This window comes from Adiantum capillus-veneris, chromosome 4 (genome assembly GCF_014529385.1).
Source record: "Adiantum capillus-veneris isolate H3 chromosome 4, ASM1452938v2, whole genome shotgun sequence".
NCBI classification, from domain to species: Eukaryota; Viridiplantae; Streptophyta; class Polypodiopsida; order Polypodiales; family Pteridaceae; genus Adiantum; species Adiantum capillus-veneris.
In genome coordinates, this window is record NC_140934.1 from 176,310,319 (window position 1) to 176,598,676 (window position 288,358).

The 288,358-nt window shown below is 44.4% G+C and overlaps 2 protein-coding genes and 1 non-coding gene across 3 annotated transcripts; 1 reads left to right on the forward strand and 2 right to left on the reverse strand.

The window, feature by feature from the left end:
* The first annotated feature begins 27,022 nt into the window (after window positions 1–27,022).
* On the forward strand, window positions 27,023–174,576 carry LOC147460402 (DUF3754 family protein, putative (DUF3754)). The gene is made up of 14 exons (XM_086511482.1): window positions 27,023–27,659; window positions 28,085–28,513; window positions 28,592–28,777; window positions 39,667–39,802; window positions 39,926–40,257; window positions 80,424–80,553; window positions 80,980–81,105; window positions 132,096–132,140; window positions 154,566–154,645; window positions 154,767–154,863; window positions 154,977–155,066; window positions 172,583–172,636; window positions 173,827–173,892; window positions 173,993–174,576. Exons 1-14 carry the CDS (start codon window positions 27,133–27,135, stop codon window positions 174,212–174,214), a joined length of 2,520 nt encoding a protein of 839 aa, XP_086367608.1. The 5' UTR covers window positions 27,023–27,132; the 3' UTR covers window positions 174,215–174,576.
* Window positions 174,577–200,844: 26,268 nt separating this feature from the next.
* Window positions 200,845–202,470, reverse strand: LOC147460403 (stem-specific protein TSJT1-like). Its single transcript, XM_086511483.1, has 5 exons — window positions 202,343–202,470; window positions 201,986–202,242; window positions 201,547–201,787; window positions 201,340–201,460; window positions 200,845–201,255 (listed from the first exon to the last, which is right to left on the reverse strand). The coding sequence occupies exons 2-5, from the start codon at window positions 202,192–202,194 to the stop codon at window positions 201,068–201,070; spliced, it is 759 nt and encodes a 252-aa protein (XP_086367609.1). The 5' UTR covers window positions 202,195–202,242; window positions 202,343–202,470; the 3' UTR covers window positions 200,845–201,067.
* Window positions 202,471–229,688: 27,218 nt separating this feature from the next.
* On the reverse strand, window positions 229,689–229,769 carry TRNAL-AAG (transfer RNA leucine (anticodon AAG)). The gene has a single exon. It is a non-coding gene; the product is annotated as a tRNA-Leu (tRNA).
* Between the last annotated feature and the right edge of the window lie 58,589 nt (window positions 229,770–288,358).

Here is a 288,358-nt window from a genome sequence, read left to right on the forward strand (position 1 = left end):
TAAATGCTTACGCACTGACAATGGTGGAGAGTATGTTTCAAAGGCCTTTCAGGACTTTTGTGAGTCAAAAGGTATAAAATGTGAACTTACTGCTCCTTACAATCCTCCTCAAAATGGTGTTGCTGAGAGGATGAATAGGACCATACAAGAGAAGGTCAGAAGTAAGTTGTCTAATGCACAGCTGCCAAATGGGTTTTGGGCTGAAGCTGTATCAACAGCTGTTCATCTTGTAAATAGATCTCCTAGCAAGGTTTTGCAGAAGGATTCAGTGCCAGAGATGGTATGGTCAGGCAAAATGCCCTCATACAAGCATCTCAGAGTCTTTGGCTGTGAGGCATATACTCACGTTCCAAAGGAATTTAGGAACAAACTTGAGCCAAAGAGTAGAAAGTGCATCTTTCTAGGCTATGGTAATCCTGGTGAGATGGGGTACAGACTTTGGGATCCCGAATCCAGAAAGGTTGTCCGCAGCAATGATGTTCACTTTAATGAATCCAAATATCATTCTAAACCAGAGAGGGTTGAGGAGATTAGAAGAGTTGTCTTCCAAGAAGATGGACCTGCACGTGCAAGACAAAATGTCAGGGCTCAAGAGGAGCAAGGACAGGATAGAGTGGAACCACAGGTTGTGGCTGAGCCTGAGCCACCTACTGTGCGTAGATCTGGACGTGTCACGCGACCTCCTGATAGGTTTGTTCCATCTATGAACTATGTCATGTTGACTGATTGCAATGAGCCTTCATGTTACAAGGAAGCAGTGCAAATGAAGGACTCCGGGAATTGGCAATTGGCCATGCAGTCAGAGATGACAGCTCTGCATAAAAACCAGACATGGAAGCTAGTTAAATTACCACGGGGCAAAAAGGCTCTACCCTGTAAATGGGTTTACAGGTATAAGATCACCGCTCATGATAGTCAGCCAAAGTACAAAGCAAGGCTTGTTGCCAAGGGCTTTAAACAAGAACAAGGCATTGACTTTGATGAAGTCTTCTCTCCGGTGGTCAAGATGACGACATTGAGATGCTTTCTTGCATTGGTTGCCATATTAGATTTGGTGTTGCACCAAATGGATGTCAAGACAGCGTTCTTGCATGGTGATTTAGATGTGGAAATTTACATGCAGCAGCCAGAAGGGTTTGTTGAGAAAGGCAAGGAAGATTGGGTATGCCAGCTGTTAAAGAGTCTTTATGGCTTAAAACAATCACCGAGGGCATGGTACCATAAATTCCACAAGTTTATGCTTTCTCAAGGCTACAAACGTAGTGAGTTCGATCACTGTCTATATACAAAGAAGGCTAAGGATGGTAGTTGGTTGATCCTTATTTTGTATGTGGATGACATGTTGATTGCTGGCAAGCACTTGGAAGAAATTTCAGCTTTGAAGTCAAAGATGGCAAAATCGTTTGACATGAAAGACATGGGTGAGGCCAGTCATATACTTGGTATGCGCATTGAGAGAGACAGATCAAAGAAGTTGATTTGGTTATCTCAAACAGAGTATATTGACAAGTTTTTGCAACGTTTCAATATGGAGAAGGGAAAGGCATTGAGTGTTCCATTGCCACCATATGTGAAACTTAGCAAACAAGATTGTCCTATGTCTGAGGAAGAACATGCTGAAATGGATAAGATTCCATATGCGTCTGCAGTGGGTAGTTTGATGTATGCAATGATTGCTACTCGCCCAGACATTGCATTTGCATTGGGAGTAGTAATTCGATACATGTCAAACCCAGGCAAGAAACATTGGGAGGCAGTGAAAGGAATATTGAGATACCTGAAAGCTACAAAGAGTATGCGTATATGCGTATGGGAGTCAAGAGCTAAGTGTAAAGGGTTTTACACACTCAGATTATGCAGGTGACTTAGACAACCGAAGGTCTACGTCAGGGTATGTCTTTACATTGGCTGGTGGAGCAGTATCATGGCGTTCTAGATTACAAGATTGTGTTACTCAGTCTACTACAGAGGCTGAATATGTTGCAGCATCAGAGGCATGCAAAGAATCAATTTGGCTTAATCGACTAGTAACAGATTTGGGAATCAAAGAAGAGATGCCTGTGTTATATTGTGATAGTCAAAGTGCTATACAATTGGCTCGCAATCCAGTTTATCACTCAAAGACAAAGCATGTGGATGTGAAGTATCATTTCATCAGGGAAATGCTCGAGGATAAGCAACTTCAGCTTGTCAAAGTTCACACCACAGAAAATCCTGTTGATCTACTTACAAAAGGACTTCCCTCAGAGAGCTTTGCACATTTTCGCAAGTAGTTAGGTGTAGGGTAGTACACCACTTCTCTACATCTGTTGTATATTAGCTTGTATAGTAGCTTCTCTCACACTTAAAGTACCACATTGGACTTTAAGTGGGAGGTTGTTGGGGTATAAAGCCCAATGTGGTCGCCCAGGTAAGTGGGCGGGCCGCCAGGTATGTACACATATTCTTTTGTAAAAACCTAATAAGAACTCACTATGCTCTACACATTACAGTAGAGCGAGTTCACCATATCGTCGTGCTCTTCTTCTCACACTCTCTCTCGCGTCGCACTTCCGCTCGTACTCCTTCAAATGTTACAAGAAGCCCACAAGGCTACCTTGAACCTGCATAGTGACCCACTCAGCTTACCTGGCATAATAATACATCTGCCAATAATGGCCTTTTTGCCATGAGTCTGCAATAGTCGTACATACACCTCCATAAATGCCTCTCTGCCCAAAAGTAGCTGACCATAATATCTTATAGCAGCCACGCAAGATATGTCCACAATGTCAAATAAGGTTCTCACAAAGGTGATGCTTGTAGAGCATACATATATCTATCATGCCACTCACAAGGCATCTCCAAAGCTTATATCTTAGTCGACCCCTTTGTCATAAAAACTAGGGTCCACTAGACTCCTACACATTCCATGAGACAATCCTCATGGGGTTAGTGAGAAAAAAATGACGTTGGCGTAGCAACCAACCTCACAATTTTCCAGGGCAAATTTGATGGGGAGTAATTTTCGGTGTGCCTGCAATGTTTGTCCAACCCATGCTCAAGATGAGCGTGAAGTCCATAGAGCTACATCATGTACATATACATAGCATGGTGGCCTCTGTGTGTTGGCAAAAAAGTATACCACAATGTGTTTGCAACTTGGTGCATCTGAGGTAGTGTCACAGAGAACTTAGTTAGTGGCGATAGGGTATGTATCAAGTCTATCACTCCCAAGTCCCCCGTGCAGTGAGAAAACTCAAGAGGCTGAACATGGAGCTAACTCAGCATTGTATGCATAGTCCACTCTACTTAATCCCTACCACACAATGTAAAAGAGAAACCAATCGATGTGTCCAAGGCCTCTGCATCTCTAGCTTCCGAAAAAAGGACATGTACTCAAAAGCAAGCTACCTTGAGGCTAGGAGATGGGCTACCAAGAAAGCATGTAAATTTGTAATTTAAGAAGTCCCACCATCAACACATGTCAATTGGTAATCGCATGAGGGACTGACTCAAAAGGAGAATCCTACACCAAAAGTGGTGTCCTCAAGTAGGGTTGTCCCTCTAGAGCCACTCGGCTCGTGGAAAAAGCACATCTTTGAGTTGTTGAGAAGTGTGCTATTCCTTGAGATGGTGGTGGGGTATGAGATGAGCAGGAGATGAGGATTAGGGGCTAGTAGGGGAGATGGGATGGGTGGGAGGGTAGGGTGGAGGAGGGGGAGGGTGATGGGGAGGGGGATGTGGAGGTGGATGTGGAGGTGGAGGTGGAGGCGGAGTGGTGGTGTTAGGATATTGGGCACCCTCTATTGTATGGGGTTAGCATTATCATTGGAGCAAGTGGCATGTAATGATTAATTACTATGTTGTCTTTATTTTTTGTTTGGCCAATACAACTAACGATCACCCTTCTAGTCAGCCACACCTTGTCCAAGCCACATTTTTTGATGTAACACATTTTATTTTTTCAAGAAGCCCTGAAAATGAGCGTATGTAATTTTGAATTGAAATTGTAAATCTCTGAGCTATAATATTTTATCATGTACTCAAAGACAAGTTAGGTATAAAGCTCAAAAACTTTAGCTCAAACAAATCTTGACATCTTATCTTGTCAAAATAGAAGAGCTCTAGGTACGACTTTCAAGCGGCTACTCAATTACAACTTTGTAATCCATTTTTCTGTTGATCTCGTAATCCAAATTCAGTTTCAAGAATTGCATTGTGTTTCTTGTCTCTTGCTCTTTCAATTAAGTATAAGCATTGAAAGTTTTGTTGTGGTTTGTGACTACAATTTGTGAGTCTTTTCTGAATATTTGAGTGCTTAAATCACTATTTTTTGACATTTTGACCATAGGAGATTGTTATTAAACCTTAGAGAAACCAATTATGGTTGTTCTATTGTAGTTTTTGTGACATGGTACATGATGGATAGTGATTTTGGTACCTTGTCATATGATCATCAGAATTTGTAGACATGTCTTCTTAGACCTAATACAGCTTCCCTTAAAGTTTTGTGATTTAGTCGTCAAAATAGAGTGATGGCCTAGAGCAATGAGATAGGACATAGGCAGATGTTTTGATCTTAGGGAGTGGTGGTTAGCTTGTTGAGTTGATGTGTACGCTTGCTAGGTTCACTTCTTAAGGACTGACAACCTCAAAGAGTCAACGTGCCCCATCTGCATCTCTTCCCTTAGTATTTACATTGTTATGTTAGTGCTATATAACATTGTTATGAAATGTTAGCACATTGAATTTACACCTTACCAATAAAGAAGTTAGACATGGGTTTAGTGCTTGAGGAGTCTACTAGAGTTAAGGGACCGGCTAGATCTATTTCGAAGAGGCAAAGAGAGTTGTGAGTGAGATACCAAAAGCATTTTATTCTTCAAATTTCTCGATGCTAAGTACAACTTTAATTTGTACCATTTTGTTCATTTTTGTTCCTAGTTTCTTTCTAGCACATAGGAGTAGAGTAAGTAGAAACTCGTTGGACCCCTTCGTCTCCTAGCCAATAGGAATCAGGCAAGCCATTGGGCTGTTGAATGCTCATTGGACACCTTGGGAGACTGTCCAATAGTCTTCTAGAGAGATTAATTCTTATTGGTTCTTTTATTAAGTGTTTTTAAATGAATTAAACTAGATTTACTCTATCCTAATTCTCATTGGTCCACCTCCATGGCCATCCAATAGGATTTGAGTGCACCTTGTGGGCATCTGGGCTAGGGAGCTGACATGTGTCCCTCATTCCCTTTGTGTAAAGGAAGCTTGTGAGTCTGTGTGTGTGTGTGTGTGTGTGTGTGTGTGTGTGTGTGTGTGTTTGTGTGTGTGTGTGTGTGTTTCTCTCTCATCCCCTACTTACATGGCTCGCCTCCTCCTATATAGGACTCATGAAGCCCCTTTTGTACACACACAAAGCATCCAATTTTCCTAAGCTTGACCATTGGACTCAACCTTTGAATTTTGGAACCTTAGCATTTTGGAAGTCTTAATGGGCTGAACCTTAGGGTCTCTAAAGCCTATTGTTGCACATTGCTCTTTTGCAGATGCCCCCCCTTTGGATCCCTATTTTCCCTCCTTTGGATCCCTATTGTGGCCGGTCTGCCAGCTTAACCAATATTCTAGCTTTTTCTTCCCTGGCACTTCCCCATATTAAATGATCAATTTAACATGAGAAAATAATTTAGGAGAATTAGATATTAGTTATTATGACATTACCTCTCTCTTGAAATCATAGTCGTCCTCGACTATGGAGTAAAGAAGATAAAGCCTATTCATTAGTCCTTTTTCTAGCGAGTAGAGGATCCCTATCTTACCCTACGACATCGTTCCAGAATGGATGACTTGTCCATTTGGCGCTTGAGAGCTTAAGCTGCCGCAAGAATGTCTGCACATTAGTCCTATCAATCTTCCATAGTAGAGTGACCCGTAGGATTCTTGCCCGTCGTGTGCCTTAATCCAGCCTTAGGAAATTTAAGTAAGACCCAATCATTTTCTTTAAAGGCTTGGTCTCTTCTGTGCTTATCAGCAGCAGCCTTTTGCATTTGTTGCGAGATAGAGATAGCATCCTTAATCTTTTGGAAAGATTCTTGTAGGTTTCGGCTATACTCATCTGCAACAAAGATCCTCCCGTGTACTTTGAGTAGCAGGGGACTTTTTTATCTTCCCTCAGTTACCTCGAAAGGTGCTTTTCCCATGGAAGTATGTACAGTGTTATTGGAGGCATACTCCACTAAGGGTAAGTACTTCTCCCATTGGGACCTTTGATCTACTTCCGTTACATAGGCTTTTAGTAGATCAAGAATTATTTTGCTAGCTATTTCACTTTGGCCATCCGTTTGCGGGTGATAGGCCGAAGAGAAATTTAGCCTTGTCCCTAAATTCTCAAAGAGACCCTTCCAAAAATTACTAGTCATTCTAGGATCTCTATCCGACACTAAGGACATTGGCAAGCCATGGTACTTAAATATTTGTGAAATGAAGAGGCTTGCCATTTGATGGGCTTTGATATTCTTTTTGACAGGTATAAAATGAGCTTGTTTACTGAACCTGTCTACTATCGTCCATATTCCAGTATTTCCATGGATAGACTTAGGCAATCCAAAGATAAAATCCATGGATATGCTCTCCCATGGTGAATTAGGGATTGGCAATGGTTGAAGCAATCCAGGTTGCTTTCCTCTATCAAACCTCGTCTTTTGGCATACCACACATTTAGAGATCTACTCTTGTATGTTTGCTTTCATGGTAGGCCAATAGAAATATGTTTCAATCCCTTTTAGGGTAAACTGAATCCCTCTATGCCCCGCATAAGGAGGAGCATGAGATTCATACATTACTTTCTCATGTAGTGAGTTAGTAACACATAGCCTATTGCCATAGAGAAGATAACCATCTTGTAAAGTAAATGGTTCCTCTTTCTTCCCTAGTGCAAGGGCTGAAATCACATCTCTAAAATCGGGATCAATAGCACACTCATCTATCATAGAAGATAGATCATTGTGAGTTGCTATCAAAACCACATTCACTCTCGGTCGTCTTGAGAGTGCATCGGCTACATGATTATGCTTGCCAGAAATGTGAGCAATATGAAAATGAAATTGCGAAAGGAAATTTTCCCACCTCATTTGTTTTTCCAAGAGCTTGGTCTGCGTCATGAAGTACTTAAGACTTTGGTGATCCGTCCACAGAATGAAAGGAGTCCCCATTAAATAGTGCTTCCATGAGTCTAAGGCATGTAGAACTGTGAGGATTTCCTTTTCATATATTCCTAGAGCTTGCTCAACAGGTCAAGACTTTGACTTTCATAGGCTATGGCATGCCCTTCTTGGAGTAAAACAGCTCCAAGGCAATCACCACAAGCGTTAGATTGGACCTCAAATGGCTTTGAGAGATCGGGCAGTGTAAGTATGGTGTATAACCGCAAATATGGTGCGTGGCCTTTGGGAGTTGACATACTCCGCCATTTCTTCAGTTAAGCCACACAAAATTGTTGTTTTTGCTCTCCAAAATCCATCTTTTGAAGACAGTGGCTTTGAGATGTAGGTCCCAAAACTTGTCTACATATTTGTGAATGGATTCGTAGGGAGAGAGCTTCACCATTCAGTGAGTACTTTGTCTTTGGTATTGGTGGCCAAAAACTGCTTCATGATGGAAGCTCATTAATCTTTCCATATTTGTGGAGCTTCATCGTTGGCCCATAGGCTAGACCACCATTACCTAGTGGACTTTTGAAAGTGCATAGGTACATGGTGTAGCTTAGAGGACTCCGTGAAGCCCTCATCTCCAAACGCCACATCGAATTGTTGGATAAAGGCCAAGACTTTGTCCGTAGCACCAAAGGTGCCATCGTAGGTAAGGAAAGAGATTCTCTTTCCTCCCTCTTTGAACTTCTTGAGCTTGGACAACCTCTTCCACGCGGCATAGGATTTCCTTTGGCCTCTTCTTTTTTATGGTTCAAAAGTTGCACCATCACTTTCTTTAGAAGATGAAGAATTTGAGGAAGATGGAGAAGAGGGTAACCTCTCTATCACCTTTTTCTTGCCTTGGTTCTCTTTGTCCGCACCATCACTTTCTTCATGAGAGGAAGAGGATGAAGAAGATGGAGAAGATGGTGACCTGTTTCTTGCCTTTTTCTTCTCTTGATTTTTTTCATCCCTCTTTGAATTATGGTGTGGAGAAGTGTGCGATGGTCTTCTCCATTTTGGAGGTGATGGAGAGCGTTTAGCCCGCCGCCTTCGTGGAGCTATCTCCATCGAGGTGGCAAGAGACTCACTTCTTTCTTGTTCCTTCGGTGGGAGCTCTTAAATTCTCCTTTGGGAAGGAGATGCATCATCAAGAAGCAAATTTTTGAGCCCTTCATATGGATCCTCTTCTTCTTCCCGAACTGGAGAAAGGCCTCTTTTGGGAGTCTCACAAGGAGGCTTCCTAGGTACTCTCTCGTCATGGTGGGGAGTTTTGAGAATCCCATGAGCACGAAGTTGCCGTTGCACTTCACTTTGGAGGGATGGATTGCCCATGGCTTGTTGAAGCCTAGAAACAAGGTAGTTAACAAGCATAGGGGCATCATTAGTAGCCTGCTCATTAGCAAAATCAAAGCTATCAACATTAATTTCACTCTCTTTACTATTGTCAGCCATTCTAACAACTTCTAGGTGTAAACTTTTTCTAGGTGTACTTTGGCACTTCAAGCCCTAGTTGCTACTCCTCTTTACCCCTTTAGAAAAGCACTCATGCTATTGTACTCGTGGCTCAAATACCATTGATTGCAAGGACTAGAAGAGAGGGTCTTTCAACACCAAAATAGCACTGGCTCCTATCAAGCTTCTAATAGCTCAATAGTGGTTAAGCCATAGGCAAGCCCCGTAGGACTCCACCATTAAGACCATAGCTCTCAACGGTGATGCCCCGTTATCTACACGAAGACAGTGCACTGCAAGGCTGAAAAATCCCTATTCTACTTACTCAATTGCAATTAATAATACCAACCATTTATAGCTAGCTTGAGGACCTCCCTTCTTGAGCAAGAAAAGAGAGACCTTGTGCTCTGATACCAATGTAACATTTTATGGCTTAGTAACTTGTGTGTAGCGGAAAATAACATGAACATAGTGAGCATTTCATTAGAATAGATTCCTAATGAGCATAGCAAGAGTGCTTGGGTGGAGAGAGCAACAAAAAGCGTAACACCTAGTTAGATAGGCATGAGCAATACTTCAAAAGAGAGAGAAATTAAGCTATTGACAACAGTTGAGGACCGGATTTACATGGAGCCGGTCCCCCCTCCAAAAGGCTTTGTATTATAGGTTTCTCCCATCAAGAGAGACATTTTACGACACAATTCTTTGTGTTCCTTCATTAACTAGCTAGTGCAATGAAGGTGGAAGCTTCAAGCACTTAGAAAAACACTTACAAAACACAACATCAATTCCCTCACGGTCTCAGACCCAAGACCTCACACACCTTCAAAGATGGTGAGAGCTAGCGAGGTATGAAAGTAGATTGAGAGGAAGAAGGAGTAGTCTTACGAGAAAGATGTACATCTCCTCACATAATCACTCATATCAACATAGCATAGCTTAGTAATTAGCATGGTAGAGGAGATGTGCATGCATTGCAGCTTGGCTCTTGGTTGGATTTGCATCACAAAGCCAAGAGTTGTTGGTGTAGGCCTCCTTCTCACAAGCTTGGAGTAGGTGATAAGCTTTCCATTAAAGCTTGAGAAGGAGAGAGAGAGAGTCTTCTTGCTTCACACATGAGCTTGTGTGAGTGTGTGTGGAATAATGCCTTGAGAAATTCAGCCCCCTCTCTCTCTTGGTCGACCCCTCATGCTATTTCCTCTTGCTGGCTTCCCATTGGACCCCTCCAGGCTTAGACAACAGGATTTGAGAAGCATAAGTGATAGTCTTGTGACATGTGTCCCCCTTTCCCCTTTTGTGAGAGCTTTAGGTAATTAATTAATGCAACTAAACTCTCATTAGATCCCTTTATCTCCTGGCCAATAGGAATCAGGCAAGCCATTGGGTTGGTGAATGTTCATGGACCCCTTGGGAGACTGTCCAATAGTCTTCTAGAGAGCTTAATTCTTATTGGTTCTTTATTATGTGTTTTTAAATGAATTAAACTAGATTTACTCTAGCCTAATTCTCATTGGTTCACCTCCATGGCCATCCAATAGGATTTGAGTGCACCTTGTGGGCATCTGGGCTAGGGAGCTGACATGTGTCCCTCATTCCCTTTGTGTAAAGGAAGCTTGTGAGCCTATGTGTGTGTGTTTCTCTCTCATCCCCTACTTACAGGGCTTGCCCCCTCCTATGTCATGAAGACTTTTTGTACACACACAAAGCATCCAATTTTCTTAAGCTTGACCATTGGCTCAACCTTTGAATTTTGGAACCTTAGCATTTTGGAAGTCTTAATGGGCCTAACCTTAGGGTCTTTAAAGCCCATTGTTGCACATTGATCTTTTGCACATGGCCCACACTTTGGATCCCTATTTTTCCTCCTTTGGATCCCTACTGTGGCCGGTCTGCTAGCTTAACCAATATTCTAGCTTTTTCTTCCCTGGCACTTCCCCATATTATATGATCAGTTAAACATGAGAAAATCATTTAGGAGAATTAGATATTAGTTATTATGACAAAAAATTTCTTATATCAAGTGCATTCACCAAAATGGATTTTAATTACTCCTTATACCCCTCTTGTGTTGGTCATCATTGGCTCCTTGATTGAGCAGTTTTCATACATATCTAACCAAGGGGTTTGACATTCTCAATATTAACCAAGGGGTTTGGATTGCAAAGGCAACACCCAAGGTTACCAGTGCAATACTGCTTGATTTTGACTAATCTTTCAATTAGTGTTGTTAGGCCTTCTCAAGTGGGAGATTCGGTCATGTGCATTTGACTACGAGTAAGTGAACACCATGTTCAACGTGCAGGTACGTATTTGAGTTGGTTTTATTGTCGAATATGTTTTGATTGAAGTTCTTCAAGTAGGATGTATATACTTATATGCTTTCATCCATTTTGCTCTTCAGAGACATGACACGATCACGTATAAGCAAAGTATTTTGTGTCATAGCGTCCAAAATACATTTTTACATTATGCAATTATGCACCTATATGTAGGGTTTGGTTTGGCACATGTTGTCACATGAGATACAACATGTTCTAGGAACTCAAGGAGTTCAATTTAGCTAGGATGGAGTAAGGATAACAAGGGTCCCTCTCACTTATGTCGCAGAGTGTTTACAGTTTTCTCCATACGTAAGTACATCTTGTACTTGTAGGATGTTCTTTTTTGGACATCCTTTTCTGTGACATATTCCACACATGGAGAATATGAGTCTCTGGAACTAACACTGACACCCGTCATTTGAATTATGTGTCACGACTAAATCCACAAGTGTTGATAAAATCCGTTTACTAGACCATTTTGAGCACATTGTATCAGGAACAATTTTAGAGGCCCAAAATTGTCGGATACTTAGTAAGACTTGTTAAGGTTACAAGTACAGCTTTAACGGATAGTTGTTTATACACGTAGCAGAGTTATGTTTTGCTACTGAACTAGTACATTTGGTACCTAGATGTGATGTATTTTCACATTTATTATGCTTCAAATATGTAAACATGATTTTTTGTGGCAATTATTTACTTCTTTCCCCATGCGCCATGAGCATAACATTAGCCATAAGCATTGGCAAGTACGGTTATGGATATGCAAGTTCGGATCTATGTTTGTTGAATGCATGCACACTAGGTGTTATGGGTCCTAGTGTTCAGCAAAGGCCGATTTGGAGAGGCATACACATTCATGACATTAGTAGCTTCTAAAGCATTTTGCACTCTATGTGTATTACCTCTATGAGATTAATTGTAGATCTATCAATCACCAATAAAGGTCATGGCTTGGTTTGGGTGCTTGTAGATCAGCTCAACACTAAAGTTAGCCAAGATGGTTTTTCTTAAAATTATTGATTAATCAGCAATAATGCAAGAAATTGTGATCCTTGTTTACCAGTCATTTGGAGGATTGTCTGTAAATGGTGGGGAAACACACCTCAGTAATGTCAGTTATCCACAGAGGATAAGAAATTTACAAGTGTTAATCTTGTGATGAAGGATATGCTAAGCGTGTTGGAGAGGGGGAATGGGGGAACACACCCAGCACAAAAAGGACTGCCTCTCTATAGCCAAGGGCATACACAACACCCCAATCCACTAGAATTCACCTTTGAAACTCACAACACATGTTGGGAGGCCACCGCACGCTGATACATCGACGCATAAACATGCACACACTTAGCTACCCAATATTTCAATGCTTGTTTTGGCAGCCACCACAACGGCACCCCCCCTCCCGAACTGGAGTTCTCTCCACCTCCCAGCTGGCGGCCAACTGCCATGCGAGTTCTTAATACTTTTCTCTCTCCCTCTCGTCAATTAACGTCTTCAAGCGATTGGCTGCGCCCACCACCCAATTGCCATGCAGTACTCAGCACCATTGCAACTGGTGTCGCATGACCACTCGTAGTCTCATTCACTCTCTCCTTTGCGATTGGTGGCCACATGCTCTCACAACTCAGAGCCACACACACACACACACACACACACACACACACACACCCAATGCTTTTAGCTTGTACATAGTACTTCTAGTGCACCCAGCTGTCCCGGCCGCTTCCCTCTACCTCACTCTTGACCTGGATCAGTGGCCATGGTTTTCTTCTTGGCGGCATATGTCTTCGAACACATGGAGGGCACGCAAGAGGTGTGCGTCGACCTGGTTGTGTGAGCTCATCACTCTCTCGCTCTCTCCATCTCTATGATGGAGCGGACCATTCCCTCTCTATTTACTATAGTAGTTATCTATCTCTCCCTCACTTGCCAACGACTCCTCATACCCATCACCATGCACTAGAGACCTGCCCTCTTCATTACTCCCAGGACCCTTTATTTGATGGGATATACGACTTTTAGTGGTGGCGGACATTCTTGAGGGCGGACATTAGCAAAGCTCTTCGGTGCGCGATGCAATACTTTCTCGGATACTGCATGACGCAGCATTCCCGGGGCATTAACGACAGGGATGTTGCTTTCAACTGGGTCAATTTTAGTCTTTCTCTTTACCTCATTTTATTTTGTATCTAGACATTGTATTCAATTCACACCAATTCTATCAATTTGACAACAAGTGATATAACATTTCATTGTGCTCTCACTTTTTCCCCTCCCAGTACCGTTGCTTACAGCGGCGAACATTGATGACGTTCTTCAGCGAGCAGTGCAATACTTTCTCCGACAATGTCGGGCATTGACGGTGATGATGATGGTTTACTCAGATAATTTTAGACCTTTAGTCTTTTGTTTTACTTAATTCTATTCTTTACCGAAGCATTGGTTTAGATCCGCATCGATTGTATTAGTTTGGTCTCATGGACTTTTAGAGACGGTTGATTTTAATTTTCATTTCATTTCATTTTCTCTCTCTTTCCCCCCTTAACCAAATTGCGGACTCTACCTTGGTATTTGAGACTCCTCATGAGCAGATGTGGCAATAACTAGCGCATCATATCAACAACAAAACGGGAGTCAGGGTCGTATGAGAAGCCGTATGCATAGGTTTATGGTAGGTTAAATCCTCATGGACATTCACTTATTTGTATGCAGTGCACATTGGTTACTTATGTTCAATTTAATGTATGAAAAGAAATTGTATTTATGTTCAACTTATTTATTGTGAAGAAGTTGTACTTCAAAATGTAGTTACTTTCCCCATGTTGGTTTTGTCCTAGCATCTTTGCGTATTTTCTCATCTCTTGAAAAATGTTCAGTCCCTTAAATAAATTAAAAGAAACGAAATGAAACATACAATCTTGTCAGCATTGTATTTGCAATTGGTTAAAGTTTTATTTTTATGTGGTTCATAGCTCCACATTTCTTTACCCTTCAATATTTTTTGGAAAAGAATGTGACCTGTCCACTTTTATTTTGGTTTAATGCATGTGTACCATCAAGACTACGCACACTTGAAGCGAACCAGTCAGCTAAGTCCTATCCTCACTCTCGTTTCTTTTTCAACACCAAGGCATCTATATTGATTACATGCTTGATCAACACTGTTCATAACTATCACACTTTTTTTTATATAAAGAAAGGCTCTTTTATTTACGTGCATTATCTTCTGAGTTACTAAATCAACACTTTCTAACGTTGTGGCTATCCATATATTAAAGGGAATCTCCATTGAGATCATCTCACATTGAGCTATGCAGCTGCTCACATGACCCAAGATACATTGAGTTAATAAACAACAATTTGTAAGTACTGTGTTACTCAACCTTACTCCAATGTGGTATCAAACAGGTATTCAAATTTTTAATTTTCTCTTTTTATGTCTTCTCTAGTCCATCGGTCACAAGCACACAAATTTGCCAATTTAGGCAGTGTGTCAATGCTCATCCCGGTGTAGATTTCTTGATTGAGACAACACCAATTCTACGTGCAGATCTGCCGATTTAGGCAACACACTGACAAATTATAGTCTCACTATTTTGAACAAATTAAATGCAGATCCGTCGATTTAGGCAGCATTAGTGAAGATTCGCCGATTTAGGTAGCACGTCAGGTGTAGATTTGCCGATTTAGGCAATACCGATCACAAAATCATGCTACAGTGACTGGCCACCACTGTATCTAGTATGATTTTGTTACCCAGGTATACAAAATAAATGATATTTGGATTTGGATTTGAAATGGATACATGTTGGCAGATGTTTGAAATTGGATTTGGAATGGGTATATGATGCTTTTCTGTCGCGATAATATTTATGAAAGTGAACTTGAGATTGATGATCGAGCATATATTATTGGATGATGAGCCCTGTGACCAATGATATCCTCATTCATCAGGATATGACATATACTGCTTATTCTAGTGGTATGCGACACTAGAATAGGTAGTATGTGGATGACGGCAGGCATATGCAATGTTGTTAAGTTTCACTATTTTTATTATATGATAATTTCTTTGACACAAATTTCTAATCACTGTTTTTGACAAGTACGTTTGCAGATTTCTTATCTTTGCAATTGAGGACAATTGCTTTCCAATGGAGAGGTATATTATGGAATTGATATTTATCCATTTATTGCAGCTGACAGGTGGCAAAAGCATCAACAGATAATGGGTTATGCAGAAGGATATTATATTTTATGTATATTTGATTATTCAAGTGCTCTTTATGAGATTTGACCATTTATGTTCGGCCAGCCAGTTTGGACTCATTTTTTAGCATTCAATAAATAAATACGTGCAAGAGAGAAATGCTCACTCTTGCACGGGGGGAAATTGCACCCAGTGTTCGTGTCTTCTTCTCTCCTCTCTTCCCTCCTCTCTCGCCGTGCCGGTGTAGCACTCCACTCTAGGAGGTGCGCTTGCACATTCTCGCTTACTCTCTCTCGCTCTCTATCTCTCTATGTTTGCGTACAACTTCTATTTCGTGCTTGTGGATCTGCGAGGTATGCATATTTATCGTTTATGGTTTTTAGTGCACGATTCTAGATATTTTGTAGGGTTTTCGGCGCTCCCGTATGTAGCAGAAACAACACATGGAGGATCCATTGGATTTACCGAGGGAGTCTCCATTTGCGATAAGGTTGGTTGTTTAGCCTTCCATGTATCCAAGAATCTCATGAGACCCATTGAAGGCATGTGGATCCTCTTGTTCTATCTCTCTAGCTCAGTAACCATATGGATGACCTCACAAACTCTTTGTTGTTGATCCTCTACACTAGTGGCACCTGTTGTGGATTGTAGGACATCTAACCAACCCACGTGATAGGTGTGACCTGTGTATAGGTTGGTTAAAGTCTCCGTTTGTAGTTCATACTCCCAATTTTCATTTAGGAACGCTCCATCTAGGATTGAGGTGCTAGGGGTGTCCTTTGAACTAGATGCAATGTGTCTTGACCCTTAGTGGTCGCTAATTTAGGAGCACTCAATTGATCGCCTGGCATGGATGTTGACATAGGGGCTTTCGCTTTTAACTCTCTCCTTTTCTCTGCCCTACGTAAGCTCTCGATTTCCTTTTTCCTAGCCGCAATGATATACCGCTCAACCTCTTGCACTTTGGCAAGGCTTCTATCATATTATCTCGGAGGGGAATAGCTCTGAAGAGTCAGGGGGTGCAGTGAATGGAGTATTCACGTGCACATTCTCCAAGAGCATGGGTTTTACGTTGGTAATGAATGGCGAATTTACTTCCCCACCCCCTTCATTTACATTGTTAGCTCCATGTTCGGAGCGAGTGGCTCTACTAAAGTCTTCCTTCAAGCAGCTAAGCACGCTCGTCCCGGACCGTGGGCCCATGGCATGCATGTCTTGGCTTGAGCTATCGGGATTAGGCACTCCATGACGTTGTAGTCAAGAGGAAGAGTCACTAGACGCAATATGTGGGTCCTAAGTGGTACTGCCTTGGGTTTTCGTTGAGGGCCTAGAGCCTATGGTAAAGGAATAATGAGTGCCCGCATAAATGGAGACACTCTCAATGTTCTCGTCCTCTAGCACACGACTAGAGCGTAGGTGCATGTGACCTCAACATTCTAGAGGTGTTGGTGAGTGCCCGTGAAGGCCGCTCACCTAGTTTTTTAGGTGTTTACAACCTTTTTTTTTTTGTATTTTTGGTCCCATTTTTAAACCGTGCCACGGAATATGGCGTGCGATAGCTCAAAACAAGCATCTTGGATTGGGAGACATGCCATGCTTTACAGCCCCCGATTTGGTTACGTACCGCCCCCAAAATCCTAAAAATAGTCTTTTCCTAGTCGGAGAGAAGGCTAAAATTAATAAGTCCAAAGGGTGAGTGTGAAGGGGATGGTGGAGGACTTGAGGAACTTGTCCCACATTCTTGGTCCTGGTCCTAGTCCTAGTCTCGGTCCTGGTCCTAGTCCTAGTTCTCAACCTGGTCCTAGTCCTAGTCCTAGACCTGGCCTTAGACCTGGTCCTCAAGCTAGCTCTGTGTGGCTCTGTCTAACTTCCTTACAACTAATACAGCTAATTAACACTAATTACCTCCACTCACACACTGTCTAACACAATAAGCTACACAATGTCTACACTTCCTAACACAACAACACTGCTCACTCACAGAGTACTCAATCTACGGACATGGACATGGACCTGGTCTTGGTCTTGGTCCTAGTCCTAGTCCTGGTCCTAACATAGCAACACTGCTCACTCATAGAGTACTCAATCTACTCATCGTCTATTGCACATTATCGATTTACACTAAGTAACAGATCGGCTAACACCTGCCATTACAGATCTAACAAAAACAAGTACACTGCAACACTTAATAGAGCTTACAAAATCCTGCTAAAACTGCCCATTGCAGCCACTTAATAGTTCTCACACGACTCAGTAAAAAACCACAAAACAGATGTGAAGGCTTCCTGAGGTAGCACTGAGTGCTCCTCAAGCTTAGTGCAAGGCAGTCCCCGACAGCGACGCCAAAAATGTACGCTTTGTCGTACATGTAGAAGCTGGGAATTTGCCTGTGCACTGTGTGCAAGCCTCGAAAGGCTGCAAACACACAACTAGAAGATCCTAGCAAGCTCAAAGGGGCAAGGGTGTCACTCACCGCTCAATGCTTCCGTCGTGAAGGATCATGTGCTGTGAAGAAGAAGGAGCCGCCGTCGATGTCGCGCTCAACCACGTCACCGCCGTTGATGCCGCCGTAATGCTCGATCACACTCTCTCTCTCTCTCTCTCTCTCTCTCTCTCTCTCTCTCTCTCTCTCTCTCTCTCTCTCTCTCTCAAGCATACACACACACACACACACACACACACACACACACGTGTGAGCACACAAAGGAGAAGGAGACAGAGATGGAGCAAGAGCACTTCTTAGCTTACACCTCCCAAAATGAGGATTTTTAGGTCAAATGGACCTTTTATAAGAGTTTGGCCCATTCACACACGTGTGCCCATAGTGGCCGATCATTGCAAAAATACTATAAAAATAAGATAAGTGGTGCGCCTCTTATCGACGATCACCTACACACCTATTGGACCGACAAGCCCGGTCCATGACTCCAAATAAATAATATGCATCCGTCGAGGGTGATAGGGTGTCCGTGAGGATTAACATCGGGCAGTTTTTGGATAAATATTGGCTTGATTTTGCTAAATTTTGGGATTTACCACAATTTTTTAGGATCTTTTTAGGATTTTCTTTATAAAAATCTAATAAAAAAATGGAGAATTTGAAGCCAAACGATAGAATACCTTAATAGAAGGACCCGTAGAAAAAGTTTGGAAGTAAATGGAAGACGTCAAATTTTGGCCTAAATACGACGGTGGCCTGAAAGGTAAACATGTTGTATCTAGGACAGACAAAGTCCAAACGTGGAAATTGAAGATCTATAAAAAATATAAAGTATGCACAGAGAATGATGGGATCGAAAAGAAAAACGGGTTTTCAGAAGCACTAAGCACGTATACTAACTTAGGGGGATTTTCTATTCATTTCCACATAGCGACTCTGTGGGAGAGAGCGAGCGAGCGAGCCAGAATGCACGTCTTTTGGAGAGCCCATATGCACAGATCAGGCATTTCCATGACAAGCGGAGCTAGCGGTGAGCTCTATGATGCTTATAGAACATGTGCATGCATGCCAAAAACTAACCCACTCACCAAAAACACAAAAACAAGGTATATGTACCTCACATAGAAAACTGAGCACTGCATAAGGTAGAAAAGTCCAAATGATAGGTGTAAGGCATCAAAAGAACCCCACAAGCATGAGGAATGCAAAGATATGACCGAGGTTAGCAGAGCAAGTGCCAGAGATACCTACCGCGGTAACTTCCACCTAGCATCAAATCATGAACAGAGCATAGCAGCAGGTAGTCCACCACTAGAGGGTCCTAATGTCCATGTTCACCTCAAATGGATACTTAAAACTCAGAAGGGATAGCCAAAGTGCCCAGGAACCCAGATTTTACCCTTACACAGAGAACAAGTCACCGAACTACAAGTGCATGGCCCCAATAGGATTCCCTTGGCATAAGAAACCCATCCATGTGAATCTTGTGCAAAATGGCCTCAATTGACACGAAACGCGGTAGCTGCCACAGAGCTTAGACCAGACAAATTTTGATACCAGCAGCTTCCCCAAGTGAAGAGGAGTTCATAGACACCTCATTTGCTCAAATTGGACCAGCAGAGAATTTCCACACAGAGATTTACAGATTTCAAAGCCCAACCACCAAGAAAATTATAAAACTTGTACAAAAGCCTCGAATTTTTGGACCATAAGCTCCACCTACCCATAAGTAACCAATTACAAGAAATAGTGAAAAAAGTTGGACAGAGTTCAACTTATCATAGAATGTGAATTTTTAGTGCCTTTTTAAAAAAAATAGGTAGATTGGTTAGTCCATGGGACAAAGTTTACAGCCCAACCCTCCAAAAGCACATAAATGACCATATGAAGCTATAGGGAAGGTTTGAACCCAACTGCAAAACCATAACTAGGGCTTGCTTAACAAACACGACTTCCGGCAAGAGGAAAAACTAAGTGATGACCAAACCAGTGATCCAAATTGACCATGCAGGGTGGTAGTAGACTCTACACACCAAGGGGAATCAGATGGTACCTCTCATGCTAAAAATGGGCACAATTGACAAGTGTCGTGGTTGTTGTCACAGGACCTAAAAAGTGCACTTGAGCCAAGAAAATTGAAAGCTATAGCATGTTGCCAGTCGAGAGAACCCATTTGAAGAGTAGAATACAAAAATGAAGTTAGAAAGGTGGGTCATAGTAAAAAACTCCAACTTGACTCCGGAAAGACCAAGTCAAAAAGAGTTCAGCTACTTTTTGGGCTTAATTTGAGGTTTAGGTGTCCAAATTGATCATACATAGCATGGAAGGGATTGGGGAGGGATAAATATACAAATTGTGAAAAAATCTCAGATTGGCACTAATGACGCCGATCGCGGTTGCTATCACATCAAAACTCAGAGACTGGAGTAGACCGTAATGAAGTACATCTCAAGAGGATTCTAATGACACCTCCTATGCCAAAATTGGACACTTTGAGCTCAAGATATTGACCAAATTAGCTTTGAGGGAACTAACAGCACAAATGACTGACATTCGATGATTTTTTTGCCATAGGATCAAACACTCCCAGAAAAATGAGACACAGAAGCATCTATAAGCTTGAAGAAAAGGAGAGCTATCTAGTTGACATGCACCATATGACAGGGTCCAGAGTCTGTTTTGTCGATGAGACCATCCAAGTGCAGCATGGCCTCAGAGTTTTCAATTGTGTGTGGAAAGACGAACAAGGTAAAATATGGGAGGCACCGTAGATGCCAAAGGATTTCAACACTATTGCTTATACACCGCAAAATGCCGTCAGAGCCATCTGAAGGCTAGAAGTCGAGGATTTCCTATCAGAGCCAATACTTTGAGCTGATTAAAGACGTGCTCATGAGCTAATCACAACTCTACAAAAGATAGACGAAGAAAAGATGACAACAACACTCACAAAAGCAGATGGGACAATGGAAATCACCCCAGATGCGATAATAGAAATCGTGAAGCTACTAAGGGGAGAGCTGATAAAACCACAAGGCTATGCTGATGAGGACTTTAGTACCATGAAGTTGCCTGAAGTTGCCTACATTTAGCAGCATCGAGGAAAGAAGGACATAACACTTAATGAGGGTTCTGCATTAGAACCTACATTTTGATAGACAATCCAGATACACGAGTCTTGACAAAAAATTGGCATCAACTCTACACAAGATAGTACCGCAACTCCGGCATATACTTGTTGATCTAGCCAAATGGGGTTTCAATCGACTAGTAACAGCAATAGAGAAAAAGCAATGGGGCGAGCAGTATGGCATCCCACACCAAGGGGGAGCCGAATTTTTGACAAAAAATGCGGCATGTCGAGTCGGAGAACGGGATTCACTGGAGGATGCCCCAAATTCAAACGAATGGGCTGAAAGAGTACGACAACCCACGACAAAGAAGGTGGCAGCACCTTCTAAATATGCAAGGACCACTAGGACAAAGAAAAGGGATGAGGGGGCCACACACACATACAATCCCCGTTATATAAGTGCAGGGCAAGAGGAGGTGAGGCCTAGGTTGGGAATGTGGTGGGGGAGGGGCTGTAGGGGAGGGGCCGCACTGAGGGGAAGGGGGTGCTAAGGGAAGGGGTGGGTTGAGGATGTTAAAGTTATAGCATCTCAAGTGAATAGTCCAATGTGATCCCAATATTTATTTTGGTTTTAGGTATTTATTTTACTTATTTGTCAAAATGTGGTTAGGGCAAGTTGCTAAGGTGAGTATATAAGCACCACCTTGCCCCCATTGTATTATCATCAATTCATTTGACAAGGTTGGTTGCTCTCTCTCTCTCTCTCTCTCTCTCTCTCTCTCTCTCTCTCTCTCCGTGTGTGTTCTCCCCGTTGCTCTACCCTTTCACATTGTCGACTTTGACATGGTATCAGAGGTGCATGGACTTTGATTGTGGGCGAAGCCGCACATGGAGAAGAGGAATGGCTTGCTATAAGGATCCCCCTGTTGCTTTGTGTTTTAAAAAGCTTGGAGATCACTTGCGTTTTAGCGATTCGTCCATGGGAGCATTTTTGTTGGCATTTTGAAATGTTGATTGCAACGCTAGACGAAGGGCCTCATTACAGGCAATGTCTTGAGATAGCAATTGGAGGAGCTCAGTTGGCCCAAGGCATCCCTCTGTGCAGCGTTTTGAAATGCTAAAGGAAAGGGGACTCCATGATGACAACTCCCTTGTGCATGCATTTGACAACGTTTTAAAACACAGTGTGAAGAGGGTAGTTTTAAGGTAGTTGTGTCTTGCGTTTTGAAACACCATGTCGTGGAGGCAGTTTGGAATGCTTGATGTTGGCACCATGTCTGGTTGCATTTTGAAATGCCATTTGCTACAGATAGTGGTAGTTATGAGAGGCGACATCAGTGGAGGATCTCTAGTTGCCAATATTGCGGCACCAAAGTTGACAGGGATCGCTTTTTCACCTGCAAAGAAACTTCAAGTTTTCGCCTGCATTATCTTCTTCCCTCAACTGGATTCACTCAGAGAAAAAGCTCACAAGTGAGATTGAGTTGCGTAATTTTCCACTCCACCATGGAATTGATGCAAAAGAGTTATATTACATATGAGGGCCAGCAGACTAGCAGTTTTGAACCATTCTTGCGAGCACTGAAGAGCCGACACACGGTAGCAAGCCCATCACTTTGACGCACGGTGAGGAGGAGTTTGGGCGTTATTACATTATTGAGGTTTAGTTTCATTGGAATTGGGGCCGCCATTCTATACGCCTCCTTACCTTAGGGCCTCCTTGCGAAGCTTGCTTTAAGTGCAGAGTTTTGGAATGCAAAATTTCAAAGAGGGCATGTTCAGGTTTGGCATCAAAGGTGGCAAAAGTGAACCAACACCAACACATGATTTTGGAAAGTGCATCAACCGGCACCGAGTCAACGGCCTATGCATGGGCGAAGTTCTCCAGGAAGTCGTCGATTTGTTTGGCTGAGGATTGTGAAGCCAAAAGCAAATGTAAAAGTTTAATAGAGGACAAAGGTAAAGGCAAGCTTGACAAGGACGGGAGTACTAGTACTCAGTTAGTTGCCTCGATATCCACGAGGTTTGAGACCCGTTGTTATAAATGCGTCAAGATGCTTTGTTTGCCTCGAGAATGCAAAGCCACAGGCAAAAGCAGGAACTCACAAAAGGAGAAAGGAAAAGGCAAGCTGAACAGAGATAACGATAATAAGGAATTGATAGAGGAGATTGGCATGGCATACGTGGCGGCAACCACTGTGGCTACGATGCCAAATTTCTAGTTAGGTGGTGGTTGCAGCAACTAGCTTCAGCCAGGGAGAGGCTTGTGAGTGGCAGAGGGGGGCTAATAATGCTCCCTACAAATGATTTGGATCCATGTGTTGGACTTCAAGTTATTGTTCTTTGAACCTGTGGGTCGGAGTAGCTGAGGCGGTGGGGGGAGGGGTTATGCGAGGGAGAGTAATGAGAGAGGGGGGGAGTTGCATACGCGAGGAAGGTAGCAAGTGGGACTTCAACGAGCAATAAGAATGACGAACTTAATTTTTGTCAATCCCTGTGGATGCCCTCAAACTCTCTCTCTCTCTCTCTCTTTGCCCTCCGTCCCCCATATTCATACTGGCTCTGCCGGCTGTTGCGAGGAGACAGTCTACGAGACAGCAGGGCGAAGAGTTTTTCCATTGGCTTATCGTAACATGCTGCCGACTTGGGCTCTTGGATTATCTTGGCTTGCCTTGCAAAGAACGACGCTAGGGTTCCCACCCTCCTACAGAGGGCGCCATTATGCCCAAGCTACCAAAAGAACCGCAACAAGCCTCACTACTCAAAGGTGGCATGTCTACCTTTGGCACACCAGCATCTCGCCCACGGAGCTTCCTCGCTGTGACCGCTGCCCCTCGAAAGGATCCCTCCGCCCGCCAAGAAACAAGAATCTCCGCTCTCGAAGCTCAGATCCAAGTCCTCATAGAGGAGAATGTAGCCCTCAAGCAACGACTACACAAACTCAAGAACTCGCAAGAAGCGGAGAGTCAAACCCTGCTCGCAAAGGCACAAGAGGTTGAAGCCTCCCTCCCCGAGGTCACAATTGTTCAAAAGAAAGTCCATGAGCTAACACATGGAATCAAAGAAGATCGACACCGAAATACATACGGCCTTTCAAGAATGCCAACTGCAAGAATCTCTCAGCTTAAAAATGAGAATTGGGGGACTTCCGTCGCCTTGGTACACTGATGAGGACACACTAGAAGACACAATCACCAAGCTCAACGACATCCTCCAACCAATCATGTCATAAAATCTAATATCTAACTAACCCAAATGATTTTCTCATATTAAATTGATCACTTAATGTGGGAGAATAAACGAGAACAAGTGTTAAGATATAGGTATGTGCTTATAGATCTATCTCAACACGGGGCCAATGGTAAAGGGGCCCAAAAGGGAGATGGTCTATCAAAGAGCAAGGCTAATCAATGGAGCATAAGACCTTAGGGTTAGCTTCATTGAAGACCTCCAATAAATGTGTGTAAAAGTCCTTTGACCTTAAGTAAGCTAGGGCTGAGCTTGAGGTGGGAACCCGGCCCAAGCTCGAGGTGCTTGTCATGCTTGAGGTGTTTTTCATGCTTGAGGTGCTTGATTAAGATGCTTGAGGTGCTTGACTGGCTCCATGCTTGAGGTGCTTGACTTGCTGCATGATTAAAGTACTTGAGGTGCCTTGAGAAGCTTGCCTGAGATGCTTGTGGGAACACCCCCTAGTTCAAGTGCTTTGTCATGCTTGGTGAGTAAGGTGCTTGATCACCTAAAAGTCAAAAGCATTCCTACAAGAGGGGGGGGCGAGCCCTTTTCCTAGGGGCTAGAGAGAGAACACCCACTCACACACACAAGGGAAGCCCAACTTGAAGAGGCAGCAAGGACACATGTCAGGCCCCTACCCATGTTACCTTCATGTGTTGCTTGAAGCCTATTGGCTAGGCTTCAAAGGGGTCCAATGATAAATTACATGAATTATCTAATTGTTTTAGCATTTATCAAGTCCTCTCTCTCAAAGGGGAAAGGGGGACACTTGTCCCAAGGCTACCCATGTTGCTTGTAATGGCTCTTGCTTGTGATTGGCTAGGCCTGGAGGGGTCCAATGAGCTTCAGGCATGAGCTACAAGGGGGGGTCGACCCAAGTAAGCTAGGGGGGTGCCTAGGGGGTATACTCACCCACACACACTCACAAGCACTCTCATTGTGTGATATGCAAAGTGCAAGAGCTCCCTCTCCAAGCAAGTAGAGGTTGAGAGCCTACACCAACACTCTTGGCTATGGAGTGCAAATCCAACCAAGAGCCATGCTTCAATGCTTAAGCTTGCCATATCCTTCTTCTTCATTACTATGCTATTATGTATGCTAGCAACAAGAGTATGATAAGTGAGGAACTAATTCTTTCTCCTACGAAATGTTTCTTCTTCCTCTTCCCTACCCTCATTCCCTGCTAGCTCTCTCCACCTTCGAAGGTGTTTGAGGTCTTGGGACTGAGGCTTGGGATAGTTAAAGCTTTCTTCAAGTTTATGTTATGTTTGTGGTGCATGAAGGCTTCCATCTTCATGGCATCACCTAGGTCACAAGGAACACAAAGACTGTATTGTAACAAGTCTCTCTTTATGGGAGAAATCATAATACAAATGCCTATTGGAGGGGGGACCGGCTCCACATAAATCCGGTCCTCAATTGTTGTCATGTTCTCTAAACTCTCTCTCTTGCAAAAGTATTGTCTATGCCAAGTTAACTAATTGCTATGATTATGTTGCTATCTTCAATTATGTCTACCCGCTATGCTCACAAAATCATTTCTTGAAAGTACTCTCATTAAATTCCGCTATTCTCAAATTGAATAGGCAAATTCCATTACAATCACCATTGAGCCCAACACCGTCTCTTGGACTCAACGACACAAATAGACGTATGCCACTTGAACACTGCATCATCACCATCAAGGCAAAGGAGAAGCGGATGAAGCTATTACACAGATCCCGCCTCCTCAAGGGAACTAAGCTTTGGATAGCAGAGGAATTGACTACCAACCAGCTGAAAGTCAAAGCAAGCGAGCTCAAGAAGATACACGAAGCCCTCAAGCAAGGCAATGGGCGGTCTATCGGGGTGGTAAAGCGGTCATCCAAGAGTTTCGGACTCGTAAAATGACACCTCCATCCCTTGACCCCTCTTAGTTTTTTCTCTTTCCCTTAGCTTTGAACTATTTTCTTTTACCCTATCGATGGTCCCTCATACCTTAATTGATTTGTATCCCACGCTTTCACTCAAAGGAATCGTTGTACTGTTTTTTGTTTTGGTCCCATAGGTCATATCTGACCTTAGTGGACGATAAATCTCTCTCTCTCTCTCTCTCTCTCTCTCTCTCTCTCTCTCTCTCTCTCGCTCGTGAAACCCTCACTCTTTCTCTCTCGTCTGCATCCCTCACCATATCAATGAGCTGTGTGTGTGTGTGTGTGCACGCGCGTGCAAGCAGACTCTTAAGTTCGCTCTCCCTCATAGGCTGTGAGGGAGCAGACTCTTGTGTGCACCAAAGCGCACGTGCACACACACACACACACTCTATGTGTGGGTGGGTGGGTGCTTAAGGTGCATGCCCTCTCCCCTTCGTTTTTAGAGGCCCCTTCCCTCTCCCCTCTGTTTTAGAGGCCCGTGCTCTCTCTTTCGTTCGTGAAACCCTCACTCTTTCTCTCTCGTCTGCATCCCTCACCATATCAATGGGCTGTGTGTGTGTGTGTGCACGCGTGTGCAAGCAGACTCTTAAGTTCGCTCTCCCTCACAGGCTGCGAGGGAGCAGACTCTTGTGTGCACCAAAGCGCACGTGCGCGCGCGCACACACACAATGTGTGGGTGGGCGGGTGCTTAAGGTGCATGCCCTCTCCCCTTTGTTCTAGAGGCCCGTGCTCTCTCTCTCTGTTTTTTTTTTCTTCCTGTCGCACTGCCATAAGGTAGCTTGTCCATTAGCCAATAGGGTTTAACCCCCCTCTCTCTCTCTCTCTCTCCCCCCCCCCCTTTGATGTTGGGTCTCTAACGTGATTTGGGCATCTTAACCCTGCTTAAGCTAGCTAGGCATCGTTGCTGTTTTGTTCACTAACCTTATAGTCTACCCGCTAAAATTTTCAAAAAACTCTACGCATGCGATTAGAGCAGTGTAGAGCAATGTAGACAGTGATAAGGTCACTCATTAGCCATCAATAACGGATGCTGGGAGGGCTCCCCCATAAGCCGTCTATTGAAGGTGCTTTAGGTGGAGGGGCCCTCAAACAATCGCAGTTGTGCCCCAATTTGTTTGCAACAGATTTGGCCGACGCTGAGGAGCTTTCCTCAACCTAGATACCCTTTAAAGGGTGGGAAGAAATCTAATCTTCTCAAATTTCGAGCTTAATTTTTTGGTGCTTGGCCTCTGGGCGGACGTGTGGCAGGTTGAAGCACACGTGGCACGTGGTGAAGGCTTCGGGCCTAGCCCAGCACTGCGTGCGCTCCATGCGCTCGCGAGGAAAATGTCGGGCTCCTGCAAACTCGCTTTCTCCCGCGCTTCCACTATTGAGCGCACTGTTCCAACCTCGCTCCCCAATCCCTCGCGCGCCAGATTTCATGTCTGCAAATCCTCGTCCTCTTCTTCCCAGCCTGATGTCCAGCTTCGCATCGAACACCGAAATGTCAACAACAGCAGCCGGCAGGGCGGCTTTGGCAAGGACGAGCTCAGAGGCAGCTTTGGCAATGACGAGCCCGCTACTTCTCCTGCCCCCACCGAAATTCCTAGTCAGAAACCTGTAGATAAGCTGCATTATCGGCAACTAGGCCATGCAGACCGTCTTCTCAACGGAGAACTGCATTTTAGTAGATCGCTAGATCGGGAGGAAGAGTATACTGAACTTCCCATTGATGATGAGCCTTTGGAGCCCATTACCAAGATCAGCGTTCCAAGACAAAAGTATATACCCGTTTCCAAGGTGTCTCTGGTTAAAGCCCTGGCAGATTCCTTCAATGATGAGAAAAAGGCGTCAGAGTTTCTCATGATTTGCTCGTAAGAATCTGCTCATTGCTTTCCGAGTCATTGTTGTTCTCCCCTCTCATTCAAACGCATTGTGTTTGATAAATGTATGAACGAACCTGCAAATTGTGGCATATTTTCCAGTTGCTCTGAGAATACTTAATTAGGCCAAAAGCTTTCACAAGTCCTGGTCTGTGCACACCTTGCTTAGTGAGTCTGAGTGCTCCTTTCACCAAAGGCTTTCAAGTGCTTAGCATGCTGCATCAACCAGCAAGCAGGTGGAATTTCATTTGTACATGCTTGTTAGCGAGACAAATAGTAGCTGCCTTGACGGTTGTGTATTGAAGTTTATGTGTTGGTATCAGACATGCTTGGGTCATGCTTATTGCCCTCGCAGTAATCTTTTTTAGAAGTGTCTTCTATTCAATTCACATGGGAAATTCCTGAACTTTTTGCAGACTTCTCGACTTCATCCTTCATGCAGAGCATAAGACAACACTGGAGCAAATGCGGCTAGATTACAAAATCACGCGGTCAGCTTTGAAAAAAGAGGCGCAACATACCAAGGGCAAGCCTAAAGGAGGGCGCAAGGCTAAGAAGAAAAAAGGATTGCTAGGACGTTTGTTGGAGTTTCTGAATAAACGGAGGGGTGAAAGCAAAGTTGCTAAGTCAGTTTCTGCTAGTATGAAAAAACAGCTAACAAATACCACATTGGATCAATTATATAAAGATATATCAGATTATGGGCTCGAGTATCCGTCACTGAAAGAGAACAAGCTGGATCAAGGAACTATATCTTCTTCATCAACTGGGAACGGGACACTTTCCAGCAACCCTGGCACAACCACAAGCATGGCTACAGTTCCTGCGGCTGAAACCACAATCAGGTTTGTGTAAAATCGCTCTGTGCTGCACTGTAATTCCATGACAGGGTTTAACTCAAGGCCCCTTTTGCACCATTGCAGAAATAGTATTGCAGCAGCGGCACGTTTCCAGCGTACCTTTCTGAAACTGCTCAAGAATGCACATTTTCAAGGTCTTTCAGCTCGTGATTTGCAGCTAACGTCTGCATTAAACAGTGATTATTTATTGACCCTTCCAATTGAAGTGGACTGGAAACATACATCTTCGAAAGTTGCTATTATATTCAGGCATGCAGCTCAATTTCTTGATTAGAAGTTCTTGACGTTTCTAGTTCTCATCTCACCTATTTAGCAGTCTTGGTTTCACCCTTCAATCGTTTGGAAAAATATTTTGAGAACACGGAAAGGTGACATAACAGGATTTGAGTATATTTGTGCCTAGTTCTATACCCACTATTGGGAAATGATGATGTTAGTGGCGATGTTGTTCTACTTAGGCAATACTAATCATGATGGTGCTGATGGTTATATTACCTGTGGTTGACTACCATGAGTCTATACCTTGCACTCTCCTGTAGAGGTGAATCTCGGATTATCCTGGATACATCTAGCTATATGCCAATAAGCGCCCTTTGTTGAGGGCTCCTTAAAATGTGCATGATGGCATTCTCTCTAGGTGCTGCACGTACATTAGCAGTTGCGTCAGGTTCTGCAGGTGTGTCAGCAGCTGCAGGTGCTGCAGGTCACAAAGGTGACACGGTGCAGGTATAGCTGGGCGTGCAGGTTCAGTAGAGTTGACAAGTGCAGCGGGGCGTGCAGGTATAGTAGGGTTCACAGGTACAGCACGGTTGGCAGCAGGCCTTGCGCAGGTTCGTACAATAGCAAGTGTTGCGTTTTCAATAGTTCCAGCACCTGAACCTGCAGTGATTTGACTCACACAGATGATGGACCAACCCGATAATATTGGAGATCCAGATGCATATCAAACCCCGCCCAAGCAATGGTTACATTTATCAGGCAGAAAGGTTAGATGATGCTATTGCTACTAGTTTGTTGAGGAAATCAGATATGGAGAAACACATAAATGCAAAAGATACATTGATTGAAGAACTTAAGGGAGAACTGGCAGCTTGTAAGAGTAAAAGTATTCTTGGAAAGGAAGGAGACATCCAACCCTCAATGATTAAGGAGCTCAAGAAGATCAAAGAACATATGAAAACTCTCCGGGAAGAGGAAGAGCAGAAGTCGAGGACAACCTCTTCATGGGCAGATGCCCTCACCAAAATGCAAGAGAAGGTTGCTGAAGCTGAAGAGTGGATCGAGGTTGCAAAGAAGGGAACAGCCAAGATGGCTGAAGCTACACACGACAACCACCATTATCAATATGACCATTGAGGAAGAGCAGAAGAGGAAGATTAGAGCCCTTGACGTGCGTGTTACATACCTTTAGGACATTGGAAATGTGGAAGAAGTGAAAGAACTCTTGAAACGCATGGGCATTTTTGAAGCCACACATAGAGGTGCATGGAGAGTGGGGAAGAAAGGAAACGTTGGGGAAGGAAGTCCTAAGGAAAGAGCACTCATTTTATATTTCCCTACTGTGGAAACTAGGAGAGAGTTCTTGAAAAAGAAAGCAATTGTTAGAAATTTTTTGGGCGATGAACTCACTTTAGTGCAAATTGCACACATGCAAGAGCTTATGTTAAAAATCAAGGCTGTGAAGGAGAAAAAAAATTTGCTTTCTATAGAGGTGGGAGAGTGGTGATCTTGGAAAGACGCTCTATGTGACGGTGCAAGACCTATGAGATCAGCCTTAAAATGGCAGTATTTTATTTTTTACTCTTGTGATACATCAAACTCCCGGTGTCACACTTCCTAGAGTGATGGGATACCATTGGGAGACCACTTGTAGACAGGAGGTGAGATCAAAGCATAGAGGACGTGGGTCAGGAGGTGAAGAGTTGCACCCTCTCATTTGTATTGTTTAGAGAGATGAGTATGCTAGATATATGTGGGTTAGGGTGAGAGTAGAGACAAGGAGGCCACTTTATATTGCAATATGTGGCGTACTAATCAGCCATGTTCGAACTTTTGACGACGAATCACCGAAATAGCGAAAATCTGTGGCTTGCCAGACGATGCATCTGCCACCAAGTTCTTCTTGCCCTTCACATGGACAATTTGAAAGTGAAACTGCGACAAAATATTTACCAACCTCATTTGTTTCTCCAAAAGTTGTTTCTGGGACAAGAAGTATTGTAAACTCTGGTGATTGGTGAACACTGTAAAATCGGCTTCGATTAGAAAATGGCGCCACTGAGTAAGGGCATGGATGATTGCCAAAAGCTCTTTCTCGTAGATCTGTGCAACCCGCTCTGGTCGTGAGAACATTCTGCTCTCATAAGCTACAACATGGCCCTCTTGCATCAAGACCGCTCCCAGATTGCGACCACACACATCACAATAAACCTCAAATCGATTTTGCAAATCTGGTAGTACCAACACTGAACTAGTTGTCAACTTCTCGTTAAGAGTCTGAATTGCTCCCATCTCAGATGGCTCCCAAGAAAAAGAAACCCTTTTTGTGTCAGAATGTGCAATGGAGAAGCAATCTCCGCAAACTTTCGAATGAACCGTTGGTAATACGAGCACAGACCCAAAAAGCTCCGAACTTGTACACTCTTCCAATCCGGCCAATCTCGAATGGTTTCAACTTCGGTTGGATCCATTTTTACACCCTCTGCAGAGACAATGTGTCCCGAAAAGTGTATTTTTGACAAGGACAACTCACTCTTTTTCCCATTAACCACTAGTCGATGTTGCCACAGTGCCTGGAAAACCTATAACGGATGGTGTCTGTGCTCTGTCTCACTCTTGGTGAATACGATGATGTCGTCAAAAAAGGTGCCTACAATTGACCTGTACTCTTTAAAATCTTGTCCATTGTTCTATTGAATGTTGCAGGAGCATTTGTGTGACCGAAAAATACTCGTACAAATCCAAAGGACGTCTTGAATGCAGTCTTGTACACATCTCCAAGAGCAATCTTGATCTGACGATAACCACTTTTCAGGTCGATTTTGATATGATGATAGCCACTTTTCAGGTCGATTTTGCTAAAACAAGTAGAACCTTGCAGTATATCATCGATACTGGGTATTGGAAACCTGTTCTTGATGGTGATTTTTTAAAGAGCTCTGTGATTAATTTGGAGATGGCCGAAGTCGATACAAGTGGGATAGATTTGATTTGCAGATTTCAGCCCTTAGCATTTTCAGATTTCAGCTTGTCTCATCGTTGTCCTCATCATCGTCGACATTGTCGGCAAGTCCATAGCATTGTAGAGATTTGTGCAATCAATAGTAGACCGCTCTCGCCATAGAGAGTGGGCCCTTCGGAGGAGGGATTGACAACATTCTAGTGTCGTATTCTTCTCTCTCTATCTCTCAGTCTCAGCACCTTCATTCACAATGTTTATCCACCTTGTTTGTGATCATTTGCACTCTCTCACTAAAGGAACAGAAGGCTCTCCCTTATGTAAGTAAAAGGAACCCTTGAGCATAGTTCGGAGCACTCATCTTGAGCAAAGTTCAACATTCACTTCCGCTGCACCTTACATTGGTATCAGAGCTTTGGCAGTGTCTGTATTACTCAAGGAAAGAACCACAAGAATTTTTTTGCTTGTTGCGGTCGCACGTAACCCACGTTCACTTGGGCGTGTTGATTCCTAATCATGTTTTTGAAGAGTGACAGGAAACCCAAGAAAGAAGGGCTTGTCTAGCCTCTCCTTGTTTGTCTTTCCAGTCATTGAGAGCGGACCGTGCACTTAGCTGCCGGCCAATCAACGTGAGGTGGGAAAAAGCAACCTTGGTGTGAGCGCAAGGCTGCCAAGAGGTGTGCCCGCAGGGAAGAGTAGAGCTCGGGTAAGAGAAGATCCTTCTCTAACACAGATTGCAAGCTATAGAAGAACCTCAAGACCCTCAAGAGCCTCAAGACTCAAGAACCTCAAGAACCTCAAGACTAAAGACCCCCAAGAACCCAAGAACCCAAGAACCACAAGAACCAAAGTTCCTCGTGAACTTAAGAACCCAAGACTTCAGTGTATGGTCATCACCCGAAGCAGAGTGGATACTTCGCATGGAAGTGGCAAAGAAGAATTTACCCCACCAGGAGTTTTTTTGACCCTTCCCCTTCCCCATCTATGCCAAGGATTGCACCAACTCCTATGGAGGCTTTGGTCCAGACGATGATGGACAGGATGAAGTTACAACAAGAAGCGTGGCGCGCAGAGAGAAAGGCAGAATTGGATCGTGAACACGAAGAAAGAATGGCAGCCTTAGAGCGTGAGCGCGAGTAAGCGCGCTTTGCGGAAGCGTAGAGAGCCCAACACATGCAAGAGTTGTTCCGACTCTTTTCTAGTGTGCAGGTGCAGATTGACAAGAATCAGGTGAAGGAGACTCTCTCAGTCTTTTCTTCTTCAAAGCACGTCACACATGATTTGCATGATCAAGATGTGATTATTCACGAGCATGATGATTTGCATGATCAAGATGTGATTATTCACGAGCATGATGAGTTGCATGATAATGATGTGATTATTCACGAGCATGATGATTTGCAAGATAAAGATGTGATTGTTCACAAGGATGATGGTTTAGTTGATGCTTTTTCTAGGGAAGCTAACCTCATTGCAGATTCGATCAATCACGACAAACCGATCTTGGCTCTCGAGTCGAGGTCCAAAGAACCCCCACAAGAAAATTCGATCAATCACGAAGAACCAATCTTGGCTCTCGAGTCAAGGTCCAAAGAACCCCCATAGGAAGTATTATGTGTACGAATGATTAGTCAGCACGCATTGTTCGAATGTTTCATTCGTGATGCTTTCTTGTATTTTAGTCACTATCCTTATGTGATGCCTTTCCACGGCATGCCATATTGTACGATGAACACGTTTCACTCATGAATGAGCACGGATATATGCGGATTACTCATGAAAAGATGAAATGTTTGTATTCAAGGAATTCACATTCCATGCCTCTTCCTTGGCATGACACAGTATCAGAAAGAGCACAAGAAGGATTGAGCATCAAGTATCGGCATTTTCATTGTGGTTTGCCACAATTGATAGATTTAGATCAGAAAGTCAAGATTCGATCTCATTGTTTGCGTGTGTTTGATGACTGGTGTGGCACTCCGTCTCTATGTTCATCTACATTGCATGCACAGGCTTTACAGAAGAGTATAATTTTTCCAGTCACTTTACGTGTAATGGGTATGTTCATGTTTTTGTGTTGGAAGTGGTTACAGGAATTTTCATCCTCAGAGATTCTTGAAGAGGTAGATGCATGACTATAGACAAAGTTGAAGCATTGAAGGAGCCACAAATGACTGTCGCTTTCGGCGCGGTCCAAAGAAGGCGTTGCAAACCTTTATGAAGTTCAAGTATCGCACGACCCACACATCAGAGTGGGCCGGCGAAGAATCCTTTCTAGGATTCCAGACGCTGTTGGCGATCTCCCTCGACGCCATGTAGTTCGGTACCAGTACTTCACTTTAAAAAGGAGGGGATGTCACTTGCACATCTAACCCTATGTGTACGTGACAAGCTACTGCATGACAAGGGTTCAGTTTAGTTCAGTTAGCCTAGCTTAGGAAGTGATCTGGCACTTTTGCGAGTCTGTTTGCAGATTGTGCATGTCCAGACACTTAGAGTAGATGCATATCCTCTAGTTGCACACAACATGATCTTTAGATTATAGTCGGAACCCATCAGGAGCATTTTTACAGTGCATAGACCTATTTTCCCTATTTTTGCCAATTTTCACTTATTATTATTAAGTGACTTTTGTTGGGAAACTGGGTAGGGCAAAATGAGTAAGGAACTATATAAGAAAAGCTAGCGTTAGCACTTTCAGGCAGAAGAGGCAGCAGGAACGTGTGTCCAACAGTGCACCTTCTCAACAAGCCCCCCCCCCCCGGGCAGTCAACCTAGCGTTTTCAGCCATCAACAAGAATCAGCCAGCGTTTTTCATCCATTGCAGATCAGCCCCAGCGTTTTGCATTTGCAGACCAACCTGGCAATAGCAGACTCAACAGATCCCCTAGCATTTTTGCAGCAGGTCAGAAATCAGCCCTAGCGTTTTTGGATCAGCAGAACAACATAGCGTTTTGCAGATTCTCCGCGACGGAACCAGCATAGGCATCAGCGTTTTAGTTTTCAGCAATCAAACTCCACAGTAGAACCCCCGAACCTTGCAGATCTCACCTTTCTGAAGAGCAGATCCTCGCCACACGGTTAGATCAGCAAAGTTTGCAGATTCAGCTCGCAATTCACAGATTTCAGCATCTGCATTTTCAGCGTGTCATCGTCGCATCGTCGTCATCGCCGTCATCGCGGACATAGAGTCAGAATTCAGCAGGTACAAGATTTGCAGATTTCAGCCCTTAGCGTTTTCAAATTTCAGCCCGTCTCATCGTCGTCCTCATTGTCATCGACATCGTTGGCAAGTCCATAGCATTGTAGAGATTTGTGCAATCAATAGTAGACCGCTCTCGCCATGGAGTGGGCCCTTCGGAGGAGGGTTTGACACTATTCTTGTGTCGTATTCTTCTCTCTCTATCTCTCAGTCTCAGCACCTTCATTCACAGTGTTTATCCACTTTGTTTGTGATCATTTGCACTCTCTCACTAAAGGAATGGAAGGCTCTCCCTTTCGTTAAGTAAAAGGAATCCTTGAGCACATTTCGGAGCACTTATCTTGAGCAAAGTACAACATTCGCTTCCGCTGCACCTTACATTTTGTTGCGGGAAGGTGAGATCTGCGAGGTTTGGGACTTCTACTGCGGTGTCTATGTGCTGAAAACTGAATACGTTGAGGCTAATTGTTGTCTTGTTGCGAAGAATCTGCAAAACGCTAGGCTGTCATGCTGATGCAAAAGCGCTAGGGTTGAAAGTTGTGCAGATGCAAAAACGCTAGGCTATTGTTGGTCCTCCTGCCGCCGGGTTGGTCTGCAATGCAAAAAACATAAGGGCTTGTTGATGAAAACACTGGCTAATCTTGGCAAAAACGCTAGGCTGGTCTTTTGGGGGGGGGGGGGGGGAATCTTGCTGAGAAGGTGCCTGTTGAACAAGGTGTTCTTGCTGCCTCTTCTGCCAGATTATGCTAGCACTAGGTTTCCTTATATATTGGCTTAGTCAAATTGCCCTACCCAGTTCTTAACAAAAGTCACTTAAAAATAATAAGTGAAAAATGGCTAAAATAGGGAAAATAGGTTCTGTGCACTGGAAAATGCTCCTTATGGATTCTGATTGTAATGCTGATGATCATGCTATGTGCAACCAGAGGATATGCATCTACTCTTAAGTGTTTGAGCATGCACGGTCTGCGAACAGACTTACAAAAGTGCCAGAACACTTCCTAAGCTAGGCTAATTGAACCCTTGTCATGAAGTAGCTTGTCCACATGCACATAGGGTTAGATGTGCATGTGACACTAGAGCTGCATATGCTCATGTCAATCTGGCTCTAGCCATTGATCCCATAGTGAAGCATGGGGAGGCAACAGGGTAGTGATCCCCTAGATATACATATGAAGTGACCACCTCTACCTAGCCTCCTACCATTGTGAAGTTAGCATGGCTCTTGCCCTCTCTTGATGTATGAAATATCATGACCCTTGTCATTGTGAGGTTGCTTTTAGTATTAGTATCGGGTGCGATAGGGTTCATAAGCAAAAGTCCATCATGTACCCGACTATCATAGATGTCTGCCAAATCATGCGTGAAGTAGATGGTGGCGTATGGAGACTGCCATATATGTGTGGTTTGCTCCAATAGGACACGGGGGGGCTGTCAAGGTTGTGATCAAGCCTAGGGCCTCCAGTGAACCCATGAGATAGTCTTACCACTGTGCCTCCTGTTGTGAATGCTCTCCAAGTGGAAAGCATGCCAATCCTCTTGATCCTGGCCATTGTGTCATTCCGTTATATATAACGAGACGGTGACATGCTCCCAACTTTGAGAAGTGGTCTCTCCATGTTGCCCTCTGTCCGGCCTTGAATCTTCGGATGTGTGTGTAGCCCCCACATCTTCTGCCTCCATTGTGTAGCATCTCCATATCCTCGTGATCATGTACCTCTCATTGTCTGCGTTGTGTATGGGTATTGAAGTCTCCCATTAGGAAGACCTCACAGGGTTGAATAGTACATGATCTCCTCACATAGGCACATATATAGTGATGGCCCCATTTCCTCCTCCAGTCCCCTCATGTGTGATAGCATATGAGGATCCCAATGGTGAGAAGCAGCATAGGACGATGCATATGGTCTAGGAAAGCTGCAAGCGGATCCACATGTATCTGGTCTCTAGATCCTGAGCTACGACTCTTAAGCTGTCCTTGTAGTTCTCGTCAAAGTAGCATTGCCGCTCGTTTGATAGGGTGAATATTATAGTGTGCTTCGTATGATGCTAATGTGATTTTATTGATGCGGTTTCATGACATGTGCACGTAAATGCTCATTGTGTGGGATAGTGGTAAAAAAAGTTTGCCAGATTGCACATGGGGGAGCTAAGCTGCGCGTCAGTGTGCACCAAGGGCTGGTGCATGGGACGTACTGTTTTGAGCTCCACAAAGTGAAGCTATAAGGGGTATGAGCCTCCCGAAGACCGGCCACGGGAGGGGACCCCCCACCTAGACACTGTAGCCTCACTCCACGCACTCGCGCACCGTGGGGACTCCACGCAAGGTTCCCCGGGGCACGCTATGACCCGTCGGCGGTGCGGCGGAGCCTGAGGCTACGTGGGGCTAGGGACCCGGAACGCGAAGACCCGCGAAGACCCGCGAAACGCAAACGGCCGTCGACCCCTGGAACGCAACAACGCCCGAGCCGGTCCCGTCCGAGCCGGGCCCCCGAGAAGGCAACTTGACCCGAGCCGGTCCCGTCCGAGCCGGGCCCTCCTGAGCCGGTGCCGTCCGCGCCAGGACCCCTTGAAGCAACACCTCGTCCCTCGGCCGCGCGCGGGTATAAATCCCCGCCGGGCCCCTTGAAGACAGAAGTCCCAACCGCCGCGCGCGGGTATAAATCCCCGCCGGGCCCCCTCCCCGACGCGCCCAGAAACTGGGGCGTCACACTTGGTATCAGAGCTCCAGAACGAGCTCCTGGAAACGAGCCGAAGATCGACGTGCCCGACGCGCACGATCCTCACGACGACTCCAACCGCAATGGCCCGGGTCGTCAAAATCTTGGTGAAGAGAGCTCCAGAAAGCAACCACACGCCCTCCGCCCCGTGACGCGTTCCCTGAACACCGGGCCGTCACCCGTGACCCGCATCGGCCCCGGTCCGAGCCGGGCACCTCCATGAGAAAAAGGAACGATGCGAGCCAGACAGGGCTCTCCGTGACGCGTCCAAACACCGGGCCGTCACCCGTGACCTGCGCCGGCCCCGATCCGAGCCGGGCACCTCCATGACACAAAAAGCAAAGATGCGAGCCAGACAGGGCTCTCCACATGAAGAAAAGGCAGATGCGAGCCAGACAGGGCTCTTTATGATAAAAAACAGAGAAACTCCAAAAACGCGACGAACCAAGCCAACGGTGTTCGTCGCGCCCCGGCCACGTTTTGTGGCCCATGCTGAACTGAAGATCCAAACGACGTCCAAACAGGGACCAACTCGCAAGTGCTGCATTGCGACGGAACGCTATTTCAGACTCGGCTTTCAAGAAGCCTCCGCGCGGACCAACGCAGCAGGTGGCTCCGCGCACACTGGGTTACCTATTCGGGGAACGCTCAAGTACGGGGAATTCTACTTGGGTGTTCAAAGCATACTTTTTCAGCCTTCTGCCAAAACCCCAAAAATACACACTCACTTTATTCTCAAAAGTACAAAAACAAAGCATGCCTACTTACTTGCATTTTTGGGAACAGTTTTGATCACTTGCACTTATATGCACCCCTTTGTCCCCACGGCCTCATGCATAGCCGAGCACTCTTTTCCCACGTTCGACGCGGTCGTCGAACTCTCTTCAAACGGGGGTGTATATAAGGGGTATGAGCCTCCCGAAGACCGGCCACGGGAGGGGACCCCCCACCTAGACACTGTAGCCTCACTCCATGCACTCGCGCACCGTGGGGACTCCACGCAAGGTTCCCCGGGGCACGCTATGACCCGTCGGCGGTGCGGCGGAGCCTGAGGCTACGTGGGGCTAGGGACCCGGAACGCAAGACCCGCGAAGACCCGCGAAACGCAAACGGCCGTCGACCCCTGGAACGCAACAACGCCCGAGCCGGTCCCGTCCGAGCCGGGCCCCCGAGAAGGCAACTTGACCCGAGACGGTCCCGTCCGAGCCGGGCCCTCCTGAGCCGGTGCCGTCCGCGCCAGGACCCCTTGAAGCAACACCTCGTCCCTCGGCCGCGCGCGGGTATAAATCCCCGCCGGGCCCCTTGAAGACAGAAGTCCCAACCGCCGCGCGCGGGTATAAATCCCCGTCGGGCCCCCTCCCCGACGCGCCCAGAAACTGGGGCGTCACAGAAGCCATGAGTATTTTGGAGGAGCGTATTGCCTATCTATTTGTTGTCATGTTATGGTTGGGGAGGCACTTTTGTATTTGTTGCATAGTGTGCACCCTGTTACATGAGAGAGAACTACAAAAATCGATACTTAGCGGAAAATGTCTTGGGGTTAGCCGGATTGCTTTTTGATAGCTCAAAGGGTATGGCTCGTACCAAATGTTCTTTCAATCTGCGGTGGTGCATATGATCTATCAATGACATTTAATTGTTTTAAGAATTCCTATTTAATACTTCATTTAGTCTTAGGCTTCATTATGGCTGAGTCTACCCTGAGTATGCAGATCTTTGTATTGATGTATGCTCATGTGTGTGTGTGAGAGAGAGAGAGCATATAAATTGGTATGCAGTTTTACATCCACGACGTTAGTGGGGATGTCATAGTATTGAGAAAGAGTATGCATGATGGAGCTGATGGTTATATTGTCTTATGGGTGACTACCATGAGTCTATACCTTGCACTTTCCTATTTAGGTGAATCTGGGCTTATCCCTAGATTCTTAAAAATAAATTTCAGCTCAAACATTCTTGCTGGTATTTTTAAATTTCAAAAGGAACGGTATTTTTAACGTATACTTTGCTCTTGAATGCTTTCTGTTGTGGAAAACAGGCGTGGATATGCAGCTGAACGGCAAGAAGGTTTATTATTTGGAGCGAAGTTGGATTACATACAATCTTTAGTGTTGCGGAAAATTTTCAATTGGTTTGCTAAGCCTCTTTTCCGTGGTGGTTCATGGATCAATCAGGTTCATCTCTGACTTTAGTGGTGATTTAGGAATGTGCCTTGTACTCATCTGTTTCTTTGTAGAAATTACAGGAAACTGAAACCTGATCAATGTGCTGACAAGACTTTTGTTAACATGTTGCAGCAATTAAAGAGGTCTAGAGAGAGCGATGGAGTAAGAACGTGGACAGAGGAGTTCACTGAATGGCTCAAGGAGCCTCTTAAGCCAGAAATCGATGACGATTTCTCTGGCATAATTGCAGACTCTCTTACAGATGCAGAAAAGGAAGATTTTCTCCCCATTTGGATTGCTGCACAGCAGGCAGTTCCACGATACGAGGCGTTTCTTTCATCGGTCGGAGCTCGTGGACTGTTACTTCGTAAGATTCTTGTGTGGATGCGGATCCTGCCTCCACAGTCTCCAAAGTTGTCTCTGAATTCGGGCATTGGCTCAACATCCTTTGCGTCTTCTCCAAGGTTTGCAAGGACACTCAGTTGAATCTGTTTGAATTTTAGTGCTGATGGGCTGACTAGCAGAAATATTTCTCAGATTTGGAATCAGTCAATCAGGAATGGATGCATGTCTTAGCCATCATAGACACTTGTGCTCTTGAGCTCGAAACGCAATTTTGACGAGGAGGGCTGTGACCATCCTGATAGGTTCTTTCATAGAAGACCCAGCAAAAATAGAAATATAGGAAATACTGAGAGAGCAAAAAATCAAGGATACCTAAACATGAAAGACGGAAAGTATCTCACAGTGAGCACACAATCTAAGCAACTTGGAGGAGGAGTGTAACATTGACAACGAAATAGCTCAAGTGAAAAACCTTTTCACAGTCCAATGAGGGGATCCGAGGGAGAGACAAAAGTAAAGTCTGTGGAGCCAGGCTGTTTTATCATTGCTCACTGAAAGTTAGTGTGTCTTAGCATGGTTATGTTAGAGAGTAGCGTCTCTTTGGAGTCGTCCACATGGTCCCGGTATCTCTCTGGGACAACTGATGAGGAGTGTGGCCTGTTTTGTGGCTGTTCCTGGCCGAATTAGGTAGAGATTTTCTATCAACTTGGTAGGGGCTGATCATATAGAGTGAGGGCTGTTTTGTGGCTGTGCCTGGCCTATGTGAGGTAATTTTCTCATTTGCGGCCTGTTTCCGCTGTTTGTTTTGCCCACCTTGTACTGCTGGCAATGTCATATAGTGCCGCTTAGTGGCCCTAGGTGTGGGGCATTTTTTCCCAGAGCCCTATGTCACTGGTTTCCATCCTACGGGTCAGCTTATATTTTTTTCCCAGTTTTGTTTGTTATTTTTGGGTCCTAGGTTGGGCAACTTGTCTGAGTCTCTATATGGGGAGGGGAGCTGCCCACCCCTTGTATCATCTACTGTTCGTCTACAGTGTAGAGCCAACGTTTTTGGGTACACTGTGTACGAGTCTCATTGTCAGGTGCAGCAGAATTGAAATGGTGAAGATCCAGTTTTACACTTCCACACTCCTTTCACTTCTTTCCTTGCGTTAGTGATCGCTTTTAGCTTGAATGATGGTTCTTTTTACTTGTCCCTGAAGAGAGGGAATGGGAGTGTGCGGTAGAGATGTGTAGAGGGAGAGAGAAAGAGAGAAGAGGAGAATGACATCCGATGGGGTCCCAACCAACCCTCTCAAGGGCCCCCCATACCGTCGCCGATGTGGTATTTGCTTTAGATTGCGTAAATGGAATGTACACACAATGCAATACCTCAAGTGCAAACTCTACTGAGTCGAATGATGACTGTTGCCGCGGTAACTCCTCAAGATTAGGCACCTCCAGGGTTGATTTGATGCACCTTTGGATCCTTCTCGATGTGGGATTGTGGATGGCCACCAAGGGGCTGATTTGCATTGCCCATGCGAGAGGATGAAGGGCTGAAGACGTAGATCTTGATGAGGCCGATGATGGACAGCAATGGAGCACTTGATGCCGGTGAGGGAATACCCGAGGGGAGGCTCGATGGGCTGCCGAAGTACCGGATCGTCAACGGGAAGCATGCGAAGGCAGTTCCAATCCGTTCCAACGCGGGGAGATGGGCTGAAAACTGAAAATGCTGGTCTGATCTGCTGTCAATTGCAAGCGCTAGGGCTGAAAACAGGGATCGCTGGCTGATCTGTTGATTGGGGGAAATGCCAGGCTGAAATCTGCAAAACGCTATGGACCGGCTTTGCAAACGTTGGCTGGATTTGCTCCCTTTCTCTAGCGCTTGGCAATTGTGTTGGAAACGCTAGCTCTCTTGCTGCCTTTATAGGGCTGAAATTGTACTTATGAATTTATTTATGCTTAGGTAGGGCAATCCATCCACCACACCCAACAAATAAATCATAAAGATGATTTACTAATAAGTTAGGCTGGGGGGAGGGGGGGGGAGGCTTAGTTTGGGTGCAACTGTCGCACATCTGCCTACCCGGGAATCCGATCGATGCGGGGAATGGCTCGTTGGATTCTGCTAACCTAGAACTACATGCAAATGCCCACCGTAGTGTAACAACTTGTGTCAAACTGTGTGTACAACCATTTATGCAAGAGGGTTCCAAAATTGGAAAACCTAATCTAATGCTTGTTTGGACATGCAGATCTTGTGGATTGGCTCACAAAATTGTTGGTATCGATCCTCCTAGGGTACTAGACACTCCTATCTAGGAGGAAGAGAAAAATTGGCTCTAGAAGTCAATGAAGCATGTCCATGTGGCACACAGAGTCATGTGCACGTGACACTCATGTGCTAACATTTTTCTCTCTCCTAGCGTTTTGCCAGACGTGCCCCAATGTCTTGCGTGGGAACTGCTAGCAGAAGAAGATGAATTGAGATCGTCCTCTAAGCGAACATGCTTCTTTGTTCTGCTTGCCTCTTGGAAGGTAGCTTTCCGATCCAAATAGCCGGCATAATCTTTTGACTTGTTGCTCTTTTAAGAGTGCTTTTTAGCTTTCATCAACTTGTTGACTTTCTTCTCAAGAGCTTCATTAAACTCTTCTTGTGAATAAAGCTTCAATTTCTCTAGATGTGGCTCGGCCTTGGTCTTCACCGCTGACTTGGTCGGAGTGGGGATGACCTTTTGCCTGGTGACCCTTTTGATACTTATAGTTTGGATCCTTGGAGTATTTGACAAGGCGCGTATCACAAGTGTCCACTTGCAGTTGTCGCTTGTATTCAGACGTGTCAAGATCCTGTGCTGAATGTCTTCCATGGTCCTCTCCCGGTTCATGTTGGAATCTTGGTTGCTTCTCTTTGTCTCTTCACTCAGGTTTTCGAGCTCTCATCATCCTCCTGCAAAACTGTAGTAGGCTGGATGTGTTCCTCTCAGTCGGATTTATTGTTGGAACCCATGTGTGATGTAGAAAGTCGGATCGGATCAGATCCTCAATTGTAGTAGATCGGATGTGTTTCTTTCTGTCGGGCTCATTGCTGGAACCCATGTGTGCCGAAGAAAGTCGGATCGAATCAAATCCGCCAAAGGAGAAGAATCGTTTGACCATTGTAACATGCTTGAACACCCAAGCGAGAGATCAATAGCAACATACGAATAGAATTTGCAACAAACTGAATTGGGAGGGAGAAATGAAATGTTATATTAAATGTCTTCAAAAGGCCAAAATGACCTATGAGACCAAACTGATACAATTCTTGTGGAATTAATCCAATGTCTGACTGAAGTAAAGTGAAAGACTAATACTAAAAGACTAAAAAGTCAGACTGAGAATCATCATCATCATCATCATCCATGCTCGAGGATGCCCGACATCGGGCATTGTCCGAGAAAGTATTGCATTGATCGCTGATTTGAAGAGCTTCATCAATGTTCGCCTCTGTAAATAGTCGTACTGGGCGTCTCCCATGTCGTACTAGAATAGTCTTCATTCTCTGGTGGAGCCTCCATCGATGTCGTGGTCGCCAGAGAGAGAGAGAGAGAGAGAGAGAGAGAGAGAGAGAGAGAGTGAAATGAAATGAAATGTTATATTAACGTCTTCAAAAGCCAGAATGACCTATGAGACCAAACTGATACAAAAGTGGTGAATCTGTTACAATGTCTGGGTACCTTAGTACTAAAGTACTAAGCGTGAAAAGTGTGAAAATAAATGTGAATGTGAAAAAGTAAATACAAAGTATTAAATAAACTTCTTAGGAGCATTCTAGGTGTCTGGCTAGAATGCTTCTAATCCTTTGGTGTAGTCTCCTCCGGTGAAGTGTGCTTCTGCGTCTCGGTCGTGGTCGTCTCGATTTCCTAAGCTCAATCGCCCTGTCAATGAGGGTGCCTTTGGTATGAATGTGGGTACTCCTTTGTGCTGGCTGCTGGCCTCTTGCTTCTCCTTCCACTCCTGCTTCTCTCGATCCGAAGAAATCTGTGATCTGCCTCTGAGGCTGTAGTGCTCTTTGTCTTCTCATTAGATTCTCATTAGATTATCCCTGTGCCGATATAGTTCTAGTAGGTACAAGCCTAAGCATCTTTGATCTTGGTATTGCATGACTCTATCTAGAGGTCCAAAGCCTTCTTTAAATAGGCAATGGAAACGCCCACGTATCTCATAGTATACAGTGCAATGGCATATGTAGTGTAATTCTGTCTCCGGCTCCATTCCGCATAACTTGCAAATTCTGCTCTCAGGTGGGATTCCCCTAAATCTGCCAAATTCAATTTCCAGCTGGTGTGAGGATGTACGAATCTGACCAATAGCACATCTCAAACCATGAGATAGGTGGGTATCCATGTAGCTCGGGCGAATCACAAATCCATCTTCAGATAGCTGTAGGAAGTTTTCTTTGTAGTCGGTCATCTTCGTGCCCAATTCTTGTGTAGGGTCTACCCATGTCCTCTTAGTATCCAACTGTATAAGATCCTGACGAATGATTTTATTAATCTCCATTCGTGTATTTGCCAGTGATGGAGCCTCAAGAGAGTATTGGAAGGGGGGTAATCTTTCCATATTGAACCCGTGTCTCTGAAACCACGAGGACAGTTGCGCATACCAGCATGATGTATCCCCTTTCATTGCTAATTGTCGAGAGGATTCGAGGGCCAGTCTAGTATATCGGCAATTATTTGTATCCCACAAACCATGTATAAAGGACACTGATCTGGTAAGAGCTTCAATTTCTATCGGAGGGGCAGCTAGCTCCGCTCGGGTAATCGCGTGTGGTACGGAGGCCTTGGCTCTAATCATTCGGGAAATCATAGATACCAAAGGTCTCTCCATTGACTTCCAATTATCCTGATCCACAGATGGTCCCCAAATCTGGACCCCATAAAGCATAGCCGAAGCCACCACAGTATCAAAGAGCCAAATTTTTGTTCGTGGTTCTTGAAATTGCACTTGTGAACACATCCTCTCCAACCCTCCCAAGGCCGCAGAGGCTCTGGACAATCTAGCATCCGCTGCTTTCTTAAGAGTAAACTTCGGTCCTGCAAATACCACACCAAGGTATGTGTATGCATCTGTGTACTCTACTGTATCCTGGCCATATGCAAATGTAGGTGCCGATCTCCTAACCCACTGCGGTGTGGTGTTAAACACCATAATTTTGGTTGTACCCAAGTTTATCGACAGTCCATTGTCCTCCGCGAATTTATGTAATGCATCTAGCTGCCTCTGCATTCCATCTGGTGATTCTGCTATCAATACAATATCATCTGCATACAACAATAAAGGGATCCATGACCCTGCAAGTCGAGCATCTCTGTCACCCTCTCTATCAATGTAATCTGATACCTTATCTATGTACATACCAAATAAAGTAGGGGACAGTGGGCATCCCTGCTTTACTCCAACGATGGAATGAACAATGTCGGAATCCCCTTCTGGAGTACGTATAGAACCAGTTACTGACCCGTATAAGGCCATGATCCCCCAAATAATCTCTTTGGGGACCCCTAACTCTTGCATCCTTCGCATCAATCTGGCCCTTGGTACTGTATCAAAAGCTTTCCGAAAATCCACAAAGCAACAATACATCCTTCTCCCGCTTGCTCTTCCTTCCTCAATAATGGCTCTGAGCGTAAGAATATGATCTAAAGTCGAATAACCCCTCCTGAATCCAGCTTGTCCTGTTGCCCTCATTCTCTGGGGCCGCGCCGAAAGCAACACAGTGATCTATGGCGGCTTCAATGCTCCAACTTCGGCTATGGTCGTGGGTCCACCATCTTCAAGAATCTCCGAAGAGGAAAATTCTTGAAACCATGTCCAACACAAAACCATAAACATACCCATTCCAGGTAGAGTGAATGGAAAATACTATTCTTCCTGAATGACTGTGCATGCAATGCAGATGAACGAAGTGATGGAGTGCCAAACCGTTCACCAAACACATGTAAAAAGTGAGATCGAATCTTGACCTTTCGACTTAAACTTATCAACTGTGGCAAATCACAACGGAAATGCCGATGCTTGATGGACAATCTTTCTCGTGCTCTTTTTGAGATTGTGTCATGCCAAGGAAGAAACATGGAAAAGCGATTGACAAAACGGACAATCAGAAAACAATGTGAATTCCTTGAATCCAAAATTTTTTTCTTTTTCAAGAGCGATCCGCATACATCCGTGATTATCTGTGAGTGAATCATGTGCATCGTACAATACGGCATGTCTGTGAAAAGGGAACACATAAAGACGGTGACGAAAATACAAGAAACTGTCACGAATGAGAAACGTGAACAATGCGTGCTGACTAATCATGCGAACACACAATACTTCTTGAGTGATTTTTTTGGACCTGGACTCGAGAGCCAAGATCAGTCATTCGTGATTGATCGGATCTGCAATGAGGTTAGCTTCACTAGAAAAATCTGATCGGACCTACAATAAGGTTAGCTTCACTAGAAAAATCATCATGCAACCATCATCGTTGCGAACTATCACATCTCTATCATGCAAAAAATGTGTGTCGTGCTTTGGAAAAGAAAGGTGAGAGAGTCTCCTTTTCCTGTTTCTTTCCAAGCTCCGCTTGCACATTAGAAGTGAGAGGTAAAGAATGAAGACCCTCCACCACGAATGATTATGGAAGAGTCACTTTTGGCATTGAGAGTGAGCGTATTGTGTGCCCAATCAATGAGAGGGTTATGTTCACGAAACCATCAAATGCCTAAAATCATATCACATATTGATAGAGGGAGACACGACAAATTTTCTATGAAAGGACGCTTTCTGAACAGTGAATAACACATCAAGGCACTCTCGTGTATTGAGAGAGTCCATACCGGGAGCGAAGCCCGACACCATGAGAGGAGTTGTCTGGCTATCCTCGAAGCGGGCTCTTTCTACAAGAGAGGCATCAATCACATCATGCATACTGTCTGAATCAAACAAGATCACCATGCGTTGACCATTCACATGACCATAACACTTCATGAGAGACTCATCAGCTAGATGATCATTAGAAACTTGGGACACACTAGTGTTCTCATTTATGGCATTAACAGAGGATGTGGGTTCTGTGGGTTTGTTGGATTCGTTCTTAGGACATGTCTTCTTTATATGACCCTTGACGTGACATTGATAATATCGACCTTCCTTAGAATAAATGATTTGTTCTTTTGGCGCTATGTATCCCAAAAATTCTTGTGCAACTTTTTTATCTGGGGTGAGCTTAGGTTTAGCAGGTGTGTTAGCTTTACCTTTAGATTCATTTTGAGAGTTCTTTTCCGAACGATTAGAGAAAGACTAGCTAGAAGAGTTACCGTTCTTACCGTTCTGTGGGTTCTGAGAAGTTTGAGAGATACTGTGAGAAGACTTGTTCTCTTTAGGCTTTCCTTTGTTGTGCTTCATCTCTTGCTCGAGAGCAATCGCTATCGACTTGTTGAGATCTACGGGGTCGAGGACTTCGACATCGAACGTGATATACTCGTCCAACCCGAAAATAAAAGCCTCTTTATGCTTCGCATCCGATTTGCGTAATTGGGTGCCAAGCTACAAAACACGGTTAGAAAAGGACATGAATGGGGTACCATTTTGCTTGAGATTGCGCCAATCTTCCTTTAACCGTGCCAGGTACTGAGGTGGCATGTACCGTGCCTTGAGCTTGTCTTGGAAGTCTTGTCTTGGAAGTCGGCCCGATTGAAAGAAAGGGACATGACTTCCTCGGCTTCCTCTAGGTGTGCATCCAAGTGAGCCTCTTGCCACGCTTGATACCAATTAATAGTATCACCGGCAAGATACATGGCTGTCGTCAAAACTTTGCTATTTCCTATTTTCTTAGTTGTCGCTTTCTTTCTTCGGTTGCCAAGCGTGCTTACTCACGCTCACGCTCACGCTCACGCTCACGCTCACGCTCACGCTCACGCTCCAAGGCTGCCTTTCTTTCTTTTCGGTCGCGATCCAAGGCGGCGCGTTGCTTCTCTTTTTGTAGCATCATGTCCATCATCGACTTGACCAAAGCCTCCATAGGATTTGGTACAACCTGTGGCGTAGATGGGGAAGGAGAAGGGTTAGAAAAAAATCCTCCTGGTGGGGAAAATTCTTCGTCACAACCTCCACTCTCATCACCTTCACGCAAAGTATCCATTCCGCTTTGAGTGATGACCATACACTGAGATCTTGGGTACTTAAGTTCTCAAGAAACTTATGTTCTTGAGGTTCTTGGGTTCTTGAGGTTCTTGAGTTCTGTAGCTTGCAATCGGTGTTTGAGAAGGCTTTTCTCTTACTCGAGCTCGACTCTTCCTTGCGGGCGCACCCCTTGGCCTCCTTGTGCTCACACCAAAGTTGCTTTTTCCGACCTCACCTTGATTGGCCGGCTGCTAAGTGCACGGTCCGCTCACAATGAGTGAAAAGAGAACAAGGGGAGGTTGGACAAGCCCTTCTTTCTTGGGTTACCTGTCACTCTTCAAAAACACGATTAGGAATCGACACGCCCAAGTGGACTTGGGTTACGTGCGACTGCAACAAGCAAAAAATTTCTTGTGGTCAGGTGCAACGGAAGAGAATAAGGATTTTGCTCGCATCTAGTACCCCGCACACAAACACAAGAGACACTTTACTTCACCTGAAAGAACTGAATTGAACTGAAAGAAAGAGTGTTAGGTGTAGCGGAATGAATGTTGTTCTTTCTCAAGATGAGTGCTCCATAATGTACTCAAGGTTCCTTTTTGTTCTTATGGAAGGGAGAACCTTCCATTCTTAATGAGAGAGTGCAATGATCACAAACAAAGTGAATGGACACTGTGCGTGCAAGCGTATGAGACTGAGAGATAGAGAGAGAAGAGAATACGACACCAGAGACGTAAAACCCCACTCTCATCGGCGAGAGTGGTCTACTATTGATTGCACAAACTGGTACAAACTGAATGCATGTGACGGATGCAAGTCTAGGCTAGATCGATGACGACGACGGGGATGGCGAGACCAATCTAAGGGCTGAAAACTGAGGCTTTCTATTTGCTGTCCAAAAATGCTAATGGCTGAATTCTGTTGCTGATTCGCTGCTGTCCCAAAAACGCTGATGGCTGAAATGTTCTGGCACCAAAAACGCTGATATGGGCTGGTCCTTGCGGGCTGAAATCTGCTGGTCTTTAGGGCTGGAAACTATTGGTCTTTAGGGCTGAAATCTGCTGGTCTTTAGGGCTGGAAACTGTTGGTCTTTAGGGCTGAAATCTGCTGGTCTTTATCTGCTGAAAATCGCCATGGCTGGGGCTGCAAATCCGGAAACGCTAGGGCTTCTGGCGATGCAACTGGATCAAAAGCGCTAGGCTGAGGTCTTTTTGGCGAGGGGTGGCTGCTGCTGAAAAACGCTACTGATGAGAGGCTAGGGCGGAGCTTGCTGAAGAAAACGCTACTGATGAGAGGCTGTGGCGATGACTGCTTGCTGAAAACGCCAAGGCTGATGTTGATGAAAAACGCTAGCATGGGGAGTCTTTCTGCTTGGAGGGAAAACGCCACCTAGGGAGGTTCTTGCTGAGAAGTTGCCTGTTGAGCACTGGTCCTCCTGCTCCCTCTTCTGCCAATTAGTGCTAGTCTAGGTTTGCTTATATACAAACTTACTCAATTTGCCCTACCTACTTTCCAACAAAAGTCACTTAAAAATAATAAGTGAAAAATGTCAAAAATAGGGAAAATAGGCTAAATGCACTGGAAAATTCCCCTGAAGGAATCTGATGGGAATGCTTATGATCATGCTGTGTGCAACCAGAGTATATATATCTACACTAAGTGATTGGTCATGCACGGTCTGCGAACAGACTCACAAAAGTGCCAGATCACTTCTAAATCTAGACTGACTGGACTGATTGAATCCTTGTCGTGGTGTAGCTTGTCCACGGACACGTAGGGTTGGATGTGTCACGTGACATCCCCTCCTTTTCAAAGTGAGGTACTGGTACCGAACTGTATGGCGTCGAGGGAGGTCGCCAATAGCATCCGGAATCCTGGAAGGGACTCTTCGCCGACCCACTCTGATGTGTGGGTTGTGCAGTACTTGAACTTCATAAAGGTCTGCAACGCTTGCTTCTACGGGCCGGGCTGAAAGCGACACAAAGTCTTCTGAGGCTCCTTCGATGCTTAAACTTCATCTAGAGTCATGCTTCTTTCTTCTTCAAGAATCTCCATGGCTGAAAATTCCTGAAACCATTTGCAACACAAAACCATGAACATACCTATTCCATGTAAAGTGATTGGAAACAATCCTGTCGTCCTAATAGACTGTGCATGCAATGTAGATGAACCAATAGATGGAGTGCCAAACCGTTCACCACACACACGCAAACAATGAGATCGAATCTCTCTCTTATGATCTAGAGCAATCAACTGTGGCAATTCACAACGGAAATGCCCATGCTTGGTGCTCATACTTTCATGTGTTCGGTCTACGAATGTGTCATGCCAAGGAAGAGACATGGAATGTGACTTCCTTACATACATACTTTTCAACTTTTCATGAACAATCCGCATATGTTCGTGCTCATTCATGAGTGAAACATGCTTAACGTACAATATGTCATGCTTAGTAAAAGGGATCACATAAAAACGCTGACTAAAATACAGGAAACGATCACGAATGAAACACTCGAACAATGCGTGCGTATGAATCATGCGAACAATAATACTTCCTGCGAGGGTTCTTTGGACCGAGACTAGAGAGCCAAGATCGGTTGTTCCTGAAGGGGTGCTTTGGACCTAGGCTCGAGAGCCAAGATCGGGTCTTCGTGACTGATCGTCTCTGCAATGAGGTTAGCTTCACTAGAGAAAGTATCAACTAATACGCCATCCTTCTTGTATACAATCACATCTTCTTCATGCAACTCATCATGCTTGTGAGAAATCACATCTTGATCATGCAAATCATCATGCTTGGCATTGTCATCCAAATCATCATGCTCATCATTATCATTCAAATCATCATCATCATGAAAATCCTGTGTCATGCTTTGGAGAAGAAGAGACTGAGAGAGTCTCCTCCTAAATCCGTTCAATCTACGCCTGCACATTAGCAATGAGAGAGGGAGAATGAACAACTTGCTCTCCACGAATGACAATGGGAGAGTCACTTTTGGCATTGAAAGTGAACGTATTTTCCGTATTTTCCGCCCAATCAATGAGAGGGGTATGCTCAGGAAACCATCGAATGCCCAAAATCATATCACATCCTGAGAGAGGAGAGACAAAAAATTTTCTACGGAAAGCAGCTTGTTGAACTGTAAACAACACACCAAGACACTCGTTCGTGATGAGAGAGTCCATACGGGGAGCGCCAGAGACCTCGAGAGGAATTTCTGACTAACCTCTACACCGGCTCTCTCAAAGAGAGGGATTGATCACATCATGCATACTTAGGACATGTTCTTTTTATGTGACCCTTAATGTGACAATGAAAACAACGACCTTCCTTAGAATAAGTGCTTTGCTCTTCCGACGTGATGTATCCTCCTAAAATTCCTTGTGCTACCTTTTCATCTGGAGTGAGCTTAGGTTTAGCAATTGTGTTAGCCTTACCCTTAGGTTCATTGGAAGAATTCTTTTCTGAGAGACTATTGGAAGATTGGTTAGAAGAGTTAACGTTCTTATCATTCTTACCGTTCTTACCATTCTAAGGGTTTTGAGAAGTCTGAGAGGTGCTTGTGGAAGTCTTGTTCTCCTTAGGCTTTCCCTTGTCGTGCTTCATCTCCTGTGCGAGAGCAATTGCTACCGCCTTGTTGAGATCGATTGGGTCGAAGACTTCTAGTCGTCTAACCCAAAAAGGAATGCCTTTTTGCGTTCATCGTCCGACTTGCGTAATTGGGTACCTAGCTGCAAAACACGATTAGAAAAAGACATGACTGGCATACCATTTTGCTTGAGAGCGCGCCAATCGTCCTTCAATTGTGCGAGGTACTGAGGAGGCATAAACCGCCTTGAGCTTATCTTGGAAATCAGCCCAATTGAAGGACAGGGGCGTGAATTTGACGGCTTTCTCTAGGTGCGCGGCTAACTATGCCTCTTGCCATGCGTGGTACCAATTGATGGCATCACCAGCAAGGTATATAGCTGTCATCAAAACCTTGCTATTCCCTGTCTTCTCAGTTGTCGCAAAATAAGCATTAAATTGATGCAACCAAGAATGAATAACCGTAGCATCCATCTTACCATCATACTTATTGAAAGTCAACTTCTCTGTGATCGGGTTGTTGGAGTCCGCATCTCGGCTTGCGCCACTTCAAGAACTACCAACATCTTTGGCTGATTCAAACTTTGAGGCAAGTACTTGTCGAACCAATTCTTGAGTGCGGAGGTCCCTCTCGATCTGCCTCCAAGGCCGCTCGTCTTGCTTCAACTTCCTCCTGTCTTTGTGCTTTTCTTTCTTTTCGTTCATCGCGCTCGCGTTCCAAGGCAATGCGAGTCGCTTCTTGTTGTATGGCAATTCTTTCGTTGCGTTCTTTACGCTCGCGTTCCAAGGCAATGCGAGTCGCTTCTTGTTGTATTGCATTTCTTTCGTTTCGTTCTTCGTGTGCGCCATTCGCTTCTTGTTGTGCCAGAGCAACGCGAGTCGCTTCGCGATTCGCTTCTTGTTGTTGGGCCATCATGTCCAACATCGACTTGACCATCGCCTCCATGGAAGTTGGTACAACTCGTGGCGTAGATGGAGAAGGGGGAGGGTCGGAAAAATCTCTTGGTGGGGAAAACTCTTCGTCGCCTCTCTCATGCTCATCACTTGTATGCGAAGTATCCATTCTGCTTCGGGTGATGACCATGCACTATGATGTTTGGTTCTTAAGTTCACGAGGTACTTGGGTTCTTGAGGGTCTTGGGTTCTTGGGTTTTGCCCTTTTCTGCGGGCGCGCCCTTGGCGGCCTTGCGCTCACACCAAGGTTGCTTTTTCCCACCTCACATCGATTGGCCGGCTGCTAAGTGCACCGTCTGCTCTCAATGAGTGAAAAGAGGCACAAGGGGAGGCTGGACAAGCCCTTCTTTCCTGGGATTCCTGTCACTCTTCCAAAACACGATTAGGAATCGACACGCCCAAGCGAACTTGGGTTCGTGCGACCTCAACAAGCAAAACAAATTCTGTGGTTCTTGTTGTTCTTTCCTTGAGTGATACAGAACACTGCCAAAGCTCTGATACCAATGTTAGGTGCAGCGGAATGAATGTTGTTCTTTCTCAAGATGAGTGCTTCATAATGTACTCAAGGTTCCTTTTTGTTCTTATTGAAGGGAGAACCTTCCGTTCTTAATGAGAGAGTGCAATGATCACAAACAAAGTGAATGGACACTGTGTGTGCAAGCGTATGAGACTGAGAGATAGAGAGAGAAGAAAATACGACACTAGAGACGTTGTAAAACCCTCCTCCGAAGGCCCCACTCTCGTCGGCGAGAGTGGTCTACTATTGATTGCACAAACTCGTACAAACTGAATGCATGTGACTGATGCAAGTCTAGGCTAGATCGATGACGACGAAGGGGACGACGAGACCGATCTAAGGGCTGAAAACTGAGGCTTTCTATCTGCTGTCCAAAAACACTAATGGTTGAATTCTGTCGCTGATTCTCTACTGTCCCAAAAACGCTGATGGCTGAAATGTTCTGGCACCAAAAACGCTGATATGGGCTGGTCCTTGCGGGCTGAAATCTGCTGGTCTTTAGGGCTGGAAACTGCTGGTCTTTAGGGCTGAAATCTGCTGGTCTTCATCTGCTGAAAATTGCCATGGCTGGGGCTGCAAATCTGGAAACGCTAGGGCTTCTAAGTTCTGGCAATGCAATTGGATAAAAAACGCTAGGCTGAGGTCTTCTTGGCGAGAGGTGGCTGCTGCTGAAAAACGCTACTGATGAGAGGCTAGGGCGATGGAGCTTGCTGAAGAAAACGCTACTGATGAGAAACGCTACTGATGAGAGGCTATGGCGATGACTGCTTGCTGAACACGCCAAGGTTGATGTTGATGAAAAACGCTAGCATGGGAAGTCTTTTTGCTTGGAGGGAAAACACCACCACAGGAGATTCTTGCTGAGAAGTCGCCTGTTGAGCACTGGTGCTCCTGCTGCCTCTTTTGCCAATTAGTGCTAGTCTAGGTTTGCTTATATATAAACTTACTCAATTTGCTCTACCTACTTTCCAACAAAAGTCACTTAAAAATAATAAGTGAAAAATGTCAAAAATAGGGAAAATAGGCTAAATGCACTGGAGAATTCCCCTGAAGGATTCTGATTGGAATGCTTATGATCATGCTGTGTGCAACCAGAGTATATGTGTCACGTGGCACATCCAACCCTATGTGTCCGTGGACAAGCTACACCACAGCAGGGTTTAGTCAGTTCCGTCAAGTTAGATTAGCAATGATCTGGCACTTTTGTGAGTCTATTCGTAGACTGTGCATGCCCAGTCACTTAGCATAGATGCATATCCTCCGGTTGCACACAGCATGATCATCGGAATTCCCATCAGAATCCATTAGCATGAGTTAAGGGAATTTTCCAGTGCATTTAGCCTATTTTCCTATTTATTGGGATTTTCACTTATTATTATTTTTAAGTGACTTTCCAACAAAAGTAGGTAGGGCAATTTTGCTAAGTTAATATGTAAGCAACCCAAAGCTAGATGAGCAAGGAGCACATAGGCCCTCAGGTAGTAGGTACCCTTCTCTCTCAACAAGAACCATCAAGCACCCTCATGAACCTAGCGTTTTCTTCATCATCGACTTCCCCCAAGTCAGCGTTTGCAGTTCTCCCCTCATCGCTAACACCCCCAGCCTCTAGCATTGCAGAATCGCCACTAAGGCTGCAGGAGAATCAGCGTTTTCTAGCTTCCTATCGCCACAGGTGACCAGCGTTTGCAGCCATCAGATCCAGCAGCAAAAACGCAAAATCAGCAGCAGCAAAAACGCAAATTCAGCCTCAGGAAAACGCAGCAGACTCAGCCCAACCCGGTTGCAGATTGTTCCCCCATCTTCAACCAAGGAAACGCAGCCAAAACAGTCCATTTTCAGCCTTGAAACAGTCCAAGAAATTCAGCATCTAGAAGATCTCAGATTTCAGCCCAAGTCGCCGTCGTCATCACCGTTGTCGTCATCGGCATAGTCCAACTTGCATCTGTCCATTGCATCTGCATTGTACGCATTTGTGCAATCAAGTAGACCACTCTCGCCGACGAGAGTGGGGCCTTCGGAGGAGGGTTTTACAAACCTCTCGGTGTCGTATCTTTTCTCTCTCCTTCTCTCAGACTCATTCATTTGCACGCACAACCCACAACACTCTACAAGTCGGAAAGCTCTTTCTTTCCCTAAAGAACTAAAAGGAACCTTGAGCAATAAAGATCACTAATCTTGAGAAAATACAACATTTATTCCGCTGCACACTACATTGGTATCAGAGCTTTGGAAGTGTTCTGCATTACTCAAGGAAAGAACCACAAGAATTTTTTTTGCTTGTTGCGATCGCACTAACCCAGGTTTACTTGGGCGTGGCGACTCCTAATCGTGTTTTGTTGAAGAGTGACAAGAATCCCAAGAAAGAAGGGCTTGTCCAGCCTCCCCTTGTGTCTCTTTTCACTCATGGAGAGCGGACCGTGCACTTAGCGGCCGGCCAATCGACGTGAGGTGGGAAAAAGCAACCTTGGTGTGAGCGCAAGGCCGCCAAGGGGTGCGCCCGCAGAAAAGGGTAGAACTCGGGTGAAGAGAAGATCCTTCTTCAACGCGGTTTGCAAGCGAAGAAAACCTCAAGAACCCTAGATTCTCACGAATCAAGGACCTCAAGAATCTCAAGACCCTCAAGAACCCAAGTTCCTCGCGAACTTCAGAACCCAAGATTATAGTGCATGGTCGTCACCCGAAGCGGAATGGATACTTCGCATATAGGTGATGAGCATGAGAGAGGCGGCGAAGATTTTTCCCCACCAGGAGACTTTTTCGACCCTCTCCCTTCGCCATCTACGCCACGAGTTGTCCTCACTCCTATGGAGATGATTGTCAAGTCGATGTTTGGACATGATGGCACAACAACAAGAAACGAATCGAGTTGCATTGGCACAACTCGCAAGCAAAGCAGAAGCACAAGAAGCCAAGGACCGCGAGCGCGATGAAAATCGCATTGCTCAGGAGCGTGAGCGCATTGCTCTTGCAGCAAAACAAGAGGAAAATCGGCTTGCTTTCGAACGCGAGCGCGATGAACGAGAAGCTCAACGGGAGATTCATCATCAAGAGTTTATTTCCCACATCCTAGCCTCGAAGACCGAACCACCCAAAGATCGTGGAAGTTCGTCAAGTGGCTCAAGCCACGACGCGGATTCCAACCATCCAGTTACAGAAAAGTTGACTTTCAGTAAGTATGATAGTAAGATGGATGCTACGGTGATTCATTCTTGGTTGCATCAATTTAATGCTTATTTTGCGACAACTAAGAAGACAAACAATAGCAAAGATTTGACGGCAGCTATGTACCTTGCCGGTGATGCCATTAATTGGTACCACGCATGGCAAGAGGCACAGCTAGCCGCGCATCTAGAGGCAGCCGACGATTTCACGCCCCTCTTTTAGTTGGGCTGATTTCCAAGACAAGCTCAAGGCGCGGTTTATGCCACCTTAGTACCTTGCACGATTGAAGGACGATTGGCGAGCTCTCAAGCAAAATGGTATGCCGGTTATATCTTTTTCTAATCGTGTTTTGCAGCTAGGTACCCAACTTCGCATGTCGGATGAGGAACGCAAAGAGGCTTTTCTCTTTGGATTGGACGAGTATATCAAGTACGATGTCGAGGTATTCGATTCAATCGATCTCAACAAGGCGGTAGCGATTGCTCTTGCACAGGAGATGAAGCACAACAAGGGAAAGCCTAAGGAGAACAAGACTTCCACAAGTACCTCGCAGACTCCTCAGAACGGTAAGAATGATAACTCTTCTAACCAATCTACCAACAGTCTCTCATCAAAGAATTCTTCCAATGAATCTAAGGGTAAGGCTAACACAACTGCTAAACCTAAGCTTACACCAGATGAAAAGGTAGCACAAGGAATTGTAGGAGGATACATCACTTCGGAAGAACAAAGCACGTATTCTAAGGAAGGTCGTTGTTTTCATTGTCACATTAAGGGTCACATAAAACGAACATGTCCTAAGCTTGAATCGAATGAATCTAAAGAACCCACAACACCCACTACATCTGTCAATGCAATGAATGATAACACGATTGTGCCCAAAGTTTCTCAGGACCCTCCCATTGATGATTCTCTCATTAAATGTTATGGTCGTACATCGGGGCACTGTTTTGTCATATTGTTTGATCCAGGTAGTATGCATGATGTGATCAATTCCTCTCTTGTTGAGAGAGCCCGCCTCGAAGTTAGTCCGAGATCTCGTATCGAGGTCTCTGGCTTTCGTCCTGGTATGGACGCTTTCATCACCGAGGAATGCCTTGATGTGTTATTTGCAATTAAACAGACTACCTTCACTAGAAGATTTGTTGTTTCTCCTCTCTCAGGATGTGATATGATTTTGGGCATTCGATGGTTTCGTGATAATGACGCTCTCATGGATTTTCTGACTAAAACTATAACTCTCAATGCCAAAAGTGATTCTCCTATTGTCATTCATAGAGAGGACATTGCTCATTCTCCATCTCTCATTGCTACTATGCAGGACAAGATAGAAAGGATTCGGGATAAGGAGATTCTCTCAGTCTCTTTTTCTCCATAGCATGACACACAGGATTTGCATGATTATGAGAAGCATGATGATTTGAAGGATAATGATTTGCATGATGATTTGGATGGAAAAGACAAGCATGATAAATTGCATGAAGATGATGTGATTGTTCACAAGGATGATGTGTTAGTGGATGCTTTTCCTAGTGAAGCTAACCTCGTTGTAGATTCGATCAATCACCAAGAATCGATCTTGGCTTTTGAGTTGAGGTCCACAGATCCCCCACAAGAAGATTCGATAGATCCCGAAGAAGCGATCTTGGCTCTCGAGCCTTGGTCCAAAGAACCCTCACAAGAAGTATTATGTGTTCGCATGATTGATACGCACGCATTGTTCGAGTGTTTCATTCGTGAAGGTTTCCTCGTGAAGGTTTCCTGTATTTTAGTCAGCATCGTTATGTGATCCCTTTCCCTAGGCATGACATATTGTATGTTGAGCACGTTTCTCTCATGGATGAGCACGAATGTATGCGGATTGTTCATGAAAAGCTGAAAATTTTGTATGTCAGGAAGTCACATTCCATGTTTCTTCCGTGGCATGACAGAGTTTCCGAAAGAGCACATGATAGTGTGAGCACCAAGCATGGGCATTTCCATTGGGATTTGCCACAGTTGATTGATTTCGATCAAACAGAAAAGATTCGAACGCATTGTTTGCATGTGTTTGATGAACGGGTTGTCACTCCGTCTCTATGTTCATCTACATTGCATACACAGTCTTTAGAGAAGAAAATATTTTTTTCCTTCACTTTACATGGAATGGGTATGTTCATGGTTGTGTTGGAGATGGTTTCAGGAATTTTCAGCCATGGAGATTCTTGAAGACGACAGAAGCAGGACTCTAGACGAAGTTAAAGCATCGAAGGAGCCACAGAAGACTTTGAGTCGCTTTCGGCACGGCCCAAAGAAGCAAGCGTTGCAGACCTTTATGAAGTTCAAGTATCCCACGACCCACACATCAGAGTGGGCCGGCGAAGAGTCCCTTTCAGGATTCCGGATGCTGTTGGCGATCTCCCTCGACGCCATACAGTTCGGTACTAGTACCTCACTTTGAAAAGGAGGGGATGTCACGTGACACATCCAACCCTATGTGTCCGTGGACAAGCTACACCACAGCAGGGTTTAGTCAGTTCCGTCAAGTTAGATTAGCAATGATCTGGCACTTTTGTGAGTCTATTCGTAGACCGTGCATGCCCAATCACTTAGCATAGATGCATATCCTCCGGTTGCACACAGCATGATCATCGGAATTCCCATCAGAATCCATTAGCATCAGTTAAGGGAATTTTCCAGTGCATTTAGCCTATTTTCCTATTTATTGGGATTTTCACTTATTATTTTTTTAAAGTGACTTTCCAACAAAAGTAGGTAGGGCAATTTTGCTAAGTTAGTATATAAGCAATCCAAAGCTAGCACTCTTTGGCAGATGAGCAAGGAGCACATAGGCCCTCAGGTAGTAGGTACCCTTCTCTCTCAACAAGAACCATCAAGCACCCTCATGAACCTAGCGTTTTCTTCATCATCGACTTCCCCCAAGTCAGCGTTTGCAGTTCTCCCCTCATCGCTAACACCCCCAGCCTCTAGCATTGCAGAATCGCCACTAAGGCTGCAGGAGAATCAGCGTTTTCTAGCTTCCTATCGCCACAGGTGACCAGCGTTTGCAGCCATCAGATCCAGCAGCAAAAACGCAAAATCAGCAGCAGCAAAAACGCAAATTCAGCCTCAGGAAAACGCAGCAGACTCAGCCCAACCCGGTTGCAGATTGTTCCCCCATCTTCAACCAAGGAAACGCAGCCAAAACAGTCCATTTTCAGCCTTGAAACAGTCCAAGAAATTCAGCATCTAGAAGATCTCAGATTTCAGCCCAAGTCGCCGTCGTCATCACCGTTGTCGTCATCGGCATAGTCCAACTTGCATCTGTCCATTGCATCTGCATTGTACGCATTTGTGCAATCAAGTAGACCACTCTCGCCGACGAGAGTGGTGCCTTCGGAGGAGGGTTTTACAAACCTCTCGGTGTCGTATCTTTTCTCTCTCCTTCTCTCAGACTCATTCATTTGCACGCACAACCCACAACACTCTACAAGTCGGAAAGCTCTCTCTTTCCCTAAAGAACTAAAAGGAACCTTGAGGAATAAAGATCACTAATCTTGAGAAAATACAACATTCATTCCGCTGTACACTACAATATGCATCTACACTAAGTGACTAGTCATGCACGGTCTGCGAACAGACTCACGAAAGTGCCAGATCACTTCTAAATCTAGACTGACTGGACTGACTGAACCCTTGTCGTGCTGTAGCTTGTCCATGGACAGGTAGGGTTGGATGTGTCACGTGACATCCTCTCCTTTTCAAAGTGAGGTACTGGTACCGAACTGTATGGCGTCGAGGGAGGTCGCCAATAGCAACCAGAATCCTGGAAGGGACTCTTCGCCGGTCCACTCTGATGTGTGGGTCGTGCGGTACTTGAACTTCATAAAGGTCTGCAATGCTTGTTTCTCTTGGCCGCGCGGAAAGCGACAGAGTATTCTGAGGCTCCTTCGATGCTTCAACTTCATCTAGAGTCATGCTTCTTTCTTCTTTAAGAATCTCCATGGCTGAAAATTCCTGAAACCATTTCCAACACAAAACCATGAACATACCTATTCCATGTAAAGTGATTGGAAAAAATCCTATCGTCCTAATAGACTGTGCATGCAATGTAGATGAACCAGTAGACGGAGTGCCAAACCGTTCACCACACACACGCAAACAATGAGATCGAATCTTTCTCTTATGATCTAGAGCAATCAATTGTGGCAATTCTCTTATGATCTAGAGCAATCAACTGCTGTCCCAAAAATGCTGATGGCTTGCACCAGAAACGCTGATATGGGCTGGTCCTTGCGGGCTGAAATGTGCTGGTCTTTAGGGCTAGAAACTGCTGGTCTTTAGGGCTGAAATCTGCTGGTCTTCATCTGCTGAAAATTGCCATGACCGGGGCTGCAAATATGGAAACGCTAGGGCTTCTAAGTTCTGGCGATGCAACTGGATTAAAAACGTTAGGCTGAGGTCTTCTTGGCGAGAGGTGGCTGCTGCTGAAAAACGCTACTGATGAGAGGCTAGGGCGATGGAGCTTGCTGAAGAAAACGCTACTGATGAGAGGCTATGGCGATGACTGCTTGGTGAAAACGCCAAGGCTGATGTTGATGAAAAACGCTAGCATGGGGAGTCTTTCTGCTTGGAGGTAAAACGCCACCAAGGGAGGTTCTTGCTGAGAAGTTGCCTGTTGAGCACTTGTGCTCTTGCTGCTTCTTCTGCCAATTAGTGCTAGTTTAGGTTTGCTTATATACAAACTTACTCAATTTGCCCTACCTACTTTCCAACAAAAGTCACTTAAAAATAATAAGTGAAAAATGTCAAAAATAGGGAAAATAGGCTAATTGCACTGGAAAATTCCCTTGAAGGATTCTAATGGGAATGCTTATGATCATGCTGTGTGCAACCAGAGGATATGCATCTACACTAAGTGACTGGTCACGCACGGTGTGCGAACAGACTCACAAAAGTGCCAGATCACTTCTAAATCTAGACTGATTGGATTGACTGAACCCTTGTCGTGCTGTAGCTTGTCCACGGACACATAGGGTTGGATGTGTCACGTGACAAAGAGAGAGACGGGAGAGAAAAGACACGATATAGGGATGTCGGGTCCCAACCCTCAAGGGCCCCCTTGCTCTGTTGCCAGAGCAAGTACTTTCTTTATTCTTGCACAATGCTGATACATTGATTGAATGCTGAGATGCTGATGCGAACGGGTGTTGATGCTGTGGTAATTGATGACGACTATGTTGACATGACGATGGGGATTGTGGGACGATGACGATGATGTCGTCGTGAAGTCCCGGATCTGCTACGATGGCAATGAAGGTGTCGTCGTCAAGATAGGGATTTGCGATGACGATGGCGACGACAAGGCTGAAAACTGAAAACGCTAGATGCTCTGCTACAATATGCGAGTGTTGGCGGTGCTACGACCGATCTGCAATTGCGGGGTCGTGCAAGGGCTGTAATGCAAAAACGCTGGCTGATCTGGGCTGAATTTGCAAAACGTTGGCTAAGGTTTGCTGAATCTAAAAACGCTAGGCTGATTTGGAAATCCGATGAGGATATGCAACGGGAATAGAAGGTTCTTGCAAGGCTAAGGGCTGAAACTGAAAACGCTGGTTGTCCTCGCTGAAAACGCTGGTCTTCTTGATCTTGAGAAAACACCAGGGCTCCCGAGGTGCTACCTGACAACTGAGTGTTTGCCTCTTTGTGTCCCTGCTTCTTCTGCTTCTACCGAGTGCCCAATGGGTTTCTTTTATAGTTTCTTAGCAACTTGCTCTACCTACTTTTCCAACAAAAGTTACTTATTAATAAAAAAGTGAAAAATGTGTTACTTTGGGAAAAAGGGTTCTATGCTCTGGAAAATGCTCATGCTGAAATGATTGTACTGTGCAAGAGAGGTATGCAAGTGCGACCGGCCTGGACACCACATCCTGCTAGAGGCTCACAAAGGTGCCAGGCTCAGTCCTAAGCTAAGACTTAGGCTAGACTATGGCAGAAGCATGTCCATGTAGCACAAGTGAAGTGCGCACGTGACATCCCCCCTTGTTAAAAGTGAGGCACAACTGTCGAACTTCTATCTGTACTTTTGATGCTGGCTTATGAATGCTTCTACCGAGTGCCCAATGGGTTTCTTTTATAGTTTCTTAGCAACTTACTCTACCTACTTTTCCAACAAAAGTTACTTATTAATAAAAAAGTGAAAAATGTGTACTTTGGGAAAAAGGGTTCTATGCTCTGGAAAATGTTCATGCTGAAATGATTGTACTGTGCAAGAGAGGTATGCAAGTGCAAACGGCCTGGACACCACGTCTTGCTAAAGGCTCACAAAGGTGCCAGGCTCAGTCCTCAGCTAAGACTTAGGCTAGACTATGGCAGAAGCATGTCCATGTAGCACAAGTGAAGTGCGCACGTGACATCCCCCCCTGTTAGAAGTGAGGCACAACTATCGAACTTCTACCTGTACTTCTGATGCTGGCTTATGAATGCTTCTGATGGTGTGGATGCATCACCAATGAAAATTCCTCCAAACGGGTGGATACTACGGATGTAGGTGTTGCTATGATGTAAACACCGACCATACGAGTTACTAGGTAGCCTTACTACTACCGTAGAATACCAGCCTTGGTGTTGACTCTGCCTGCAAGCAAGCACTACCACCTGAATAGTCCTATCGTGAAAACATTGCGGGTGAAGCTGAAAGATAAGGATCCTTGGAGAAAAATCCAAGGGTTTCTTGTCGACGGAAGTGGATGCACGCTACATGCGAATGCAAATGCAGAAGAGGTTAGGGATCCTGTCTCCAACTCCTTCCATATCCGCATACAAGGCTTGAGCTGAGCTTTGCAGCGGTGGTTGCTCCTCTATATATATAATGCATCTCCGTCTCTCGCTCTGTATGGCATAGGCGGCATATCCTACTGACTGCTGTTATCCCTCTGAATCTACCAGTCTGAATCTCAAGCTGGTGTGAAGATGTCCGTATCTGACCAATGACACACGGTATCCCATGAGATAGACGTGTATCCATACAGCTGGTTCTAATCACAAACCCATTCCTTGTGTGTTGGAGAAGATGCTCTCTATAGAAGCTTCGTGCCCAACTCCTGTGTTGGCTCTATCCATGTCCTCTTGGTGTCCAACTGGGTCAAGTCTTGGCAAATGAGTCTAGTAATCTCCACCCGTGTAAAAGACAACGATGGTGCATCAAGGGAGTACTGGAAGGGAGGTAAGCTGTCCATGCTGAAGCCATGTATCTGGAACCATGATGACATCTGTGCTTACTAGCATGATGGAGGAATGAATGGCCAATCTGGCATATCTGTCTCTAGTAGTATCCCATAAGCTGTGCATAAAGGAGATTGATCTGGTAAGCCCCTCTATCCCATTGGGGGGGGGGGGGGGGGGGGGGGGGCTGCTAACTCTGCTCTAATGATCTCATGTGGCACAGAAGCCTTGGCTCTAATCAGTGGAGAGATCATAGATACCAAGGGCCTCTCCATATCTCTCCACCCGTCCTAACCCATAGAGGGTCCCCAAACCTGAACCCCATAGAGCATAGTTGAAGCTACCAAGGTATCAAAGAGCTAGATCTTTGTTCGGGGTTCTTGGAACTGAACCTACGAACACGTCCTCTCCAATCCTCCCAAGGCCGCATACGCTCTGGTTAGCCTAGTCTCTGCTGCTCTCTTCAAAGAAAACCTTGGCTCAGTGAAGACTTTCCCAAGATAAGTGAATGCATCTGTGTACTCCACAGCCTCCTTGCTGTAAGTGAATGTAGGTGCTGATCCCCCAATCCATTGCAGTGTGGTGTTAAACACCATAACCTTGGTTTTACCATGGTTTATAGTTAATCCACTATCCTCGGCAAAGCTATGTAATGCATCCAAATGGCATTGCATACCCTCCGGTGAGTAAGAGATCAACACACTATCGTCAACATCTAACAACAATGGAATCTATGTCTTTGCCAGCTGGGCACCTGTGTCACCCTCCATGTCAATGTAATCGGAAACCTCATCTTAATACATACCAAATAGAGTGGGAGACAATGGACAGCCTTGTTTTTAATTCAATAGTGGAGTGCACAAAATGAGATATCCCCTCTGGAGTACGTACATGTCCCACCACTGATCTATATAGAGCCATGATCCCCCGAATCAATTCATTGGGCACTCCCATCTTCCGTAGTCTGGACATCAATCTGGCTCTGGACACCATGTCGAATGCTTTGCGTCAATCCACAAAACTACAATAAATCAGTCTCCCATGTGCCCTACCCTCCTCTATGATGGCTTTGAGTGTCAGAATATGGTCAAGAGTGGAGAAGCCTCTCCTGAAACTGGCCTTTCCCGTTGCTTGTACGCCCTCACTCTCTAACCATCTGCTCAATTGCTGCTCAAGGATAGATGCATACAACCGTGCCAAAGTCATAACTATAGGGAATGGCCATTTTTAGGTCTCTGTTTCTGTTGCCATTTCAACTTTCCACTGGCCTTTCCCATTGCTTGTACGCCCTCACTCTCTAACCATCTGCTCAATTGCTGCTCAAGGATAGATGCGTACAACCGTGCCAAAGTCATAGCTACAGGGAATGGCCATTTGTAGGTCTTTGTTTCCGTTCCCATTTCAACTTCCCGTTCTGAATCCCCATTCCGTGTTCCAGACGCGAGTAATGTAACAGGAAGGTCATTTCATACTTGTTGCCGTTTGCAGTTCTCCGATCCGATTTTCCGTTTGGGTAATTATGGGGCCCAATGTCTGTCCAATCATAATAGTACGTGCTACGTCCCCAGACATCAGGATGGGTGCCTGTAGTATGTCCGGGCAGTGTGAATGTGGCCCTTTGGTTACGAAGTCCTATAAATAGGACTTGAGTCCCATTTGTGACAGATCTTGTGTGATCACCACACTTGGACACTAGGCCCTTGGCAACTCTACCTACACATCCGTATTGGTGTGGGCTTGGTGGTATGGGACACCAACCCTTGTGGTAGAGTGTCACGAGACGGGCACCACATACCAATAGAAAAGAATAGTCTGAACAGACTTTTAGCACTTCAATAATAACTGAATTGAAAGAGAGAGAGAGCACATGCAACACAAACTTTTTTTAACGTTGTGTGCGTGTGTGTGGTGGCCCCGCTTTAATTTTTAATTCCTTTAGGTCACTTAAGCCCCATCGGACGGGGTCCCATAAGTTGGTGGGAACTCTTCTTTAAATAATAGGCCACTCGGAGAGACTTTGTAGGTCGGTAAACTTCTTCAATTGCTTTTGCTTCTTTACTTAGGTTCAGGCTTCTCGGCCGAGATCTGTAGGTTGGCTCCGTTCTTCAGTTGCTTGACACGTCAGCAGTTTGTGACATCTCCCCTTCTTGAAAGAAAGTAATTGTCCGCGATTACAACATATTTGCAAAACAACTCAAGTTAGCTCAAAAATTTCCGAGGGTCATTTCGAGGGACCATCAATTTTCGCGTTCCAAATCGGAGCTCTTGATTTCTTGGGTCGTTGGCTTCCCAGAAGAATCTCATTCAATAAGGAGTCTCATTCCAGATTGGAGTTGTTGATATCCTGGGTCGTTGGTTTCCCAGAAGTATCTCATCCACTAAGGAATATTAAGTGGTTGGCACATCACAATGCAACACAAATGCTTATATATGCATGTCACAAGACATAGAAACATTAAGCCGCCTGTGAACACTCCTCTTGCATAACCTAACAAGGTCCGGGCCGGGAGATATTCAACGACTCCCTTATCACTTCTCCCATATAATCTAAAAAGGTCCGGGCCGGGAGATATAGAGGCCTTTTTCAACCAAACGCCCCCCAGACCGTAGCATGCGTGGTTTGGAGGTTCAATCATACAACCAAATGCTCCCCAGGTAGCCCGTTTGTGTCGTTTGGAGGTTTTCCAACATACAACGAAACGCTCCCTAGACATCCTGTCTGCGTCGTTCCAAGGTTCAAACAATACCAAAACAATATTTCTCACTACTCCACCCAGGAGTAAAATCACCAATCAATGAAACCACTATTAAAACTAAAGTCATATAGTTCAAATCGGCACCAAGATATTTTTAAAACAGATACCATCCATTTCAAACAAATTTCAAACAATTTTTCCTCAAACAGAGTTCAAAAGTATCTAACTACAAAACAACTAGAGAATTCATTCAGGTTTTTGTTTAGACAACCGAACTTTGAGAACGACTGGCTTGTCCTTTTGCATGAGGGTAATAGTTCGGTTCCGAATGTGGAGAGTTGTCGTGCCAAGGCATGCACAATAGAACGTCGCAATTGCCCAACTTCATCATATAAAAAATGGGCTTTTCCATGATAATCTTGGATAGTCACTAGAAGAGCACCTATGAGCGGTACCACTTTCTGAGTTTGCCCCATGGCTAGCTCGGCTTCAATTTCTCCACCCTCTGCATCATAATCAAAGTGCAACTGCTTCAAGAATTATGGGTGGATGAAGTTCTTTGCAGCTCCTAGGTCAAAGAAAATTAGGGCTTTGAAGCCGTTAACTTTGCCATATGCTGGGCACAATTCATTTGTACTTTCAAGGCGTATGCCATAGATATCAGGTACTAGTCCAATTGCGGGTCTAGCTCCCTTGGCCAGAGGTGGCTCTGTGGTTCTGTCGACCGTTGGTGCGGGCGTCGGCTTCGTTGGTCTATCAGTGCAATGGGGACAGCTAGAATTGTTAGGTGCAACGGAATTAATGTTGCGCTTTGCTCAAGATGAGTGCTCCAAACTGTGCTCAAGGTTCCTTTTGTTCTTATGGAAGGTAGAGCCTTCCGTTCTTAATGAGAGAATGCTATGATCACAAACAAAGTGAATGGACATTGTGCGTGTAAGTGTATGAGACTGAGCGATAGAGAGAGAAAAGAGATACGACACCAGAGACGTTGTAAAACCCTCCTCCGAAGGCCCCACTCTCGTCGGCGAGAGTGGTCTACTATTGATTGCACAAAGTGGTACAATGACAATGCATGGAACTGATGCAACTTGGGACTATGTCGGTGACGACGACGACGACTTAAGGGCTGAAATCTGCGACCTTCTAAATGCTGCCCATAAAAACGCTATGGCTGAAAATCTGGGATTGATTCGGGCTGTTGAAAACGCTGGCTTTGGCTGCGTTTTGAGAGGCTGAAAATGACAATCTTCTGCAATGTCTAGGGCTGAATCTGCTGCTGTTCCTGAATGCTGAAAATGCTGGTACAATGGCTTCACCGAAGGCTGAAAATGAAAACGTTGGCAGATCTTGGTAGCGTTAGTAAAAACGCTGGGCATCTGGGACTGTTGGCGATGGTTGCAAGGCTGAAAACGCCAGCTTGGGGGGAGGTGTGGGTGATGACCAAAAACGCTAGGCTTAGGGGATGGAAAACGCCAAGATTGGGGGTGCTGCAGGGTTCTTGCTGAGAGAGAGAGGGAGTACCTGTTGCCTGGGGGCTTGTTGTGCTCCTTGCTCATCTGCCCAAGAGTGCTAGCCTAGGGTTGCTTATATATTAACTTACCCAAATTGCCCTATCTACTTTTGTTGGGAAGTCAATTAAATTAATAAGTGAAAAATGTGAAAAATAGTGAAAATAGGCTAAATGCACTGGAAAAATCCCCTAACTGATTCTAATGGATTCTGATGGGAATACTGATGATCATGCTGTGTGCAACCAGAGGATATGCATCTATGCTAAGTGACTGGGCATGCACGGTCTACGAATAGACTCACAAAAGTGCCAGATCACTTCTAATCTAGACTGACTGGGCTGACTTCAAAGTGAGGTACTGGTACTGAACTGTATGGGTCGAGGGAGATCGCCAATATCATCCGGAATCCTGTAAGGGACTCTTCTCCGGTCCACTCTGATGTGTGGGTCGTGCGGTACTTGAACTTCATAAAGGTCTACAATGCTTGCTTCTTTGGGCCGCGCCGAAATCGACAAAGTCTTCTGTGGCTCCTTCAATGCTTTAACTTCGTCAAGAGTCATGCTTCCTTCTTCTTCAAGAATCTCCATGGCTGAAAATTCCTGAAACCATTTCCAACACAAAACCATGAACATACCTATTCCATGTAAAGTGAAGGGAAAAAATCTTGTCTTCGCTAAAGACTGTGTATGCAATGTAGCTGAACATAGAAACGGAGTGACAAGCCGTTCATCAAACACATGCAAACAATGAGATCGAATCTTTCTCTTATGATCTAGAGCAATCAACTGTGGCAAAACACAATGGAAATGCCCACGCTTGGTGCTCATACTTTCATTTGCTCGTTCGGAAACTGTGTCATGCCAAGGAAGAGACATGGAATGTGACTTCCTTACATACATACTTTCCAGCTTTTCATGAGAAATCCGCATACATTCGTGCTCATCCATGAGAGAAACGTGCTCAACATACAATATGTCATGTCTAGGAAAAAGGATCACATAACGATGCTGACTAAAATACAGGAAACGATCACGAATGAAACACTCGAACAATGCGTGCGTACTAATCATGCGAACACATAATACTTCGTGTGAGGGTTCTTTGGACCTAGGCTCGAGAGCCAAGATCGATCTTTCGTGATTGATCGAATCTGCAACGTGGTTAGCTTCGCTATAAAAAGCATCAACTAACACGTCATCCTCCTGAACAATCACATCTTCTTCATGCAACTCATCATGCTTGTGAGAAATCACATCTTGATCATGCAAATCATCATGCTTGTCTTTATCATCCAAATCATCATGCTGATTATTGTCAATCAAATCATCATGCTGCTCACAATCATGCAAATCCTGTGTGTCATGCTTTGGAGAAAAAGAGACTGAGAGAGTCTCCTTCGCATGAATCTGTTCATTCTTGTCCTGCATATTAGCAATGAGAGATGGAGAATGAACAATGTCCTCTCCATGAATGACAATGGGAGAATCACTTTTGGCATTGAGAGTGAAAGTGTTAGCCTCCCAATCAATGAGAGGGCTAGCGTCACCAAACCATCGAATGCCCAAAATCATATCACATCGTGAGAGAGGAGAGACAACAAATCTTCTAGTGAAAGCAGCTTTTTGAATTGCAAACAACACATCAAGGCACTCCTCCGTGATGAGAGCGTCCATACCGCGAAGAAAGCCAGAGACCTCGATAGGAGATCTCGGACTAACTTCGAGGCGAAATCTCTCAACAAGAGAGGGACTAATCACATCATGCATACTACCTGGTCAAACAATATGACAAAACGATGCCACGATGTACGACCATAACATTTAATGAGAGAATCATCAATGGGAGGGTCATGAGAAACATGGGGCACACTCGTGTTATCATTAATTGCATTGACAGAGGAAGTGGGTTGTGTGGATTCTTTAGATTCATTCGATTCAAGCTTAGGACATGTTATTTTTATGTGACCCTTAATGTGACAATGAAAACGACCTTCCTTAGAATAAGTGCTTTGCTCTTCCGACGTGATGTATCCTCCTACAATTCCTTGTGCTACCTTTTCATATGGAGTAAGCTTAGGTTTAGCAATTGTGTTAGCCTTACCCTTAGATTCATTGGAAGAACTCTTTTCTAAGAGACTATTGGAAGATTGGTTAGAAGAGTTACCATTCTTACCGTTCTTACCGTTCTGAGGGTTCTGAGAAGTCTGCGAGGTACTTGTGGAAGTCTTGTTCTCCTTAGGCTTTCCCTTGTTGTGTTTCATCTCCTATGCGAGAGCAATCGCTACCGCCTTGTTGAGATCGATTGGATCGAGCACCTCGACATCGTACTTGATATACTCGTCCAATCCATAAAGGAATGCCTCTTTGCGTTCATCATCCGACTTGCGTAATTGGGTACCTAGCTGCAAAACACAATTAGAGAAAGACATAACCGGCATACCATTTTGCTTGAGAGCGCGCCAATCGTCCTTCAATTGTGCAAGGTACTGAGGTGGCATAAACCCGCTTTCAGCTTGTCTTGGAAATTAGCCCAATTGAAGGAAAGGGGCGTGAATTCGTCGGCTTCCTCAAGGTGCGCGGCTAACTATGCCTCTTGCAATGCGTGCTACCAATTAATGGCATCACCGGCAAGGTACATAGCTGCCGTCAAAACCTTGCTATTTCTTGTCTTCTTAGTTGTCGCAAAACAAGCATTAAATTGACGCAAGCAAGAATGAATAACCGTAGCATCCATCTTAACGTCATACTTACTGAAAGTGAACTTCTCTGTGACCGGGTGGTTGGAATCCGTATCGTAGCTTGCGCCACTTGATGAACTCCCACGATCCTTGGGTGGTTCGGATTTCGAGGCAAGTATCGGTCGAACCAATTCTTGAGTTCGTAGTTCTCTTTGAGCCTCTCGCTCGATCTCCAAGGACGCGCTTCGTGCTGCCGCTTCCTCCTTTCTTAGTTCTTTTCTTTCTTTTCGTGCGTCACGTTCGCGTTCTAAAGCAATTCGATTTTCTTCTTGTTGTGCGGCAATTCTTGAGTTTCTTTCGTCGTGCTCGCGGTCCTTAGCTTCTTGTTGTTCTGCTTTGCTTGCGAGTTGTGCCAATGCAACTCGATTCGTTTCTTGTTGTTGTGCCATCATTTCCAACATCGACTTGACCATCGCCTCCATAGACGTGGATCCAACTTGTGGCGTAGATGGCGAAGGGGGAGGGTTGGAAAAATCTCCTGATGGGGAGAATCCTTCGTCGCCTCTCTCATGCTCATCACCTCTATGCGAAGTATCCATTCCGCTTCGGGTGACGACCATGCACTATGATCTTTGGTTCTTAAGTTCACGAGGAACTTGGGTTCTTGAGGTTCTTAAGGTTTTATTTTGCTTGCAAATCGCGTTTGAGAAGGATCTTCTCTTCACCCGAGTTCTACTCTTTTCTGCGGGCGCACCCCTTGGCGGCTTTGCGCTCACACCAAGGTTGCTTTTTCCCACCTCACGTCAATTGGCCGGCCGCTAAGTGCACGGTCCGCTCTCAATGAGTGAAAAGAGACACAAGGGGAGGCTGGACAAGCCCTTCTTTCTTGGGATTCCTGTCACTCTTAAAAAAAAACGATTAGGAATCGACACGCCCTAGCGAACTTGGGTTCGTGCGACCGTAACAAGCAAAAAAAACTCTTGTGATTCTTGTGGTTCTTTCCTTGAGTTACACAGAACACTGCCAAAGCTCTGATACCAATGTTAGGTGCAATGGAATTAATGTTGCGCTTTGCTCAAGATGAGTGCTCTGAACTGTGCTCAAGGTTCCTTTTGTTCTTATGGAAGGTAGAGCCTTCCGTTCTTAATGAGAGAATGCTATGATCACAAACAAAGTGAATGGACACTGTGCGTGCAAGTGTATGAGACTGAGAGATAGAGAGAGAAAAGAGATACGACACTAGAGACGTTGTAAAATTCTCCTCCAAAGGCCCCACTCTTGTCGGCGAGAGTGAATGGACACTGTCTGCAAGTGTATGAGACTGAGAGATAGAGAGAGAAAAGAGATACGACACTAGAGACGTTGTAAAATTCTCCTCCGAAGGCCCCACTCTTGTCGGCGAGAGTGGTCTACTATTGATTGCACAAAGTGGTACAATGACGATGCATGGAATCGATGCAAATTGGGACTATGTCGGTGACGACGACGGGGACGACGAGGACAACTTAAGGGCTGAAATCTGCAACCTTCTAAATGCTGCCCATAAAAATGCTATGGCTGAAAATCTGGGACTGATTCGGGCTGCTGAAAACGCTGGCTTTGGCTGCATTTTGAGAGGCTGAAAATGACGATCTTCTGCAATGTCTAGGGCTGAGTCTGCTGCTGTTCCTGAATGCTGAAAACGTTGGTACAATGGCTTCACCGAAGGCTGAAAATGAAAACGTTGGCAGATCTTGGTAGCGTTAGTAAAAACGTTGGGCATCTGGGAGTGTTGGCGATGGTTGCAAGGCTGAAAACGCCAGCTTGGGGGGAGGTGTGGGCGATGACCAAAAACGCTAGGCTTAGGGGATGCAAAACGCCAAGATTGGGGGTGCTGCGGGGTTCTTGCTGAGAGAGAGGGAGTACCTGCTGCCTGGGGGCCTGTTGTGCTCCTTGCTCATCTGCCCAAGAGTGCTAGCCTAGGTTGCTTATACCCAAATTGCCCTACCTACTTTTGTTGGGAAGTCACTTAAATTAATAAGTGAAAAATGTCAAAAATAGGGAAAATAGGCTAGGGTGAAAGCGTGGTTTGGTGGTACAAAAAAAGGACCTATTTTACTTCTACCAATGAAAAAGTGGGGATTGGTAAAATTTTTGTAGTTTAGGTCAAAACTTTTCGGACCTTGTGTTTTTAGATTCTCCTTTTGAAGATCTATCCAGTGGTATGTAGTATAATAGGTAGTTTTTCATGTGACATGTAGAAATTGTAGCTCAAAGATTTGTCAAATGTGATGTCAAGGACAGTCCTTTTTGTACCACCAAAGCGTGCTTTTAGCCGCTAATTGCATTGGAAAAATCCCCTAACTGATTCTAATGGATTCTGATGGGAATATTGATGATCATGCTGTGTGCAACTAGAGGATATGCATCTATGCTAAGTGAATGGGCATGCACGGTCTACGAATAGACTCACAAAAGTGCCAGATCACTTCTAATCTAGACTGACTTGACTAACTGAACCCTGATCATGCTATAGCTTGTCCACGGACACATAGGGTTGGATGTGTCAAGTGACAAGAATGGTTATGCCTTGTATGAAAACATCCAAAGCATTCTTGTAGTAAGGTGTCTTGTTGTTGAGGCGTCAAACGAGGCCTTTGCGGTTGATTTTTACGAGACTCTCGAGAATTTGTTCGTTGTTGCCAAGAGTTGTGGTTAGTGGCCGGATGTTCTTCTGTGGTAAACTCTAGCTTTCCCTTCATCAGTTTGTAGCTGACCCCGGCATGGTCCATAAGCTCTTGCATGGTGGAGACTTGCTTGGAGAGACTATTCCTACAATGGTGATGGTAGTGTATCGCTTGCATTGGGCCTCCAAGGGAACGAACCTAAAGAAGGACATTGGAAGGTACACGTCGAAAAATCTTTGGTTATAGTTGTCCACGGTTTCGGTGGCAAGCATTTTCAAGCTGCCCCACTCTGCCAAAATGAGGACTTCAAAGAAGAAAGTCATGTAATGGCGTGCAGAGATTGTCTTAAAAACTTGTCAGGTCCTTGGAGCATGCGATTATGTCGTGATTGAACTCCACCACTGCATTGCATTATCTTTAAGAAATCCCGCTGCTCGAGAAATCTTGGATTCTTCTGTATAGTTTCCCAAAGCATAGATGTTGTCGAATTGTTGTAGGAACTGCAATGCTTTCTTCCGATAGTTCACCCCGGAAAAAGTGAAAAATTTGACTATCGTGCTGCCATCCTTGAAATCTTTCGGTTGGTTAGGCGCGTAAATCGGGTATGGATAATAAGGGTATCCATATGGGCTCCAATGATTGTAGCTTGGTGGCGATGGTGATGGGGGCAACGACGGTGGCAAACGCGGTTGCATAGGGTCAGGTTAGATGGCTGCACCATATTCTTGAAGACTCCCCCCATTGGAACAGACGACTGGGAAGGTTGCCGGTTGGAAGCTCTCGTACTTTCTGGTTCCGGAGGAGGAGGTACCACCTTGGCATTAGAGGGGGTAACATGTAATTCAAAAACTGTTGAAAACTTTGCAGCATCGGAAGATTCTGTTGAGGAAGCCGCGAAAGTATGTCGCGAAGCTCGTCGAGGAGAAACTGCAAGTATACTGCTGAATCCATGAAAGCCATGTCTTGGGTTCTTTATGGCTTATGCCCTGTAAGACAGAGTGGTGAAGACAGGAGCGCGTCCGATGCACGATGAAGTAAGGGTGGGAGTGGCTAATAAGTCTGAGGTCGGGACACGAGGATTCTTCAAATAAAATTCCAATAGACTTTGGAAGCGCCGGTTTGCTCTGTCTGCTCTTTGGTGGGACTAGTATGCTTTCAGAAAAGCACACCCCTGAAGCTCTTATGCCACTGTCATGGGACGGGCACCACGTGCCAATAAACAACTGAACTTAAAGAGAGAGAGAGAGAGAGAGAGAGAGAGAGAGAGAGAGAGAGAGAGAGAGAGAGAGAGAGAGATTTGATTTGATTTGATTTGGTATTAACGTCCGCGGAGGGCCAGAAATGACCCATGGGACCTCAAAGTGATACATAGTCTCCCCTCACGGGGGTGTATGGTGTGGTGTGTGTTATTCTCTTTTTGTGTTCCTATGAGTGTCTTTTGATGCTCAAGTATGCGGGTGAGGTATGTGCCGAGAGCTGTAGGGGAGGGGTCTGTCTTGGATAATAGGTCCGCAAAGGTAGAGCAACCGCTTAGAAGTGGTTGAAAGTTAGCCCGGATGTGAGCGTATTCTGAGAGAGAGAGAGAGAGAGAGAGAGAGAGAGAGAGAGAGAGAGAGAGAGAGAGAGAGAGAGAGAGAGAGAGAGAGAGAGAGAGAGAGAGAGAGAGCGCACACGACACGGAGTGGCGGAATTCCACTCCAGAGAGTACTGGCCCCAAAACATTGGTGCCCCTTTCGGTATTTCTTTATATTGATTCAACTGAGTACAATATCGGTACTCAAATCCGTGCACCTTCACACTGACGCATGCGAGAGAACTAGCCCTCTGCACAAATTTAAAGGCCCTTGGCCTTGAAAAGCAGTTACATGAAAAGCAATCAAACTCAAAAGCAGCTGGTCCCAAAAGCACTAGCGCCAAAAGCTGCCAGTGCGTTTTGCGGAAATCCGTACAGTTGCCATGTGAGCATGTCAACGCAAATTGTAGACGTTCGTACAACTGCCACGTCAGCATGCCAACGCGAAATTCGGGATTCGGTACAGGCTGTCACATCATCAGTTTTAACGCTTTTTTTTTTGTGTGTGTGTGTGTGTTGGCCCCGCTTTAATTTTTAATGCCTTTATGTCCCTTAAGCCCCATCAGACGGGGTCCTATGAGTTGGTGGGAACTCTTCTTTAAAAAATAGGCCACTCGGCAAGACTTTGTAGGTCTGTAAACTTCTTCGGTTGCTTCTGCTTCTTTCCTTAGGGTTTAGGCTTCTCGGTCGGGGTCTACAGGTTGGCTCCGTTCTTCAGTGGCTTGACACGTCAGTAGTTTGTGATGTAGATGCTAGCCCGTTTGGCTGTAGGCTCCCAAGCTCGGGGGTGAGCCCGTATATGGCTCTATGGCTTGGAGGTGAGACTGATGTACGCTCACTACGTGTGTTTAGGTGTGAGTTTGGCTTGCGTCATGTCATGTGTGCTGAAAACTGAAAACGCCAAGTTGGATATGGGTCTTCTTCTTCTTGAGAAAAACGCTAGGGCTCTTGCTGAGGTGCTGCCTAATTGCTGGGTGCCTGCCTCCTTGTGTCCCTGCTTCTTCTGCTTCTACTGAGTGACCACTGGGTTGCTTTTATAGATCTTTAGCAAATTGCCCTACTTACTTTTCCAACAAAAGTCACTTAATAAATAAGTGAAAAATGTGTACTTTGGCAAAAAGTGTTCTATGCTGTGGAAAATGTTCATGCTGAAATGATTGTATTGTGCAAAGTATGCAACTATGACCGGCCTGGGCATTCACGTCCTGCTAAAGACTTGCAAAGTGCCAACTAGGCTAGGCTATGACTGATGCTAGACCATGGCAGAAGTATGTCCACGTGAAGCAAGTGAAGTGCGCATGTGACACTCATCGTGAATAAGAATTTGAGATTTGTCGCTAATGAAAAGAGTACCACAATGTCGCTGCATGTCGAACAAAAGATCTTTCGAAGGTGTCATGTGCCACGAGGCACCGCTATTCAGAAATCAATCACAACCATCTCGAATCGTAAGAGCCGTCGCAACCTTTGATGTCCCTAGAGAGTCCTCTAAGGGTAGAATCTCCAAATGAACAAAGGCCAGTGTCTGCACCACCGCCGCTAAAGAAGTCAAAGCATCTCCAACTCGCTTTGGACACTTCCGCCAATAATGATCCTTTTTCCCACAATGATTGCAATGTCGATGTGTCTTCAAGGCATCCTTTTCAGCATCACTCTTCTTTTCTTTGTTGTTGCTTTTCTTCTTAGTCTTCTGCTTCTTGTTGTTGTTGGAAGAACCGGTCAAGGATTCGGAGCCTGACGTTAGGAATCAACTCCATAAAACCCTCATTGTGAATAGGAATTTAAGAGTTGTCGCTAATGAATATAGTACCACAATGTCGCCGCATGTCGGAAAAATGATCTTTCGATGGTGTCATGTGCCGTGAGGCACCGCTATTCAGAATCCAATCACAACCATCTCGAATCGTAAGAGCCGTCGCAACCTTTGATGTCCCTGGAGAGTCCTCTAAGGGTAGAATCTCCAATTGAACAAAAGTTGGTGTCTGCACCACCGCTGCTGAAGAAGTTCAAGCATCTCCAGCTCGCTTTGGACACTTCCGCCAACAATGATTGTTTTTCCCACAATGATTGCAATGCAGATCTCCCTTCAAGGCTTCCTTTTCGACATCACTCTTCTTTTCTTTGTTGTTTCTTTTCTTCTCACTCTTCTGCTTGTTGTTGTTGTTGGAAGAACCGGTCAAGGCTTCGGCGCCTGACTTCTTCCCCGTATTGAACAACTCCTCCTCTTCCAACACCATTGGAACGTCCCGACTCCCAAGAAATAGTATTCAGCTTGCCACCAGTAAGGAACGAAGAAAAGAATTGGTATACCGAGGAGGTAACTTGGCCAAAAGCTGGATGGCCACGTCCTCTGAACTGATAAGCTTTTCCATATGAAGTATCTCTTGCATCTTGTTGATGTGATCTCTCATGGACGAGTTCTTCACATCGAGGGTTCTCAAGTTTCAACGTCATCAGAGAAACTCAATCATATAGTTAAGAAAGCCAATCCCAAATCAACTTTGTGTCCTTCATCAATCGGATGTGATTGATGACTGATGGTGTACTGTTGAGGATTATGAAAGACCGGATTCGAGCATTGACATGCTCCGATAACTTCGCTCTCGCAGGGTCCTTTGGCTTTTGAAAGCTGCTCGAAACAAAGCCTCCAAACTCGTAAGAGTCGAAAATTGCCATCATGGTCGCTTTTTAAATGGCATAGTTCTCGCCATTCAATTGCCGATCTGAGGGAAAGGTAGGGAGGGTTGGTATCTTGATTGGTTGATCACCTACACTGTAGTAGAACTGGGACCAATCTCCCCACTCCTCGTTGACGGGTGGTTCACCGTCATTGCCAGTGGCAACCTCAGGTTGTACTTCTTTATCACGGACTGAATTCATGTGAGAATCATCACTCCTCTCCATCGTGTGAGAGAACTCGAGCATGTGATGAGGCTAGGTCGAGGTAAAAGAGAGGAAATCTTCAAATCTATCCACTACAGCCAGAATCAACCCCATATGAGTAAAAAACGCTGAGAGAACAACAAATTGTCTCGTTTCTTCACGGAAATTCAGCACCAAAAACTCTCACAGATCATCAATCCGATTTGAGAGCACGCCATGGCTCGGATACGACGTCAAAGGTGCAGTCGAAAAGGGTGGATCCGGTGATGATCTCGTCTGCAACCGCGAGCAAATCTCCTCTCGGATTGGGCAGCCAATGGATCTTGGATCTATTGCGATAGATCTGTTCGTACTCAAGCTCCTAGCGTGAACCGCCCCACCGTATGGGCACGACAACAACCTGCAGGCAATCATGCGTTGTGTAGGGTGTCTACACGGCAAGGAGAGGGAGCGCTAGCAAGAGGAAGAGAGATCGCTATGCAAATTGCTAGAGAGAGAGATCAATGATGATGAAAAACGCTAGAGAGAGAAAGAGAGATTGCAGACATTGAAAACACTAGCAAGAGGAAAAATGCTAGAGAGAGAGAGAGTGCCCAAAACACTACAACTCTGCACTGAACAACATGCCAAAAAGTAAAAGGGGGGGGGGGGGGGTTGCATATATAGGGAATTCCCTATGTGCTTCTATACCTCCAAATCCGTGTCTATGTGCCCTAGCTACTTAAAAAACCCCACGATCTCGATAAATGGCCTAAAATGCTAATAAATATGTAAACTCACTAAAAGTGAAGTGGGACACACATTTAGTAGCAGAACTGCAGAATACTTGAGACTTTGACCCCAGGAAACCCTAGGAACGGGGGTCCCACCTCATGTGAGCCTACTGGGTGGGCAACATTGTGGAGTGCATCGTCGAGAAAAGGTACCTGAGAGAGAGAGTGTTGCCTCTGCCCTTGCAGCGAGCATCTCACTTGTACCTCCACCTATATCTAAACAATCACCATGGGAGATTCACCTGCTTTAGGAATTGATTTTTTTTTTGGCTTTACTCAAAGTTCATATGGCATCAAAGCTAAGGAGATTATAACGTTTCAAACACAGTTACACATATTGAAAGGAGCCAATTGGTGAGAGGAGCAATACACATTCACTTCATCACAAGACAACCCTCCATAGGCAACTTCTTCTACATACGTATAAAGTTGTTAGTTCTAAACTTGAAGAGAAAGAAATTCTAGACGCTAGAGGAAAGGGGACATTAATTTAATGATGAAGAATACACTGCGAAGAGGGATGTGCTCAAAGAAAATCTTACCAAAGTTGTCCCCTTTTTCAATCTCGGGGATCCCTTGTACACAAAGGTCAAGGGAAAACAGGCAAAGGTAAATTACTTGGATATGAATGAGAAAATTGAAGTCATGAAGTAGACACCTTCTTTAAAATAAACCTCAATGTGGATTTTAGATGAGCTTAACCCGTTACAGCAACGAAGCTAACCAAAATCAAAGAGGCAAGTAAGAATGGTAAATGGGAAGTATAGAAAGCAGGAAAAGGAGTGATTAGAGAATTCAAGAGTCCACCACGATTGCTTAACGAACATAAACCATCTCTCTATTTCCTTTTTTCCCCCCAAAGATGTAGCTATTTTTTTGTAACCACATTCCTCTTATGAGTCATAAGAGTTGTGTAAAGCTAGTTGTGCCTTCTTTTTTGCTTTTTATTTGAGCCTTCGGTAGCATGAGACCCGAAGTGGAATGTGAAACCAGATGTACTTGAAAGGTCAACTTTTGCCTTGAAATTATGTTAATATGATCTTTCTTTCATCTTCCACTGCCACTTGTGACCTGGTATCGGAGCTTCGGTATTAGATCTGATCGTGGAGTGTGTTGCTGCGTGTTTTGGTGCTTTTCTAGCGGTTTTGGAGAGGAGATAGCTTGCTGTTTTCTGCAATTCAGCTTATGTATCATCTCACCTGGTGCCAATTTCGAGGATCTTGTGCGAGTTTTGCAAGTACGAAGAGGTTGCCTACCAGCTCAATTTGGAGCGTTCATTTTGATCGCACATAGACACGGATTTGGAGGTATAGAAGCAGCATGGAGGAGAGACAGTTGATTGGTTGTTCATTTGTGTCTCAGATTTGGTGCTGATTTGGAGTTGTACGGGCTGATTTGGAGTGGTTTCTTCCAAGTACCTGAGCCTATCCTCTTCACATGACCATACTCTTCCTGTCAACATCTTCCTGTCGACATGTAAAGAGGTGACACAATTTAGTCATGGTATTGGATGATCGATAAGTGCTACGTGGGATTGATATACAACCGATATGGGTGAAAAGATGATGAAGATACCTGCCCTGCTGACTTTTCCGGCTAATCGTCAGTTGGATAGTACCAACTATAGTAGCTGGAGGATGATGATGATGGTGGCGTTTGATTCGTATGATCAGAGTTCTTTGTGATCGATAAGGTTGAGAAGCCATCTATAGCTGAAGAAGGGGCACTTTGGGAGTGTGTTAATGCTCTCATGCGGTCCTTTATCATCTTGAATTGTGCCCCACAGATCTTGGAAATGTGAAAGCAATGACGAGTGTCGAGCATATTTGGATTGGGCTTCTGATTTTGTGTTTGTGCACTTTTATTTATTTATTGCAATCCTGAAAAGGCTGTGTATGTAACTGTTTTTTTCTAAGGTTTAAAGAATCCTCTTTTGCCTCAGGGGAAACAACTTGGCTCGGATTTCCATGCGGGATATTTGGTTACCTGCTTCAGAAATGGTTTGTGGCAATAACATATGGCGAAGATTACGGGCCACATTTTTGGTTTTTTTCTCTCGTTCAATCCTACAAGTATGTTTACTGTTGGCTCACCTAATGATTTCTGATAGGTTTTCTTACAGTTAAGCTGTATCATACCGATCTCAGTGAAAGATAACCATTCATGCCACAGTCTCACAGTTGCTATTCTTCCCCATTCCATGTCATGTCACTAAGCAATGCTCAATTCTTGTTTCTATATGTCTTTGAGTATGTGTTAATGCGGATATCCAAGATGCCTCTCATGTGATTGCACGAATGCATTTCTTATTACTTTAGCGTAAAGATATTGTCATTTCTTCAATACGCCACTAGTTCCAATCTTTCTCTGACATGTTTGTCATTTCTTGAATACATAATGACACTAGCTCCAAATTTTCTTAGACATGTTCCAGATTGTAAGTTTTCCAAGTACAAGATAAGCATACTTATAGTAATGTGATCTCTCCCTATGTGCAGGAACCAGCTTACAAGGAACTTGTCCTACTATATAATCTTTCAGATGCAGATGATGATGAAAGGGAAGACAAGATTCCGAATCTGCAGTTAAAAATATATGGGAAAATACCTATACCTGACCTGAAGGTTTGCTGTATTCCAAGTTCCATTTGAAAGTGCATGCAGAGCAGATATCAATTTTAATATAGCCATGTCATATTGGATACTTCCATGTGACATCACGGCCGACTTTACCAGCTGGCATTGGAAACAGAACAGGTTTTTGTGATTGAAGTAGAGTACCAGTGTTAACTTTCAAAAACCATTTTGATTTTTTTCCCTGAGAAGATACTGTTAAGCTATAAGGCAAACCATTAGAAGCGTCATTTGACAAGGAGGAGTATCTGAAGTATTATCAGATAGAAGCCAACATGGAGGTGGAGGTATACTAGCCTACTGCACAAAAGACTGTACAAGTCCAAATATCTATAAGATGCTCAATACTCATGTCTCTTCCTCTGCTTGAGGTAGTTTTACTCTCCCTCAAAGAGTATGTACGATTGTACACCCTTTATATGCTGGTACATGAAGGAAACTGTTCTGGATACTTAGCAAGATGTGGTATTTCATGTCATACCTCCCTGTATTTCTTCTCATGTCTAGAGACTTTTTGAAAGATCCTATGTTGTCGTTGTGAAGCTGTGAAATGCTCTGGTTATGTAAAGGCTTAATACGGGATCAGTCTCTTACAGACCAAAGTTGATCGGGGATGCACAGAATGTAAGAGTTAAATCTCATCTTTCCCATTCCAGAATTCCAGGTTGTGAAGTACATGAAGAAATCCATCATCAGGCAGGAGGTACTGTAATGCTTGAGCATACGTGTGAGACACTTAGGATAGTCCCCTTGTTCCGTGGTCTTTGGCACAAATCTTGACTGTATCAATTGGCACACGATGAAAGGAATCAGAAGTTGGGAGACTCAACAAAGAATTCGAACTTGAAGTTCACCGTGGAATTCTTTGTCAAGGTTTAAGTTGCGTTGTAGAGAGTGGATGTTTTACATGTCTTCGTCTTTTCTATAGATGGGAAATATGTATGAAAGAAATCTTATTAATAGTCGCTTGTTTTGATCGGCTTGAGAGATTAAGTTTTTGGGGGAGTTGCATCGAGTAGTTTGCAACCAATTTGCCCAATTTGTTTAAAAACCTTGTCTGCAAATATCTTGACAGGCAATATGGTTTTCACCATTTTTCTCAAACGTAGATACCCAAAAAGAAGTTGCCCCTTCACCTCCTCACAATACCTCAAGTAGCCCCTCACAGTATAGTGTTTCCTTGAGGCAAGGCCGGAGTGTCAAGGCCCCCCGTGGGCTTGGGTCTTGAGGTGCCAAGGTGTGCTGCTGACTGTCAATTGAGATGGGGGCCTCTTGCTAGGCTAGCAGTAGAACGTCCCATACTGTCCACAAGGCTCATCTTACTGGAGGCCTTGTGAGGTCTTATCAACGCTTGAGTTGCTCGGCTCGGCTCTGCTCGTAGCTGCCAATACTCTATTTGCTAGTTGTCCTACTGTCTGACCTTACTTGGGTGGCTATCTCGTGTCCAAGTCCCTAGCCCCATGCGGCATTGCTCATGCATAGTGTCCCCCATATGAATCCTTCGGAAATTTTGGCATCCTCGTCGAATGATGGGTACAAGAGAGCTGGCTTATTTATTGCAAAAGCGTCTAGCAAACGATGAGATCTACCCTCTACGGACCCTCTGTAGCGTACCGGCACCTTGCCTCTGCATTCAAACTTGCTAAACTTCGCTGTACAATGGCCTCCCCTAGCCACTGTGTTTTTTAATGGTCCATTGATGACCGTTGCATCATCCGGTAGCCCCTTCACGCGCTTGATATTGCCTGTGGGTGTGAGATCCTGAGAAACCTTCTATTCTTTCCAGTTCAACATTGGTGGTCGTTGATTCAGAGGGTGTACAAGTTGTGGATTGCTTTGGAGTTACCCGTGCCACCACGAGAGGACCATGTTGTGGTCATCTACACAGGCTTTGACTATGCGGAGAAGTTGGATGAGACGAAACTACAATGTTTGGAAAAGCAACATCTGTAACAGGTTTGGACACTCCAAGCAAGAAATCTATAGCAACACACGTGAGAAAACTGCAACAACTGAACTGAGAGAGAGAGAGAGAGAGAGAGAGAGAGAGAGAGAGAGAGAGAGAGAGAGAGAGAGAGAGAGAGAGAGAGAGAGAGAGAGAGAAAAGAAAGAAAAGAAAGAAAGATTTTTAACGTCTATGTCAGGCCGAAATCGGCCTATGAGACAAATCAAATGTACATGGTGTGTATGTCATCCGTCTATCGGAAAGACAAATGAAACAAAACTGATGCAAAACTGAACTGAATGTAGGTAGTGGGGTATCTGAGGAGGGATGGAGCTCTATCTCTAGGGGTATATGCATGTCTATATGCTCAAGGTAGTACAATCATGAGAATGCATCAAGCTATCTAGCTCCATCCTGTACTAATGGGGGGATGTAAGATGTGGTACATGGGCGGGTCTGGTGCCAAGGCTACCCGGATGAAAGCTATCGGGTCGGCCCTCATCTGGGCCACTCGCTCCTCAGTGGCACGGCGCTCCCGGGCTCGGATCTCCTCGATCTGTCGGTGGTGGGAGCTCGCGCCCCTGTAGCCTGTGACTCGAGGCCAAAATGACCTATGAGACCAAATGATTACAATGATGAGTCTAGTACGAAGTCTGGGTACAAACAAGAAAACTACAAACAAAGAACTGATAGGAGTGCTACCGACTCCTATGGGTGGCTGGTAGGCTGAGCAATGGTATCACCATAAAGGTACAAAATGGGGATAAGTGTCACCATGATACAATATAGCAGTAGCATGAAGCCTATCCCGATCGACATTCTGGGTGTCGTGCTAGAATCCTGTGGATCCTCTGCCGCAATCTCCGCCGGTGCTGCGTGGCTCCCCTCCTCAGTCGCGGTCGTCTCGATCTCCCTAACTCTGTAGCTCGATCAATGAGAGTACCGCTGATGTGTGTATGGGTGGGACCCGAGCTCTCTGGTGGTGGTGTCCCCTCTGACTCTGTGGTACTCAGACTGAAGAAATCTGAGATGCGTCTCTGGGACTGTCTCTGTCTTTGCCCATTCAATAGAGTGTCTCTATGTCTCTGAATCTCAAGTAGGAATAATCCGAGACATCTTTGATCCTGATATCTCATGACTCTGTCTAACGAGTCAAAACCATCTCTGAATAGACAATGAAAGCGTCCCCGTATCTCATAGTAGACTGTGCAGCGACATATGTAGTGAAACTCTGTCTCTGGCTCTGCATGGCATAACTGACATATCCTACTGTCTGCTGGTATGCCTCTGAATCTACCTGTCTCAATCCCAAGCTGGTGTGAAGATGTGCGAATCTGGCCAATAGCACATCGTAACCTATGAGATAGATGTGTGTCCATGTAACTGGGCCGTGTGACAAATCCGTCTGTCGTGAGTTGAAGAAGATGTTCTCTATAGAAAGCCCTCTTCGTACCCAACTCCCGTGATGGTTCTATCCATGTCCTCTTGCTATCAAGCTGGATAAGATCCTGCCGAATGAGTCTAGTAGTCTCCATCCGTGTAAGAGCCAAGGATGGTGCATCAAGAGAATACTGGAAAGGGGGCAGCCTGTCCATGCATGAAACCATGCCTCTGAAACCATGAGCTCATCTGTGCATACCAACATGATGTATCTCCCTGTAATGCCAGTTGTCTGGATGACTCGAGAGCAAGCCTGCATACCTGTCCCTGGTGGTGTCCCATAAGCTGTGTACAAATGATACTGATCTGGTGAGTGCCTCAACCTCCATAGGTGGGGCAGCCAGCTCCGCTCGTATGATGTCATGTGGGACTGAGGCCTTGGCTCTAATCAGCCGAGAAATCATAGATATCAGGGGTCTCTCCATATTAGTCCATCTAGCACTGTCAATAGACGGTCCCCAAACCTGAACCGCGTAGTGCATAACTGAAGCGACCAAAGTATCGAAAAGCCAGAGCTTTGTTCGAGGTTCCTGGAACTGAACTTGCGAACAAATCCTCTCTAAACCACCTAGGGCTGCATAGGCACGAGTCAATCTAGTGTCTGCTGCCACTTTCAGTGTGAACCTCGGTCCACTAAAGACCACCCCAAGATATGTGTATGCATCAGTGTACTCCATACTGTCCTGTCCATATGTGAAAGTAGGTGCTGATCTCCTAACCCACTGTGGCGTGGTATTAAATACCATGACCTTGTTAGTTGCGCCTACCAGAGTCACCTACACACAGCCTTTGGTCATGCTCGTCTTCTCATGCAGTATGGCTAGCAGTTTGCTTTTTACTTAGCAGAGCTGGTGTTCAACATGGATTTCTCACTTGGGGATCTGTCTCATGGTTGATGCCGATGCCCGGACCGCATCTTTTCTACGAGGGCTTAGACACAGATCCAGCTCTTATGCTTACCATGACTGGTTACCGGCGAGGGACTTTGGCTATGTTACCACAGATTGCTTGGCAAGGGGATCCTCAGACACGTGATGAAATCTTCTCAGTCATCACTAGCATTGCACTCTGGAATGTTTGGAGAGCTCGTCGTCTTCATATTCTCAGTGCGGCTCCCCAGCTCCTTTCAGATACCCTCACTGCCATTTGGCTGGACATCATTCACACCCTCATTTGGCAGTGGGATTCTTCCTCAGGTACATCTAGAGCAGCCGAGGCTCGTCGATTTGACTTCCTTCGGCGTTGGGCCCGATCTCCACTCTTCTTCACACTTACAGGTGGACAGATTACATGGCATTATGCACCTCCTCAGTGGTTTCTCCTCCACTCATCATACAGACCACCATGAGATTGTTCTAGTCGAGTTGTCACTATAGTGGCTCTCAACCTTACATTCAGCTTGTACACCCCACGTGATAGGCTATTTTGGCATCCGCTGGGGATTATCTTGTACTCAGTAATATACAGCCCTGATTTTTCCAAAAAGAAAAAAAAGAAAAAGAGAGAGAGAGAGAGAGAGAGAGAGAGAGAGAGAGAGAGAGAGAGAGAGAGAGAGAGAGAGAGAAATGATATGATATATTAACGTCTTCAAAAGGCCAAAATGACCTATGAGACCATCAGATACAAAGTGGTGAATCTAATACAATGTCTGAAGTACAAGTACAAAAAGTACTGAAAGTAAAAATGAAAACTGAAAATGAAGTGTGAAATGTGAAATCTGAAAATGTAGAATAGGCCCTCAATGACAATCTGGGTGTCGTGCTAGAATGCCTCTGATCCTCTGCTGGAGTCTCCGTCGATGTAGTGTGCTCCTGTGTCTCGGTTGTGGTCGTCTCGATCTCCCGAGCTCAGTCGCCCTGTCAATGAGGGTGCCTCTCGTATGAATGCGGGTACAACCCTGTGCTGGTGGTTGGTCTCTTGGCTCCCTCGATCCAAAGAAGTCTATGATCTGTCTCTGTGACTGTCGTACTCCATGTCTCCTCAACAAACTATCTCTATGTCGGTGTAGCTCAAGTAGATATAGGCCAAGGCATCTTTGATCCTGATACCTCATGACTCTGTCTAGGGGTCCAAAACCCTCCTTGAATAAGCAATGGAAGCGCCCTCGTATCTCATAATACACAGTGCAGTGGCATATGTAGTGTAGCTCTCTACCGCATAGTTGACATATCCTAGACTCCGACGGTATCCCTCTGAATCTACCCGTCTCAGTCTCCAGCTGGTGTGAGGATGTGCGAATCTGACCAATAGCACATCGCAGACCATGAGACAAATGAGTGTCCATGTAGCTTGGACGAGTCACAAACCCATCTCCCGAAAGTTGGAGAAGGTGCTCTTTGTAGAAAGCCATCTTGGTGCCCAACTCTTGCATCGGCTCTACCCATGTCCTTTTGGTGTCCAACTGTATAAGATCCTGGCGAATGAGTCTAGTGATCTCCGTCCGTGTGACTGGTAGGGAGGGTGCATCCAGGGAATACTGGAAGGGAGGCAATCTATCCATGTTGAGACCATGCCTTTGAAACCATGAGGTCATCTGCGCATACCAACATGATGCATCTCCCTGCATCGCTAATTGTCTAGAGGACTCAAGAGCCAATCTGGTATATCTGCCTCTATGTGTATCCCAAAGACTTTGCATAAATGACACTGATATTGTAAGAGCCTCAATCTCTATAGGAGGGGCGGCTACCTCCGCTCGAATAATCGCATGTGGTACGGAGGCCTTGGCTCTAATCATCCGGGATATCATAAATACCAAGGGTCTCTCCATGTTCCTCCAACTGCCATGATTCACAGATGGTCCCCACACTTGGACCCCATAAAGCATAGCTGAAGCAACCAAAGTATCAAAGAGCCATAACTTTGTTCGTGGTTCTTGAAACTGAACCTACGAACACATCCTCTCTAGCCCTCCCAATGCCACATAGGCTCTGGACAGTCTAGTCTATGCTGCTCTCCTTAGAGTAAACCTCGGTCCCGTGAATACCACCCCCAGATATGTATATTCATCTGTGTACTCCACAGTGTCTTGACCATATACGAATGCAGGTGCCGATCTCTTGACCCACTGTGGTGTGGTGTTAAACACCATAACCTTGGTCTTACCAAGGTTCACAAACAGTCCACTATCCTCTGCAAAGTTGTGCAATGCATCCAAATGTCTCTGCATGCCCTCTGGCGACTCTGATATCAACACAATATCATCAGCATATAATAATAAAGGGATCCATGTCCCTGCTAGCTGAGCGCCTCTGTCACCCTCTCTGTCAATGTAGTCAGAGACCTCATCTACATACATACCAAAAAGTGTAGGGGACAAAGGACACCCCTGTTTCACTCCAATAGTGGAATGAACAATGTCAGAAATACCCTCAGGAGTGCGTACCTGGCCAGTCACTTAGCCGTATATAGCCATGATCCCCCATATGATCTCTGTGGGTACTCCCAACTTCAGTAGCCTGTGCATCAATCTGGCCCTCGGCACTGTGTCAAATGCTTTGCGAAGTCCACAAAGCAGCAATACATCCGTCTCCCATGAGCTCGACCCTCCTCAATAATGGCTCTGAGTGTAAGAATATGGTCCAAAGTGGAGAAACCCCTCCTGAATCCAGCCTGTCCTGCTGCTCGTATGCCCTCATTTTCTGCCCATTTACTCAGTTGCAGTTCAAGAATGGATGCATACAACCATGCCAATGTGTGCCCTATCATAATAGTACGGTAGTTCCCTGGCACTGTGGGGTCCCCTGCCTTGAAGAGAGGTACAATAGTAGATAATCTCCAGGACTCGGGTAGTCCCTCACACATGACACGGTTAAACAACCATGCAAGAACCTCTGACAATAAATCTCTAGCATGTATCAAGTGCTCTGCCACCAAACCATCATGATCATATGCTCTCCTAGTCCTCATCCTGTCAATGGCGTTTTTCACCATCTCAGTGGTGGTAAAGAAGGTACTAGTGGCTGGACATGGCTCTAGAGGGTCTGGTAATGGTGGATCTGGTAATAGAGAGAGAGATTGATTTAAGAGAGATGTAAATGAAATATAATATTAACGTCTTCAAAAGGCCAAAATGACCCATGAGACCAAAAGGTTACATGTGGTGAATCTAATACCAAGTCTGGGTACAAAAAGTACAAAGAACTGAAAGAAAATAGTGGGTAGGGGTGGGGTGAAAGCTGATACAAAGGGAATACAAAGGGTGAGCTGATACAATGGAGCTCTTTGACAGTCGAGGCATCATATACATATACATCAGTATCCGGGACGGCTCCTATGTCGCGCTAGTATGGTATGGATCCTTTGTCGCAATCTACGTGAAACCGGCCCGTGGGGCGGTAGGCTTTGGCTTTCACCCGAAATTCTTTACTTAAGACACACACAGAGAGAACGCGCAAAGGAAACCTGCGACAGGAATTAAGACTTGAGCACACACACGGCTCAAAATCTAGAATGCTTCGAGAAGACGCCGACAACTTGTAGGCCCCAAAATTGGCTCCCCTTTCGGTATTTCTTTATACTTTGAGAGGGTAAATTACAAAGTAGAGTCGTGGAAATCCTTTACCTGTATCCAGCTATATACCAATTGTTGTGGCCGAATTTCGGCAGCATAACAATCCCAAAACTTGCACGAAACCAATTCCCTGCTGGAACTCACTTCCACTGGCATAAACCCTTTGATTCCTGCCCAAAGACAGTAAATTCAGCACGCTGTATTTACTGGGTTTTGCCCTTTTTTCAGCCCCAAACAGTCCCCTAATTGTCCTCTGCCAGTGGGGCAGTATTCCCAATGGTTCTGGCGTCCGTATGGCTGAAAAACAGTCAATTTACAGTGCATACACAGCGCTGAAAACGCACCTGTACGGTGAGGTTATGACCCTCACCGGTGCCTGCTTTGGAGTAGCAGTTAGCTATCCCTGTTCCTGCTCAAGGAGGCTCTTGCTTCAGCACAAAATCATGAACCACATAGCTGTACATCAGTCGAATGAAGAGCCCTCTTGTGGGGCATCACATAACTGCACGTAGGGGGGAGAGAGAGCAGTGTGTAGTGTGTAGGGCATCACTCCTAGCACCACACCGTACATGAGAGGGAAAGAAAGCACTCCATAGCTCTTAACCTGTGACAAAATGCAAAGTGAGGCCTCTCCCAGCTTAAAAATCAGCGCCACTTTTCCTGTATGGGGCAAGTGCACTAAATTGTGCCACTTGGCGCGATTACAAGATTTTGCCCGTTCGGGGTTGCTGCCTAAAAATCTCCCTACTGGTTGCCCAATTGACTTCAAGCAGAGTTGTAAAATGTTCCCCTGGTCATACCAAAGGTAATGACGCGAACACATTTCATGGCGCAAAATAGCAGTTTCCTAATTCTTAGGAGATGCTTCGGTTGGGCCCCCATTGGTCATTTGACCATCTGTCCTCATTGGGGTTGCATCCAAAAGTGCAATGTGGCCCAACTGTCGGATACTTTCTGTCGGTGATCACACCTTGACTTTATGCCTTTATTGAGTTCACTTCCTAGTATCCACCAACTTGCTAAGTGCGATGGGGGGACCTACAAGATCTTGCACTGAGCCTAGACATCCTCTTACTATACGAATTCCAGTGCCGAGCAACATCCCGTCTGTGGGTGAAACTACCGTTCACATTGGCCATACAATGTCCGACCATTTGCAACTTCAAAAAGAGGGTCTCAAAAAATAAAACAAAAATCATTGGAAAGAAACCAACAACTAAGGTTAGCAGTGGCCATGTCCTCGTGACATAGTTAACAACTCCCACGTCCTCGTGACTAACCCCCCTCTTGAGCAAACGTCCTCGATTGCATACACACCATTGATGATTTTGTGTTGTTAGCACTCTTTTGTCATCGCATGTATCCGCAAGAAAGGTCGTAACACATAGATACAAATGACCTAATGAGACCTTCATACTTTTGTCATTTTCATCTATTACACTGAATGCATATGTACATTTGATGTGCTAGCTCTACCATTACCCCTCCTTTGCACACGTTGGGTTGGGGCATAAGTAGATTGTAACCCAAAGGCTTCAAGGTAAAGCTGCAATACATTTGGTGACTCTGATAGTTCATGCTCTTCCATCCACTTTCCATCCATAGGCGGATAGTTCTTGAACTTCACCAAATAGCGTCTTGCAACCTGTCCTTTAGGTTTCTTTCCTTCCGTACCAAAACTTGCTCAGGTACTAGGATCTCATCAAGTTCCTCAATTTCTGGCTGATCCTCATCTGGCATATCTTCTGGCACATCACCCACGAAGGGTCTTAGAAGACTCACATGGAACGCATTATGAATCTTCCACGCATGAGGCAATTTCAGCCTGTAAGCCACATCACTGATCTTGTCAACAAGCATGCCATTTGATTATATTTTATCTTCTTCCTAACAGGGATAAAATGGGCTTGCTTGCTGAACCTGCAAATAATGGTCCATATACCATCATTCCCTGTTGGCGTTCTTGGAAGATCAAAGATAAAGTCCATAGCAATGCTTTCCCATGGCTTATCCGAAATCAGCAGTGGTTGTAACAACCCTGGTGCCTTTTTCGTGTCAAACTTGACCTTTTGGCAAATTACGCATGCTCGCACAAAGGCATCCACATCTCTCCTCAAGGTAGGCCAATAGAAGAATGTCTCTACCGCTTTAACTGTCGCATCGATACCACGATGCCCGGCATACTGTGGGACATGACTCTCTTTCATGACCTTATGCCGCAATGGCCTAGTGACACAAAGTCTGCCATGCATCATCATAAAACCATCTCTGAGGAGGTAGTGCTCATGATGTTGCCCCTCTTGCAAGTGTTCAAAGATCCTTGCAAAATCTTCATCAGTAGCATACTGTTCCTTCGTGTCATCTAACTTATGATGATAAGGAATTGACACAGTTGAAATTTGTGGCTTCCTTGATAACGCATCAGCCACAATATTCTCCTTGCCTTCCACATGCATAATCCGGAAGTGGAACATAGAAAGAATGTTTACCCATCGCATATGCTTTTCGGATAACTTTGACTGTGTCAAGAAGTATCGCAAGGTCTGATGATCTGTTTGGACAGCAAAATCAGCATCTAAGAGGTAGTGCTTGCAGCTAGAAAGCGCATGAATTACGGCCAAGAGCTCTTTCTCATAGACTTGCATAGTCTTCTCTGGCCCTTGCAAAATTCGGCTTTCATAAGCTACTACCTGTCCCTCTTGCATTAGCAGGCTGGAGTGTAGGTCGACCCCCCTGCATCACTATCATCCTGCTAGTGGAAGATAGTTCAAAGTGAAGTGCCGGGCCCGTGAGAGTGGACCAGGCAGCTACCCCACAAGTGTACTGCCGAGCAGTGGAAAGAGCTGGCATCTGCCGAAGGACACGAAACCACACCTGCTGTGCCAGAGGACAGTCCCAGAGACAGTGACGTTGACTCTTCACAAGATGGTCACAAGCTGCATATGCGGCTGAGAGACCACTATGTACAAGCCAGCTCCCAACTGCTGTAGCTCTCTGTGTAACCAGTCACTGGAACAAAGTGACTCATCTCAGCTGTCTGGAGTCCCACAACCTCTCTCAAAAAACTGCTAAGAACTCAGCTGTGAGACCCTCCTCCTGCCAATGAGGTGCTACAGCAGGACAAGCCTCTCTCTGCGCTGCTAGTATGTGACGTCCCAGCTGAACAGTGTACTGAAAGAACGGGACACCTGGATGGTCTATATAGAGGAGAAAGGGTCCCTCCACAGCCACTCTCTAGGGTCCCACTGTACTCGTGCCAGTGGACAGCTCTTTCAAGCCCACAGTCTCCAGTGGCCAGTCTCAAGAGCTGCTGGGTCGGGATCTATGACACAAGTCCTCCCACAGATGCCCACCACGCGAATCCTCTGAAAACAGCACTCTTCCACCTGCAGGTCTTCAATTGCAACTCGGTGTAAGTGTCTCTCACCCTGTAGCTCGAAAAACAGGGAGGGTATAGTCTCTGAGGAAGCCCGAACTGAGATGAGAACCTCTAGTCGTGTGAAGGCTCCCATCCATCTGGGCGCTCTTGACTCGAGAGGTGTGAGCCACGCAGCTGTTTTACTGAAACAGTTGCCTCTGAGATGTCCCGACACATGCTTTGCACCCCTCTCATGCCCTGTAGCTGAATGCCCTGAAGCTCCTATGACAAGCCTGAAAACTGCAACCAGTCACCTAGAGAGCGTGCTGGACCCTCTGCCATGGGACCCTAGGAAACATGAGGCCGACTATTAACCAAGTGGCCTCTCTGAGTGCTAACCATGGGGTTCCAAACAAGAGGCTGTCTCAGGCGCTCCTCCGTGAAAGTAGGCTGACGTTGTTCCAGGCCTCGCCGCAGTTGCTCCCAGGAACGGAGCAGACTCACAGCGAAGCGGTCCTCTAGTCTCCTGCTCAAGCCAACTCTACGCATCTGTGAAAATCCATCGAGTCGAGGGTCGCCATGGGCCTCCAGCCTGAGGCACCCTAGCACGAAGCCGCTGAAGCAAGAACCCCTGGCAGGGCTCCTCACTTGGAAAGAGTCCTTTGACAATGAACTTCCCAAGAAGGGCTCTGCTCTGCTGTGCTGGGTCTATGATCCCCAACCCTCCCTGAGAACAAGGAAGAATGATGACCTGCCCTGACCAAAGGAAGTTCCTGATCAGCCTCTCAACCTGGCTAATACAAGAACTCGAGAAGATCCAACAAGAAGTGATGTACCACATAGTAGCCAACAACACCTGGTTGGCCACTACAACTCTGCCTGCCAAAGAAAGTCGTGCGAAGCTCCAATGTAACAACTTCCTCCTGATAGACAAGAGGAGGGGAGCAACTGCTCGGGAGACAAGTCCAAACCAACCTAACAGCCCAAGTACCGAACTGCAGCCCCTAGGGGAATCCACCTGAAACCCTCACCTGGCATCCAATCTGGCGTAGGAGCACTACCAACCGACAAAACCACAGTCTTTCTCCAGTTGATCAGTGCACCAGATGCACAACAGAAAGTCTCAAGAGCTTGCTCACACGTGTGTAGGTTGGGCTCTTGGCCATCCAAGTACAAGGCTGAGTCGTTTGCAAACTAAGCGTCCAGGAGCTCATCTCTCCGAATGGGGAGCGCTAAGCCACGTAAACCAACCTGCTGTGAAACCAAAAACCTGCTCATCGCCTCAGCATAGAACAAAAAGAGGAAAGGGGCAAGATGGCAGCCCTGTCTGACCGATCGTGTGAGCATGAAGCGATCACCTCTACCTCCTGCTAAAAGCACCTGACAGTGTGCCTGTTTGTACAAAGATGACACCCCTCTGATCCAAGCATCTAAGAAGCCCATCCTGCGTAGAGTGCCCTCCAAAAAATCCCAATCAACTCCGTCGTAGCCCTTCTCAAAATCGAGAAGGAGAATCACCAAATCCTCACCACGGAGCCGCGTGAGGGCAAAAGCCTCCAAAAAGTAAAGGTGTTGTCAAGGATACTACGCTCCTTGACAAAACCTGTCTGTTGAGTCCCATGTATAACGCTCTCTAGAAGTGGTTGAATCCTCAAACTCAGAGCCTTGGCAAGAATTTTGTAGGTTGAGTTGAGGATGGTGATGGGGTGCCACTGTCGAATCTCATCCAAGGAGCCACCCTCCTTGGGACGGAGGTAAATCAGCTCACTCATGCTGTCAGGCATCCCACCTGTGTGCAAAATGTATTGAAAAGCACTACGTAGATATGAGCCAAGCAAGTCCCAATACGCCAAGAAGAAGCTCAGAGTCGAGCCATCCTCACATGGACAGCTATCACGGGGAAGTGCACTAAGAGCCGTGTGCAGCTCCTCTAGCTGAAGAGGTAGCTCAAGCCTCTAACGCATCTCCTCAATCACAAGACAAGGCATTTGTGTCCACACCTGCTCTTTGCATGCATCCTGACGCTCTGACTGGGACTCTGCAGACCGTAGATCACGGTAGAAGTCAGTAGCAATTGCATGCATGTCCTCAGGCTCTGCAGCAACTCACCCGTCTGGCCTCCTCAACTGCGTGACCTTGGCATGCGTATGCCCAGGTCCCACTGCCTCAAAGAAAGTGCATGTCACTCTGTCACCCACCTGGGTCCACTGCGATGCCTGACGATGTAAAGCAAACTCATGGCGCCTCTCCTCCGTGCCGACGAGCTCCTGGCGAGCCTGTTGTAATTGCTCCTCCAACCAAGGACTCTCTGGATGCTGCTCCTGCATCCTCTGCAAGGAAGCAATGCCCTGTCGAAGGCGTTGCTCCTCCTCTCTTGCTGCAGCCAAGCGGCGAGCCGAAGACTCCTGAAGAAAGAGCCGACTAAGCTGAGCAAGTCCTAAGGCCACTCTGTTAGCAGGAGAGTCCTGTGCGTCTAAGCTCTCTGTCCAAAGAGCCTCCACTCGCTCTTTGAGCGCAGAGTCCAGCAAGACCCTCTCTGGGATGCGTAGCATCGTGCTCCCCCTCCTTTGCCTATTAGTCACTGCGAGGATCATTGGTGCATGGTCCGAAAAGGAAGTCCCAACCAAAATGCCAACAGTCCCTCCCAAGTCACAGAAGTGATCACTAGTGTAGAAGCGATCTATCTGCGATAGATTGGCTCCTCCCACTCGACGGTTTGGGCCAGGGTGTCAGGTGGCCTCACAAAGCTAGAATGCTGCCACACATCAGAAACCCGCAAAGTCATACATAACCTCTCCCAAGCCGCCAACTCATCTCCATGCATAGTAGTATGGCTACCTCCAACCCTGTCAGCTGGGTCCTCCAACATGTTGAAGTCTCCCCCAATGCACCATTGCTCTGCGTGCGGCAGAGACTCTGCAATGTGAGCCCAAAACTCTGCATGTGCGCTCGCTTTATTAGGCACGTAGATGTTCAAGAAGCCCATCAGGCAACCCTGCTATGCAAGGTAATCGACTGAGCCCTGCCTGGCATAATAATCCCCTGCCCATAATGGCCTGCAGCAAAGAGTCCGCAATGGTCATACATACCCCACCCTGGATGCCTCCAGGTCCAAAAGCAGCTTACCAAAAAGTCTCATAGCGACCACACAAAATCTGACCACAACGCCGAATGCGGCTCTCACAAAGCTGATGCTCCTGCAGCGTAAGAATGTCAATCTCACCACCCACAAGGCATCTCTGCAGCTCCTGATGCAGCCGACCCCTCTGACACCGAAACTGGGGCCCTCCTAATCCCTGCACATTCCATGAGATGATCCTCATGGAGTCGGTGAGAGAAAACAGATGCTGCAACAGCAGCCAACCTCGCTATCTTTGATACCGGTTTGGATGGGGAATAATCCGCATCCGAACCACCTCTAGACAAGTGCGCAAGAAGTGACTATCCCGCCCAGACCCAAGCCGAGCGTGTAGCCCGAAGGGCTACATCCTTTGTCCAAGAATCCTCATGCACAAAAACATAACACGGAGGGCACTGAGTGTCAGCAAACAAGTGCACCACAGTGTGCCTGCAACCCGCTGCATCTGAAGGTGTCACACTGAACTTGGCAAGAGGCCAAAGTGTCTGCACCAGATCTGTCACTGCTAAGTGCCCTGTGTGGTGCGAGAACTCAGTAGTGTGAGTCTGGAGCCAGTCCAGGACTGTGCTGGGTCGACTCTATGACATCCCTACCACACAACGGAAAGGAGAAACCCACCATTGTGTCCAGGGCCTCACTTCCTCTAGCCGCAAGAAAGAGGACGTGGACTCGAAAGGTGGCCTCCTCCGAGTCGGAAGAGGAATCACCCAGAAACCGGGACTAGAACAAAGTCTCTAGACTAACCTCAAAGAGTCTCTGTGCCATTGAGCGAGCTCGCTGCTGCCTGCGCCCTCCCCTCCCCCCCGCCTTCGCGTACCTCCCCCCTCCTGCTCCCTGCGCGCGCGGGCTGCAGCCCCGTCCCCTGTGTGTGTAGCCCCCTCCTCCCCCGTTGCTCTTGCCCGCAACCTCGCCCGCTGCCCCCCCGCTGCCCTTGTCGCTGCCCCCTGCCGCTGCCTACCTCCGCCTGATGCCGCCCCCTCCCCCCCCCCCCCCCGCCGCCGCTCGCCCGCCCCCTTCTCTCCCGTCTACATTGCCTCCCCCCCCCCCCCGCATCCCCCACTTTTATGCTCGTGCTGTCTCCACGGCCTGCTGGGAGCTTTGCGTCCTTCCCGCCTTCTTCGACTCAGCAGCAGACACAGATGGAGGCACCAGCTTCGCCATAGAGGGACTCTACCGAAGCCCCCTCGTCCGACCCCGCTGAGCCTACCATTCGACTTGCTCTTTCACCGACAGAGCAAGCGAGCCTAGCCGCAGAGGTAGAGCGCTTGCAGGCGACTTTTGTCATCTGCAAGATTCTCGGTACTTGACCCAGCAGAGAAGAGCTGCGTGACCTTCTCCAGGCCGCCTACTTGCAGAGGTGGGCAAGATCTTGGACGTACAGATACTCTGACGAGGCTACTATCGAATCGAGTTTGAGACCTCCGAGATGGCGTCCAAGGTCATCCCCTTGAGTCCGTTGACCATCCGAGCAGCTTGAGCTCACTTTCGACAATAGAGACATGGTTTTGACCCTGCTTAGGATGTTCTGGTAGAGGAGGCAGACATCTCCATCTCCGTCTGCTTTCCTGGTTTGCAGAGGGAGTACTTACCACTTTTCTCCAGGATAGGCTCAGCGATTGGGACTGTCCTGGAGACACCTCGCACGACTGCCTCAGTATAGCTGCCAAGACGGCCGGCATTCCCTCAGTTCGCGTTCTGGTTAGGTACACTCACACGCTCCCGAAGGTCATTCTTCTACCTCGGGTGAGTGGGGGTTGGTTTAGACAGAGCGTGGAGTATTCGGGTCTCCCAAACTAGTGCCTCATTTGTCGACAGATTGGCCATCTTGCGAAGGCCTGTCCACGGAGGAGACCTCGATCTACACCACAGACTCAGCCCCAGCTTGGCACTCAGAGCCAGCCTCGAAGATAGCACGTTTAGCTACTGTGGCAGCATTTGTTCTCTCTCGCTCCCCATGAGGATAGTCTCATGGAATGTGCAGGGACTTGGTGGGCCCCAGTTTCAGCGTCAGCGGGGCCGACTGCGCTAGGAGCTTCAGCGCTGCCTTGTGGGAGGAGAGATTGATCTCCTTCTGCTTCAGGAGCACCATCTGTGTGAGAGCCGCATTAGACGTTGTGGTCAGCTCTTGTGTGGACGATATGATACTTTTTGGTCAGCTGCTTTTGGACCCGGAGGCATCCAGGGTAGGGTATGTATGACTATTGTGGATTCTTTGCAGCAGGCCATTGTGGGCAGAGGGATTATTGTACCAGGCAGGGCTCAGTGGATTACTATGCAGGTTCAGGGTTGCCTTGTGGGCTTCCTGAACATCTATGCGCCCAATGTGGCGAGTACTCGAGCAGAGTTTTGGTCACAGATAGTTGAGTCTTTGCCGCATGTGACTTGGAGGACACTTCTGACAGGATTGGTTGTAGCCATGCTACTGTGCAACGAGTTGAGTTGGCAGCTTGGGAGAGGTTTTGTATGACTCTGAGAGTCTCAGATGTATGGCAGCACTCTAGTTTTGTGAGGCCCCCAGACAGCCTTGTCTACTCTTGTTCGGACCACAGAGTGGGAGGAGTGAATCTATCCCGGATAGATCGCTTCTACACTAGTGACCACTTCAGTGATTTGGGAGGGACAATTGGCATTCTGACAGGGACTTCCTTCTCGGACCATGAACCAGTGATCCTCACAGTGGCAGACAGGCAGAGGAGAGGGAGCACGATCCTTCGCATCCCTGAGAGGGTCTTGCTGGACTCTGCACTCGGAGAGCGAGTAGAGGAGGCTCTCTGGACACAGAGCTTGGACAGGCAGGATTCTCCTACTGACAGAGTGGCCTCACGACTAGCTCAGATTAGTCGTTTCTTTCTCCAGGAGTCTTTGGCTCGCCGGGCTGCCGCGACAGAGGAGGAGCAGCGTCTCAGACGGGGCATTGCTTCGTTGCAGAGGATGCAGGAGCAGCATCTAGACAGTCCTTGGTTGGAGGAGTAGCTACAGCAGGCTCGCCAGGAGCTTGTTAGCACAAAGAAGCGGCGACATGAGTTTGCTTTCCATCGACATGCATCTCAGTGGACACAGGTGGGCGACAGAGTGACTGGTGCTTTCTTCGAGGCAGTGGGACCTCGACATTCGCATGCCAAGGTCAGTCAGTTGAGGAGGCCCGACGGGTCAGTTGCTTCTGAGCCCGAGGATATGCGTGCAGTTGCTATTGACTTTTACCGTGAATTACTGTCTGTGGAGCCTCAGTCTGAGTGTCAGGATGCATGCAGGGAGCAGGTGTGGGCATAGATGCCTTGCCTTGTGACTGAGGAGATGCGTCACAGGCTTGAGGTGCCACTTCAGCTTGAGGAGCTGCACACGGCTCTTAGTGCCCTCCCCCGTGGTAGCTGCCCAGGTGAGGATGGGTTGACTTCCAATTTTTTCTTGGAGTACTGGGACTTGCTTGGCTTAGATCTCTGTAGTGCTTTTCAGTACATCTTGTACACCGGAGTGATGCCTAACAGCATGAGTGAGGGTTTGATGTACCTCATTTCCAAGGAGGGTGGCTCCTTGGATGAGATTCGACAGTGGCGCCCCATCACCATCCTCAACTCAGCCTACAAAATTCTTGCCAAGGCCCTGAGTTTGAGGATCCAGCCTCTTCTAGAGAGCCTTATACATGGGACACAAACAGGTTTTGTCAAGGAACGCAGTATCCTTGACAATATCTTTACTTTTTGGGAGGCTTCTGCCCTAGCACGGCTCCGTGGTGGGGACCTGGTGATTCTTCTTCTCGATTTTGAGAACGCATATGATAGAGTCGACTGGGACTTTCTAGAGAGCACTCTTCACAGGATGGGCTTCTCAGATGCTTGGATCAAAGGGGTGTCAGCTTTGTACAGACAGGCTCACAGTCAGGTACTTTTGGCAAGAGGTAGAGGTGATCGCTTCATGCTCACACGTTCGGTCAGATAGGGCTGTCCTCTTGCCCCCTTCCTCTTTCTGTTCTATGCGGAGGCGATGAGCAGGTTTTTGGTGTCGCAGCAGGTTGGTCTACGGGGCTTAGCACTCCCTATTCGGGGAGATGAGCTTCTGGACGTTGAGTTTGTGGACCACTCAGCCTTGTACTTATATGGCCAGGAGGCCAACCTTCACAGGTGTGAGCAGGCTCTAGAGACCTTCTGTTGTGCATCTGGCGCATTGATCAACTAGAGAAAGACAATGGCTTATTCGGTTGGTAGTGCTCTTGTGCCCGATTGGATGCCAGGAGAGGGTTTCAAGTGGATTTCCCCAGGGACTGCAGTTCGGTACTTGGGCTGTCAGGTTGGTTTGGACTTGTCTCCCAAGCAGCAGATTGCTCCCCTCTTGTCTATCAGGAGTAAGTTGTTACACTGGAGCTCAACACGACTTTCTTTGGCTGGCAGAGTAGTAGTGGCCAACCAGGTGTTCTTGGTGACTATGTGGTACATCACTTCTTGTTGGATCTTCTCGAGTTCTTGTATCAGCCAGGTAGAGAGGCTGATTAGGAACTTCCTTTGGTCAGGACGTGACACTCAGATAACCCGAGCCAAAGTGGCTTGGCAGGTCATCACTCTTCCTTGTTCACAAGGAGGGCTTGGGATCATTGACCCAGCACAGCAGAGCAGAGCCCTTCTTGGGAAGGTCATAGTCAGAGGACTTCCTCCAGGTAAGGAGCCTTGGAAGGAGTTCTTCCTACAGCGGCTTCGTGCTAGGGTGCCTCAAGTTGGAGGCCCCTGGCGATCTTCGACCAGATGGATCTTCACAGAGATGCGTAGAGTTGGTTTGAGCAGGAGACTGGAGGACTGCTTCGCTGTGAGTTTGCTTCGATCTTGGGAGCACTTGGAGCAGCGACAGCCTACTTGCATGAGGGAGTGCCTACGACAGTCCCTTGTTTGGAACCCCATGGTTAGCACTCAGAGAGGCCACTTGGTTGGTAGTCGGCCTCATGTTTCCTGGGGTCCCATGGCAGCGGGTCCAGCGTGCTCTTTTAGGTGACTGGTTAGAGTTTTCAGGCTTGTCAGAGGAGGTGCAGGGTTTCCAGCTACAGGGCATGAGAGGGGTGCACAGCATGTGCGAGGACATCTCAGAGGCAGTTCCAGCTGAGTGGCTCACACCTCTCGAGCCAGTAGCACCTAGGTGGATGGGAGCCTTCACACGACTGGAGGTTCTCATCTTAGTCCGGCCCTGCTCAGAGACTGTTCCATCCCTTTCCTTCGAGCTACAGGGTGAGGGACGCCTACAACGAGTTGCAGTAGAGGCCCCGCAGGTGGCAGAGTGCTGTTTTCAGAGGATTCGAGTGGTGGGCATCTGTGGGAGGACTTGTGTCATCGATCCTGACCCAGCAGCTCTTGAGACACTGGAGACTGTGGGCTTGGGAGTGCTGTCCACTGGCACGAGTACAGTGGGATCCTGGAGAGTGGCTTTGGAGGGACCCTTTCTCTTCCGCAGACCACCCAGGTGTCCCATACTTTTAGTACACTGTTGGACTGGGACGTCACATACTAGCAGCACAGAGAGAGGCCCGCCCCGCTACAACACCTCATTGGCAGGAGGAGGGTCTCATAGCTGAGTTCTTGGCAGCCTTCTGGGAGAGGTTGTGGGACTCCAGACAGCCGAGGTGAGTCACCTTGTTTCAGTGGCTGGTTGCACACAGAGCTACAACAGTTGGGAGTTGGCTAGTGCATAGTGGTCTCTCGGCCACATGTGCAGCTTGTGACCATCTTGTGGAGAGTCAGTGTCACTATCTTTGGGACTGTCCTTTGGCACAACAGGTGTGGCTTCGAGTTCTTCGGCTGATGCCTGCTCTTTCCACGGCTCGACAGTACACTTGGGGAGCAGCAGCTTGGTCCACCCTCACGGGCCTGGCACTTCAGTTTGAGCTATCTTCCACCAGCAGGATGATAGTGATACAGGAGGGGCGACCTACACTCCAGCCTGCCACAGAGCTTACTCCACAGGAGTGGTGCAGTGAGAGAGAGGAGTGTTGGGAGCTCATCAATGGCCTGACACTCTGGTTCATTTGGCGGGCCAGTTGCTTCCACATCTTTGAGGCTCGCCTTGTGCCACCAGCAGAGACTGTTCGCGATCTTTGGCTAGAGCTGATCCACACTCTCATAGGACAGCTCCAGAGACTACAGGGCAGCTCCCACCGCATGCGGGAGCGCAGAGAGGCTTTCCTTCGACTATGGCGTCCGGGGCCTTTCTACACCATGGTCCAGGGTGTACTCCGATGGCACTACCGACCACCTGTGTGGCTTTTCCCTCCCCCCATTTCTTGATTTAGCCCCATTGTACATTTGCTGGTTTTTTTATTGGGAGAGTCTTCCCATCATGGTTGTTGTAGCCCTATGGGCAGTTTCATTAACTAATAGAAGGATCTTTTTCTCGGGAAAAAAAAAACCACCCAGAAACCCAGTGAAGTTGTAGTCGAAGAAATCCCAACGGCTTCGAATGTCGAAGCTGGTCAGACCTCTGTGGATTGCTACAAAGGGAGAAGTGAGCAACAAAAAAGGCGGCCTTAGGTGGGGCTGTCCCTCACGAGCTACACGGCTCGCAGCGAAAGTACTACCAAGAGAACGCCTCGCGGCGGAAGCGTGGCTAGTACCCTACGTTTGAGGAGTGGCAGAGGGGTCAAGAGACGAGGCTGTGGGCCCCATCGGGGAAAGAGGAGGGTTGGGGGGCGAAGGTGGAGGTGGGGGGGTGGGGGGAGGAGGCAGGGGAGGCGATGCGGCAACGACTGAGGGAGGAGGAGGCGGTGGTGGAGGAACAGAAGTGGACGGGGCCTCCTCAGGCAGGTCCTGCTGAAGGGGGTCAAAACGGTTCCCAGTCGGAACCCAGTGCTGCTGGGCTGCAACTGGGCGGCCACCAGGAGGAGCAGTGGGGTGAACTCTCCCCTGACGGCGGCGGCCAGGCACCTGCTGCCAACCATCAACTGGTTGGTCATTCACTGGTCTCTGTCGAAGTACCAGCCTGTGTATCTTGTGTACCTGGCTGCTTGGCATGCTTAGCGTTCGGAGGCTGCGCATGCGCTGTGGGTGTCGAGGTCTCCTGCGAGGACAGGCCTTTGCCATATGGCCCATTTGTCTGCAAACGAAACACTGGTTCGGGAGACCCAAATACTCCACACACTATCTGATCCAACCCCCACTCACCCTAGGTAGCAATACCACCTTGGGGAGGGAGTGTGTCACGAATGAGAACCTGCACAGTAGGTAGACCTGCGGCCTTGGCCACAACTGAAGCTGCCGTGCGTAGAGACTCCAAAACTGTCCCGAACATGGAACCAATCTTGGGTAGGAGGGGATGGTACTCTTGCCTCAGGCTTGGGAAACAAACCGAGATTGGCAAGTCTGCCTCCTCCTCGAGCACATCTGTAGTAGGGTCAAAACCGTGATGCCAACGTCGGAAGTAAGCTCGAGCTGCTCTGATGCCAAGTGGGCTCATCGAAATCACCTTGGTTGTCATATCTGCAGACTCAAACTCGACCTGGTAGTACCCTCTCCCGAGGATCTGGATATCGGTGATCTTGCCCACATCGGAGAGAAGAGGGGCCTGTATTAAATCCCGAATCTCGCCCCGACTGGGCCGAGTGCCAATGATCTTACAGATAATCGAAGTGGCTTGCAAGCGCTCCACTTCGGCCATCAAGCTCTCTTACTCTTCTGGCGAAAGAGCAAGTCGAAGGGTCAGCTCCGCGGTGTCGGGTGAGGGGGCTTCAGTAGAGTCCCTTTGAGGTGGAGCAGAGGCAGCCGTTCTGTGTCTGCTGCTGAAAGGATAAGATCATTGATGTTGAGGCAAATGCCAGCAAGCTGAAAAAACAGCCTACAGGCAGGCGGAAGGCGAAAAAAGGGAAACAGCGGGCGAGTAGGAGGGCTGAGGCCAAGAGGCGGGCAGGTGCAGCGATGGCGAAAAGGGGGGCGCGAGGGCTTGCTGTACTGTACGTGTCGAAGAGGAAGAGAGTGATGAAGACTTATTGAAGTTGGATACATATTTGTTTGGGGTCACCGTAGATTCCGCCAATGTAAGTAAAGGTATGCAAGCTCCTGTCTGTATTCTGAAGGTTAAAGAGATGGAAGATATGCTAGGTACAGGTTTAACCAAACATGAGAAGGAAGGCTATATGGACCTATGTGCATTCTATCCCGACTTACTTGCGACGGAGAGGAGCTAAAGGAGTGGAGCATCGGATCCTACTTAAAGACGGATACAGGCCAAAAGCACAGAAGCTAAGAAGGTTGGGGGATATTCAAAAGGAGGCTCTGTGGCAAGAGATCAAAAGTTGCTCGAGGCAGGTATTATCTATCCAGTGAAAGAGTCTGAGTGGGTTTCTTCTGTTGTCATTACCCCAAAGAAGAATGGGAAGTGGTGGGTATGTGTAGACTATAAGCCCTTGAATGTTGCAACCAAGCGGAATCACTATCCCTTGCCATTTTAGGACGAGATTCTAAACCAGGTTGCCGGACACGAGCGCTATTCCATCATGGATGATTTTCAGGGTATTTCCAGATTGGTATTGCTTTTGGAGGATCAGCTGAAGACTACCTTCATCTCTCCATGGGGATGCTTTGCCTACGGTAGGATGCCTTTTGGATTGGTGAATGCGTATGCTACATTTCAAGACTGGATGAACAAAGTATTCGGGCCATACTTGGGTAAGTTCATGAGAGTTTTTATGGATGAAATTGGCTGATATAGTTCTAGGGCGGAACACTTGTCCAAGCTGAAGCTGAGCTTTCAAAGGCTAGACGAAGGAGGGCAGTTGAACCCAAAGACGTGCAAATTGGCACAACCAAGGGCTCAACTGTTGGGTCATGTGGTATCACAAAATGGTATTGAAGCAGATCCCGAGAAAGTGAAGGCATTCGTTCTCATGGAGCCTCCCACCAGTGCGACAAGGTTGGCATCGCTTGTGCATAAGTTAAAGTATTTGTCACGTTTCTTTTGGATGTTGTCTCAGTATGTTTATCCTCTTCAGAAAAGGGCTCAACAGGTGCACGGATTTCAATGGGATGATGAAGCTTAAGAAGCATTTAACAAAGTGAAAGGTATTCTATGTCAGCTACCTACGGTATGTCCTCCTAACCGAGAGGATGACTTCTATATTGCTATGACGGTGGATACGGTGGCCATTGGATCAGTATTGTTACAGAAGGTGGGGAGAAGTTATAAGCCTATTTACTGCAAGAGCAGGGTAATCAGTCCGGGAGAGACTACTTACACGGAAGCGGAAGAATGGGTGATGGCTTTAGTCTTTGCCTGCAGGAAGTTCAAAATATATTTGATCATTCATAAATTTTATGTGTTGACGGCTAACAATCTTTTGCGTGAGTGGTGCTAGACTCGAAGCAAGGGAAGCGAATCATGAAATGGGTGATCGAGCTCCAGGAGTCTGAGTTCGAGTTCAAAGTAGATCATATGAGTCGGTCTCATTTGGCGGATATCCTAGTCACAAAGTGGTCGAGTTACCAATTTATCCAAGGGTAGTGCGAGAAGAGGACAAAGAGGAGCTAGACTTGGAAGGGGCCTTCACTATGTGGTTTGATGGCGCTTACAGGAGGGTAACACAAAAAGCACGTGGAGGTGTGTGGTCATTCAAGATCCACACGACACAATCGTTTTTTCCAAAGCTTACGACTTGGAAGAGGTGCATACGAACAATGAGGTGGAGTATCTTACTTTATATCTGGGCCTAAAGCAGTGTATTGAATTTGGCATATCAAGGTTAGTAGTGAAAGGCGACGCTCTGTTGGTTATCAAGCAACTCTTGGGCCAATGGCAGGTAAAGAGGGATTTTCTCAAGAATTGGTTTTTTCCTATAAAGAAGCTGTTGAAGTTTTTTTAAGAAGTGCAGTTCAAACATGTTAGAAGGGAACAGAACCAGGAAGCAGATCGGTTTTCAAAAAGAAGTGGACAGGGCCTTATAAGGTCCATCAAGCTTTTCCCAATGGTACCTACGCATTGATGAGGATGGATGGTCGCTTTCTCAAGAACAGGGTCAGTGGTGTGCGTCTCAAGCTCTATTTCAAGAGGGAGTTGGTGCCAACAGTGCATCAGGTTCTAATGGAGAGGGTTGGGCAACCAACCTAAGCAAGCTTCTCATATGCTAGGAATAAAACTATGCACATACAGTTTAGTTTTTCTGGGTTTTCTCATGGTGTGCTCAGTCTTTGTAGTTTATAGTGGAATAAAGCTCTTTTTTGGTTGAGCACGAATGCTCCACTAGGGGGTGGGCAATGATGGTGTAGCCAAAGTTGGTCGACCATAGAAGGTGGCATGGGCAGGTATGTGCAGGCTAGCAGAAGCATGGCAAAGGACTAGAGCAGCTGTAAAGATCATGGGCTGACAAGTAGCAGCGGATATGTATGGCTGATGCAGTTTATAGGCCAAGAAAGGCTTCAGAAGGGGCTAATTTGGGGAGTAGATGAAGGAGGTTCAAGGTGGAGTCTTTGGACCTAGAAATGTAGAGCTTGAGGTGCTGAAGGAGCAGGTCCAGATTGCTCATCAAACAGAGCTACGGAGCTCAAGATATTGAAGTTTGAAGGTGCGGTGTGTTGCAAATTCTTGCCGGGCAAGGGAGTTGGGGACAGGTGGCCCAAGTGGATGTCAGGGTATAGACGCGTAGTCCTCGATTTATGGAGCATACCTCTCTTTTCAGATTGCAGATCAGAGCTACGGATTGCAGGTTATGGCTAGTTGAAGTTTTGCCGAGGGCTAGGTTGATGTCCACCTGACTGCATGGGGAGTCGTGCCGTCTGGTGTTTTTTGGGTTTCGACAGAGTTTGAGAAGGTGTTATGCAGTGTATGGAGCTAGCAAGAGTTGACTGCTCGTCAAATGGAGCCCGGAGCGGAAAGTTGTAGCAATCGGAAAGATAGGGTGCAGTTGCTCGGAGTTGATTGCAGATGAAAGTTCACATTTTTGCGGCCTCTGTTCGGGGTCTTGGAGAATCTCCAAGTGCGGCAAGAGTCGGGGGTTTTCAAGTCGACATAATGAAGTTGCAGCCGGGTTTTTGCGGCTCGGCAATCGGATCACCAAGTGACAGTTAGTAGGCAAGGTAAGGAGGACAAAGAGTTGGATTGCATGGGAGATTTTATAAAAAAAAGGTACTTTGGAACTTTTTTGAAGGTTTGCAGGGTGATCTCCCAAGGGGTGTCACGTGGCAGCCTTTATCCCACATGCGCGGACTCGGATGAGAAGGCAAGGTTATATGGGCTGGCTCGTGTAGCCCAATGGGGTATCCAAATGGTAGTGGGAGCTCCTCTTGAGCGCAGCGATGGCGGGCCTGATTGAGCGCTGCGTTGGTGGCGCGGGGGGTTGTCTCGGGCGTGTTTTGGTGGTGAGGGGTGGCGCCAGTGGCGCGCGCCCGTGAGGCGGTTGTCGGTGGCTTACACAGAGCGATGACGTGGCATGCGCCCTATATGGGGTTGGTTCCCGCGCTCGAGAGGGCATTTCTTTTTTGAGAGTAAAGGCAAGGGTGCCCCCCCCCCCCCACACTAGCGATATCACTAGTGCATAGGGGAGGGGCCCCGCGGCAAGCATCAGAAAGCAGAGAGAGAGTGAGCTCAAAGAGCCCGCCTGATGGGGGTGTCATATGCCAAAGAGCAGGCCGGGCGGCCGAGTCGAGCGGACGAAGGACCAAGAGATATGCACCATGCAATAGTTGCCAAAAATGAAGTGTACTAAGTGCTAACCATGCAACAAAATATACTAATATGGGCTTCAATTGATTGCACGAGCTGGATAGCTCCCCTTTTTTCTTTTTTAGCCTTAGCCAAGCCCTATAAAAGGGAATAGAAGTGAATTTTTAAGGGTATTTTTGCCAGAGAGATTTTTTGAAGACCTACAAGCTTGTGTAGTGGAAGCTTGCCATTGGAGCTGCAGACTCTGTTGTACTATCTCCATATGCAATACTACTAAGCCTTTGCCCCACTTTCTCGTGTTGCTTCTTCCCATCCCCCTCCTTTTCTCTTGTTCTGTGTGTGCTTGTTGATGCTTGCAGAGGTGTGTGCCTGCAATGTGAAGTGCGTTACAAAGAGGGTAGAATTGGGGTGTTGTATGAGCTGGGAAGGGTGAGTTGAGTTGTGTAGGAGCATTTATGCCGAGTGGTATTTCTGCAGGGTAGGAAATTGTTATTCTGTGTGCAAAGGTGGGTCTGCTAGTGCAAATTAGTCAATTTGAAGGTGTTATTTGAGAGGTAAGGGGTGCTGAGGATACCCCGAGCTGTAGGGAGGCTTTGTGTTGTGTGTCGGGTGTGTACCTCCTTCCCCCTCTCCAACATGATCCGTCTCGCTCGTGAAGATATACCGAGTATGTGTGGAGGCCTCTCCCAATGGAGCTGTGTTGAACTGGAATGATAAAGTAAAAGACAAGATAGCATGATCGACTGCTACCCCAACTGGCCTAGTTCCCACCACGAAATCCTGAAAGGAAGGAATGAGTCCTGGCGGAGCCATAACATAATCCACTGTACTAGCGCCATGCCGATGTGGAAAGCATGTAAAACCACCAGCTCTGCAGGGGATGTCTGTAGGCCATTCAAAATGGCCAATCTATGTGCAGTTCCCATATCAATCAAGTATCTGCCATACTTAGTGTGCTCCTCATCCTGTGATAATCTAGACAGGCCCTTTTCTGTAATATCGAGCTCCGACATCAACTCCTCTAAGGTATCATAGAATACTGTTTGGTGATGGGCAGTCCTAGCATTGAAATCGCCCAAGATAATAATGTCGCCATCTTTGGAAAACTCCCATATATCATCATCTAAAATAGAGAAGGGGGATTTTCCTCTAGGTGATGCATACACTGACGTACTAGGAGGGAAGTAGCAAATAGCGACGTAGAGATATTTGCCTGTCTCTGCCTTCAGTCTGACCAACATGTACCTAGCATGCTCATCCCTCCGAGCTATATGTATCAGAGACTGTAGCTCCTCCCTAAATAAGACTGCCACTCCTCCTGAAACTCGTCCTGTGCGCTCTGATCGAGTCTCCTGTTTGCAAGTTGTCTGCAATCCTTATCCCCTCACATGGGGCATGGACTGCCCTGGGCCTTGATGCGCCTCAGAGTAGAAAATGATGTCTCTCCCTGTGAAACTATCCTCAAAGGCCCCTACATCAAGGATCAAAGATCCATTACAATTCCATATAGCCACTCTGAGTGTGGTCCCACAGGTCTCGCATCGTCGTGCGGGGCGCTTCTCCAGAATAACCACTCGTCCATCCATGTAGAAGGTCACTTTCCCCTTCTCTCGAGCTGTCATTATCTCAGGTATAACTTCCTTCATATGAGCAAGCTGTGTGAGTGTGAGGTCATCTCCAAGGAATATGCCCGTTTTCTTTAGTGTAGGACGCTTCTTCAAGAAGTCCTTTGCCTCCATGGATTGGAAACGCATGATTAGAGCTCTTTCTTTTGAAGTCTCCCCATTTCCTTGTGTCTTCTTCCCTACCCTCCATGCCTTTGTATGAGTAGCCTCACTACCCATCATGCGGAGACTTCCCATTCCACATCATCTCGGTCTTTTAGACCGGTTATTCATATGTGCAAAGCTCTAGTCTTCCTTCGCTGCCGTTCTTCTAAAGTCATGTTGATGATTGTAGGAGTGGGGATAGATGTGGTTTCTTTCCCTTTCCCTTTCTTAGCGACTTCTATCCATTTCTCGGTCTCATCCGCCTTCTTCTATGTCTTCGTGATTACATCCACCCACGAAGACGTCTTTGCCCCATTTTGTTTCTCTTCCTCTTTGATCATCCCTACCTGTTCCTTGATGACCTTGATTTCTCTATCATCGAGGGCTTGAATTCACATTCCTCTAGTCCATTGCTTGCTCTATTAGCTAGCTCTCGCTTGAGGGCTGAAACCTCTTCTTTGAGTGCTTGTGAATCCGCCTTAAGTGCTTGTATCTCTACGTGCAGGTCCTCTTTCTCCTTCTTCCATTGCGTGCCTTCGTTGAAGAACATTCGAAGAAGGTTGGCCTTCTCCTTCCACCATCCTTCTATCGCTGCTTTCCATTCCTTCATCTCCCTTTCCACTTGTGTTATCTGCTTGTTTGTAAGCATGAAGGTCGCCTTCGTACGGGACTTTCAAACTAGTGAAGCGCTCATGACCTCCATCGTAACGGGCCCTGTTGCGCAGGCCCTCAATTATGCTCGTGTTTAGTAACACTGTTGAGTACTGATGGGGTTCTGTTGCTCCAACCTGCACTGGCTAAATGCAATGGTGACCTGTTGTGCAGAGTGTCTCGGGTCTGTTGCAAATAGATCCACCTTGTCGCGACCTGCTGCGCAAAATGTCCCCGGTTTGCTGCAAAGCCCCGTACACAACTCGCATTGTGCTGCCTGCTTCGCTCAGCACATGCTGCTTGCTCTGCCCCACATGCGCTACCTGCTATACACTCCAGCAGTTCAGTGCGCAAACGAGCCTTGACAAGGTAAGTGAATGGGCAAAGACCTGGGGCATGACCTTTGGAATTGATAAATGCATGGTCACGTTGTTCCATGGAGACCTGCAGGATCTCTCTATGAGGATCTTTATTCTGGGTGGTGAGATGGTTGCAATGGGTGAAACGTACAAGTACCTTGGCATCGTAGACTCGACCTTTTCCATTTAACGCATCGTCAAGGAGCGAGCGGACAAGGGGAGGAAAAGCCTATATGCATGTCAGCACCTACTAGCAATCCGAGCCATCCCTATATGGTCTCGACTGATTGTTTTTAAGGCGTGCGTATATCCAGTGATTTGTTATGCCTGCGGAAATTATGGGGGCCCACGACCAGCGTGTCCTTCACTCTCTATAGCACCTCGTCGCCACCGAGATGCGAATGTTACTAGGAAAGGGAGCAAGGTCAACCTCTGTAGGGACGGCAACTCTCCATCACGAATTTAACATACTACTCGTACCTGTCTTCTGTGGGGGACAATGAGCAAGGGCTTTTGACAAGTACCGCTTGGTTTCATCTACTTGGATAGGCTCCTTGGTAAATAAGAAGCCTAAGAACCAACCGTTCAAGAAGTGGACTTGGACGACAAGAACCCAGAATTGGATGAATAAGTATATCCCAGCGGTTGACTTTAGCTCAGTTTCCTAACACGCATGGGGCAAGTGGGACGAGAGGCATTTGTGCCTGGCGTTGGAGCCCTATAAGGAGGCCGGCTTTGAACAAACACGTGGATACCTGTTGCAGCTCAATAGGAGCACTATAGTGAATAGGAAGGAGGAGAGAATGCCGGCTCTCGGGAGAGTAGGTGGGTTGAAACTGGCGGATAGCTACATGTGCGGCCACAGCATTTGCACGCTGTGCTCCCAATTAGAGGGTCGTTCGCTTTCGCATTTGCTGATGAACTGTTCGGCGGTTGATGAATCTAGGGGGAGATGGCTGGACCGATTCAACTCAACCTTCAACGTAATCGACTCTTCGTTGGACCTTGAAGAGACCTTCAACGTAATCGACCCTTCGTTGGACCCTGAAGAAAGGGCCGTTATCCTCCTTGGTGGGGAGGCTCGCGGGAAGTGGATGCCCTTCTGGGTACGCCGTGATCCGCACTCCAGGGACGGAACCGCAGGGCACGTGCCAGTGGCGAAGTTCCTTGGTGAAGTTGTACCCCGGTACTTGGGTGCTTTGCAGAGGCGGATGGGGAGATAATGCTCCCCTTCCTATGCTGTTATTTTGAATCCGATCCCTTCCCGGGGAAATGACGTAATTCTCCCCAAGCGAAGCCATATGAGCTACAAGAGCGTCCAAGTGCCATTCTCCCCCGGGGGGGAGTCAACTTCACCTAAAAGGGGTTGGGAGGTGCAAAAGGGAGACACCACCAACCTTAGCGGACGCCACCTGTGAGCCGACGCCCTTTCAAGCGGGTATGGCATTTCCTAGGGGAAAACCGTCGGGTTTCAAAGGCATTTTAGTGAGGCGAGCGATAAGTCACCTAGAGGAGGCAACTCCAAAGGGAAGACCGAAGCGAGTCCCGCAGTACCTGGGCCTCTGAACAGAGGTACTTGGTCACTGTCACGCCCAAATCAAGTTGTCGAAATGGATCTCTCAAGGGATTAGTCATGGCCCTAAGCGTGTAGATAATTCTGGCCTCTCGTAGTCCAAAGGAAACTAGTGACAAAAGCGTTTGCCTTCGGTTTCTGGGTGCATAGTCTTGGTCGTTCTTCTTGTATACTTTTTTGGTGTATGAGGGGAGCGGCCGGGCGTGCCCTACCCGACTCCGAAAACAAAAAAAATGAATGTGAATGCTCTAGAATGCTGATGGTGCTGTGGAACTGCAGGTACTGACAGTACGGCTAAATACTAATAATGGCGGTGCTGACGGGCTGAAGGTGCTGAACTGCTGAAGTTCTATAGGCTGTGCTGAATGGGCTGAATGTGAGGATCTGATGGAAGGCTGAGTAATGAATGTAATGAGGGCTGAATGCTGAATGGCTGAATATGATAAGATGCTAGAGATGTATTGTGATGAAGTCCTGCTGAAGGGCTGAATACATTGCTGAATAATGAACAGCTGAATACTGATGCTGTGATGATAGCTTGCTGCTAGCGAAGACCCACAGAAACCCCACGATGGAGTTCTAGCTGAAAACGCTGGCGGGTTGCTGCTCTTGGGTTGATCGTTGGAGTTCCCTTGTGCTCAGAAGAGGCCCTAAGGTTCAACACTGGGGTCCAGTATTGAAGGCGAATCCAACACTGGGCGAGTCCAGAGAGAGGGTGTGTCTGCGCGACCTGCTTCCCCTGCATTTCTGCAGCCCTGCGCGCTCAGCAGCTCGCCATGATCTCCTGCAGCCCTGCATGACCTGCTCCCCCTGTGTTTCCGCAGCCCTGCGCGCTAAGCAGCTTGTCATGATCTCCGGCAGCCCTGATTGCATCTTGGAGCCCCGCTCTCTCCCCTGGCTCTGCGTGTAAGTGACTGCGATGAGAGAGAGAGAGAGAGAGAGAGAGAGAGAGAGAGAGAGAGAGAGAGAGAGAGAGAGATGAAATGAAATGTTTTATCAAACGTCTTCAAAAGGCCCAAATGACCTATAAAACCTAACTGATACAATCTTGGTGGATCTAATACAATGTCTGGGTACAAAATAAAATGAAGTAAAATAAAAGCTAAAAATATACGTCAATGTCTGAGAGTAACATCACTGTCCTTCATAGTGAGTACTCTGGCGACTCCTGTGTCGTGCTAGTATGGTGTGGATCCTTTGTCGTAGTCTCTGTCGGTGTCGAGATAGCCCCCTCATCCGGGGGCGGCAGGACCGCCCCAACTTTATCGCGCGATCAAGCAATGTGCCTCTGGTGCCGCGATGTTGTGGGGCCTGTAGGGATGACTCCTCTATCTGTGACCGAAAGAAATTTGTAATCTGTGCGCTATAGATGTATCTCCCTCTCTGGGCCCCACCTCAAGAGGTCCTCTCTATGTCTGCATAGTTCCGATAAGTATAATCCGAGACACCTCTAGTCCTCGTATCTCATGACTCTAGAAAGTGGTCCAAAACCCCCTCTGAATAGACAGTGGATGCAGCCTCATATCTCATAGTGAAACCGGTCCGTGGGGTGGTAGACTTTGGCTTTCACCCGAAATTATTTACTTAAGACACACATAGAGAGAACCTGCAAAGGAAACTTGCGACGGGAATTAACATAAAAGCACACGCACGGCTCGGAAGCTAGAATGCTCCGAGCAGACGTCGACAACCTGGAGGCCCCAAAATTGGCGCCCCTTTCGGTATTTCTTTATTGTTTAAGAGGGTAGATTACAAAGTAGAGTCTTGGGAATTCTTTCCTTTATCTAGCTAGATACCGTTTGTTTTGGCCAAATTTCGGTAGCATAACAGCCCGAAAACTTGCGCCAAACCTATTTGCTTGCTGGAACTCACTTCCACCGGCATAAACCCTCTGATTTCTGCCCAAAAACAGTAAATTCAGCTCGCTGTATTTACTGGTTTTTTCCCTGTTTTCAGCCCTAAAGAGTCCTCAAATTGTCCTCTATTAGTGGGGTAGTGTTCCCAATGGTTCTGGCGTCCGTATGGCTTAAAAACAGTCAAAATACAGTGCATAACCAGTGCTAATTCGCACCTGTACGGTGAGGTTATGATCCTCACCGGTGCTTGCTTTGGAGTAGCAATTAGCTACTCCTGTTCCTGCTCAAGGAGGCTCTTGCCTCAGCACAATTGCCGCCGGAGAGGCTTGAGGACCATACGATAGATTTGGTGCCATGGTGTAGCCCACCGGTTAGTGCGGCTCAGCAGAAAGAGATTATGGGCCAGGTTGAGGAGCTTTTAGAGAAGGGGCTGATTCAACCTAGTTCTTCACCTTTTTGCTGCCGAGGGCTCCTAGTGCAGAAGAAGGATGGCTCTTGGCGCATATGTATTGACTACCGTGCGTTGAATAAGAATACCATCAAGAACAAGTTTTCTATTGCAAGGATTGATGATATTCTTGACTGTTTAGAGGGTGCTACAATTTTCAGCAAGATAGACCTTAAGAGCGGGTACCATCAGATTCGTATAAGGCGAGAGGATGTGCACAACATAGTTACCTGGAATGGGAAATCGGAGCGGGGAACGGGGAACAACAACATGCATGTAATGTCGTTCCTTGTTTCGGATACTCACGCTTGAAACACAGAACGGGGATCCGGAACGGGAAATTGGGATGGAAAGGGGGAACGATGATTTGGGAGCAGTGCTAATGCAAGATGGACGGGTAGTAGCTTATGAAAGCCGAATCTTGCAAGGGCCAGAGAGGATTATGCAAGTCTATGAGAAAGAGCTCTTGGCCGTGATTCATGCGCTTTCTAGCTGGAAGCACTACCTTTTAGGTGCTGATTTTGTTGTCCAAACAGACCATCAGACCTTGCGATACTTCCTGACACGGTCACAGTTATCTGAAAAGCATATGCGATGGGCAAACATTCGTTCTATGTTCCACTTCCAGATTATGCATGTGGAAGGCAAGAAGAATGTTGTGGCTGATGCATTATCAAGGAACCCACAAATTTCAGCTGTGTCAATTTCTTATCATCATGAGTTAGATGACGTGAAGGAATTGTATGCTACTGATGAAGATTTTGGAAGGATCTTTGAACAGTTACAAGAGGGGCAACATGATGAGCACTACCTCCTCAGAGATGGTTTTATGATGATGCATTGCAGACTTTGTGTTACTAGGCCATTGTGACATAAGGTCATGGAAGAGTCATGTCCCACCGTATGCATGGCATCGTGGTATTGATGCGACAGTTAAAGCGGTAGAGGCATTCTTCTATTGGCCTACCTTGAGGAGAGATGTGGATGCCTTTGTGCGAGCATGCATGATTTGCCAAAAGGTCAAGTTTGACAGGCAAAAGACACCAGGACTGTTACAACCACTGCCGATTCCGGATAAGCCATGGGAAAGCATTGCTATGGACTTTATCTTTGATCTTCCAAGAACGTCGACAGGGAATGATGCTATATGGACCATTATCTGCAGGTTCAGCAAGCAGGCCCATTTTATCCCTGTTAGGAAGAAGATAAAATCTGACTAGATGGCACGCTTTTTCATGTACAATGTGTTTAAGTACCATGGTATGTCACAATGGATTATCAGTGATCGTGATCCTCGCAAGTTTGTTCTAGAGAGGATTGTTTGAGAACATGGGCACTATGCTCAAGTTCGCATCTTCGTTTCATCGAAACTGATGGACAGTCAGAAGAGGCTAATTCTACTGTCTTAGATTTGCTGAAATGCTGTGTGTCAGATAATAAGAGCAAGTGGGAACAGTATTTGCCTATGCTTGAGTATCTGTACAATAATACGGTGCATTCGTCGACTTACAAGACACCTTTTGAGATTATTGAAGACGGCAAAAAAGTTCCTACCATTTTGCATACAAAGGACAAGATTTTTGAGGCGGATCGATATGTTGAGAACATGGATGAAATGTTTAAGAAAATGAAAGTTGCCTTGGAGAAGACTCGGGCAAAACAGAAAAAGGTTGTTGATCGTTACCGTCGTGAGTTGTTATTACCTAGTGATCCGATTCTGTTAAGGTTCGAAAAGGGAAGGTTAAAGAAGATGAAGGGCAAGGAACGGTTGTTTTCTAAGCTCAATGTGCGTTACTATGGGCCTTTTCAAGTGCTTGACAAGATCCGCGATGTGGCTTACAGGCTGAAATTACCCTTCGTGGGTGATGTGTGAGAAGATATGCCAGATGAGGATCACCCAAAAGTTGAGGAACTTGATGAGATCCTGGTACCTGAGCAAGTTTTGGCACATAAGGACAGAAAAGTTAAAGGACAGGTTGCGAGACGCTACTTGGTGAAGTTCAAGAACTATCCGCCTATGGATGCAAAGTGGATGGAAGAGCATGAACTGTCAGAGTCACCAAATGTATTGCAGCTTTACCTTGAAGCCTTTGGGTTACAACCTACTTATGCCCCAACCCAACGTGTGCAAAGGAGGGGTAATGATAGGGCATTAATATGCACATCAAATGTACATATGAATGCAATGTAATAGATGGAAACAACAAAAGTATGAAGGTCTCATTAAGTCATTTGTATCTAGGTGTTACGACCTTTTTTGCGGATACATGCGATGATAAAAGAGTGCGAACAACACAAGATCATCACTGGCGTGTATTTATGGTATGCAATCGAGGACGTTTGTGATTTCAAGAGGGGGGTATGTCACGAGGACGTGGCAGTTGTTAACTATGTCACGAGGGCGTGGCAACTGCTAACCTTAGTTGTTGGTTTCTTCCCAATGATTTTTGTTTTATTTTTGAGACGCTCTTTTTGAAGTTGCAAATGGTCGGACATTGTATGGCCAATGTGAACGGTAGTTTCACCCACAGACGGGATGTTGCTCGGCATTGGAATTCGTATAGTAGAGGATGTCTAGGCTCATTGCAAGATCATGTAGGTCCCCTTGTCGCACTTAGCAAGTTGGTGGATGCTAGAAAGTGAACTCAATCAAGGCGTAAAGTCAGGTGGGATCACCAACAGAAAGTATCCAATAGTAGGGACACATTACACTTTTGGATGCGGTCCCAATGAGGATAGATGGTCAGATGACTAGTGGGAGCCCAACGGAAGCATCTCCTAAAAATTAGGTGCTATTTTGGGCCGTGAAATGTGTTCGCGTCATTACCTTCGGAATGACAAGGGGAACGTCTTACAACTCTGCCACGAAGTCAACTGGGCAATCACTCGGGAGATTTTTAGGCGGCAACCCCGAAACGGGAAAATGCTTCTAGTCGTGCCAAGTGGTGCATTTTAATGCACTTTCCTCATTCATGAAGAGGTAGCGCTGATTTTTGTAGCGGGAGACTTCATTTTACCAACTGTCATAGGTTAAGAGCTATGGAGTGCTTCCTTTCCTCTCTATCTACAGTGTGGTGCTAGGAGTGATGACCTGCACACTACACACTGCTCTCTCTTCCCCCAACGTGCAATTATGTGATGCCCCACAAGAGGGCTCTTCATTTGACTGATGTATAGCTGTGTGGTTTCATGCTTTTGTGCTGAGGCAAGAGCCTCCTTGAGCAGGAACAGGAGTAGCTAATTGCTACTCCCAAGCAGGCACCGGTGAGGATCATACCCTCACCGTACAGGTGCGAATTCAGTGCTGGTTATGCACTGTATTCCGACTGTTTTTCAGCCATACAGACGCCAGAAAGATTGGGAACAGTGCCCTATTGACAGAGGACAGTTCGGGGACTGTTTAGGGCTGAAAACAGGGCAAAAACTAATAAATACAGCGTGCTGAATTTACTGTTTTTGGGCAGAAATCAGAGGGTTTATGCCAGTGGAAGTGAGTTCCAGTAGGGGATAGGTTTCGCGCAAGTTTTGAGGCTGTTATGATGCGGAAAATTGGCCAAAACAGGCTGTATCTAGTTGGATACAGGCAAAGAATTCCCAGGACTCTACTTTGTAATCTACCCTCTTAAAGAATAAAGAAATACTGAAAGGGGCGCCAATTTTGGGGCCTCCAGGTTGTCGACGTCTGCTCGGAGCATTCTAGCTTCCGAGCCGTGGTTGTGCTTAAATGTTGATTCCCGTTGCAGGTTTCCTTTGCATGTTCTCTCTGTGTGTGTCTTAAGTAAAGAATTTCGGGTGAGAGCCAAAGTCTACCACCCCACGGGCCGGTTTCACTATGAGATATGAGGCTGCATCCAGTGTCTATTCAGAGAGAGTTTTGGACCAGTTTCTAGAGTCATGAGATACGAGGACTAGAGGTGTCTTGGATTATACTTATCGGAACTACGCAGACATAGAGAGGACCTCTTGAGGTGGGGCCCAGAGAGGGAGATACATCTACAGCGCACAGATTACAAATTTCTTTTGGTCACAGATAGAGGAGTCATCCTTGCAGGCCCCATAGTATAGCGGCACCAGAGGCACATTGCTTGATCGGGCGATAAAGTGGGGGCGGTCCTGCCGCCCCCGGATGAGGGGGCCGTCTCGACACCGACAGAGACTACGACAAAGGATCCACACCATACTAGCACGACACAGGAGTCGCCAGATTACTCACTATGAAGGACAGTGATGTTACTGTCGGACATTGATGTATATTTTTAGCTTCTATCTTGCTTCATTTTATTTTATACCCAGAGATTGTATTAGATCCACTTAGATTGTATCAGTTAGGTCTAATAGGTCATTTGGGCCTTTTGAAGACGTTTAATATAACATTTTTTTTCATCTCTCTCTCTCTCTCTCTCTCTCTCTCATGTTTCTGCACTTGCGTGCTCTCACAGGAGCCACAACTTAACAAGTCTCACATTGAAGTTGATCATCTATGCAAATGAGATGCCTTGTAATACACAGCTTGTATAAAGACTCAACAAGGGCAATGCCGCTTGTCATTACTTGCACTTGAAAGCAGTGCGCGCTGACCAATGGAGCAGATGGTTTTGTGCACTGTGGGTTCCCTTTAGGGAATTGTTCAAGTATGGGGTATTCTACTTAGCAATCGAATCATACTTTTTAATCCTCAGAAAAATTAGCCTAAAATACGCACATTTATTTCTCTCACCAAAAATATACGATTCTACAAGGCATCTTGGAGAGGGCTGAAAAAAATTGAAAGGTAAATTACTGCCGAAAGGTGTGGAGTCGTAGTCGAACAAGTGGAGATAAAAGGAGGAGGAACCAATGCGGACCAGTGTGTACACAGGCTCGAAGGGATAGAGATCTGAGTATAGCCATAAAATTTTGCAAACTGTAGCGGTAGAGCTGCCCAAAGATGCTAATGCTAGCAAACCAGCTGCAATAGCATAATTGCCAAGGCTGAGAAAAAACGCAGCCACAGGGTGCTGACCTGAAAAATGTGAAGGGGGAGAGGAAGGGCTTATGAAGAAAGCGCCCAAGGAGGGGCTGGTGTTGCATGGCAGCCGGCCCAGATCGGGGGGATGTGATGCAAAAATTGCTAATACAAATTGCAGGGGGTTTACCGATGGACACTACATTGCCAGCCAATAGGAGGTCTCCCGCGTGAAAAACGTTGATGGAATGGGGGTGCTAGCAGAAAGTGCTACTTGTGAAAGTCCGAGTGGATGAAGAGAGAGAGAGAGAGAGAGAGAGAGAGAGAGAGAGAGAGAGAGAGAGAGATGAAATGAAATGAAATGTTATATTAAACGTCTTCAAAAGGCCAAAGTGACCTATGAGACCAAACTGATACAAAAGTGGTGAATCTGGTACAATGTCTGAAAAGTGTGAGATTGTGAAAATAAATGGGAAAAACTAAATACAAAGTATTAGATAAACTTCTTAGGATCATTCTGGGTGTCTGGCTAGAATGCTTCTAATCCTTTGTTGTAGTCTCCTCCGGTGAAGTGTGCTTCTGCATCTCGGTCGTGGTCGTCTCGATTTCCTAAGCTCAATCGCCTTGTCAATGAGGGTGCCTTTGGTGTGAATGTGGGTATTCCTTTGTGCTCGCTGCTGGCCTCTTGCTTCTCCTTCCATTCTTGCTTCTCTCGATCCGAAGAAGTCTGTGATCCGCCTCTGAGGTTGTAGTACTCTTTGTCTTCTCATTAGATTATCCTTGTGCCGATGTAGTTCCAGTAGGTACAGGCCTAGGCACCTTTGATCTTGGTATTGCATGACTCTATCTAGAGGTCCAAATCCTTCTTTTAATAGGCAATGGAAACGCCCATGTATCTCATAGTATACGGTGCAATGGCATATGTAGTGTAATTCTGTCTCCGGCTCCATTCCGCATAACTTGCAAATTCTGCTCTCAGGTGGGATTCCCCTAAATCTGCCAAATTCAATTTCCAGTTGGTGTGAGGATGTACGAATCTGACCAATAGCACATCTCAGACCATGAGACAGGTGGGTATCCATGTAGTTCGGGCGAATCACAAAACCATCTTCAGATAGCTGTAGGAAGTTTTCTTTGTAGTCGGCCATCTTCGTTGCCAATTCTTGTGTAGGGTCTACCCATGTTCTCTTAGTGTCCAACTGTATAAGATCCTGGCGGATGATTTTATTAATCTCCGTTCGTGTGATTGCCAGTGATGGAGCCTCAAGAGAGTATTGGAAGGGGGGTAATCTTTCCATACTGAACCCGTGTCTTTGAAACCACGAAGACAGTTGCGCATACAAGCATGATGTATCTCCTTTCATTGCTAACTGTCGAGAGGATTCGAGGGCCAGTCTAGTATATCGACCGAGTGGATGAAAAGAGAGAGAGAGAGAGAGAGAGAGAGAGAGAGAGAGAGAGAGAGAGAGAGAGAGAGAGAGAGATTCCATTATCGTCCTCGGAGGTCAAATATGACCTATGGGACCAAGAAAACGTGTACAATAAAGGCTCCTCTATCTAAGAGGGTACAATGTCTGCAATGACACATGTGGATGTGGGGGGAGGAGTGGCTAGGGGCATGATACAACAAAATTGCAACAAATGTTGCTTATGAGGGTGGGATGGCTAAGGGGGAGGAGGGGATGTCAGGTGGGATTCTGTGTTTGAAACTCCTCAATAATGGCTCTACCACCACGATAGATGGCGTACTTACCTGCGGCCCGTGCATCTCGTACCTTCTGCAGCTCTTGCTTCTTTATCTTGAGTTGGGCGGGGGTTAGAGCCTTGCTAATCCATATGGTTGTGCCCTTGAGAAGATGCGTTTGCTTTAAGAGTGCCATGCGGTCCTCTTTGGTCTTGAAAACAAGGCTCCCTTGGTTGGTGCGGGGATCTCGATCGACGAATTCGATGGTGGGAATGTCAAACTTGATTGGTTGGATAACATTGTTGAGCTTGGTTAGGGTAGTAGGAAAATCGTCATTCTCCTCCCACCAGGAGGAGGGCAATCCACCGATGCGTACAGTCAATGCAAGGCCCTCCCGACGACGACGTTCTTGTAGGCACTCCTCCACTTTGAAGGGGATGGTAGCAGCATTTGCTTGGATTTGGGTGGCTAATGAAGCCACATTCTGGGTGAGTGTGTGCTCTACGTCTTTGGCCTTTGCTAGGATGCGGTCAGTATCTGCTACCTTCTGGGATTTGCGCAATTGGAGGCACGCTTCGAGGACAGCCAGACGCGTTTTGACTTCATCATTCTCGTTCTTCAATTCCTTGACTTGAGCTTGGAGGCGGTCGAGCGGGTCTATCTTGGGGGTAGCCACGAACGATCAAGTCTTTCTCGGTGTTGAGGATGCAGCACCAATGTTCTTGACATCGTTGGTTTTGGCCATCGTTCCTTTAACCCTATAGAGGGTTTTCTGGGTGGGAGCGGATGTCAACCGAAGCAACATTGTCTGAAGCCTAAGAACACAGGCCTAGACAGTGAGACTTTTCTTGGGTGGGAACGACTGTCAACCTAGGCAGCACTGTCAGTGAAACTTGCAGGCCCGGGGTTTTCTTAGTTGGGAACGGCTGTCAATCGAGGCAACACCGTCCGAATCCTAAGAACATAGAGACGACAGAGACAAGTTGTGTCGTGAGTCCACAGAGACGGCCAGTATGAGCAGGTGAGAAACGGGCTGTATGAGTTGAGTTGACAGGGTCGTGAGCTGTATGAGTCGGCAGGGTCGTGAGCAGGCGAGAGGATGTAGTTTCGAGAGCTATTTCGAGGAGGGCGAGGCTTATGGAGCATCCATGGTGGGCTAGGTGCCGCCCTCGCACCCAGCGGCTGCTGTTGTTCAACGCTTGCTGTTTAGGGTTTGAAGAGAGAGAGAGAGAGAGAGAGGAGGAGGAGAGAATTTTAACGTCGTAGGAAACTATCCCAAGAGACCTTAAAGATCTATCCGACGAGAAGAGTTGAACTCAAGACCTGTTATTCAGGAGGGAAATGGCACCAATCTACCACACTTGGGTGATAGAAAGGTTATACCAGTTTCCTCTTCTTATTAGCGCGCGCACACACACACATACAGCCCCCCATCCACACTCTCGAGAAAAAGAGAATTTTAACGTTGTAGGAAACTATCCCAAGAGACCTTAAAGATCTATTCGACGAGGAGAGTCGAACTCAAGACCTCTTACTCAAGAGGGAAATGGCATAACCAATCTACCACACTTGGGTGATAGAAAGGTTGTACCCTTTTCCTCTTCTTATTAGCACACACACATACACCCACACACGCACACACACACGAGAAGAAGAGAATTTTAACGCTGTAGGAAACTATCCCAAGAGATCTTTAAGATCTATCTGACGAAATTTCATGAGAATTCGGTCGATAATTGAGTAAAAACCCGCTGCTGCTCTTGCCTCACTCGTGCTTCTCCCTCGCCATCGCCTATCCCCCCCCCCCTTGCCCTGCAGCTCGCGCTGCTTCCACCTCCCCCTTGCCCTTCGCCTGTTCTGCCCCCCCACCCTCCTGACCGCTCCCGACCCGCTCCCGCACTGACTGCCTGCCCGCACTGCCAGCCCGTCGCCTCCCGCTCCCGCCCTGCCCACTTGCGCTCGCTCTTCCCTTTGCCCGCTGCCTTTTTTCGTCTCCCCCCCCCTCATTGCTAGCTGGTGTTTTTCCCAATGGCAACGGCTCTCGACGCTATTTTTCGCCTTTGCCTTCGCCTTCGTCCTCGCCCGTGTTCAGAGCAACAGACACTTATGGAGGATTCTGCTCCGCCAAAGAGGGACTCCATTGCAGCCCCCTCGCCCGACCCCACAGAATCCACCATCAGACTTGCTCTTTGGCCAATAGAGCAAGCGAGTTTAGAGGCAGAGGTGGTGCGCCTCCAGGCCACCTCTATTATTTGAAAGATTCTCGACATCAGACCCAGTAGAGGGGAAGTGCGCGATCTCCTTCAAGCCTGCCTTCTCACAGAGGTGGGCAAGATTCTTGATGTTCAGCTTCTCGGACGTGGCTACTACTAGATAGAGTTTGAGACTCCCGAGATGGCGTCCAAGGTCATTGCGATGAGCCCCTTGGCCATCCGTGCAGGTCGAGCATATTTTCAATAGTGGCGCCACGGTTTCGACCCAGCTATTGACGTTCTTGTCGAGGAGGCAGACTTGCCCATCTTAGTCTGCTTCCTCGGCCTAAGGAGGGAGTACCTTCCGCTCCTTTCCAGGATAGGCGCAGCGATTGGGACTGTCCTGGAGACACCACGCACGACAGCCTCGGTAGCTGCCAAGGCAGCCGGCATCCCCACAGTACGTGTTCTTGTTCGGGACACCCACACTCTCCCGAAGGTCATCCTTCTACCTCGGGTGAGTGGTGGTTGGTTTAGACAGAGCGTGGAGTATTCGGGCCTCTCGAATCAGTGTTTCATTTGTCGGCAGATGGGCCATCTTGCGAAGGCCTCTCCACGGAGGAGACCCCGACCTACTCCACAGGCCCAACCCCAATCCTCCAAGGTTGGCCAATAGCAGCACACAGAGTCACAGAGTAGGCAGGCAGAGCCACCCTCCGAGCCTGGGCTCAAGCAGAGGAGGGTTGGCAGCAGGTTCGTGGTCGACGTCGGCAGGGGCAACCCTGCCAGCCCGGCACTTAGAGTGGTCCCAAGGCTCCTGCTCAGCAATAGTGGGTTCCCACGGAAAACCGTTTCTACCCTCTACAGCAGGATGAGGTTCCTGCTCCAGCCTCCATCTCAGTCTCACCCTTGGCAACCCCTCCTCTCCCCGAGTTCCCCCCTCCCCCCCGTCCCCCCGCGTCCTCCTCCTCCTCCTTCCTCTGCCTCTCCATCTCGCCCCCTACCTTTGCCGATCCCCCTTGTCCCCCCTCACCCCCCCCCTGCTCCCTCATCCCCTCCTGCTCCGGTCCCTCAGCTGTCCCAGCGGGCAGGGCCTTCCTCGGCTACTAGGAGGTCTCTTGGCAACGCCTTTGCCACGAGTCGCTTGGCGAGAGAGGGACAACCTTTCTTGTGACCCCCTCTTCTGGTGCAGACGTCTCCCTCTGTAGCAATTCCTCGTGGTCTGACAAGCTTCGACATTCGTTGCCGTTGGGGTTTCTTTGCCTACTTTGTCTATGACTTTACACGGTTTCTTGGCGACCCCTCACCAGACCTTGGGGCAGCTTGCTTCAGAGTTCATGTACTGTTCCTTGCAGCTAGGGGGATAGAGACCTTGCACTCAGCGGTTGACTTCTTTTTTTCCCTTTGTGGCAGGGACGAGTCTGAGTGGACTATAGACTCAGTGATGGAATGGGTGCAGACACAGGCCCTAGAGTTCTCTCATCACATGGGAGACCTAGGGGTTACAAACTTGCTTCAGACATTTTGGCCACTAGCCAAATTTTCAGTGACACCTCTAGACACAGCAGGATGTAGATAGGTTGTCGTTCACTTCTTTGCTGACACGCAGAGCCTGCCATGTTATGTACACATACATGAGGACTCTTGGACAGAGGTTGGACAGAGGAGGTTGCTTTGCGCACGGCTCGGTCTCCTTGGGCTTGGGCCTGCCTCGAAGATAGCACGGCTAGCTGTTGCAGCAGCATCAGTTCTCTCTCGCTTCCCATGAGGATCGTCTCATGGAACGTAGAGGGATTAGGTGGGCCCCAGTTTCAACGTCACAGGGGCCGACTGCGTCAGGAGCTTCAGCGATGCCCTGTGAGAGGAGAGATTGACCTTCTTATGCTATAGGAGCATCATTTGTGTGAGAGCCGCATTAGATGTTGTGGTCAGCTTTTGCGTGGACGATATGAGACTTTTTGGTCAGCTATATTTGGAACTGGAGGTATCTAGGGCGGGGTATGTATGACTATTTCGGATTCTTTGCAGCAAGCCATTGTGGGCAGAGGGATTATTGTGCTAGGCAGGGCTCAGTGGATCACTATGCAGGTTCAGGGTTGCCTCGTGGGCTTCCTGAACATCTATACGCCAAATGTGGGGAGTGTACGTGCAGAGTTTTGGTCTCAGATTGTTCAGTCTCTGCCGTAGGCAGAGCAATGGTGCATAGGGGGGGACTTCAACATGTTGGAGGACCCCTCCGACAGGATGGGTGGCAGCCATACTAATGTGTTGGGAATTGAGCGGGCAGCTTGGGAGAGGTTTTGTATGACTTTGTGGGTGTCAGATGTTTGGCAGCATTCTAGCTTTGTGAGGCCCCCAGATAGCCTGGCCTTTTCTCGTTCGGACCGCAGAGTGGGAGGAGTGAAATCTATCTCGGATAGATCGCTTCTACACTAGTGACTACTTTTGTGACTTGGGTGGGACAGTTGGCATTCTGGCAGGGACTTTCTTTTTGGACCATGCTCCAGTGATCCTTACAGTGACTGATAGGCAGAGGAGGCGGAGCACGATTCTTCGCATCCCAGAGAGGGTCTTGCTGGACTCAGCACTTAGAGAGCGAGTGGAGGTTCTTTGGACAGAGAGCTTAGACATGTAGGATTCTCCTGCTGACAGAGTGGCCTAAGGACTTGGTCAGCATAGTCTACTGTTTCTTCAGGAGTCTTCGTCTCTCCTGGCTGCAGTGAGAGAGGAGAAGTAGCGTCTCCTAGCCTGCGCACATTCGAAGGGTCCCGATGGCTTGCCGATCGAGTCATGAACTTCACCACTCGTCGGCACTATGCGCACATGCTCCAGCCACGGTCGTAATGACGATGCGGATCACAAAAGTCAACTCTCTCAGTCGCGTTGTCATCTGTCGCAGCCAATAAAACATTTTCCCTCCAGGCAAACGGCTCTCGCCGCGGGTGACCATTAAGGCAACATGGGTGAAGTTTCGATGGCGACGGTGAGAGTCACGGTGGCTGGGTGCAGGAGCGTGGCGGACCTATGGTGGGCTCAAAGCACTTTTTGGCCGGGAGAAGCCACCGCTAGTAGGCTTGTGCGCATGCTATTTGACGGGGCGTTGCTTCCTTGCAGAGGATGCAGAAGCAGCATCTAGACAGTCCTTGGTTGGAGGAGCAGTTACAGCAGGCTCGCCAGGAGCTCCTCAGCACAGAGAAGAGGTGCCATGAGTTTGCTTTCCATCGACAGGCATCTCAGTCACTGTATCAGGGAACAGGGGGAACACAGCCCAAACAAGTCCCGTTCCCGAAACAGAGATGGGAACGGAATGCCGTTCCGGAACGGGGTGTAACCGGAACGGTGTTCCAGAATGGGCAGAACATGAGGCAAAACGGCGAAACGGGCAAAAGTAGGCATTTGGGGGAAAAAAAGTGGGCTTCTGGGGACAGATTTGGGGTTGTTTGGGGAATATATTTGGTGCAGTTTGAGGACAGGTTAGGGGGCAGTTTTGGGGTTGTTTAGGAGTTTATTTGGGACTAAGCTGAATGGAGGTAATTCAATCCTTACTTTAGGTTGACCGTTCCAGCCCAGTTCCCGTTCCCGTTCCGGCCCCCCCTCCTCCTCCCCGTTCCCGTCCCGTTCCGGACCCTCCCGTTCTTGTTCCGGGTAACTATGATCTTAGTGGATCCAGGTAGGTGACAGAGTTACAGGCGCTTTCTTTGAGGTAGTGGGACCTCGGCATACGCATGCCAAGGTCAGTCAATTGAGGAGGCTCGACGGGTTAGTTGCTTCAAAGCCGGAGGACATGCATGCAGTTGCTACTGACTTCTACCGTGATTTACTATTTGCAGAGCCTCAGTCAGAGCGTTAGGATGCATGCAGAGAGCATGTGTGGGCACATATGCCTTGTCTTGTGACTGAGGAGATGTGCCAGAGGCTTGAGCTGCCTCTTCAGCTAGAGGAGCTACACGTGGCTCCTAGAGCACTCCCCCGTGGTAGCTGTCCATGTGAGGTTGGCTTGACTCCCAGCGTTTTCTTGGAGTATTGGGACTTGCTTGGCGCAGATCTCTGCAGTGCTTTTCAGTGTATCCTGCACACAGGAGAGATGCCTGACAGCATGAGTGAGGGCTTGATTTACCTCATTTCCGAGGAGGGTGGGTCCTTGGATGAGATTCGACAGTGGCGCCCCATCACCATCCTCAATTTAGCCTACAAAATTCTTGCCAAGGCTCTGAGTTTGAGGATTCAACCACCTCTAGAGAGCATTATACATGGGACTCAGACAGGTTTTGTCAAGGAGCGTAGTATCCTTGACAACACCTTTACTTTTTGGGAGGCTTCTGCCCTCGTGTGGCTTCGTGGTGAGCATCTTGTGATTCTTCTTCTCGATTTTGAGAAGGCCTACGATAGAGTTGACTGGGACTTTTTTGAGGGCACTCTACGCAGACTGGGCTTCTCAGATGCTTGGATTAGAGGGGTGTCAACTTTGTACAGACGGGCACACAGTCAGGTACTTTTGTCAGGAGGTAGAGGTGATCGTTTCATGCTCACACGTTCGGTTAGACAGGGCTGCCCTCTTGCCCCCTTCCTCTTTCTGTTCTATGCTGAGGCGATGAGCAAATTTTTTGGTTTCACAGCAGGTTGGTTTATGTGGCTTAGGGCTCCCTATTCGGGGAGATGAGCTACTGGATGCTTAGTTTGTAGACGACTCAGCCTTGTACTTGGATGGCCAGGAGGCCAACCTTCATAGGTGTGAACAGGCTCTTGAGACTTTCTGTTGTGCATCTAGCGCATTGATCAACTGGAGAAAGACAGTGGCTTTCTCGATTGGTAGTGCTCCTACGCCCGATTAAATGCCAGGTGAGGGTTTCAGGTGGATTCCCCAAGGGATTGCAGTTCGGTACTTGGGCTGTCAGGTTGGTTTGGACTTGTCTCTAGAGCAGTTGCTCCCCTCCTCCTGTCTATCAAGAGGAGGTTGTTACATTGGAGCTCCACCCGACTTTCTTTGGCAGGCAGAGTTGTAGTGGTCAACCAGGTGTTGTTGGCTACTATGTGGTACATCACTTCATGTTGGATCTTCTGGAGTTCTTGTATTTAGCCAGGTAGAGAGGCTGATCAAGAACTTCCTTTGGTCAGGGCGTGACACTCAAATAGCCCGAGCCAGAGTTGCATGGCTAGTCATCACTCTTCCTTGTTCTTAGGGAGGGTTGGGGATCGTAGACCCATCACAGCAGAGCAGAGCCCTTCTTGGGAAGTTTATCGTCAGAGGACTTCTTCCAGGTGAGGAGCCCTGGAAGGAGTTCTTGCTTCAGCGGCTTAGTGCTAGGGTGCCTCACGCTGGACGCCCCTGGCGACTCTCGACTAGATGGATTTTCACAGCAATCCGCAGAGTTGGCTTGAGCAAGAGATTGGAGGACCGCTTCGCTGTGAGTCTGCTCCGATCTTGGGAGCAACTGCGGAGAGGCCTCGAGCAGCGTCAGCCTACTTGCACGGAGGAGCGCCTGAGACAGCCCCTTGTTTGGAACCCCATGGTTAGCACATAGAGAGGCCACTTGGTTAGTCGGCCTCATGGTTCCTGGGGTCCCATGGCAGAGGGTCCAACTGAAACCGGCCCGTAGGGCGGTAGGCATTGGCTTTCACCCTAAATTCCACACACACACAGAGCACTTTGCAAAGGTAACTTGCAACGGGGATTAACACTTAAGTACACACACGGCTCGGAAGCTAGAATGCTCCGAGCAGACGCCGACAACCTGTAAGCCCCAAAATTGGCGCCCCTTTTGGTATTTCTTTATTCTTTAGGAGGGTAATTACAAAGAAGAGTCCCGGGAATACTTTACCTGTATCCCGCTAGATACTACCTGATTTGGCCAAATTTCGGCAGCATAACGGCCCCAAAACTTGCGCAAAATCAATTCCCCTGCTGGATCTCACTTGCACTGCATAAACCCTCTGATTCTTGCCCAAAAAACAGTAAATTCAGCTTGCTGTATTTACTGGTTTTTGCCCTGTTTTCAGCCCCAAACAGTCCCCTAGCTGTCCTCTGCCAGTGGGGCACGATTCCCAAGGGTTCTAGCATCCGTATGGCTGAAAAACAGTCAATTTCTGCACATACACAGCCTGAATTTGCACCTGTACGGTGAGGTTATGACCCTCACCGGTGCCTGCTTTGGAGTAGCAGCTAGCTACCCTTGTTCCTGCTCAAGGAGGCTCTTGCCTCAGCACAAAAGCATGAACCCACACAGCAGTACATCAGTCAAATGAAGAGCCCTCTTGTGGGGCATCACATAACTGCACGTAGGGGAGAGAGAGCAGTGTGTAGCGTGCAGGGCATCACTCCTAGCACTACACTGTACATGAGAGGGAAAGAAAGCACTCCATAGCGCTTAACTTGTGACAAAATGCATAATGAGGCCTCTCCGAGCTTAAATTTCAGCGCCACTTCTTCTTGCATGAGGAAAGTGCACAGGAATGTGCCACTCGGTGCCTTTACAAGCATTTTCCCGTTTCGGGTTTGCCGCATAAAAATCTTCCGATTGGTTGCTCAGTTGACTTCGCGGCAGAGTTGTAAAATGTTCCCCTAGTCATACAGGAGGTAATGACGCGAACACATTTCATGGCCCAAAATAGCAGTCCCCTAAATTTTAGGAAATGATTCCATTGGGCTCCCAGTGGTCATCTGACCATCTATCCTCATTGGGACCGCATCCAAAAGTGCAATGTGGCCCAACTATCGGATACTTTCTGTTGGTAGTCCCACCTTGACTTTATGCCTTTATTGAGTTCACTTCCTAGTATCCACCAACTTGCTAAGTGTGATGGGGGGACCTATATGATCTTGCTCTGAGCCTAGACATCCTTACTATACGAATTCTAGTGCCGACCACTTCCCGTCTGCGGGTGAATTTACCGTTCACATTGGCCATACAATGTCCGACCGTTTGCTACTTCAAAAAGAGGGTCTCAAAAATAAAACAAAACCCATTGGAAAGAAACCAGCAACTAAAGTTACAATTGCCACATTCTCGGGACATAGTTAACAGCTGCCACGTCCCTGTGACACCAGCACGCTCTTTAGGTGAGTGGTTACAGTTTTTAGGCTTGTTAGAGGAGTTTCTGGGTATTCAGCTACGGGGCATGAGAGGGGTGCAGAGCATATGTCAGGACATCTCAGAGGCAGTACTAGTTGAGAGGCTCACACCTCTTGAGTCAGCAGCACCCAGATGGATGGGAGCCTTCACGCTACTGGAGGTTCTTATCTCAATTCGGGCTTGCTCAGAGACTATACTCTCCCTGTTTTTCGAGCTACAGGGTGAGGGACGTTTACACAGAGTTGCAGTAGAGGCTCCACAGGTGGTTACAGTGCTGTTTTCAGAGGATTCGAGTGGTGGACATATGTGGGAGGACTAGTATCATAGATCCCGACCCATTAGCTCTTGAGACTGGCCATTGGAGACTGTGGGTTTGGGAGAGTTGTCCATTCCCACGAGTACAGTGGGATCCTGGAGAGTGGCTTTGGAGGGACCCTTTCTCATCAGCAGACCGTCCAGGTGTCCCTTTCTTTCAGTACACTGTTCGACTGGGACGTCACATACTGGCAGCGGAGAGAGAGAGAGGCTCGTCCTGCTGCAGCACCTCATTGGCAGGAGGAGAGTCTCACAGCTGAGTTCTTGGCAGCTTTTTGGGAGAGGTTGTGGAACTCCAGAGAGCCGAGGCGAGTCAACAGCGAACTACAACAGTCGGGAGCTGGCTTGTACATATTGGTCTCTCGGCCGCATGTGCAGCTTGTGACCATCTTGTGGAGAGTCAGCGTTACTGTCTTTGGGACTGTCCTTTGGCACAACAGGTGTGGCTTTGTGTTCTTCGACTGATGCCAGCTCTCTCCACAGCTCGGCAGTACACATGGGGAACAATTGCTTGGTCTACTCTCACGGGCCTGGCACTTCAGTTTGAGCTATCCTCCACCAGCAAGATGATAGTGATGCAGGGAAGTCGACCTACACTCAAGCCTGCTACAAAGCTTACTCCACAGGAGTTGTGCAGAGTGAGAGAGGAGTGTTGGGAGCTCATTAGCAGCCTGACACTCTGGTTCATTTGGCGGGCCCACTGCTTCCGCATCTTCGAGGCTCGCCTTGTACCACCAGCAGAGACCGTTCGGGATCTTTGGCTAGAGCTGATCCATACTCTCAGAGGACAGTTCGAGAGACTCCAGAGCAGCTCTGACCGCATACGGGAGCGCAGAGAGGCTTTCCTTAGACTCTGGCATCCTGGGCCTTTCTTCACCATGGTCCAGGGTGTGCTCAGATGGCACTACCGTCCACATGTGTGGCTCTTTTCTCCTCCCATCTCTGGATTTAGCCTCATTGTACATATGCTGTTTTTTCTTTGGGAGAGTCTCCCCATCATGATTGTTGCAGTGCTCTCTTGCAGAGGTGGTTGTAACCCTATGGGCAGTTTTCATTAACTAATAGAAGGATCTTTTTCTTGGGAAAAAAAAAAGATCTATCCGACGAGGAGAGTTGAACTCAAGACCTGTTATTCAAGAGGGAAATGGCATAACCAATCTACCACACTTGAGTGATAGAAAGGTTATACCATTTTCCTCTTCTTATTAGCACACACACACCCACACACCCACACACACACACCTGAGAAGAAGAGAATTTTAACGTTGTAGGAAACTATCCCTAAAGACCTTAAAGATCTATCCGATGAGGAGAGTTGAACTCAAGACCTCTTATTCAAGAGGGAAATGGCATAAGCAATCTCCCACACTTGGGTGATAGAAAGGTTATACCATTTTCCTCTTCTTATTAGCACACACCCACACACATCTGCCCTTAGAAGAGAGAGAGAGAGAGAGAGAGAGAGAGAGAGAGAGAGAGGGGGGGGGGGGGGGGGGGGGGGGGGGGGGGGGGGGGGGGGGGGGGGGGGACTGTGCAACTCATAACCATCAAATGAAAGACTATCCACCCTAGGCGCATATATATGAAGTGGGTGAGGGCGAGGCAATCATCGAAGGAAAAACCTTATAAACCCTATAAAATGGGAAACTCAAATCTGGACAAGAAATGATGGATTGGATCATTGTACAATGTTTCATCTCAAAGGCCAATTTGCCTCTCATAGAAGTTTATATTATATTTCTTTTTTTCTTTTTTTTTGTTTTGGGAAGTTGCAAAATGCTAATGTCTGCTCTACACTCACTACATAAATTCCTCTTCTTTTTTGTTCTTGTACCATCTTGTGAATATTTGGTTTATGGTGGGAAGCCTACTTCGATTATGCTTCTTCTTGAAAGTGTTCAAGCAGTACCAGTCCGAATGCTATCAAAGTTTGGGCTAGAGTTGATAAAAAATAGGTCTTTTGTAGATTATTAAGTGATATCTTTTCCTTTCAATCTATCTTTATTCAATTTTAACACGTAGTGTGTCTGTTTAGCTCTCATGGTATGAATATTATATCACAATATATGCACATGGGTAATCTTCAAAATTGTGTCTAATTGTAGGTAATCTTTCCAAACAAGAAGCTCTCATTTCGTATTTTAGACACGGTAAGTTCTTCTCTTCTCTGCATTTGTTCTGTTTGAAATGTTTTTGTTTTCTTTACTTTGTGTACGAAGTAGTTCGTGTGTGTGCCCGGGTAAGCACGTAGTTGCGCAAACACGCTGAACAAATTTGGCAATCAATAATGTACAAGATTTTGCCACCCTAAATAGGTGGACCCATGTAAGAAGGTTTTTTTTTTTTGGCAAGAAAAAGAGCCTTCCATTAGTTAAGAGAACTGCCTAATGGGCTACAACTTGCCCTTGCTAGAGAGGGCTACATCAAAATTTGGGGTGACTTTCGAATGAAAAGGTAAAATATGTACAATGATGGCTAAATCAAGATATGGGAGAAAGAAACAACCACACTGGTGGGTTTTACTGTCATGTAGGCACGCCATGAACCATGGTGAAGAAGGGTCCTAGTCGCCAAAGTGGCAGGAAGGCCTCACGGCACTCCCGCATGCGTTCAGAGCTGCCTTGAAGGTATGGATCAACTGAAACTAGATGTCACTTACAATCTCTGCCAGTGGGATAGGTCGAGATGCGGAAGCATCGAGCTCGATAGATGAATTACAGTGTCAGGCAATAGATAAGCTCCCAACAACACTCTCTATCTCTGCTCCACTTCTGAGGTATAATCTCTTTGGCCGGCTGGAGTGTAGGGTGGCCATCGTGTATCATAGTCATTCTGGCGACTGAAGCCATCTCAAAGCGAAGTGCTGGGCCCGTGAAAGTGCACCAAGTTGCAACACCTCAAGTGTACTGACTAGTCGTAGAAAGTACAGGCATCAACTAAAGAATCCGAAGCCAAACAAGTTGTGCCATGGGGCTGTCCCATAGACAGTGGCAGTGTGTCTCAAGTGGATGGTCACATGCGGCACATACCATAGAGAGGCCAGTGTGCACCCAACTGCTATAGTTCGATGGGCAACTAGGCACTGAAACCTGGTGACTCTCGGTTGTCTGATGTCCCACAAGCGCCCCCAAAAGTCTGCCAAGAACTCGATCCTGAGACCCTCCTCATGCCAATAATCCGCTGCAGTAGGATGAGCCTCTCTCTGCATTGAGTATGTGGCGTCCGAGCCGGTTTGTGTATTGGAAGAAGGGGGTCCGAGGGTGGAGTAGAAGGATCTTGCCGAAACCACTCCCTTGTATCCCATCTCACTCACACCAGAGGGCGGCTTTCCCAAGCCCATAATCGCTAGTGTCCTGACTCAAGAGCTGATGGGTCAGGGTCTTATCACACAAGTCCTCCCGCTGATGCCCACAACTTGGATCCGCTGAAAGCAACACTTGGCCACCTTTGGTGCCTCAGTAGTGACTCTGTGGAGGCGACCCTCTCTCTGAGCCTCAAAGAACATGCAGGAACATGTGTCTGAGAAAGCCCTAAGTGCAATGAGGACCTCCAATCGCGTGAAAGCCCCCATCAAGCAGGGAGTTATCTACACAAGAGTAGTGTGTCACTATGTTGTCATAGCCTCTACAATATCCTGACACATGCTGTGCACCCCGCCTTATGTCTCGTAGATGAAAGCTCTAAATCTCCGCAGGAATTGTTTCAAACTGCAGTTGGTTCCCAAAAGTGTGGGATGGACCCTCTGCCATGGGACCCCAAGAGACATGAGGTCGGCTACCAACCATGTGACCTCGCTGTGTGCTGACCAAGGGATTCCACGTAAGTGGTTGCCACAAGCGCTTCTCAATGCATGTGGGGTGGTGTTGTCAAGGCCATTTTGTAGCTATTTCGAAGATTGAAGCAGGCATTAAAGCAAAATGGTCCTCCCGTCTCCTGCGCAGACCCACTCTGTGCAACTCTGTGGAAATCCAGTGAGTAGAAGGGCTTCATAGGCCGTTTGTCTATGGAATCCGAGCACGAATCCGGCAAAGCAATAGCTCCTTCTAGGGCTCCTCCCAAGGGAGGAGATCTCTGACAATGAGCTTCCCAAAGAGGGCTTTATTCTACTGTGCTGGGTCGATGATCCTCAACCCACCCTGAGAGCAAGCTAGAGTAATGACCTTCCAAGAAACTTTGGTCCGAGTAGACTGTGTTTCTCGCCCTAACCACAGAAAGTTCTTAATCACTCTCTCCAGTTGGCTGATGCAAGAACTCGAGAAAATCTAACAAGATGTGGTATACCACGTAGTAGCCAGAAGCACCTGGTTGGCCACAACAACCCTGTCAGCAAGAGAAAGCCGTGCCGAACTCCAATGGAGCAATTTATTCCTAATGGGAAGGAGAAGAGGAGCAATTTACTGCTGTGGTGACAGATCCAAACCAACCTGACAACCCAAAGTATCAAACTGGTGTCCATGGAGGGATCCACCTAAAGCCCTCTCTAAGCGACCAATCGGGTGTGGGAGCACTACTAATCTAGAAAGCCATTGCCTTCTGCCAATTAATCAATGCTCCTAATGCACAATAGAACACCTCCAGAAACATGCTCGAGTCATTAGCAAACTCAGCGTCCAAAAGCTTATCTCCCTGAATAAGTAGCTGTAGTCCACGCAAACCAACCTTGTGTGTAAGGTGCAGCGGAATGAATGTTTGCGCTTTGCTCAAGATGAGTGCTCCGAACTGTGCTCAAGGTTCCTTTTGTTCTTATGGAAGGGAGAGCCTTCCGTTCTTAATGAGAGAATGCTATGATCACAAACAAAGTGAATGGACACTGTGCGTGCAAGTGTATGAGATTGAGAGATAGAGAGAGAAGAGAGATACGACACCAGAGACGTAAAACCCTCGGAGAGAGTGGTCTACTATTGATTGCACAAAGTGGTACAATGATGATACATGGAAACTGATGCAACTTGGGACTATGCCGACGACGACGACTTAAGGGCTGAAATCTGCGGTCTTCTATCTGCTGTCCATAAAAACGCTATGGCTAATAATCTGGGACTGATTCGGGGTGACTGGAAACGCTGTTTTGGCTGCGTTTTTGAAGGCTGAAAATGACGATCTCTTGCATGCATCTAGGTCTGAATCTGCTGCTGTCTGGAATGCTGAAAACGCTGCTGCAAATGCTTCACTTCAGGCTGAAAATGAAAACGCTGGCAGATTTGGGTAGCGCTAGCAAAAATGCTAGGGATCTAGGACCTTTGGCGAGGACTGCAAAGCTGAAAACGCCAAGGCTTGAGGTAGGTGATGATGAAGACCAAAAACGCTAGGCTGATGGGAGAGGAAACACCAAGGCTATGGTGTCATTGATGGTTCTTGCTGAGAAGGTGCTTGTTGAGCGGGGATCTCTTGCTGCCTCTTCTGCCATTTAGTGCTAACTTGGGTTTGCTTATATATTTTCTTAGCAAAATTGCCCTACCTACTTTTGTTGAGAAGTCACTTAAATTAATAAGCGAAAAATGCCAAAAATAGGTAAAATAGGCTAAATGCACTGGAAAATTCCCTTGATGGATTCTGATGGGAATACTGATGATCATGCCGTGCGCAACCAGAGGATATGCATCTACACTAAGTGACTGGGTATGCACGGTCTACGAATAGACTCACAAAAGTGCCAGATCACTTCTAATCTAGACTGACTGGACTGACTGAACCCTGTTATGCTGTAGCTTGTCCACGGACACATAGGGTTGGATGTGTCACGTGACATCCCCTCCTTTTCAAAGTGAGGTACTGGTGCTGAACTGTATGGCGTCGAGGGAGATCGCCAATAGCATCCGGAATCCTGGAAGGAACTCTTCGCCGGCCCACTTTGATGTGTGGGGTCGTGCGGTACTTGAACTTCATAAAGGTCTGCAACGCTTGCTTCTTTGGGCCGCGCCGAAAGCGACACAAAGTCTTCTGTGGCTCCTTCGATGCTTCAACGGTGTCGAGGGTCATGCTTCTTTCTTCTACAAGAATCTCCATGGCTGAAAATTCTTGAAACCATTTCCAACACAAAACCATGAACATAGCTATTTCATGTAAAGTGAGTGGAAAAAATCTTGTCTTCCTCAAAGACTGTGCATGCAATGTAGATGAACATAGAGACGGAGTGACAAACCGTACATCAAACGCATGCAAACAATGAGATCGAATCTTTCTCTTTTGATCTAGAGCAATCAATTATGGCAAAACACAATGGAAATGCCCACGCTTGGTGCTCATACTTTCATGTGCTCGTTCGGAAACTGTGTCATGCCAAGGAAGAGACATGGAATGTGACTGCCTGATATACATACCTTTCAGCTTTTCATGAAAAATCCGCATACATTCGTGCTCATCCATGAGAGAAATGTGCTCAATATGCAATATGTCATGCCTAGGAAAAGGGATCACATAAAGATGCTGACTAAAATACAGCAAACAATCACGAATGAAAGATTCGAACAATGCGTGCGTATCAATCCTGCGAACACATAATACTTTCCGTGAGGGTTCTTTGGACCTAGGCTCGAGAGCCAAGATCGCTTCTTCGTGAGTGACCGGATCGTACTGTGGGGGTTCTTTGGACCTTGACTCGAAAGCCAAGATCGATTCTTCGTGATTGATCAAATCTACAACGAGGTTAGGTTCGTTAGAAAAAGCATCCACTAACACATCATCCTTGTGAACAATCACATCATCTTCATGCAACTCATCATGCTTGTGAGAAATCACATCTTGATCATGCAAATCATCATGCTTGGAAGAATTCACATCTTGATCATGCAAATCATCATGCTTGTCATTGTCATCCAAATCATCATGCTTATCATTGTTAATCAAATCATCATTATCATTCAATTCGTCATGCTTCTCATAATCATGCAAATCCTGTGTGTCATGCTTTGGAGAAAAAGAGACTGAGAGAGTCTCCTCCTGAACCTTGTCAATCTTGTCCTGCATATTAGCAATGAGAGATGGAGAATAAACAATGTCCTCTCCATGAATGACAATGGGAGAATCACTTTTGGCATTGAGAGTGAAGGTATTAGCCTCCCAATCAATGAGAGGGTTATTATCATGAAACCATCGAATGACCAAAATCATATCACATCCTGAGAGAGGAGAAACAACAAATCTTCTAGTGAAGGCAGCTTGTTGAATTGCAAACAACACATCAAGGCACTCCTCCGTGATGAGAGCGTCCATACCGGGAAGAAAGCCAGAGACCTCCATAGGAGATCTCTGACTAACTTCGAGGCGGGCTCTCTCAACAAGAGAGGGACTGATCACATCATGCGTACTACTTGGGTCAAACAATATGACAAAACGCTGCCCCGACGTACGACCATAACATTTAATCAGAGAAGCATCAATGGGAGGGTCATGAGAAACTTGGGGCACACTCGTGTTATCATTAATTGCATTGACAGAGGAAGTGGGTTCTGTGGATTCTTTAGATTCATTTGATTCAAGCTTAGGACATGTTCTTTTTATGTGACCCTTAATGTGACAATGAAAACAACGACCTTCCTTATAATAAGTGCTTTGCTCTTCCAACGTGATGTATCCTCCTACAATTCCTTTTCATCTGGAGTAAGCTTAGGTTTAGCAATTGTGTTAGCCTTATCCTTAGATTCATTGGAAGAATTCTTTTCTGAGAGATTGTTGGAAGATTGGTTAGAAGAGTTACCATTCTTACCATTCTTACCGTTCTGAGGGTTCTGAGAAGTCTGTGAGGTACTTGTGGACATCTTGTTCTCCTTAGGATTTTCCTTGTTGTGCTTCATCTCCTGTGTGAGAGCAATCGCTACCGCCTTGTTGAGATCGATGGGGTCGAAAACTTCTACATCAAAATTGATATAGTCGTCTAATCCAAAAAGGAATGCCTCTTTGCGTTCATCATCCGACTTGCGTAATTGGATACCTAGCTGCAAAACACGATTAGAAAAAGACATTACCAGCATACCATTTTGCTTGAGAGTGCGCCGATCGTCCTTCAATCGTGCGAGGTACTGAGGTGGCATAAACCGCGCCTTGAGCTTGTCTTGGAAATTAGCCCAATTGAAGGAAAGGGCCGTGAATTCATCGGCTTCCTCTAGGTGCGCGGCTAGCTGTGCCTCTTGCCATGCGTGGTACCAATTGATGGCATCACCGGCAAGGTACATAGCTGCAGTCAAAACCTTGCTATTTCCTGTCTTCTTAGTTGTGATGCAACCAAGAATGAATAACCGTAGCATCCATCTTACCATCATACTTACTGAAAGTTAACTTCTCTGTGACTGGGTTGTTGGAATCCGTTGTCACAAGGCGGGCACCACGTGCCAATAGAAAAGAACAGACTGAACAACTTTAAGCACTTCAAATAACAACTGAACTGAAATGGGGAGAGAGAGAGAGAGAGACGACACGCGACACGGAGTGGCGAAATTCCACCCCAGAGAGTATTGGCCCCAAACCTTGGCGCCCATTTCGGTATTTCTTTATATTACTGCTGATTCGCAAAGTACAACAGCCGGGGAGCACCTCCTCTGCAATCTGCGCGCTGAAGAGTGCCAGAGAGGGCCCCAAAGGCTCATATTTAAAGGCCCAAAGCCTAAAAGCATCAAATATGAAAAGCTGACTCCAAAAAATCACTTTCCTAAAATTTCGGGATTTCCCTAAAAATCCGCCGCGAATTCCGGGACGTCCGTACAGGTGCCACATCATCATATTTTGATGTGCAAAGTCTTTTGAGTGTGTTCTGCTTTATTTTTAATGCCTTTATGTCACTTGGGGCCCCATCGGACGGGATCCCAATAAGTTGGTAGGACTTCTTTTGTTGCTTGTTCTTCTTAGGGTTTCTAGAATTAGGGTTTGCAGCAATTAGGGTTTCTGGCAGAAATTAGGGTTTGCAGGTTTTAGAGTTAGGGTTTCCAGAATTAGGGTTTCAGCAGTTAGGGTTTCTGGCAGAAATTAGGGTTTGCAGGTTTTAGGGTTAGGGTTTCCAGAATTAGGGTTTCAGCAGTTAGGGTTTCTGGCAGAAATTAGGGTTTAGGCCCCTCGGCCGATATCTGCAAGTTGGCTCCCTTCTTCAGGGCTTTGACACGTCAACAATTTGTTACATCTCCCCTTCTTGAAAGAGAGTAATCGTCCGCGATTACAACATATCTGCAAAACAACTCAAGTTAGCTCAAAAATTTCCGAGGGTCATTCCGAGGGACAATCAATTTGCTCTTTTTATTAAGGAGTTAGCTTCTCCTTTCTGCTCTTTTGATCAAGGAGTTAGCTTCTCCTTTCCGCTCTTTTGATCAAGGAGTTAGCTTCTCCTTCGGCTGTTTTGATCAAGGAGTTAGCTTCTCCTTTCGTCCAGATTGGAACTCTTGATATTCCGGCGTAGTAAAATTAGCCATCACACCCAGACCGTACTGATCTTCCACGGGTGTCTTGATGCACTAAAATTACATACCCAGGCAATCTCATCCAATTAGGAATATTCAGTAATTGACACATCACAATGCAACACAAATGCTCACATATGCATGTTACAAGACACAACAAACAGCGCCGCTGAGCACTCCTCCGAGACAAACGGTCTGCGGTATGAAGCTACTCAACGACTACCTCGTCACTCCCTCCGCAAATAACCTAAGAAGGTCCGGGCCATGAGCTCAGAGGACTGTACAACCAAACGCTCCCCAGACCGCAGTCTGCGTCGCTCGGAGGTTCAAGCATACAACGAAACGCTCCCCAGGCATCGGCTTGCGTCGTTCCGAGGTTCAAACAATACCAAAACAGTATTTCTCACTTCTCCACCCGAGAGTAAAATCACCAATCATTGAAACCAGTATCAAACCAGAGTCGAACAATTCAAATCGGCACCAAAACAGGTTCAAAACAGATATCATCCATTTCAAACAAATTCCAAACAGGATCACCAAACAAGATCAAACAGAACTTAAACTTAAAAAGCAATCTCGACATCAATCGAGCTCGAAAAGTCGACTGACTTTCCATCTTGAAACCTGCACCAAAAATTAGGGTTAGGTTCCTTCCATGAGGTCGTAGCCGAGCACAACATGGTCCATCAGCTCTTGGACAGACAGTGTTTCTTTGGCGGCGATGGTAGTCCCAAGAGATAGCAATCACACTGAACCTCCAAGGTCATCTGCTCGTGAAGAGACATCTACTGAGAGATGTCGAGAAATTTCAATTTATAATCTGCTAGGGTTTCCATGGCAAGCATTTCAGGATACCCCACTCTGCCAGAAGTTGCACTCCGAAGGAAGATGTCAGAAACCATATAACTTCGGGCAAAAATTTTCTTGAAAGCTTGCCAAGTACTTGGAGTATGCTGCTTGGTAGCTATAGACATCAACATCTGCATGGCACTGCTTCTGAGAAAAACAGTGACTTGAAACAAATCTGGATCCTTCTCTTGCATGGCTTATGCCATGTAAGACATGAGCGGTGAAGACGGGAGCGCGCCCGATGCGCGATGAAGTAAGGGTGGAAGTGGCTGATATCTCAAATATAATTCAATTCCAATAGCTCTGTCTGCTCTTTTGTAGGACAGGTATGCTTTCAGAAAAGCACACGCCTGATGCTCTGATACCACTGTCACAAATGCGGGCACCACGTGCCAATAGAAAAGAACAGACTGAACAACTTTAAGCACTTCAAATAACAACTGAACTGAAATAGAGAGAGAGAGAGAGAGACGACACGCGACACGGAGTGGCGAAATTCCACCCCAGAGAGTATTGGCCCCAAACCTTGGCGCCCCTTTCGGTATTTCTTTATATTACTGCTGATTCGCAAAGTACAACAGCCGGGGAGCACCTCCTCTGCAATCTGCGCGCTGAAGAGTGCCAGAGAGGGCCCCAAAGGCTCATATTTAAAGGCCCAAAGCCTAAAAGCATCAAATATGAAAAGCTGACTCCAAAAAATCACTTTTCTAAAATTTCGGGATTTCCCTAAAAATCCGCCGCGAATTCCGGGACGTCCGTACAGGTGCCACATCATCATATTTTGATGTGCAAAGTCTTTTGAGTGTGTTCTGCTTTATTTTTAATGCCTTTATGTCACTTGGGGCCCCATCGGACGGGGTCCCCATAAGTTGGTAGGACTTCTTTTGTTGATTGTTCTTCTTAGGGTTTCTAGAATTAGGGTTTGCAGCAATTAGGGTTTCGGGCAGAAATTAGGGTTTGCAGGTTTTAGAGTTAGGGTTTCCAGAATTAGGGTTTCAGCAGTTAGGGTTTCTGGCAGAAATTAGGGTTTGCAGGTTTTAGGGTTAGGGTTTCCAGAATTAGGGTTTCAGCAGTTAGGGTTTCTGGCAGAAATTAGGGTTTAGGCCTCTCAGCCGACATGTGCAAGTTGGCTCCCTTCTTCAGGGCTTTGACACGTCAACAATTTGTTACATCCGCATCGTAGCTTGCGCCACCTGAGGAACTCCCACGATCTTTGGGTGGTTCGGATTTCGAGGCAAGTACTTGTCGAATCAATTCTTGAGTGCGTAGTTCTCGTTGAACCTCACGCTCAATCTCCAAAGCCACTCTTTGAGCTGCATGCTCGGCGTTAAAGGCCGCGCTTCGTGCTGCCTCTTCCGCCTTTCTTTGTTGTTTTCTTTCTTTGCGTTCGTCACGCTCGTGTTCTAAAGCAAGGCGATTGTCTTCTTGTTGTGCGGCAAGTCTTGCGTTTCTTTCGTCGCGCTCACGGTCCCTAGCTGCTTGTTCTACTGTAAGTCTTGCGTTTCTTTCGTCGCGCTCACGGTCCTTAGCTGCTTGTTCTTCTGCTTTGCTTGCGAGTTGTGCCAACGCAACTCGATTCGTTTCTTGTTGTTGTGCCATCATGTCCAACATCGACTAGACCATCGCCTTCATAGATGTGGGTCCAACACTTGGCGTAGATGGCAAAGGGGGAGGGTTGTAAAAATCTCCTGGTGGGGAGAATCCTTCGTCGCCTCTCTCATGCTCATCACCTGTATGTGAAGTACCCATTCCGCTTCGGGTGACGACCATGCACTATGATCTTTGGTTCTGAAGTTCTCGAGGAACTTTGGTACTTGAGGGTCTTGAGGTTCTTGAGGTTTTCTTTTGCTTGCAAATCGTGTTTGAGAAGGATCTTCTCTTTACCCGAGTTCTACTCCTTTCTACGGGCGCACCCCTTGGTGGCCTTGCGCTCACACCAAGGTTGCTTTTTCCCACCTCACATCGATTGCCCGGCCGCTAAGTGCACGGTCCGCTCTCAATGAGTGAAAAGAGACACAAGGGGAGGTTGGACAAGCCCTTCTTTCCTGGGATTCCTGTCACTCTTCAAAAACACGATTAGGAATCGACACGCCCAAGCGAACTTGGGTTCGTGCGACCGCAACGAGCAAAAAACATTCTTGTGATCCTTGTGGTTCTTTCCTTAAGTGATACAGAATACTGCCAAAGCTTTGATACCAATGTAAGGTGCAGCAGAATGAATGTTTGCGCTTTGCTCAAGATGAGCGCTCCGAACTGTGCTCAAGGTTCCTTTTGTTCTTATGGAAGGGAGAGCCTTCCGTTCTTAATGAGAGAATGCTATAATCACAAACAAAGTGAATGGACACTGTGCGTGCAAGTGTATGAGACTGAGAGATAGAGAGAGAAGAGAGATACGACACCAGAGACGTAAAACCCTCCTCCGAAGGCCCCACTCTTGTGGGCGAGAGTGGTCTACTATTGATTGCACAAAGTGGTACAATGATGATGCATGGAAACTGATGCAACTTGGGACTATGCCGATGACGACGACGACGACTCAAGGGCTGAAATCTGCGGTCTTCTATCTGCTGTCCATAAAAACGCTATGGCTGAAAATCTGGGACTGATTCGGGGTGGCTGGAGACGCTGTTTTGGCTGCGTTTTTGAAGGCTGAAAATGACGATCTCTTGCATGCATCTAGGGCTCAATCTGCTGCTGTATGGAATGCTGAAAACGCTGCTGCAAATGCTTCACTTCAGGCTGAAAATGAAAACGCTGGCAGATTTGGGTAGCGCTAGCAAAAACTATAGGGATCAGGGACTGTTGGCCAGGATTGCAAAGCTGAAAACGCCAAGGCTTGAGGTAGGTGATGATGAAGACCAAAAACGCTAGGCTGATGGGAGAGGAAACGCCAAGGCTATGGTGTCATTGATGGTTCTCGTTGAGAAGTTGCCTGTTGAGCGGGGAGCTCCTACTGCCTCTTCTGCCATTTAGTGCTAACTTGGGTTTGCTTATATATTTTCTCAACAAAATTGCCCTACATATTTTCTCAACGAGGAATCCCAATCCTCGAGCGAGTACTTCCGAGCGAACAAGTAACCGAGCGAGTACATAAAATAAGAAAGTCAAGATCAAGACCTCAATAGCTACTCTATAGAGGATAGTGTAGCAAAGTAAATGAAAAACCACACAATCCCCATGGGGTTCAACCCGTATGCGATGTATTTTTTGCAATCCCAAAAACATGGTGCAACAACCCCGTGCTTAATATCATGTAAGCTATCATTACTGAATTGCACATATCTGCTTGTTCAATTTTGTAGAATCCCAAAACACGTCATCTTACATTGACTTGGCAAACCCATTTCTGCCATCGACTTTGTAAACCCATTTTTGCCATCGATGAATGGGTGAGATCGGCCAAATTTCTAACAGCCAAGGCAACATATGATTGCTTTAATAATATCTAGGCAGGCACTTGCATACCACGGGCATTGCTCGTCTTTGCCCCTTTAAGGTAGACATTACACTTAACACCCGGAAGCATGGCCATTGCCATGTCTGCCACAATAGCTTCATATAGATAAGCTTGCGGACATGCTCTGGTCCATAAATATTTATGTCCCTAATCATTCTCGACTGCATGCTTGCTGAAGATGGGTTATTGGGGTTCTAAATCATCTGAAATACTAAAATTCGTTATTGATCCTAAATTTTGAAGACAGTAAAATATATAAAAATATAAACCAATTTTTAAAATGTGAGATTCTTAATTTTGAAGACGCTAAAATATATTAAAAAATTTAAATTATGTCCAATCCATCAACACAATTTTGATTGAAATTACTTTGACCCAATCAAATGTGTCAACTGTGAATTTTGTCTCATTAGTTTTGTGGAGCACTTGGTATGTGTAAAAGGAAGAGTACCTTGAGAGTGGGCAAGATTTGTGTGAGAGCTTTGGTTTGCACAGAACATAAGATGCTTCATTTATAGTTAATGCTAAAAAAAAACCTAGGTTAAGTGTGATCTCACCTAAAATTTTTGAGATTTATCTCTAAATTTTAGATTTAAGGGTGAGAAAACCTACAAATTTTGGAGAAATGTAGTGTAATTTAGTGTGAAAACCTTCAAATTTAGTCATAGTAGGGGCACCAACTGCAAGAAATTCAAAAAACCATGAGCACCGACTTGGGCCCAACCTACCCTCTAGAACACAAAAACAGGTCGTAGGGGGCTGCTGTTGAGCTACTCATAGAACATAATAAGGGCTCTGACGAGAGTGAGAGAGTGCTTTGAGATGGGGTCGATAAGATCCACAAGAGTAGTTTTTGTACTTTGAATGAGGCGCAATCCTTTGGGGCTCAAGCACGCTAGTATCCCGATGCTTGTGGCGGCCGCTGAGCCTACCTATCGGTCCCCACCTTGTCCGCCAACTTTGTCAACACCTCCTCCAGCAGGGTCAGCCGCCCCTCCACCCCCACCTCCCAGGTCACATCCTCCCCAAACCCCAACATGTGCTCTACCGCAAGCCTCATGAACGTATCCTCTGCATCCAAACATCTCTAGCCCCATCTTGTTATTGAACAGCCTGCACATTCTGCCAAAACTCATCCGCATGCGTGCTGAACGCAAAGCACAAAAGCTCCAACTAATTGTCGACGACCTGTATCATTCCATATAAGCTGATCATCCACTTGTTAAGCACTTTGTCAAAGTATCTCAAAAGTCTTTCCTCAGAACCATTGTGACTCTAACATGCGCAGCTGCGTTTTCTAGGCAATTGTAGGAATGTGAAGCCATGTAGCTACGAGGTTGGCAGCCCATGATTAACACCTTTTAGCTCTTTATTAGCAATGGCGAAGCAAAGAAGCTTTTTACAGAACTACAAATTGAGGAGTGCTACGTCTTAGGGTTAGAAAGGCTACGCAAACTGGACGAGCTGCACCACAAGAGAGTTGATGTCGACGAGGATGTAAAAAAGGAGGAGGGAGGAGACCATATTATGGGTGGAACCGGTGTGAGATTAGGGGATATGAGACAAAGGGTCGTGGAGTCTTTGTGGCGGTTTGCTATTCTACCCGCTGATGCTATGGCTGCAACTACAGGGCTTCGTTGACAGTGTGAATGCAGAGCGATGGAAAAGGCACAGACGAGTCCGACTACCTTTGCGCAGTTTGAACCTTCCCTAAGCTAGGGAGATGAAGATGAACTGGACAATGAGGGAGGTGAGGCAGGCATGGCCGGCCCGGCGGTAGTAGGGATCATGAGCGAGATTGATAAGGTAGATGTCCTGACTGATCAAATAAGCTAGGGGTGAGCAGGCGGGAGAAGAAGGAGACTGAGGCGAGGCAGCCACCTTCCAAGATTAGCAAGCAGAGGAGCGAAATTAGACACTGGTAGGCTCTTCGCACCTCTGCTCACTCAACGACGCTTCTTCTCCCCTCTGCATTCTCCCAGTGACCCACATTTTCTCTCTCTCTCTCTCAAAAACACTCATGAGACCCATCTCGCTCTCCCCATTGACACTCTTCCGAGATCCTGCTTCTTTTGTGCGCTTCGTACATACCCTCCGAGACCCATGGCAATGGCCCCGGCCGAGCTAGGCCAACAGGACATATCCACATTTGCAATGAGCTCTGAGCTCGCGCCCCTGTATGTGCGTGTGTCTCTAACAGTGAATTTTGTTTGTGGGTTTCGCTTCTTTACTAAGCTGCCCGTAGGACCGCGCGCCGGCGTGCGGTCCTGGCTGTAATTATTTCCGTGGGGAAAATGTGAATTTTGTTTGTGGGTTTCGCTTCTTTACTAAGCTGCCCGTGCGCGCGGTCCTGGCTGTAATTATTTCCGTGGGGAAAATGTGTCTCAGCTAATTAATATTGTCTCATTTTCAGTTTAAAAAATGCTAGGTGACACAGATGGATGACCATCCTTACGTGGACTATGGTAGTCAAACTAGGAGGCTCCATGTAATGTCTCTCTAGAAATGCATGTCGGCGTGCACTGAGAGAGAGAAATGAAATGAAATGAAATGTTATATTAACGTCTTCAAAAGGCCAAAATGACCTATGAGACCAATCAGTTACAAAATAGTGAATCTAATACCATGTCTGGGTACAAAAGAACTAGAAAAGAACTAGAAGTGGAACAAAATACTACTACTACTACTACAATCTAAAACTACGTGGGTGTAGCAGCTGATACAATAGGTACCCGGTAAACTGGATGTAACAGTGTGTGAAACAAAGATGGAAGAAATGGTGAGGATCCATCCTCATCTGCACTCTGGATGTCGAGAGAGTATGGCTCGAATCTTCTGTTGTAGTCTCCGTCGATGCTGTGTAGCTCCTCTCCTCAGAGAGAGAGAGAGAGAGAGAGAGTTCCTGACAAGCTGGGTGATAATTTCCGCTTGCACATTAGGATTGTCTTCTCTTTCTTCCAATTAATCACACACCTTCAGTTCGGGTGGAGCTTATGATAAGGCCTTCTCCTCCTTGGGCTTGCCGGCATTAACAAAGGCATCTACAGGTCTCTCTCATCATCATGGAGACCAAAGTAGATGAAGCAGCAACTACAATGATGTCGCCAGTTCACTCCCCACAACCATTGCAAACGGCCATCTGCAACACCCACATCCACAATAAGTGCCTCCTCTTTAAGGACGTCTCAACCCATTAACCTTCAAAGCCTTTTCACTTACACTATACCTCTCGCTAATCTCATTGATCCTCTAATCAGAGCTTGCCAGCATTAACAAAGGTATGTGCAGGTCTCTCTCATCATCATGCAGACCAAAGGCAACTGGAGCAGCAACTCCAATGATGTCGCCAATTCGCTCCTCGCCTTTAAATTAACCCACATCCACAATAACTACCTCCTCTTTAAGGATGTCTTGACCCATTATTAGCCTTCAAAGCTTCTACACTCACACTAACCTCTCGCTAATCTCACTATTGTTCTTACACTATCTTTACTAACTTTTTTGTAATCTTTGCCCATCACCTTAAATCACCCATAAGCTTAAACACAATTAAACATCCACAAGCTAAACCCTCTGCTGTACACAGAGCCAGCCTCTGCACCAATTTAAAAAATGCCACGTGAGGGCAAGCGCAAAAGGAGAAATCCCATCCCAAAATAGAGAAAAATAGTGTAAAAAATAAAAAAAATATCATAATTCTTTAAAATTTCCTCTTGGCAAGTTCAAGAAAAGGAATTTTGTGTGTTTGGGAAAATGGTATTTTTCAAACACTCCATTGGACCGCACGACTGCTATTGGATCGCATGTGGACGTGCGGTCCTTGCTGTAAATTTCCCAGTTTTCTCAAAGGCAAGTTCGAAATCTAACGATTAAAAAAACATTGGACCCATGAGCAATTTTGTCAACTTTTGAAAAACTAGTGGACCGCACACCGGTGTGTGATCCTTGGTGTAGGAGGTGATGCCGTAAAATACAACCCAAAAGCACTCTAGAGCACCCACAGATTTTAGACGCCCACATTAACGCTGCCACTGTCATCGATTTGTATAGATTCCCCATCGCTCTCCTCTTTCCCTCCTCGGCGTACCGTCTACATAGTGCTGCTTCGCGGGCCTATGTTGCAAATTTTTTGTACGTCTTCTATTTGGCACTTTGTCATGCGCAAGAGGTAGTAGTTAACCCTCTTTCCACATGCAATTCCTCTCCCCTCTAGTTTGCATTGCAGGGCCCAACCCCAGTTACCCCACCATTGCAAAGCGTCGGAACTCTCACCCAAAGCCAATTGTGCACCCAACTCTCACCCCGCCATTGCAAGGCCTTCCTTGAGATCTTCGATGAAGCATGTCACACACACTCTTAGTCACCCAGCTACACACACCCTTGCATGATGCTACCTACCACCTGCCAGTATCACCACCCAACCGGCTCATATTTGTTGCCACCACTCCATTCTAGCACTTGCTACTAGAAACTAACTTATACACAAAAATCTTGCTTTGCTAGAAATGAGCCTCACAAATCCATTTGGCAATCAAAAATTGTCCATTTGAGGTGTGCAATCAGACTGTGCAATCGTGCCATGGTTGTCATGATTGATGACAATTAATTTGAATTTTATACATATTTACTCCATGATTTCATGAGTCTATTTGGACCCATCCGGGTATTTCAAATTTGTAGTAGTGTCTATTGTATCCATAGGACCTTAGGCATTTGGCCTTAAACAATGCCCACATTTTTCAATGGATTGGTTGTAGCCAGGTGGTAGAGCAAATGCCTTAAACAATGCCCACATTTTTCAATGGATTGGTTGTAGCCAGGTGGTAGAGCGTCCACGTTTCATGCTGACGAGCAGAGTTCAAGACCTGTAGTCTTCTTTCGTGCACTCACTTTTTGCAGTTGACCGCTTCACTCACAAGTTGGCCGGTCTCTCTTGCTCGGGTTTTAGTTCACTTGAGAAATCTCGCTCGGGCTATGGTAAGACTCTTCTCAACAAAATTGCCCTACCTACTTTTGTTGGGAAGTCACTTAAATTAATAAGTGAAAAATGCCAAAAATAGGTAAAATAGGCTAAATGCACTAGAAAATTCCCTTGATGGAATCTGATGGATTTTGATGGGAATACTGATGATCATGCTGTGTGCAACTAGAGGATATGCATCTCTAATCTAGACTGATTGGACTGACTGAACCCTGTTATGTGGTAGCTTGTCCACAGACACAGAGGGTTGGATGTGTCACATGACATTGTGTGAGGTCAAAAATCTGCTTATTGCCTCAACATAGAAGAGGAACAGGAAGGAGGCAAGAGGGCAGCCCTGTTGTACAAACCGTGTGAGCATGAAACGTTCCCCTCTTCCCTCTACCAACATCACCTTACTGTGCGCACACCTGTAGTGTAATGTGCAGCGAAAGTGATTGATGGTGAATGATCACGATGAGTGCTCAGTGCGTACTCAATTTTCCTTTTACGTCATGAGAGAGTTCCTTTTACTTTATGAGAGACCTGCAAAGGCTAGAGAGAGGAGAGAATGATACTGTGAGTGAAGGTTCTGTGTGTGTGTGTGTGTGTGTGTGTGAGAGAGTCGGCATATTGCACCTTCCCACTGCTCCAGATGTCTTGAAGCTAAGGAGACCGTGCCGCATTTGCTATGGCGTTGTCGCCACTCCAGAGCCTTCATTCGGCAAGTGTCGACTGCTCTTCGGCTGCGTTTTCCTTCCGGCTCTTTTCACAGACGCTTTTGGCTCTTTGGAGTGCTTCGGTGATTGCATTCTCAGTTTGCAGTGTTCTTCACCCAAGTCAGATTTTGGACTCTGTGGACCATCTGGCACCATAGGAACTCCTTCATGTTCCAAGGCACCTATGTTGACCCCTTTCCCTATTTCAAATCATCTCTTGGTGAAGCACTACATTTTGCTCATGATGTTGGAGACATCACTCTTGATGCCTAGAATTTACTTTGATTGTTTCTAGCTTTCGGAGCCTTATAGTGCTCAGCTTTTTGTATCCCTTTCTTTTCGTGGGTTTTCCTCGCTTTGAGGTTTCCCACTTGTAAAGTAATCAAAGCAGATTTACAAAAAAAGTGTGTGTGTGTGTGTGTGTGTGTGTGTGTGTGAGAGAGAGAGAGAGAGAGAGAGAGAGAGAGAGAGAGAGAGAGAGAGGAAACTTAACACCAAATGGGGTCCCAAACCCCCCTCCAAGGCTCCCGCTCTCTATTGCTAGAGAGGTATTTGCTTTAGATTTCACAAATGCTCATACAATGGTCCTAGGAATTGAAATGTTGATGGGATCTTGTGATGGATAATTGGATCTGTGAAACTAAGGGCTGAAATGCAAACGCTGGTGGAACTGACGGGATCTGCAAGTGTAGACTAGGCTATGGGCTGAAATCTTCAAGGCTGATTTGGGATGTAAAAACGGTGTGGATCTGGGCCTGAAATCTGTAAACGCTGGTGCTGAATGAGGGCTGATTTCTACCGCGGTGCTGATCTGGTACGGCGAGGCTAATCTGTGACTGTGTGCTGAGAATGCTATGGGTAATGATGGGCTGATGCTGCAAAAACACCATGAATGCTGAGATAATGCAGGTACTTGGTACTTGTACTGAGGGTACTGACTTATGCTTGAGAAGTGGCCACTAGGGTCACTTATGTATGGAATTAAAGCTGCTTGGTCCACTCTCACGGGCCCGGCACTTCAGTTTGAGCTATCATCCACCAGCAGGATGATAGTGATGCAGGGGGGGCGACCTACACTCCAGCCTGCCACAGAGCTTACTTCACAGGAGTGGTGCAGTGAGAGAGAGGCGTGTTGGGAGCTCATCAGTGGCCTGACACTGTGGTTCATCTGGTGGGCCCGTTGCTTCCGCATCTTCGAGGCTCGCCTTGTACCACCAGCAGAGACTGTTCGGGACCTTTGGCTTGAGCTGGTCCATACTCTCAAAGGAAAGTTCGAGAGACTCCAAGGCAGCTCCGACCACATGACGGAGCGTAGAGAGGCTCTCCTTCGACTTTGGCGTCCTGGGCCATTTTTCACCATGGATTAGGGTGCGTGCTTAGATGGCACTACTATCCACCTGTGTGGCTTTTCCCTCCTCCCATCCCCTGATATAGCCTCATTGTACATATGTTGTTTTTTCATTGGGAGAGTCTCCCCATCATGATTGTTGTAGTCCTCTCTTGTAGAGGAGGTTGTAGCCCTATGGGCAGTTTCATTAACTAATAGAAGGATCTTTTTCTCGAAAAAAAAAAAAAACAATACATTGAACCACCATCCATCTTCCGTTTCGGTCATTGTAAGCAACAATTGGCTGTAACTCATGCAGAACAAGCATAAGCACTCCCGAGTGATTGGCATTGCCACAAAATAAGATGTCTGACCGGCGAAATGATGTTGATTATGCTCTTGAATAATTACCACATCTTTCTTACATGTATGTACATAGTGCGAGGTTAGCCTCCGCTTGTCATGATTGCATAACCCAGACACATTATATAAAATGCATCTCAAAGAACTATGCATACTATGAGGTACGTATAGAGGACAAATGAGAGAGAATTAAGTGTTGGTGTCCATCGGCATATCCACATCCGTTGTAGAAGCAACTGTAGGTCCGTCACAACAAGGGGTAGAAGAAAAAGTCTGAAGGACACCCGACAAGGAGGTTGATTCTCCTGTAACCGCTTCCTTATATGAATGCACCACCTTATGCCATGCTAGAGTAGGAAAAGTGTGTCGTGCTCTCTACAGTGGGTGCTCCTCAGTGCAATGTGTGAAACCCCACTCCAACAGAAAGAAAACATCACACAACAATGGAACAGAAGCTCAAAGCACCATAGCAAACTGAGAACTTATCGGAACTTGACAACTCATAGAACCATGCAAACTCTGGCTGGCAGCACCCTTAGCTCCAAGCCCAAGACTCACAGGTACAATGGGGTGTCGAGGCTCCAATGTGCAGGGAGAGTGCAAGTGTGTGGTGCTGGCCTCAAGACTCAAGACTCAAGACGCTAGACCATAGAAAGTGGATGATGATCTGGTGTACCACACTGAAACCAGCCACACATATGTATATCTTAGAGAGCCACCAATGGCTAACAAAATATCCCAATCCAGCTAATCCTATCTCCAAACTGCGGTGGTGGTGATCTGGCCACGGTGTCCTAGACCACCACCCGTATCATTGCCGCGTGTCGCTGCCCAGGCGGCGCGAGTTCGTCCAATGTGAACTCGATACCAACTGTAACTAACTGCCCACCTTGTGCCAGTGACACTGTAGCCCTGCTATAGGTTGCCCGCCACAAGAATTCACCGTCTCGGTGTGAGAGAACACTGAAACTGTAGAAAAATAGGAGGAAATATGAGCCAATTCAGGTATGCAAGCTAAACAAGGCGGAGGTAATCCAATCCATGGAAATATGCAGATGCCGAATGCAAGCATGCATCTGGGAGATTGGGGCGCTATCCAAGAAGAGTCGGCAAGGGGCACATTTGGAACCTCTCTAGGAACTTGGCGAGGATGTGGGGGTGGGTATCAGCTAGGGTCAAAGGGGGTGAACTAGGAGGTGGTTAGGGGCTAGAGATGGAGAGGGGGTGGGTAGGGGCGAGAGATGGAGAGGGACTGAGTAGGGGCAAGGGTAGGGTGGATAGGGGCGAGGGGTGGGTAGGGGTGAGAGAAGGTGGGACGAGGGGGGGAGAGAGAGGGGGAGAGAGAGGGGCGACTCGCGAGGGAGTGGGGGGTGGGTAGGGCATGGAAAGAGGGTGGGAGGGGGAGAGTGAGAGGGGGTAGTTTGGGGGGCCATGGTGGACACGAAGGAAGCCCATTGGCTGGAAACACATACTCTCATCATCATCTGACATATTGAAGAGACCCAAAATTGCTGCTAGAAGCACGCAATCCATCACCAACAGAGAACCATCTTGTGATACCAGTGCAGCTACACCACAATAGGACTCAGATTGGCTGACGGAATTCGCTTGTCCATAGGAATAGTCTTTCTTTGGCCACCTCCAAAGCTCGGTACCACCAGCCAATTTTGTAGACATTGTAATCCTGCTACACATGCCTCCGCCAGAGACTTATTATCATTATAGGGAATCTTCGTTTGGGATGCAGTCTTCAGGGGGGGCACATAATTATGGGAGGAAGTTGGAGTTTGAACCTTACCATCTTTTTGGGAACGATCCAAGCATCCCTCACCGTGTCCTTGTCTTTGCCCTTTCCTATCTCTTTTTCTTTTTCTTTTGAAACTATGGAATGAGGTGTGGTAGACATTGATACGTGTTTCGCTTTCCCCTCATCCACAAAGGAGGGCGCTGTTGAAGTCGAAGCACCATTATGTCTAAGTTCCTGGGGGACTTTGGGGGTGGGGAAGGTAACCATGGGAACAAACACATGACAACCTAGAAATATATGTGCATATACATAATACATCCCCCTCAATAAAGAATCGCATACCTGGTGATAAATTACATCCAGGAGGGAGACATGGCTAAGGTTCGTCGCGTCAAGTTGGAACTTCAAGTCATACCGTCTCCTTTAAGATGCAAAGTGAGAGGCTAACGAAAAAATTTCCGATCTTTGTTTTGTGCTCTGCTCATGTGGAACTGATCTTCGATTTGCTTTGAGTTGCAAAAATAAGGGGTATGTGGATTGACATGGAATTGCCATATCGAGGAGGTCCCCACCATCAGCCATGGCTATTCTTGTCAAAGGTGCAAAAAAAAAAACATGTATGCCAAAGTATGTGGATACATACTTTGGCGGCGTAACCCAAAAGAACTAGAGTTGGTAGGTATTCAAGCTTGTGCATCCTGGGGAAAGGAGCCTCGAATGATTGTGAGTAAGCGTTTAGGTTCTTTGTGCCCATGTTCACCTTGCCAAGTTTGTAAGGCTTGCAATCTTGTTGATCGGCAGTGTGCCCAAAAATTGCATGAAAGGTGTCCTAGAGTGGGGCATGGGATATAACCCAAGCCATCATACAAGGGCGAGCCCTGGCTTTATTCGTAACAATTCTGGACTATGTAGCCCCCTGCCCAATCATCCAAATCACGAGTACACCCTAGCATTCCAACCATATAATGTGTGTCAACTCCTACTGGTGCATCTGCATCTCCTGCAACTAGGCTTGAAGCACAACTACGAGAGAGAGGGAGCCTGTCGGGGAGGCAAGAGTGAAGAACCCACTGACGTAGCTTGTGCATGTGTGGAGTCTGGCAGATCAATTCCCTACCAAGGGGTTGATATCTTCTAGGAATGCCATCTTCGTCTGGAAGAGCACCATGTGATGACATGAGGCAGGAGTAGATGAAGTGATCCACTCTTGAAAAACTATCGAAGTCAGAAATAGTAAAACTTTCTGTGGTGGAAAGCTAGAAAACGGCCCCTTATGATTTCTAAAATGGAAGTGACTGTTTCTTGTTGATAGGAAACGGCTTGAGGCGCTGTCACTTTCACTTGAGTTGATATGTAGCTTGATAACTTGTGGTTAATTTGGACAATTGAAGCTTGATGCCGGCTGAGCCATGAGTATTCCACTATTGAGTGTTTTCCAATGGAATGGCATAATTATGCAGCTATATGGTTGTAAGCGCAAGGTATTTTGTGCTGCGACATGTCAAAAGTAATTTTAAGTAGTCTTTATTTAAGAAACCATTTACAAACTCTTTAGCCAGCCTTAAGTTAAAGTTAGTGTAGGAATCTCATATAACAGCCACAGAGCAGGTGCATGCCCGAAGCTAGGTGTAGCATTCGTGTCTTATAGAAGTTAACTCACTTCAAGGATGTCTTTTCTGTTGTTTTAATGTGGACGATTCATGTAAAAGTCCAGTTAAATAAAAAATGTTGTGGTGAAACTTGATGTTGGTTGGTACTTCTCTTTTGTAGGTTCGGTTGGATATTGCGACCATAATTGGGCTTCTGGCTTTTCTTATCAACTACCGTTTCGACGACTTTCTTAGCTCTCCGTAAGCATGCAGTTAATTTTCTGTAACAGATACAACGCTAATACCTGTGTGCATCTTTGGATGCAAAAACTTAAGGAGGAGACCTAATTGCTGTTAGCCCTCTTTGCTCTTGCCACAATAGTTCTGCTTTTGTGCTTGATATTATTGCATCATCGGCTTTGATCGTCTATATCACTCGAGTTGCTTTAGGATACAAGCAAACTTATGATCGGTATCAGGTAATTGTTTGGTTCGTGCCAGTTCTTTTTTTTGACTAAGAAAACTCATCAAATTGTGTAGTTTTTGTCTACCTTAGTAACTTCTTTTGTTCTGCCGATGTTTCTTTACTCAGCTCCTTGTCAATAAGACACTTTATGAGAAGACGCTTGCAAGCGGCTTTGGAGCAGCACAATTTCTTGTGGATGCATCTGAGCAGCAGCAGGTAAGTTGCTCTTTCTGCGAGTAGACAAGTTTGTCTATTTAGTAGCATTTTGAGGGTTTATTCTTATGTAAGGCCGAATTATCTTGTTTTACTTTAGGAAAACTTTATACCCATCCACTTTATCATAGCTACCAATGATACCTACCTGCCGGCTGATTTCACCTACCAATCACACCAACACTCTTCCTATGATCTTGTATATAGACCCATGTAATTATGGGGTTTTCAAATTAGTGAAATCAAGCTTTTAGATGTTCTCAATACTCTTAGATACACTCACCTTTTGTCTCAAAGTATATCATTGGTGTCAATGTCTTTTCTTAGTAGTTAAAAATTCCATATGGTATCAGAGCTCTCCTAATCCTATTAGCCTACTCCTAGCTCCTATATCTATCTTCTAGCCTATCAAGAAGCTACACGCCATTCCAAGAAACCTGGAACCTTGAAATGGGTGATGCAGCTTCCTAATTTGCTTCTGCCTTCTCTTAGAAGTTACAAGCCCCGTTACATTATTGATAAGCTTAGGTGTTGTTACATGCACATGGGCTCGATGTGCCACATGGACATGCTACTACGACTTAGAGCCAATCCGTGGTCTAGGTAAGCCTAGGATTATGTAGTGCCATCCCTCCTCTGCTTGGGCACCAGGCTTGGAGGAGGATCCTGCCTGAGCTCCCCAAGTGTATGTCTGCTGTGTCTGGCCAGCCTTAGGAGGCTGGGGTTGGGTCTGTGCCGCCTCCACCTCCCCCTATCCCACCCATTGTTGCCCCCTCCCCTCCCATTCCACCCACAAGTCCCCCCGCCTCCTCATCCTCTCCTGCTCGTGCCCCACAGCGTGCTCAGGAGGTCTCTTGGCAGCACTTTTGCCACAAGCCGTCTGGCGAGAGAGGAGCATCCTTTCCTGCAGATGTCCCTTCTGATGCAGACATCACCCTTTGCCACAGTCCCTCGAGGCCTGACGAGTTTCGACATCCGTCGCCAACGGGACTTCTTCGCCTACGACTTCTCAGCTCCTTGTCAATAAGACACTTTATGAGAAAACGCTTGCAAGCGGCTTTGGAGCAGCACAATTTCTTGTGGATGCAGTGCTCTTTTTGCGAGTAGACAAGTTTGTCTATTTAGTAGCATTTTGAGGCTTGATTCATATGTAAGGCCGAATTATCTTGTTTTACTTTAGGAAAACTTTATACCCATCCACTTTATCAGAGCTACCTGAAGGTGCTCCAATGATACCTACCTGCCAGCTGATTTCACCTACCAATCACACCTACACTCTCCCTATGAATCTTGTATATAGACCCATGTAATTATGGGGTTTTCAAATTAGTGAAATCAAGCTTTCAGGTGTTCTCAATACTCTTAGATACACTCACCTTTTGTCTTAAAGTATATCATTGGTGTCAATATCTTTTTTTAGTGGTTAATTTCCACAGAGCTCTCCTAATCCTATTAGCCCACTCTTAGCTCCTGTATCTATCTTCTAGCCTATCAAGTGCTACATGCCATTCCAAGGAACCTGGAACCTTGAAATGGGTGATGCAGCTTCCTAATTTACTTCTGCCTTCTCTTACAAGTTACAAGCCCCGTTACATTATTGATAAGCTTAGGTGTTGTTACATGCACATGGGCTCGATGTGCCACATGGACATGCTACTACGACTTAGAGCCAATCCATGGTCTAGGTAAGCCTAGGGGATTATGTAATGCCATCCCTCCCCTGCTTGGGCACCAGGCTTGGAGGAGGATCTTGCCTGAGCTCCCCAAGTGTCTGTCTGCTGTGTCTGGCCAGCCTTAGGAGGCTGGGGTTGGGTTTGTGCCGCCTCCACCTCGCCCTATCCCACCCGTTGTTGCCCCCTCCCCTCGCATTCCACCCACTAGTCCCCCCGCCTCCTCATCCTCTCCTGCTCGTGCCCCACAGCGTGCTCAGGAGGTCTCTTGGCAGCGCTTTTGCCACAAGCCGTCTGGCGAGAGAGGAGCATCCTTTCCTGCAGATGCCCCTTCTGATGCAGACATCACCCTTTGCCACAGTCTCTCGAGGCCTGACGAGTTCGACTTCAACAACCCCCCCCCCCCCCCGGCGCCCCGCCCCGCCTCGCCTCCATTTCCTCCACCTCCCCCATCCCACCCGTTGCTGCCCCCTCCCCTCCCATTCCACCCACTAGCCCCCCCTCCTCCTCATCCTCACCTGGTCCTGTCCCATAGCCGGCTCAGGAGGTCTCTTGGCAGCGCTTTTGCCACGAGCCGTCTAGCGAGGGAGGAGCAGTTTTTCTTGCGGATCCCCCTTCTGGTGAGACATCACCCTTTGCATGATTCCTCAGCGACCCTTCACCACACATTGAGGGGGCTTGCCTCAGAGTCCCATGTACTATTTCTTGCAGCTAGAGGGATAGAGGCCCTTGACACAACGGTTGGTTTCTCTTTTTCTTTGCGTGGTAGGGATGAGTCTGAGTGAACTTTGGACTCCGCGATGGATTGGCTTTAGGCTTAGGCTCTCGAGTTCTCTCATCACATGGGGAACTTAGGGGTTACCAACTTGGTACAGACTCTGTGGCCGTTGGCCAAGTTCTCGGGGACACCTTCGGATACAGCAGGATGTAGACACATTGTGGTGCACTTTTTTGTTGACACGCAGAGCCCACCATGCTATGTATATATACATGAGGACTCTTGGACATAGGAGGTAGCCCCACGGATGGCACGCTCTTCTTGTTCTTGGGCTGGAAAGGCTTTACAGGAGCATCATCTCTGTGAGAGCTGCATTAGACAATGTGGTCAGATTTTGTGTGGTTGCTATGAGACATTTTGGTCAGGTGCATTTGGACATGGAGGTATCTAGGGAGGGGTATGTATGACTATTGCAGACTCATGGCAGCAGGCCATTGTTCGCAGAGGTATTATTGTGCCAGGCAGAGCTCAGTGGATTATTATGCAGGTTTAGGGCTGCCTCATGGTTTCCTGAACATATATGCGCCCAATGTGGCAGAGTCTTTTTTTCCCCAGAAAAAGACCCTTCATTAATTGACAAACCTGCCCAATGGGCTACAAACTGCCCTTGTAACATAGGGCTACATCAGAAAATGGGTAAATCAGGAGATAAGTGGGGGAAAAAGGCTACACTGGTGGTCTATACTCCCATCAGGGCACGCCCTAAACCATGGTGAAAAATGGTCTAGGCTGCCACAATCTCAGAAAAGCCTCCCAGCACTCTCGCATGGGATTAGAGCTACCCTGGAGCCGCTCGAACTGGCCCCTGAGCGTGGGGACCAGCTCTAGCCAGCTCTAGCCAAAGGTCGCGAACAGTCTCCGCCGGAGAAACAGGGCAAGCCTCAAAACAGCAGGCTCTCTAATTGAACCAGAGTGTCAGGCCGCAAATGAGCTCCCAACCTCTCTCTATCCCTACTCCACTCCTGAGGGCTGATCTCTGTGGCTGGTTGTAGTGTAGGTTTGCCATCGTGTATCACAATCATCCTGCTGACTGAAGCCATCTCGAAGTGCAGTGCTGGGCAGATAGGGTGGACCAGGCAAAAACCTCCCAAGTGTACTAACAAACAGAAGAAAGTGCAGGCATCAATCGCAGGATCCGAAGCCACACCTGTTGTGCCATGGGCAATCCCACAGACAATGTTGTTGTGTCTCAAGTGGATGGCAGCAAGCTCCAAATGCTACCGAGAGGCCACTGTGCACCAACCAAGTCCCAATTGCAGTCGCTCTGTGTGCCACCAGCCATTGGAACAAAGTAACTCGCCTCGGCTATCGGCTGTCCCACAACCGCTCTCAAAAGTCTGCTAGAAACTCTGCCGTGAGGCCCTCCTCCTGCAAGTGGGTCGCTGCAGCAGGTCGAGCCTCTCTCCGAGCTGTCAGTATGTGGTGCCCCAGTTGAGCTGTGTACTGAAAAAAGGCGGTGGCGTAGAGGGGTCTCACCAGAACCACTCCCCTGGGTCCCACTGTAGCTGTGTCAGAGACCGCCGGCTCTCCCATGCCCAGAGCCTCCAATGTCCCGTCTCTAACGCAAGAGGGTCGGGGTCGATGACATAGGTCCTCCCGCTGAAGACCACCACTCAAATCCTCTGAAAGCAGCACTCAACCACCTCGGGTGCCTCGACAGGGACGATGAGGAGATGCCCCTCTCTCTGTACCTCAAAGAACAAGCAAGAGCTCGAGTCTGAGTTGACCCTCACAGCTATGAGGACCTCCAGTCGTGTGAAGGCCCCCATCCAGCGAGGGGCTGACGGCTCTAAAGGGATGAGCCAATCTGCTGGTAGAACCTCTGCAATGTCCTGACACATGCTCTCTGCGCCTCTCATGCCCTGCAACTGTGTGCTTTGAAGCTCCTCTGGAAGATGTATAAAGTGCAACCAATCCCCAAGCGAACGGGCTGGCCCCTCTACCATGGGGGCCCCAAGAGACATGTGGACCAATGGCTGTCTCAAGCGCTCCTCAATGCAAGTGGGTTGGTGCTGCTCTAGGCCACCCCTCAACTGCTCCCAAGCCCGTCGTAGGCTCACTGCAAACCGATCCTCCCACCTCCTACTCAGGTCGACTCTGCGCATATATGTGAAAATCCACCGTGTGGAGGGACTCCAAGGGCCTCTTGTCTGAGGGACTCTGGCGCTAATCCGCTGCAACAACTCTTTCTAGGGCTCCCCACCTGGAAGAAGACCTCTGATTACCAACTTCCCAAGGAGGGCCCTACCCCGTCTATGATCCCCAACCCTCCTTGGGAACAAGGTAGTGTGATGATCTGCCAGGAAACCTTGGCCCCCGAGCCGACTGTGTATCACGCCCTGACCACAAAAAGTTCATGATCAACCTCTCCAGCTAGCTGATGCAAGAGCTAGAGAAAATCCAGCAAGATGTAATGTACCACATAGTAGCCAAGAGCACCTGGTTGGCTACTACTCATAGTTACCCGGAACGCGGAACGGGAACGGCAACGGGATCCCCGCGGAACGGGGGAACGGCTAGGGGTCCGGAACGGGAACGTCGCGGAACGAGAGGTATAAAAAACACCCAAACAGTGCAATTTTTAGCTCCTTGTGTTTAAATACAAGGAGTATTAGAGTGCTTTGACTCTAATACTCACAAAAAACTCGTTTTGAAGACCATTCAACCTTGCTATGACTAGATGATGAGAGAGAGAGAGAGAGAGAGAGAGAAAGAAAGAAAGAAAGAAAGAAAGAAAGATTTTTAACGTCTATGTCAGGCCGAAATCGGCCTATGAGACAAATCAAATGTACATGGTGTGTATGTCATCCGTCTATCGGAAAGACAAATGAAACAAAACTGATACAAAACTGAACTGAATGTAGGTAGTGGAGTATCTGAGGAGGGATGGAGCTCTATCTCTAGGGGTGTATGCATGTCTATATGCTCAAGGTAATACAATCATGAGAATGCATCAAGCTATCTAGCTCCATCCTGTACTAATGGGGGGATGTAAGATGTGGTACATGGGCGGGTCTGGTGCCAAGGCTACCCGGATGAAAGCTGTCGGGTCGGCCCTCATCTGAGCCACTCGCTCCTCAGTGGCACGGCGCTCCCGGGCTCGGATCTCCTCGATCTGTCGGTGGTGGGAGCTCGCGCCCCTGTAGCCTGTGACTCGTGGTCGTCGTCTAGCTCGGTTCACCTCCGCCTGTGGGAGTGTCACTCCCCTCTGAGTGTCTGGTGAGGGAGGGGCGGAAATCCTCTGAAAGAAGTCTGTGAGCTGCGACTGTCTCCCCTCTGTCTGTGTAGCTGTGTGTGACTGTAGTAGTGTGTCCCGATGGCTCTGTATCTCTAGTAAGAAACGTCCGAGCTGTCTCTGATCTCGAGATTCCATGATCTCTCTGAGAGTGGGCTGTCCTCTGAATAAGGCCTCATACCTGCCTCTGATCTCAGTGTATGCTCTGCATCTACATACAAAGTGCTCCTCACTCTCCACCTCCTCTGTGCAGGCTCTGCAGATTCGCTTCTCCCTGGGAACACCAGTATGTCTCCCGATCTCAATCTCTAACCTGTGTGAAGCCACTCTCAGTTGACCAATCGCCACCCGTGAGCTATGTGGCATATATGTGTCCATGTAGCGTGGTCTCTGTATGAACCCCCTAGACAATATGGTGAGAAACTGGTCTCTGTAATCTGACATCCTCGTCCCCAAGCCAGGTGCCTCCCAGACTCTCCTAGTGTATAGCTGCCACAGATCCTGTCTCAATACCAAGTTCCTCTCACTGCGAGAGAGGTGAACATATGGTGAATGGGGGTCGTACTGGAATGGTGGTAGGCTCTCCATGTCAAGACCGTGTCCCTCAAACCATGCTCTGACCTGTGAGTACCATGCTCTCTCATGCCCATTCTCTGATAGCTGTATAGCTGCCTCAAATGCTCTACGGGTAAGTCTGTCAGGAGGTAGCTCTCTCATCCTCTGGATGAAGCAAACTGTCTGGAATAGTGCCTCTACAACCATAGGTGGTGTGGCGAGCTCGGCTCTAATAATGTCATGTGGCACTGTCTTCTTGCTGCAGAGCAAGCGTGAGATCATACATACCTGTGGTCTCTCAAGCTGTGTCCACTGGTCAGCTGTCAATCCTGGTGCCCATACCGCCGCCGAGTACATCAAGGCCGGGGTGACTAAGGTGTCGAAAAGCCACCCCTTCGTGCGGGGCTCCTGAAAGTGTGCCTGGTGGCATCTCCGCTCTAGCATGGCCAGAGCTGCATATCCTCGGGTGAGCCTGTCAACAGCAGCCTGCCTCATAGTGAAGGGTCCTGGTAGGCTGGTGAATGTGATGCCAAGGTAGACATAGGAGGTGACTACATCAACCTGTCCTCCTGCTGCTGTGAAGGTGGCGGCGCTCCTCACTGCACTGGATGTGTGAAAGATCATAACCTTGGTTTTGCCAAGGTTCACAGTCAACCCCCTGTGTGTGCTGAATTCGTCCAAGGCCTCAAGATGGCGTTGCAAGCCCTTGGGTGACTCTGAAATCAACACAATATCATCAGCATATAACATGATGTGGACCGGAGTACCTGCCAAGTCGCTCCCCTCTCCCCCTGCTCGCAGTATGTAGTCGGAGATCTCGTCGATGTAGAGCCCAAAGAGTGTCGGGGAGAGTGGGCATCCTTGCTTAACACCAATGGTGCTAGCAATGGTCTCTGAAAACCCGCCTGGGCAACGAACCCGACCCGTCACCCTCTCATAGAGAGCATATATGGCCCAAATCATCTCTGTTGGTACCCCAATGCTGTGAAGGCGCTGGAAGAGTCTCTCGCGTGGGACTGTGTCAAAGGCCTTGCGGAAGTCCACAAAGCAGCAGTAAAGCCTCTTCTTCCGCGCTTTTGCCCCATCAATGAGGCAGCGCAGAATGAAGATGTGGTCAGTGGTGGAGAAAGCTCGTCTGAAACCTGCCTGGCCTGGAGCTCGTAAACCCTCGATCTCTGCGTAGCAGTTGAGCTGTGCCTCAAGTACTGCTCCATATAGCTTGGCCATCGTGTGGCCAATCATGATAGTCCTGTAGTTCCCTGGGTTCAGGGTGTCGCCAGATTTGTGGATAGGCACTATGGTGTGTTGTGTCCACTCCTCTGGGAAGCCCTCCCCTATAGCCCGGTTGAAGACATGTGCAATCAACGGGGCTATAGTGGAGGCCGCATAAATGATGTGCTCACTCTGTAATCCAGTATGGTCAGCTGATCGTCTGTGCTGCATGCGGCGTATGGCCCTCTCTACCATCTCTGCTGTAAAGAAGGAGGAGCACGTGGGGCATGGCTCGTGTGGCTGTGGGATAGGAGGCTGCCCTGGCACCTCATATAGTCGCTCTGCATAGTCATGCCATATATGTGGATCCTCAATAGCTGTAGTCGGACGTGGCTCGCGCAGGGTGTGCCATGCCGTCGCGCTATCCATGCTCATGAATAGGCGGTATAGCTCAAGCTCCTGTGCCTCTTCGAATGCTCGCCGCTTTTGGCGTGTTAGCGTCTTCATATGTCGTCTGGCCTCTCTCTCTGTGATCTCTCCTAAGGCTCGCCGTGCGCGGAGGCGTCGGTATAGCTCTCTGCACTCATCATCATACCAGCGGTTTTGAGGCATAGTCCCGGGGGGGGGGGAGTGCGTCCTATGTGAGTGGTGTGTGGAAAAGAGCTAATAGCTGAAGTGTGGAGAACGGAAGAGATATGTGATGTGAGAACTGAGAGTGGTGTGGATGGGTGGAGGAGGCATAGGCCATGTTCGACCTTGGCCGAGTAAAGAGAGGATAGCTCATGTGTGAAATGGATGGTGGTGTGTGGAGTGTGTGCTGTGGAGCTATGTGGGATGGTATCTCCGGTGATGGAGAAAGAGAGGTATGTGTGGTCGGCTCCGATGGGTATGGGTGGAGTGGTGAAGGATGTGATAAGGTGTGTAGCCTCCCTGGGTCCCAGAATATAGTCGACTGTACTCCCCCCTCCTTCTGCAACTCCATGTGGCATACAAGTCAGGCCCCCTGAGGTGGGCCACTGGACCATCCCGTTATAAATAACGAGACGGTGCTGGGAGCCAAGTCGAAGTAGATGTCGTCCGTAGGCTGTGACTGGAGCTCTGTCTGCTGTATCTCTCATAGTAGCCTCCTCATCTAGAGTGTGTAGTGCCTCTGGGTCCTCATGGTCATATGCCTCACACTGCTCACTGCGCGTACGAGCATTGAAGTCTCCCATAAGGAAGACTTCACCCAGTGTGGAGTACTCCATAATCTCCTCCGTGAGGCATGTGTACGGTGACTCCTGCTCAATAGGGGCGAATCTGGAGCCTGTGGGAGCAAAGTAGCAAAGGGCAATGTAGACGATCCTGTCTCGTGAGAGCTCGAGGCGAATCCACATGTAGCGGGCCTGTGGGTCCCGGGCAACAATCTGTAGTCTGCTGTGAAGCCCCTGTCTAAAGAGTATGGCCACTCCTCCTGAGCCTCGAGTGGTGTGCTGGCGCATACATCCTCGATGTAGAGACTCCCACTGGAATCCATGTATCCGTGGTAACCCTCTCTCCGGGCTCTCGTGTGTCTCTGTAAGTAGAATGATGTCTCGACCTCTCATCACCTCCTCAAGTCTCTCTGGGTGTGTCCATAGGTCTCCATTGCAATTCCAAACCGTGACATGAATCTCCTCGTGTGTCCCACAGGCCGCGAGTCCCTATGCGATGGTCTTGCCATCAATGATAACCCTACCATCTTGATATACTGCCTTCTTCCCTTCTTTGCGGGCTTGGTGGACTCGAGGCATGCACGCGCGACGGTGATCTTGTTGCATCTTTGTGAGGTCATCGTCAAGATAAATCGGGGGGCCTTCTATCCCTCTCAAGATGACCCTCTTTCGGAGGAAGGAAGTTCGAGACTCCTCGGAGGCGAATTGGAGGATGAGAGCTCTCTTCTTTGGATCTTTGCCGGCTCTCCAAACTTTGGAGAAAGGGATCTCTTCTTCCTTGTATCCCACTTTCTTGCATAAAGCTTTCCCATCGCTCTCGGGTGTAGACCCTTCTTCTTCTTTGATGCCGGTCACTCGCACATTGAGACAGCGAGCTTGTCGCATCTTCTCCTCTTCGATGGTTGTGTGTACGATGAGTACCTCATCTTTTTGGGCTTCCTCTCTTGCTACCTTCTTGATGTTCTTTTTGACCACTTCGACCCATCCTTCTTTGGTGGCCTCTAATTTGTCCTCAATGCTTGCGGTGAGGGCTTTGGTGATCTCCTCCTTGAGGGCTTCCTTAGCCTCCTCTTTAATCTCTCCTTCCTCGGGGGTGAGGGATGTGATGGAAGCATGAAGGAGATCGATTTGTGCCTTCATCTCTTCTTGCTCTTTCCTCCATCTCTCCCTCTCCTTCTCGTTCTCCCGTTCCCTTCTCTCCTTCTCCTCTTTGAGATTTTGGATTTCCGCTCTCATGTCCTCCTCCTCTTCGTTCCATAGCTTGATGAAGGTGGCTTTCTCCTCCTTCCATATCTCTCTCTCCATCCGCCATTCTTTCATGTCCTTCTCTAGTTGTGCAATCCTCTTGTTCGTGAGCATGAAGGTTGTCTTCGTTGTCGGTGTTGGCGTCTTGATGATGGGGGAAGACATGGTTGTCTTCGTAGCTACCCTCTCTTCATATTGTGAAGAAGAGGGGAGAAGGGGAAGAGAGCACTCAACGTGTGTGTGTGGGTATGTAACCGTGTGTGTGTGTGTGTGAGAGAGAGAGAGAGATGGCTGCGGGTACGGCAATAAGCTGGGCTGGAGGTAGCGCGCTGGCCGTCTTGGCGTGCAGGGAGCAGCGCACAGGGGGGGGCAGCGCGCAGGAGGGAGCAGCGCACAGGGGTGGGGCAGCGCGCAGGAGGGAGCAGCGCGCAGCAGAGAGAGAGAGAGAGAGAGAGAGAGAGAGAGAGAGAGAGAGAGAGAGAGAGAGAGATGGAGAGGGAGAGATTTGAGAGAGTGGGAGGGAGAGGAAGAGAGCTTGAAGGCTTGAAGCCTTGAGCCTTGAGAGAGTGAGTCTTGAGAGGGAGAGATCTTGAGAGTGAGAGGGAGAGAGCTTGAGCCTTGAGGATTAGCTTGTGAAGAGAAAGGAGGAGGGGGGTGCATTTTATGAGTCCTTGAGGCCTTGCACACTTTCAAAAGAAGCCCAAACATTTACTTCAATTTTTTCAATTTTTGCCAAATTTGTTTGTAACCGTTGGCCGTTCCAGGGGCATTCCGGAACGGTCCGGGGGCGTTTCGGAACGTTCCGAAACGGCCGTTCCGGTTTGCATTGGCCACCCGGAACGTCAGACATTCCGGGACGTTCCGGAACGTTCGGGAAGGGAACTGCCCCCCGGAACGCCGGAACGGGGGCTAGGGGGCGTTCCCCGGTAACTATGCTACTACTGCCCTCCCAACCAAAGAGAGCCGTGCTGAGCTCCAATGCAGTAGCTTCCTCCGAATAGACAGGAGGAGAGGAACAATCTTTTGCTCTAGTGTCAAGTTTAAGCCAACCTGACAACCCAGATATCGTACATGTGTCCCAGGGGGAATCCACCTAAAACCCTCGACTGGCGACCACACTGGCGTGGGAGCACTGCCAACCTAGAAAGCCACTGTCTTCCTCCATTTGATCAATGCTCCCGACGCACAACAAAACACCTCAAGGGCTTGCTCACACCTGTGTAGGTTGGCCTCTCGGCCCTCCAAGTACAAGCGTGAATCGTCTGCAAATTTTGCGTCCAGAAGCTCCTCTCCCCTGATGGGCAGCTGTAAGCCTTGCAGTCCCACCTCCTATGAAGTCAAAAATCTGCTCATCGCCTCAGCGTAGAAGAAAAATAGGAAGGGGGCAAGAGGGCATCCCTGTCTAACCAATCGCATGAGCAAAAAATGATCCCCTCTTCCCCCTGCCAAAAGCACCTGACTGTAAGCCCGGGTGTAAAGAATTGATACCCCCGGTTCCAAGCATCTGAGAACCCCAGCCGAAGTAGAGAAATCCCAATTCACTTTGTTGTATGCCTTCTCAAAATCGAGAAGCAGTACAACCAGGTCCTCTCCCCTTAAACGAGTTAGGGCCGTCGCCTCCCAGAAAGTGAAGATGTTGTCAAGGATGCTACGCTCCTCGACAAAGCCTGTCTGCGTCCCATGTATGATGCTCTCTAGCAGTGGCTGAATTCTCATACTCAGAGCCTTCGCCAAAAGGGGCTGAGGGTAGCCAAAGGCGGGGGCGGGGGTGGGAGGACTGCTGCAGGGATGGCACGGTTGTTTATGTTATGTGTTTAAGTACCATGGTATGCCATAGTCGATTGTCAGTGATCGTGATCCTCACATGACGAGTTTGTTTTGGAGAGGATCGTTTGAGAACATGGGTGCTATGCTCAAGTTCTCGTCTTCGTTTCATCCACAAACTGATGGACAGTCAGAAAAGGCTAATTCTATTGTCTTAGATCTGTTGAAATGTTATGTGTCAGATAATAACGGCAACTGGGAACAGTATTTGCCTATGCTTGAGTATGCGTACAACAATACGGTGCATTCGTCCATAGGCAAGGCACCTTTTGAGATTGTTGAAGGTGGCAAAAAGGTTCCTTCCATTTTGCATATGAAGGACAAGATCTTGGAGGGGGATCGATATGTTGAGAACATGGATGAAATGTATAAGAAAATCAAAGCGAAGACTGAGGCAAAGCAAAAAAGAGCTATTGATCGTCACCGACGTGAACTGTTGTTTTCACCTGGTGATTGGGTTCTATTGAGGTTTTAAAAGGCAAGGTTAAAGAAGATGAAGGGCAAGGGCCGATTGTTTCCTAAGCGCAGTATGCATTGCTATGGGCCTTTTCAAGTGCTTGATAAGATCAGCGATGTTGCTTATAGGCTGAAATTGCCTGACACTTGGAAGATTCATTATTCGTCTCACGTGAGTTTTAAGACCCTTTGTGGGTGATGTGCCAGGAGGATCAGCCAAAAGTTGAAGAACTTGATGAGATCTTGGTACCTGAGCAGATTTTGGCACATAAAGAAAGAAAAGTTAAGGGAAAAGTTGCATGATGCTATTTGGTGAAGTTCAAGAACTATCTACCTATGGATGCAAAGTGGATGGGATAGTGTGAACTTTTGGAATCACCAAATGTATTGCAACTCTACCTTGAGGCCTTTGGGTTACAGCCTACGTATGCCCCAACTCAACGTGTTCAAAAGAAGGGTAATGATAGAGCTAGCATACCAAGTTTACATATGGATTCAGTGTAATAGAAGTGTGCATCACTCTTCAAGTGTTAAGGTATAATGTTCATTTCTTTAATAGATGAAAATGAAAAAAGTATTAAGGTCTTATTAAGTCATTCATACCTATGTGTTATGATCTTTCTTGCGGATACATGCGATGATAAAAGGGTGCTAACAACACAAGATCATCAATGGCATGTATATATAGCATGCAATCGAGGATTTTTGCGATTTCAAGAGGGGGGTATGTCACGAGGACGTGGCAACTGCTAATTTTAGTTGTTGGTTTCTTTCCGATGATTTTTATTTAGTTTTTGGGACCCTCTTTTTGAAGTTGCAAATGGTTGGACATTGTATGGCCAGTGTGAAACGGTGAACAACCGAGAGTTTCACCCGCAGACGGGAAGGCCTTGTCGCCATGAGTTGGTCAGCCGACTGGCATTGGAATCCGAGCACTAAAAGTATGTCTCGGCTCAGTTCAAAGTCATTTAGGGCCCTCGCTACACTTATAAGTGGGTATTAGGAAATTAACTCAAAAGAGGCAACTGGATACATGGCGACTAGATGCACTTTCCCAATCTACATGAAGAGGGGGCGGCCATTTCAAGAGAGGGGGTTGATTTTTGCTCTTGAAGTGACTACAGTGTGTAAGTCATGGTGGATAGGTTAGTGTGCCATTCATGCTAATGGCATGCTTGGAGATGTTACTGTAGAGCTTGAGAGAGAAACTATTGCACAATACAATATAGAGTATAATTGCAAATGATAGACCGACTTTAATTCAGCATAATGTGCCTCTATATAGGCATATACAAACAGACAACCTTTTGACACATGAGCATAAGATGTGGCTGCCTATGCACAAACACAAGTGGCTAGTCTTTACACATGGGTTGTAAGGGGTTCTTCACATGGGCTATTGACACATTACTTTTCTAGGTGGAAGAGATTGTTCACACAAGAGATGCAACAAAAGCCCGCATCCCAACACAGTGTGTGTGAGAGTAGTGGGTGCAGGTGATCATAGCTTTAATGGAAAGCTTGCCTACTCCCTTGCTCTATGTAGCGTGACGATTTGCGCTCGCGCTTCTCTCTCGCCCCTTGGCACATATGGTAATGCCCCACTAGTTAGGTTTCTCAGATGACCATGTATAGTTTTGGGGGTTTTATGCGCGTTTGCCAAGGCAAGAGCCTTCTGAAGAGGAACCGGATTAGCTAATTGCTAATCCTCCATAGGTACGCACAGTTCCATCGCGAAGGATTGCAAAAATGGAGAGTTTTCTCGCGTGAAAACTCGTCCGTTTCAAGGGGGAACTCGTCCGTTTCAAAGGGGAATTGTCCCATTGTGTGTTGGAGTACCAAAGACATGCGTAGACGTGTTCACTCCGCCCAAAACGATCGAAAACAGAAAATTACAGCCTGCTGTGTTTTTCTGCAGGTTTAGGGTTTCGCACCTAAACTGTAGGACAACGTCAGGGGAGCCTTGGGAAAGCCTCTGGATGCTTAAACAGGGCTTTGGGCACTTGATAGTGTCAAAACAGGGAATTACATCATGTTGAAATTGACCTGCAGCTCATTGGAAAGCTTCTCAACCGCAAGGTAAAGTGTCCTTGACATGTACTTTTGACCTACAAAGGGTTTTGCGTCGCTATGCTGCGAAATTGGGTCAAAAACCTGCAATTACAGCCATGGACAGGTTTGGACAGCTTGGTGAGAGATAGGTGAAAGTGTTTGGGTCGTCTATTCGCAATAAGAATAAAGAAATACCGAAAGGGCCGCCAGTCTTTGGGGCCAACAAGTTGTCGGCGTCTGCTTGGTAGCGCTCTAGCTGCTAAGCCGTATGTGTTCGAAGTGTTAATTCCAGTTTCCGGTTTTATTTGCAAAGTTTCTTTGTCCTAAAGTCTAAAGTAAAGTTTCGGGTGAAAGCCAAACTCTATCGCCCTTACGGGCCGGTTTTAGTATGCTTGACACAAACCCAAAAATGAGTAAACATAATATGTTGTCTCAAGCATAGGTTATTCTCTTATCTCACTTACCTTGACGCGATCGGGCCAAATGCCGTCGAGAAAGATGATGTAGCCCAAATAGCACACAGTAGTAGGAAAAAATTCCAACTTCTTTGCTGCAATATAAAGACAGTTAGCATCAAATCGGGCTGAAACTTACTTGACATCTATAGCATGCTGTGCCCAAGAAGTGGAGAAAATGAGAATGCCATCCAGAAAAATAAACACGCACTTACCGACCAAGCTAATGAAGATAGGCATCATCATACGATTAAATGTAGCAGGCGCACCCGCTAGACCAAACAACATCTCAATGAACTCGTAATGCCCACGCTTGGTCCTAAAGGCGGTCTTGTAGATATCCCGCTTTGCAATTCTTGCCCGGTGCTAGCCACTCTTGAAGTCGATCTTCATGAACATGACAGTCCCATTGAGACGCTCAATAATGTACTCGACGCAAGGCATAGGAAACTTGTTCTTGACTCTCATCTTATTGAGGGCCCTGTAGTCGCTACACAATGTGTGTGAGAGAGTCCCTTATTCTTCTATCTAGTAAAGAATAAGGTGTGTACAAGTAATGGGCGGTCGGACGTCTCTGGAGTGTCCGATCGGGGTAAGAGGTACATCGCCTTTACCCCAACAATCTCCCGCTTAAAGGCGAATGTGCAGATAAGTGGTACTACTATAGGACCTAGTAGTATGTACAGTAGGTATAGGGAGAAATCTCGTCTCAACCTATACCACTGGCTCTCTCAAAGTCAATGCATGCCGCTATGTAGGCTCTAGCGGTGTGCGGAAGCGTATATCCTTCCGCACTATATCCCTGCTAGAATCAACATGCATACCCTGCAGGTTCCCTCTAATGACTTGCACCGCTCCATGATGCATCATGCTAGTGTCAGTCATTGCACGACTGACAATTGCAACTGCAAACGCTCCCACTACAGCTGCTATGTCGGGTCTCGACACTCTGGGGATAGATGGAAAATTGGCTCTGGAAGTCGATGAAGCATGTCCACGCGACACACAAAGCCATGTGCAAGTGACACAAGGCACCATGAAGCAAGTGTAATGCATCTCACCTTCCAAACCACTTATTGATGTCTTGCATCCTTCCTAAAGAAAATATTTTGCTTTTTGCATCTTTTGGATTTTGTACACTCTTCCCATGCAATCCTTGGAAGTCAATGTGCAAGGTTTTCCCGCATCTTAACCATGTACTCCATGAGTCTCTCCATACCCATAACCTCACTGGGAAGTGATTCAGACTTGAGAAGTAAGGGCATGTATGGTGTTTGCATCTTGACTTCGGAAAAGTTCGTGAGAAAATGCTTTTGGGCATTATGAATCTCTTTCCAAGTAGGCCTAGAGATGCTGCCACCCCATATTCCAACTCCATAAAGCAGCACCGGTGGTACCAAGGTGTCAAAGAGGCGTTTCTTGAAAACCCAACATTTAATCTAAATCCTGCATGTCCATGCTCTGGGACACCATCTCTCTCTACCAAACGACTCAGCTCATGCTTAATCACTGAAGCGTAAGGCTTGGCCAATGTGTGGCCTATCATGACAGTACAAAAGCTACTGGGGAGCATAGGATCCTCAGTGCTCAATATCTACACTCGCAGGAAAGCCTTTGCATATGCATGTGTTAAACATGTGTGCCAATAAAGGTGCCAATATAACTTGGGCGTGACACAGATGCTCAGTAACTAGACCACCGTGATGATGTGATCTGGTCTTTCAATGGCATCACATATCATACTAATAGTGAAGAAGGTGGAAGTGTGGGGTCTACACATCGGTGGCAATGGTAGGAAAGGCTGAGCTGATACTATATAGAGACTAGTCACATACCGTCTCCATGTGTTGGCTGAAGTAATGGGTGTGGGTGGTGGCTCCTCTTGAAAGAGTCTCCATGCCTCTCTAGAATGGTGACTCTAAGACTAGCTGATACAACTCCTCAAGCCGAGCTAGATACGCTCTCTTCTTTCGCCTCACAAGGCGTCGGAAGGTAATCTGTGCCCGTCGGTGTGTGGTGTCCCCTGTCACCACCTCTCTCTGTAATCGGGCTCTAATCTCTGGACTGCTTGGATTCACAAATCTTATCTTGAGGTGAGAATGATCACAAGGTTCTATAGAGCATTGCAGTGTTGCACTCAATGTGAACAAACTTGTATGAGAAGAGCTGCATTGCTGTGATGTGACCCCTTTTACAGGTGTGCACTAGAGAATTGAAAATACTTATCTTCATATGTGAGAGATGCCCATTGGTGGGTGGAAGGGAGGGGGTAGGTGAGCGCGCAGGGACTACAGGAAGGGCAGAAGGCAATGGTTTTGACAACAAATACTCACTGCTGAATTAGGTTCATAAATTATTAGTGAAAAACTAAGCTGTAATCAGCTGGAAAAAACATTCCATCAGGAATAGGCCTTAATTTTTCTGTTTGGGTTCTAGAGGTTAGAAGCTTGCAAAGTTTTGCTTGGACATTTTTCCGTCAAAAACCAAGAGTTTTGGTTCGCTTTCTGTTTCGTAGTTTGGAATGGCCTAAATCAGTTGATAAGTGTTTAGTTTTCAGAAAGGGGCCAAAATGAGAGTCTCTAATTTATTTTTCTATTACTGTGGAGGGGATGAGCAAGGTGGGAACCTAGGGTCAAATGCACCAGCGTGTCGAAAGCTGAAATTATAAACCTAATCTTTTCAATTTGCACCGGGCTCTCTCTTGGGTTTTTATAGTGAAAAATGAGTGTTTATCATTTTGTCATTGAAGGCTATCTTTACAGTGCTTGCCTTTTGTCTTTTGTTTCTGCCGGAAGTATGACTTAAGGTTTCACCTGATTTGTTTTCTTTTTTGACACATCACAGTTCAAAGAATGCGTACTGGCATTTGCTCTGCTTATGAATAAGAAGAATGCAAAGGTACACCAACATTTTACTACCATTCCTCTGAAAATTGGTCTCTTTTTGAAAAGGCCTTTTAGTTATTCCATGACTGGCATGAGACAGACCAGAAGAAACTTTATGATGCTCGACCTCAATAACTTTCAATGGATGTTACTAGGAAGGTTTGCTTTAGTGCACTGGTAGTGACCAAAATTTCTTAACTAGCTCTTGATGATTGTTGCAACAGTTCTTTGAATGCATGGTGCCTAGCTCTACGGCATTTAAACAAAGATCTCCTTAATTTCTTTATGTTATTTTGAAAGAGTAGTCAATATATCTTTGTTCCCAAAAAGCCACTGCCTATATGCAAGTCACATCCGTTCTTGACCTTTTTTTAGTACCTCACGAAAGGTGATCAGAATAATCTGGCCCTCGAAGAGAAATATAGAGAGAAATCAGCTGAGATTACAGTCATAGACAGGTCATTAAGCTCAGGCATCCGACTAAATGCATTTGCAACTCGATTATCGGGTCCTTAATTAGGTATCAGAGAAAATCCTTTCCTGAGTGTAGCCTACAACGCTTAGCGAGGACTAACGTTTTTTTTGTTGTATTTTATGGTGAGAAATGAAATGAAATGTTATATTAATGTCTTCAAAAGGCCAAAATGACCTATGAGACCAATCTGTTACAAAATGGTGAATCTAATACCATGTCTGAGTACAAACATGGTATTATGGGCTATATTTGCCTTTAATAGACGTTAATATATCTTTGTTTCTTTTTTTTTCCTTTTATGAGTAAAGGACTACACATAAATTACATCATTGTTTCAAAGCTTCGATTAAGTCATAGAACTCTCCTTCAGCAAACAAACCCTCATAAATGGGAGGGGTTCATCGCACACAAGTGGATTTAGGCCTTGTGTCATTAAAATGAGGACAGCGTGCAGATGGGCATGTTTGTGCACACTGCATGGTGCTAGCTTTCTCCGTGTAAGCCCATTTTCTTTTTTTCTCTTGTTTCTACTTAGAATCTGTCTGTCACGACTTCCCCCAATTCATTCTCAGCCTCTGTTTTCATATTGAGGACATGAATAATTGACACTTTTAATGGCACCCAAAGGCATGTTTGTGGGGTGACCAACTACGAAATTGTAAGTAAAGAGCTCATCTCTATCTTCAACAACAATCATTAGGTGATTTACCTCGGCTTTTTTCTAACAGGTGGAAACCCGTGAGAGTCTTGCCATCAAGTGCGAGAACTTTCTGCTTAATCACTTCAAGGAGGAGGTTTGAGCATTTTTTTCTGGTCTCGAAACATGGTTTAGTAAAAGAGCGGATAGAGAATGAGCATGTTGTGAGCAAGCACTGAACAGCCAAAGTCTTGCAGGTTCAAATGCCAATAGATGAGGCTTTGGGGAATCTATCGAGGTTAGGACTCATTGAAGAAAATTCGTCTTCTGGCTTAGGTTTCTCAGATGATTGCTACATTCTTCATGCACAACCATACATTCAATCCATGAGTGTTCTCCGAGAAAGATGGACTGAGCTTCTAAGTGATGGATCATTACCAACGAGTTTTCTCCGCTCGCTGTATCAAACACCTGAGTAGTTGCAGCATGATTTTAACCTGTGCCTGAGATGCCAGGAGTCAGTAATGCCATATGTTATAAGCGAAATGTGGTGTACCAAAGGGTTGCCTCACAGGAGTGCGAAAGTAAAGCAGCAATAGCCATCACATAAATGTATCTCAACCATGACATAAATGGGCTTACCTTGGTGCCATTGCAAAATGGGCCATGAACTTGTCTTTAGTCATGCCTGTCATTTGTTAAGAACTTTGTAATATCATGCTTTAATTTTGTGTATTTAGGGCTTTTTCTTCCACGTTCTACTCATCGCCACATGCATGTCTGAATCCCAATATACTACAGTTGTTACAAACATGCTCTATATGTATCTGATCTCACTGTATCTGCGGGGCTTTTCTTCCTAAGATTTTGCACTAGGAAGATAGTACATGTGTAAAGAAGTTGTGGGTGCGGTGAGATCGGTAAACTCTTTGGAGAGGAATATATTATGCAAGTGGCAAGGTGACATTTAAAGCGAGGCTTAGTCCTTTGATTTGAGTGGTGAATAACGTTATACATCCTTTTCTGTCATTGGCAATGATGTGAGGATGCAAGAAATTTGTAGTACAAGAAGGTAAGAGACACTTTGCTACTAGGATGTTGAGGTGTATAGCATACAATTTAAGGGGTGTATGATCTAAATGAATGCTTCACCACATAATGATAGTAGGATGAAAGATGGGTAAGTTAAAGTTTACTTCCATCCATCGGCTGAGTACTTTTACAATCGCGAAGTTCAAGAGCTCTATTTGTAGGTTTCCAGATAGATCTTTGAGAGGCACACCTGTTTTTAGGCTGAGTAGCATCTACTTCAATCACTAGCTGTGAGTACCATTTAGGGTTGATCCCTCTTGCTTTTTGTCCTCGCTCCATGATCAGAAGGTTAAGTCATTAGACTTTTCCTTTCCTTCTGGCCTTGCTAGGAGCAAGTTGAGATAGAGTTTCCTCTTTTGCCCGTGTGATAAGTATGTCTACTGATGCTTCAAGAGGCAGCAATCTACCATCTACAATCTCATTGGGTGGGAGCAAGAGGGACAGGGTTATCTTCCACCATTGGCTACTGTCACCATTAGATCTTTTAGCATTTCACATAATTAGGAATTCTGCTCTTCAATAGTTCTCATGCACCTGTCGAAGCCCTGTGGTTGATTAGGAGTTTTATCATGTCTTTTAGCTCATAATTCTGGACACTCCTTTATCATCTCTAGACTCTGGACACTCCTTTATCAAATGTCCCTGCTTGTGGCAATAGAAGTATCAATTAGGAAGGTTTCTACAGAGAATAGGGCCTCAGCATCTATGGCTAAACCTCAAAAAATTTGTTAAAAATTAAATGTCCTAACTTGTAGGGTGTTACTCTCCACTACTAGGGATTGACAAATATAGTTAGAGCAAACAACGTTAAGCAATTGATGCTTGATCTAAGTCTCCACCCCCTTATTTGTTTGCACGAGGTCAAAGTCAATGGGGATCAGCTAGAGTTCAATTTGAAAAGAATTTAGTACTAAACATAGATGGTACTTTGCATAACATTTTTCTCGGAAGGGTGGTGCAATCATTGGGATTACCAATAAGTACATCAACCATGCTATTGGTCGAAAAGGTGAGTCGGATAGCTATCACTCTAGACAGCCCTTTTCTCACTTTAATTCACTTTTATGCACCCAACTCTGTTTCTCAAAGGGCTTTGTATTGGTAAGTGCTATTGCAAATTTCTAACCTTGTTTCGTTGACTAACATGGATGAAATTATTGCATACAGGTGGAAAAATAGAGGCCAGGTTATAAATGGCAATGAGAGAGTTAGATGGCCAGTAAGCAGAAGCCATGAACTTGTTAGACATCTCTAAGAGTTCTGGTCTTATGCACATGGTCTAATATCTGGGTGAATGTTATAGAGTAGTTAGACTTGATAGGATATACATGTTTGTAAATTTGCTTCAAGAGTACCGGCAAGTGGATAGTAAGCAAGATTCAATTTTACTCATTTTTATTGCTCTCTGATCATAAACCAGTCTTGTTTGAGTTGCATAAGTTAGAATGTAACTACAAAGCAAGATGGCCTCATCTAGAACAGCCTTTGTTTAAACTTGATATTGTTAAGATCATTTTTGAAGTAGCTTTTATCAAGCACAAATTTTCTTTTACTGTTTGGAAAGTTGCTTCCAAGAACACTCAAAAATCTTAGTTTAAGAGACCAGCTAGTGAGAACAAGGCCCATAGAAAAATGATGATTTCTAGGAGGATTTCTCATCTAGAAGCACATGCTTCACCCTTGACTCCCCCTCTTGTGAACTCATGACATCAGAGAGACCCTCAGGTAGGAAGAAATCATAGATGGTAGTAGTGCCTTTGTTTGCAGTAGATTTTTGGGCTAGAAAGTTTGATAGGCTCACAAAGAAAATGTTCAACCTTCTCAAGAAAAAGAAAACCAAGGACTTTGTTCCTTACCTCAAGAGTAAAGATGGGAAGCTGGCTCAGGCACATAAGGAGAACCCAACAATAGTCCATGAGTTTTTTTCTAATATTTTCTCTAACCTCCCCCAAAGGAATAGGGAAATCCAAGAAGCAAGAGTAAAAATAGCTTAGGGCATAGGGAAGACTTGTGGCACCTCGCATACCCCACCTTGACCAACCTATCACTGAGGGGGAGATCAAAGAAACTATTAGTAAGCTAAAATTTGGCAAGTCTCTTGACCTAGCCGTCATCCTTGTTGAATTCTTCATTCTTTACTAGGATGTCTTGGTACATCACGAGAGTCTAGCAAGAAGCTATTACACTAGGATTTCTTCCTTCCTAGCTAGGGCATTAGAAGTTATAGAGTAGGGGCAATGGGATAGCGTGCCTGATAAACCTCAATAAAATAATTTCATATTTTCAAACAGACTGTACAAATTTGATAAAGTCTTTACCAAAACCCATATCAAAACAATGATTGCAACACAAAGTCCCACTCCATTCTATCATAGGCTTTGTCAAAATCTATTTTGAAGGACTCTTGCCCTCGCTCCATTGCATATTCAATGCCTTCCCACAGTGATATAATGGCATCAAGGATAAATCTTCCTTTGATGAAACTTGTTTGTTGCTTTAGAAAGTGATTGTCCATCAGTGGGCTAAGTCTACTAGCTAAGGCTAGGGCATATATCTTGTACATAGAACTCTTATCTTCCATAGACCATTGAGATTCCCTTATCAAAAGGTATGTTCATAAGTTCCATCTTAAGCAATATAACATATGGACTAAATTAACTTATGGGATGTAATAACCTCTTCTCTTGCTATTGTTCCCATTGGTTTTACTCTCATATGCAAGCTCTGGACATCATGGCTTGATCTAAAAAACCAAATGGAAGTTCGTAACTCGGTTTTCTGTGGGAAGGAATTTTTGCTACAATACTTTATCTAGATTGGTTATGTATCTTATTATAAGGATCACGAGTTGCCCATCAAAGCTCACAAATGCTTCAAGGCCAACATCAAAACTTGGGGCCACTTATTTTAGGATGGACAATGGTTTTCCTCGGGTCAAATCTCTAACAAATATAATGTGTCATGTGGTCCTAAAGGAGTTGGTAGGACATCACTTCTTCAAAACTAGAAAGGTATGCTCTATCCAAGGATTTGTTGCTAAATTGTACCAAAATTTCAGTCTTGTGTCTACTTTGAATGAAGTGTTGAAGAAGAAACTCAATGCCAAACAATCACTTCGATGCAGTGCCAAGCAGGGCAATGGCTTATTGATTCACATGTGTATGGGCTTTTTTCCCATCCCTATCTTAACTAGCTCATCTTGCATAAAGGTGTTTGGACAAGCAATAGAGCCATGAACGCTAAAGCCAATGCAGTCTTTGCCTCCAATGTAGTAGAATGAAAGACATACAACACTTATTTTGTGGATGCCCCCACACTTGTCTCCTACAAAGCTTACATGCATTCTACAGATCTACTCAACATGCTCCTTTTATTGTCAATAATCTTTTACTGAGTGAATGTCATGGTATGGACATATCTTTGTGGAATGCTTGGAGAAGCATCTTTATTTGTCATATTGGTGCCATAGAAACTCAGTTATCTTTGGATCAACCACTACTTGTTCTTGAAATTTGTTCCTCTATGATCTTAGGAGATGTACTAGCTATTTTTCTCCCTCATGAATGATGTACATGATGGCCCTTTATCCCAGATTCAAAAACAAGAAAAATGTGCTCTGACAAAGTGACTATGGTATTTGATGCAAGCTGACAGTCAGATATTGTGATATCTTCCATGGAAGTGCCTCTTTTCCTACGTTTGAAGCCCGAGTTGTAATTTTTTACTTAATAATTTCATCGCTTTTTTTAAAAAAAAAGACTAGGCTAGGTCAAAGATGTTTTGAGGGTGTGCATGAGGTGATTCTCTATAGATGCATGAGGTGACCCCATTATGCTATACACTTTTGGGTTTTGTGATGTCTTATTTTGGCCTATCTAATTCTAGAGATAGGTAAATTTTTTTGAAGAGTAATACATTAAGTGACATGTAAAGCGAGGCTTAGTCCTTCACTTTGAGAGTGATGAATATTGCTATAGCTTTTTTCCTTGCTATTGCCACAAAGTTTTCCATGATTGAGATGATATGAGGATGAACGAATTTTGTAGTGCGAGAAGATGAGACACTTTGCTACTAGGATATCAAGATATATACTATACAATTTAGCGACACAAAGATCCTAGGATTAAAGGCGGGAAAGTTAGTGTTAGGTCCATGCATTGGCTTAGTACTTACCATGATCACAAAGCTCAAGAGCTCTTACTTAGTAAGAATAGGCTAGGTCAAAGATGTCTAAAGGATGCACATTGGGGTGATATTCTAGAGGCATGAGGTCACCCTATGATGCAATATACTTTTGGGTTTTGTGGCGTCTTATTTTTGCATGTCATTCATATGATTTGTTGCAATCAACTAGCCTCGAGAGCAAGTTAATGCAATGCACCCATAGATGTTGGTATGAGTGCTTTACATGAAGCAGATGGTTATGTGGGGTGGGTGGCTCCTCATAACACACTAATGAGGTGCTACTTTTATAGCTCATAAATTTTAAAGACTCAATTTTTTCGCACTGACATCGTGATGATTCTATTTGTCAACATGCAGATTTAATGCTGTTTTTTTTCAAAATTAATGCATTAAAATCAAAATCATGACTATGGATGTTTCATTATGGTGATAGAGTCATCACTCACATTGTGATGACTCTATTTGTTAGCATGCATAATTGATGTTGGTTTTTTTCAAAATAATGCATTACAATCAAAATCATGAGTATGGATGTTTCATTATGGTGAGTGGACTTACATCCTACCATGTATGGATTTACAGATGTTGTAGCAAATTATGGCACAAAAGAAAAGAGGTGTACAGGCTTAATAATAAATGAGGTGGATTGGAGAATAAGTTGTACATGAACTAGTGTATGTAGCTTGAATTACTCTATGCTAGTGGTGTACTTGACAGTAATGGTGTTCTCCTTTGGTAAGGTATGTTACCACTTGCATGAGAGCTTGCTCCTATTTTTAAGGCATTTGATGTGGAAAGAGGGCTTAATTGATTATGTTATTTTAAAATTAAGAGGGTTAAAATATATGGTTAAAATATGACATACCTTGCAAGTGTGAATTGTCTTTTAAAGTGAATGATTTATTGAACTTGTGTAAAAAAGAGTGCTTAACAAAAATATCCCTTTTTTTGTCATTGGTTGATCGCATGGATCTTTTCTTTGATTACTATAGTCTTTTGTATGAATACGCTCCACTAGCTCTAAGCACATGAATCTTTCTTTTGAGTAGAGTAGCCTTTTGTATGAGCAACATCCACTAGCTCACAATTATCCACTAGCCTTTTGTATGAGCAACATCCACTAGCTCACAATTATCCACTAGCCTTTTGTATGAGCAACATCCACTAGCTCACAATTATGTTCAAACCCTTTTGAATGATAACTTTTGCTCATTGGTGGAACCTCCTCTAATATTTAGATAGGATTTTTTTCATCAGTGGGAACCTTGTCTAGGCAAGGAATGGTGCTTGGTGCCAAGATTTGGAGACGAAATCTTTGTGCGGACCCATCTTGTTAGACTTGACCATAAAAATTTGTGAGATTCAATTGGTTGACCAATAAGAATAACCTAGCTGTAGACTCAAACTAGAGCAATGAGCCAAATGATAGCCTAAATTGAAAGCTTGTATCTCACACTTTCAATGCTACACAATGTCTGTGTGTGAAGAGTAATTGTAAATGCAATTTATCTGAAACTATATATAGCATAACACTATTTGGAGTGGTTAGGGAGAAGATTAAGAGAACAATCTTTAATCTCATGCCTTGCTAACATTAAATTGATCCATTGACTAGAGTGATACGTCTTTTAATAGCCCAATGGACCCTAATGGTTATAAGAAGTGAGGATTATGTTTAGATTTGTTGGGAAACTCCTAAATGAGAATGGGTTAAGGGAAGCCCTAAATGCTAATGCAAAATCTAGTGTCCACAAATCAATCAAGGAGGGTTTTTGCACATACACTTGATCAACTAAGTTGGGTTAGAATGTGCTAATCTTCTTTTGGATTTGATACATGTTAGAATGGGGAGGATCATTCAAAAATGAACTAACGATATAAAATACTTAACTTGCACTATACATCACATTATTTGCAAAGGGTTCCTTATATAGTAGAGAGGGAGTAGCTCTGGTTAATTGGTGAGGTGACATCATCAAGAAACTTGCAAAACTTGCTCCACTCTTATAGGAGGCATATTTGATTGCATATGGATATGATATCTTTTTTATATTGGATCACACATGGTAGATACTTTTGTGACTCTTGATGGCTAACATGAATATACTCATATCATCTCATACAAGGTTGAAGGTTCGAAGGTTCAAATACAATTTTGAAGTCATAGGACAAAACCCACTTGAAAATTTGATATACATACCTTTATGCAATTAAAAAATACAAAACAACAAGCACATCTATATATGTCAATTAGTGAAGCTCAAAAATGTTGTATAGATGGCTCAACCCTTCAAATCGACCTTTTAGCTAGCCATTGCCATTGCTCATTTCTAATGTATTCAATGCCATATACTTTCTTCAACATCTATGATTTTCCATCATATTTCAAGATTATAGATGAAGAGATGAACCTAATCTAAAAAATGCGCACTTGAAAAGCTCATTCTATGCACCACACCATTAAGTATATACAAAAAGTGCTTACATTATATTGATCACTTGAACCAAGAGATAGAAACTTGATTAGAAGTATGCATGCACATTATTGGATCACTAAGTACTTTTATAAAGGAATTATAAAGAGGAAGAAGACAATAGAGAGAACAATGAGCTATTTGAAATCACAAAAAATTTCACAAGCATGAAAATCTTTTATACAAAACCAAGATGGGAGGAGGAGACCTAAGAGATCAAAGAACAAAAAATAGCTAAGGGAAAGGCACAAAAATTGCATGCAAGGGAGACACTCTCTTTATGTAAAGAGTAAAAAAGTCTTTTGAATTTTTAATATCATGATGCATCTCCTACACAAACACTCTCACTTTTGCATTTTAGATGTTTTGAAAGGCTTTCTATTTTTGGAAAATGGCAAAGAACTATTAGTAAGGTAGCTATCATTTTCAACAAATAAGTGAAGAAAATATGGAAGGTTGCAACTTCAGAAGAATGATGGAAACTCAACCAAGATGGTAGGAGGAGAGCCGGGAGATCGAAGGACAAGAAAATGCTTAGGGAAAGGCACCTAAATTGCATGCAAGTGAAACATTCTCTTTATGTACAGAGTACAAAAGTCTCAATCACTCTTTCACTTTTGGATTTTAGATGTTTGAAAGGCTTTCTATTTTTGGGAACTGGTAAAGACCTATTTGTAAGAAAGCTATCATTTTCAACAAATCAGTGAAAGCAAATATGGAAGGATGCAACTTTAGAAAAGGATGGAAATTCCAAGTTCCTAGAGGACTTGGAATGAGAACGGTTACAATTTCTTGCAAAAGGGTAACCTTGCAAGTGAATTGTTGCAATTCATTTGGCATCTTTCTTTTATGTGTTCCTTAAGTCATGGGTAATTCATTTATATGTGAGCTATTAGACTAAATTTGTAGCGATTTGGATAATTTGGGAGGTGCATGAATTCAAGGGTAGGTATAAATGCGAAAACTATGTAACACTTCCCATCATTGTATTTATTGTAGCCTTCTTCTGTGCACAAATTTCCTTGCTTAAGTGCTCAAAAACTACCATGGTGGTCAATGCTATTGCTCCTTGTTTCATATGTGGTATAGGTAATCTTCCTCTTCCATGACTTTCACAAGAACACGAAACCTCCTAATCTCATCTCTCTCTCTCTCTCTCTCTCTCTCTCTCTCTCTCTCTCTCTCTCTCTCAAGTTACATCGAAGAGGCACTTTCCCTTTAGTGAACCCTTGAAAAGTGTGCATTATGCAATCAATCTGTCAAGTTGCCTCACTCTAGAAAACTAAACCAGAAAGTCTCTTATTGCTTATAAAAATTTTCTAATAGTGCAATCATGAAATCTAGGTGTTCGTAAAGGATTTGGATGGTTTTGGCATTGCACATACAATGCCTTAATATAGAAGCTTAGTTTATGTGCCAAATTTTGGTCAAAAGTTGTAGCGTGTTTGGGATTGTTTGCTTTCTAGTTTCTTGGTTGGTGCATAAGCACACGTGTTTTGTATTTTCTTCTTTCTACATTTACTCAAGGATTCTCCTTAATTCATCATGCATGCTATGTAGGTGCATATTCTTAACTATATGTTATAACTTGTCTCTTAAATACTTTCATCTTTTAGAACAAGGGTACTCAAAGAGCAAGTGACGAATTATAATGAGAGTATAAAAATATTCAAGAAAAATAATGTATACTATTTTCTCCTCTCTAATCTTGTGCTCATATATTTGGATGTAATAGTTTGTAGCTAGCTTCACAAAGAATCAACATGAGGTGAATAGATTTTTGCAACATAGTATTGTTCTCTTGCATATTAAGCCTTTGATAACACCTATATGGTGTTGTAGCATCTTGTAGTTTCAAAGTAGACTTTTACGAACAAGATGTATCAATTAGCACAACACAGTACATGGTTAATTGTTCCCACAACTTTATGAGTGGAGAACTTGCTTTCTCGTTTCAAGCCCAAGTCCCTTATTGTGACCACTTGTAGGTGCCTGAATTGTTTGGAATTTCCATCAAATTCGGCCCATTTTTTGTTTCCACTATAACTTAAACATGGCCTATTCCTTAGCTCCTTGCACTTTGTTTCCACACTCTAGCCCTTGTTTACTTTATTTGTTCTACCCTTCCTCCATAAAAATGTTGTATGGGGTGATGGATGATAGATGCAACCAAACTATGCATGGGTTAACACATTAAAACTTGCTCATGTAAGTCTTGAATGTTGAAGGCTCCAATATGCACACTAACCCAGTCATGCATTATAGATTTGAAATTATTGCACTCTACTTTACCTCTCTTTCTGCCCCTAACTAGAAAACATCGTGTGAAAGGGGTGATGGATGAAATTGCAACCAAGCTACACATGCATTAATATGTCAAATTATTTCTTATGCAAGTCTTGAATGTTGTAAATTTTAGTATGCACGCAAGCCCACTCAACATGACATAATAGAGATTATTGCAGAGGAATGCAAGCTTAGCTTATCGGCTTGCATCCCTCTAGAATTTTATAGATTTTCACCTTTTGTGCCTTCCTATAAGATGTACGTGATGTAGATAACACCACTTTAAGACACACTACATAAAATGGTAGAAATGCTTATCAATATCTAATGATTGTAAGTCAAGGGTGCCTTGCTATAAGATGTATGTGATGTAGATAACACCACCTTAAAACACACTACGTAAAATGGTAGAAATTCTTATCAATATCTAATGATTGTAATTCAAGACAATGCACCTTTACATACATACTGCTTATGCTAACACACACACACACACACTTAGTCACTATCTTACAAATTGCATCCAACTACATACACACATACCTTTTGGCAATGCATTTTACTATGGCTCCTTTGATTAAACTCTGGGTTTGCCACTGCATTGGGCTATGGTTGCTCTAGCACCTCATCTCGAGGGTGTTGTTGACTATGGTCTGAATCACTATAACATCCAACTATATGAACTCAAGTTGAAACTTGAGTTGTTGCCTTATGGGAGATTACCTTGTGCTTTACTATACAACTCCTAGATTTTTTAGGCGGATTACAGCGGTTACATTAGAGCTATCCACCATAAATATATATTTTTATCCAAAAACCCTCCGCACCCATGTTTGGGTTACCTTGTGGGTACAACCCCCTAATATATCTCTTACCAAGTTTAGTTAGAGCCCATTCTTTGGCCTCTTACCTGGGTGGCTTCGGATTTAATTGGTTTTACTAGGTTTTTATCACTCTGTCACGGCACTCATAGTGCGTCACGACCTCGTTCTAGTGACCTCGCGTAATGAGGGGTTGCTTGGCACGGATCAGGTTACTTATCAGTTTTTGGTTATGGGCTAATAGTTCAGCTATTACTTTGATTCCAAGGGAAATTGTGACCGACACTGATTTGGTTTTTTGTTACTTTTACAACCTAAATGTGGTATGGTATTTTGGTATAGGGCAGGTTGTTCTTAACTTACAAAGAATCTGACCTTGTTGCTTGGATGTCTGACTTTGATCTAGTTTTTAGAAACATATTCATACACATACAATGGTTGTATCTAGGAATAGCTTGAAGTAGCCTGCTTTTTGGCTGGCTTTGGCTCTGGCTCTAGCTCTGGCTCTAGCTTTGGCTAAATAATTTTCTGACCCTGGTTGTTATGTCTGTGAAAGGGGATCCTTTATGGTATCTGGTGTAATGGTGATTACAAAAACATCTAACCTTCACCTATTGCTTGGATATCTGGCTTAGATCTGGTTTTTTACATACTTATTCCACTACATCAAGTGATGATGCTACCATAAAATATATTCTGGATTTGATACTTTACTGTTTGCTTTGACTTACAATAAATCTGACCTTCTGCTTGTTGCTTGGATGCCTGGCTTAGATCTGACCCCGTTTTCATATATACACTACATCTGGTTCTTGGTGATGTTACTGCCATAAAAACCTTTTATTTACAAACATATTCTGGTCCTTTATGCTTTACTACTTGAGATTTGACATAAACTAAGATTCTGATCGAGATGGGTATAGTGTTACTCTTGCTCTGTCTGATACTTCTCTGGCTTTGGCTGGTACTTCTTTGAGCTGATGGTTCAGTTTTTTCTTTATTTTCAAAGAGAACTCTTTATGGAATGTAGTGTAGTGCTAGTAAATATGCATAACCTACTGCAAAATATTGGATGACTCAGTGACTTTAGGTTCTTGATATCTGGCCTAAAATTTGGTCAAGTAATAACCCTAGTTGATTCTGGCCTTGATGGGCTCGACCTCGAGGCATATTTTAAGAGTAGGGAAATACAATACTGAGAAAAGTACAATACTAAGGTGGGGCACTTTTTTGCTTTGATTTACCTACACCTTGACTATTGATCACTGGTTGGCCTTTTCTGTCTGGCTTAGTCCCGAAACTGTTTTACAGCTAGCTTTTGTAGGATGTCTAGCCAGATTTTGTACCTTCAGCTTGGTACATAGATTGTCGGCTTTATACTGGTCCTTTTTTCACTACATCTGGTTAGAATATTTCTGGCTAACTATGGCTTAGATCTGGATAATGATACCTCGGGCCTGCTCACTAAAGATTGAGTAAAAATCTATCTAAAAACTTTTTGTTGTTATACCTTATTGATGGTTCGTTATGGTACTAATTAAGGGATGCTCGAAAGCATTTTTTACCATTCAGAATGAGATCCATTTTTTGTGACTCTAGCTGATACTTCCTAGGCAGTTTAATCCAACTTCTTTTTGATACCAAAGATAATCTCTTTATGGTACTTAAATTGGTGTTGTTAGGTAAGTAGGCCTATTACAAAATTAAAAGATTACTCGTTTAACTAAGGTTCTTGCTGGTTGACCTAAACCTGGGTTTTTTTCATATATTGTTTAAACTGAAGAATTACAGAAGATGATATGGAGTAGTCGACTTCCTTTTACAGTAAAAGGTTATTTTAAAGGAGAACTTTTTTAACATATGAAGCAATTCTGGTAGGATTACTTTGTATAGGATAGTAGCTAGTCTAATAATTTTTAATTTTGACATGGATAACAACTGATAGGTTCTTTGAAGCCTGCCATACGTAGACAAGTCTAACATATCTGTTGTCTTGACTATATGGATGCAGGTGATAATTCTATCTTGGCTTAAAAGGGTTTAGCTTGCTGCAATCCGACTTTGAAAACACTTGATGATCCAACTGGGATAGTCTTGATACCTTTGTATAAACTCATTTGGAATGTTACTTCATTCTTATTATGTTGTACAGTCATGAATCAAAGACTGAGTTGTTTCTGTACTTATCTCTTTCTAGACATCTTTAGCCAGTCATCATCTTGTTCATTTGGTGTGTTATGTATTATAATAAAAACAACTACACACACACACACACACTTATACTTGTGTCCATGTGTGTGTGTGTGTGTGTGTGTGTGTGTGTGTGTGTGTGTGTGTGTGTGTGTGTGTGTGTGTGTGTGTGTGTGTGTGTGTGTGTCGCGCACCATTATCTTGGGTTTATTGTTGATGTGAGATTCATAGACTCTTTCCCTATCCAAAGTTCTTAAAGCGTTTATTCCCTAGCCAGATTTATTCCATACTTGAATTATAACCCTTAGTGTATAGTCACTCCTTGCTAGGCTGTTTATTTGGGCAATGAGCCACTAACACAGATTTTGGACCATGCACGTTTGGGCAGTTAATTGCAATTGATGAGAACATTCCTAATAATACTATTTTCCAAATATTTCTTGATGCTTTGTCAAATTGTTATCATACTTTTGTCTCTCCACCTTGAGGCTTGACACAAAGAGTAAAATTGATGATGCAAAGTTTGATGGTCTTGTCTTTGTATTGCAAAAAGAGTTCCAATCTAAAAAAAATAGGGCTAAATTGTGAATGCACGGCAGAAGAAGTATACCATTGTTTCCACTTTTAATGTTTTTGTAGGTATTAGGCATGGCCACATATCTGTTGCTTCTCCAAACATCAATAGGTTTGATAAGTCTAGTGATAAAGGAAAAAAGAAGTTGATACGTCATTACTATAGGAAATGTTAGAAGTCTGGTGTTAAAGGCAAAAAGAAGTTGAAATGTCATTACTGTACCAAAAATTATCATCTCGTCAAGAAATGACCAAATCTTAAGGCTAAAGAGGATCCGAAGAGCGGCAAATGTAGCCATTGCAAATGCTTCTACCAATGCTAATTTGGAAAATGTTTTGCAAGATGCAAAATGAGCTTTTAGTGTGCAGTCAATATGATTACATCTTTTCATCATGCATGTATTGCAAAATTTATGGATCATGTCATGTTACTTTGATAGTGGTGTAACTAAGCACATTATGTCTCATCGTAAAGAAGTTGAAATAAGAGTACTGTAGAAAAATTGATAATCTCGTCAAGCAATGGCCAAAGCTTAAGGCTAAAGAGGATCGAAAGAAAGATTCAAATGTAGCCATTGTAGATGCTTCTATCAACACTAATTTGGCAAATGTTGTGCAAGATGTAGAATGAGCTTTAGTGTGCAAGCAATATGACCCATCTTTTAATCATGCATGTATTGCAGAATCTATGAATCATGTGTGTTACTTTGATAGTGGTGTAACTAAGCACATAACATCTCATCATGGTCTTCTCACTTTTCTTGAGACTATCCCTAACATGAATATTGTCGCATGTGCCAAAAAATTATATTGTCCAATTCAAAGAACTGGGAAGATTGTGCTTACTACTAGAACTGGCAGTAGTAATCACAATCTTCCCAATTTATTTTGGATGCTAACACACTTTAGATGCTTTCTAGGATCAAGAAGAATCTTTTGTTTGTGTCTGCAATTGCAAAACTTGGTCTTGTAGTCAAGTTTGTGGATGACAGATGTATTGTGCATGATCTCAATTTTGGTGATACTATTATGGAATTTGGTACTTTGTTTTGTGGGCTCTATAAGCTCAATGGTACAAGAAATGTGTGGAAGATTTAGCATGTGAAAACTCTGACTCAAAGGCTATTTCTGATGAAAACCTTTGGCATGCTTGTTTTGATCACTTGCATTTGCAAAAATCTAATATGGTTCATTGCCCCCTCTCGAGACACCATTGAAACATGTATATGAAGGCTATTTTTAGGCAAAATATAGCATTTTAAGTTTCCAAAGGATGGTTCTGTATGGGATACTCACAAATCGCAGCTTGTACTACACAATGATGTTTGTGGTCTAATGCACACCCCTTCTTCTGAGAATTATTTGTATTATGCAACTTTTAGTGATGACTACTACAGGCATGTATGGAACTTGAGTGTATGCACTTAAGGAAAAGATCAAGGTATTTATATGCTTCAAGGAATTTCTACTTATGGTGAAAAATATATCTAGTTATAGTGTGGGCACCATCCGCTCCGATGGAGGAGGAGAGTATATGTCTAGAGAATTCAATGCATGTCTAGCTAGATTTAGGATAAAACACCAATGTATAGTGACATTCACCCCTCAGAAAAATGGCAATGCAGAGAAGAAAAGTAGGTCTCTTATGGAGATGGCACAATGTATGGTCAAAATCCAAGCTTTGCGACATGAGTTTTGGCTTAATTCTATCAAATGTATTGGGTATGTACTAAACAGTATGTGGCTTAGCATGGCAATAAGCCATGGTAAGCCATCCACGGTTCACTTGCGTGTGTTTGTTTACATAGTCTTATGCTTTGGTGCCTGAGAAATGCAATTGGAAAAGACTATGAAATGTAGGTAATAGGTTGTTCATTTACAAACAAAGTGTATCTTGATTAGTTGAGGAGATTTTTTTGTAGTTCAACCCTTGTTAACATGTACCAAGGAGACAGATACAAGCTAAAAAATTATATATGATATGTTGTTGCCTCTACTTATTTATATGCTTTTTTAGACTTGGATCAAGCTAGTTGCTATGACAACATACGAGTTTCCATTAGTGGTTTTTATTTCATGTGCAGCCTACAATGGCCACTTCTAGTTGTAAGGTAGAGTACATGGCAGGTTTTGTAGCTACTCTGTAGAAGAGGTCAATGTGGCTTATGTGCCTACACAAGATAACCTATTGATCGAGTTATATCAAAATCAAAATAACTATATTGAAAACACATTACAACTATTCCTTTTATATCTATAACATTTTATTGTAAATAATTTTTTCTGTTTAGGATGTTGTTTGCAATTGATAGACCGTCCAAAATACTGAACTTTTGGTGCTTAATTCCTTCGAACAACAGTCTCAAGAAAGATGCAACTGGATAAGTCCTCCTATTTTTATTTTACTTTCTGTTTTGAAGAATTTCTTTATATAATTATGAAGTTTATTTTGTAACTGATCTATTTAAGCTAGTCATTCCCTTGCAGCAAATAGAGATACATGGCATGGTCATTCCCTTGCAGGAGACCGTGCCAAAACCCTTGAACAACCCTCTATTTCTTAGAACAAATAAATAGATAGACATAACTATAAGTACTAATAATTTTATTTTTTTTCACAATCTTGCTTGTCTTATTTCAAATAATTATAATTAGCATGCAAAACAACGGCACAAATGATATTGTTGATAGTCTCTAGGGTGTAGACACAATGCATAGAGACTATTAACCAGTTGATTATTTCACAAACTCTACCACTTATTGTTTTAGTTGATAGTTTTATCTTTATATTTTTAGATGAGCTCTTGGTCCACTTTATTAGATTATCGTTATAGAAACTTGCCCGGCTATATGTTATGGACCTCTTTCTCTCATTTTTTGAGGTTTTTTTTAAAGTTGATTAGTGGGTACATTGCAAGGAAATTGAGATCACAACATTGATTAAGAAGGATAATCAAAAGAGCAAAGAAAACCTAAAATACCCTAAAACATGGTTGTAAGTTTTTCTTCACTCAAATCTTCTCAGATTTTGAAATCAAAATGGTAGCAAATATGTGTCTCTTATGCCTTGCTTAGTCCATTAGTCAATAATAATATTTTCTATGTTTTATGATAATGAGATTCTCCTTCATCCTCTCCATCTTTGCTTGGATTCTTGTAGCTATATTTCTGGTAATCACTCCATGCAAGAATCAACTAGCAAGGTATATCTAGAGGGTTCCCTTGGAGAGGTTCCACAATGCTCTTTGTAATGTCTGACAAGCAGAAGACCATTGGAAATGGCATGTATATGCAAAGAGGGAACCAATTAACTTTAAGAAAGATTACCAAGTTTTCTATAGGTTTTATTGCATCAACAAGTCTAAATAATAGAGACATGTCCTCTCTCAAGCATTGTGGAACTTTTAGATTGTGTAAGCTACCTATAAGCTATGCATGCCCAGTAATTTTCATGTCCAGTTAGTGTTTGATGTGATTGTTTAAGGAAATTGCAAAATATATTAGTAATGTGTTAGTCTTGAGTGTATTAGTGGATCTCATTGAGCCCTAGCTTCAACTCCATGGACAGAAGGTTCTAAGGCCGATCAATAGCATCTTTGGCATCAAATTAGAAAACAATTACTTGTTAGTTGGAAAGACAAAACCAAGGAGTGTTCCTCTATGCAAATGTCCATATTATGAAGAAGAGGATTTAATTTTTTTAATCTAGGACAAAGACTCTACCTCAAGGACGAGTATAGTTAAGACAAGGGTCATGTGGGAGATAACCCTAAGAAAAAACTCATAGGAAAGGGACTATCCTAGACTAGGACCATAAATGGGCCATATGGGTGGTGATTTCCTTTGGAAGCATGCCTATGGTGATGCTTGACTAGATGCATTCTAAAGATTGAGGTACTAATGGGTATGCTACAAGTTCGATTTTGTCACGTTAGGTGTTGCACAATTTGTAGCTCTTTCTCTTGAGTAGGTTCAACAATATAATAGAGATGCATAGAATCATAATTTCATTACATTTTGTACTAAATGTTGGAATTAGGGTTGCAGAGAAACACACACAGCTTGGAGAAGACGAAGGAAGCTCAAGGTACACAATAGAGAGTGTATTCCTTAGTGTGCAATGGAAAGATAGATAGCCCTAGAGTGATGGGCGTATATACAATGCACGGGGGAAAAAACCTCCTAAAGAGGGAAAAAATGCCCCGGCGGTCCTAGTGTGTTCACACACATCACTACCACATGTATATGGTAACAAATCCCCCCTGGAGTGATGCGGTGAACGAGAGCTGGCACATGAGTAAAGCGAAGTGCCATGCCCTGAGGACAGGATCAGTCCACAAAGGGGAGTAAGCCCAAAGCTTTGCGGAAAGCTTCAAGCTTCTCACGAGACAATGCCTTTGTGAAAAGATCTGCAAGGTTGTCCTGTGTTGGCACATAAGCCAAGCTGATCTCTCCTGCTGAGAGCCTCTCCCTGACATAGTGGTAATGCACCTCAATGTGCTTTGTGCGAGCATGAAAAACTGGGTTCCTCGCAACTGCCAATGCGCTCTGACTGTCAGTGTAGATAGTGTTGGCAGTGTCCTGTCCAACACCCAAGTCAGCCATAAGGCGTCTGAGCCATACACACTCAACCGTAGCTGTGAAGACTGCCCTGTACTCAGCCTCACAACTCGAAGTGGCCACAGTAGGTTGCTTCTTGCTCAACCATGATATACATGAACTGCCAAGCATGAAACAAAAACCACTTGTGGACACTCGCGTGTCAAAACAACCAGCCCAATCTGAGTCCGAAAAAGCATGTAAGTCTGGCGGCAATGATCCCCCCTTGGGATAAAACAAGCCAAGATGTAAAGTGCCACTAAGGTAGCGGAAAATCCTCTTGACAGCCTGCCAATGCTTAGACCCTGGGCTATGCATAAATCTGCTGACCTGCGAGACTGCAAACTGAATATCTGGCCTCGTGTTGCATACATAAATGAGGCAGCCAACAGCAGTTTGGTAAAGAGTGACATCAGCAGGATCGCCAGCATCATGTAGACTCAACTTCAAACCTGTTTCCATGGGAGTGGCAATAGGTTTGCAATCCTCAAGTCCAAACTTACATAGCAATGTCTCTATGTAACTTTTCTGACACAAGGCAATACCACCATCACACTGCTTAAACTATATACCCAAGTAATGATGCAACAGCCCCAAATCTTTCATCTTGAAAGTAGCATTCAAATCAGCCTTAAATTCAGCAATATGTCTCTCATTTGGTCCAGTGATCAGCAAATCATCAACATAAAGAACCACAATGAGAAATACATCATCCTCACGCTTTACATACAATGTGCTTTCTGTTGGACTGTTACGAAAGCCTCGTTTAACCAAATGAGTGTCAGCTTTCTCATACCAAGCACGAGGAGATTGCTTCAACCCATACAAAGCCTTCTTACATTTGCACACTTTGTCCTCTTGTCCTTTTATGACAAAACCGCGAGGCTGCGTTACATAAACTTCCTCAAATATGTCACCATTCAAGAAAGCAGTAACAATGTCTGATTGATGTACATCCCAACCAAAATGAGCTGCCAATGCACATAGAAAACGCACAGTAGTCATACGACAAGTGGGAGCAAAAGTCTCTTCATAATCTATGCCTTTTTGTTGTGCATAACCCTTTGCAACAAGTCGAGCCTTATGGCGATCGATCTCACCATCCGGCTTGCGTTTCAACTTGTAAACCCACTTGGTACCAATGGCCTTTTTGCCAGGAGGCAAATCACATAAAGTCCATGTGTCATTCTCTATAAGTGCATCATATTCTGATTTCATGGCAGCAATCCAATTTTCTGAATTCTCTGCTTCATCAAAAGACAGAGGCTCCTCAACATCATGTAAACTAGACACAGCCAAAGCATAACAATCTGATGCATAAGATGCATGGCGAGAGCCTGAATGAGTACGACTAGATAAAGGTGCATCCAATTTACTGTCACGCAAAGTGTGCACCAGCCATTTTGGCATACCTCTAGCCTGCTCATTTTCAGCCCTTTCCTCATCACGTACATCATGTACATCTGCATCAGTAATAGGCTGTTCTAAAACATTTTCAGAAACCCCCATAGGCTGTACATTTGCCTCATTGGAACTTACATTCGTATTTCCACCACTGAAAAGAGGCAACAAAGTGTCATAAATGTCCTGTGAGCTTACATTACTGTCTCTAGTACATGACAGCAAGGGTTGAACAGAATCTTCCACAAACACTACATCCCGTGAAACCAAAATACGTTTTGTTTGCGGATGATACAACCTGTAACCTTTGCTTTCAGCACTATAACCAACAAAAATACATTTGACAGCCTTATCATCCAATTTTCTGCGCTGCACTTGTGGCACTAAAGCATATGCCAAACAGCCAAAAACACGCATGTGCTCAATAGAAGGTTTTCTATCATGCCATGCTTCATATGGAGTAATAGACTGCAAAGCTTTCGTAGGACACCTGTTAAGTACATAAGTGGCACACATGATGGCCTCAAGCCAAAAAGAATGCGGCAAAGCTTGACTTTTGACCATACATCGTGCCATTTCCGTTAGTGACCTGTTTTTCCTCTCAGCAACACCATTTTGCTGAGGTGTATAAGGCACTGTACATTGGTGTTTTATCCCACGACTAGCCAGAAATGCATTAAATTCATGAGACATATACTCCCCCCCTCGATCGCAACGGAGGGTGCCCATAGTACATTTTGAGACATTTTCAGCCATAGCCAAAAATTGTTTGAAGCACATAAAAACTTCGGACTTCGCTTTAAGCGGAAATACCCACGCATGCCTGGAGTAATCATCAATGAAAGTCACGAAGTACAGGTAATTGCCCAAGGACGGAGTTTGCATGGGCCCACAAACGTCACTATGCACAAGCTGCAACCTGCATGTGGCCCTAACTGAACCATCCTTTGGAAACTTAGAACGCTGCATTTTACCCAGAATACAGCCTTCACAAACATGTTTGATAGGTGCTTCAAGAGGCGGCAAAGAAGCAACCATATCAGATTTCTGCAAACGCAGCAAACTGGCAAAATTCAGATGACCAAAACGTGCATGCCAAAGTTTTGCATCTGAAATAGCCCTTGAATCTACAACAGCATTTGCAAAATTTTGTCCACACTTGTCATACAAGGTGAGCTTATACAGCCCACGGCACAAAAGCCCAGATGCAACAATTTCATCACCAAAACTGAGATCATGAACTGTACATCTGTCATCCACAAATTTGACTACAAGTCCAAGTCTAGCAAGTGCGGATACAGACAAGAGATTCTTCTTGATCCCAGGTACATAAAGTGCATCAACAAGTGTGAAGGAACTGCCATTAGCAGCAGTGAGCACAGTCTTTCCAACTCCCTGAACTGGATAAGAGGCGTTGTTGGCACAAGTGACTGAATTCCCATGAGGGACAGACTCGAGAGAGGTAAACAATTCACGATGTGAGGTAGTGTGCTTTGTAGCACCACTGTCGAAATACCACACATGTGAATCTACAGCAACTGACAAGCATGCATCATGGACAGCAGGATTGTAAGTGCACTCTGCGCTAAAAGCCCATTCTGCATCAACATCAGCATCACAATCTCCTTTCACAGAAGACTCAACAATGGCTGCATTTGTAGTGGAACCAGCATTTGCAGTGGAACCACCCTCTTTCTTCTTAGCCTCTTTGGCCTTCAACTTAGGACACGACTTGATCAAGTGATCATTGGCTTTACAATAATGGCAACGCATCTTCTTTTTGCCCTTATCACGAGAATTGCCAGACGAAGTGCTGCCAGCAGAAGCATTAGGAACAGAATTTTTGCCACTCGCAGCAGAACCATAAGAAGTGGCTGCATTACTGTTACCACCCTTTCTTTGAGAAGCAATAAAAGCCTATTCAACTGCACGCTGCCTAGTCCTGTTTTTTCTAGAAAGTGACTCTTGCAACAGCAATGTGCATAATGCATCAAACTTGACAACTTCAGGATTTCCTTGGGTCATCAGTCTCCAAGTACTAGCAAAAGTCTGGTAGGAATCTGGTAAGGCATCAAGAACAGTCTGCACAAGGGAACTGTCAGAAATGACTTCACCTGCAGAAATGAGTTGCTCATTGATATCCTTGACACTAGCAAGGAAAGTGTCCATATCATCTTCCTCATGCATAATCTTCGACTCTAGCTCTTTACGCAGCAAAGCAATTTTAGCCTCATTGCGGCTTGCATAAAGACCTGCTAGAATATCCCAAGCCTGTTTTGCAGATTTTGCTGAACGGATGTGAGGAATAATGGTGCGCTTCATAGACAACGCAATCAATGCATGAGCCTGCGCATCCTTAACATCCCAACGAGCTTGTTCTGCTGTAGGCAAAACAACTCTAACAGCTGCAATCCTTGCAGCAAGACCTGCAACATCCTCAATATCGCCTACATCTTCAGAACCAGGACGTACATCAATGCCCTGCACAATGTTCCAGACACCTTTTGACACAAGAACGTGTTGCATCATATAAGCCCACATAGGGTAGTTGTCCCCATCCAACCTGTCCTCAGCAGCAAACATCTTGAACACATCTGTGTCGTTGTTGTCAGCCATGGTAAATGCTGCACCTGATGTGAAAACTGCCCGAAAATAGGAGAAATGGAGCGGGAGCAACTTGTGCTATATAGCACAAACCGTAGAAGACTATAAGGCACCTGTTATGCAGAAAACGGCACTGACAGAAAATCTGCACAAAATGACGAAATAACCTGTGCAGTACTGCCCGTAGTGGAAACGGAGGCCGAAATGAGCCCAAATCAATATTTGTCGACCTGCGAACGCTTGCCAAAGCTCACTGAAATCGGAGAAAGTGAGCAGGCGTGTGCTGGAGCAGCTGGCGACTAAGCCCGGGAGGACGTGACCTGCTCTGATACCAATTGTTGGAATTAGGGTTGCAGAGAAACACACACAGCTTGGAGAAGACGAAGGAAGCTCAAGGTACACAATAGAGAGTGTATTCCTTAGTGTGCAATGGAAAGATAGATAGCCCTAGAGTGATGGGCGTATATACAATGCACGGGGGAAAAAACCTCCTAAAGAGGGAAAAAATGCCCCGGCGGTCCTAGTGTGTTCACACACATCACTACCACATGTATATGGTAACACTAAAGACATTATGATCCTACATAATGGGTATGCTACAAGTTCAATTTTGTGACATTAGGTGTTGCACAATTTTTAGCTCTTTCTCCTGAGTAGGTTCAATCAACAGTATATTAGAGATTCATAGGATCATAATTTCATTACATTTTGTATTAAATACATTATGATCCTACGTATTTTCTCAAGTAAGACTGCACAAAAGGCATGAATTTACTTGGCCCTTTTTATAAAGGTCATATTGAAGCTCGTGTTGCCTATCCAGGCAAAAATCTTGACAATGCACATATTATTGAACCAACTTCATGGATGGCTATTTGACCAAGATCAAAGATCTCAAGGACAGTTAATCGCTTCCAATGAGATTACTACAAAAAACTCACTTTTGTGGATTGTCTCATATGACCTTCCAGATTCCTATCACGATTCTAGAAAAGGTTTACTTTAACTCAGGCTTATCATGAATCATAATCCAAATGCCCTTTAAGTTTGATGAGTTGTTTTGTGTTTTTTTTACAGAGAATCGGTCTTGCATTGTTTGTTGATATTCCTTTCCTATTCAAGTGTTTTCTCCAATCCATAGAGGCAAGGTGGGGTGTCTTCATCCTACAGAACTAAGCTTAGACACACACATGAAAAATTTATCGAGAAATCTAAAAATAAAGATGAGGGTATAAAAGTATGTATATGTGACTATTACAAGGTAGCAAGTCATGTAATTAAGATCTTTCCAAAATTGGTTGGAGAGGAGAAAATGCACACACACACACAGATATTTCGATTGCCAATTTCTCTCCCTCTAATATTTTTTTTTGCTAATGTTGCATACCATTCAAATTGGGCATCCAACGCCCATTTCCTTTACGATCCATTTCTATTCATAATGTTTGTATGTTTGTGGAAGTAGAATCTAATGTATAGTATTTTGTTTGTGGTGCTACGAAACGTATAATGTTTCAACATGATCTACTCACATGTATTGAGGCTATCCCAAATTTCATCATGTTGTGCTAGTTGTAGGCATTGACCCTCTACTACACCAAACAACACCATCCGAATGAAAACATCAAGAAGATGGAAACAATCCAGGATCAAAGGTTAATTTGTCTCCACTAGAAATTTTCTTTCAGTTGAAAAAACCAATTGAATGCAAAAAATTTCCTTAATTGCAATCCCAACAAGAAATAACAATCACACCCTTCAATACGTAGACAATGTCTCTACTGCGGGCTCTTTAGAAACACTTCAATGAGCTGAGAGTGAAGAGGCTCGGGTATGCCAAAATGGCTGGTGCATACTTTGATTTACAGTGGATGGGATGCACCTATTTCTAGTCATACTAGTTCAGGTTCTCACCATGCATCATATGTGTCATATTGTTATGCTTTGGCTGTTTCTAGTTTTTGTAATGAAGAGGAACCTCTTTCTTTTGATGAAGCACAAAATTCAAAAAATAAGATGGGTGCAATGAAATCAGAATATGATGCACCTATACAAAATGAAGCATGGATTATATATGATTTGCCTCTACAAGTTGAAATGTAGCTGGATGGCGAGATTGATCGCTACAAAGCTAGACTTGTTACAAAAGGTTATGCATAGCAGAAAGGCATTGATTATGAAGAGACGCTGCTACTTGTTGCATGACTACTCTTCGTTTTGTATGTGCATTGTTAGCTTACTTTGAATAAAATATGCAATCATACATTTCTACTACTTTCTTGAATGGTGATATATTTGAGGAACTATATGTAACATAGCCTTGCGGTTTTGTCAAGGACAAGAAAAGAAAGTGTGCAAATGTAAGAAAGCTTTATATGGGTTGAAATAGTCTCCTTGTGCATGGTATGTGAAAGGCGACACTCATTTGAATAAACAAAGCTTTTATAACATTCCAACTGAAATTACTTTGTATGTCAAACGTGATGGTGATGTATATGTGTGCCATTTTGTATGTAGATGGTTTGTTGATTATTGATCCGAATGAGGCACACATTGCTAAATTCAAGTTTGAATTGAATGCTACTTTCAAGATGAAAGACTGGGGCTTTGTATCATGACTTGTAAGTAGTATGATGGAGGTATTGTTGTGTGTCAAGCAATATACATAGAGACATTATTATGTAAGTTTGGACTTGAGGACTACAAACCTCAAGTTAGACTGCTATCGATGCCTTATTTATGTATGCAATACGAGGCCGAAAATTCAGTTTGCAATCTCATAGATCAACAGATTTTTCATTTTTAGAGTCTAAGCATTGACAAGCTGTTAGAAGGATCTTTCACTACTTGAGTGGCACTTTACGTCTTGGGTTGTCTTTCCCAAGGGGGTATCATTGCCTTTTCAGATTCAAATTGGACTAGTTGTTATGACACGCAAGTGTTTGCAAGTTGTTTTTGTTTCATGCTCGACACATCATGCATATCATGGTTCAGCAAGAATCAACCTACTGTGGCCACTATTTGTGAAGTTGAGTACATGAGGAAAATATTCACAACTACGGTTGAGTGTGTATGATCCATACATGTGGATAATTTGGGTGTTGGATAGGACACTGCCAACATCATTTACATTGATAGTTAGAGTGCCCAATTTTTCATGCTCGCACAAAGCAGATTGAGGTGCATTATCATTATGTTATAGACAGACTCTTAGCAGGAGAGATCAGGTTGGCTTATGTACCGACACAGAATAACCTTGCAGATTGGTCACAAAAGCATCGCCTTATAAAGCTCGAAGCTTTCCACAAAGCTTTGGGTTTGCTTCTCGGTGGATTGATCATATATATATATATATATATATATATATATATATATATATATATATATATATATATATATATATATATATATATGTGTGTGTGTGTGTGTGTGTGTGTGTGTGTGTGGTAGTGATGTGTGAACACACAAAAGACGACGGGGGCACTTTTTCCCTCGGTAGGAGACATTTTCCCCATGCATTGGATATATGCGCATCACTCTATAGCTAACTTCTCTTTCTGTTTGCCTACAAAGCAATACTTGTCTGTTGTGTGCCTTGAGTTTCATCACCTTCTCCAAGTTGTGTATGCATCCTTACAACCTTGATTCCAACAAATAAAAACCTAGGGCACAACATATCCACCAATGTGTGTTATCTAGTCAAATGAATTGAAAGGTCTATGCCTACTATGCAAAATAAAGAATTCTTATGCATTGGCATATGCGTTGAATAAGCCTAGGAACAAGTATAAATCATTTTATATACGTATACATATAAAAGTTCATTACTAAGTTTGTTAATGGAAAACGTTAAGTTCATGATGTCAATTGTGATGATACTATTCTTCCATATGACACCTTAATTACCGGACATCATAAGTATTTGAAGACACTTGCTTATATTAAAGACAATTTTGTACGAAGAGGTTTCCAAAAACACACAGCTAAATAGAGTTCTCTTTACTACTGAAGAAGTGGAGGTCACCCACAGTAAACCAGTCCTTATACTCTTCATTCACCCGTCTTGCAGAAAATATCATTCACATACTTGGATCATAAATCTCACAAAGGTACATTTAAGGCTGGAGAAATATAGAAAACCATTATCTAAATTCTACCTTCATAGCAATATAGAGATTGTGTGTGTGTGTGTGTGTGTGTGTGTATCCTCTACCTTCACACCAAGCCTACCTATACTATCATCCAAGTATGGTCATGCATAGCATTGTGGACAAGTAACTCTACAATGCAACACCACAAATAGTATTTACTTATTCTAATAAATCAAATTGTAAAGGAACACATAATCCGGATTACATAAAACACCATAGAAATGTCCCCAAAGAGTTGGTCTATCAGTAAGGCGTTGTCCTCTCAACCTACACATTGGCCATAGTGATGCCTAGGTGTGGCTCTTGCCCAATGGTACGCGCGGCCCTTGCCCGACTATGTAACATGGCTAATATTTGGAAGGGACAAGCACCTCCGCCTGTGGGGTCCCCCGGTGAGTCAAGAAAAAAAAACACCATAGAAATATTGAGGTTTGATCAACAAGCTAAGAAATTGAGTACATTTTCATTCTCCATGTATTTCCAAATCGCTAGTGGAGAATGTTTTGACCTACACTAAGGTTTGCTAATAGAAATTGTCCTTACATTGTTCACCAAAGACGTCGTCTTATTAGATTCTTTACCAAAGATGCGCGCTAAGTTACACAAAAATTGATGTGAAATTTTTTGTGATGTCACTGAGTTAGTTGCCTTGGGCGATCATTTCAATCAAATTAAGGGCCACCACTGACCTTTGAAACATAATCATGGATCTCATGGCCAGTAAACGCTGTGCTCGTCTCAAATATTTTGCTTTATTAAATGCAAAAGGAAAACCAAAATCTCTTTACAAATAGCTCAGCCTTTCAAGGTTTGATGCTTAAGTATTTTGTTTGAGGGTAAAAAACAAGAAGGTTATAGAAAAGGCCCCCCATACAATCATCAATGGGCTTGCAATTTTAAAAGGTTAGATAGATCTAGTCAATTCAGTTCAATGGTGAAGAAAGGAGGAGGAGAGGTCATATGGTCCGAGCCCAGTTGGCCTCACTTCCTACTCTGTGCATCACATCTTTGTCTTTGTGCGACATGTCTACCTTAAAGGCAGCGCCAAGCGCCTGCCCTTGGCTATCCACACGCGGGACTGGCTTTAGCTTTTGAAGTGGGTGCTCATAGCTCTTTAGCCCCACATTGCTAGAGAAATAGCAACCTGCATTAACATTTAGCCAAGATAAGCACATCAATAGCAAAAGCAGCACAGAATAAAGATGTAAGACACTATTAACAAGCATACCAGCAGGAAAAGGTGCAAAAGATTTTCCACAGCCAGCCTTGAGAACCTCCGGAGTGTCCGAGAAAGCAAGAGACTTGTCTGCCGCTGTGCCCCAATAGAAGGGGATCTTACACTCGCAGTCCTGCAAGTAAAATACAGCTCAATCCAGTCTCAAACATTGCACTTTCAACAGAATTTGACCAAGCCCTTGGTTGTGCAGATCTATACCTGTGCAACAAAGACTACACGGTTGCTTGTATCATAGAGAACAAAGACAAAGTGCCCAACTAGTGCTGCCACAACCTTGTCAGCCGGGAATGGACCCCGATCACGCAAGGTTTTATATGCCTGGATGATGAGCAGGACCTCATTCACATTCTTTGCAAGCCCATATTCTTGTCGTAATGCTGTAAGATTCTCCAAATTTCCTTGAAACATGCAGAAGATTCCATCTATTGCGGCGAAGGACCTGAGTAAATGCAAACCCAAAATGCTGTCAAGATCTCTGAATTCCCTTACAACACGCAAACTATATTCACAAAGGATGTGATCATGTGTAAGCGCAGAGCAAAATATATTCCTAAAAAAACGCAGGCTCTAATGCATCTGACATTGGGGAGCATGAAATCTTCAAAAAAAAAAAGAGAAGCATAAAGATGAAGCCTACCTGGGCCGCAACAGAGCTTGCTTGTGATGAGTATAAGCCATCCCACCGACATTGCCAAGAGTCATCTGAATGGCATTGGGCACCTCCTTCACAAATGCGTCCAAGATCTGAGAGCCCGACTTTCTGTTGTCTTCAACTGCCTGCGTGCTGCAAGGGCTGCACAATTCCTGTGGGCCGTTTGCAACTGCACTTCCGAAAATGGCCAACATGTTTGCGGCAGACCTCGTGAGTGGGCGAGCAAGCGTGCGTGTAGAATCCTGCAAAATACGCAGAGCAAGAGGTTGAAGATCTCACTATGGCACAGAGAGAGAGAGAGAGAGAGAGAGAGAGAGAGAGAGAAGCTTCTCGTCTGCTCACCTGGCTAGAGAATGCGTGAGCAAATGAAACGCAACGAGTGCAGAGATCGGGAGCAAGAGCCAAGAAACGAAGCTGTGTGTTTGCAAAATGATGGTGGAAAGCCTCTCTATATATCTGGACTTTTGGGGGCCCCTTTGGACAAGTCCCGACTCCTGAGTCACAAGTGGATGAGGAGGATTTGTGGATGTGGATGCTGACCTGGCCCCCCTCTTTATTTACGTGTTTATAATGTGAGTCGTGCAATTCAGGGCCGGCCAATGGTACATTTCATTTCGCTGAAGGTAGAGAAGATGTCACAGACTCAGAAGAACTTCTATTGTCGTCCCTAGGGATTCCAAGAGACCACAAAGATCTATCAGATGAGTCTTGAACTCAAGACCTATTCCTCCAGAGTAGTGCTCGTGAAAAATTGTTTATCTAACTTGCCACCAATCCTTCTATGGTTTTTCAAAGAGGATTTTTTTTTGAAATTGTACAATTTTCATCGCAAAATTACACTATTTTCCTCAAAGTTTAGGCAGAATTTGTCCTTTTTCTCTTGCTCCTAGCTAGCACTATTGAACTTTCAAGCGGCACAGGTATAAGCTGAGACCCAAACACCACTCCATAGGGGACTTGGATAATCAATTCACACTTGGGTGATAGAAGGTTCACGTCGTAGAAACAATCCCAAGAGGCCTCAAATATCTACTCGATAAGTCTTACACTCAAGGCCTTTTATTTTGTGTGTGTGTGTGTGTGTGTGTATGTGTGTGTGTGTGAGAGAGAGAGAGAGAGAGAGAGAGAGAGAGAGATTTCATTATCGTCCTCGAAGGTCAAATATGACTTACAGGCCCAAAAGAAAATATCATGTGGGGTGTGTATCCAATAAGCGACTCTCAATGCTCAAGAGTTGTGGAAATGTTAAGCATTGAGCGTCACAACTAAGTGTTCAAATTGTGGTTGGAAGTGGAAATGGTGCAGGGAGAACTCATGGCTGAAAATGTGGGGAAAACGAGCTCTAATGTGATCAAAAGGTGAGCACTTGATACTCAGACTTGTGAACTTGTTTGGGGGCATAAAGTGCGCAGTCGCGATGAGACTCCTCAACGGCGCCCCAAGGCTCTATCTCCCGTCATAGAGAAAGAGGTGAATGGAGGCAATAGTGTGCTCGAGCATGTAGGACCGTGTGCAGTTCTTGCCCTCAGAGAAGAAGATGGTTTTATAGTTGGGGGCAACATATGTAGAGTAGTGCATGAAGTGTGAATCCTCGAATTTCTTTTAAGCTTTGATACATTGGCTTTGAAAGAAAGCCTCATCCACTTTGGAGTTTATTAATTCATCATGAAGCAAGTGTCATGTATCCCATCGTCCAAATCACTTCTTCATGTCTTGCATCCATTTGACATTTAATATTTTGATTTTGTGTGTCATTTGGGGGCTTTTTGACTTGCTTCCAGTGCAATTCTTTGAAGGCAATGAGAAGGATTTGCTACATCTTGACCATGTACTCCATGGCCATCTCCATATTTATAACCTCCATGGAAAGAGATCCAAACTCAAGAAGTAAGAGCATGTATGGGGTTTGTCTCTTGACTTGAACAATTTCATAGCAATTCTCTTTTGGAAACTGTCATAATAATCAATATCTAATTCTCCTAAATGATTTTCTCGTGTTAAACTGATCATTTAATGTGGGGAAGTGCCAGGGGAGAAAAAGCTAGAATATTGGTTAAGCTAGCAGACCGGCCACAGTAGGGATCCAAAGGAGGGAAAATAGGGATCCAAAGGGGGGGCCATCTGCAAAAGAGCCATGTGCAACAATGGGCTAAAAAGACCCTAAGGTTCAGCCCATTAAGACTTCCAAAATGCTAAGGTTCCAAAATTCAAAGGTTGTGTCCAAAGGTCAACCCTAGGGAAAATTGGATGCTTTGTGTGTGACCAAAAAGTCTTTTCAAATCCGCACATAGGAGGGGGCGAGCCTTGGGAGTAGGGGATGAGAGAGAAAGTCACACACACACACACACACACACAGGCTCCCTTTACACAAAGGGAATTAGGGACACATATCAGCTCCCTAGCCTAGATGCCCACAAGGTGTGCCCAATTGCTATTGGATGGCCTTGGAGGTGGACCAATGAGAATTAGGCTAGAGTAAATCTAGTTTAACTAAAAACACTTAATAAAAGAACCAATGAAAATTAAGTCTCCTAGATGACTATTGGACAGTCTCCCAAGGGGTCCAATGAGCATTCAGCAGCCCAATGGCTTGCCTGATTCCTATTGGCCAGGAGGCAAAGGGGTCCAATGAGAGTTTAATTGAATTATTAATTAACCTAAAGCTCTCACAAAAGGGGAAAGGGGGACACATGTCAGAACGCTATCACTTATGCTGCTTAATAATCATTGGCTTGACTTGGGGAGGGCCAATGAGGGTTGAGCAAGAGCAAATAGCAAGAGGGCTCGCCCAAGAGAGAGAGGGGGCTGATTTTTGCAAGGCATTATCACACACACACTCACACAATCTCATGTGTGAAGAAAGAGAAGACTATCTCTTCCCAAGCTTTAATGGAGAGCTCATCACCTACTCCAAGCTTGTGAGATAGAAGCCTACATCGACACACCCTTGGCATGTGGATGCAAATCCAACCAAGATCCAAGCTTCAATGCATGCTCATCTCCTCTACCAAGCTAATTACTAAGCTAAGCTATGCTAATATGAGTGATTATGTGAGGAGATGTACATCTTTCTCGTAAGATACTCCTTCTTCCTCTCAATCTACTCTCATACCCTGCTAGCTCTCACCATCTTCGAAGGTGCGTGAGGTCTTGGGTCTGAGACCGGGGATAATTTAAGTTGTGTTTGCTAAGTGTTTTGCTTAGTGCATGAAGTTTTCATCTTCATTGCACTAGCTAGTCTTGAAGGAACACAAAGAATTGTAATGTACAATGTCTCTCTTGATGGGAGAAACCATAATACAAAGCCTTTTGGAGGGGGGACTGGCTCCATGCAAATCCGGTCCTCAACTGTTGTCAATAGCTTAATTTCTCTCTCTTTTGAAAGTATTGTTCATGCTATCTAACTAGGTGTTATGCTTTTTGTTGCTCTCTCCACCCAAGCACTCTTGTAATTCTCATTAGGAATCTATTCTAATGAAATACCCACTATGTTCATGCTAATTTCCGCTGCACACAAGTTTCTAGGCCATTAAAAGTTACAGAAACTCTCAATCTTTTCCAAGTACACACACATAGATAAGGGATGGATCATGAGCACATACCCCATGTAGCCTTCTATTTGTCCATGGCTTTCAGCACATCCTTTCGATCATAAGCCATGGATTTTAATCTCTTCGCTCATGCAGCCACTTCCCATTTTTGTAACTTTGTGAAATGTTGCAAAAGATTGCATGGAAGACAAAGGGGTTTTGAATGCTCCATATGTAGTAATAGCCAAAGTTGCAAACTCTTATTGCCTTGTACTCTGCAGGCTTTGGCACGATATGTTATCTCCTCTTCATTTTGTGGATAGTCCGGAATCATTCCCATCCTCTAAAACATCAGAGTGTATCAAATTGAAGCTTCATCATTCACTCTGAAAGTGTTTTTGGTCGAATATTACAAGCCACCAAGTGAGACTAAGCTTCTTCATGCCTCTCTATTGTAGCCTAGGGATTATCTCTCTAAACATTTTTTAGTTACATGCGAGATGTGCCAGTAGATGGAATTAATCCCACCCAATCCGTTTTTACACTTTCGCTACGACAGAAGATACTTTGTCAAGGACATTCTTTGAGCTGCGTATGTGCACTCAAGGTGCTTCATATGTTGGAGATGATGATATCTTTTGTACTAGATAGGCATGGCCTAGCTATCAAGCAACTTGTTCATGTGATAAAATGAATCTATATGAGAGCCTTAGGGCAAGTAGTCTCTTGTTTCCATTACAGTTTTGTGGACTTCCAACCACACATTCAAGATTGAGCTATGATTGTTAGCCACATCTCTAAGGTATATGCAAGGCATAGTTAAGGAAATCCTCATACCACTCGTTTCTTTGAGGTATTGAGAATCTTTCTCTTCTTCAATAGGATGGTTTGATTGTTTTAATGATCCAATTGTGAATAAGAATCCAACTTGAGAGGATTTACTATTTAGTCTATAGAAGCGGATGTGTCTATATAAGAAGCATTTCTTGGGTATGACCTAGCTTGTGAATGACAAATCACTCGATAAGTGTTAATGGTCCCTTGATTGACCCTTCACATTTGTGCTTTCAAGAAAAGAAATTTTAAACTCTTGAGTGGCAAAAGTTCATTTCATTTTACCAATCTGCATAGAATCACTACTAGTAGCACGGAAGACTATGAATGTCCATATCTACTTGTTGGTTTAAGTAGTATTCTTTTGGAATCCAACAAAGCATTTTAGGTTTCCCATACAAGACCAAGGGTTCTTGGACAAGATTTTTGTCAGTTTGTGCAATAGTGTTGCACAACTTTTGATACTGGCATCCTTTTTCTAGATTATGTGTCGTAAATAAGTCCCTAAGTGCTCACTTGATCTGTATATTAGACCGCTTCAAGCATGCAATATCGGGAACAATTTCTGTGGCCAAAAATGTCAGATATCTAGTAAGACTTGCTAATGTAACAAGTAATGTAAACAACATTAAAGGATGGTTATTTTTGTTTTTTAGGTTGTAATTTTGTATACCTATTAGGTACATAGCAAGGCCATTTCATGTCAATGAAAATGTTTTGTGTTTTGTACCTAGATGTGGTTTATGCTCATATTCTATTATGGCTACTTAGTAATTGTTTCGTATAGCCTATTATGAATTGCTACAGTTCATGGTGGGAAGTGTTTAGTTTCTTTCAAATGAGCTATTTACACATCTATCCCCTCAAGTTTCATGTATGCTATGAGCATAAATCAAGCCATGAACATTGACAAACACAAAACACTCCAATCATGGAAATACATGCGCATATAAGTTTTTGCTAATGCATGCACACTATGTGTTATGGGCCCTAGTGTTAGCAAAGGTGTATCTATAATGGTATGCAAACTCGCACATTTGATATCTTGTGAAGCTTTTTAGTCACACCAACTACAATATATTATCCATAGAGATAACCTCCCATTTACCATTGGGAATCTTCATAGGATGTATGTATGCAATGGTTGGAAACACAAAGTCTTAGTACTGCAAATCATCCAAAGAAGGATGGGTAGATTGAACAAGTTAACTAGGTTCTAAAGGATGTGCTACGAGCATATGCTAGCAAGAAGAAATCTGATTGGGAAGATTATCTTCCTATTTTGGAACTTTCTTATAATAGTACAAAGCATATTACTATTTGGTTTAGTCCCTTCATGTTTATGTATGGTTTTCAACATAGGTCACAAACTATGGTGGGGTTGGCTATTGAGAAAATTCAACAAGTCAAGGAATTGATCTAAGATCATATGGATATGCTAAAAGTTGCTTATTGAAATGCTTGACAAGCACAAGATAGATACACGAAGTATGCTAATGAGAAACATTGACAAGTCACTTTTGTAGATCTAGTGATCCATGAGTGCAAGGGAAGGGAAGGAGAGAAGCGGAAGGAGATGAGAGCACAGACAATATTTGGTGGAGCTTGTGAGAAGATACCTTCTCACTCTCCTTATTTTCTATATAACCAAACAATGTAAAGTAAATGGGCGGACGCCCGGCCACGAGGCCTAAAATTCAACAATCTCCCAATTGAAGGCCAACGTGGCCCAAGTGGCTAAAGAATGCAAGGGCTATTATGTACAACTGTACAAATGTGAAGCATGCATGTAGCTCACCCTACGCCCATTATCTCTATGCAATGTGCGAACCACTCTGACGCTAAGCTCTTTGTTAGAGCATCCGCTGGGTTTTCATCCGTGTGAACTTTTACTAACTCAATGTGTTTGCTAGCCAAAATATCCCGTACCACATGATAACTAACCTCTATGTGTTTTGACTTGGAGTGAAACACTCGGTTCTTTGCTAACATGATCTCACTCTGACTGTAGCAATGTAGCATTGGAGTGTGGTGTATACCAAAGTCTCCCACTAGACGAGATAGCCACACAGCTTCCTTACTAGAACTAGAAACTGCAACATACTCTGCCTCAGTGATGGAAGTCGAAGTGCAATTTTGAATACATGATCTCCAAGAAACTACCGCTCTAGCGAACAAGAAAACATAATGTGACGTGGATCGCCTAGTGTCCACACAACCCGCATAATCCGAATTAGTGTATCCAACTATGGATGTATCATTGTTCCCTAAGTGTAAGCACTTGCTAGTTGAACCCTTGATGTACCTCAAGATGTGCTTCACTGCTTGCTTTTTGTTTGGATTTGGCATAGACTCTGCTGATCACTCCCACTACATATGCAATGTTTGGATGTGTGCTAACCATGGCGAACATGAGACTGCCAACTACGAAAGAATACGACACCTTTGCCATCTCTACCTTTTTAGCATTTGATTTGGGACAATTAAGTTTTCTGTATGCATCCATTGGGGTACTCAATGCTTTCCTCCTTGCACATTAAAACATTGCAATACCTTGTGGACATACTCTTCTTGTGATTTGCCTTGTTTCAAACAAGCTACATAGAGACATTACTATGTAAGTTGGACTTGAGGATTGCAAACCTCCCGCTACAATGGAAACATGTTTGAAATTGAGTCTTCATGATGCTATTGATTGTGTCGATGTTACTCGTTGATCGATCTAAGATTGTTGTTGGATGCCTTGTTTATGTATAGCCCAAGGTCTAAGCATTGGTAGGATCTTAAGAGGATCTTTCGCTACTTGAGTGGCACTTTACATTTTGGGTTTTTTAATCCCAAAGGGAAATCATTGTTGCCATATTTACATGCTTTTTTGAACTCAAATTGGGCTAGTTGTTATGACACACGAGTGTAGTGGTTTTTTTTTCACGGTCGATAGTTCATGCATATCATGGTCGAGCAAGAAGTAATCTACTGTGGCCACTTCCCGTTGTGAAGCTAAGTACATGGAAGTCTTCATAGCAATGGTTGAGTGTGTATGACTTAGACGCCTTATATGGCTAATTTCGGTGTTGGGTAGGACACTACCAACATCATATTCATTGATAGTCAGAGCGCATTGGCAATTGAGAGAAACCCAATTTTTCATGCTCACACAAAGCACATTGGGGTGCATTATCACTATGTCAGAGAGAGACTCTTAGCAGGAGAGATCAACTTGGCTTATGTGCTAACACAAGACAGCCTTGCAGATCTTTCACGTTTGAAGCTTTTCACAAAGCTTTGGGCTTGCTTCTCTTTGTGGATTGATCATGTCCTTGGGGCATGGCACTTTCCTATACATTATGGGCCAGCTCTTGTTCACCACTTCACTCCCGGGGGGGGAGTTGTTACCATATATGTGGTAGTGATGTGTGCAAATACACTTAGGAGTATCATGGAATTTTTTCAGTAGGAGGTTTTTTCCCCCGTTCATTGTATATACGCCCATCATTCTAGGGTTAACTTTTCTTTCTATTGTGCACTAAGCAATACACTCTCTATTGTGTGCCTTGAGCTTCTTCATCTTCTCCAAGCTATGTTTGTTTCCCTACAACCCTAATTCCAACAGTTTTCTTGGAAGTGCAATGTCAAGGGTGCTCTATCACGTCCATGAGGATGTGCTAGTACCATGTGTACTACTAGTTTATGTTTAATCTTTCAACAATTCTCATGCAAGGTGATACGCTATGATTTCTGAGTGTAATCCCTTGGAAAACATTCATACCAAGATTCATTCTCACTCCATCAGGACACTACAAGTGTTCAATTTCAATTATAGTGTAATCAACAATGTGTGCACAAAATTGTCAAGCATATGCAACCATGTTGTATTAAAATCATCATCTTCAATAAGTATCAGACATAGAGTCAAATGAGGTACTCGTAATGGTTGATGGATTAGTAATAGAGGGTCTTTGACTCAAAGCATCAACTACAACATTTTCTTTACCAAGTTGTATTGAATGTTGAGTTGAAAACTTTGAATGAAGGTATCATTTATTAAGGGTCTAGATAATCAATACTTGACGCTTTGTTGATCAATTTTGATTATCAAATCAACACCCATTAAATAATGTTTTCAAATATTCAAAGCATGTACTACAATAGTCAATTCTTTTTCATATGTACTAAAATTTGAATCAAAAGGTTTAAATTTACAACTCTAAAATGCAAGTGAATGGTTATCTTGCATAAGAACTACACCGATACCTTTTTCACTAGCATCATAAAGACAACAAAGAATGGTCTATTAAAATCATGCAATTGTAGCATAAAGACATTAGTTAAAGCATTCTTGAGTGTAGTGAATGAGCTTCCTTGTAAATCAATCCATACATAAGGAGCGTTTTTCTTTAACAGGAGAGTCAAATGATGAGATTTATAAGCAAAATTACGACGAACAAACTTTCTGTAATAACTACAAAGACATGAAAGAACGTAGTTTTTAAGGTTTAGACCATGACTAGATAGATTCAACTTTCTTTGGGTCTACATGAATTCCCTTTCTCAATACAATGTATCCCTAATATCAAATTTTAGGTTGGAAAAACGAACTTTTTTTGGGATTCGAAGACAAGTGGTTTTGGGATTTGAAGACAAGTGGTTTTGTGAAAGAAGATCAAATACACATATTAAATGTTCTTTATGTTCTTGCTCAAAATTATTGAACACTAGAATATCATCAAAGAAGAAAATGACAAAATCTTGATGGTCAATAGCTGGTGTATTTGTAAGATAAAATGGCATGAAAAGCAATTCATAATACCCATCTTGTGTCTCGATTTAAGATCAATTTTCTTGAAAATGTATGCCCCTTTTTGTTTGTCATTGACTCTGGGACTAGGAAACCTATTCTTAATGGTGATCTTGTTTAAAAAAGTGTAGTCAATACATATACAAAAGGTTCTATTTTTGTTCTTAATAAGAAGTATTGGAGCTCCGTATGTTGAACTACTAGGTCGTATAAGTCATCAATCAAGTAAGTCGATGACTTGGTTTTGTATCTCGCTTTCCACCGCAACCCTCATTAGCATGGCCATCAACATAGTGCCGCATGTCATCTTTGATTGTCTATCCACCTTGAAAAGGTGTAACACTTCAACCTGTTCTTGATTCACATTGTCGACCACCATATCATCAGACATACAACAAGGTAGCTTTACCCTTACTAGCACAGGCTTATCGGAATCCATCTACTCATTATGGGATGTTAACTCATTCATCCTACCCTCTTTGCTTGTTCCCCAAAATCTCGAGCTCATATCCTCATCATCATCACCATATGTTGACTCTGCATCTGCATCTTCATCCTCTTTCTGCTCCACAAAAGCTTGACCATCATCCTGACTTTGCACATACTCTTCGTCTATCTCCAGGCTTTTGGCATCTACAACTTGTTCATACTCTACTACCTTTTCATGCATAATCTCCACAAATACATGCTCTTGTACCTCCTCACTCTACTCTTGAGACATGACATCGGCTAGCTCTTCAGCACACAGGTTCTCTTCCACGGAATGCACATCCTTGTTGACAAGCTTGTCCATCATTGACATAGGCACACCAAAAACATGAAACTTCCAAGGGGAACAATTGACCATTTGCCTTACCTCAACAAGCTCCACATTTTGAGCAACTTGCACCATCTTTGATTGAACTGCTGGATACACTATCTCGGTATCAGGCACATAATCCACATGCTTTAGCAATCCCAACTGTAGCTTCTGCTTCACCTTTGTTCTTCACTTTAGCCAGATCAATCACGTCTTCATAGCTATCTACTCCAAACTCCACCTTTTCTCTAATCTTTGGATGTAGGAAATCGAGCTTGGACAACTTAAAGTACTGATTGCCACTAAACCCTGTAGCAATCTCCAACTGCTTCCAATAAGCTTCAAATTTCTCAACGAAAATTGAGAAATCTAGACTCACACCTTGAAGCAACACCTTCAACTTTGCACTCTGTTCCATTAGAGAAATCTCCTTTCAAAACTGCCCAAGAAATTGAGTTCACAACTCCTGCCATGAGCTTTGATCGGCCACCCTTTAGACCATCAAGATAGACCTTTGCACGTCTACGTATCAGCAACAGCACCATCTGCAACTTCTCCACATCTCACCATGTGCGTCGACAACATCCATAGCTCAAAATCTGCTAACCAACTCTTCGGGTCTTCAAAACCTGTGAAAATGGGTCCAATGCTTGGATCCATCATCTCCGTCAACTTGAAATCCAACCACCGAACATTTCACCTGACCAATCGCCAACCCTTTTTCAGCGGACAGGAAGCTCCTCAAGCATTTTTTGTGCTTAATAAAGTGCACCACATATGGCATTCATGTCCAGCAAGGCATAGCATTTTCCTTCAACAATGCAAGACTACCAACATCATCTTTTGCCCACATCATTTCATTTCCAGAGGTGCCCTCACTTTGCATCTGCTCAAAATAGCCCAAAGCTTCCTCACCCTGCTATTGGACATATCTTGCGATCAATGCACTCTTGCGAGGCCCCATCGCAACAAAAAACAGCCCAGGTCTTCCTCTCTCTCTCTCTCTCTCTCTCTCTCTCTCTCTCTCTCTCTCTCTCTCTCTCTCTCTCTCTCTCTCTCTCTCTCTCTCTCTCTCTCTCTCTCTCTCTCTCTCTCTCTCCCCCCCCCCGTCGGACCCCGACATCTCGGACAGGAAGCTCAAGCATTTTTTGTGCTTAATGAAGTGCACCACATATGGCATACATGTCCAGCAAGGCAGAAACTAATCTAGTAAGGGCCTCAACTACGAGAGGGGGGACCAGCTAGCTCGGCTCAAATAATATCATGTGGCAGTGAGCTCGGCTCAAATAATATCATGTGGCAGTGAGGCCTTAGCCCGTATCAACCAAGAGATCATAGAGACTAGAGGCTTCTCCATAAATCTCCATACATCAATGCTACCAGATCTTCCATGGTGGTCTACTAAAGTCTGAGGGTCCCCAAATTTGAGCCCCATAAAGCATAGTTGAAGCCACTAGAGTGTCAAAGAGCCACATCTTTGTTTGAGGTTCTTGAAACAAAACCTGCGATCACAATTTCTCCAATCCTCCCAAGGTTGCAAAAGCTCTAGTCAATCTAGTCTCTGTTGCTCTCCTCAATGAAAACACCGGCCCACTGAAGACTACCCCAAGAACGTGTATGCATATGTATACTCCACCATCTCCTGGCCATAAGTAAAAGTGGGTGCTGCCTCTTGGCCCACTGTGGTGTGGTGTTGAACACCATAACCTTGGCTTTCCCCGGGTTAACAGACAATCCGCTATCGTGGGCAAATGTGTACAAAACATCTAAATAATGTTGCATTCCCTCCGGGGAGTCAGAAATCTTCACCATATCGTCAGCATATAGCAATAGTGGGATCCATGTCCATGCCAAATGTGCTCCTCTATCACCATCCCTCTCAATGTAGTCAGAAATTTCATCCACATACATGCCAAATAGTGTAAGAGATAGCGCGCAACCCTGTTTCACCCCAATAGTGGAGTGAACCAAATCAAAAATCCCCTCTAGAGTGCACACATGCCCCACTACTGACTTTGTATAGAGAATTTATCCCCCATATCAACTCTTTGGGTACCCCCATCTCTTGTAGTCTGTGCATAAATCTAGCTATAGGCACTGTATCGAAAGCTTTGTGGAAGTCCACAAATCAACAATAGAGTTGTCTCCCTGTTACCATATACATGTGGTAGTGATGTGTGTGAACATACTAGGACTACCAGGGCATTTTTCCCCTCTTTAGGAGGTTTTTTCCCCCGAGCATTGTATATACGCCCATCACTCTAGGGCTATCTATTTTTCCATTGCATACTAAGTAACACACTCTCTATTGTGTGCCTTGAGCTTCCTTCGTCTTCTCCAAGCTGTGTGCGTTTCTCTGCAACCCTAAATCCAACAATTGGTATCAGAGCAGGTTGTGTCCTCCCGAGCTTAGTCGCCAGCTGCTCCAGCACACGCTTGCTCACTTTCTCCGATTTCAGTGAGCTTTGGTGAGTGTTTGCAGGTCGACAAATTCGGGATTATTTCGGCCTCCGTTTCCACTACAAGCAGTACTGCACATGCTATTTCGTCATTTTCTGCAGAATTTTTGTCAGTGCTGTTTTCTGCATAAGAGGTACCTTATAGTCTTCTACGGTTTGTGCTATATAGCACGTGTTGTTCCCACTCCGTTTCTCCTATTTTCTGGTAGTTTTCACATCAGGTGCAACATTTACCATGTGACAACAATAACACAGATGTGTTCAAGATGTTTGTTGCTGAGGACAGGTTGGATGGGGACAATCACCCTATGTGGATGCAGCACGTTCTTGTGTCAAAGGGCGTCTAGAATATTGTGCAGGGCATTGATGTATGTCCTGGTTTTGAGGATGTAGGCGATGTTGAGGATGTTGCAGGTCTTGATGCTGCTAGAGTTGTTTTGCCTACAACAGAACAAGCTCGTTGGGATGTTAAGGATGCGCAGGCTCATGCATTGATTGCACAGTCTGTGAAGCGCACCATTGTTCCTCACATCCGTTCAGCAAAATCTGCAAAAAAGGTTGGGATATATTGGCTGGTCTTTATGCAAGTCGCAATGAGGCTAAAATTTCTTTGCTGCGTAAAGAACTGGAGTCAAAGATTATGCATGAGGAAGATGATATGGACACTTTCCTTGCTAGTGTCAAGGATATCAATGAGCAGCTTATTTATACAAGTGAAGTCATTTCAGACAGTTCCCTTGTGCAGACTGTTCTTGATGCCTTACCAGACTTTTGCTAGTACTTGGAGACTTATGACCCAAAGAAAACTAGAAGTTGTCAAGTTTGATGCATTATGTAGAATGCTGTTGCAAGAGTCACTTTCCAGAAAAAACAGGACTAGACAGTGTGCAGTTGAACAAGCTTTTATTGATTCTCAAAGAAAGGGTGGTAACAACAATGCAGCCACTTCTTATGGTTCTGCTGCAAGTGACAAAACTTCTGTTCCTAATGCTTTTGCTGGCAGCACTTCGTCTGGCAATTCTGGTGATAAGGGCAAAAAGAAGATGCGTTGCCATTATTGTAAAGCTAATGATCACTTGATCAAGTCGTGTCCTAAGTTGAAGGCCAAAGAGGCTAAGAAGAAAGAGGGTGGTTCCACTGCAAATGCTGGTTCCACTACAAATGCAGCCATTGTTGAGTCTTCTGTGAAAGGAGACTGTGTTGTTGATGTTGATGCAGAATGGGCTTTTAGTGCAGAGTGCACTTACAATCCTGCTGTCCATGATGCATGCTTGTGTGTTGCTGCAGATTCACATGTGTGGTATTTCGACAGTGGTGCTACAAAGCACATTACCTCACATCGTGAATTGTTTACCTCTCTTGATTCTGTCCCTCATGGGAATTCAATCAATTGTGCCAACAATGCCTCTTATCCGGTTCAGGGAGCTGGAAAGATTGTGCTTACTGCTGCAAATGGCAGTTCCTTCACACTTGTTGATGCACTTTATGTACCTGGGATCAAGAAGAATCTCTTGTCTGTATCCGCACTTTCTAGACTTGGACTTGTAGTCAAATTTGTGGATGACAGATGTACAGTTCATGATCTCAGTTTTGGTGATGAAATTGTTGCATCTGGCCTTTTGTGCTGTGGACTGTATAAGCTCACTTTGTATGACAAGTGTGGACAAAATTTTGCAAATGCTGTTGCAGATTCAAGGGCTATTTTAGATGCAAAACTTTGGCATGCACGTTTTGGTCATCTGAATTTTGCCAATTTGCTGCGTTTGTAGAAATCTGATGTGGTTGCTTCTTTGCCGCCTCTTGAAGAACTTGTCAAACATGTTTGTGAAGGCTGTATTTTGGGTAAGATGCAGCATTCTAAGTTTCCAAAGGATGGTTCAGTTCGGGCCACATGGAGGTTGCAGCTTGTGCATAGTGATGTTTGTGGGCCCATGCAAACTCCGTCCTTGGGCAATTACCTGTACTTCATGACTTTCATTGATGATTACTCCAGGCATGCATGGGTATTTCCGCTTAAAGCGAAGTCCGAAGTTTTTATGTGCTTCAAACAATTTCTGGCTATGGCTGAAAATGTCTCGAAATGTACTATGGGCACCCTCCGTTCCGATCGAGGGGGGGAGTATATATCTCATGAATTTAATGCATTTCTGGCTAGTCGTGGGATAAAACACCAATGTACAGTGCCTTATACACCTCAGCAAAATGGTGTTGCTAAGAGGAAAAACAAGTCACTGACGGAAATGGCACGATGTATGGTCAAAAGTCAAGCTTTGCTGCATTCTTTTTGGCTTGAGGCCATCATGTGTGCCACTTATGTACTTAACAGGTGTCCTACAAAAGCTTTGCAGTCTATTACTCCATATGAAGCATGGTATGATAGAAAGCGTTCTATTGAGCACATGCGTGTTTTTGGATGTTTGGCATATGCTTTGGTGCCACAAGTGCAGCGCACAAAATTGGATGATAAGGCTGTCAAATGTATTTTTGTTGGTTATAGTGCTGAAAGAAAAGGTTACAGGTTCTATCATCTACAAACAAAACGTATTCTGGTTTCTCTGGATGTAGTGTTTGTGGAAGATTCTGTTCAGCCCTTGCTATCATGTACTAGAGACAGTAATGTAAGCTCACAGGACATTTATGACACTTTGTTGCCTCTTTTCAGTGGTGGAAATACGAATGTAAGTTTCAATGAGGCAAATGTACAGCCTATGGGGTTTTCTGAAAATGTTACAAATCATCCTATTACTGATGCAGATGTACATGATGTACTTGATGAGGAAAGGGCTGAAGATGAGCAGGCTAGAGGTATGCCAAAATGGCTGGTGCACACTTTGCATGACAGTAAATTGGATGCACCTGTGTCTAGTCGTACTCGTTCAGGCTCTTGCCATGCATCTTATGGATTAGATTGTTATGCTTTGGCTGTGTCTAGCTTACATGATGTTGAGGAGCCTCTGTCTTTTGATGAAGCACATAATTCAGAAAATTATGGCTGCCATGCAATCAGAATATGATGCACTTATAGAGAATGACACATGTACTTTATGTGATTTGCATCCTGGCAAAAAGGCCATTGGTACGAAGTGGGTTTACAGATTGAAACACAAGCCGGATGGTGAGATCGATCGCCATAGGGCTTGACTTGTTGCAAAGGGTTATGCACAACAAAAAGGCATAGATTATGAAGAGACTTTTACTCTCACTTGTCATATGACTACTGTGCATTTTCTATGTGCATTGGTAGCTCATTTTGGTTGGGATGTACATCAATCAGACATTGTTACTGCTTTCTTGAATGGTGACATATTTGAGGAAGTTTATGTAACGCAGCCTCGTGGTTTTTTCATAAAAGGACAAGAGGACAAAGTGAACAGATGTAAGAAGGCTTTGTATGGGTTGAAGCAATCTCCTCATGCTTGGTATGAGAAAGCTGACACTCATTTGGTTAAACGAGGCTTTCGTAAATAACAGCCCAATAGAAAGCACATTGTATGTAAAGCGTGAGGGTGATGTACTTCTCATTGTGGTTCTTTATATCGATGATTTGCTTATCACTGAACCAAATGAGAGACATATTGCTGAATTTAAGGCTGATTTGAATGTTACTTTCAAGATGAAATATTTGGGGATGTTGCATCATTACTTGGGTATACAATTTAAGCAGTGTGATGGTGGTATTGCCTTGTGTCAGAAAAGTTACATAGAGACATTGCTATGTAAGTTTGGACTTGAGGATTGCAAACCTATTGCCACTCCCATGGAAACAGGTTTGAAGTTGAGTCTACATGATGCTGGCGATCCTACTGATGTCACTCTTTACCAAACTGTTGTTGGCTGCCTCATTTATGTATGCAACACAAGGCCAGATATTCAGTTTGCAGTCTCACAGGTCAGCAGATTTATGCATAGCCCACGGTCTAAGCATTGGCAGACTGTCAAGAGGATTTTCCACTACCTTAATGGCACTTTACATCTTGGCTTGTTTTATCCCAAGGGGGGGATCATTGCCGCCAGACTTACATGCTTTTTTGGACTCAGATTGGGCTGGTTGTTTTGACACGTGAGCATCCACAAGTGGTTTTTGTTTCATGCTTGGCAGTTCATGTATATCATGGTTGAGCAAGAAGCAACCTACTGTGGCCACTTCGAGTTGTGAGACTGAGTACAAGGCAGTCTTCACAGTTACGGTTGAGTGTGTATGGCTCAGACGCCTTATGGCTGATTTGGGTGCTGGACAGGACACTGCCAACACTATCTACACTGACAGTCAGAGCGCATTGGCAGTTGCGAGGAACCCATTTTTTCATGCTCGCACAAAGCACATTGAGGTGCATTACCACTATGTCAGGGAGAGGCTCTCAGTAGGAGAGATTAGCTTGGCTTATGTGCCAACACAGGACAACCTTGCGGATCTTTTCACAAAGGCATTGTCTCGTGAGAAGATTGAAGCTTTTCGCTTACTCCCCTTTGTGGACTGATCATGTCCTCAGGGCATGGCACTTCCCTTTACTCATGTGCCAGCTCTCGTTCACTGCATCACTCCAGGGGGGATTTGTTACCATATACATGTGGTAGTGATGTGTGTGAACACACTAGGACCGCCGGGGCATTTTTTCCCTCTTTAGGAGGTTTTTTCCCTCGAGCATTGTATATACGCCCTCTAGGGCTATCTATCTTTCCATTGCATACTAAGTAACACACTCTCTATTGTGTGCCTTGAGCTTCCTTCGTCTTCTCCAAGCTGTGTGTGTTTCTCTGCAACCCTAATTCCAACACTCCCACGTGATCTCCCCTCCTCAATAATGGCTCTCAGTTTCAAAATATGATCAAGAGTAGAGAAATCTCTCCTGAAACCCGCTTGTCATGCTGCTTGTACACCCTCTCTCTCAGCCCAACTACTCAACTGTTGGTCAAGGATGGATGCGTACAACCGTGACAATGTGTGTCTAGTCATGATAAGGCGGTAATTCCCAAGCTCCATAGGGTCCCGTGACTTGAAGATAGGTATGATAGTGGACAAACTCCAAGTATTAGGTAGGACCTCACAAATGGCACGATTGAACATCACTGCTAGAAGCTCTGTCAGTAGATCTTTGGCATGTATAAAATGCTTTGCTACTACCAGGCCATCTTGATCATATGCTCTCCTAGTCTTCTTGATGTCAATGGATTTCTTTACCATCTCTGTGGTGAAGAAAGCACATGTGTGTGGGCATGGCTTTGGCGGATCTCGAAGAGGTGGCTGCCCTAGGACTGTGTAGAGAGATTATGCATAGCAACCCTATACCTCCATAGAAGTGATGACTGGTGGGGGAGAAACCCTTCATCCTTACCCTACGCTTGTAGTACCATAGCCCCCAACTTCCCATCCATTTTCTACTAGCTACTCCTCTTGCATGCCCACTACGCCCTTCGCTCCTTCAGTTGTCGTGTGCCCCCCTCCTCTGATATCTTCCACCACAGTGTCTCTTGCACCATCGCATGGAGACTCCCGCTGCTGTGTTTGGCATTGCGTGCACTACTCATGTTATTCAGCCTGCTGTCAGCCTCCTTATTGTGTGTGGCTCCCCATCTCCCTCTGCATAACCCCTACATGGGTAGCATCTCCGTCCCTGTCACAACCTCCCATTCCCTTGCATGCATGCACAAAATCAAATGGATGTGCAACAAGCCAGAGAGAGAGAGAGAGAGAGAGAGAGAGAGAGAGAGAGAGAGAGAGAGAGAGAGAGAGAGAGAGAGAGAGAGAGAGAGAGAGAGGGAGAGAGAGAGAGAGAGAGAGAGAGAGAGAGAGAGAGAGAGAGAGAGAGAGAGAGAGAGAGAGAATCAAACGCTTCATCCAGACTACAGTTCTATATGACTTCCATTCTTTTGCAAAAGAGAGAGAGAGAGAGAGAGAGAGAGAGAGAGAGAGAGAGAGAGAGAGAGAGAGAGAGAGAGAGAGAGAGAGAGAGAGAGAGAGAGAGAGAGAGAGATTTCTTGTAGTTTCTGAAGGGGATCGGCGAGCACCACAGACGAAGAGTGAGAGAGAGAGAGAAGGAGACAGACACGATGTGGGTGGGGAGACTCCAAGAGTGAGCATCCCCCTATACACTTATGCTATGTATAAGGTATACAAGTCAGTGGGCGCCCAGACTCTGGGCGGCCGGGCAAGGCACAGACGCCTATACCCCAACAACCTCCCACTTAAAGGCGACTGTGCCTTTAAGCAAGAGAACCTAGTCTAAAGACTACAAAAGGTGAGAGAAAACCGCTCTCAACCTATGCCCACTGGCTGGCTGTGATCGTGTGCATCCGGCTGTCCTGCTCCCGTGTAAGTCTATACACCACCAGACGTACTGCACACGTACTGCAAGTATGTACACAATACCTGCATATGTCCCTCGTGCACTATGCCATCATCAGTCAACAAACGACAGACAACCCCAACTGCAAATGCTCCCACTGCAGCTGCGATATCCGGTCTCAAGATCAACATCTCATACATGAGACCACCGAATGCCGATGCAATGCTAGCGGGCCCTGCTAGCTCTACAGAGCATGCATCAACATATATATCCCTGGCAATAGGCATCTCTGACTGACAAGGTGTGTCAGCCACATGCATCTCCTGATTGTCCGCAAAAGACGCATCAACCTGTCATGCAACCTCAGAGCAAACCAACTGCTCTAGGTGTCTGCTGGAAGACATATCCTGCACAACTATATCCCCATGCTCACTGTCGAGCATAGAAAGGAATGACTGCATAATTGCTGACATCTCAGTCTCCTCTACAATCATCCACTGCAAACATGACCACTCAATCTGCTGTGACTCACTAGAGCTCTCATGCTCTAACTCCGTATGCATAGACTCTTGCACAACATCCTCCTGTCGTGACTCACTAGAGCAAGATCGCTCTACCTGTCTATCCTGCATAGAAGTATCTCGCACAACTGACTCTCTTCTTTGCTCAGTCACTAGCAAAGCATGCATGTCTGACTCTGTCACCTCTCTGTGTGACTGCTCAAGTCGTGCCCCAACTGTGTGCACAACGAGCTCACTACTCTGCACTCCATGCAAAGTACCCTGCAAAAGAGACTCGCCTGCTCTCTCACTCTCTACCTGGTTGCGTGATCACAGAGACAACACCGTCTCTCTCGCGATCCACATGCAATGGGTAACCTGTACCACTCCTAGCACCTCTCGCAATCACTAGCGAACCCAAATGCATCACAAAATCTCGCTCTCGTAGCAATATCTGACATCCACAATCTCTAAGCTGACCAATCGAGATCAAATTCACTGTCAAATCTGGTACATAGCGCACATGTTGTAACAAGTAAGATGCACCACTCGGTAATGACAGTCTCACATCTCCTGCACCTGCTATCGCATGCACCGATCCATCGGTCAAACGTACATTGCCAAACATCCCGCTAGAATAGCTACAAAACCATTCACGATGCGGCGTGACATGAAACATAGCATCTGCATCTAGCAACCACTGCGAAGGGAGTGCACTATCCACATGTATGGCATCTCGTGCATAGCTCGAGGTAAAAGTGACATCCACGTCACTAGTATACTTCGACACTACATGTGCCTCAACTGTCAAAGCAACTGAGTCCATGGCATCACTACATACATCTCTGAGACTGTCATGTCTCCTACGATGTCGCATACGACGAAAACAGCGCCGTCTAACGTGGCCAGAATGACCACAATACCAACATATCACCTGTCGGCGTACTCGTGAATGTACATGTCTCACACGAGTCCTTGATGACTCAGATCTATCATACATATCATGTAATCTGCGCCAAAGTGCTCTCGAAGTAGTCTCATACATAACAAGAGCATATACAGATTCCGCAAGGTGCAAAGAGAGTGTAGATAGTGCCATCTCCTCTAACTCCTGCCACTGATCGTCAGACATGTTTGAAGGTCTACCTACATCACCACTCAATGGTCGATGAAACCCTCGCTGTGTCAATGCATCAAGCATACACTCTCTCCATGCCGCAAAGTTTGACCCATCAAACACGCGCATCTGTGAGGGGTCACAATCTAATCGATCACCTGTCTCTGCCATGAGCACAAGTAGCAAGCTAGATAGCAAAACCACCTCACCAACAAAACCTGGAAACTGTCTACCAATATGGCCAGAAACACAATGTAAAACCTGTGAGACACACTCCAAAATAAAGCTCCCGCAATGTCAATACAAGCCTCGCCTGCTCTAGTATCACACTGCAATCTGTGAGCTAATCACCAAGCCCACACTATGCGGTATCGATGCATACACATGCACAAATCTCCCACCTACAGAGAACACCCCACGCAAATGCTGAGTGCAACCCGCAATCTCTACCTAGATCGCATAAATGATACGCATAAAACTCCTGGGAAAATTTTTCCAGAGTTTCGTTAGTAAAACGGCCACAAAACCAGTAACCAAACTGACTGCACACTCAAAATCATGAGCAACCAAAGCGCATCAAACCGCACTCCAAATGCATGCACCAATCTCCACACTTTGCATACATCATTGCAAACACCTGCAAATCTAGTACACAAATATCTGCTCTACTTGTGACTGCCAAAAAACATGCTCGAGGCATACATTGCCGAGCTCAAAATGCAATCACATTAGTCTCCCTGAGCATCAAACCACATAAGGCATACATCGTATCCTCCCACCTGTGAGGAAACTTGCAGAAAATATCACTCTCACATTTGAGAGCAAACCATGTGTGGAATCTTCGACACACAATAAACAACTGCTGCTGCAAAAAATTAAGCGTTCAGAATTTTAAAATTCTGATATGACGAGCGCGTCTGGAGCGTGCCAAAACCCCAAGGTAGACTCCTGGATCACATGTATCCGAGTCCGGGTGTGAAAGCTATGCCAAAAAACCTCCGTTTCGATCCAAAAACGCAACATAAACTGCCAAAAGAGGGCTGAAAAATGCAGCTCCTCAACCGTAGCTCGAATGAGGTTTCTGATGGCTCGAATGGCTTCGAAACGGGGGTAAACCGACAGGACACCTGCTGGAAACGCTCTCGGAAAGCTGAATTTGCCGATGCCGAAGTCGAAACCCTGTTTGCACTCTTGAAAGTGCGCGCGCGCGGACGCGATTTCGGGAATGAAACTGGCTCTCCGCTGTCGTCGTGACTGTGCACACACGCGCTCCCTCTGCACCTACGCTCTGATACCAATTGAAGGGGATCGGGGAGCACCACAGACGGAGAGTGAGAGAGAGAGAGAGAAGGAGACAGACACGATGTGGGTGGGGAGACTCCAAGAGTGAGCAGCCCCCTATACACTTATGCTATGTATAAGGTATACAAGTCAGTGGGCGCCCAGACTCTGGGCGGCCGGGCAAGGCACAGACGCCTATACCCCAACAGATTCTACCTAAATTTGTTTCTTAGCATTAAGTAACCCCTGCCTTATTGTGAGAAAAAAGGTCCTACTATTTCAAGAATTTGATGGCAAGGTTGTTCGTTAAAATTGAACTAGGCTTTGACTTCCAGACATCCTTGGAGGACACAAGTGGGAACCAATAGAATTGTGAACGGGCATCCAGAGGCAATTCACACATGAAGCTTGCTTGGGTGCACTGTGGTGTGTATGCCAATTCGGTCACGGACATGCATGAAGCAACCCCCCCCCTCCCTCCCTCCCTCGTCTAGCGCTTGTACACTCCATTGGATACACTTAGAAGAATGTCATCTTGAGCATCGGTTGCCTTTTAGAAAATTGAACTATAGACCACACTACGTCCATGAATATCCTTTCATGAATTATGAACACATCATGTTCGAAAATAATTTCCAGCTAATGAAGTTTGAAACACAGCCTGTACATAATCTGACCAGCAACAATGGATTGGTGCACTCATTCATAGTGTTCTAGATACAACTGATTGGTTCCTGCCAGATGCATGTGCCTTGAACTCGACCTAGAGTCCAATCGCCGATAACTTGAACTCAAACACAAGGGTCCAAATTAATTATATGGAGCATTGTTTGCCCCTCTCTCCCACTCACAAGCCTCTCTCTGGCTGAAGCTAGTGGCGACACTTGCACTTTGACTAGAAATCTGACGTCGAGGCCACTATGGTCATCGCCACACGTGTGCCATGCCAATATCCTCTATCAAATTTGTATTACCATAATCTTTGTCCAGTTTGCCTTTATCTTTGTCTATCTATGAGTTCTTGCTGTTGCCTTTGTCTTCAAACTCCCAAGCCAAACAAAGCATCGAGTCACATTCATAACAATTGTGGTCATACCTCGTGGGTACCGAGACAGTTTCCTTGTCAAGCGTGCCTTTGTCTCTGTCCTCCGAAAAATTTGGGCATTTTCTTTTGGCTTCACAATCTCGAGCCAAACAATTTTCCTGTTTCCTTGAGAGCTGTGCCGATGCATAGGCTGCTAACAAGATGGTTGATATGCTATCCATAGCCACTTGCTGGTTTTTGTCAATGTTGGGGGCACTCGAGCAAGGGGAGGCCATGTTGAAGGTATGGGATTTTCTTGTGCTCCTTATCGCACTCCAAGGGCCGTAGGATTCCTCCAAGCTGTACAATATCTCCAAGCAATTCCATTCCTATGTGACTTTCGAGCCGCTCCATAAAATCTGTTATCCTTGTCTTCAACTCCAAACTGCTTACCTCTCCCAAGCCACTCCACATCCTCTGTTGATTCCTACTCCCAAGCCGAAGCTGCTCCTTAAAGCAAGGCCAACAAAACATTTCAAAACGCTAGCTTGAAGGATCTTTGTAGACAAGGGCGTCTCATTCACGCAACCGATAAGGAGGGGGGGCATGTAGCGTTTTAGATCGCTTCTTGGGAAGACATCACCACTGGTAGCGTTTCAACACGCTCAAGGTTGTGGGAGGATTTCACCATCGTTGCAGGTCGTTGTCGCCAAGCGCTGTCACTTGGGGGAATTTTAAAATGCAAGGGTTGGGTAGCCATCCCCAGTGGGTCCAAGTAGCATCGCTAGAGGTGTTTCAAAACGCCAATCTGGAGGCCAAGGGTGTGATCAACACATTGTCATCAACAACGTATTAAAATGCTCGCAATCTGACGCACAACAATGGAGAAGCAATGGATTGTGGCACCATGGGTTGGAACGCCAACAAGCATTTCACAATGCAAGGAACAACAACAAGGGAACTCCTATAACCCACTTTAAAATGCAAGTGACAGAGAGAGTAATAGGTTTGCACCATCGGCAAGGAAGTGGATCTTCATGAGCTCTCCACGGTATGTCTCTCTTGTTCTCAACAGAATGCCTTGCTCGTCCAAGGTCAAGGAGCACACAACTCTGATACCATGCCAAAGTCGACGATGCAAAAGCGTGTAGATCAAGGGAAACAAGAGAGAGAGAGAGAGAGAGAGAGAGAGAGAGAGAGAGAACCAACCAACCTTGGCAATGAGCTTATGATAGTACAATGGGGGATGAGGGTTGCTTATATAGAAACCTGAGTGAATTTCCCTACCCAGATTTTGACAAATAAGTAAAATAAATACCTTAACACCAAATTAAATAATGGAATCACATTGGATAGTCACTTGAGATGCCAACACTCTAAAACAAACACACACACACACACACCCCAAAAAAAAAGAAAAAAACACACAAAAGAATGGCATAGGACCCCAATCACTCATATGAAGAAATAAATGAGGAACATTTGAGCTCTCACAACGTTTGGGTGAAGCTTGCTACCCAAGATAGCTAATCACGTTTTGTGCTTTTCAAGTGAGGAAAATAGTTTATGTTAGTACTTTGGGAATCTATACTACTATAATAGAGGGAGGGATGCCGGGGGACTCCTCCTTGCCATGTGGTGGAACCTGCTCGCTCCGGCCCATTCAGGTAGTGTGCCCTGTGCAAGTAGTGAAACAGCGAGAGAGAGGGCGGGGGGGGGGGGGGGGGGGGGGGGGGGGGGGGTAGCGTTACAAAGTGCAATGAATTGGATCGTGACCTCGGGATTGGGGGTGGGGAGGTGGCCATGCGAATGTGCGATTTTCTCTCAGAGAGATGGCCTGTGCAAGGGTGATGCCAGAGAGAGAGAGAGAGAGAGAGAGAGAGAGAGAGAGAGAGAGAGAGATTGAGATTTTTTCGTGTCCTTGTTCGGAGGTGATGCCCATCATCATGTGCCCGCTCTGGTGATGGTTTAGCTCACGGAATGAGGGTAAATCTAAGGGTAGAGTAGGTGGCAAGAGGTAGGCACTTGGCTCGAGGTGAGTGGCACTAGACCAGACGACAACTAGAAGGGCCGCGGATGGGGCCTGCGTAGGGTCTCTTCTCTCTCTCTCTCTCTCTCTCTCTCTCTCTCTCTCTCAACCTGCATCGGAGGTGGCTTGGACAGGAGACACAGGTGGTTGCAGGCGTGGAGCTCGTAACAGAGTGGTTATGAGATTAAATATCTCCAGAGATACAAAAAAAAATTGTAGCTTTCCACAAGGATGCTAAAACTAGAATTTTCGTTGCTTATGTAGGCTTTGGAGATGAATTGCTTCATTATTTTTAGACGTGATCGCCTTTTTTTGTTGAAATAATTTGTGACAAACTACATGCTAAGCACCCAAAAACGGATCTTAATTGTCACAAAAGAATAAAAGATTAGAAAATCTTGAACAATCCAAGCAAAATAGATACAAGGGTATTTTTGGGAATTTTGAAATTTAAGGGATAATTTGCCCAAGAAAATAATGGACTCTTATTACTGAGAAGCTATTATTACAATATGGACAAAGGAATTCATGATGATATGGTTCACCACGGGTTATTGAAAGAAAACGGTGTGCTTGGCATTGCCTTGGTCGACATGCATGATCAAAAAGATCTGGGCTATTTTTAGCATTTGCAAAGAGATGGCATCTCTCCAAATGCAATACGCGATGATATGGTTAGTCAAGGGGTTGATGAAAGAATTCCTTCATGCATCATTTATGGGACCTCCCTAGAGACAGATATGCTCGGCCAACTAGCGCTACAAGGGGACACAACATGCATGTATGGGCACATGACATCATGGTTTCAATCACATGGCTTCAGCATGGATAGTCTGCCCCCATTCCAATACTCCTTGGATGTACCCTCCCTAGACTGCCCCCATTCCAATACTCCTTGGATGTACCCTCCCTTTCTCTTAAACGGACATAGATCACTAGACTTATACGTTAGGATTTGATTCAGCTAGATACGAGAAGCACATGGATAAAATTGATACAAGAGTTGGGCATGAAGATGGCTTTCTATAGAGATCATCTTCTCCAACTAACAGAAGATGGATATGTGATCAGACCGGCCTATATGGACACTCATTTATCCTATGGGATACGATGTGCTATCGGTCAGATGCGCACATCATTGCATCAGCTAGAGATTGAGACTGTCATATTTAGGAGAGTACCAATAGAAGCGAGGATATGTCAATTGTGTCATATGGAGCCAGATACAGAGTTACATCACATTTGTCATTGCCCGGTATATTGTGAGATATGAGGCCGCTTTCATTGTCTGTTTAGAGAGGGCTAGAGTCATGAGTTATCAGGATCAGATATACCTTATGTTGTTTTTGCTAGAGCTGTGCAGACATAGGGAGAGTCTCTTGAGGAGACAAGGCAATGGGAGACATTTACAGAGGGACATCACTGACTTCTTTAGAGTAGGGACTCAACATCCACATGAACATGCACAGTAGCCTTCAGAGCCCACTTATACCAAAGGTATATTAGTGGACAGAGCCACTGAGCTCGGGAGAGCTAAGCGTCCACGTCTATGAGGGCGACCATGACATCGATGGAGGCTTCACTAGAGGATCGAGACTATTCTAGCACGATATGGGAGATGCCCATATCGTCCAGTATGACTATTTACGGAGGTGGGAATTGATGAAGCTCTTCAACGACCGAGGCATTGCTGATGACGATGATGATTTTAGTTTTTTTACTCTTTAGTCTTTCACTTTACTCCATTTTACTTTTGTACCCAAACATTGGATTAGATCCACAAGGATTGTATCGGTTTGGTCTCATAGGTCATTTTGGCCTTTTGAAGACGTTTAACATAACATCTCATTTTATTTCTCTCTCTCTCTCTCTAGAACAAGGACTCAACAGCTAGATGAGCATGCTTTACATCAAACTTCAGAGCCCACTTCTACCAGGGGTATATTAGTGTGACAGAGGAGCCACTGAGCTCGTGAGAGCTAGACGCCCACATCTACAAGGGGACCACGACATCGACAGAGGCTCCATCAGAGAATCAGGACTATTCTAGCACAACATGGGAGACGCCCAATACAAGTATTTACAAAGGTTGACATTGACGAAGCTCTTCAGCGACCGATGCAATACTTTCTTGGACAACGCCCGATGTCGGGCATCCTTGGGCCTTTTGAAGATGTTTAGTATAGCATTTTATTTCATCTCTCTCTCTCTCTCTCTCTCTCTCTCCAGCTTGCAACATTGGCCTCTCGCTATCTCTAACTTGTGGCACTCGCCTCTCTCTCTTGCTGTAGCGTTACGCAGTGCCGATGGTGATTAGTGTAGAAGGTCAGCACTTTTGATCCACGAAGGCATGGTGGAATATTCCTATGTATTGGAGGTCTTTTTTTAAAACAGGCCGAGTAGTAGGGGGTACCACTGAATAGGGCAGGGGTTAATAGCTATTGATGTGAGTAGTCTTTACCTTTTGCTGTGTGAAGGTTGTTTGTGGCCCTCCGTATGACACTTTAGTTATGATCATGGATCGACGGTAGCTGATGCACCGCTTGGATGAAAGCTATTGGTTGCACTCCTCATGATCGTCTTCCGCACCTTGTGAAGAGAGGTAGGCCTAGCCTAGTGGAGGCACAAGTTACAACACAAGCTGCCGCCGAGCTCTTCAGAAGCCAGCCTTTTAGCACACAAGTGAGAAAGGTCGTTCATCTCTAGGCGTTCAACATGTCGTTTTGTCCAATATTGAAGGCTCGGGTTATATGCACACAGCTGTGAGGAGCTTCCCCTCCCCTCCCTCCACCTTGCACGCGTGCTCCGTCACCTCTTCTGCCATCTCCTTGGCTTTTATGTGGTCTTGAGTCTAGAGCATGTGTGTGTGTGTGTGATTTCCGAGTGGCGAGCAAAGAGGTAAACCAACAGAGCAGAATGCAAAATAAGCAGTGTTTGCTCCTAGCAGAAGGCAAAAACCATGCGAAGGCGAAACTCACAGTTGCAAGGCCTGGAACGGCCGACGAAACCTTCAGTCGCAAACTTCCGTTCTATTGACGAGAGTGGGATTTGAACCCACGCCCTTTCGGACCAGAACCTTAATCTGGCGCCTTAGACCAACTCGGCCATCTCGTCGCTGTGACCAGTATGGAGATGAGTTTTATCTTGAACATTAGACCAAGTTGACCACCATCTCGTTGAAAACTTCAGTAGTATTTATGTCATCGCATTAAAAACATTTTTTGCAGTATAAAGATCATAAGTTATGCATTTTATGGGATGTAATGAATCCAAGCCAATCATTCCCTTCCTCTCTTGTGTGTGCTTCGTGTCCTCCTTCCCTTACTTACCCCTCTATAAGTCAAAGCCTTAACAAAAAATCTTATCATTCTACTAGTAAGTACGTTGTGGGGGAAAAAACACACCCTTCAAAAAATAAAGAAAGGGAATGTGCAGCCAAGAAGACATTCCATGGACAAGAGCCTCTTTTAGAGAACTTTTGGTCTTGAACAATCCTTTGGAACCTAAATGGGGAGAAGTTTGCATGTCTCCCTTTTAAGTGGAGTAGGGTATGTGTTTGACTCTTAGTGAAGCTTCCCAAATCTCTCCATTGGTACCCTCAAGTCTACGCTATCGAGAAGATTTTTTGTGATGCTCTTTTAGAGGGTGGCAAAAGGATGTAGAGACTTTTTTCATGAGGCCTATCCAACAAGGGCAATAATAGCGGCAAGGAAAGATTATCCTGTTATGGAGCTATGGTCATGTCTTTTTTTTGCTACTTAAGAAGTTGCAATACATGTAAAGCAAACTTTTCCTTTCATTCGGCGATGCATGACTGCGGCCATGAATTTACAAACAACTAGTATGTTTTCAAGAATTTGAATACACTATACAAGTAGAGAGCTCAATTTGGGCTAGCCGAGTTGGAATGTTGAGACACATGTAAGTACTACAAAAAGAAGGTAAATCTCAAACTACCCGATGAAAGCCCTATGGATGAAATGGAAAAGCTCATTGGGGCTCCCCCACTTTGTTTTGATGGGGCCTACAAAATAAAGGTGAACAATCAATGCACAACACACAAGATGTATCAAAATGATCATAAACTCACATTAGAAGTGTATACAAGATAGGCTACTCCAGTAGAATTAGCAAGGTGTAGTATTCATTCTGGTAGAGTTTAGACTCTATGCTTATTGAAGCTTGGAGGAGGTAACCTAAAATACATTACCTATTATGTGGGTTCAAGGGAATGTTATTCTTAACTCCAAAATTGATGCATTCCTATGTATTCATTCTGGTAGTATTGAGACTCTATTGCTTATTGAAGCATGGAGAGAAGGTAACCTAAAATACATTGTCTATTATGTGGCTTCAATAGAATGTTATTTTTAACTCCAAAAATTGATGCATTCCTATTTATAGAGGGGTATTATTCAAGAACCTTGAAAAATAATGTATATTGAATAGGAAAAGAGTGCATTATAATTTTGGAGATTCCCAATTAAGGGATTTTCATGATACCCTTTGAACGCACGTGATATTTTTCCACGAAATGAAAGCCCCAATTTGAAGTAGTGTCTTGCATTTATTTATAGCAATAGGAGCTTAAAAAATTGGAATCGACCCACTCACTTGTAAACAAAGCTAAATTGGACACTTCAAGACAATGTTGGGTAGTGGCCCACTGTTACTAGTCATTGTGCAGTTGCCGTCATATTTTCTTCCATGTCAAAGCACTCCTTTGAGAGGGGAATCGAATAAACAATAGCAAATTATAGTTTTTGTTTTCATTTTCACACTTGGGTGTGCATGTACGAATGCTTATCTAGTGTGTAAATGTGTTCTTATGTCTAGTATTTTTATGTATATGCATAGCATGAGCACTAGGATGCATTTTTATGTGCTTTCTATATGAGTGAGTGCATGATTATGTTTATGTACAAAGATTAGGAGAGAGAGAGAGTGTGTGTGTGTATATGTTATACAAAGGTGACTCTCTATCTATACTAGAAAAGGGATAAAGAGAGAGGGAGATTAAATAAGTTAAAAAGAGAGAGCTCAAGAGAAGGAGTGTCATGAATATTAATATGTAACCTTCTAAAAGTAACTTTCCATCTTAAACTGTCCACTTAAGTCTGCAGAAAATAAAAGAGAACAAGGCAAATTGATAAAAGTGCTTATAGACTTAGTTAGGTCAAAAGCTTGGGACAAAATGAAAGAAGTTTATAAAAGAGCAAGGATAATTTCTACTTAAGTATTCCAAGTCAAAGGTACAAACTTGAGGAAGGATAAGCCTATCCTAACCAACCTTGAATAAAGGTACATGACAAGGGGGCTAATTAGAGCAATTATCGGAGTCTAAAAATAAAAATTAATTGTGTAAATTTTAAGTAATTAAATTTACCATGTTGGCTTTCTTGTAGCGTAGCTCCAATGAATCAACACAATTGTCAATCCCCGGATGGTAGCGACCCGGATAGGGCATGGAAGCACCATGCATGGGTGAGTGTGTGTGAGAGCAATAAGTTGAGAAAGAGTGAGGAAATCATGAGAGGTCATCTAAAATAGGAAGAAAAGACAACTAATGAAAGGGATTAGTGGTCACACACACGTTAAACCATATGCTAATCATGCAATGATCTTCATCACATTCTCTACTAATCCTTTTAGGCACATCCATCATAAACACAAGCTTACCCAAGTTCATGAGATTATGCTTAGAGTGATGCTTAGAGTGCTATATGCATGGATTCTAATCTACATACTACATTGATCATGCACACAACATCATAATCAAACACATAATAGGTAGTCAAGAGATGAGAGAGCGATTAGTTTTCAATACACACACATCCTGACACTAATACACAACTTTGATGAAAAGCAAGAGAGAAGCAAGAGGACTTAACTATAATGCATGCATTAATTGATATGAAGCAATTACAGTTGGCTCCAAGCTTCCACCTTCATAGTCTCCTTCTTCTCCTTCTCTAGTCTATCTCCTTTCACATGACCTACAATTCACTTATATGCATAGCATTTTAAAAATAAATGGACGGCCATCCAAGGCACATAGAGTAAAATAGTAGATACAACTTGGAACTCGTAAAGAGCCCGTGAATCAATATATAGTAAATTGAAAGATATCACATAAAGAAGGTGAAAATGACTGCTAGTGTCGGATGCTTTCAACATACTCATTAGACTCCAAGAATGAAGTCTAGGAAGCCTTAGGGTAAAACTTAACTTGCCAGAGATAGTCTAAATGTAGTAGGCCTAATTTAGCAAGTTTTGAGATCAACTTCGTGGTACCTCCAAAGCACTGTGCTAAGGTTTTGCATACGAGGTGAAGCTCTAAATCCCAAGCGTGAGTTTAACCTTTACCAGAGTCCATCCTAACTTAGCAGGTTCTAAATTAGGAGGTCGGCTCTAGCTTGCGTCAGCTTCATAAAGCCACCAAAGGATACTACAAAGGTCTTGTACATGAGCTGAATAAATTAAAGGTAAGAGTATGGTTTTTAAATTAGTGCAAGGGAAAATATAAAAGCTTAAAGTTAAATAAGCCCCACCATATTTGGTAAGTTGACTCTAGTGTTTTTTACCAAGTCTGACCCCTCCACCTCTTTCGTCCAATCATCCTCCTCTAGCGAATCAAACCATGCATCATCTGAAGGTATGTCAATTGCCTCTGATGTCCAAGTGTTCTCTTTCCTCATTGCGGACACCAGCATTGTGCACATAGTCCTACTTTCCTTCTTGCATATCGGTGTCTTACAGACAATCACATTTACGTGGTCTTCACACCATCGTACATCAGCAACAATATCACACACCATTCCATAATTATCTGACTGACATGCAGCTATGAAGACACCTTTGTCGTCCGCTGTTGCCAACATGAGTCGAGCTAGCTGTCCAAACTAGCATACTTCCATTCTGTTCCAATCTGGCACATAAAAATTGGACAGCCCATACACAGGAGCATTGGTTGGAAAAAGCAGAATGGAAGCGTACTTTGAAGAATCAAGGGTTGACCCATCACACAAAAAACGAAGGCATTTCTCAACAATGTGTGGCCTCACAGTGCTCAAAAAAACATTCTTCAAGTCATCCTCTGTCTTGTCCAAGCTGAAATGCACAATCTGAATACGGTCGCCATCACTATCTACAAGAAATATTAAACATATCAACTTAATATTTTGAAACACACCACAACCCCCATTCACGTTGACCACTTACCGGTTGATGGGTATGTAAACAAAGGTAGGTTCGAGACATGCAGTATTTTTGTTTCTGGACTCGTTGCAAAGTCAATCACTTCCCGTGAAGACATTCCACTTATTTAAATCTTGAACACCACAAAATATCAATTAAAATGTGAATCTAGAGTTTAAATCCTATGGACGCTTGACCACAACACTCACGTTTCTCCTTCATACAAGCCTGACGCTTCCCCGGAATGCTCCATCTGCACATCAATGTCGTATTGGTTATTAGAAATTAACTCGAAAGAAGGGATAGGTAGTAGGTCTCGCTAAAGTTATCAACTCTGATACCTGAGATGTTGTCTCAAACTCCTCTCCCTGTGGAATTTTCTCACTGGACTCTGCCACGGTGGACATTTTTGTACCTCCAAGTGCTCTTTCCTCCCTATCCTTCACAACATCATTTGTGTACCTCCAAGTGCTCTTTCCTCCCTATCCTTCACAACATCATTGGGTGCCTTCTCCTGGTTCAGAGGGAGGTACCCCTCGTCATACTCCAAGAACCAAGAAAATTTCTGGTAGAGTTTGCTCTTGAAGTTGCGGGCTATCTGCTTTGGGTTAAAAACATGCTCGGCTTTCTCAATTTCTAGCATTGTCTACAAGCTCTTGACACCTTACATGTTGAGCTTGCGCTTCCGCAACCACCTAACACAAGGAATAGCATTGTAAGTAGAAAACTTATATTGCTAACTCAATGTAAACATCTAGTGTGCATACTTGCAAAGACATCATTTCCCTGCATCCGCCAATGCCTTGCACACCTCAAATTGTGATCCTTTTTTCATAAGACCCAGCTCATAAGCAATATCTTCCCTTATATATTAGTTTAGCGTCCTCAAGGAAGGAGTCTAGGTCAAGACCTGGCATCAATTTTAATTGCATACTCTGGATACTGTTGTATACATTCTCTGCCTCTTTTACAATGGAGGACCAAAAAGCATCGATCCACAACCACTCTCGGAAGGCAACACACCACCTATCTCACCCACCGGTTTAGGGTTTAGGGTTTAGGATTCACCCATGCTATCATGTATGCCTACATTTCATTGTAATCAATCTCTTCATTGGAGTTGTCAACATCGGCCACAAATCCAGATGATGCTCCTTCCCGCACTTTTTCTTTTCTTTTGCTGTTTTTTAATAATTTTTTTGATTTCGTAATAGGTGGAGATGACATTGCATTAATATGCTCTTGGATAGAGACACACTAGAAGATGGAGACATTTCTTGAGGTTCTTTCCTTGCTATCTTGGTAACTTGCTAATAAATAAACAATACAATAAAAACATTCAAGAACCCAAATATTACTAGGTCACTTTTAGGCCACGCTACAAGATTTTTTATGCCTTCTTGAGAGTAGTCATTTCCTTGTTCGTGGAAGGAACATGTGGTAGACGTGCATCCTTGCCATCATATACCCCTAGCACAGCAACAGAGAAGCAACCTGATGCACACATGAAGCTAAGCCAAGTTTGAAGTCTTCTCTCTTTGACCCACACCAATCGCCTCTCCGTTGTAGATGAACTCAACATAAGCGCCGATATCAGATTTCCTAGCCATATTTACTATGAACTCAAAAGTAATTAGCAAAATGCTCTGATATACAAAATAAAAACAAATTTTTTATTATTATTTATCTCTCTATCTTTTTCTATGCCTCTCACCCTTGCTCCTTGTCCCTGCATCTTGGCAATGCCACGCCCTCTCTCTTCTCTTTTCCCTCTTCTTCTTTATCCCAACTCTTTTTCAACCAGTCTTCTCTCTATCTATCTCTCTTTTCTCTCACTCTCTCACCCTTGCTCCCTTCTTCAGCCCCCTATCTCTCTCTTCTTGCAACCCCCCCGTGCCGCCCCCCCCCCCCCCCCCCCTCTCTCTCTCTCTCTCTCCAATCCCCACTTTATTGCTCTTTCTTTCTTTCAGTCTCACATCCTCCATCTCTCTCTCTCTCTCTCTCTCTCTCTCTCTCTCTCTCTCTCTCTCTCCCCCCCCCCCCCAATCCCATCGCTCTCTCTCTCTCTCTCTCTCTCTCTCTCTCTCTCTCTTTCTCTCCCTCTCTATCTATCTCTACTTTTTTCTCTCTCTCTCTCTCTTTTTTTACCCAAACACTTTAGCCTTAAAAAAGAGGACACCCATAGAACCTATTTGTTGAAAAATGAAAAGGGTTACATAAGGGATGTCGTGGGTATGCTTGGGACAAAGGATTATGGTTTCTTGGAACCAAAAGACCCCACTCTCTAACCAACTCAAACTGTTGGGACTCCAAGAATATCTCCCACTCCCAAAAAGGACCCCACCACTCTTACCAACATAACTATACCACTTCTTGGAAAAGCAAGGCATGAGGGGACTCCTCTCTATAAAGGACAAGAGAGAAAGGACAGAGAAGAAGAAGGGACAGGCTAGCCTTTTTTTGAGGGTACTACTACCACAACACTTTCACCTCATGGATTCCTCCTCTCAGGTCATTTATCACTTAGAGTTCTTTTTTGCATTAGGGTGACATCAATAACAAGTGTGGATTTCTTAAGACACCTGTCTTCCACCAACATGTACTAACATTCTCATGTTTTTATTTGTGGTGATGGTGACAGGTAACATGGACATCCACTTCTCTAATTCAATCTCTGGTGATATTTTTTTGTTATTTGATACATAAGTCTCCTTATCTGAATTAATCACATGTAAAACATTAAGGCATGAATGGAACAAGAGGACTTGGTCTGAGTATATCCTGAGCAGTCATCCACTATGTTTATAGTGAATTAATGATGTTTTCTAGTTTCTTGGCAAAATTAGTAATGGATTAATTATGTCACCTACTCTCTCTAGTGGCTGGAGTAGACCTTAGGCCTACCTCTAGCCTGTAAGACCATCTCTCTTTTGCCTTCACACAAGGTCCAGAGAAGTACTGTTGCTATTTTTGCTAAATAATTTTGGAAAAATCCTCTATGAGAATTGATTAGCCATAGTCTCTCAAAACGATTTTATTGCTATGGGCTATTTAGCCTAGTATTAAAACTATCGAAGTTTTCTTGAATTTGTTTTGGAAAGGATCTGGTATGACACTATGAATTTTTTCCCATAAAAGATAAAGGAGTTTGGTAGTCTCACACGCTTGGGCCACAGAGGACAGTCTAAATGAATTTATTTTATATAATTTTGAACAAAAACCCATACTGTGTATGTTACCAGTCTGAGGCAGGTACCCGACCCAAGAATGGGCAGCAAATGATTTTGTATCTAAAGAGTAGGCGATATTGCAGGCTATGCCTGTCTCGACTGCGCTGCGTATTTACTCTACCTAAAGCTTAACTCTTGCCACAGATGGGCGACAGCTGGGACGCGCGACTCTCTCAAATGGGCTATGGAGTTTTATTCCCTGCGCCTCCCCCCATAGTACAAGGCTTGCTTCTCTGCATCCGGGAGCAAAGCTTCCATCAAACTCTAATTCAACTTGATGGGTCGGCCCTTAGCACTGACGAGAATTCTGAAACCCTCATCTTATCACAGCTTGACATAGCAGCATGGTTTAGACTATATGCATTATCCAGGGAGAACCCACAAGCTGCAGTAGTACGCCTGCAAGAGCTGGCCGCAAATCTACCCGCCATCATGGAGCATGATGAGACAGAGCGCAAGGAGTGGCTGGATAATTCCCCTAATTTGATGAGGCGCTTCATGCATACTCATGGTAAGGCCCTGCGCAATGACCCCCTGCTTACAAAGCGCAAGAAGCGCATGCTTAATGGCTGCTCATCAGAAGTTACTCTCTCACCACCCACCGAAACCAGCAGCTCCCTTCTCCCCACCGACCTTGATGAGGATGAGCAACACATCGCAGAGCGTGGCTTCTCTCTTTCAAGCCCACAACCCACCTTCACCAAGAAGCCTTTTGAGTCTTACACAGACCCATATATACCCTGCAGGCTTCTTGAATTAATGCTTACTGAAGCTCACCATAAGCCCTGGTCATTGGGAAACTTTACAGTGCTCGCCCCTTTTAGTGAAGGCCTGGTTCTCACGCTGCTGAACAACAGTGATAAGCAAGCTACCCGAATCGGACTGATGCAGATTTTGGAAGGAAATTCCTCGAACATTGTGGAAAATACTATGATTGCGGTGCCATTCAACATGTCAGCCTTTGACACCCACAGGTGCAGAGCAGTGCTTGGCTGTGTAATAGGAGTGAAAGGGGTCATCTCGACTAATGGTCGGGACACAAACTACACGACACAGATCTGGAATATCCACAGACCGTTCTTAAAATGTGGCTGCGAGATGCTTGGGTTGGCCGACCAGTGCAAGGACAACAATGTGCTCTGGTTCGATCAAGCGCTGTGGATGATTATGCACCATCTACAAGCATTCTTCCCCAGCTCTTCTCTCAAAAACTCTACAATACTCTTTCTCAGCTGGCTGGCAAAAGAAGCACAGGAAGCTCTAAAAGCCTTGCTAATTCACATGCTCTATCGAGAGAAATTGAAGGAAGCCATCAGATTCTCGGTATTGTTTAATCAAACACCTCCAACTACAAATATGCAACATGAGGTGGATCTCTTCATAAAGCAGGCCATAGCGCCGGCACGCGAGCATTTGGATGGAAGGAAGAGAGCTCGGGGTGAACAAAATCGGCACACTCGCGGTCGTGGACGCTACATGACCCCCCCACGCTCCTACAACTCCACACCCACTCCTAGGCGTGGTCACCCTTCACCCTCTACTTCTTTGAGTAGCAGTAGATCATCTCATGGCACTCCCATTTTTCCTCCTAACCCCACTCAAAACTCTAACCCAACACCTAGAAATAGGGCTGCCTTTAGCTCTAATGTGGGAAACACTGCCAAATCTTTACTATATGATTGAGCTTTTCTTGTATGATGTAAAATTTCTTTTTGAATTTAGGTTTCTTTTTGGCTGACAGGTTTCTAGGGCCCCGCATGGTCGTTGGCACTTATCCAAGATGGAAAAAATGAAAGGGATCTTCATCCCCATCCATTTTGTAAACCCCCTACTTGACTTACCTAATTGGAAACATTTTTTCAGCTTCTTCTTCTTTGGTCTAAGTGTGATCACTACTCCCCTGTGGGGAAATGCATGCTTAGTTGTTCATTTGACCCACCCCTAAAACTTACGATGGGTAATGCCAGAGAAGTATTCACTCCGCAAGATAAACATGGATGCCAATGCTTGAGATATCCTAACGAAGTAGATGACATTTGGGGACACATCATCTCTACCAACTTGGAAACATTCATGAGTAACCCTCTCTCTACCTTATGCAAACAGGGTTTAGGACATATACCGTCAAAGTATCCTAATCTTGAACAAGCCATGAATGAACTTCACCAAGTATTAGATCACCTAATTGATAATCAGTGTATATGCTTACCCTCACATATTACAAACAATCAAGCTCATACACTATTCTCCCAATATTGCCATAGATTTCTGCCCATCAAAAGACAACACCAAACCTACCCTAATCACGATGCAGAAATAGAGGATGTCAAGCAAAAGTTTTTTATCACATGCTTAGATAAAGTAGCAAACCACCCTGTAATAATCTGCAAACACTTCATCACCATAGAAGCAAGGAAGAGACTGAATGGAAAAGATTTCCAATCTTACGAGATGAGTGTGGAGCAAACCATCTCTTCCATCTTGTCACACCTCAACCCAATAACACAACCTTCACATTGCTCACTCCCTTACATCACCACAATATACAAAAGCCACAAAAATGCCTTTAGATGGATAACTTGTGGGGCATCTTGTTGCTACTCGGAAATCTCATTACTCATGGCATGTATCCTAAAAACATGCATTCCGATCCTCAAAACAAGAGCATGGCAACTCAACCAAAAGGCACTATTATGCCATAACATCCACATCCAATCTTGGTGGATTGTTGACTCAGTATACGAATGCATTTTAAATCTCCCAACAAATGCTAAATCTCTCTTCTCGGGGGATATTAAGAAATGTTATGAAAACATCCCTCATCAAGGGAAAAATGGGCTAATTGCAAACCTCTCACGACTTATCAAACATGCCTTCACATCGATCCCTGAAAAGTTTATCTCATTTAGAAATTTTCCCACCCGATGCATCCAAGGTACACGGTCTCGTCATGCATACAAATCCGGGATTTCCTTCTCTATGGATGAGGTCATAGCTCAAAACACATGGCTAATCTCAAACATGTTCATTCAATGCCAAGGAATGGTGTACAAGCAAATAAATGGTATCCCGATGGGACTAGCATGCTCCCCTCTTTGGTGTAACTTATATCTCCACTCCCTTGAATATGATTTCATAGAACAAACACTAAGGGACTCAGATGCCCCATCGATCCTCAACAAGCTGGGTACTCCTTTCAGATACTTCGATGACATCCTCTTGATAAACTCCTCAGATCCAACTCTTTTTATGGATTTCCATAAAATCTATCCTGATTGTCTAGAAATAGAGCATGAGAAAAAAGACTCAACCAAATTTCTCAATCTCAATCTTTCCATAGACAATGGTGTACTCATCAAAAGATTGACAAAAAAAGAAGACATACCCTATCCACATATCAAATTCATAAAACGATCTAGCAATCGGCCTTCAGACTGGGCACATAAAGTAATCATCTCTCAGCTAAAACCCATCTTGTTTTGCAATACTCATCCAAAGGATGCCTCTATTGATATCAAGCAATTAATTCAAGCCTTCTGCCTTAATGGTTTTGAACGTGCCAAACTATGGAGACTAGTGAGGGGATACCTTAAAAATTGCATAGCCTCCCCACATACTTGTGATCCAAACAAAATATTGCAAACTTTGGAAATTGGAGGGCACTAGTACCCCTATGGGGGGCCTAGTGCCCCCCATATTTTGGGGATATTCTTACACAATACCTAGTGTGGGTGGTGGAGGGCCTCTCTCTCTCTATCTATCTCTACTTTTCTCTCTCTCTCTCTCTCTCTCTCTCTCTCTCTTTTTACCCAAACACTTTAGCCTTAAAAAAGAGGACACCCATAGAACCTATTTGTTGAAAAATGAAAAGGGTTACATAAGGGATGTCGTGGGTATGCTTGGGACAAAGGATTATGGTTTCTTGGAACCAAAAGACCCCACTCTCTAACCAACTCAAACCGTTGGGACTCCAAGAATATCTCCCACTCCCAAAAAGGACCCCACCACTCTTACCAACATAACTATACCACTTCTTGGAAAAGCAAGGCATGAGGGGACTCCTCTCTATAAAGGACAAGAGAGAAAGGACAGAGAAGAAGAAGGGACAGGCTAGCCTTTTTTTGAGGGTACTACTACCACAACACTTTCACCTCATGGATTCCTCCTCTCAGGTCATTTATCACTTAGAGTTCTTTTTTGCATTAGGGTGACATCAATAACAAGTGTGGATTTCTTAAGACACCTGTCTTCCACCAACATGTACTAACATTCTCATGTTTTTATTTGTGGTGATGGTGACAGGTAACATGGACATCCACTTCTCTAATTCAATCTCTGGTGATATTTTTTTGTTATTTGATACATAAGTCTCCTTATCTGAATTAATCACATGTAAAACATTAAGGCATGAATGGAACAAGAGGACTTGGTCTGAGTATATCCTGAGCAGTCATCCACTATGTTTATAGTGAATTAATGATGTTTTCTAGTTTCTTGGCAAAGTTAGTAATGGATTAATTATGTCACCTACTCTCTCTCTCTCTCTCTCTCTCTCTCTCTCTCTCTCTCTCTCTCTCTCTTTCGATCTCTCTCCCCCTCGCTCTATCCAATCCCACTCTATCACTTTACCTCTCTCACATCCTCTCTCTCTCTCTCTCTCTCTCTCTCTCTCTCTCTCTCTCTCTCTCTCTCTCTCTCTCTCTTGCATCTATTAGTGTGAGTGCTAGCGCTCACTCTTGAGTCTCTCATGCATCTATTAGTGTGAGCGCTAGCGCTCATTCTTGATGTGAGAGAGATAGTGTGAGTGCTAGCGCTCACTCTTGAGTCTCTTGTGCATCTATTAGTGTGAGCGCTAGCGCTCATTCTTGATGTGAGAGAGATAGTGTGAGTGCTAGCGCTCACTCTTGAGTCTCTTGTGCATCTATTAGTGTGAGCGCTAGCGCTCATTCTTGATGTGTGTGTGTGTGTGTGTGTGTGTGTGTGAGAGAGAGAGAGAGAGAGAGAGAGAGAGAGAGAGAGAGAGAGAGAGAGAGAGATTTTATTATCGTCCTTGGAGGTCAAATATGACCTATTGGACCAAAGTTACATGTGATGTATGGTTGATGATTGACTCTCCATGCTCCAAAACTGTGGTAATGAGAGTCGCAATGGAGAGCCCACACTGTGGCTGGGAGAGGAAAGTGTGTAGATCTAAGTCATGGATGAAAATGTGAGAGAAGCAAGGTCGGATGTGACCAAAAGTTGAGTACTCTAGTAGTGTGTGGTACTCAGACTCTCGAACTTGCAATGAGCATAATGCGCACAATCGATTTTAGTGGCCAACTTTTCAATCCCACCGCATACATCCTCAATAGTAAAAACAGAGGGCATACATGGGAGAGAACCATAAAATGGCATTTTTTTTTGGCATTTGCTTACTCATATAATTGCCTACAATGTGTGTACATATCCACAAGACTCAAGTTCCCAAAGTTCTCAACTCGCTTGCCCCTCAAGTTTCTCCAAAATCTTCCTCATGCACGTGCCTTTTCTTGGACTTAAAATGTTGTTGCTTTACTTCCCATCTTCTTCTCTTCTTTTGAATCAATGCCTTGTATGTATGCAAATGACTCTGATAGTTGTCTTTGTCCATAGTTGCATCAAGCTTTATCAAGGACTTTTGAGCATCTTGACATTCTTTATCAAACCATGTTTTGCGTGATCTATCTTTGTTGATACCATGGAGATGCTTCATGGCAAACCATTCTTTAGCACAAGAAAAAATAAATTTCTTGAAAGCTTCCCATTTAGTTTCCAATGGTGCGTCATATTGAAGCTTTGTCATCCATAATTTTTTCTCAACCATTTGAATGTACATTGGTGCCCATTTGAAATCCATACATAGTAATAATTTCCCTTCCCTTTGACTGAGATTTTCATGCTTAGTTGCTTCTCTGCATGCAAGGTCAATGCATAAGATCCGATGGTCTGATTCATGGGTCTATTGGCCAAACATAAAACTGTTTATGCGATATATGATGGCTTCAAAGAGTAGCATATAGTCAATCACATTATCCCCATTATGTTTCCTACATGTAAATCCATTGGTTCCACTCCACAAAGATACACCATTGGCAAGGAGCATACCCTTGCTATTACACATGTGTAAAAGTAAATTTCCATAGTGATCCGGCTCTTTCTCATCCATTGAAGTACGATCATACAAGTGAACTTCCTCCAACTCCCTTGAAATGAATGGCATAATAAAGGTTGAGTATCATGTTGCAATGTTTCTGTGTGAGCATTCATATTCCCAAATACAATAACTTCACCTTTGCCTTTGAAATAAGCAATGTCCTCTTCTAAATAAAAAATGATTGATCTCTATCAATGCGATCATAAAAGGGAGAATCATGATGAGGAATGTAGCAACTGGCTACAAAAATGGGTGATGTTTTTGGTGTCAAAAATTTCAGCCATACATAACCTCTATACTTGTCATCTTTCACAATTGATCTAAAATATTCCAATCCTTTCGGGCTGAAGAGAATGACAACCGTGCAAAAGGACAAGCGGATTTTTGTCAATGTCATAGCACCATTGATCATCTTGTCACTCTTCGTGTTGTCATGGAGGAAAGTTGGTTGAAAGGAAAGTGATTGTATTGTTGTTTTGTGGATTTTAAGAAAGCCTTTGATATGATTCCACGTAACAATTTGTGGAGAAGGATGGAAGAGCTCCAAGTGCCAAGTGAGTTTATGCTTGTGGTTTTTCGAATCTATGAGAAGGTAATATGTCAATTGCGCATGGGAAGAGAAATTTCAGAAATTTTTGTAAGCACTATTGGGGTTAACAAGGATGTCCATTGCGACATGAAAAATGTATGCACAAACAAGTCTTGGGCTGATGTATGTGCTAGCAATGTGGTTCCTAATTCTTCCCGTATGCAAGCTATGGCTCAAACAAACAATGTTGAGAATGTGGATGTGAATGAGTTGAAGGAACGGGAGCGATGTTCCGAGAGCATTGTTATTCATGGAAATTCCAAAGAGAATTTAGAGATGCCTCCTTCTCTTGCCATTGTTATCAAATATTTCTTCAAACTCCAACTTTGGCATGTTCGGAGTTATGGTCTATGGAGCACATATAGTGGGTAAGCAAGGAGCTCCTCGCTCGGGAGAACGGCCATTGTATGCACCATGCCGGATGAGACCAAAGGAAAGGTTATCCTTGATAACAATTGGATTTATTTGAGGGATACAAAATGTTTTGTATGTGAAGATCGCACTATTAAGCAACAAAATATGCGTCACAAGGAACATGAGGAAAAGAATAAGAAAAACAAGGAGATCTCTCACGAAGAATATGTGTCCAAGGAGGAGGCAAGTCCCTCAAGCAAATAGGGATATGTGACCTATGAGGCTGAGTTACAATTGAAAATATGATTTTGTAATTACAATTAATACCCATGGAATGCGGGGGTTGGCATTGATGAACTAACAAGCAAAGCCAATATTGTACTTCTTGTTGAAACTTGAGAGCATGATACACAGAGGATTAACGGCTTGAAGCAACAAAGAGAGCAAAGAGGGGTAGCATGTATGGTTTTCATCTCCATTATGCACCCAAAAAACTTTGCCATAAGAGACCCAACCATTATAGTCCGGTAGTTGTTTACATTCTTTACATCCCCTTCTTTATGCAAAGGATTAACCCAATTAGCACTCTAATCATAAGGCATACCATGTTGACGTGCAAGGTTGAACATATCACACATCCACTCATGGGTAAAATATCCCGTCCATTTGATCATCTCTGGCTTGATACCTTGAAGATATCCTGCTTTGCGAGTGGCCAACTTTTCAAGCCCACTGCATACATCCTCAATAGTAAAAAAAGAGGGCATACATGGGAGTGAACCATAAAATGATAAATTTTCAGCATTTTCTTGCTCATATATTTGCCTACAATGTGTGTATATATCCACAAGACTCATGTTACCAAAATTCTCAACCCGCTTGTCCCTCAAGTTTCTCCAAAATCTTCCACATGCATGTGCCTTTTCTTGTACTTGCAAAAGTTGTTTCTTTACTTTACATCTTTTTTGAATCAATGCCTTGTATGTATGCAAATGACTTTGATAGTTGTCTTTGTCCATAGTTGCATCAAACTTTATCAAGGACTTTCGAGCATCTTGACATTCTTTCTCAAACCACCTTTTGGGTGATCTATCTTTGTTGATACCATGGAGATGTTTTATGGAAAACATTCTTTGGCACAAGAACAAATAACTTTCTTGAAAGCTTTCCATTTAGTTTCCAATGGTGCATCATATTGAAGCTTTGCCATCCATAACTTTTGCTCAACCATTTTAATGTACATTGGTGCCCGTTTGAAATCCATACATACTGATAATTTCTCTTTTCTTTGGCTGAGATTATCATGCTTAGTTGCTTCTCCACATGAAAGATCAATATAAAAGGTCCAATGGTTGGATTCTTGGGTACATTGGCCAAACATAAATCTCTTTATGTGATACATGATGGCTTCGGAGTAGCATATAGTCAGTGACACTGTCCCCATTATGTTTCCTACATGTAAATCCATTGGTTTCACTCCACAAAGATACACCATTGGCAATGAGCATACCCATGCTATTACACATGTGTAAAAGCAACTTTCCATAGTGATCCGGCTCTTTCTCATCCATTGAAGTACGATCATACATGTGGACTTCCTCCAACTCCCTTGAAATGTATGGCATATCAAATTGTCATGTATCATGTATCATGTTGTAATGTTTTTGTGCAAGCATTCATATCCCCAAATACAATAACATCACCTTCGCCTTTGAAATAAGCAATGTCCGTTTCTAAATCCATAAATGGATGATCTCTATCCATGCAAGAATAAAAGGGGGAATCATGATGAGCAATGTAGCAACTGACTACAAAAATGGGTGCTCTTTTTGGTGTCATAATTTTCAGCCATTCATAAGGTTTGTACTTGCTATCTTTCACAATTGATACAAAATCTTCCAATCCTTTCTTAAACATACATGCTACCCCTCTTTGCTTGAGATTCTTTGACCACATCAATGAATGTACATTGTAATCCTCCAAGCCGTTAATCCTTTGTGTATCATGCTCCCAAGTTTCAACAAGAAGTACAACATCGGCTTTGCTTGTTAGTTCATCAATGCAACCCCCGCATTCCATGGGTATCTATTACAATTCCAAAAGCATATTTTTAATTGTAACTCGGTCTCATAGGTCACGCATCCCTATTTTCTCGAGAGACTTGCCTCCTACTTGGGCATATTTTCTTCATGAGAGATCTTCTTGTTTTTCTTATTCTTTTCATCATATGCCTTGTGACGCATATTTTGTTGCTTAATAGTGCGATTTTCACATATAAAACATTTTATATCCCTCAAATAGATCCAACTATTATCAAGGATAATATTTCATTTGATCTCATCTAGCATGGTGCATACAATTAGCCGTTCTCCCGAGGGAGGAGCTCGTTGCTTTCCCACTCTATGTGCTCCATAGACCATAACTCTGGACATGTCAAAGTGGGTTTTGAAGAAATCTGCAATAACAATGGCAAGAGAAGAAGGTGTCTTTAACTTCTCTTTGGGAATTCCACGAATAACATTGTTCTTGGAACGTCGCTCCCGTTCCTTCAACTCCTCCACATCCACATTTTCAACATTCTTTGTTTGAACCATAGCTTGCATGAGTGAGGAATTAGGAACCACATTGCTACCACATACATCAGCCTAAGACTTGTTTGTGCATACATTTTTCATGTCGCATACATCCCGGCTCATGGTGTCAAGTTTTTCTTCTTTCAATACATGGTCATGCTCTAGTTTGGTCATGCGCTCCTTCAAAGCATTCAAGTCCACAAGAGAGTGTTTACATTCCTTGACTTCCTTTTCAAGTTGCATTAAACGTGTTGTTTGCATCGCAAGTGTCCTCTTGACATTCTCATTCTCATTCTCAACCACAAGTACCCTTAGTGTGCCATTCTCCATTGCAAGTGCCCGTAAGTCTTCGACTTATTTGTTTACGGTCTCTTGTAACGATATCAAGTATGCCATGATCATGGTTTTTGATGTCGTTGGTTGGGCAGTTGTGTTTCTATCTCCACACTTAGGAGATTTTGGATCATTTTCCAAAATGGTTGTGGACCTTGTTGAAGAAGAAGAACCCTTGTGAGTGTCGGAAGACATTGTATGTAAAATAAGAGATGAGAGTCAACTTTCCTGAACTTGTTCACTTCAAAAATGCCGCTACAAAAACTCCTTTCATAACTCTAAATTGTTTTTGTCTTCACGTCAATTCATAGAGGGTGTCATGCTCTTAGATTGAGGCTATAGATCACCCAAATTGGTGTTCGGATGAAGAAGTTATGATCAAAAGAGTGAACTGCTGTCTACTTGGTCAAAAAATGACTGCACTTTGGGGGGGGGGGGGGAGAGAGAGAGAGAGAGAGAGAGAGAGAGAGAGAGAGAGAGATAGAGAAAGTGATGATAGAGGTGTAGGAATAATGAAATGCTAGAGAAAAAGGGGGGCAAATAGAGTTCCAGAGTGTAGAGAAGAAGATAAATAAAGAAAGATTTGAAAAGATAGAGGTGGAGAGAAGAGAGGAGGAATTGATACTAGTTGAGTCCTAGACAAGAGTCCTAGACAAGTAGGGTTTCTGTTAGAAATACTTGCAACTAGAGTAACATTGATAGAGCTTCATCTTATGTATTTGATTGTGTCGATTATCTATAAATATAGGTTAGGGTGTCAGCTTAAACATGATATCTAGACATCTAATAAAGCTCTAAAAGATTAAAAAAGTAATGGTTTCCTCTTGAATACTGTTAGTGGTGAAATTTTGTTGCTTGATTGCCGAATAAGATTTGCCATGGTGGATCCTGGAGATTATGGGGGTAGTAGTAACAACGAGATTTTTTCCATCATTTCCACTCCGAATGGCGACATTCAAACTGAGGTGAAAGATGGTGTGACATTAGGTCATCAATTTCAATTTGTGTTGGATTGAATCCTATCTACAAAGTTTTTGTTAGTGTGGAAACGGTGGAGTTATCAGTGTGACAGCTCCATTGATTAGGAAGAAGTACGAACTTGGTGGGCTTCTAGAAAAGTGTTCGACTAACTTGTCACAAATGGATTTTTGGCTAAGTTGGTGGCATATGCAGCACCTCGGTGGAGAAAATAGTTCGTTGGGGTAAACATTGCCAAGCTATTTTATAAGAGAGTCCTATATTTTAGTGCTCGAATGCAATTCCTTAATAAAAATATGTTGCAGGAAGTGGATGATCTGTCGTATATTCTGACTACAAACCTTGATGAAACAAAGCGTGCAAGTTGGCTTGCTGGAAAGGGAAAAAAAGAAATGTTGAGCTTGTATGATGCATGCGTGTATGATCTATCAAACACTTTGCTACAAAGTGTGAAGATGCTTGCTTTTGTCGAGGGTAGATATCACAGAGCTGGACCTTTTGCAAAAAACCTTGCTCGTTCGGGCACAAGATGGCTGAGTACTAAGCCTAGCTGCTATTGCTAGAGAGATTGAGGATGGGCTGGGAGGTACACCACTCTATCAGCAATTGACAATGGAGGGAGATAATATTACAGTAGCTAGGAAGCAAAAATAGGCTGGAATAGTAAGTTATGAGGAGGAGAATGCTTCACATCAACCTGAGTATCTCACACAAAACATCCCACGAAATTCTAGAGATGTCCAAGCAACTACCGGAGTGGCCAATCAAGTAGTCGAGAAACACGATGGTGGTTTGGTGATTGAGCAGACAAACATTCATAAGACAATGTGGAAAATATGCCGTATACCAAAGGGAAGCAGGGCTCAATGTCAAGGGTCGTTAGGATCTAGAGTCGAAAAATGCAAAAAATACAAAGAGCACAGGTACATGTGTTGTTGCAACATCCTTCTGGGGTATTCAAACATGGGAAAGAGGGGATGATAGTGCACACGGTGAAGAGGGGAAATGAGGAACACACCCAACACACAAGAAATTGCCTCCCTATAGTCTCAGCGTATCCACAAGACCCCTAACCTCTTGAATAACACCTTCAAATTGGCTAATTTGCACTAGTAGAGCCACCTTTGTACACAAAACAACAATCTCCTACTCTACAAAACCACCATCCAACACGAATTCACCTCGATAGCTCAACTCACCCTTCCCAACTCACACAACACCCCGATTCTTCCCTCTTTGCACCACCCTATAAGCTATGGGCACACACCTCTGCAAGCATCGACATGCACACAAAGAATGAGAGAAAAGGAGGGGGATGGGGAGAAGCGACACCCGGATAATGGGGCAAAGGCTTAGTAGTATTTAGCAAGGAGATACACAACCAATTTTACAAATTTAATGGCAAACTTCTACACACAGGCTTGTAGACCTTCAAACAATCCTCCTAGCAAAAAAGCCCTTTGAAAATCACGTACATCTCCTTTTATAGGGGTTGGCTAAGCCAGAAAAGGGAGCTCCCCAGCTCGTGCATTCAATTGCTAGCTCATTATAGTATTTTTTTTACTTTTACTTACTCTAATCCTTTAAGGAACCTCTGCACGGTCTTGCCACCCTTACAAGTTTCTATTTCCGCTCTCACATGACACCGTGATTACCTTGTTGGGCTTGGGTTTGGGACCTTAGAAGCGCCCCTTTGGTTGGCTTTGACCGCTTTAAATTGTCCTCTAGGCCGCCCACTTTGGGTCCTCTTTCCATTGCCCTATTTGACCACATCAGCTTGGCTTTCCCCGACCATCAATCAACCCTTTCATTTGAACTTTCTCTCCCCATATCTCTCTCATCCCATGGAACATGCCTCCTTCTCCCTCTCTGCCAGCTATCGCGGGACACCCCCCTAGCACTAGCGATATCGCTAGTGGGTGGCCCTCCTTCTCTTCAATAAATTGGCCCATGACGGATGCATGTGAACAGTCTCCAACGGGCACAACTGCCATGTCATCATTATGCACGACTCCACTCAGAGCTACCACTGATCAGCACCAGTGGGTTTTGCCGCGTGTTACCTTCCCTAGCCAAAACCGCTGCCCAGGCTGCCTCACGCAGCGCCCGGAGTGCCACCGTAAGGATCCACCATAGCCAATGGAGGGGGGGACCTCTCTCTCCTTGCTTCATACCTTATGAGGGCCACGACCCAGCCTTTCAAGGATTTTTTTTACTTCACATAGTGCACATGTGCGGCTATTAATGCCAAGTGGCGCACTCTTGAGGTACCCCCCCCCCCCCCCCCCCCCCCCCCCCCTTTGACTTGGAATTCCACCAAAAAACTTGAGATTTCCTTTTTTTTTGGTCCACCTTTTCGATGTTGCCATTTGATGCACCAGGTTTCGATCGCTCAGCCGTCAAGGCCAACCGATAGAGTTGGCCCTCAACTTCACACCTTTCCATGCGGTCCGCACTTCAATTTTCTTAGGCCCTCTTCTCGAGGCCATCCAAACTGCCAAAAAACTAACTGGTACCATGACGTCGGGACCCAATGACGGCTTCAAACGGTAACAACTTTTTGGTTCGGGCTCCGATTCAATTGCTGTGAGTTCTTGTTTATTCATCTTGGTCCATACTACCCTCTAGAACCTTGCCACAATCCTGAAGATGCCAGATGGCATGTTTACTAATGTGACCAACTCGGCACCAACATGGCCCTTGACAAAACTTTGACTGCTAATAACTTTACGCCCGGGACTCAGATTTCCGATTTGAAAAGACCAACAAGCTCCATAAATAAAGCTCTACACACACACAACTCCAAATTGGCCTAGACCACCTGGCTCCACCTGCCCTAGCCGGCTCAGATATGCAATGCATTGCACATTCAAACTCAAGTATCTTGGGCTTTGTAACTCCGTTTGATGAGCCATCTAAACCTGGTCCTTTTTCACTTGAAGCTCTACGTTTCTAGTTCCCAAGACTATACCTTGAACCTTCCTCATCTGCTACGCAATTTAGCGCCTTTGGGAGCCCTTCTTGGCCTATAAACCACATCAGCCATACATATCCACTACTGCCCAAGATCCTTGTAGTTGCTCTAGCCCTTTGCCATGCATTTGCAAGCCATACATGTATGTCCATGCCATGTTCTATGGTCAAACAACTTTGGATGCACCATCATTGTCCACCCCCTAGTTGAGCATTCATGCTCAACCAAAAAAGAGCTTAATTCCACTACAAACTGCAAACACTGAGCACACTATAAGAAAACCCCAAAAAAACTCAAACGTATGCACATAGTTTTACTCCTATCATATTAGACGCCTTCTTAGGTTGGTTATCCAACCCCCTCCATTAGAACCTGATGCACGACTGTCACTAACTCCCTCTTGAAATAGAGCTTGAGAAGCACACCATTTACCCTGTTCTTGAGAAAGCGACCATCCATCCTCATCAATGTATAGGTGCCATTGGGAAAAGCCTAGTGGACCTTATAAGGCCCTTTCCACTTCTTCTTGAATTTCTTTTGAAAGGTGAAGTCAAGATATCTCTCATACTTCATCACTAGATCACCCTTCTTGATCAGCTTTTTTGGCAAATGTTGGTTAAACTTCTCCACTCTTTTCTCCCGCTGCTTCACATAGAAATCTGTAGCTGACTCACGATCCATCTTCACAGTTTCAAGATTTGTAATATTATCCTGCAAAACATCTTGATGAGCTTTATCAACCTGCCACAAACCTTTGAGTGCTCCCATCTAGCCTTTGAAAACACAGCTTCAACTTGGACAGGTGTTCCACCCTGGAACTATAACAACCAATATCATCCATAAAAACTCTGATGAACTTACCCAAGTATGGACCAAACACTTTGTTCATCCAGTCTTGAAATGTAGCATACACATTCATGAATCCAAAAGGCATCCTGCGGTAGCAAAGCATCTCCATGGAGAGATGAAGGTGGTCTTCAATTGATCCTCCAAAGCAACACCAATCTAAAAATTACCCTGAAAAGCCATCCATGATAGAAGAACGCTCATGTCCTGCAACCTGGTTTATAATCTCGTCTTGAAATGGCAAGGGGCAGTGATTCCGCTTGGTTGTAGCATTTAAGGGATTATTGTCTACACATACCTGCCACTTCCCATTCTTTTTTGAAGTAATGACAACAGTGAAAACCCACTCAGACTCTTTCAATGGATAGATAATACCTATCTCGGGCAACTTGTTGATCTCTTGCCATAGAGTCTCCTTTTGAATATCTCGCAACCTCCTTAGCTTCTGTGCTTTTGGCTTGTACCTGTCTTTAAGTAGGATCTGATGCTCCACTCCTTTAGCTCCTCTCAGATATTTATACTCAGTTGCAAATAAATTGGGATAGGATGCACATAGATCCATATAGCCTTCTTTCTCCTACTTGGTTAAATCTGCACCTAGCATATCTTCCACCTCCTTGATCTTTAGACTACAAACCGGAGCTTGCATACCTTTACTTGCACTGGCAGAATCTATGGTGACCTCAAACAAATCTGTATCCAGCTTCAATAAGTCTTCATAACTCTCTTCCTCTTTGACACTGGTGGACCATAAGTCGACTCAGTTTCATATTTGTAACTGGTGTTGGCATCTTTGTTGTCACCCCTTGCTTCTGGATGAAAGTGGCTCTCCCTGGTCTTTAGATCAAGCACGATCTGCCCTCCATTCTCTCAATGTGGTAGAGTAAATACCCCCTTCTCCCAATCTTCCTTATCCCCAATTGCCAACAACCACGACCTCCTCAATATAATTGGATAAGCATTCTCACCCGCTTTCATGACAAAAAACTCAACTAAGCATTGAATTCCCATGACCTTTACCTTCACATCCTGCGCCACTCCCAAACATCGAGCTTTGGAATGGTTGGCCATTCTCATTTGCACATTGGACCTAATGAAAATTTTAATACCAATATCCCTCATAGAAAATTTGGTGATCACACAGACCTAGGCCCCATCGTCAATATATGCTTGCACATGCTTCTTCTTTTCAAGCAAAACTTCCGCCACTGGAAGCACATCAGTCGGACTCCCCACCCTCAAGGCTAGATTTTGTATCGCATGCACGTCTCCTCTTACTCGGGGAAGTCTCATGCTGACAATGGTTGACCACTACCTCCTTACTTTAGGGTTTAATGCAAGCAGCTGCCCAAAAGTGATGTTAGCTTTTTGATTTTGAACATCTCTTACCATGTCATATTCACGATTATCGCGCCCCAACTGAAAACCCCTCTGTGTAATCTTCCATATATGTCATCTCTTGCTTGGCTCTAGCTGCTCTCGACCTTCATTCACCTTCTCTTTTACCTTCCTTGCTCTAGTTTCACGTTCCATCTCGATCTCTCTTTTGCATCTTGCCCTTTTGTTTGCCATAATATTGACCTCTTGCTTGTCAACACCAATAATATTAACCCTTTGGACTTCTTCATTACCTGACGAAGCTGGTTGTAATTGGTTTTTGATTGCTTACTGCTCCCTTTGACCATTAAATTGTGCCTAACCCCTGTCTCGACCAAACAGAGGATACATACCGCCCCTTTCCCTTGGTGGATGAGGGAAATCTTGAGCATAGTGGCCCTCTTCTCCACAATTATAACACCTACCGGGAAATTGCATAGCCCTACCTCTTCCTGTCCTTGCCGGACCTCTGTCCATAACACTTAAATGCAATTCTTGCATTTTCTCAGATAAATCTTGAACCGTACGTACCCATTGTTGAGGAATGATTGCCACCCCTTGATTCATCTGGTTCTCCACTTGAACTTCTTCCCTCGGACTTGAGGTAGGATTGGGAACCATCGCTTTGTATCCCAATGCACCTTGCTCAATCTTCTTTTTAATTTTCCGGTTCTTTGCCCGTGCAATAGAGACAACTCCATTGTAATTCTCTGGGCTCTCAACATCCACCTTTTCACGAACTTTGGGAAGCAAACAAGCCATAAATTTTTCCAATTTAAAGTACTCACCACCATTAGCCAATTGCATGGCAACTGCGAAGTCTCTTCAGCATTCCTCAAAGCGACTGAGGAAAACACCAAACTCCTCGTTCACATTTTGCTTCAATCTCATAAAACTAATATCTAATACTCCCAAATGATTTTCTCATGTTAAATTGATCATTTAATATGGGGAAGTACCAAGGGAGTAAAAGCTAGAATATTGGTAAAACTGCCAGATCGGTCTCTGTTATGGATCCAAAGGAGGGAAAATAGGGATCCAATGGGGGTCAGTCTGCAAAAGAGCAATGTGCTTCAATGGGGCTTAAAAGACCTAAGGTTCAACTCCATTAAGACTTCCATAGGCTGAGGTTCCAAAAATTAACTCTTGTATCCAATGGCCAAAGCAAGGGGAAGATTGGATGGTCATGGGAAGACTAAAAAGTCTTCCCACATCCCTAGGAAGGAGGAGGCGAGCCCTTATTGTAGGGGATGAGAGAGAAACACACACACACACACACACACACACACACACACACACACACACACACACACACACACACACACACACACACACACACACACACACACACACTCTCTCTCTCTCTCTCTCTCTCCAAGGCTCCCTCGTTACACAAAGGGAATACTAGACACATGTCAGGCTCCTAGGCTAGTTGCCTCCAACCTCCCATTGGATGGCCATAGAGGTGGACCAATGAGAATTAGGCTAGAGTAAAATTATTCTAATCAATTTAAAAATTCTTGATAAAAGAACCAATAGAAATTAAGCTCCCTAAAAGACTATTGGACAGTCTACCAAGGGGTCCAATGAGCATTCAACAACCCAATGGCTTGCCCAATTCCTATTGGCAAGAACACTAAGAGGTCCAATGAGAGTTTAATTGAATTAATTAATTACTTAAAGCTCTCACAAAAGGGGAAAGGGGGACACATGTCACAAGGCTAGAAATTATGCTTCTAAATTGTCATTGGCTAAGCTTTACAGAAGCCAATAGGGTTCCAACATGAGAAAATAGCAAGAGGGGTCAACCAAGATGAGGGAAAAGGCTGTATTTTACTCTAACTCATCACCACACACACACACAACTCATGTGTGCAAGAAGAACTCCATTTCCTTCTCTAAGCATTGGGAAGTGGAGGCCTACACCAACAACTCTTGGCTATGGAATGAAAATCCAACCAAGAGCCAAGATTCAACGGCATGCTCATCTCCTATACCATGCTAATTACTAAGCTAAGCTATGCTATTAGAGTGATTATGTGAGGAGAATACTTCTTTCTTGTAAGATACCTCTTCTTCCTCTCAATCTATCCTCATTCCCTGCTAGCTCTCACCATTTTTGAAGTTATGTGAGGTCTTGGGATTGAGGCTAGGGACACTAGGTGTGTTTTTCAAGGATAATTTGGTGCATGAAGCTTCCATATTCATTGTACCAACTAGTTTTATCAAGACACAAAGACTGTATTGTAAAAAAGTCTCCTTTGATGAGAGAAGCTATAACACAAAGCCTTGATGGAGAGGGGACCGGCTCCATGTAAATTTGGTCCTCAACTGTTGTCAATTGTTCTATTTCTTTCTCTTTTCAAGTATTGTCAATCCCAAATTATGTAGGTGTAAATTGCTAGGTTGCTTTCTCAAATTAAGTACTCTCTCTATGCTCATTAGGAACTTGTTCTTAATGAAATGCTCACTATGTTATCAATTTTTGCTACACACAAGTTACTAGTGCATTAAATGTTACATTGGTATCAGAGCTATTAGATTCTCTTTTCTTGCTCAAGAAGAGAGGTCCTCAAGCTTGCTAAAAATGGTTGGTGTAATTAATTGCAAAAGAGTAAGTAGAATAGAGATTTTTCATCCTTGAAGCACGCCTGGTTTATGCAGTTAACAGGGACACCGTTAAGAGCGATGGTCTTAATAAAGGAGTCCTACGGGGCTTGCCTATGGCTTAACCATTATTGAGCTATTAGAAGCTTGACAGGAACTTTGTTGAACCCTCTCTTCTATTCCTTGAAATTAATAATATTTGAGGCATGGGTATAGATACTTGAGTGTTTATCTTTGAAGGTAAAGAGGAATAGCAACTAGGGCTTGAAGTGCCAAAGTACAAGTAAAAGTTTATACCTAAAATTTTCTAGTGTTGTTGACAAAGGAAAAGAGATTGAAATGAATGTTGATAGCTTTGATTTTGCTAATGAAAGAGCAACTAATGATGCCCCTATGCTTGTAAACTATCTTATTTCTAGGCTTCAACAAGCCCTGGGCAACCCATCCCTCCAACGTGAAGTGCTACAGCAATTGTATGGTATTCTCCAAACTCCTCACCAAGAAGAGAGAGTACCTAGGAAGCTTCCTAGTGAGACTTCCAAAAGAAGACTCTCTCCAATAAGGGAAGAAGAAGAGGATCCATACAAAGGGCCAAAAATTTACTACTTGATGATGCATCTCTCTCTCAAAGGAGAACCCAAGTTTCAACGGTAGAGCCTGTAGAGTGCCCAGGTGATGGAGAAGGTAGGAAAGAAGACTACACACACACACCAACACACATCGAGACACACACACACACAATCGTTACCCTATAGCAGCCATTCAACGAGCTGCTCTTCTCTTCTTCTCTTTTGAACTATTATCCAAAGTATATTTACAACATAGTATAGTCAGTGTCCAGCCGCCCATAGCACAATGGACATATTCTTTAACATCATATTCTTTAACACTCCCCCTCAAGCTCAGAGTGAGCTTGCATATGATGGATTCCCAATGCTTCACGAAAGTAGCAAAACTTCTCCTTTCCAAGAGCTTTTGTGAATATATCCGCAACTTGATCATTTGTCTTCACATACACCAAATCAATCTCATTTGCCAAAACTTTTTCTCTAATGAAGTGATAATGTACCTCAATGTGTTTAGTGCGAGCATGGTAGACTGGATTCTTTGCCAACATGATGCTGCTAATATTGTCACAATATATAATGACACTGTCAAGATAGTCAAAACCAAAGTCTACCATAAGTACTCTCAACCATGACTCTTCACATGCTACCAAAGCTGCTCCACGATATTCAGCTTCTGTACTTGATAATGCTGCAGTTGATTGCTTCTTACTACTCCAACTTATCATACCATTGCCAATGGAAAATTCATAACCACTTGTAGATCTTCTATCCATAAAATATCCTGCCCAATCTGCATCTGTGTAACCATAAAGACAAAGCTTCCCATTCTTTTCATAAAACATTCCATAACTGACAATGGCTTTCACATATCTCATAATCCGTCTCACTGCATCAAGATGACTTTTACATGGATTTTGCATGAATTGACTCACAACACCCACTGCATAACTCAAATCTGGCCTTGTTATTGTCAAGTAAATAAGGCTTCCAACCATCTTGCGATACATAGTGACATTTTCAATGTAATGTCCATCATCAAACAACTTCACATTCTGATCAAGAGGTGTATCAACCGGTTTGCACGCTGTCATTCCATACTTCTCAAGCATATCCAATGCGTATTGTCTTTGTATCATCCAAATTCCTGATGAAGTATTGACAATTTCAATTCCCAAGAAATATCTCAACTCACCAAGGTCCTTCATGTTGAATTCTCTCAACAAACTCTTCTTGACATGCAAAATTTGCTCAGCATGACTTCCAGTGAGAATCAAGTCATCAACATAGATAACAATAACGACGATCTCTCCATCAACATGCTCCAAAAATAATGAGTGATCAGCAGTAGATTGTTTAAATCCAATCTTCTTCAAGAATCTGGTTATCTTTTCACACCAAGCTCTAGATGCTTGCTTCAAACCATACAATGCTTTCTTCAACTTACACACAAAATATGGAAACTCTGGATGTTGATAACCCTCTGGCTGTATCATATAAACTTCTTCTTCCAAGTCACCATTCAAGAATGCATTATCCACATCCATTTGCCGTAACTTCCAACCGAACATACTTGCCATTGCTATCACCAATCTGATTGTTGTCATCTTTGCAACTGGACTAACTGTCTCATCATAATCAAGACCTTTTGTTTGTGCATAACCTGTAGCAACAAGCCTCGCTTTGTATCTTTCCACACTACCATCTGACTTGCACTTGACTTTGTATACCCATTTTGAACCAATTGCTTTCTTTCCACTTGGCAAGCGAACCAAATCCCAAGTGTCATTCTTCACAAGAGCATCCATCTCATCATCCATAGCTGACTCCCATTCTGATTTTCCAATTGCCTCTTGAAAACATGTAGGCTCTTTATGTTGCACACGTGAAACCATGTATGCATAATGTGTACGCATGTAACCGTTGTATGTCAATCTATCAACTGGATAACGCACCCTCTCTGATCTTCTCAACTGTGGTGCACTCTTCTCTTCAACTCTTGCATATGGGGGTACATATTTCTCAATATGCTTACTGCCAGGTGTCCTCAAATGTGGTAAACCATGATCTTCATCGAGGCTTTCATCTCCAGAACTCTCTTCAACCACTTTCTTCTTGCCTTTCTCGTCTTGCTTCTTATCTCGCAAACGACCGCTCCATGGGTTGACACTTCCTGTACTCTCCTCTGCCATATGTGGTCCTGAAATAGTTCTTGTTGATGGTCCTGGATTATCAACAACATGACGCACATTCTCTTGCTCTTCATACTCATCTTCTATCATCACTGGCTTTGGTTTATACCATGGTTCATGCTCACAAAATCTGACATCTCTACTGACATAAACTTGTCTTGTGGTAGGATCATAGCACTTGTAACCTTTCTTTTCAACTGGGTAGCCCAAGAATATACACTTCATTGCCTTTGGCTCCATCTTCTTTCTTGCTTCATTTGGCACATGAACATAACAAACACATCCAAAAACTTTCATGTAGGAAACTGTTGGCTTGATCCCATAAAGTCTCTCATAAGGTGAAATTTCATGAATGGCAGTTGTTGGTGTTCGATTCATAATGTGTACTGTTGTATGAACTGCTTCAGCCCAATATGTTAATGGCATATTCATCTCATTCATCATGGCTCTTGAAATCTCTACTATGACTCTATTCTTTCTCTCAGCAACTCCATTTTGTTGTGGTGTGTATCTGCAAGTAATCTGTCTTCTTATGCCTTGTTCACGTAAGTAATCATCAAAACTGTGTGACATGTACTCTCCCCCTCCATCTGTACGTAGGCATTTAATTTGACAACCATTCTCTTTCTCAACCATAACTTTGAACTCCAAAAATACCTCAAATGCCTCTGACTTTGCCTTTAGAAAGTAAACCCATGTCATTCTGCTGTAATCATCCGTAAATGTGATAAAATATTGACAACCATTTGGTGTAGCATGATCACAAGGTCCCCAAATATCTGAATGAACAATTTCCAAAGGACTTTGGCTAATTCTCCCCCTCTTTGGAAATGGTAAACGAGATTGCTTTCCAAATTGACAAGCTTCACAAACATGATCAAAATTCAATCTGCCAAACTTTGGTAATCCACGTACAATTTGATTTGTTTGCATATGCTTTAGTCTTCTAAAATTGACATGACCAATCCTCTTATGCCATAACTTTGCCCAATCATCTTGAGTGACTGATTTGTTTGCATACATACCACTGTGTAAACATGGATCTCCAGCTTCCAATGAGAACAAGCGACCTTTCTTTCTTCCACGTGCCAATATCTTGCCTGGTCTGCCTTTGTGAAACTCCTCTATGAAGCAGCCATAACGATTAAAACGGACTTGCAACCCTTGATCTGTCATTTGTCCAACTGATGCTAAATTCTTTGTGATTGAAGGCACATATAGAACATCTCCCAATGTGTTGTATGTCCCGTCTTTTTCTAGCAATGGAACTGAACCAACATGCGTAATCCGATGCATAGTATCATCACCTGTAGCGACAAACTCATCCTCTTCTAACTTCTCTTTTCTCTCAAACCATTCACCATGATATGTCATATGATTTGTGGCACCACTATCTAAATACCAATCATCTGTATGATGTGGCTCCACCATGCTTCCAACAACATGCTTCATAGGAAATAAATGTCCACTCGATCTATTGTCATATATATTTTGATCATGAGGATTGTATCCAGCAAAGTTTCCTCCATGTCTGCCATAACCTCGGGCTCTTCCACCACGATCACGGTTTTGATTTAGCCTTGTGTAACATTCTCTTTCAAAGTGACCATAAATGCCACATCTGTTACAATATCCATCTCTTTGAGGATGTACAAATCGTCCACCTCCACGTCCACGAGTTCGGGCTCTCCCCCTGCCTCTTTGGCTATAATCGTTGTAACTTTGACTTTGTTGATTTTGCCATTGACCTCTTCCAACATTGTTTCCACGACCATAGTTTCCTCTTCCACCTCTATTGTTTCCACGACCTCTAGAGTAAAAAATCTGATCACTGGAATTGTTATTTGATGTAGAAGGACCTGACTTGCCTAACTTCACCTCTTCTTGCAAACAAAGGTTTACTAACTCTTCAAAATCAGGCATGTGTCCTCGAACAGATATAGATGTATCCAATGACTTATATTCCGGTCCCAAACTATTCAATGTCACTGAAACTAAGTCATCATCTGGAACTTCAACATTAATGCTCGCAAGATCTTCCTGTATTTGCTTTATCTCTGTCACATAATCTGATATGGATCTATTTCCTCGCCATACACAATGTAACCTTTGTTTCAAGTGAACTTTTCGTGGTTCTGTATTGGAGCTATTCATTCTTGCTAGTATCTCCCATGCTTCCTTTGGAGATTGAGCCTTCTTCACATGTGGTATAAAGAAGTCACTAATGCATAGTGAAATCCAATGCATCACTTTCCTTGAATTCTCGATCCACTTCTTGTAAGCTTCTACTCCTGCTTGCCATGTTTTATGTGCTTCAACATTCTCTCTATTTGGTTCCAAACCAACCTCGGGACACTCTTGTTCACCTGTAATATAATCCCATAAACCTTTGCCCATGATAAAGTTCTCCATCCTGTAAGACCATATGCTGTAGTTCTCTCTGGTCAGCTTCTCTCCAACAATCTGTGTGACTTGAGTTGAACTTTCTGCCATCTTCACACTCTCAATTTCTTCCAAAGGTTTTGATAAAATTTCTGCAGAGTTTCGTTTGTATTTGGACAATATCTCAAGTGACAATCTCAACCAAAGTGCTCATAAACACTGACAGAAAATCTCTCACTGCCAAGGGAAAATCCACTGACTCACTTTGCCACAGACTGACTCAGTACTATGCATAAATACTCTAAAACAATGTCCACATGGACCTGTATGCAAATGCAATCCATACGCTGTCATGTACCACATATCCATACATCCACCTTTTTCCCATAGTCGTAAACGACATATGAGGTCTTTCGCGGGGCTAGTCGGGGGTTCGCTCCAGTACCTAATCCACCTTGCCAAGGTACCAAAGCTCCCAAGGCAAGGCTTCAAAAAACCTCACTCGACCCTCACAAAGGCTGCAATTTTCCAAAATACATCGACCGCATATCCATACATAACCACAAAGTACTCAATCTGACAATATAACCGCCTCAACTTCTTCCCACAACCTTTCTTACATAGGCGGCTGTCCATAACGGACCCACAACAACCAAACATAATCTTCGATAACACAATATCATGATGCAAAAGCTCTATGTCGCTCTCCAAAACATGTGTAAATGCTGAATTCTTCACCTGTAACCTGTAAATCTACTGCCAAGTGCAAAACAGGACATCTCCTATGCTTGTGTGAGCTGGCTGTTTGCTCCAAAAAATTGTAGATTTTGGCAAATCTGAGTATGCCAATGCGTCCGGAACGCCCAAAAACATAAAGATAGACTCCTGGATCACTGTATTCTGAGTTTGGGTGAGAGAGTTATGACCAAAAAACCTCTCTTTTTTGCTGTTTTCCAGAGCTGCGGAAACCTGTGTATTGACTGTAGCTCCTTAAACTGAGCTCTGATACCACTTTGTAGAGTGCGCAGGTGATGGAGAAGGTAGGAAAGAAGACTACACACACACACCAATACACATCGAGACACACACACACAATCGTTACCCTGTAGCAGCCATTCAACGAGCTGCTCTTCTCTTCTTCTCTTTTGAACTATTATCCAAAGTATATTTATAACATAGTATAGTCAGTGTCCAGCCGCCCATAGCACAATGGACATATTCTTTAACATCATATTCTTTAACAGAGCCCCCACCAAAAGAACAAGAAAAAAGTGAGTCTCCTGTCACCTTGACGGAGATGGCTCCACGAGGATGGCGTACAAAACACTCTCCAACACCCCCTAAACAGAGAAGATCATTGTATATTTCTCTACACCATAATTCAAAGAGGGATGAGAGAAAACAAGAGAAGAAAAAGGCGAGAAAGAGGTCACCCTCTTCTCCATCTTCTTCATCCTCTCCATGTTTTGAAGAAAGTGATGGTGTAGACAAGGAGGAACAAGGGAAGAAAAAGGCGAGAAAGAGGTCACCCTCTTCTCCATCCTCCTCATACTCTTCCTCTTCTAAATAAAGTGATGGTGTAGCTCTTGAACTACCTAAAAGAAGTGGCCATAGAAAATCCTATGCCGCCTGGAAGAGGTTGTCCAAGCTCAAAAAGTTCAAAGAGGGAGGAAAGAACATTGCTTTCCTTACCAACGATTTCACTTTTGGTGCTATGGACAAAGTCTTGGCTTTTATCCAACAATTCGATGCGGCATTTGGAGATGAGGGCTTCACAGAGTCCTCTAAGCTATGTCATGTAGCCATGAATTTTCAAAAGTCCGCCAGACAATGGTGGTCTAGCCTACAGGAAAATGGTGAAGCTCCACGAACATGGAAAGCTTTAAGAGCTTCCATCATGAAGCTATTTTTGGTTACCGATGCCAAAGACAAAGTACTCACTAAATGGCGAAGCTTGAAGATCTCTCCCTACGAATCTACTCACAAATATGTAGACAAGTTTTGGGATTTACATCTCAAAGACACTGTCTTCAAAAAGATGGATTTTGAAGAGCAAAAACAAAAATTTTGTGCGGGTTTAACTGAGGATATGATGGAGTATGTTAACTCTCAAAGGACACGCACCATATCTGCGGTCATACACCATACCATGGTGGCTTCACAAATAACCTTCCAACAAGGGGCTAAGAGATATCTTAAGCCCACGGAAAACAAGGACCGAAACGAGCTTAAGGGGAAGGACAACGTCCCAAAGTCTCCCAAAGTGTTGGGAGAAGAGGGGGAGATCGACTGCTTAAGCTATCCAGTACATGCTCCAAAACATCACCATCAACCTGTCCACCTCTTTTCCCAATTTCCAAGCGCACACACACACACACACACACACACACACACACACACACACACACACACACACACACACACACACACACACACACACACACACAGAACATAGAATTGACATAGACATGCTTGTAAGAGAGTGTAAGAGATGTGTAAGAGATGGAGACTAAATTAGAGAGTACACAACAAATAGAACATAGCATAAGAGAGTAGAGAAGAGAATCTGCAAGAGAAAGGCCTAAATCTAGCCCCAAACTCCATGGCACCTCTCTTGTGGAGTTGGTATTTAATATATTATTTTTGAGTTTAAGGTGCCAAAAATTGAAGCCCCTCTTTTTACAACCACTTCACTTTTGTAAATGAGTGAAGCTCATTAGTTCTTGCATGACCCATAAGGAGATTTCCCACTACAATTATTTACAGAGCCATAGTGGCTTATTGAAATGAGATTCTCAAATATTGTGCAAATATAAAATGTCCAAGAGTAATTGCCGATGCCTCTTCATCACCTCCCTGCATTCCACTCTACAAAATCATCATCATCAACTCGATCAGAAAATAAATAGACAACACATAATTAACCATTACGCCAGCTATCCCAATTGCAGCTAACCACTACAACAGGAGGGTGCCTAGTCTCGTAACATGCCTTCCACCAAGGATAGCAACTATCCTCAGTTGCTCAATAAAGAAATCAACTAGACCGTGAGTGATGGAAAATGTGGAGAAGGTCGGGGAAGTTGTGAGAAAACTTTTCAGGCATCCATTTAGCATCCTCTCTATACGGTGTCCCTTGAAAGTCAAAAGGTAACGGTTATAAACCATGCCAGTGCGTGTAGCGGTGTCCTCATGATCAACTATTTTGTCAGGGATGAGTTGCTCTTCTTGGTCTACAAGTGAAGGTGGGTCTTCATAAATGTGGTTTGTAGGTAGGGGTCCTCTGAATGGGCATAAAAGAATAATGTGAAAGGCATTGTGAATGTGCCAATGTGCAAGTAAGTCTAAACGAAAAGAAACATCATTAATGACAACTGAAATTTTAAAAGGTCCATGAAAATGAGGAGCTAGCTTAACAAAGACATTGGTATCTACACTTTTGATCCTTCGTTTTTCGATGCAAAGTAAAACATGATCACCTTCTTTGAATTGGTGTGCCTTGCCGTTCTTGTTAGCATGCTTGGTGTAAAGTTCTTGTGAGTGTTTAATGGCAGAATGCACACTTGCATAAATATCATGAAAGTTAGTAGTGAAATCATCAGCAGCAAGCACAAGATTAGAAAGACGTGAAGCAAGAGTAGGAAGAGAGTGACCATATACAACTTCAAATGCAGACTTACCCGTGGTAGTGTGAGTGGTGTTGTTGTATGCAAATTGTAGAATATGCAGATAATCATCCCATTTCTTAGGTTGAGAAGAAACATAAGCCCTTAACAAGTCAATAATAGTGCGGTTGGTGACTTCGGTTTGACCATTAGATTTAGGATGAAATGCAGAAGTGAAGTCAAGTGTAGTGCCAAGATTTTCAAACACAGTAGTCCAAAAGGCACTACAAAATTTTGAATATCGATTAGAAATAATCACTTTAAGCAAACCATGATGTGGGAAAACATTTTTAAGAAACAAAAGTGCAGCTTGATGTGTTGTGAGTGTTTTCTTACAAGGAATGAAATTCGCTTGTTTAGAAAAACGGTCAATAATAGTCCAAATCATGTCATGTTTGTGCACTGTGAGTGGGAAACCAATAACAAAATCCATTGAAATGTGTTCCCAAGGTCTTTCAGGAAAGGGGAGAAGATGTAAAAGTCCCAATTTCTTACCTATAGTTGCTTTGATTTTTTGACAAATCAAACAAGTTGAAACATACTGTTTAACATCCATTCGCATAGTAGGCCAATAGAAATCACGACATAAATTTTGAAAAGTTGCAGCAAATCCTCTATGTCCAGCATAGGGTGGTTTGTGTGATTCTTCAATAATTAATGTACGGAAAGGTTTAATCACACACAATTTTTGTTTGAAATAAAGGAATTTTTCTTGAATAGTGTATTCAACAAATGTGTGCACAGAATTATCAAGCATATGCAACCATGTCATTTTGAAGTCATCATCATGTGCATAAGTGTCAGGCATAGTGTCAAATGAATTTCCCGTAATGGTTGATAGATGATTAAGTGAGGGTCTTCTACACAAAGCGTTAGCTACAACATTTTCTTTACCAGGTTGGTATTGAATGTTGGGCTGAAAACTTTGAACAAAAGCAGCCCACTTAATATGTCTATCATCTATTAAGGGCTGAGAAAGTAAATATTTGATACTTTGTTAATCAGTTTTTATGATCAAATCAGTACCCATGACATAGTGTTTCCAAATTTTCAATGCATGTACCACAACAATCAACTCTTTATCATAAGTATTGAACCTTGATTCAGAAGGTTTGAATTTACGGCTTTCAAAAGCAATTGGATGGTTATCTTGCATAAGGACTGCACCGATATCTTTTCCATTAGCATCAGTGACTACCACAAAGAATGGTCTTTCAAAATCAGACAATTGCAATACAAGTGCATTAGTCAAAGCATGTTTAAGTGCATTAAATGAGCTTTCTTGTATCAATCCATTCATAAGGTGTATTTTTCTTCAACAAGAGAGTCAAATAATGTGACTTGTAAGCAAAATTACGAACAAATTTCCTGTAATAGTTACAAAGACCAGTAAAAGAACGTAGCTCATGCAAGTTTTTGGGTCTAGGCCATGATTGAATGGCTTTAATTTTCTTGGGGTCTACATGTATTCCCTTACCCGATACAATGTGTCCCAAATATTCAATTTCAGATTGGAAAAGAACTCTTTTCAGGATTCAAATACAAGTGATTTTGTGCAAGCAGATCAAATACACGTTGTTAGGAGTTTTTTGGAGCAAGGGATTGCGCATATGTACATATACATGCATGGTGCATCAAATAAAGAATTGCCCATTTTTCAGAGCCAGGTGCTTACGTGGGGCCCACATGTGTACAGGTAAGACAAGGTGTATATAGTGCATTGATTTTCACTATTACCAGTACCACTGTGTTTTTTCTATAATAAAGAAAAGGCACTACACATCAAGGAGCAGGTCATTTGTCAAGGATTTTTTCAAGGGAATCACCTAAAGGGGTAGACGATGATCTACCAGATGCCTATTTGTTCCCCGTGGAAATGATACCTAGATGGTCAAAAAACATAGTGTCATTGATGACAATAGCTCAAGTGGATTCACAAATACCACTTCCTATCACAATTGATTTAATCGAGAAATCGGCTATGTATCAATTACTAGCTGGAAGGCTATATAAAAGAAATCGAGACGGGATATTGCTTTTATGCATTAAACCTGAAGAAAAGGAACAATACCTCAGTCAAGCACATGTTACCATAGTAGGACTTCACTTTGCGGAAGATCAAACTATGCAACGAATCTTAAGACTTGGAGTATTTTGGCCGACTATGAGGAGAGATGTTAGATCTTTTGTAAAAGATTGCCCTCAATGTCAAAAACAACCACCCATTCCTCATGTAACATTGTTTCAAATGTCACCCGTTCCTAAGTGGAGTAATTATTTGGTTACTTACTTATCGAGCCAAACATTTTCTGAGGATATGAGTAAACGCCGTCAAAGAGCAATTGAAACTGAAGCAAGAGACTATGCTCTTATTGGGAACCAATTGTATTGAAGAGGTAAAGATCAACATTTGCGTCTTTGTGCAAATGAAAACGAGTATATTTCGATTATAGAACAAGCACATACGGGATTAGTTGGAGGTCACTTTTCTAGTGAGACCAACACGAGTAGACATCATGCCCTTAAGACCAATGATGGGGGCTAGAGCCTTCGCAAAATGGGGTATAGATTTTGTTGGACCGATACAGCTACCTGCTTATAGAACCCAAGCTCAATATATCATTGTAGCTACGGAGTATTTGACCAAGTGGGCCGAGGCTAAAGCGACTCAAAATAATGATGCCAGAACCATTGTTGCATTCTTATATGAGTATGTATTTACGAGATATGGACTGCCAATAGAGATTTTCAGTGATCGGGGAACTCATTTCCTCAATGAGATAATAGAGTATTTGCTTAATGAGTTTATGGTCATCCATAACAAATCAGCCCCCTATCACCCACAAGAAAACGGACAAGCTGAGCATACGAACAAAATTCTTAGCTCGGTACTGACTAAAGTGGTTAGTTCAGGAAGGACAGACTGGGAAATGAATCTCCATGCTGCTCTATGGGCTTATCGAGTTTCATTCAAAACAGCTCTAAATGCTACACCCTTTAACCTTGTTTATGGTCTTGATGCCATACTGCCAATAGAGTTTCTATTGCCGACATTAAGGGAAGCATAGAATCTTGAGTGGACTGGACATGAATTGTCAGAAAGACTTGAAGATTTGGAAAAGCTAGATGAGTAAAGGCTAACTGTTGTAGCTTATATCTATGCACAAAAGCGGAAACAAAAACAGTTTTTTGATTCCCACTTAATCACAAAAATTTTGAAGAAAGGGGACTTAGTTCTAGTCTATTCCCTTAAGCAACACATTCCCAAGTTTAAGAAAAAAGAAAACGGATCATTTATCATTGAAGATGTATCTCCAAGTGGAGCAGTAAAATTGTCCACCCTAGATGGTGAACCAATGGCTAATTGGATTAGTGGATATCGTTTAAAGAAATACAATTTGCCACTAACCAATGAATTGCTAGAGAGAATGCATGCAGCCAAACAAAGGAAGATCAAACGACAACAGGTTATTGATGAAGCCCAAGAGGAAGCTAGACTTCGGATACTCAAGCGTAAAGCTACTCTCAAGAATCAACAGATATCGATTCCCATCAACACTTTGGAACTAGATGATTGACAATGGGAATTACTTAAAGACGCAGTTTCAACAGATGACGACATAGCTTAAAAATCATAACACCAATGCTTTGGTAGACATAGGAGCTAGAGTAAATACAGTAAGTTATTCCACATACAAGAAGGCAACAAGTCAAGCATTGATAGCAGGAATAGCGACAATCAAAGGATGCAACAAGAATCCAACTCCAACATTGGGAGTAGTCAACTTGAACGTGGTAGTACATGGATATTCATGTCCGCATCAGTTTGTATGCTTGCCAGGTGAACACATGAATGAGACGATGATTCTTGAAATTCCCTGGATGCGTACATACAAAGTAGTACCAGATTGGGATATGAATCAGCTAAAGCTATCACCTAAAGGAGGGCAACTCATTGTTCCAGTTGCACCAAGCAAGGAGGAATGGAAAAGAAGCAATCAGCAGACCAATCCACGAAGCCAATCTTCTCCATCCCCTCGACAGTCAAATGCTACAAGTAGCATGCAAGGAGTCAGGCAGATTTGGGTACCAAAAGCACAGCCTAAGGATAAACCAATTCAAATATGGGTGCCTAAAACTTCACCGAAGAAACAAAAGAAGGTTCCAAGGATTCGAACACAGTATCGAACATCTACGAGCAAGGAACTTAACATGAAAAGGGTTTGGAAGAAAAAGGAGCACTTATCTTCTCCACAGACCGAGAAACCAATCAAGTAGTGGCGAGTTAAGTCTCAACAGACTCCACACCATGCGACACCAAGCTGACCAAGCTACCAATGGAGAGAAAAAGCTCGACAACACTCTAAAGTGCTACCAACAGCTCAAGCAATCAGAGTGCTAAATCACCCTGATGGTACAATCAAACAGAGAGCACAAAAGCTACAAGATTTTCTCTTTGGAAGACATCAGCAGCAAACCTCGAGATCGGAAACCCTTGAGTTAAATACTCAAGACCCAGCTCTTGCACATCATACTCGTTTGAATTGCATTGATCTTCATATCATGGTAGAGCCAATCACGGCTATGCATAGACACAATTGTTCAACCCATGCACGCAGTCGTCCCGGAGTACGCCATCTAGGAGGGGTGGAAGGGTACTAAGTACTAAGTAATTAAGGGCAATGTTTGAAGAGGGAGGAAAAAGTTCCAGTTAACGTGTGATTTTTGCAAAATTACCTAATAATGCCCTTATAATTCATCATCAAGGGAAAATTCACTGATAATATCTTCCCGATGAGTGTAAATAGTGTATATACTATCAGAAAATCATAAAAAATAGTCCTTTTTTGGGTCTTTTTCATCATTTTTGTTGATAAGGAGGCTTAAAAATGGAGAAATCCAACAAAAAACAATAAAGCTATGTTTTCAAGGGATTTTCTTAATTATTGGATTTTTACTTTACTTTTTTAGAGCATTTTGCTATTTTCTTTGATTTTTTCAAATAAATAGGTCAAAATTAATAATAAATGGAAAGGAAGCTCAGATGGAAAAAATAAAGACACGACGGTGATTAGAAGGACAAGGCGGAAAAGCACAAAAATTTTCAATGAAATCAGAAGACGGAAGTGGGAAGCCTAAATTAGGCAGCAAGGTCTACTTTTGCAAAATTCTTGCAGAATGAGCTACAGGAATCCGATCAGGGAAATTTTTGAGTCTAACATAGATTCACGGCCTAGTAGGACTAATGGGAGAATCTGGGGAAATTTGGTTCGGGAAGTCCAGGTATAGATATCCATGGTAGGCTAAAACCACCTCATTTCCACTTGGAGCCTTTGCAGAGAGAGATTTCGGCCTCTTTCGCGCGACATTTCCGGAGCCCACAGTTGACCTTTTTCAGCGCCGTCTCACACAAGACATGAGGGGTAAGTCCTTTACTTGATAATGATCCATTTTGTACGGCCGGTAGCTAGTCTAAAGCCTTAGAAAAAACCATAGAAACCGAGCAGTGCACGGAGACCTACGACCTAAAACTGACCATAGCGGCCTGCCAGCTTGATCAAATCGGATGGGATTTGAACCATAGCATGACCTAACATAATAGAACCTTTCTATACCATCAGATGACCATTCGACTGGGGTCAAGGGGGTCCCCAGTAGAAAAGTTAGGTTTTTGGCAAATGCCAGAATTTCGACCTGACTCCACAGGTGGCTTGCTAATGAGGTTCATATACAAGGTATATGATTGGTTTGGTGAAATCCATAAAGCAAAGCCCTCAAAAAGCAAAAAATGGTTCGAAGGTTACAAAGCGTCAAATTCAACATACGAGGCCAAACTGACTCCAAATGAGCCAGAATTGGACAGGTAGCTTCACGACTATGTTACGGACAAGTCCAAAGCCTCAAAGTCGATCGACCAACCCAACAGATAGAGTAATCACAAAAAATAGTGATTTCAGAGTCGACAAAGCACAAAATGATGCCGGCATGACCCAACTTGACCAAATTCAATTTAGGACTTGTATTAGGTGTATGAAACACGTTTAGGTCAAAATTTGTGAGTTTTGCAAAGTTTTTGTCATTGATGAAAATAATCGCGACTATTTACTTTTGCATGATTTTTGCTTGGAAATTGTCAATTCACCTCACCTATCATGTGTACACACCTATTACATGCCAAAAATCAAGTATGAGCCAAAATGACCACCCATTACTTGTAAAATTGCCAAATAATGCAAAGAAGTCTTTGCAAGCCAAAATCTGGGTTATGAACAACTTTTGTGGATCCAATTCACCTCATATCTCATACCCAAGGTCTATACCATGCCTAGAACCAATTTGTGTCAAAAATGTCAATTATGGAAGAAAAGTTAATAATCACAATTATTTACTTTTTGGTTAAAATTGGGGAATTTTGATATTTGGCCATCATACATCCAAACTACATGTGATAAGCCCACTATCCAACTTTGAATCAATTTGGATTTCAAAATCTCAATTTTCCTTTATATCTACTGTTTTAGAGACCTAAAGCCAAAATCTGATACCATTTTCAACCTGTGCATCCAAATGAGCCCATATTTCACTCAGAGCATGTATCTGGTATATACTTCAAGCCTATAAAGCCAAGTTTGCAAAAAGTTGAAAATTTTTCTTAGCTGTAAATAATCGCGATTATTTATTTTGGTTGCAAATTTTTGTTTTAACCATACAGTTTTGTTCCTTGCATGATTTTATGCATCTTTGCTTGTTCAAAAATTGATTTGAAGCAATTTGGACCAGATTAGTAGCATTTTAGTCTAAAAGGACATTCCAGAGAAAATTCCGACAGATCTGCTAACTTTGCACTCTATTCACTGAACAGGAGCAATGCAAGCAGCGGAGAAGGCCAAGGAGAAGCTAAACCAAAAAGAGAAACTACAAGAACTGCCTGCGTATCAACTGGACCCCGAGTCAGTCAAGGCGGCAAAGGCATCCTATCTTTCTAAGGAATAGCTGGAAGAGCACCACACTATGGTCTTCACTGGCAGATTCAAGAGTGAAGAAGGACATTAGGTGGAGTTGCAACTCTTGCTTAAAGAGGTCTATGATGTAGCTGCAAAGCTAGAAACCAAAGAGGCTAACCGCAGGTTGGGGCTCAGGCATTTCTACAAACAAGAGCCTTACGGAGTGGACTTTCAGAAATCTTACGAGCTTCTGTCCACAATCAAAGAAGACAGAACCGCCCAGATATCAGACACCCAAGGGAACAAGGTCGAGGTAGTAATCACAAAAGAAATAGTGGCAGAGGCACTCAGACTGCCCATTGAAGGAATGACCATGCAGGTAAGAGACAGGAAGACCGCAGGCACATTTACCAAGGAGACAACCGCGGCTACATTCGCCGATCTCATCCACAAACAGGTGGAAGAGCGAGCCCGTCTGTACCATCAACACTTCCATTTCCTGGCAAAAAGGCCACCAAGGTACACGACACCAAATCATGCCGTGGCCACCACCTTTACTCAGGTTCTTAAGTCAACAACAAGGCAGCTTGTGGACCACGCACAGTATGTCTTGACAACCTTGAAGGCCACCAAGAAGGAGGGTAAAATAACATACTTGGGCGCGCTAGAAGTGTTGACAAGAATAGCCTATCATGCCATTAGCATGGCTGATAACCTACCGCCTGCCCCTGATCAGAATACATGGATCTTGGCAGCACAACCCTCTCCAAGAGCTACAAGATCAAGTAAAAGATCTTTTAAATCAGGTGATGAATCAGATGATAGCTCACCAGAGCGACGCAGCAGCGAGAGCTCTAACAACGAAGAAAAGAGAGCTAGGAGGGAAGAGATGAAGAGGAAAGCTGTGGCTGCCTACCAAGAGGAGCCAGTTCAAAAACAAGCGCGTTTCGAAAGAGAAAAACAGGCTTACCAGTGTAGTAGGCAAGCACAAGGAAAGGACCTAGAAAAGTGGGCACCCACAGGACTGAAAGGACCTCGAACAAAGCATCATACAAGAAAAGAGGCAGATGATCCAAAAGATTATTTAGAAAGAATGTACCAAGAGGCCAAAGCCCTAAAGCTGAAAGAGGCAGAAGAAGTGGCAAAGAAAGCTGAGGAAACGACTACTCAAGAGAAAAGCCAGGCATCTCCCCGATCCACCTCACCGCCGCCGGAACAACAGGACCATCCCATGCCTAGCCCACCACCATCACCACCCGGCCAAGGTACCAATGAATAAGCAGAGACTGAAAAGGAAAAAGATTCTAAATCCACTGAATGAACAAAATCTACACAAAAAGCTGACCACATTGAAAGACATAAGGAAAAAGAAGTCGAGCCAGAACCGGAGCAGGCAACAGAAGAAACTCAAAAGCCGGCGGAAGAAACTGATAAGGAAATAGATACAGAAAAAGAGCATACCAATACACATGAGACGGAGCCCGAGCCAAAGAAGGCAAAAAGGCCAGCACCTGAAGAGACGGTAAAGGTTGAGACCACACCATCTACTTCCACTCAGCCAGAAACTACCGAGGCATCAAAGCCTCAGGATGGTCAAGGAGAAGAACAACCATCTACCTCAACAGAACCACCAGTACTTACAACACAGCAAGAAGCAACACAGGAGGTTGCAGGCACATCCCAACTAGCAAGACAGGAGTATGCAAGTTATTTTACAAGTAAACGAGTATGCAAGGCACATGCAAGACATGACGGAGAAACTCCGCTCAACAGCCTTAAACCGCAGCACAAAGGCCAAGGAACTAGAAATGGTCATCGATGCTCTTCAAGGAGAGCTCGAAGATAGGATGATTATCATTACTGATCTCCAAAGGCAAGTGCAACAACTGAAGGCAAAGGTAGAACAGCATCAGATAGCCAGGGACAAGCAACAAAAGAAAATGGAGGAGTTAGGTGACCTCCTCACTAAATTAGCTGATGCCTGCAAGGTAAAAGATGAGCAGCTAACAGAAGTCACAAATGAACTTCTTACCACGTCTCTGTCAGCTCAGAAAATTCAAGTGCAGTTAGATGTAGCCAATGCTTCTCTGTAATATTCCAAACAGAGAATCATGATCATGCCATTTTCTTGCGGCAAATCAGAGAAAATCAAGCCGTGGCCTCGATCAAGGGAACAGATGAAGTGTACAAGGCACTTGAAAAGAAAAACAAGGATTTAGAACTCGAATTAAAGCTTGAACAGTCACAGCGCAGAGACCTGGCACTGATGCGGGTTCAAAGAGAGGAGGAGCTCCTAAAGGAGATAGCAAAACTCAAGCGCATAAATCAACTCCTCAGAGATGGAAAGCCCGACACATACGAAGAGGGCAGGCACTTCAGAGCCACCCCAAATAGACATTCCCTTGGTCTCGTTTACTGAATTTGAGATGCAGTCCACAGCAGAGCCGAGTGGTGATGAAGACTTTTAGGTCCACATTATAGACGAAGATACAGTGCCAATGGTCCAGCTGTCCAAAGCTGAAGAAGACGCACTGAAGGAGAAGATCACCTTAGAGTTGGATGAGCAGTGGAAGGCCGCTATGGATTGGAGTTGAGGGTTTTACACTGTGTCAACGTCACTCAACTCACTCCCAATCAAATCAATGCTCAATGGCACCAACTATTCCTGCCATACCCTCTCATCAAGGTAGAACTTTTACAAGTAAAAGAAAGGCTGTACAAGGATATGCAAGAAGATGGCGCAGATAAAGACCACCTGAAGTGGAGGTCAAGATGGCTAAACAAGAATCCAAGATACCTGATTCTGTTCACAAGAGCACCTGCAGCCTTACAAAAAGATCCAACATTCTATCCTGTACCCAGAGTAAGGACATGGCAAGCGCATGAAGCACTGCAGAAGAAGAGAACTTGGATCAACTTCCCCAAGTTGCCAGCTTCAGAGAGAGGCCAAGCAACAGAGGAATACATGGTGAAAACCCTAATGGGCGCCATGTCATTCTTCAAGAGTCAGCCAGATCTCTCCTGTGCAATGCTATATAAGATCTGCAGGATGCTACTCACATGCATACAAGTTTTTAATGAGCCTGAGCAGACAGGAGCCCCATGGATCTCATTCTTGGAAGGAAACAAAGGCTTATGTTATGATCTGAGTGGGCAACCTTCAGAAGAAATCCTTTATGGATTCTATGTTAGATGTATGTTCCTGCCCTCGCATAATATGCTAGCCTTTGAAGAAGCATTCTACACTGGATTCTTCACCTGGCGAACGAAGATATTTGCGCCGATGATAAGCAACCTCACATCCAGATTTGTAGGCTACTCAACAGTGGAATTGAAAAACCAAGTCACCATGCAATTTTTGTAAGTGCCTGACAAAGAACGGAGAATCAGATACCAAAAGGCACTGGAAGCACTTAAAGACCGCCTCGCCTGTTGTCAACCCAAAGACTACTTCAACCCATAAAGCTGTGTCAAGGGACGACACAGGCGAGGAGGGGGGGAATGTTAGCAGCAAGTTAACGCGGACACCATTTTTCAGAGTTTGCCTTGTAAAACAATTATTATTTTGATAAATCAGGAATATTGTAACTCCTATTTTCTTGGTAAACTTTGTAATTAATGGGCCGAGGCTACAAGCTTCCAGATTATATCAGCCAATCAATTCCAAGGTTTGGTAGAACTCCAGATTATTAGTTTTGACCACTCAAAAACCTTGGCTAAGTTATAAAAGCCAATTTTTGTAAGTTTTTTACAAGTTTTTTGGATAAGAAATACACAGCGTGAGCTAACGGCGCTCACTTCTCTCCTTCTTGTGCTTCCTACTCCCTCCCCAGTTGCCACATTGCGAATGCGTTTGTTGCATTGCAACCACAGGTAAGAGCTCTACGCATTGATGTAAGCCATTCACGGTATTTCGCAGCTTTTGGCGTCGCCGACTCGCGGCCTAATTTCATCATAACTAAGAATTTACAGTTTTAAATAAAAAATTAAGCATAGGCGGGGTATTGGGGCATCATTGCTAAGCATTTAGATGCATTAACGACTAGGTCAAAAATCCACTACTGTTAATAATCGTGATTTTGGAACTTGATCTAAAGTGGGGTTTGAGGCCATAGGCATGTGTGCTTAGGTCTTATAAACTTGTCCTAGAAGTTTCGTTATGTTTGGATGTCATTTGATGCTGTAACGGATGTGATTTGCTTGCCGATGAGCGATTCGCTTTTGGTGATTTCAGTCACTTGAGTGTAGCTTGAGTTAGATATGAGTTGTTCGTTGTTTTCCAAGAGATTGACAACCTCTTGTAGTCTCTATGCACTAGTCGAGTCAACTTCGTCCCATGGTTTGACAAATTAATCGTGGTTCTCGCTAATACTGCAATAAGATAGGATGGTGAGGTAAGACATGCACCCACACCATATTTTCTTCTTCATTCAATACTAAGATTAAATGTTCGTGTGTTTAATGCAGGTATGGATGATGATGAGTTTCTTTCTTCTTTGTCACCCCGATAAAGGAGGTGGTACGAGGAGCGTCATTGCTTTAAAGCACCATCACGTCGTTCCACTCTTTCAGCGTCTCCCTCTATTTCGGAGCATTCAGTATGCTCCAAGACTTCGATGTCAACAAGACGATCTTCACACTCTTCTAGACACCGAGGTGGCGAAGGCGGTTGCTGTGGAGATGCCACTGCTGATGCCCCGACACCGCCTTGTGTTCAATGAGGCTCCCGCCCCCACACCAGCCACGACATCGCCATCGATGCTAGGTTTTGTGCGACTATCGGTCATTCCTGGCTACACACCACTAGCTACTCCTCAGAAAGTCACCCTAGTCGACACTCCTCGCTTCAGGGCCCAAACTCCAGTGGAGACACTTGGCGTTTGTACCCCCATCGAGATGCTACTAGAGACACCACTAGAGACTCCTGCCGAGATACCCAGGTTCACGCTGAGGGCGAGCTTTTTGAAATGGGGCCTCTAAACCCAAACCAATGGGCCTACCCTCACAAAATGTTCGTAAAGAGGTACGCACACTACTTGGGGCACCACCTTCTTTGGGAGTGGAGAAGGAAACCAATCAAAATAACACTTGCACTCACCCACTCAAGCAACACACTTTGAAAACCCCCTTACTCTATATACACTTTGGACACTTGAACACCATCAACGATTATGCAACCCAATGCTGTGCATCAAAAAATGAAATATGCAATTTGTGGAATAGCATTCACCTTCTCCCCATAAGAATACCCATAATACATCCAAACTCTTTCTCTCTCAAGCACTCATCAAAAAAATCATGCGCACAAGATTTGCCTCTCAAACACACAAGAGAATCACTTACATCAAACTAACACACTTTGCATAGAGAACTCATCTCCATCTATGCAATGCCGTGACACAAATAAAATCACCATGAGAGGTAGCCACATGCATATGTAATGAAGCAAAAGAGGGTTGGAGTGAGAAATTTCTTTAGACCAATTAAATAAGTGTGGAGAAACAAACCAATGGTAAATTGAGAATAGAACACTTACCTGATTTCTCGCACACCTTTTAAGGGGAGGACAGACGCTGTCTAACCATCACGAATTGCGACACTTGAAAGTTTTGAAGATGATTTCATGATCATTAACATAACCATGAGAGAGATCATGATGTATTTACAAGTTATTGAGGTGCTACAAATGATTTATTGGGTTGATGGAGTAAGAGATTGTAGAATGGAAAGAGTGGAGAATAGAGTTGCACTTCCTCCAAAGAGGAGGGTTAGGAGGGAGGATGTGAAAGAGGGAGAGTTGGGGTTTTCTCTACTATTGATCAAGAAACAACATGAAGTTGAAAATATAGGTGTGTGTGTGTGTGTCCTTGAGTCTCTCCAAGGGGGGCTATTTATAGTTGTGTAGGAGTGGGATTATGCTACACCTAATTAGAGTAAGTGATTAGACCTAATTAAGTGTCCTTTGACCACTCATTGAATATTGGACATAAAAGGGACTATTTATTCACCAAAAATATCATTTTAGACCATGAAGGCTCCATAGGGGTGCATAATGTAGGTGGGCCCCACCATGAGGCCCTACGGGTGGCTCCTGCGAGGTATCTCAACTTGTCTGTTTTGGCATTTAGAAAGCATCTTTAAGTTGGTCCCATCACATGCAAGTGACCTTGAACACTCATTGCTCTTTTAGAAAATGAGTAGGGGAAAAATAAGATCTCACCCTCTTGATTTACTTGATTTACAGTTCCCTTTTGCTGCGAATCTGACAGATTTACACTATTTTGACCATAACTTTTTACCTGTAGCTCGGAATGACATGCTTCAAAAGGCAAAATTGACCTTCTCAACATGTTTGATATGAATTTGGACTATTCTTCACGCCCATGCACCAAGGAATTCGTTTTGGGAGGTCCACACTAGGCTAGGGAACCTTTTGCTTCCAAGTCTTCTTGTATGGGCCCTTTGCTTGTATGCATCCAAGGGGAATCATGCTTTTTCAAAAGGCTATGATGCTTAAACAAATAGAAGAGGGCCCAATATTATTTTCTTGTGAAAAGAATATACAATTGGAGTCTTTTTTGAAAGGAGAGAAACTATATGTATATTCTTAAGAGATATTGGGCCACCTATTTAGGGGGCATAGAAGACTTGTAGAGAGGGACCATAATCTTTGGTAAAGACAAGTGGAGAGTTGATTTCCATGCGAATTTATCTATATGGGGTGGAAGATGGATATATTATTTTTCTACTACTAATTCACAAGAGGTAAGAAAGTTTGGGGGTATATAGTTGGTTCTTGTATGCTTATTCTATTTACAAAGCAAAAAAGAAAAGGGTGGTAATATAAATATATGACTAAGGTGACATTTTTTGGGAAGAGTATAATGTATAAGTCGCCACAAAGGTTAAACGAAGAGGGGGAATTTACTCTAGATAACTTAATAGCGTAGAAAAATATATACACATATGAAGAAGAGGACGTTGAGTAGGCTGACAAATGTTGCAAAAAGATGGTTACCATTTTATGCCACTCATATTAGCCCCCCCCCAAGCCTAGAGATATTCATATCTTTAGGAGGACGGTGTTGCTTCTTTTTCTTCTTTTTTTTTCTCTTTTTTTTGTCATTTTTCCTTTTCCACTTTTTTTTTTTTCAATAGGAGGAGTGTCATGCACTCTTTTACTCCATTAGACCTGCTTTTCATTACCTCAATCCCATAAATCGGAGATGGGAGGGTTGCCTTGGGTATGTTCAGATTCCAAGGCTGGTTCTTCTTTGCACATCAAAGCTTTAAAAATAGGTGGAGCATTTGCTAAGGCGAAGGGAGCCATGTCAATTTGGAGCTTAGACGATGTAGGTAGATGACTGCCTATCAACGGATTGATACGTTGAAAGTAGGGCTTTAATCTCCATCCATTGACTCTGGTCTTGTGGAGTTTTCCTGATAAATCTGCTAATCTGTAACTACCATTCCCAAACTTTGTTTTTATCATGAAAGGTCCCTCCCATCTTTGCAAAAACTTTTTGTCAAGTCGAGTATCAAGTCGGTTATCATAGCGAAGAACCAATATACCTTCCTTCAATCCTTTCCCCTTGAGCTTCTTATTGATTTTATCCCTTTGGCTTGTCGCTTTGGTGATGTAGTGATCAATGGACTCTTCTCTATCTAGCTCAAGTCGTTGGAGATATAAGATCCTTTCATGTAGAACCTCTTTTGGTTTTTTTTTCACTCTTGCAAGAACGCGCAAGCTTGAGAGCTCTACCTCAATGGGGAGAAGTTCCTCCTGTCCATAAACTAGATGAAAAGGGGTGAATTGGGTAGATACCTTGAAAGATGTCCTATACGCCCAAAGAGCAGCCATCAAATGGCGATCCCAATCATTAGGCCGGTCCACAACCTACTTAGAAATGATCTTACATATCATTCCATTCACTTTTTCCACCAATCCATTGCATTGAGGATAGTAGGGTGTGGAATGCAGGTGTTTCACTTTTAACCTCCTCAAGAGATCATTCAGAAGGTCAGCCCTCTTCAGCTATGATTCGGGTTGTGCTTGTTGCTTCTACCCATCGTGTCATGTAGTCCACACCCATGATGATGAAAACCTTCCCTGTAGAAGTACGAGGTAGGGGACCTATTGCATCCACACCCCACTTTTCAAAAGGGCCATAAGATATTATTGGGACTCGAGGCTCATATGTTAGTCGTCTATCCCCAGCAATTTGGCATGGCTTACATGCCTTAAACCAATATTGGACATCACGATGTAAGCTCGGCCAAATAAACCCTGCTTGTAAAATCTTCCTACTTGTAATATCTTGAGAAAAGTGACCACCACAGACATCATCATGACATGAAAGAAGAATTTTCTCTATCTCTTGCACACCTGGTACTCTCCTCAAGACCAAATCTTTCCCTTTGTGATATAAATCATCCCCGATCAACTGGTAAGGTGTGGGCTTCTTAACTAGTCTATGTCTTTGCACCTTGTCTAAGTGTTTGGGACACTCACCTGCTTGTAGAAAGAAGATAATGTCTTTTAGCTCCTCTTGACCTTGATATTTGGGTTCATATAGTTTCACACCTCCTACCGCCATTTGAAGCTTTTCATTTGCGAGTAAGTCTGCTTCCTTGTTATGAGTTCTCACAATGTGTTGTACCTGTGTTGCTTTAAAACCCTTCATCAAAGATCTTACACTACTGAGCCACTCAAACAATGTACGATTCTTGCACCTCCAAGTCCCTTGGATTCGCCTGACCACTAGCAAAGAATCACCTTTTATAATAAGTCTTTGTATGCCTAATTCTTTGCATTCTTCTAACCCAAGGGTTAGAGCAGCATACTCAGCCTCATTGTTAGAGTGAACACTGGGTAGAGTGATACCTTTTCTAACCATTACCTCCTTTTGTGGGTTCAAAATGATGATTCCCCCTGTTGCTTTGTCTTGTTGGCGTTGATAAGCTCCGTCAAAGCATAAAGTATGGGTATTATCAATCTCCTTCACTTTGAACTGTTTTGAGCCTTCCTCTCTTTGTAGTCGTGATCCTTCCCTTTCTCTCACTTTGTAGGTGAGAATGTCTGCAAGTCCTGCTCTTGTGCTATCTTCAACAAGGAAAGTGTATTCAAATTCTTGGAGTTCAAGCACCCACTTTGCTATTCTAGATGAGAGGCTCATGTGTTGTACTACATATGGTAGATTGTGCTCTAAGGTGAGAAAAACAAATGGCACAGGGAGAAGATACGATCGAAACTTCCTTACCGCAAACAAGATTGCAAAGACCACTTTCTCCATTTCAATGTATCCCTTCTCGGCCGGAGTCATCACCTTGCTTGCAAAATAGATCGGCCTCATGTATGATGTTTTGGGATCTTTTTGCATCAAAACAACACCAATTGCTTCGAAACCTACACTTGGAGTGACATAGTAGGTCTCCTTTGGATCTGGTGGCATTAGGATTGGGAGAGAGCTAAGAATGCCCTTCACTTCCTCAAAACATTTTGCATGTTCCCTCCCCCATTCAAATGTGGATTGGCTTGCCAACCTATGCAAAGGGGCGATGACAGAGTCATCAACATATTGCATGATGAGTTTCTCGTGTCAAATCGAGATGAGCGCTTCAATGAAGACCTGATGAAGGTTTGAATGCGCAAATACTGCAAGCACAAGCGTTCTGAAGTACAGAAAGCAATAAAGCATGGGCGGAACATACCAAATTGGTTGGCCAAAGAAGATTGGAAGAATGCGAAGCAAGTAGCACACGAGAATCGTGACAAGTGGAAGCAACAAAAGGAGGCAACACAAAGGGTGAGTAGAGGCAGGGAGCTCGCACCACTTAGGGAGGGGTGGGTGGGCATCATTTGAGGCCGATTTTGTAAGTATTTTTGCATTGCTCTTTAGGTTTGGTAATTATGTCTATATGTACTTTTAAATTCTAACATAATGTATTCTTTGTATGTTTTGAACAGTGGTCGATGACAGGACGTGACCCCACGCGTACGAGTGCGAGTACACGGGCAGAAAGGGCTTAAACGCCTTGATGGACATTCTCAGTTCTTAGGCGGCATGGTTAGTATTTCACTTTACTCTTTTATATTTGTTGTATTTTAATGATAAGCTAAGAAAATAGATTGTTTTGTAATTATATGTTTATACATACAGAAAGTCTTATTGTTTCTTTTTGGAAAATTTGATAGATACGTTGCTTGAACGCGATGAGACGTCTGATTAGGCAACGTCAATCTAGCCGTAGCTAGATAGCACTAGTTTTCTTTTGTCATAGCATGTATAATGAGATGACGTGTGTACGTCTTTTTGTAACTATTGAAAAACGATGTATTTTCTCAATAATGACAATTGTGTTGTAACTATTACATTTGCAAATCTTAACAATCAAGTGATTTTGCTTATGATGTGTATCATTTTGTCATTGATTTACTTTCGTCAATTCACTTTTGTCCAATTACATTTGGCAGTTTTGTATCTTTATTCTGCAAACAATACTATGCATGATGTAGTTAATGGTTATATTGTCTTGTGGGTGACTACTTTAGGTCTATACCTTGCTTTTTCTTTCAAAGGTGAATCTGTGCTTATCTTTGATTCATTTAGGTATACTTTATTCTGGAAACATTCAATATGGTTGATGGGTGGTAGGGCATTCGATCCCAAATTTTTTTATTCTTGGGTGTCGTTATAAGCGTCTCTATATAAGGCTCTTCAACATCACTACCAGCGTCGCTAGAGAAGGATTGCCAGCATCGGTATAGACGTCGTTATATAGCGACATATATAACGACGCTTATAAAGTTGCCTATAGCGATGCCTATAGCGACGCTTTTAGCGACGTCGGGGAGTAAAAACCCAATGTATTTCCGTCGCTAAAAGTGGCACAAGTGCACATAACCTCTTGTAGTGGTAGACCCACACCTTTTGAGTAGAGTCATCTATGAAAGTCAAAAAATATAATTCCTCCCCTAGAGACTTATGCAACATAGGCCCACATGGATCACCATGAACCAAATCTAGAGGATTCGCTAACTTACGATTTGATATCACTTGAAGAGTGCACGGTTCATAGGGAGTGAGAAGGAGAAGAAGAGAAGACACATAGAGTGTTGGTGAAGCTCTCAGTGAGGATTAGAACTCCTTATTATTGTATATGATCAAAAGAATAGATAAGGTTAGTATGATCAATGTGATGGATGTCTAGCTAATTGGCTTGAACCCTATTACTTTTCTAGACTACGCACCAATGCTTTGTTAGATAAACATGAGAGTGGCAATCCCATGTTGCACAACTCCCAGAGAGGGGTTTTCTTCCTATAGGTCTTAGAGAGGCACTTTGTACAACAAGTTTGGACACACTGGGTGACCTTGCTACTAGAGTGGCCACTGGCTTCGTGGAGCTTAGTTGTTTCTTCCTATAAGAGCTGGCAACGTGCTTTGGTGCACTCTAAGAGGAGGAGAAGTGGATCTAGTAGGGCATTGATTCCTCATAGAAGATGTAGGAGCATCACCTATGGAGCCCTTAGATGGAGGAAAGAGATGCAGCAGGTTGGGCATGACATGAGCACCATTGAGGAGCAGTGCCACAAGTTTGCCTTCCATCATTAGGCATGTTAGTGGACTGGGTGGGAGACAGAGTTACCGGTGAGTTATTTGAGATAGTGTGTCATTGTCATGTGCATACTAGTGTTTGCTAGTTGAGGAGACCGTATGGATTTGTTGCTACAAAGCCCGATGATATGCATGCAGTTGCTACTGAGTGGCTTCTATGGTAAGTTACTTCAACCAAGCTAGAGCATTGAGATTCATGCAGAGAGCAAGTGTTGGCACATGTGCCTTGCTTAATCACTGAGGAGATGCACCAGTTCTATGAGATGGTGTGTCGTTGTCATGTGAATACTAAGGAGACCATATGGATTTGTTTCTACAGAGCCCGATGATATGCATGCAATTGCTAATGATTGACTTCTATCATGAGTTAATTCAACCAAGCTAGGGCATCGAGATGCATGCAGAGAGCAAGTGTCGGCACATATGCCTTGCTTAATCACTGAGGAGATGCACCAAAGGCTCGAGAGCCCATTCAAGACAAAAGGAGCAGTAGGAGGCTCTCACGGCACTCCCTTGTGGTAGCTGCCCAGGGGAGGATGGTTTGACTCCAAGTTTCTTCTTGGAGTATTGGGAGGTTCTTAGTCAAGGCTTACATAGTGCATACTAAGGAGGGGGGTTTGGACAAGATTCAATAGTGGTGTCCTATCACCGTTCTCAATTAAACCTACAAAATTTTGGCAAAGTTCTACGGGTTTGAGAATTCAGCCGCTACTTGAGAGCATCTTACATGAGACATAGACAGATTTTTGCAAGGAGCGTAGCATCATTGAAAACCTTTTCAAATTTTGGGAGGTGACTACTCTTTCTCATCTTCAAAGAGAGGACCATATGATGCTCCTTCTCGACTTTGAGAAGGCTTGTGATAGAGTTGACTAGGGCTTCCTTAAGGGCACTATGCACCAAATGGGATTTTCATATGCATGGATAAGAGGGGTGTCAACTCTCTATAGGTGTGTGTACAATCAGGTGCTGTTGGCAGGTGGAATAGGGAAATTTTGATAATGATAATGTCTCTTTTCCCACTTACAAAAAATGAACTTTATACCTACATCTTTCTTGGCCATTGGCCGGCTTTACAAGGCTCAGACTCAAAATAAGACTTTAAACTCTGATTTACATAGAGTGGCTCAGAGATCATTTAGCTAAAATCAGAGACTCTCATATAGTTACAAAGATTTTTGGAAAAATAATGGCTAGATATCAAAATTTTATGGCACATGATGAAGGGTCAACTAGGAGAGCGCCCATCTAGTCCATCTGCCAACAATGCATTTTTGGCTAGTCGTGGGATAAAACACCCAATGTACAATTCTGTATACACCTCAGCAAAATGGTGTTGCTAAAAGGAAATGCAGGTTGCTTACGGAGATGGCATGATGTATGGCCAACAATCAAGGGTTTGCCACATTTGTTTTGTTTCGAGGCTATCATGTGTGCTACTTATGTACTTGACATGTGTCCTACAAAATATTTGTAGTCTATGACTCCTTATGAAGCATGTCATCATAAGAAGCCATCTATTGATCACATGCACGTTTTTGGTTGTTTAGCTTATGCTTTGATGCCACAAATTCAGTGCAAAAAATTGGATGATAAGGCTGTTAAATGCATTTTTGTTGGTTACAGTATTAAAAAAAAAGGTTACAGGTTGTACCATCCACAAACTAAACGTATCTTTGTTTCATGAGATGTTGTGTTTGTGGAAGATTTTGTTCAGCCTTTGTTGTCATGTACTAGAGACAATAATGTAAGCTCACAGGACATTTACTGATTGTGGAAAGGATTGAGAATGAGTAGGCTAGACGTATGCCAAAATGTACTTTGCATGATGGTAAATTTGATGCACCTATGTCTAGTCGTACTCATTCAGGTTCTTGCCATGCATCTTATGCATGAGATTGTTATGCTTTAGTTGTTTCTAGTTTATGTGATGTGGAGGAACCTCTATCTTTTCATGAAGCACATAATTCAAAAAATTGGATGGCTGCCAATGCAATTATAATATGACGCACTTATAGAAAATGACACATAGACTTTATGTGATTTGCCAGGCTAGCAAAAAGGCCACTGGTATGAAGTGGGTTTACAAGTTGAAACATAAGACAGATGGTGAGATTGATAGCTATAAGGATCGACTTGTTGTGCAAAAGGTTATGCATAGTAGAAAGGCACAGATTATGAAGAGAATTTTTCTCCCACTTGTCATATGACTACTGTTTGTTTTCTATGTGCATTCAAAGATCATTTTGGATGATATGTACATCAATCAGACATTGTTACTGCTTTCTTGAATGGTGAGGGAGTTTATGGAAGGTAGCCTCGTGGTTTTGTCATAAAAGGACAAGAAGATAAAGTGTGCAAATGTAAGAAATATTTATATGGGTTGAAGCAGTCTCCTCATGATTGGTATGAGAAAGATGACACTCATTTGGTTAAACAAGGCTTTTGTAACAGTCCAATAGAAAGCACTTTGTATGTAAATGTGAGGGTGATGTATTTCTCATTGTTGTTCTTTATGTTGATGATTTGTTGATTACTGGAACAAAGGAGACACATATTGCTGAGTTTAAGGTTGATTTGAAGGCTACTTTCAAGATAAAATATTTGGGGCTATTGCATCATTACTTGGGCATATAGTATAAGCAGTGTAATGGTGGTATTTCCTTGTGTCAAACATGCTACAAAGAAACATTACTATGTAAGTTTGGACTTGAGGACTGCAAACCTATTGGTACTCCCATGGAGATAGGTTTGAAATTGATTCTTCATGATGGTGGTGACCTGTCAATCTCACTCTTCACCAGACTGCTGTTGGATGCCTTATTTATATATGCAATACGAGGCTTGATATTCAGTTTGCAGTCTCAACAAATTTTTGCATAGCCCAAGGTCTAAGCATTGGTACGTTGTCAAGAAGAGTTTTTGCTACTTGAAAGGCACTTTTCATCTTGGCTTGTTTTATCCCAAGGAGGGATCATTGCCACTATATTAACATACTTTTTTGGACTTAGAGTGGGCTAGTTGTTATGACACGTGAGTGTCCATAAGTGGTTTTTGTTTCATGCTCGGTACTTCATGCATATCATGGTTGAGATGGAAGCAACCTACTGTGGATACTTCTAGTTGTGAAACTGAGTACATGGCAATCTTCATAGCTGCGATTGTGTGTGTATGTCTCAAACGCCTTATGGATGATTTGGTGTTGAGCAAGACATTGCCAACATCATCTACACTGACAGTCAGAGCACATTGGGAGTTGCAAGGAACCCAGTGTTTCATGCTCGTACGAAGCACATTGAGGTGCACTATCACTATGTTAGAGAGAGACTCTCAACAGGATAGATCACCTTGGTTTATGTGCCACTTTGAGGTGCATTATCACTATGTACGAGAGACTCTCAACAAGAGATATCAACTTGGCTTATGTGCCAACATAGAGCAACCTTGCAGATCTTTTCACAAAGGCATTGTCTCATGAGAAGTTTGAATCCTTTCACAAAGATTTGGGCTTACTCCCCTTTGTAGATTGATCTTGTCCTTAGGGCATGACACTCCTACATACACTATGTGCCAGCTCTCGCTCACCACATCACTCCTAGAGGGGGATTTGTTACTGTACGTATGTGGTAGTGATGTGTGTGAACACACTTAGGACCATCGGGGCACTTTTTTTCTCACTAGGAGGTTTCCCCCCCGTGAATTGCATGTATGCCCATTATTCTAGGGCTAACTTATCTTTCATTCTGCACTAAGCGATATACTCTTTGTTGTTTGCCTTGAGGTTCTTCACATTAGGGGACGTCTAAGGTCTCTTTTTTTCCTTTTAACATCTAGAAAGAGAGTGCTCTAAGCTAATGAGGGGAGGGCTTCTATTAAGGAATCTTCTTTTTGGAAATTGCTTTTGATTTTCTAAAATGAATTTGAGATGAGCCACAATCTAAGGTAATTTTCAAGTACATGGCCCTTTTACCTCAAAAAGATCTCTTTCACCGACCCATAAGATTTTTTAAATCTTCTCACGGCCTTCTTTTCCCTCCTTTTCCCACCCCTCTTCGTCTCACCTCCTCTTCTTGCTGTTCTCTCTTCACCTTCATCTACTCTGCATCCTATTCTCCTTAAGCAATAGAGTCCACCTGATCTAAATGCCCTAGCAAAGCCATTGAAACCATCACCACTTATGCCACATTAGATGAACACAATCAATGGATCCCAATATCCATAACCAAGGGTAGTTGGATTATAATGCAACATAGTAGGAAAAGAAAAGCCTCATCCAAAAACCCATTCTTTTCATGATGGAAAGAAAGAGTCAAAGACTTTTGACTTGTTCGAGTGAAGAAGATTGTGAAAGAGGTTTTTGTGCAGCATGTTAACATGCACGTGGAGCTTCATCTTCAACCCAAAAGTTCAAATCTTCCTCTTCACAGAGGTAGTTGTAAGTGGTTCACACTTATATTCATGTTTACAGTTCTCTTCTTGTTTGTACTATGCCACATAGCTAATTGTAAGAGGTCCACATATACATAGTAGATTATTTCCACTTAGATTTGGTTTGTTTGTGGTTCTCTACTTGATTGGTATAATTTTTTTGCTTTTTCTATACTATGCTCATTACAGACCTGTATAACTCAAGCATAGAGTAATGGAAGCTAGTGGAGTGTGTCATAGATATTTAAGATTTCTGGCATGGATCCATTAGTGAAGAGATTTACAAAGGGAGAACTCATGGCTGTCTGACAGAAAAGGGGATATGTTTTTATGATCATTTTTATATCCCACCAAAATCTATGAAGAATTGGGGCACTGTCACCAAGGTTGCACTGCCTAGTTTTAGAAGTGGAGAGTGGCCACTACGAAGCTCAGTAACAAGTGAAAGCTATATGTGCAAGATATTTATGAGATTCAAAAATGTTTAAAGGTCAACATTGCAAGAAAGAAGAGTAGAGTTTCAATTTTTATGTCTATCATTTTATTTTATTTTTTATTTTTTTTTGGGGGGGGGGGGGGGGAGTTGGTCCCTTTAGATCAAAACATGGATGATTTTAATAAGAACTCCATTCAGAACATTGATATATGGATGAACAATGAACACTTGGCAACATT

Coding starts and splice junctions, on each gene's coding strand:
- LOC147460402 (XM_086511482.1), top strand. CDS start 27,133: ATGTCGGGCTCCTGCAAACTCGCTTTCTCCCGCGCTTCCACTATTGAG. Junction 39,803..39,925: donor GTGGTTCATGGATCAATCAG/GTTCATCTCTGA, acceptor AACATGTTGCAG/CAATTAAAGAGGTCTAGAGA. Junction 81,106..132,095: donor TACCTATACCTGACCTGAAG/GTTTGCTGTATT, acceptor GTCTAATTGTAG/GTAATCTTTCCAAACAAGAA.
- LOC147460403 (XM_086511483.1), bottom strand. CDS start 202,194: ATGTTGGCCATTTTCGGAAGTGCAGTTGCAAACGGCCCACAGGAATTG. Junction 201,461..201,546: donor GTGTAGTCTTTGTTGCACAG/GTATAGATCTGC, acceptor TTTTACTTGCAG/GACTGCGAGTGTAAGATCCC. Junction 201,256..201,339: donor TTTTGCACCTTTTCCTGCTG/GTATGCTTGTTA, acceptor ATGTTAATGCAG/GTTGCTATTTCTCTAGCAAT.